We start from the raw sequence: 274442 nt of genomic DNA, 5'->3' as shown, positions 1-274442 counted from the left end.
GCCCTTTTCTCTGCAGACCCCCTTGCGGGCTGCTCTCTCTTTCTTCTAGCGCACAGGGAGCCTCGTCCCGAGGGCAGAGACGCCCACAGAGGCCCCTGCGGCTGGCGTGGTTGCCTTCGGATGCAGGCAGATATGTTCCAGTTGATGGGCCTCAGGCTGGACGCAGCGATTCTGGGCTCATCTGGTTGACTGTCCCCCTCCTCCTGGGATAAGAAGACTGGTCAAGCAGGGTAGTGTAGCCCACCTCCCCCCCTACATATTTGGCATGTCAGATGTCTCCGCCAGTTCGCTAGCAAGAGAGACAGAGAGCAACACCCTAGGAAAAGTGTTCAGCTGCACAGCTGGAGGGTGCCTCCCTTGGAACTCCCAGAGACTTGTTAATGCTCCGCGGTCCGTCTCCCCAAAGGGGAGATACAAAAAAACTGGGGTGTAAACAGAGCTCCCTTTAGTCAATGGGAGGGACAAGATGTAGAGCAATGTGACAGCCCTTCCCCCCCCCTCCAGGACATTGATGATAAGTTCCCCTTTTCTTCCCCTCCTATCAGGGATTCTCCATCATCAGTAAAGGGGAATATTTGTAGCCCTTGCAGTGCTGATGATGTTGCCTAGTTTGGGTCATGAAACATCTGTAAGAAAATAAGCAAATTCAGAGTGACCCCAGGACCCCTCACTCTATCATTCTTGTCCACCACGAAATCACAGAATGCCCACCTGAGCTTGCATTTACACACACACACACACACACACACGTGCGCGCGCGCGCGCGCGCGCAGCCGACTGGTTCCCTCCCTCCCTCCGGTTCGTCCTGCTCCCTCACCAACACTGGCGGTGAGGTGATGAGCAAGGCCTCCTTCCAATGTCAGTCTTCCTAAAGTATTCACCATGTTTCTTAAAGATGAAGAGCCAGAGGGAATGGAGAGAATGCAAAACGGAGTGGGATAGCTAATGCCGTGCAGGACAGATGAAGCAGTCGACCACGGCCACAAACCGTGCTAGGTCAGAGACGTGTTGAGCGTTAAGAGAGCCGGCGAAACTCCTAGCCTGTGAAGAACTCCTGGGAAGCGGAGGGGCAGGGCTGGCCTTCCACCTGGAGTTCTGGGAGGCGTTTCCTGGCAACTCCGCTGCTCCCAGGTGCGGCTGGACTTTGTTTGCCCCGGGCAGGTGTGTCAAGGTGAGCGCTACCAGGCACGCTCAGCGACCTTTGGACTCCTTCGCCAGCACCGCTTGGCTCGGCGTTACTCCGCCCTCGCCTATAGCTTCTGCCCGGAGCCGAGCCGGCCCGCTCTCCGACGGCTGCCTCCGAGAACCGGGCGGGCCGCATTTCCCCCGGAGACGCCGTCGCCTCTCCCTCCTGCCTCCGGGCCTCCCCCGCCGGCCCCCGTGGCCTCGGCTGGGCGGGAGGGGGACGGCCCTGCTCGGGAGCGCGGTGCGCGCCGGAGCCCCGAGCAGCTGCGCGGAAAGGCTGGTCCTGCGCCGCCGGCCGAACGGGAGCGCGGCTTTTCCTTCGCCGCGAGAGCTCGGGCAGGGGCGCGCGGCCGGGCCGGGCCCGGGAGGCGAGGGGGCGCTGGGGCCGCCTTTCCGCGGGAGCCGCTCCTTCCCGCCGGGCGCGGCGCTGGGCTGCCCGGGCGGGGGCGGGGGGCGGCGGCCTTCCCTTCGTGGGCGGCGCCGGGCGGCGCCTCGGGCCAGCCAAGCGCCTCCCCGCCCGGCGGCCGCTCTGTCAGGCCGGCCCGCCTGGCAGCTGGTGCCCGGCCGGAGCGCCCGCGCTTCCGGGTGGCTCCCGCGGCCCTGCCGGCCGAAGGCTCGTCGTCCGCGCAGGCTGCGAATTGCGGCGGCCGGGCAGGCCGGGCCCCGCTCGGCCCTCTTCCGCCTCCGGAGTCCGTCCGCAGCGCGAAGGATGCGGCAATGTAAGGCGCCGGCGGACGGGCGGGCGGGCAGGCGGAAGGCCGGGGCTCCCTGGGCGGCCGCTGCTGACGCCGGCCTGCTGGTTGCAGAGCGGGATGGTTGGCTGCGCGCTCTGGCATGTCGTCCGGGACGGCCGAGCTGAAGGAGGGCGCTTCCGCGGCTAAGTTCTTCGTGGGCTCCCGAGATGAGGAGGTGGACTTACCGGGAGCAGACCTGAAGATGGAGGAGCTGCGCTTCTTGGAAGATGAGGAGGAGGAGGAGGAGGAGGAGGAGGAGGAGGAGGAAGAAGAGTCGGTAAAGGGGCTTCTTGCTCTGCCTGCCTTAGAAGGAGCCCTGCTGGCTTTGAGGCGGTGGGAAGTTCCCCCCTGCGCCCAGTGAGGCGGGCTGGAAGTCCCCCTGAGGGGGCACCAGGGGCTGGGTGTGTGTGTGTGTGCTCCTCGTGTGCTTCTGAGGGCATCTAGACGGGAGGCTTCCGCCTGGCGGGTTCCTTTCTTCTTCTCTTGGAAGTCCTTGTTAGTTCCAGCCTGCATGTGTTTTCGTGGGAATAGCCACCCCCCTTGTTTTGATTTTGTGCCTGGGTTTATGGAAGAGCCCAGTTTTGGCAGACCACCCACTGCCCAAGATGAAGACGCTGCTGCTACTCTGGCTCTCTTGCAGCCTCCAGAACGGCAGATTGTGGTTGGCATTTGCGCCATGACCAAAAAGTCCAAATCGAAGCCCATGACCCAAATCCTAGAGCGGCTGTGCAAGTTTGAATACATCGCGGTGGTGATCATGGGGGAAGACGTCATCCTGAACGAGCCAGTGGAGAAGTGGCCGGCCTGCGACTGCCTCGTCTCCTTCCACTCCAAAGGTTGGCCCCTTGAGGTCCCGGCTCCTCTTCCTGGCCTGGGTCCTCAGCTCGTGGTGAACACGGTTTTCCTCCCCAAATCTTCCAGGTTTTCCTCTGGACAAAGCCGTTGCTTACGCCAAGCTCCGCAATCCTTTCCTGATTAATGACCTTGATATGCAATATTACATCCAGGACAGGTAGGGTTGGGGAGGTGGATAACCTTGCTGGGTTATGATGGGCTGCATGATATGTTATGCCTCCAACGGCAGGCCGAATCTGCACCATGATCTCCCACCAGATCTTTGGGCTGTTTTGGGTGGAGGCAGCTTAAAAGCCAGAATTTAGTCAACTGGACTACCACCATCACCAGAGAAGAGCAAGGCAGGCTGGAGCCAAGTGAAATCCTTAGCTTAGATCCAAATGTGCTCTGGCCATCCGGGTGGACCCAGGAAGCAGGAAGGTCAGAATCGGCCACCTCCCTCACCAGAGAATCCTGCCTCTGTTCCCATCCTCTGTAGGCGGGAGGTGTACCGGATCCTGCAGGAAGAGGGAGTCGACCTGCCTCGTTACGCGGTGCTCAACCGGGACCCTGATCGCCCAGAGGGTGAGTGGGGCAGGCAGGGCACTTTGGAGGCAAGGCAAGTGAGTCAGTTGCCAGATGAGTGGGAAGTTGCCCCCTTTGCTGCGCTTAAACCCCCGGAAGTAGACCGGGGCCTGAGAACGCACAGCGCCTGGCTGTATTTGTGCAAGCTAGTCGGGGAGGGCTAAGAGGCATTGTGAAAACCTAGAAAATGGATGACTCTAGCACCATGTTAGGGATGCGGTGGCTCAGAGGGTTAGGACGCTGAGCTTGTCGATCAGAAGGTTGGCAGTTTGGCGGGTCGAATCCCGAGCGCCTGTTACTCCTCCCAGCTTCTGCCAACCTAGCAGTTCGAAAGCACGTAAAAATGCAAGTAAAAAAATAGGGACCACTACGGTGGGAAGGTAACAGCATTCCAGGCACCTTTGGCGTCTAGTCATGCCGGCCACATGACCACGGAGACGTCCTCGGACAAGCGCTGGCTCTTCGGCTTTGAAACGGAGATGAGCACCGGCCCCTAGAGTCGGAAACGACTAGCACGCATGTGTGGGGGAACCTGTACCTTTACCTTTAGCACCATGTTGTGCAGGGCCGTTTCCTTTGTTGCCCAGAGCATTGCCAGGAGAGCCTTGGCATCAGAGGAAGGGCGGCCTGAAGGGCGCCCTGGGCCAGTGGCTGATGCCCTCAGGAAAGAAAGTGGCTTCCGTCTTGTGCGTGAAGAAGCATCAGAAGAGCTCAGAACTCAGCTTTGCAGGGTGATGGCTACTAAAGAGAGTCTTTTCCTTGATCAAGAAAGGAGAATATTTGTAACTCGGGGTTAAAATGGGGGAGGTCTTTGGTGTCCTCTGACCTTGGCTGTTTTCTTGCAGACGTTTCATTACCCAACCTAGGTAACATCATCAGTGCTAGACTAGACTAGCACTGATGATGTTTTTCTTGGTCCTCTGTTAGGCTACAGGTTTACCTCTACTCACTCACCACCAGTTAGCCCCCTGACCTCATCTTCAGGTGTGCCCAATTCCTTTGAACTCTCTCGTTGCAGCAGGCCGTGCCCCCTGCCCCCCTTCATGCAACAATTTTGCATAGTGGCTTTCCGCCCTTTCCCCCGCCCTGCCCCTCTCAGCCAGTCCCAGCCGCCTCCAAGGATGAGGCTAGGTATCTGGAAAAGTCTGGAGGCTCCGTAGCTCCTCAAGAAAGAAACGTGGAGAGGGGGAGCTCAGCTTCCTGTCTCTGAAGGGCCTGTATTTTTGGGCAGAGTGCAGCCTGGTGGAGGGAGAGGATCACGTGGAGGTCAACGGGGCCATTTTCCCCAAGCCCTTTGTGGAAAAGCCAGTCTGTGCTGAGGACCATAATGTCTACATCTACTATCCCTCTTCGGCTGGTGGGGGCAGCCAGCGCCTTTTCCGCAAGGTGAGAAGGCTGTGGCTTTGGCTGGGGGCAGCTTTGTCTGATGAGTGGCAATTGCAAATAGTACCTGGCTATCATCTCTGTCGAATTCCGATGCCTCTGGGATCTTGTAAGGCCTTTCGTGACTTTTTTTCAGGAGATTGCGTGAATAATACTTTTTTTACAGTTAAGCCCAAAGCAGTAATCCCAAGCCAGAGAGAGAGAGAGAGAGAACAGTACAGTACAATCAATGTCAAATATTGAAGGGGTGATTCATTGGCACCAGGGTCTTGCAATTCATTGTGGTTGGGTCCCTTTTCAGGTGCCAGATTTGAGAAGTTAAGGTAATATTCATTTCCAGGACACCTTTACTTCCTTTCAATATTCAGTCAAGTGGAAATCTGAATTCCAGAAGATTTTGATTAAAGCAGTTTTGATTTGGCTGAGCAGAAATGAAGGCAATGATGTCATGTACATAGGAATGTAGTACCGTAGTAATGCCTTCGTCTTTTCCATTTTATCCACCATTGGTGGGAAATAAGTAGTGGCATAAAAGGCAGTGGTCCCTGAGCTTTCCACTTTGGCGTGGGGGGAGGGTGTGTGAGTGGTAGGTGCACGTGCATACTCACAGCTCCATTGGTGCGAGTGGCAGAGCCACGTGAACTCCACTCGCACGAGTGGTGGATACTTGTGTGTGGAGGTCCACTTGCCCAAGTGGAGGGAGCTTGAGCAGAGAGTGTGTGTGCTTGCGGGAAAAGCTTCACTTGTGTGAGCGGAAAGTGCTCGCGCCTGAAGCTCCATTCACGTGAACGGAGCTTCACACGCAAGTGCCCTCCGCTTGTGTGAGTGGAGCTTCATACACGTGTGCTTGCCCACTGCTCACGCAAGTGGAGCTTCATGCATGCTGCACTTGCCCATTGCTTGTGCAGCCCGGTTTCAAACAGTTGCCCGGTGTGACCCCTTGCTGCCCAGGTGTAGGTGTCTTTTGCTCCTCTGTGTGAGGAGTCGGCTGCTCCGGGGACTTGTGGCCCGTCTCTACTGAGGTGAGCTCGCATCTCTAGCTGAGTTCCTAAACCAGGGGTAGGCAACCTTGGCTCTTTTATGACTCGTGGACTTCAACTCCCAGAAATCCTGAGCCAGCTGGCTCAGGAATTCTGGGAGTTGAAGTCCACGAGTCATAAAAGAGCCAAGGTTGCCTACCCTTGTCCTAAACTGTTTCAGATTGGGAGCCGCAGCAGCGTCTACTCTCCAGAGAGCAGCGTACGGAAGACTGGATCATATATTTATGAGGAGTTCATGCCTACCGATGGCACAGATGTCAAGGTAGAAGGAAGGGGGTGTTTGTGGGGACCTGCTGAGAGGAGCCCTCTGAGTTGGGCAATCAGCCTGGTTGCCCAGGTTCCTTTGAGATCTTCTTGGCAGCTCTGAGTGGGTTGACCACTGGTGCTCTTTCATTCAGGTCTACACGGTGGGTCCCGACTATGCTCATGCCGAGGCACGGAAGTCCCCTGCTCTTGATGGGAAGGTGGAACGGGATAGCGAAGGAAAGGAGATCCGCTACCCAGTTATGTTAACAGCCATAGAAAAGCTGGTGGCCCGAAAAGTCTGTGTGGCCTTCAAGGTTAGTCTTTCCCTCTGACCTGTGGCCTCCTGGAGCCCTCCCGGAAGTTGTTAACTCTTGTTGCTGAGGCCTGGAATGCCTGGACAGGGCTTGGGGCCACCCTCCCCTCCCCAAACAGGAATGTTCTTCCCTGGCTCTGAAGTCTCACACTGCTTCGCTCAGTCCCTGCCTCTCCCTGCTAAAACTGACAGAGAAATGGGGGCTCTCTCTGTTGTGCTTGCCTCCTCCTGCAATCTCCTGGCCAGGTCGGTAGGGTGGGGCTGAGGGGCTACTACTGTTGGTAGAGTGCCACAAAGAGGCCCGTGGGTCACTTCCCTTGGGTCTGGTCTCATCCTTTGCAGCAGACAGTGTGCGGCTTCGACTTACTGCGGGCCAACGGCCAGTCCTTCGTCTGTGATGTCAATGGCTTCAGTTTTGTGAAGAACTCTATGAAGTACTATGATGACTGTGCCAAGCTCCTTGGGTATGTGGTGCTTCGGTTGATTGCCTCCTCCTGGAAGGGGACCAGAGCACGATTGGTCTGAATCCAGTCTGCCTCGGGCTGGTGATCCTACCGCAAAACTGGGGAACGTGGTTTCCAACCAGTCCCTCCTCTCTCTGTCAGGAACATCATCATGCGTGAAATGGCTCCCCAGTTCCAGATTCCCTGGTCCATCCCCACGGAAGCAGAAGACATCCCGATTGTGCCCACCACTTCAGGGACAATGTTAGTGTTGGCTGTGCTGACCATACTTCCCTGCTTGTGGTGACGTCATCAGTGCTTGTGATGACGTCATCAGTGCTTGTGATGACGGCTCCCGAGGTTGGCCTGTCTGTAAGAGGCAGATTCTTTTTTTAGAAAGACCACGTAGGTTTGGGGTCCTCTTTGCAGTGTTGCTGGATTTTCTGATAACAACAAGATACGGAGTTGGTATTAATGCGCAGGAGCTTCTGGCTACAGAAAATGTCTCAGCTTCATTCCCTGAAGCGCTCAGGACAAAAACAGTTCCAGTGAAATTCCGCCCTTCCCTCTTCTTGGGCCTAAGATTCTGGAGTGATCCCTTCTGGGCTGAAGGCCCACAGCAGGTCCTGGAGTTGAACTGAAATCAGTGCCCAAGTCCTGAGGCTCAGCTATAGGAGGCTCAAGGAGGGGGAGGCCAGGCCAGGATGTTCCTCTTTTCCTGCTTGTTGCTGATGGCGAAAAAAAATGGAGCAACATTTTCTGGGGTTGTGGAAACAAAGATTGCAAATGTAGGTGGTGTTTGGTCATCTTTAAAAAGATAAGATGATAAGAAACAAGCTAAGAGATGAGATGAGTCGAGATAAAATTTATGGTGATTTTTACTGTGGGCATACTGGCACACGTTAAAAATGAAATTCTGTTGCCCGCTCTCAAAAGAATGCACATACATAACACACAGGTAACCCCCGAGTTGCGAGCGTTCCCTTAGCGAACGTTAAGCGGTAAGCGCCCTCAGTACTTACGAGCAAATCCCGAAATTACAAATGTTGCCGCACCGCGGCAGTCGTTCAGCCTCATGAGTGACCGCAGTGGCTCTGCAACATACATATTCCCTCCCTCCCCACCCACCTCCCGGGTCTCCCTAGGCACCAGGCCTTCAATATTCACCCTGCGAAGATTGAGATCCTTGCTTTCTTGCCTGCTCCAGGCCTTCGGTGCATTTGTAGAGAATGGAGGCCTAAAGTAATGCAAGATCATGCAAGATCGTGCTACTGATCTCACGTGATCTCATGCTATTTTAGGCCTCTGTTCTCTGCAACAGAGAACAGAACCGAAGCCATAGGATGCTTCTGCATGCCTCTGGAGGCTTGATCTGGGTGCTGGAGGCCTTTTCCAGCCCTCTGGAGGCCCAATCCGGGCATCTGAGGCCTTTTCCAGGCCACTGCCGCCTGGGTCTGAGGCTGGGAGATGCTTCTGTGGTGCTCCAGAGGCACGATCTGGACACCAGAGGCCTTTTCCAAGCCACTGCCACTCGAAATTGGACCTCCAGAGGCACGCAAAAGTGTCCCCTACCCTCACTTCTGGGTGACAGCAGCCTAGAAAAGGCCTCTTATGCCTGGATCTGGCCTCGAGGCAAGCAGAAGCATCCCACAGCCTCAGATCTGGGTGGCAGCAGGAACTGCAGCAGAGGAGACGGATCTTTTCAAGGTGAGTCCGGCGCAGCATGAAGGGAGGGGGAAGCATGAAGTATCTTAGTGGGTTGGAGAGGCCTTGGGGGCCTGTTCCATCACTAGGCCCTCCATGGCCTTCCCCACCCTGAGATATCTCATGTTCACTTAACCAACTGCGTGCTTCTTAATGAGCAGGGAGTGATCTCATTTGAGGTACGAGATTCACTCCCATGAATTTTCGAGTTACGAATGGAATGGGCAGGCTCCATTACATTCGTAACTTGAGGACTACCTGTATAGACATGCTATATACATACATATGTATATACATACACCCTACACCCTTACATATAAATACATATACATAATATGTATTTATATGTATTTCAGCATTTCAACTGTAACAGTCATTTCCTGAAACTGCCATTTTTCATTGATTTTATGGCACTTAGTACTTCCTCCACTAGGATATCTGGCATTTCCTCTTTTGTGGGTGTTGTTACTTTTGAGTGATCTTGATCTTTTAGCTCTGAATAGAATTTTCCAATTATTTCTAATATTTCCTGTCTTGTTCTACACCCAGAGCCATCTTCACATTTCTAAATTAGGAAAGATGAAATAGCACCTCAAGCTATTGAGTATTAAAACAAAGGGTTGTATTAAAACAAAGTCCTGGTTTTAATTAAGTTGGCTTTCCTTGGCAGCTTCTCAATCGCAGAACCCTTGTTCCCATTCACAGTGCTGTGCCAAAGACTGCTTCTCCTTTATCTCTAAAGCCTCAGAGCAGATAATCCTTCTGATTAGCTTGCTTCCAATTAGGATGCACACATGGGTTTTGCATTCTCTGCCATGGATGTGTGGTTTTCAGAGCTCAGGAGAGAGTGGGTGTGGGTGTCCATGCAAGGCTTTTCCTTCATGCATGGACAGCATTTTGAGATAAGAGTCTTTTCGACTTTGGCTTAGAAGACAGACTTTACAGGGTCCGGAGCTGAGATGTCCTCTTGGCCAGAAGAGGCCTTGGGATCTCCTAAGTGTTGGTCATAGTAAGAAGGAAGGAGTGGTGGAAGGGCACCCTATGAGCTCAAGCATCTCTCTTGCAGGATGGAGCTACGGTGTGTGATTGCAGTTATAAGGCATGGTGATCGGACCCCCAAGCAGAAGATGAAGATGGAAGTGAAACATCCCAGGTATGGTGGAGTCCCTGGGTATCTTGGAGCCAGGGCCCTTTCCGAAGGATAAAAAAGTTCCAGGACAAAATGAGCTCCAGAGAAAGAGCATGCATAAATGTGGCAAACAACCTGCTTTGCTTCTGCTGTCGCCAGGTTCTTTGTTCTGTTTGAAAAATACGAGGGCTACAAGACTGGGAAGCTGAAGCTGAAAAAGCCGGAGCAGCTTCAGGTGAGCTTGGGGCTCCCTCTGGTCCTAGAGGAGCCATGCAGGTGAAACTCTCCCCCTCTGTTGGTGGGTCTTGTGCCTGTCTACCTGGAGTGGGGGGGGGGCTGGGGGGCTGAGAGACACGGCTAAGGAGCCTGTGCCTTTGATTCCTAGAGCCCTTGGGCCCACAGACCTGAGCAAGCCTTTGCCCCGACAGGAGGTGCTGGACATTGCTCGGCTGCTGGTGCAGGAGCAGGGCGCTCTGGGGGACGTGGTGGCAGAGGAGCAAAAGTCGAAACTGGAGCAGCTGAAGACCGTGTTGGAGATGTGAGCAGGGACTTGTCTCCATGGCCCCTCTGTCCCCCCCCCCCAAACCTCTGGGAGAGTAAGATCAACATTGCAAGCAATTCTTGCACCTTCTCGTATGTCCGCAGAGCGGACTCCCTCTGACTGGGGGCACTTCCTCTTGCGCCACAACAGACGCCTGGGCAGGGCGGAGGGAGGTGGGCAGCCTTGCAGCTTCTCCGCTTTGGGCGTGGTGTGTAAAGCCAGACGTTTCATGCGCAGAACAGTGGTCCTTTGTTGTTCTGGCAGGTACGGGCACTTTTCTGGAATCAACCGCAAAGTGCAGCTGACCTACCTGCCTCATGGGCACCTGAAGGCATCCAGTGATGAGGAAGGCAGGTATTGAGGTCTTGCAGTGGGGGAGGGGCATGAAGGCAGCTGTGGGTGAGAGTGGGGGTTGCAGAAGAGCCTTGCAACTTTGTAGGATGAAGATCCTGATTGCACGCACACATCTCTAGACAAAGGAGGGGCATTCTGGGTGGTGGACTAATGGAGGCCCACTTTCACTCATTCATGCAACGAGGAAATTGAGAATGTAAACTGAGAAAGCTTCAGTTGAAATGCCAACCCTTGTGGGGAAGGGGAGCTACTGCTTCCCCCTCCCCATCCCACTTGCCAAATAATCCCCACTTAGGGGGAAAGTGCCAACTGAGAAGAGGATCGGAGGGGGGGAGGAGAACTGAGGTTGCTTTTGTGCAGCTTCCAGGCCTCAGAAGTACTTGGCAACTTTCCTTCGTTCCCCCCAATCCGGTTTCACCAGCTGTTGCCCCTCTTCTCTGGTCTGGTGATTGAGGAGTGGGCAGTTAAGTCTTTGTTCAAAAGCCATGGTAGCACAGAGGTTAAAATGCAGTATTGCAGGGTAATTCTGCTGACTGCCGACTGCCAGCAGTTTGGCAGTTCTATCCTCGCCAGCTCAAGGTTAACTCATCCTTCCATCCTTCCGAGGTCAGTAAAATGAGGACCCAGATTGTTGGGGGCAATTTGCTGACTCTGTAAACCGCTTTGGGAGGGACTGTGAAGCACCGTGAAGCGGTGTTGTTGCTATTGCTATTCCACCGCAACCGTGGAAGGAGATGACTCTAGTTCTCTGCTGTGTGCAGATCTCAAGGAAGCCTCCCCGTCTTTGCTCTTGGTGCTGAAGTGGGGGGGTGAGCTGACTCCTGCAGGCAGAGTGCAAGCAGAGGAGCTGGGCCGAGCCTTCCGTTGCATGTATCCGGGGGGCCAAGGTGAGTCTGGGCTTTGCACGCTGGTTCTGGGGGGGGAGGGAAGACAGAGATGGCAGCTGACAGCATCTGGGTAGCCACCTCCAAGGTGGGGTCCTTTGGAAAGGAAGCCCCCTTCAGAAGGAGGAAGAGTGTTCTTTGGCCTCTGCATCTGCACCAAAAGGAACTTCTGGGCTGGTGGGTGGAATCTGATTGCGGTGCATTGGGCGGGGCTGGTCTTAAGGGCTCTGATCAGGATGGCCCTTTATTTCTGTTTGGGGTGATCTTGGAAGACGAGTCCTATCCAGTCTCCATGGCCCTGGGCAGAAAGCCAACTGTTGAATCCAAACTGCTCGTCAGGCAAGATGGCCTTCTGGGTGAAACTGACTTTCCCTGATCAAGTGGTCTTAAGGATGCAGACGTTTAGTGAACACTTTTGTAAATAGAGTAGATCTTTGATGTTCTCCATCGTTGGCTCCCTCTGTGCATTGAGCCACACATTTTGGGGCCAGTCCTGTTTCTCCTCCTGAGCCTGCCATAAGGAGCTGCAATTTGGCATCCCGCTTCCTACTTGTCTGGCCATTCGATGGCTGGTGGTGCTGCATGGGAAGCAGGTAGCAAACAGCAAGCCTCAAACTCCTGGCATCTACCATCTCAAGCTACCTCAGCAACATATCCTCTTCTCCCGACCTTTGGCAGTTGCCCCACTTCTCTGTTGCACACCTGGCCTTTGGGCCAGATCCTTCTCTTTCCCGCTCTAACTGCTTCGTGCCCCCATCCCCGTTGTGAGTTGGGAAAGATCTCCCTCTCCCTCCCAAGCCAAAAGACGGAAGGCCCATCGGGGATGAACCAGGCACCCTGAGGCCTTCTTGGCACAATGGGTATCCACCTCTCCTTTTTGGTTGAGCTACAAGAGGACAGCAGGGACTTCTGTAGGTCATTGGAGGGGGAGGCTGGTCTTCCGTGCTTCGGATTGGGGCTCCAGTGACAGCAGGGCAGCTCCTCTTGGCCTGAGCCCTATGCCTGCAGCACAGCTGCTGGTCTCAAAGCAGGAAAGAACCCCCAAATCTGCCAGTCAGCAAACAGCAGAAGGCAGAGAGCAGAATGATGGTGATTGGAAACTGGACAGGTGGGCCACAAGCTTCTTTGGTGCTTGCAAGAAAGATTTTGGGGCATCTGCTGTGAAGGTTTGGACTGCAAGAAGGGAATTTAGGGCTTCTCCAGTTGGATGTCTATGGCTCTTCCTGTCCATCCCGTCTCCTTTTCATCTGCCCGGAAATGCTGTTTCTTCCAACACTCTGACTTGCAGCACTGTTTAGTGGTGCCAGACGCCCTGGCAACCCTGCCTGCCCAGTGGATTTTCTGCCCCCCTTTGGAGAGGGCACTGTGAAAATGAAATGCCCACACTTCTGGAATGGCCACAGGGTTTTTCTTTCCTGTCTAGGAGACTATGCTGGTTTTCCAGGCTGTGGCCTCCTTCGATTGCACAGCACCTACCGCCATGATCTCAAGATCTACGCCTCTGATGAGGGCAGAGTCCAAATGACAGCAGCAGCATTTGCAAAGGTTCCTGGAAGGGGGGGTGTCTTCTGGGAGGGTTTTTTTTTAGTCAGGTCAGCAGGAGGAGGGCTCAGGTCCCTTCCTGGCCCTCGGTGTGTCCCCAGCACTCTGCCTGGCTAGAGCAGAGGCCCTGCGGGGGCTTCTTTTGCAAGTAGGGGGTGGGGGGAGAGGCTGAAACCGTGTCTTCCCACAGGGCCTCCTTGCTCTGGAGGGGGAGCTGACGCCCATCCTAGTGCAAATGGTGAAGAGCGCCAACATGAATGGCCTGCTGGACAGTGACAGTGACTCCCTCAGCAGTTGCCAGCACCGAGTGAAGGCTCGTCTGCGGGAGATCATGCAGAAAGACGCCTCCTTCTGCGCAGAGGACTATGAGAAGGTGATGGGACGAGCATTTCTTCGGCCTGCAGAAAGGCTTTTGAAGGCACCCCTATTCTAGCAAAAAAGGCTGGAGGGTGCCAAACCTTAGTAGCAGGCAGAAAGGCAGCCAAAGGTTGTTCCATTGGGCTGTTGTGGCCTTTTCCTGCTGCTCTGGCTGAAGGGAGACTTTCTGACCGGGACGGCTCCAAGGCCTTTGTGCCCTGTGGCAACTGGGGCGTGGCAGTTCTGTTCCGTAGCAGAAATTTTAGTTTCTCGGGGGGGGGGGCATGAAAGAGCACTACCCACTGGTCGAGGGATGGTTGGAAGAGCCCCTGCCAAGGCAATCCTAAGGTTGTTGTTTAAAGAATTGTGACGGTATTTTCTGGCACCAAGAAAGGGCTCTGGCGAGGGGCCTTGGCCTAGTCCGGCTCATCCAGTCTCAAGGTGAAGATGAGGGGCTTAGGGTAGTGGTGAAGGCTGCAGCCTTTTTCCTAAACTCTGGATGGTCACAACTGTAAAGCTTCAAGAGCACAACTTAACAAGGTGAACCAGGCGCTGACAGGACCTGGAGTCTTAAGGGCTGGACTGCAGTCACCCAGCTCCAGAAACCCTTTCGCTGGGAAATACGCCCACTCAGCCACGTGGGGAAAAACAACAACAGATTCTTTAGAGGCGTTTTTGTTTAGATTTTCTTTGGGATATCCTTGGGATATTCTACAAAGTAGACTTGGTTGCTCTCGTTTCTTATCTTTGCTGGGAGAGAGAACGGTACAGAACGACCATGTTGATTTCCCTGGAATGCTGGACACGAGCTAACGCTGCGGCAGCATAATGTGTTGGGAATTACAGGGTGGCCTTTTCCTGCCTGCTAGACTTCAGTGGGAGATTGCCCTTTGATCACATGGCTCAAGGTGGACCTTGGTCTCTCTCTCTCTGGGCTGTCCAGTCATGTGCAAAAATCTTGAACGGGGTTGCATCCAGCCAGTCAGCAAGGACAGCTTCTTCACTCAGTCATCTGCAGGGCTGTCTCAGCAGGTGGCAGCCTTGCCAGACAAACAAGGCCAGGCTTGGACTGAGTTTGATGGGAGTTTGTCAGATTTCCTCTGTCTAGTTGTTTCCACTCAAGGGGGTGAAGCTCATCTCTGTTTCTTAGCTGAAGGAGCCAGCGTTGTCCAAAGATGCTTCTGTGGTCACGTGGCCTGCATGAAAATATGAAATGCTGTTACCTTCTCCCCAGAGTGGTGCCTATTTATCTACTTGCATTTCCAAGCCTTCAAACTGCTAGGTTGGCAGGAGCTGGGGCAAGTAATGGGTGCCCACTCCGTTGTAGTGGCACTTGGGTATTGAACCCGGGCTGCCAGCTTTCCAACCTGACAATAGCAATAGCAATGTATACCGCTTCGTAGTGGTTTATAGCACCTTCTAAGCAGTTTACAGAGTCAGCATCTTGCTCCCCCAACAATCTGGGTCTTCATTTTACCAACTTTGGAAGGATGGAAGGCTGAGTCACCCTTGAGCCGGTCAGGATCGAACCCCTGGAAGTCAGCAGAATTAGCCTGCAATACTGCGTTCTAACCACCATGCTCAGAGTCGCCCCTAAACATGGAAATCAAGCATAGATCCTCGCAGAAGGCCAGAGCCATCCACTTCTATGTGGTTGCCAAGGAAACCACACGGAGGTGTGCAATAAGCCACTAGAAGTCGAACTTGACATGAGGCCTTCTTATTCTTGCCTTTTTGAAAACGAATCCTGCTTAATGTTATTTTAAGTAGCATTTGTTCTATTGTTGGTGGTTTCATTGAAGGCTGCAGTTTTAGACACAGCTTCTCTGGAGGAGGCAAGAACGAGGAGGGCAACCGGCTAGTTCCAGAACGTTCTCCTGGGCTGGGGGCATCTCTTGTACAGCTCATTTTTCCAAGAAGGAAAAGGAAGGCCTCCCTTGAGCTCAGCTGGAGACTTTGTCATACTCTGCTATCCCCCAGGGGTTTAGAAGCCTTTTAAGAAAGAATCCATCCAGGGAGGTGTCGCAACAGGTTTCTAAGGAGTGGCTTCCCAAAACACAGATGGTTTTGGTTTGTTGCCTCCTGGTACCTAGCCTGCCTGCACAAGATGGACAGCAGAGAGCTGAACCTAAGCCTGGTGAGGAACTAACCATTCCTCTCCAAGGTTTGAATGCCTCCTGACATATTGCCTCCTTAATGGTTATTAAAGAATGAAAAAGGAAATAATTCTGATTGCCAGTGTGGTACTTTATCCCAGTACGGAGCTATCACAAATGAATAGCGGCAAATCAGGGAAAGGCATTCAGGAATAAGAACAGCTCCAGGAACAGTGCATCACAGCAACTTTAGGTCTACACATAATTCCTGTTAAGGATCGTAACATAATTCAGTTTTCAAGAAATCTGAGTGACTAGAAGCTTGGAGAGTTTATGCAGGATTTATGGATGTCACACCTCTCTCTCACTCTCTCTCACTCTCACTCTCACTCCTTATCTTAAAAACTGCCACAAATGAATCCTTATCTAAAATAGGTTGGGCGCCTCTTCACTGACATCCAATTAGAATAATATAATAAGGGTACATAAACCTTCCAAAGAAAGTAGAAGTGTGCAAATACATGCAGCGCCTAACGCTGACATAGAAGTAGCCTTTGTGAATTAATTAATCAGTGGAACAGCTTGCCTCCCAGAGTTGTGGGTGCTCCATCACTGGATGTGTTCAAGAATAGACTGGGCAACCATTTGACCAGGATGGTATACGTCGGTATCCTGCCCTGAGCAAGGGGTTGGGCTAGAAGACCTCCCAGGTCCCTTCCAACCCTATGATTCTATGTTCTTACTACTTTAATTCAAAGCCAGTTGGATTGTAGCCATTATTTTCAAATCTTGCCAACAGCTTGGCATCTCCATTCAGGGGTTTTGGCTTCCCATCACGTGCACAGTCAGGATTCTTGCTGGAGCAGAGAAGCTCAATACTTCCATAAGATGTTCCTCAAGACGGAGTGAAATAAACCACCTTTCCGGCTTTCAGAGAGACCAGCTGAGCATGGTGGAGCCAGTTGGCCTGAATCTGGGTAGCAGCCTGGTTGGTCTCTCAAGGGCACTGTTGATCCTTTGCTTTGATTTCTCTCCAGCTGGCGCCAACAGGCAGTGCTTCGCTCATCAAGTCCATGGGAATAATTGGGAATCCAGTGGAGACCTGTGAACAAGTCTTTGAGCTGATTGAGAGCCTCACTTCCCAGATCCAGAAACGTCTGGAAGATCCCAAGTCTGCCGGTACGAGAGTCATTTCCTTTGCGGCAGAGCAAAGTGGGAGTTGCATGCACGTGGCCCGTGCCACAGTGGGCAGCTTCTTCTTGGTTTTTCTAATAAAACTCTCGAAGGTCTACGACAGTGATGGCAAACCTTTTAGAGACCGAGTGCCCAAACTGAAACCCCAAACCCACATTTGTATCATCGGGTGCCGGGTGGGTGTGGCCCATTGGGTGGGCGTGGCCCATTGGGTGGGTGTGGCTGCGGTGGTAACGGCAGACTGGCTGGGACTAAAAAGTTCAATCAATCAATTCCAACTTTGCAAGTTCTTTTTTTTTCCTGTGAGAAGCTGAAATTGATTGATTGAAACTTTTTTTTTTTTGCACACAACGGTGGAGGCCTAAAGCATAAAAGGTTTTATAAAACCCAGCTGAAGGCCTAGGACTGGGGCGACGGCACACGTGCCCACAGAGAGGGCTCTGCGTGCCACCTGTGGCACGCGTGCCATAGGTTCACCGCCATCGGTTCTAAGAGAAGCTCATGTCAAGGGGCAAAGTCCTGGGGGCCGCATGGAGTGTGAAAGATGCAGCCAGCTCAGGAGGCCTGGAATTGGGCTCCTCTCTCCAAAGGGAAGTTGCTCCTCTGCTCTCCCAGCTTTTCTTTGCTCTCCCAGCCAAATGCGGTGCTTGGGCAGGAGTATTTTGGGGGCTGTTGCTTACGGATCTCCTGGGGTTGTAAGAAACAGCCGGTCTGCCGCTGCTCTTGCAAGTGGCCATACAGGGTTCAGCTGATCTGTCCCTTCACCTGGCACTGACGGGTTTGCTCTGGCTTGGCAGATTTGCAGCTATACCACAGCGAGACCCTGGAGCTGATGCTGCAGCGCTGGAGGAAGTTGGAACAGGACTTCCAACTGAAGAACCGACGTTACGATATCAGCAAGATCCCCGACATCTACGACTGCGTCAAGTACGACATCCAGCACAACGCTGCCCTGCAGCTGGAAGGCACCCTTGAGCTGCTCAGGTGCTCTAAGGCGCTGGCGGACATCGTGATCCCCCAGGTATGGGGTGCCCCTCGGCCGCAGAGCCCCACCGTCAGGCGGTGCTGAGGCTGCCCTGCAAACGCTCTGGCCTTTCGCAGGAGTACGGCATCAGTCAGCAGGAGAAGCTGGAGATTGCAGTGGGATTTTGCCTGCCCCTCATCAAGAAGATCCAGCTGGATCTGCAGCGAACCCACGAGGATGAGTCTGTCAACAAGCTGCATCCTTTGTAAGGAGTGGGCAGATGCCCCAGGCGGGACCACAGGGTGGGCTTAGGCTGGGTTGTCTGAATACGGGAAACCAGCTGGTGATGCTGTTGTGTTCCTGCCCGTGGCTCCCACACTCGCAGTGGGCCTCGGGTGCCTTTGTGACCCAGCCCTGCCTGCCCAGCCCAGCAGGGTGACTCTTGCTGCCCGGTTGGTCTGCTTGCAGGTATTCCAGGGGAGTCCTGTCTCCAGGGCGCCATGTCCGGACACGTTTGTACTTCACCAGTGAGAGCCACGTCCATTCCTTGCTCAGCATCTTCCGCTACGGAGGCCTGCTGGATGTAAGTGGGTAGCAACCACCAGTACACCAGTCCAGGGTGTTGCGCAGAGCTTTGGCTCCGTTTCTCAGCGTGAGCCCCACTGGCAGAGGCTTCTGAGTCCAGAGCCCTCCTGTTTCAAGGACTGGGGCACTTGTGCCGGAGATGGCCAGTCTTTGGTGGCTCCCCGTTCGGCCCCCTGGTCTCCTGAGGGGCAGCTGACAGCCTGATGGGCTTTGGAGTCCTGTGGGGCTGTGGAAGGAAGGGAAGCTGCCTTTGGCTGTGGCCAGTCAGGAGAGGTGGGAAGGCAGCAGCAACTCCCCAAGACACCCTTGCTCAGGACTGCCCGCCCAGCTTTGCCAGGGCTTCAGTCTGGCCTCCCTCTGCTGCTCCTTTCCATGCCAGGCCTCGAAAGATGCCCAGTGGAAGAGGGCCATGGACTACCTGGGGGCCATTTCGGAGCTGAACTACATGACACAGATTGTCATTATGCTGTACGAGGATAACAACAAGGTGAGGGCGGGGCTGACCAGAGCTGGGCCAGCCCAGCACTTGGCCCCGTCTCATCCATGCTGTGGCCTCTGCAGGATCCATCGTCCGAGGAGAGGTTCCACGTGGAGCTGCATTTCAGTCCCGGAGTGAAAGGTTGCGAGGAGGAAGGCAGTGCCCCAGCGGGATGCGGCTTTCGCCCAGCCTCTGCAGAGGTGAACTTGTACCCAGGGGGCAGCTGGATGCCAAGGCAGGGTGTCTCCTGCCACACAGAGGGCAGAGAAACAGCTGCAACCTTTTCTTGTTACTCTAACTATATTTTTATCCCTCTTTTCCTCTTGAAGAGAAAACATTGGCATAAACCTGTTGAGCAGCCAAGCTGCAAAAGCAAGGAAAGATAGCTCTTCTGTCTCGGCAGCCCAAAGCTGGCCAGCTTGCTTCTCCTTCCCCATTGTTAGCAATGCAGCTTCCGTGCCCAGAGAGAGGTTTCCACTGCTTTGAGCATCACAACCTCAGCTTTCTTACAGAAGGACGCCACAAAGCCGGAGCAGGGGAGTCTGGAGGACCTGGCCGAGGCCAAGGTCAGTGATGAGACAGACAGGGCCGAGACACAGTCCCCGCAGCCGTTGGAGCCGGTCTGCATCCAGCGCCGGTCACCCTTGATCCGGAACCGCAAGACGGGCTCCATGGAGGTGAGTGGGGGAGCAGGAAGGGGAGGAAGTGGAGCAATGCATTTCAGCTGCAGCCCAGGCGGGGACGGCCCTGGAGAAGTGCTCTCTCCCTTTGAAGAATTGCGGCTCCGTTTGCTTTACAATCGTTTCCTTTCTGCAGGTGCTGTCCGAGTCATCCAAATCCAGCGGGTATCGGCTCTTTTCCTACGCCAGGCATTCGTCAGAAGGGAAACAGAGCGGCTTAGGTAGAAAGCACGGAAGTCCCTTTTTGCGTCCTCTTAGACTGGCCCGAGATATATGGCAACCCTGAACCCTGGCTCTGAATCCAGTGCTGAGGGAGCCAGCAGAGAAGGGAGCAGCCCTTACGGAAAGGCTGGGGAAGCTGAGGCACAGGAGGCAGGAGCAGCACCTGTTAGCCCCCAAAGTGGCTCTGAAGGTGGGGGCGGGGGGGGCCTCCTGCTGAAGACGAAGAATTGTGGGGAAGTCTGCTGTGCTGGCATCGTGGGGTCTTTTGTCCATCCTCAAACCAAGGAGCCTTTCCTTCTGTGAAGGTTGGAGTTAAGATTGGCCGAGTTAGGAGAAGTTAGTGATAATCCCGACTCAAGGAAAATGCCCGTTCTCAGCTGAAGATAAAGCAGCATGGCATCTTGATTGAAGAGGAGGATCTTCCTTCATTCTCCTGCCTCTTCTTTTTCCTTTGAAGAGGATCTGCTTTCCTGGCCCTTGAGGTGGTCGGAGAGGATTGACCCTCAAGCCCAATCTCTCCCATTTGCAAATAGCCTGGGAAGGCTGGATTGCCTTGGAAGGCTGCTGTGGTGCCTGGCCTCTGCCAGGCATCATCGGCCTGCTTGTGCTGCTGAGCTATTCACAGGGGCTTGGCCTGTGGCCAGGATTCTCCCAAGCACCTGCCGTCAAGGCTGCAGGGGCCGTTTCCACTCTCTGGGGAGCAGAGTGAGGCCTGGTAGAACCGGTGGCCTGCTCAACAAGGCTGCCAGTTGGTTGCAAGAAGGCTGCAAGTTAGACAAAAACGTTTCAGAAAGCGCCATCAAATTTTTAGATGTGGAAATGCTGGAAAAGGCTGCTGGTGATCTGAGGCAAGCGACAGAGAAAGTTGCTGATGAGGAAGGAGAGCATAAGTTCCCACCCAGTGGGGAAAAGAAAGCCAAAACTGTGAGACTGGCAGCCGGAGGGGTGGGGGGGGATAGGTTTTCCTGGTGCTCCCTGCCTTTTTGGCAGTCCTGTCTTGAAAAAAGTCACACAGTGCGACAATATTTTACATAATGCTGAACCAGAAAATCCCAGCAGATGTAAAAGCTATGTAAGCATAAGATTCATAGTTTGGATCTTTCTGTGATCAGGTTGTGGAAACACAGTGTTGCGTTGAATTTTTGCTTTTTCTTTGTTCTCCCATCTTGCTTGCCTGCTGAGATGGCTCAGGTGTCCCAGGAAAGTCAGGCTTTACAGAGAGAGGTGGGTTGGGTTGGGATGTAATTGGCCGGTGCCAGGCTGCTCGTTCCTTCTTTGGTTACAGAATTTAGGTGGCTGCCCAGCTTGGACAATGCAGCAGTTCCAGGCAAATTATGAAAACAGCCTAGCTAAAAAACACGCCACTCGCCAGCAATCAGCACTAATCCCTAGGAGGCAACCTGGCCTCCATCCAGACCCCCTCCCTCCCTGTGGGAGCTTTCACATCTTGGCCCCAGAGAATCCCAACGGCAGCACAAACACAGTGGTTAGAAGCGCCCGGCTAGAAACCAAATTTAGATTTTCAGTTCTAGATCAGTCTTGGGGCCGGTCAGAAGGGCATCTCAGGAAGAAGAGGCAAGGAAAGCCCCTTTCTTGCCCAGAAAAGTGCAGGGACGGTCCAAGACCAACTTGCAGGGCACAGACACCCATAAGCCGGTGGCCAACCAAACCCCCATGTGATGGCAGTGGTAGGCGGATCATCCCAAAGGGCCCCCATGGAGAAGCCGTGCCTGCCCTCCTGGTTGGGGACTTTGTGGCCAGAAGAGAACAGCGGCCCAAAGGGCCTGGCTCTGGCCCAGGAAGGAAGCATCCTGCACGAAGGGCCTCTTTTGGCAAGGCTGATAAGCTGCTTTGTTTGAAAGGCATTAATTCCCGAGATTCCTGTGAGCTCCTCCTAGGCGTATGGACCGTTTCTTGAGTACCCGAACCAATGAGAGCTGTGTCCCTCTATTTTTTTTCTGGCCAGGAGTTCCAAAGTGAAAAATTCCCCTCCGTTTCCATTATTGCTCCCCACCCAGCACCAGTCATGCTCCATGACTCTTTTTTTTGCCGATGCCCTTTGTGCACAAGGCAAGGTCAGCCGCCATCCATTTGCTTCTGGCTGGCCCAAAGCTTGGAGACATCTCCTGTCCTACAGCTGGCAAGAGGCCCTCCCCCATGGCCTCCTGGGTCTTGAGCCATCCTTGAGCTATCCTCTGGCAGGTGAGGGGGGGGCAGAGGGGCTTCCCACCATGCAGACGGACTTCTTGCTTGTGAATGAGAGGTGAAGAGATCAGATCCCGCTCTCCTTTCCAGGCTCACCGTACTCAAGGCTCTTCAGCACCACAGTCCTGGGGGGCTCCTCCAGTGCCCCAAATCTTCAGGATTACGCGCGCAGCCATGGGAAAAAGTTTGTCTCCAGCTTTCTGTACAAAGAAGGTAAGGGCACCTTCTGATTCTGGGCCAGGGAACCAGGGTACTCCTGGGTGCTGAGGCTGGGGACAGTTGCTACCAGCCCCTTTTCTAGTCAACAGGCAGTTTGGGGGAAGGACCGGCTCCTCCCTTCTGCCCCGAGGCTACTGCTTGTGCCTGGCAGCAGTTCAAAGAAGCATGGGGAAGGTCACTGGGGGGCATTGCAGGCCCCCCCGAAGAGGCCCGTGGGGACTCTGGCCATATGAAGCCTTTGTGGAATTTCTCAATGCATATATTTATCCTTGCACCTGTAAAACATTTCCTGAAGCACCAAGTTATAGCAACCACATATGGAGAAGGATTCAGAGACTAGAACAAGTTCAAAGAAGGGTGGTGAGCATGACTGTAGGACAAGGAAGTACATTCTGCAGAGATATTTAATTATTATTCTGGCCAAAGCCCACCTCAGCTGAAGCTGATTCTCTCCGGCATAAGCTCTATTTCACTACCGGGCTTAATATAAACAAACTGCCAGTACTAATGAAAAGCCCTGGTGTTCTGAGAATGTTTGTTCAGTCAGAAAGTTTAGCCAGTTTGGCCTAGTGCAGGGGTAGGCCTCCTTGGCTCTTTTATGACTCGTGGACTTCAACTCCCAGAATTCCTGAGCCAGCCACGCTGAGGGAAAAGGGAGAGGTTTCCAAGCTGAGCCATGGCTGGCTCAGGAATTCTGGGAGTTGAAGTCCACGAGTCATAAAAGAGCCAATGTTACCTACCCCTGGCCTAGTAGTTCAGATTGATAGCATAGAAACCTGGAAACGGTGAGTTTGAATCCTGCCTTAGCGTGAAAGCTGTTTGGATTACTTTGGGCCAGTCACTCCACCTCAGCCCAACCCACCTCACAGGGTTGTTGAGGGGGAAAAGAGGAGGAGGAGGAATCATTAAATACATTTGCTGCCTTGAAATATTTATAAAAAGAATAAAGGAATAAATGAAACCAGGGGTCTTCCATTATAAATGGCCCTAAGATCCGGGGGAGGGCATCTCCACTTCAGTCCTTCAGGGTTTCCTGGAATCAGCAGGGAGGAGATCTGATGGGGGCAGCCACAGAGGAGCCCAGATCCCCTGAGGTCAACCCAGAAGAAGTGCTCCCTCCCAGACTGAAAAGCTGGACGTGACTCCCGTGCCCAAAGAAACCCTGGAAAAACTGGGCAATTCATCCAGAAGAACCCAGCAGCTGTTTTGTAGTTGTTCCTCAGCACACGATAATGGACAAAAGTTGACTGACTGGATGTTAGGAAAGGAATTCAAGAGGGAACCAACTATTGGGGCGGGGGAGATGGCTTCCCCTTCCCTCAAGGGGTCCCAATGGAGGCTCGGCAACATCTCTGGGGGGAGGTGGAGGTTTTCATGTCAATTTCTGCAGTGAGCAAGCAAGAGTTGTACCCCTTCCCTCCCCTAATTCTGCAGCTGCTTTCAGGATCTATAAGGAAGACCCTCCTGTCTTGAACCTCTTCAAGCAAAGAATCAGTTGGTCCGAATTTGGGTTGGCTGCTGTTACTCTAAAGAGTTCAGTTTGGAAATCCTTCAAGAGCTCTGAAGGTCCAGCAGAAGTAGGGGATGAAGGGCCATCAAGGGAAGGCCTGCTTCTATTCAGATGTCTGACCTCTGTTGCCGAAAGTGGCCAAGGGCGATGTAAGAGTCCTCTGGATTTTGGTGTGGAATTGCAACCTTGAACAGGACCGAAGGGAGAAATGGAAGACACAGAGGCAGTCCTGGCATAGTTGGTGTGGTGGCTACTGAATTAACCCACTTTCTGGGTTCATATAACATGCCAAATCATGACCAGAATAAGACTACAAACTAACTCCGCCTCCTATAAATATACCTTAAAATTACTCAGGCTTAAGCAGGTGTGGATGCAGCCAGTAAATGGTCTGAGCAGGCGCCCTGCTGCCTGTCCTGGGCTGTTGGCTTGGCTTGGCCAGCATTCGGATTGCAGACCCTGGTTGAGCTTCGCTGGCAGGGAAGGGAAAGACTGTGGACATGGTTGGCATCTCCTGGGACTGGCCATTAACTAGGTTTCTTAGTGCCTGAAGCTGGGAAGAGGCCTGAGACCTGGGAAGAGAGGCAAATAGAATCACTCTCACTCTTACTCTCACTCTCACTCTCACTCTCTCGTCTCCTTTCCTTCAAGGTTGGGCTTGGGCCTCCATATTGTTCTGAAGATGCTGTCCTGCCTTTTATAGCCTCGGCCTTTCAATACAGTGCGGGGATCCAGTGAGCTTAGCCTGGCTTCTCCTCTGCCTCTCCCCCTTTTGTGCCCCTCCCTCATGCTTCCCCACCACCAGCAGCTGCAGCTTTGACAGAGGCCAACCGCCCCACCCCTCCCCTCCCCCCCCCAAATTCAAGGGATGTTTTTTCTTGTTTCCCCAGAGCTCTTGTCTATGCCAGCCATAAAGAGATTTTCTGTGTCATTTGCAAAGCATCCAACTAATGGTACGTTTGCTTCTTAATTTGGGACTCTCTTCTCAGCTATCCCTCCCTTGCACTTGCTGTGTCCTCACCTCTTGCTCTATTTTTGTGACTGGATGTGTTGTGTAATGTCATGTTGTCTCACAATAACTGCACCATCTGCTCTTCTCAGGAGGAGGAGAGAAGGGTCACTTGGGCGCCACAATGAGGGTGTACTTAAGGGACATAAGAAATTATGTCCACTGACCCATGGACAAAGTCACTAGGGTTTTGAGCTCAATTGGAAGGAGACTTGACTTTGAGGAGGGGGAAACATTTCCTGCCCTACGGAGGTCTGACAAAATGCACGAACACAGACACACCCAGTTCATACTGAAGCTCCTTTGCCTTAGCACAGAAGCAGCAAAGTCCTAATAAAGCAGGACAGGAGCTATTTGAAGGCTTCTACTATATTTTTCTTTCATTCTCCATCTGAAATTAGGGTTCCTTTTCAGCAGTCATGATCAGAGTGGGCTTCCAAGCTATAAATAAGGGGTTCAGAGGTCACAGGTGGCTTACTCTGCCCTTGAAACACATACATGAATCTTTCTCGTGTTTGCAAGCTTTTGTACTCCCCGTGGTGTCATTTTTTAAAATCTTGTGATGGAAGGCGGACAAAATGAGGACACAACACAAGTGTGCCACTCTGTCCTGGAGGTGTCCTGTTGACCTGGGTTCTTCAAAATCTCTCCTGATAGACACAACAATTGAATTTTTTGGCGTAAAGGTTTGGTCATTCTCCCTGAAGGCAAGGAACGTGGCCTCCTTCACAAAAGCACCTGGCAGAGACTTGCTTCCAGGCCCAGGCCACAATCCCCAGAGGCAGCACCTGTTGTCCTCAAGTGAGAGAAAGCCCCTCCACCTTGTTTTAAAGCTCCAGATCTCAATCCTTGCATGACCAATTCTCAGGAAGGTATCTGAGATTAAGTGGCTGGTCAACCTTAGCTCGCTGCGAGTGCTAAGGATTAAAGACTGTAGGCAAAAAGAATGAGATTCTCACCACAGTGGCCCAGAAACCTGCATTTTATGTTGTAAAGTGGTGCTTCTGAGAGTTTTGTGCAGATTTTCCTCTAGTTTATGCCAAAAAGAGAAAAAATTATTACTGCTCATCACCTAAATTGCTCTTTGGCTGTAGGAACAACAGGTTTCCTTTCTCACCTGTTGGCTGTGCCACATGGGTCCACTCCCATTTTGCTCAGCTGAGTCTGAAGTTGGGGTGGGAGCTTCAGCAGCAACATGCAGGAGCTCAAGAAGCCCTGAGGAGATTTCTTTTAAATGTGGGAAGATGGCTTTGCTGTGCCCATTCTGGAGCTGGCATTCAAAGCACCTGAAAGGCTGCCACGGGGCCCAGGCCAGGTTCCTCCTGTCTCCTTCTTTTTGAGGGGGAAGCCATTTTGTTAAGAGGCTCCCCCTTCCAAAATGCAGGTTTTAATCATTCAGATCCCATCGTAGGCAGTCTTGGTCTAGGGAGCCACACACACACACACACACACACACACACAAAACCCAATCACCCTTGGCTGATTTTGTTATTTTGCCAGATATAACACAAATCTCCTTCCCTAAAAGTGTTTTTATTTTTTTAGGAAACGGGCATTGAGCTATAATTTCCCACCATGCACATTTCTCATTCAATTTCTTGTCCCCCTCCCCCCCAAAAATGGTATGCGTGTGGTCTGTTTCCCTATTTGTATAAGTAGCAAGTGTGTCCATCCGGCTTTTTGTGGGTTTATTTGTTCTGCAGTGTACCAGTTGAGGAGCATCCCAGCCATCCTGCTCAGCCGTCTTGTTTCAGGAATTCCTACCCAAATCAGAAGAAAGGAAGCAAAGCCTCCCTTCCCCCCCACCCCGATGACATTGCTTTTCCCACTAAATCGCAATGGGTGGGTGGGGGGCTCTCCTCCTGGCTGTGAGGTCACTCGTGACTTGTGTTTACAAACTCAGTTTTACTGCTCTTCCGTTTAGAGCACAAAAAGCCTCCAATCACTTTTCATGAAAGGGTGAAAAGGAGAGGCAACCCGTAATGGCCTCTGCCTTCCCCCAGTAGCTGCTCCCAGGGTTAGCTCTGCACATCTCGATTCACCCCAAATAGTACCGCCCCTCCAGCATTAACCTCCTGAACAGATTTTCTCTAGGATAAAACGGAGAAACGGCACAAAGCAATAGAAACATCACGAATGTAAACAAAGGCAGCAAACGAGACTTTGGGCTTTTACGCAGCACAGCCCGTCTGGACAAGCCCTGGGGACATCTGCAGACAGGCGCTTTTCCCTGCTGCTGCTGCTGTTTCTGCTGCTGCATTTACACCTCCTGGACTGTCTCAAGAGTTTCTGGCCCAGAAGCACTAAGGTTGCAGCTGGGTCTCCAGCTGCCCCATCCCAGGGCTGGAGCAGCCCTCCCCGAATGATGGGGTCTGGGAGGCAGCTTTCCTCACTGTTTGTGCTGTAGACGATGAGGCAGATGCACACACACCCCAGCCCCCAGTGCAAAGGGGAAGCTGTTACCTCTGCTGCTTTGGCCTTTGCTTTGGGGACTGGGGCCCCACATCTTTTGCCCAAGAGGCTCAGAAAAGGCCGGAGTTGCTGCTGCTGACATTTGGAGTGACTAGAACGGAAGCAGGCTGGTGGGCGAGACTCCACGGCACTGAGGTTGCTCTGTTTGCTTTGCAGGGTTCGAAGGCTGCTCCATGGTGCCCAGCATCTACCCATTGGAGACGCTGCACAACTGCCTCTCCCTTCGCCAGGTCAGCGATTTCCTGACTGCTCTGTCTGGGAGCTGCCTGGTCCCCCAGCCGAGGCCCTGCACAGGTAACCCCCTTGAGAGGGAACGGAGGGGAGGGGAGGGGACCCCTGGGCTGGGTCTGAACCCAGCTGAGTGCAGCTCTGGACCCAAAGCAGCACTGGCTTGGTTCCTCTTTGCACCGTGCCATTGGTAGACAGGAGAGACAGCTCCTTGTAGGGTTTGAACAGAACAAGTGAAAAAGGCAGACGTAGGAGCTGTGAGTCTTCTGAAATTCTTGTATTACTAATGGCTAATGGATTCCGAAGCAGGAGGACATCCAAAGAGATGCGAAGACAAAACAAGCAGCATCGTGGTTATTTAAATGGCTCCATAAGTTACTTACAGACCCTATCAGGGGAGCCCAAACTGAAAAATGTCTCCAGAATTCAACTCCCCGGGGGGGTTGCTTTTGTTGGGCAAGTTTTAGAGTCCCGAAATCTTCCCCTCTACCGCTGGAGTTGGTCAAAGGAATGTCAGATATCAGTGAATGAGGATTAAGTGTCCGGCAGGTCCTGGATGCTGCTACAGCTCAAGGGGGGAAGTCATGATTCGACTGGGGTAAGAGCTGAAATTTTTTATCTCACAAATCACAAGAGTCAATTGGAAGAGCTGGCTTGTCTCAGCAGCCTCCCTTTCGGTCTTAATTGGGAAGGCAGCTCCGTCAGAGGTCCGTAACCTCATTTCTGAGCCAACCACAAAGCTCTTGTTGGTCTCCGTGCTTGAGCAATACTGTCGGCTGGAGGTCAGCTAAAGTCTTAGCTCCAACACTGGACAGCAGGTAGGGAAGGGAAGGAAGAGCATCTGAGAAGAACCCCGCTGTGTGAGCTCTAGGCTAGGCTCACAAACCACCTGATTCTGTCTATATCCTCCCCACCTTCCCATCTGTGGGCATCAAGGTTGACAGACCAAGAAACAGTTTGTGCAAGTAACCTTGGCTAAATTTCCTGGCCTTGCTCTGAGTGCAACTCAAAGATTCCTGTTGGAAGAGCCGAAGCTTTTCTCTGAAGGAAGCCCGTGCCGTGATGTGGGCACCCCAGCAGCCATGAATTTACAACAAGGGCAGCAAACCTTCCAAAAGAGCTGCTGCCATGGTGGGCTACAGGCCTCCAGAGGCCCCAGGCTTCTTTGCCCACCCAGACCGCTGAGCTGCAGGTGGGGCCAGGGTGCTGGCTGCATCCGTCTGAAATGATTGGGGGTGGGGGAGGATGGTGGGACAGGTTTGGCTGTGTTCTGTGTTTCTTCTGTACCGGTGCATCCGATTTGAGCCATGCAGTTTGGAGATTTGTTGAGTTGGGCAGCTGTATAAAGCTGGTGAGCAGAATGGAACCAGGAGAGGCCACTGCAGTTGGTGCCCTGCTTGTCCTCCACTTCTGCAAAGGAGGGAACCAGATGGTTGTTACCCTGTGCTGGATGATGGGAAAGGAAGGCTTTCAGGGGGCTGGAGGATGGGGCACCCCACCTATGTCTTGCCAGGGGGCGATGGCTGGCTCAGGGAACTGAAGGGGTGGCCACATTGCCAGATTCTGGCAAGCAGTTCTTTTGCAGCTGTGAGCATTCAGGCAGCCAGTGCAGCAGCAGGAAGTGGGGCTGCTCACACCAGAGGGTTTTGAGGGTGTTTGATCTCTTCTGGCTGAAGGTGCTGCAGAGACCCAGCTGTACTGGGGTCCTGGCCAGAGATTTGCCCATGACGGTCTCCCTTATGTTTGCCTCGCAGAGGGGAAGAGCCAGTTTGATGTGGCCTCCGGCACAGGCGTCATGGAATCCTTGTCCAATTTGGCCATCTGTTTCCACGCGGACCAGCCTGGCAACCAACTCCCAACTGAGGAACTGCTCAGCATGGAAGAAGGGGGCCTCAAGGGCTTTCCCCCCTGGGGGGAGCTCCTGGCAGTGAGCGAGGAGGAGGTGGCGGGGCCGGAGCAAAATCGGTTGGAGGAGGCCCCAGCCCAGAGGGAAGAGCAGTCAGAGGAGGGAGAGGAGCAGCCGTGGGGCCTCTGAGGCCCAGAGCCAGACCCAGAAGGGCTGAACAGCAAAAATGTGTGAGAGATCTTACTCAAGGGGCCTCCGAGTGAGGGGCTTAGGGACCTTGCCTGAGGAGACGGGGCAAGGCAACTTCTGCTCCTGGGCAGCACCTGGGAGACTGCCATTCCACCAGCAGAAGCCAAGAGCAGCGAAGACTCCAGCAGGGAGCTCAGATGGGTCCACGCTGCCCCACTGGAGCTGAGGAAACTTCAGGGCCAGCCAGGTGGACCATGTACGCCAGGTTTTCCATGGAGTTTTGGTGAGGCTGCTGAAGCCGCAATCAGCGTGGCTTTGGACGGTGTAGAAAGAGGAATGGCCTCCCTGAAGCCCCTTCCCAGCCTTGTTGGAACCACCAGGAGAATCAGGTTTTCTTAGAAATATACAAGTCAGTTGCTGGTTTGTGTGTGTGTGTGTGTGTGTGTGTGTGTGTGCGCGCGCACGTTACCAAAGGTAAATAGTAATATATTATCAGTGGTTGTGGGGAGAGGGAGGGAAGCCAGATGTCATGTCCGAAATGTCAGTGGTTAAGATTTTTGTGTTTTCCTCATTTTGAATCGTGACACACTCTCGCTAAGTCCTTGTAATGAAGGTTCAGTCTGAAGTAAAACACACTCTGCCCTGGTTGCATCATTATTCTCTGCCAGACTGAGAAGCAGAGCCTCCTTAGATGGGAGTCTCTTTCTCTGGGGAGGCAGGAGAGGGATGTAGAAAAGGGGCCCAAGAGCTGAGCCTCCCTGAGCAGGAGCAGTTTGTCCAGGGGAGACAGGGATGTTAAGGAGAAAGGCTTGGCCTGTGCCTGGCTGAGAAGCTGCCTGATTTCTACAGATCTCCAGTCAAAGGAGGCACAGTTGATGCCACGTCATATTTTCCTGGATTTGTTCATGAGAACCCCAGGAGATGGGCCATCGGAATACAACACCCTTCAGATGTGCCCCAGAAATCTGCCTGCTCTATGACAGGAGAGCAAGTCCCGGCTGATATTTAGGGGTCCAGTGACCTATGGACGTTGGCTGTCAAGCAGCTTTCTCACCATCTCCAAAGATGCTCTGCAAAGGAGAACAAATTGGTCCTTCCAGGGAAAGGAAGTGGCAGGGAGGCATGTAGACATGGGAGGAGCCAGCCGACTAATTCCAGGGTCTCCAGCCTGGAGGAAAGAGGAGCTGAAGGCAAAGCAGCTTCGGTCTGAATGGATGGCCCAAGGATCACATCTCAGGTTCTTGGCAATGGCTTGAAATGGTTCTGCTGCTTCTCCAAGGCCTGGTGTGGTAATTCTGCTGATACTTTTTCAGTAGAGGATTTTCTTTTAAGAAGGAGGCAGAGAAAGCAAATTAAAAGTGAATTGCTATCACATTCCATGTTTAAGCTGCAACAACTGTGCGGTGGCACCTTTCTGGAGGGAGCCAAGGGGCCTTGGCGCGCCAGGAGGGACCGCAGTTCAGAGAGACACTTGTGAGTGTCCAGATTTCCAGCTGGAGAGCCTTCTGGAGGCATTCTTGCCAGAGCTGCAAGGCAAGGTTTCCCGTTGGCAGATATTGGTCCCCCCTTTCCCCTGGTCAGGCAGACATTGGCGGAGCTTTCTGACCTTCCTTTTCTTGCTGAAGGAATGAAGGCAGCACAAGAGGAAGAATGAAGGGTGGAGGGCATCTCGTTTGGTTGTACCCAGTGGAGGGGGCTCTGGTTGGCATGAGAGGCTCTGTGGACAAGCAGACTCCTGGGTGTTGAGATGACAGTTAAACTACCAAGACCCCCCAGAGTGAAGAGAAACAAGCAGGTCGGGGTGGGGGGAGGGCTTGCTAGGAAAGATGGTGTGGTGAAATCTCTGATGGAGCTGCAGAAAGGGTGGAAACAGCTGGCTGGAATAAAAAAGTGCTGCACTGGGGGCATTCCCACTGAGTTTGTGCAACTGGAGGTAGATTGTGGGGTGGGCAGATAACACACAATAATGGCAAAAGAAATCCTCCTAAATACGGTAATGACTCAGAGCTCAGGCACACCACAGCTGCTCCAAAGATCTCTGTTCTGACTGGGGGGTGTTCTTTGCTGCCTGTGTCAATTCTCCCCATCAGCGGTCAGAACCTCTAAATTCTGTGGCAATGCTTGAGGGATCTGTCAGACCTCTCTACTTTGCTTGCATGTCTTTTATTATTATGTACTCTTTTGGGGGGGGTGTCTGCCATTCTGGTGGGAGGGGGCTAGGGAATGTATTTGTCTTGTTCTGTCTTGTTCTGCTCTGTCCTCTATGAAAATGCCTCCCTCCATGAGAAAGGAATGTAGCCTGAAGACATCTGCCTTATCTCCAGACAACAGATCCTGGGACCGTTGAAAAACGAAACAGAGAGAGACCTTGAAATGGGCACAATCACCAGGTTCTCAAAACAACATAGCACCTATGGATTGGTTGGATTTCAACCAGATGGTTGGCCACTGGTGGGAGAAGTTCTGTCTGGGCATTATGATGTAACCTTTCATGCACAAATTCTTCAGATCTTGCTTTGCTCTACTGCTATCAACTCTCAATAAAAGTTCCTTTTGAAACAGTGGCTGTTTCAAGAATTCTGCTTTCTTGGGAGGTCTAATTGAGGCAGATCCTTACAGAATCATTCACCATGCCCGATTGGGGTCCTGAATTGGGGCGTTAGAAAGGAGAATTCAAAGCCTAAGGAAGGGCTTATGTTCATCCCCGTGGCAAGGCTCAGCCTTCCAGGAACCGAAGCGCAGGTGCTTGTTATCTCAAGGTGCCACCCTTGTTCTCACTGGCTAGCTTTCACTCACTTCCTGTTGTTTTAGTTCCCATTTAACGTCTCTCTCACTTCCCCCAAACTTGCTCCCAAATCAGATCCCTGAGATTTCCTGCTTCTTGACTCCAAAGCTATGGGAATCTCTGCCCATAAAGAGTGGCAATTTCTCCTTAGCCTCTGCTCCTTTCTTCAGCCCAATTTGAGTTGTTTGGGATATCTGGGTGGCTAGAGGGAGAGCTTTGCAATCTCTAAGAGAAAGTATCCCCCAGTTATTACATTGCCAGCAGCCGGAGGGAGGGAGAGACAGAGAGAGAAAAATGGTGGGCACTGCAAGGCAAAGAGGAAGTTGGAAATCTCCCACCCACCACCACCACCACCTGAAGGTTGGGGGATGCCTATTTCCCCTTTCCCAGCCCCAAAGAAAGAGACCTACAGCACAGCCATTCCTTCTGTGCGGCAATCTCCCCACAGCTCCTGATCAGCTGCATCTCCATGCATCCCCAATATGGGAACCCAGCCGTTGCCTCAGAGCGTCATATGTACAAAATCAAGATATTCCACTGTGCTGTGGTTTGTTAGGGCACAGCCTGTTCAACAAGACCCACCCCGGCCTTTTCATGTTCCTAACTCTTAGCACACTAGGTAAGCCCAGCTGTGGCTGGATTGAGGCAGGGGTCCCACTCCTGTGGCCAAGCGCCTTCAAGCCAGATGAGCAGCATCCCACTTAAATAGCTGGATGAGGGAGCCGGGCCTTGCTGGGCCCAAATGGCTCTCTTGGCCTTGCGATCACCAGCGTGCCGGAGGGAGAGCCTCACACAGGTTGTCATGTGGTTAATGTTGCTTTATTGGTCAGCGCAGACCCATTCCTTTGCGGTTATTAGCATTACAGCGTATTGCACACAGAAATGAAGGCGGGCGAGACATTGGAGGGGGAGCGGAAGGGAGAACTGTGCTGTTCGGGTGAGACTTCCACCCCACTCAGCAGGAGGGCCCCTTCGCTTTCTTTGCCAGGAGGCCAAGTCAGTCCTAGGAACAGGAGCACTCGGGTACTAACTGCCACATGCAGGAACAGGGGAAGCAGTCTTTTTCTCCATCGGTTGCCAAAGGTCAAATTGGTTCTCATGGCTAAAGATGAGCAACAGTTTTTACAAATTTTGCCATAAAATGGGAAAGGGGAGCCTGCGGAAGCTTGCTCCAAAACTACAAAATATTGAAGTGACTCTGAGGCACGGCTGTGTGAGGAGGAGGAGGAGGAGGAGGAGGAGGAACGGATGGGTCAGAGTCCTTGTACCACTTAAGAGGAAGGAAAGGTTCTTGGTCTCCCTGCCTGCCTCCCTCCCTCCCTCCCTCCTCCCCCCATTAGCTTCAGCTTCTAAGACACATTCATAAGTGGGTCAGTACATTCACTTGTCTAACTACAGACATACACTTGGTCTGCCAGCTAAACACCAGTCAGAAGAGCAGCAATTCAAGCCACGGGGACCACACAAGGTTGGCATGCATTTCCCCTCATCCAGGACCAGGTGTCCCAAGGCTGACCTGGGTCCCTGCAGAGCAAAGGATTCCAATGTGTGTCACCAAAGTGATGGGGGGAGGGGAGAATTCTTCATCCTCTTGTCAGTTTGCAGCAGCATTTACCGGTAGAAACTTGAGTACCCTGTGACCTGGGAGTTGAGCCTACAATAAAAGTCAAAACGTTTTAAAACACAAATGCAAAACAACTGTACCTGTACATGAAAAAGTACACAGCATTAAGAAAATAATAAATTAAACAATAACCAGGAAAAAAAATAACATTGCTCTATTTCTCCTCGTCCGCTCTCTCCTTTGAAGGGCGCAGGGTATCATCTTCCAAGCTGATCGATTCCTGCCGAGGACAAAGAGATGCTTCCTTACGACCTGCCCAGAATTACAACCAGGCGGCTGCCAATGGCTGCTGCCTCAGCCACCAACCCGTCACAGAGAGCTTTGCATGGATGTGCTGATCCAGATCATATCACAGAAAGTGGAAGGTTTTGCTTTCAGCTGGGCCTTTGAGAGGATGGGATCTGTGGGCAGAGTGGCAGAGCCATCCCAGCCATCCCAGCCTCCGGCCCTTGGACAAGGGCAATAGGGCAGCCTGGGCACAGGTTCACCACAGGAACCTCCCCCAGTCAAATTATTGTGCCACGGAGGGGAAGGTGGGTTGTGCCATCTCACTGAAGGGTCTAGTGGTGCCAAAGAAGTAGCATTCGCCACTTTATGTCTGGTCTCTGGAGGCATTCTCTTCCGTACAGCTTCCCCAGGAAGTAGGGCCTTGAGGCCACCTCCTTGCTTGGCTTGTTCTAGAGGTTGAGCCTTGTCTTCTCCATCAGGCCCCCATCCTCTTCTAGCGTAGTCTCCAAGGGTTGCCCAGCAGCCGAATCCAGAAATCCAGCAGGAGGGAACTCGGCCATGGGATGAGAAGGAACAGGGCAAAAACGGTGCAGGCAAACCAAATCGAGGGAGCCAAACTCCTTGGTGGCGACTCCAGGGAGAGCAAGCAAGTGGTGGGGCCACTCTGCACACGTCCAGGCGTGTGGGACGGGGGCTCTGGCAAGCAAGAACCATACAGATGGAGGGCTGCTCCTGGCGAGGTCAGCTGACACTCAGGAAAGGCAAACAAATCAAGCGGTGGGGAGCAGACGGGTCTTCCAAGTGCTGCGTGGGAGGTGAAGGAGACGAGGAGCAGCTCAGAGCTCAGAACTCGATCTTGCAGGCAGGGAAAGACTCGTCCTGCATCACGACGGTGCTGCTGCTGGCCAAGACCATGATCTTCAGCTCCTGCTGTTTCTCATGCGTCTGCTGGTACCATTCTCGCATCACTTCTGTGTCATGGGTTGGGATCAGAGTTACCTGGAGAAACAAAAAGATGCGGACCGCGTGGGAAAAGGCTGTGGACTGCACTTGCCGGTCTTTGACAACCAGAGGCGGTGCAGATTCTACTGCCAGCCGCAGCCACTTTCTGCATGATGGGGGTGGGAGGGTGGGTGAGTGTTGTTACAACAAAGTGGTTGCAGGCCAGCAGACTGATGGGGGTGGGGGGAGGGGAGACTGGACGGCCTTCATCCTGAGCTGGGCTGTCAGAAAAAGCTGAACTTTTGGAGGCAAACTAACTTTCTAAAGGAGGAAACTCCTCTGGCCCCCTCAGTTCCAGGACAGGACTCCAGCTGGTGGATCAGAGTGGACGTTTCTTCTTAGAGTGAGGTTTCAATTGCAGAAGAGGATCCTTGGGCCTGCAGCTGTTCCCAAACGGCTGAGGGGACACGGCCCAATACTTCATTTCCACCTTCTACGGAAATGGTTCTTACAGGCCACCACTCCTGAGGAAATGGAGGCCAGCCAAGCACCTACCTGCAGATTCTCCCCCCACTGGGCTTTTCCCGCCAACAAGGCATCCAGGACAGCACGGCTGGGCTCCCCACTACTGGGGTCATTCCCACTGACAACATAGTAAGAAGCTCTGACTCTCCTGAAGAACTCCTGGTCTGTATTTTTCCCGCTGCAATGGTTGGGGATGTAAGCCAAGTCCAAGTAGACAGGTGTTCCAGCTGAGGTGGAGGAGCTTTTGGGGCTGCTGGAAACTTGTGGAGAGAAAATGGAGGTTTTTGATCAAGGATGAAACAATCGGAAACTTTTCTCTTCCTTATTATTTGGTTGGAAGAAACAGAGAGTCTAAGAAACATCTCTCTCTTTTTTTTAACACTTTACTAAAGTTGCTGGGCAGTTCACAAAACAGAAGAACTGATCCCTTAAGATAACCTTTAGAACTTGGGGCTGGGCCAGAAATAGTCCCAAAGGCCAGCTAGCTCCCTAAAGGCTGCCAGGCCCTGTTGGCAAGACCCCTCCTGGACTCCTGTACCCCCACGAAGCAAAGGCAATCATGGCAGAACGCATCCCAATAACCAAAGGACAATTTGCTTAAAAGTAACTGGCCTTCTGCCATTCTGCTAATCCAGGGCTTTTCAACTTTTTCACCCATTGTACCACTTTTAGCATATGGCAATATCTGAGTACCACCAGTCACCTAGCAAGGTGTCAAAAACTATGACCAAAAAAAAAGTGATGAAGTACAGGTAGTCCTCGACTTACAACAGTTCCCTTAGTGACTGTTTGAAGTTACAATGGCACTGGAAAAAGTGCCCCCCAAGCCACAGCCGAGCAAGACACCTGCCTGCCCGCCCGGCGGCACTCTTCCTCCTGTCTGAGGATTTCACTGTTGTGAGCATTTCTGTTGGGGATTGGCAGCGGGGGTGGGGTGGGGGGTGTTTGGTTTTTATTCCCCCCATCGGCTGGGTGGTTGCAGCAGGTTTTGGTCACTTCACATGACCCTGTGACTGTCATAAATATGAATTAGCTGCCAAGCATCTGAATGTAAATCACAAGACCCTGGAGATGCTGCAACATTCCAGCTGATTGGCGTTTCTTCTGGGCTCAGCAGAAGCGCCGGGATCAGCACCAAGCTCCAGCTGGATCCTGGCGCTGATCCTGGCGCTTTCGCTGAACCCTGACAGCCCTGCAGCTCCAGCCGTCTCTCGGTCAGGCTTGTGCGGTGCTGCCACCAGTTCAGCTCATTCCCCTCCCCCGCTACTTTTCTAGGATGGTTGCGTACCACCTGCCAGGTGCCAATGTACCACAGGTGGTACCCGTACCACTGGTTGAAAAGCCCTGTGCTAATCTGCCCACCTTCACACATAATGGTGAGGATCTGAACTGGCATCTTTTAAGACTCTTTTTAGTGTAATTTTGGTGGAAAGCAACCTTCCCGAGCATAGTTTTTCTGAAATGACACTTGTATAAAGATGCTGGAGTGCACCCACTTTCTCTCCCTTACAAACTATCTAGACAAAGTGAGAATGACCTAGATTTGTATGCTCTTCCACTGTAGGTTTCCTGAGAAATGTAGGCAAATAAACTTTCTGCTGTCCTCTCCCCAAGGAACCGGTCCCTGGCGTCCCAAAGGTTGGTGACCTCTGTTCTAGACTGTCCAGTAAATCGCAGGGCAAGGGTGTTATTCCTCAGCTCCTCCAATCCTGAAAAGCCTCAGGTCTCTCCCTTCAGTCGGGCTCCTTTCAGACACCTAAAGGTTTGCCCTCGTGCATTTTGGCATGGAATTGGAGACACAGATGATGTTCTTTCTGGTAGCCCTTAATCAACTTTTGCCAATTAGGACCTAATGAACTTTATAATTTGTTTATAGATAAGAGATGAGATATGGAAGAAGAGGTCTTTTGCTGAAATGTCAGAGAAAGTAATAAGTTGCTAAAATTGTACTTGTTAGTAATTATTCCATATATCTTTTTTCTTTCCTGACTGCTTCTGAAGTAGCAACAGGATCCTGGGTGCCTTTCATCCATTTCAGTTGATTCACCAACTGTCCCTTTTCTTTCAGAAGAAAGACTTAAATAGGAGACTACTGTGGAAGAGGTCATGAGAATCTTCAAGCTGGCAGCCCACAATTTCTTGAGAATGGTAGATTTGCCCTCCCTTGCCCACCCCCGCCTTCAGGCCTATAAGATGAGCAAAGCAACTGCCTTGGTAGCTCGGCTGTGAACAGTGAAAATTACATTGTGGGCTTTCAGCAGAAAGATCACTAAATGACTGAAACATTTTTCACAATGTTTAAAATATAAGCAAACAAGATGAGCTTGATGAGCTTAATACCCTTAGATAGCTTGATACTTTTGATACTTGATATCTCCCAGCTCCCTGCCCTGTGAAGGCCCTAAGCCAAACCACCTCAGGCCCAGGAGGTTGTTTGTCCCCACAATATCCCCAGAAAGGCTTCATCGTCCAGAGCCCTTAGAACCTAACTCCAGGCCACTGTCTTTTCCAAAGGGTCTTGTATAACTCGTTGAAATTTCTCTCACACCTCTGAGCAGAAGGGACAAAATTTTTTTTCAAATGAAAGTAGCAGTCCCTAGTTCTGGATGCAGATCTCAGACTGACAATTCCTGTCCTCTGTTGGACCTTGAAAAGTCAAGAGCCTGGCCGAGGCAGCCACCTGAATTCAAGATCTCTGCTCACACAAAGAGAAGTCCATAGCCTAAATGAAGCTCAAGCCTAGTGAACATGACAACAGTCCAAAGGTGCGTTTTCACGAGGCAGCTGGACTTTCTTGTTTTTCTTTGAAGACATTTCGCTTCTCATCCAAGAAGCTTCAGCAGCTCTGACTGGATGGAGGGGATTGGAAGGTTTTATACTCCTTGCAGAAAGGGGTTCCCAACCCCCGGTCTGTGGACTGGCACCGGTCCACAGCATGCCAACAAGCAGGCCACACAAACAAGCAAAGCTCCATCCTTGGGATGCAGGCAGTATTCAAAACCACACACCCTCTAGTCCGCAGAAAAATCTTTCTCCATGGCACTGTGCCCAAAAGGTTGGGGACCTCTGTTTTTAGAGAATTGTTGAGGCCTCTTGGAGATTTACCTGTGTCCTCAGGATCACCTGAATCATTGAGAAGTTGGAGCTGTTCTTTCTGCAAGATGTTTTCTGCACTGTTGAACACAGTACGCAGGCTGTTGGGTGAAGGGACACAGGGCAGAAAAACATCCTGCAGAAAGCCCAACTCCAACCTCTCAATGATTCAGGTGACCCTGAGGACACAGATAAATCTCCAAGAGGCCTCAACAATTCTCTAAAAGAATTGACCAGACCAGCTTTCTGCAAGGAGTACAAATCCTTCCATTCCCCTCCATCCAGTCAGAGCTGAAGAAGCTTCTTGGATGAGAAGCGAAACGTCTTCAAAGAAAAACAAGGATGTCCAGTTGCCTCATGGAAAAAGCGCATTTGGGACAACCAGGATGTGGATGACAGAGAACCTCCACAGACAAGTGCCAACAGCCATTTTCCTTCAGCAACTCTAGGTCCTAATTTTCACTCCAGGTCCCTTTTCTTAATGTTGTCCTCAGCCCTGCTGTCCAAGCATTAGTAGGAAGCTGGATACAGCTTGAAGATCACTGTGGCTATCTTCACATAATATGGACTTAATCTGCTTACTGGTTAACCCGTATCCTATCTTTGCAAATACATTAGGTAAGCCCAAATAATTTAACTCATTTTAGCACCTTGCGTGGATGCTGCCTATTTTATCAGTATTACTATTGATTTATTTGGGTCAAACATATTGTATGAAAGCTACCACTTTGTCCAGAGACCCCTTTGGAAAATGGACAAGTACTTTTGTACATTCATAATGAGGATCTAGTTCTGAAGAGATCCTTGAGGTCTGTGTGTCCTCTGATCCAATGACAGAGCAAAGAGAGTTTAATTTAATCAGCAAGAGTTGCAAAGAGCAGGGTCAGGAAAATACCAGGAAAAGCAGCCAATAAGCCTTGGATGTTACTTATGAGAGGGTCTGGATTCATAAGGATTAGGGAACAGATGGTTGTCAAGTTTATAAAGAGCAGGTAGTATCATGATAAGGCTATCACTCTTATTGGTTTTTAGATGGCAATATATGTTGTAATCTTCCATGACACAAAAAGTTAAGTGACAAAGATATGCTGCTGGCCTGATGTTTATATCCTCCTCCTCCTCCTCCTCTGTTCATTCATCACCTGGCTGTGGATTAGTAGTGGACCAGAAGGGTGTTACCAAGCCTGACTGGCCAAGATTGGAGATATTTCAGAGATCCTTTGGGCTTCAGGTTCTAAAGAACAGCCTCAAAACCAGGCTGATGGGAAGGAGTGGCAGGGATTGTAATATGACTCTCCTTGTGACCAGGGGTCTGTTTTCTAAATGTCAGGGTGCAAATTGCTACATTTAACCTTGGATCATAGGTTGGATAGCCTCCTGGTGTATGGGCCACCCTTGACCTTGCCTTTGGGCTGGTGTGAGTTTCTTTGCCTTCCAGCATTAGTTGACCTCACTTTCCATGCCCTGGGGCAGGATTTAAGGTCTGGGCTTGTCCCAGGTAATCTCTGGCCTAATCCACAAGAATGGATACACTTTGAACCTTGTATTTGCTTTGGTTTGGATCTGGAGGACCTTCTATTTAGCCTTTTGAACTTCCTGGCCCAGCTGAAACTTACTAGCAGCAGGAACTAACAGGACAGCAGGAGCATGAGGGAGGGTTTCTGGGAGAGGGGTTGCCTTCTGGCATCAGGAGGCAATCTATGGCTTTTGACAGAATTGCCCCCAACTCACAGGGGGCCGACTTTGAGGTGCTCCTTGGTTTTCTGATGAACTGTGGGAGATGAAGTGACCAAAGTAACATTAGGCATGCTGGTAGAAGATGTTGTTGTTGTTAGTTGCGAAGTCGTGTCCGACCCATCGCGACCCTATGGACAATGTTCCTCCAGGCCTTCCTGTCCTCTACCATCTTCTGGAGTCCATCTAAGCTCACGCCTACCGCTTCAGTGACTCCATCTAGCCACCTCATTCTCTGTCGTCCCCTTCTTCTCTTGCCCTCAACCTTTCCCAGCATTAGGCTCTTCTCCAGTGAGTCCTTCCTTCCTTCCAAAGTATTTGAGTTTCCACTTCAGGATCTGGCCTTCTAAAGAGCAGTCAGGGTTGATCTCCTCTAGGACTGACCGGTTTGATCGCCTTGCAGTCCAAGGGACTCGCAGGAGTCTTCTCCAGCACCAGAGTTCAAAGGCCTCAATTCTTTGGCGCTCAGCCTTTTTTATGGTCCAACTTTCACAGCCATACATTGCAACTGGGAAGACCATAGCCTTGACTATACGCACCTTTGTTGGCAGGGTGATGTCTCTGCTTTTTAGTGTGCTGTCTAGATTTGCCATGGCTTTCCTCCCAAGGAGCAAGCGTCTTTTAAACATAGGTATGAACTCTGATTTGAGCCTACACTGAGAAGGTAAGAGGCCAAAGCACACTTTATTGCACTGGCAGTCTTTCAGTTGGCAACCTACTTCTCCTGTCTGGCTACTTACTGTGCCTCTTCTGCACAGCACTTTGCCAAGAAACCTCCTGAGATTTACCAGGCGGAATCCAGAATGCTGACTGAGTAACACATTGCCATGTTGCTTGGACTCCTTTTGGGGTGTGGGCTCCACGGAAGTGGTAGGACACCCACTAACATGACCGTTGCAGGTCTGACTCGTTCCCCTCTTGGCTTCTTTTGTAGGACACAAGCAGGGACATGGTAACCGGAACACTCTCTTGGATTACAACTGCAGCCTTAAAGTAGAATCTGCTCTAACCTGCCTCTCCTTAAGAGGCCCTCTTTCGATCCAGCCTTTTTGGTAACCATCCCGCAGTCTCCCCCCAAATTTGGCTCTAACTGTCCTGCTAACAGCCACAGGATTTGCAAATGGAGGAGGAAGAGGAGGAGGAGGAACATATCTCTGCTTTTAGAAGAGAGTTAGCTTAGACAAAACATGGCCAAGCCAAACCTGACCATCACCTTTTTACTAAAATTGGGTAGGAAGGCGGCGTAGTGGCTTTTGAATAAAACCGACCAATGGCTTCAGAAGGAAGGGGCTGCATTGTTTGGCTCCCAGGTTTACTGGAAGAGCCGTAACGATTTACATTGAATTTTCAGCAGAGGCATGAAGCACTACGACAGCTTTAAAGAATGGATTTTGTATCAATGTGATGTCGCAACACGTACATATCGACAGAAATTCAGAAAGGGATCAGAGAATTGCAAGTCAGGATTCAGGATCCGATTTAAAATATTGAAACCAATATAAAGAAGACATCATCTTTGAACAGTTTTCTCAATCCTACTAGGTCAGAGGTAGGCAACCTTGGCTCTTTTATGACTCGTGGACTTCAACTCCCAGAATTCCTGAGCCAGCCATGCTGAGGGGAAAGGGAGAGGTTTCCAAGCTGAGCCATGCTGGCTCAGGAATTCTGGGAGTTGAAGTCCACGAGTCATAAAAGAGCCAAGGTTGCCTACCCCTGTACTAGGTTGAGCCACACTCTGGGTTCAAGAATATCATCCTGAGATGGAAAGATGGATGAAGAATTGCCTGTCTAGCAGCCAGAGGAGTGGAGATGCACCTTGGGAGACTCACCTCTGAGGCGCCTGTCAAAGGAAACGCCACGGTTCAGAAAGTCAAACTAAAGAGGGGCGGCCAGAGAGGAGAAAAGAGGCCTTAAAAGAAGGGAAAAGGAAAAAGGAAACGTGTCTATTTGTGGTCAACCTGCCCGAAGAAATGTGAAAGCTGCTTCCATGCTTAGATTTTCCAATATGGTTTCTGCCATAAGGTGGGAATGGTGTCGATGGACATCAATGAGGAATAAGGAGGACACTGGGAGGACTTGAATGCATCATCCAAGCAGACTGAGAGGTTTCAGTTGCAAGGTTTGAATTCACTGAGGCACAGTTTGGGCAGAAAAGATGAAATACAGTAAGAGAAGGCTCACAAAAACAATGCTAACTCTGCAACCATACATGTTTGCAGTTAAAATCCGTCAGGAATATAGTACCAAGTTGCTGATTTTTTTTCTGACTGGATCTGGAAGGGAGCCAAAGAATGTTCTCTGCCATGCAGATATCAATGAAGCAATGGAAGGCAGGGGAGAAATGACCCCAACCCTTCATAAAAGGGAGGGGTCTATGAGAGAATGGCACATCCCAAGCCTGTGTGTACTCCTGCTATGTCCTGAGCCAAAGGCAGAGCCTTTTCATTAACTGGGCTGGCAGTAGCCATAAGGAGAGACAGCAGAGTTTCTCACAGATGTCAATTTCTGTATAGGAGAAAGGAGGGGGGGAGGGTTAGGGTTAGGACAGGGCTAGGCAACCTTGGCTCTTTTATGACTGGTGGACTTCAACTCCCAGAATTCCTGAGCCAGCCACGCTGAGGGGAAAGGGAGAGGTTTCCAAGCTGAGCCATGCTGGCTCAGGAATTCTGGGAGTTGAAGTCCACCAGTCATAAAAGAGCCAAGGTGGACTACCCCTGGCCTAGGCCACTTTATGACTGGTGGACTTCAACTCCCAGAATTCCTGAGCCAGCCATGCTGAGGGGAAAGGGAGAGGTTTCCATGCTGAGCCATGTTGGCTCAGGAATTCTGGGAGTTGAAGTCCACCAGTCATAAAAGAGCCAAGGTTGCCTAGCCCTGGGTTAAGAGGTAGGGGATGGAGGGAGAACTGGGAAGACTTGAAATATATCTGTTGGCGTTCTAGGGAAGGGGGGGAAAAGTTGGCTGCAGATCCTGAGATGGCGTAGAATCACACGGCTCAACAACGGTCTGTTCCAGAGCAGGGTCCAGAGAAGATGGGCCCCAGGGACACAAATTGCTATCATGAGAAGCTGAGGAGAATGAAGAGAGGGAATCCCATCCTGCCAGACTGAGGCTGCTGCTCAGGGTGACCATCTCCCTGACTGAACTCTAAGTGGGAATCTAGAAACTGCAGTGCATGTTTTTGTCAACACCGCAAGCTGCGTATCCGGTAGGGAGAGAGAGTGAACTTAAAACTCTTGGACATGTAAAGAAAGCCTTGAATAGTTTCACTGTTGCTTCACTACTACTAGTCAGAAAGGCAGATAAAGCAATGGAGGGGGGAGGAGGCATCTAGCTTATTTAGCCCCTGTAATTAATTTAATTCTGTCTAAATAATTTTTGTGGATAAAAATGAAAGCAGTAACTTGCCCTGTATTACTAATAAAGGGGGGTGGGGAGGAATTGACACGACTCTCTGCTGTGTATTTCATTAATTCTTGTGACCCCACAAAGCCCCCTGACAGAAAGGCTGACCTTCCCCAGACAGTCATCCCTCTGGAGCAGGGGTAGGCAACCTTGGCTCTTTTATGACTGGTGGACTTCAACTCCCAGAATTCCTGAGCCAAGCTGGCTCAGGAATTCCGGGAGTTGAAGTCCACGAGTCATAAAAGAGCCAAGGTTCCCTACCCCTGCTCTGGAGGATCCGAACCTTCCCAATCTCTGCTGTACCTCCGTTCATTCTTACCTGGGCCGGTTTTGACAACGTTGATGAGGTTCTTGCCAGGGCTGGTGTAGGTGCTTCGAGAACCCTCCTCTCGGTCTTCCAAGGGTGGCTTGAGCAGTTTCTCCTTCTTAGCCATCACTGGCTTCGAAGACCTGTCAGATGGTTGTTTCATAGGACTCAGTAATTGCTTATCCGCTTTCTGGTACGAGGAGGATGACTTGGACTTGCCCAGTAGCTTCTTCGATGCTTTATTTTTATCCCTCAGGCCCTTCTTGGGTATCTTGTCAAGTCTGTTCGTGTTCTGCTCAATAAGCAGGATTTCAGGATCCATCATGCAGACATCTGGGTGTGGAGGCTGAGGCGGAGGGTCTACCGAGGAAGCAGGCAGGGGGTCATGGCCGGACTTTGTGCCGTGCTGGGAACTGCCTGCAGCTTTGTCGACAGGGAGATAATCAGTGTCTTCGTCTGAGTCTAGGGCTGCCTCTGCTGTAATTGAGGGACATTCCTCCGTTTCTGGAGGAACATCTGAGTCTGACTGAGAAGTCCCCGAATCACTGGCAGAGGTGGGAGGAGTTTCTTCCACAGCAGAAGTAGCTGGTCTGTGGCCACCAGGAGCTGAATGTGGCTTTCCTTTTACTGAAACAGGGCCTTTAACCTGTGAAAATTCACTGTCTTCTGATGAATCGTGAGGACTCGGGTTGATGAATGAGGGAGACAATTCGCCCTTTCTTTGCTTACGCTCGTAAGATTTCTGCCCACAGTTAGATATGGCCGTGAAGCACGGCTCCACTGCTTGGCAAGTGTCACCCTGCTCCTCTGTCTGGCTGCTCAACCGTGTACTTGGGAAGTCCTCTTGGGAAGGGCTCACCAGGGACAGAGGACGGCCCGGCCTTTCACAGACCTCCTCCTGCTCCTCCCCCACCCACCTAGACTTTTCTGAAATGGGTGATGAATCATAAAAAGTGAGTGGATTGAGGCTGACCTCTGTGGGGCCATTAGCTGTCGCTCCCGCCTCTTGCTGACCACTAGAAGAACCAGCCAGGACATTAGGGAGGGGAGCGGTTGCTGCTGGCCGTTCTTGGGGGCTTGCTGGCTGTGGCCAACAGCCAACTGTGCAGGTGGATTCCGATGGCTGCACGGCCTTTGTGCAGGCAACATCCTCTACTGCCTCTAAAGCGGCCTCTTCTGAAAGCACGTGAGATAGGGTGTGTGGGCTCTGAGCCCCTGTCTCTGCAGCCCTGGCCCCTGAGATGTACTGGAGGCTCGGGAGGGGGCTGCTACCTGTTGGGTGCCCTGCAGAGAGAGAGGTCCCCGAGAAAGTTTCCTCAGGCAGGCTGGATGACCCCTTGTGGATCAGATAATCTGGGGTTGTCCACAAAGGGAGCTTTCCTTCTTCTTCTTCTTCACATAGCTCTACAAAGGGGGAATCCCCTTTCTTTGATACCTCCAAGTATTCATCCTCTTGACCCTTTCTTTCAGGTTCAGGCATGTTTAAGGTGGGAGATTTATGCTCCAAGTGTGAGGAGAAATGGGCTTCGTGTCTGAACAAAATGGATGGCTCATGCTTTTCCAGGCAAGAAAGTTCAAATCCGGAGGAAGAACAGTCAAGCCCTTTTGGGAGGAGGACGGGTCCCTTTGGGGAGTCCTTGTCTTTAGTAGAGGCTGCAAGTAAAAAGCTTTTGGGGTCAACATCATCACAGGCTCTTTCCAAGAGGTCCTTTTGCTTTTGCTCAATGGCCCCCTGGGGCACATTTGAGCCCCCTTCCTGTCTGCTGGGATCTGCAAGGCTGTCGCTGGCTGTTTTCTTGGAGGGACTTCCCTCTCCCAATGACCCATCGTAGACTTCTTGCCCTGGAACAGAGATGTTGTCCTTCTCTGAGACAGTCCAGAGTTCCTTTCGCTTCACTGTTGAATACTCTGGTTCTTTTTCTGACCTCTCCTTGGCCCCTTTCTCTAGCTCTGAGTCACTAGCACTGTCTTCTCTTTCAGCTTTCTCATAATAAATGTCCTTGGGATGGAAACCTTCTGAAGTAGGAGACTCCTGGTCCTGGCTGAGTTTTCTATCTGAAGGGCTCATCTTTTCAGAGGGGATGATGAGATCTTTCTGATTGAACACGTCCCTGAACGACGTATCTCCCAAAGAGGAGGCAGGCTGGAGGCTCATTGGGCTTTCTGGTGGGAGTGGGATTTCTTTAGATTTTGTGTCTGTGGATGTCATGGAACACGGATCCTGCAAGCACTGCTCGATGACCTCCGCGTATTTAAAGGAATGCCCCATCGTAACCTTTGGTGAACTTGGGGATGAGAGTTCCTTCTCAGTAGGAGTGGAGAGGTAAGAATCTTCTTCTTTGGAGGAAATGGGGTAGAGGAATTCCTCCTTCTGAGGTCTCAATGCTTGCGTACTCTTGGCCACTGCGTCCTTTCCAGGGTGGCCAACATCAGACATCGCCGCACTCCCATAGACATCAGCATACTGGAAAGTTTTTCCATGAGGGTAGGGAGTTGCCTCTCTCTCTTCATTCTCTTGCCCTTTCTCACCTGCCTTCGCTTTGGAGTCGTGCGACTCCAAGGGACCGGAGGGGTCCAGAGCGCCTGGCCACCCGGAGCACTTGCTTTGGCCAAAGGAATGTGCATCTCGTGAAGGGATGTCAAGGTCCCCGCTTCCTCTGCCTTCTTGGTCAGGATAAAACTGTCTATTCTCCTCTGACCCTGCGTCTGCCTTCCAAAGAGCTGCAGAAGTTCTTGGCTGCTTTGTATTTCCACCTGTGTGATCATAAAGATGCTCAGATGATTTCTCATCAGCATTTTGGTTTCCCTCCTGGGTCTCCACGGTTTCACTCATGGGGTCAAAAGACAGTTGTGGGGTCACTTTCTCCATTACTTGATTAGATTCAGGCAGAGGTTCTTCTTTTCCTTCCACTGAAGTGGGCATCTTAGCCTGGTGTGGAAAGGACACAAAAGCCCATTCCAGACTTGATTTTGGCTCACTTTCAAGTTCAAAAGAGTGACTATTTTCAAAGCTACAAAGTTCAGCTTTCTCTGAATTCAAAACACCTTGATTAGGATCTGCTTGGGGAGCTGGCTTTTCTTTCAACACAGGCTTGTCATCAACAAATAAAACACTGTCCTTCTCATTGGCAGCGTCTTCCTGAAAGGAGCCATGCTCAGTATCCAAACCACCCCGTTTGGGAATATCTTCAATCTCCACAAAGTGAATGTTTTCTTCCTTCTTAGCAGGTAGGTCTACCTCATCATCCAAAAATGTAGACTCTCCCTTTTCTTTGTCGTATTTCAGTTGTTGTTCATTGCATGGTACTTTGCTCATTCCCTCTGGACACCACACTTTCTTCTCATAATTTATTTCTCCCAGATAAGGATCTTCTATTTTTGGAGATAGTTCATTTGTTTCCTCTTTCTTTTCCAGAAATTGACAAGGTTCTTTCTCTCCAGATGAAAATTCCAAGGCATCGTTATCTAAAACTGGGCTCACTGATGTGAAGCTTGAAGACCTTGGGTCTGGAGATGTTTGTTTGGGAGGTAGTTCCTTGTGAGTTTGTTTTTCTGTTAAGGAAGCTGATCTTTCATTTTCCAGAAAAGGGTCTGCTGAAGTCTTTATTATAGTGGCATCTAGAAATGGACTTTGCTGAAAGTTTAAACAGGAACTGCATGGATCCTCTTTGACATCAATTTCTGATCTTTCATCTGTGCTTGGGCTTCCTTCTGGAGAAGCTTGGTGCTTAGTTTTAGGAGACAGTTGTTCCACAAGCATGCCCAATGATGCTTCTTTAATAGGGCTCTCTTTTGCAAGCAGAAGTGTACTATCTCTTGGAGAAATTTCTTCTTTGAAAACATACGAAGGGGGTTCTTCATGAAGACTCAGAACAAGCTTAGTATCTTCTGGAGAAGCAGACTCTTTTAGCTCTAAGCCAATTTCTGTCAAATGCAAACTCTCTTGAGATATTTCAGTGATGAAATTATCAGAACATGATGTCTTCCCAGGAATTTCATCCGTAAAAGAAGATGCCTTTTCTTCTCCTGGTAAATTAATGATTTGTGAAGATTTTTCATCTCTAGATATGTCTGAAATTGCTTCCCAACCTTTTGGCGGAGGTATTTCTGAAACAGAGAACACCTCAGTCTCAGACCTAACAACGCTTTCATGGGAGTCTTCCTCAGCAGTGTCGATATTCTTAGATGAAGCATCTTTTAAGTTCTCTAGAAGGTTATCTTTAGCAGGAAGATCCAGGTCAGAAATATCAATAGTTTCTTGCTTGTGGTAGAAGCTTATTGCTAGCTCCTCTTTCTCCAAATGCTGGCTGTCTTCATTCGGTGCAGATAAAAATCCTGCGTGCGGGATGGCTGCTGCTTCCAGGTCAGGCAAGTCATGAAGGCATGTCTTCTTGATTTCATGATGCTCCCCCTCATCTTCAAATGTTCTGGATACATTCATTGCTCTGTTGGGTCGTTCTATTTCAATCCCCGTTACAGGAGACTTTGCTGCCTTTTCAAACATCTCTGCTTCTGCAGTGTCCAATTTTTCCTCTATAGGGGATTGATGAAAAGGTGTGTGCCCTGCACTAGTGGGGCCTGACTGGGTGGGAGATGCCATCTTGACTGTGCTATCATCAGGGCTTATGCAGCGATCTTCAGCATCGCCAGAGCCCTGTTGTACCTGCAGCAAGTGTGCATTTGCTTCACTCAAAAGCAGGGTAGTTTTTTGAGGTCCTTCCATGGATCTTTCGCTTGAACTATCTCCCAGGGCCCCTTGCTGTGAAAACACTAGGGCATTGTAATGTTCTTCTGCTTGCCAAGGCCTCTCAAAGTGTGGAAATTCTTGCTGCTGCTGCAAAACTTTCTTGCAGGCCTCAAGTTTCTTCTCACTTTCTGTTTGACTATGGAAGTCTTCTGGAGGAGGAGACTTAAAGCCTTTGTCTTCCTCTAGGGAAGAAGTGGGAGAAATAGTGCCAGCAGAAGGCACGTAATCTAGGCCTTGGGTGACCTCTGTTCGAGAGGAAGGTATGCTGTTCACTGTATCCAACAGGAAGGAACTTTTCCCTGTTTCCTCTGTCTGTGGAGCTGTGATTGATGCGACTGATTGGTCTTCAGCAACCGAAGTGGCAAAGGAGGAAAGTTTGTCACATTCTGTAATGGATGTGGCTGAGGAGACATGCTCCTCTTCTGCCAAAGGGGCTGCCACAAGGTTTGTAGGGTAGGCAAGGATTTCAGGTTCCTGTCCAGCATACCCTTTGGCAACTTCAGGCGCTGTGAGAGTCTGGATCCCATTAGCAGTTTCAAAGGTGTCTGTCTGATCTGGTCCTGCAATGTCATAGCTGCCAATGTCTGGCTTGAAGTGCGCCATCTTCTCCTCTTGCTCATCATGGATCTCCTCATCCGAAATGGTCTGTTCTGTCTCTGAGTAGCCAGGGATGGTTTCATCTTGGATGTAGGAAATATGTTCTCCTGGTGGGAAAGGGATGCTTCCCAGATGAGAGTCCTCCCCTTCCCTTATCCCTGGCAACTTCCCAGGGACTCTGCTGGAGTTCACTCTTTCTGCCTTGTGTTCTTTTCCTTTCCCATCAGAAAGCAAAGATGGGCCTTGTGGCGGCTGGACTTGACAAAGCTCTTTCTTTACTAACTCTTCGCCTTTTGTCTCTACATCTTCTTCTGATGTCCCTTCCAGCTCTGCCTTTTTAAACAAATCTTTCTCTTTCAAGCTTGTGTCTTCACCTGGAGGCACCCAATCCCTTCCTGAAGCAGCATTTTTTTCTTCCCTAGGTGATGGTATCTGATCTTTCCCTTTTCCTGGAAATTCTCCGACACTCCTTCTGGCGTTCTCATCCAGGTCTTGCCCAAGAGCCTCTGCTAAAGTTGCTTTCTCATCGGCTTTTTCAGATGACTTCCCGACTTCCATCACCTCACCTTTGGGGGAAGCCATCTCCTCCTCTGGCATGGCCAGAGAAAGCAACCCCGAACTACTGGTCCCTTTGGATATCAGCACCCCCTTTTCAACAGCCAGGTCACAGGGATCCTGTCTTTCTGCACACGTGGAGACAGTCTCTGCTACTAAAGCAACAGACGCAGGATGAGATACGTTTTGCTCTTCAGTGCTCAGCTCCTCAAAATCCTTGGTCAGGTCCTCTGGCGAAGAGATCACAAGCCTCTCAGCCATAAGCGGTGGGTCTTGAGGCTGGTCGTGCTTCTTTGGCACAGTTGGAGACTTCTCAGTTTTGGTACGAACTTTGTCCGTTTTTATTCTACTGGGAACTTTTGCCTTGTATAAAGTTTTCCTTACTTCAGGGGTAAAGGCCTTCAAGTCTGGCTTAGAAATTTTTTTCATCTCTGGTTTAGCTTCTTTCTTTTTTTCATCTTTCCTTGAATCTTTCCTCTCTTCTTTCTTTCCATCATCTTTTTTAATCTCCCTCTTCTCCTTTTTAACATCTTTCTTCTCTTTGTCTCTCTTTTCTTCCAGTTTGGAAACTTTCTCTTTGAGATGTTTTTTGCCAACTTTGTCCTTGGCAAGTTTTCTTTTCTCAGCTTTAAGAGCATCGCTGGAGTCCATTTTTATTTTTTCTGTTTTAACCAGCTTCTCTTGAAGCATTTCAGAATGCTCTTTCCCTTTTTTCTCAGTTTTAGCCTCTTTTACGGTCTCCATCTTCATCTCTTTAGAGCCCTCTTCAGCAACGACCTTTGTTGTAGGAGGCTTAAGCGATAACTTGAGGCTCTCTTTACTGTCTGTCCGTTGTTTAATCTTGGACTGTTTAAGCACAGAGGAGGGTGTGCCGGAAGCCATATCCTTCTGGGTAGCTACAGGATATTTCAGAAAATCAAGATGCTTGAGTTTCTCAAGACCTTCCAAAATCTTATTTTGTGGTGCATTTCCTGGAAACAAAACTCGTACAATTTTTTCTGTTGGTCCTGCGGGAAGCCACACTACAAGGGCTGTGATGGAGGTTAGATAGGGGACCGAAATCTCCCCCTCTTTCCCATTATTAAGGACAATGCCTGTCTTGGCTTTACTGTTTCCAGTCCACTTTTGCATGAGAAACTGCATCTCCTTGCTCTCTTTGACGGGGTTCAAGATGTACATGTCCAATTTCCCAACACCCATTTTGTGGAACAGAGTGATTGGCTCAACAATATTGGTGACCACTCTATAGAGAGGCTCTGGCTTGATGCTTAGCCTGTTGAGGTACTGGAGGGTCAGGCTGGCTTCTGCGATGCTTCTTTTGACTTTCATGGATGACTCTGGCATTCTGAGCTTCTCGGGAACATTGAAGAAAACCACCCCGAGCTCTGGAGACAAAAGGTTCTTTATCCAGTCACTGTAGTTAGTGGAGCCCTGTGACTGCTCTTCTTCCTGCTCAGCAATCTTCCTCTGCAAGAGTCCATTAATGCCTGGGAGATTGTCAGCTCCGATGTGGGTCAGCAGAATTGAGTCAATCCTATCCAGATGTCTGACCAGTTTCCAGAAGCAGGACTTCCTGTCTGAGCCACCATCAACCAGAATGTTGAATCCGTTGACAGCAAAGAGAGCAGAGTCCCCTCTTCCTCCTGGGAATATGTAGCAGCAGGGCTTGGAGAGCTTTAGAAACCCCCCCGAGGCTGGGGGTTCCAGAAGATCGAAGGGTGATGGGACATCCACTGTCTCAGAGACATATTCAGCAAATTCAGATATCCCATCCATCTCTGGCAGGACTGGATCAGGATTAACTCTCAGACAAAAAAGGTCTTCGAAACTAGAGTGGCCAAGATTTCTCCAATCTCCTTCTCCCAAGCACGATATTGTGAGGGAGGTTTTAGAAGCCAGATCAGTATTACTGAGAAGCTGGGCAACCTACAAGAGTTCAAAACAGGCTGTAATCATGAAATCTTCTTGATTAAGTTCAAAAATTATTTTTGTGATTGCTATGCAAATTCAGCTTTTTTAAAAAAAAACACTACACAATCAATCAACAATCTATAAATCATCTGTTACTCCTGGATAACCTACAACTATTTTTATTAGAAACATGCTTGTTTTTTTTAATTTATATGAAATATAGACACAAATTTATATTACATTTATATGAACTATACACATAAAGATGTTATTTAATCACTGCCATTGACCAGAAGAGCAGCTACCTGAAATGAATTTCTAAAGAGTCTAAGAAAGTATCCAAGATCTCTGGAATATTTAATTTATGCAGTTCAGATGATGGAAAACATACTTAATGTCTCTGAATTAATGTCATGTGGCAAGTCTCCATGTAAAATGGTCTCCAGCTCAGCAACTCAAATTGCTAGTGCCAAAGGGAGCTTCTGACTTAAGTCAAATAATTTACTAGACTCCCAAAATTAAATTCAAGGAAGGGGGGGACTAGAGGCAAGAGAACAAAGCTACCTGATTTAATTGGGATCCAAGTTTATCCACTTACCTCTGGATCTGCAAATATCCCGGTGAGTTTCTGGTAGGTGAAGGTCCCAGTCTGCAGAATCAAATCACCTCCCTGGTCAGAGCTCTGCCCACACAGGACTAGCAGCTTGTAGGCAGAAGAGTCACATATCAAAGAACGGACCTGTTGACATCAAAGATGGATTTCAGCTTCCTATTCATGACATCTGGGTTTTCAGAATGTTATAACAGAAGTGCCCCACCTCCCCCAACATTTAGAAAAACCTGCCAAGCTCTGTGGTGCTTTTGGACTCTTGTTCGCCCAACAGTGCTCAGGAGAATCAATACACTGCACTTCAATAACAAGGAAGAGTGGGAGGTCACCTTACTTTTTAGAAGGCAGGTCCTGGATGCCGTAGCTAAGCACGCAGTTTTGGGGAATGGCTCAAGACATTTACACATTCTAGCTCATATTCGATAGGTCATCGTAAAGTTCCACTGCAGGAACTCTGACAAAACCAGACATGCTGGCCTTGTATGTTTTTACCTCTGACACCGCGCTCCATTCATCAGGATTGACTAAGATGACTGTGTCCAGGTCCTCACTCTGGTGGTGAAGGGTCCTCTGACCTGGAGAGAAGTAGAAGAGTTTTGTTTTTCAAATAGATCTGCCAATTGCACACGGGTCCCCTGTTTGCTTCAAAACTCAAGGCTATTATGACCAGGTCTTTGCTGAATTCTTCACAGTGGAAGAATTGTTGCTCATGTCAATATTTTTCTCCTGTTCATTCTCCTCAACTATGAACCAATTGCAAGGAAAATGCCCTTGGTTTTCAGGGCTTCTGGTGGGAAATTAGGGCAGGCCGATGTCTTTGAAGAAGCCAAGAGCACGGAAGTCTGGAAGGCGGTTTCTGGTTGATGTGATCTTGTTGGATCAATTGTATAATAACGCACTTGCACTCTGGACAGCGGTTCCTCATGAGTAAATTGCAGAAAAGCAAGTTTTGCAGTGCGTTTGAAAGTTGAGCTGCTGGAAGTTCCAGGATTCCACCTCTGGTCTTTAATTGTGATGTAACCTATAAGGCCGTGGTGGCGAACCTATGCCACGGGTGCCACAGGTGGCACGCAGAGCCCTCTCTGTGGGCACGCACGCCATCGGCCCAGTCCTAGGCCTTCAGCTGGGTTTTATAAAACCTTTTCGCTTTAGGCCTCCACCGCCGTGTGCAAAAAAAAAAAGGTTCAATCAATTTCAACTTCTCGCGGGGAAAAAAAAGATCTTGCAAAGTTGGAATTGATTGAACTTTTTAGTCCCACCCAGTCTGCCGTTACCACTGCAGCCACGCCCACCCAATGGGCCACGCCCACCCAATGGGCCACGCCCAGCCGGCACCCGATGATACATAAGTGGGTTTTGGATTGCAGTTTGGGCACTCGGTCTCTAAAAGGTTCGCCATCACTGCTATAAGGCATTAAGCCCCACCTTCCTTATTTCTTAATCACTCTAGGAAGTAATTAATTTACAGGTAGAGAGAGATTTCCTTTTTGGCAAGAATTCCTTGTAATGAGCTAAACCTTCTTTTGGGATTAGAAAAAAAGAAAAGAAAGAAAAAGAGACTTTGATTTAAAGAAAAAAATCTTAACAAAGAAAATATTTAAGAATTTTTTTAAATGGGTAAGGGGTAGGTTTTTCCCCCAAAAAAACTTATTTTTATCATTTTTACCTTTAACAAAAGTGCTTTGGTATAAATTTGCTCTAAGCCAGGTAAAGAGACCAGACATTAATAACAATGGCAACAGACCTTCTGTGTACTATTAAAGAGTACATCTAATTGGTGGAGTCTACATAACAACAAAAGATAAGCTAATGAACTAGACTGTGATGGTCCTTAAGTGTGAAAAACCGATCACAAGCCATTCTTTTCAGTACTGTTGTAGTTTCAAAAGGTCACTAAATGAATGGCTGTAAGTCAAGGACTACCTGTAATTTCTTTGATGTGGGTTAAGCACAGCCTGGAGGTCTACCTTGATAGCTTCAATGGCCCTTCCTACCTTGATGATGCCAACCGATGGGGCCGACAGTAACCCCAGAGGAATCTTTGCCACTGTCAACATCCTTCACTACTGGATCTGTCCATGAACTTAATCTCATCTTCTCTCTCTTTCCTTACACAGAATAATGTGGGTGTTCAAAATACATAAAGAATTTCTATTTATTGTGATCACTGAGAGTCAATACCAATTTTATGGCACATAATCAAATCAAAACACAAAACTAAACTTCCTCAAAATGCAAAACCAACCAAAATCTGTGAATATTAAAAAGCCAATAATGGGATGAACATTATCCCAGCATTTTGTGAAATGCTCTGGATGACTATCTGTTACCTTGGAGTTGATGATGTGAGTTGGAGATGGATTTATTTGGAGGTCAAAGGACTCAGACCTATCTTTCCGGATGTGGTGGTGGTGTACAAGTGTTTTAAAGACAGATTGCTGGGAAAGAAATATCAAACCACTTCTAATTCTTCCTAGTTTTGCCAAGTGGTTTCCCTGCTGCTAAAGAGCAGAGGTAATTCTGATAAGCAAGCCAACCCACACTGTCTCACAGAAACCTAGCTAAGGGAAACTGTATATCCATAAAAATAAGTGGGGAAGAGAATGAAAAGAGCCAGAGGTCAGGGAGAACGGGGTAGCTGGTTACCTTCCCCCAAAGTGGATATACAAAGCAGTTGGGAGTGGCAGAGGAGGATCCCTGAATCTGCTGGCTTGGAACCAATGGAAAGCAAGAGAAACTGGCGGGTGAATGTTTCAGAGGAGGTTTGGCAGGTGGTGGTGAGCGGGAGGGGAGGGAAATGGGCTACTTGATGCTCACTTCCCTTTCAGACCAAACTGCCTCAGCACAGCGTCCAAGTGCCTAGATTGAAGGGGCTTTGGGCCCAGAGCACTATTGACAAATGCTGAGTCCCTCTGTGAAGGAGATGGGAGACTTCAAATTTGGATAGATTAAATAGATGGTCAGAGAGAAAGAGGCAGAAAGAGACGGACATTTGCCCATACCTTGGTCATGAGTGAGCAAGCAGGCCTGGTGTGCCTTAGCAAACCCTAGGTCAGGGGTAGGCAACCTTGGCTCTTTTATGACTCGTGGACTTCAACTCCCAGAATTCCTGAGCCAGCATGGCTCTGCTTGGAAACCTCTCCCTTTCTCCTCAGCATGGCTGGCTCAGGAATTCTGGGAGTTGAAGTCCACGAGTCATAAAAGAGCCAAGGTTGCCTACCCCTGACCTAGGTTCCTAGGAATGGGGCTACTGCCCTCTTAGATCTGCTTCCCTGCTTTTGAATCCTGCCTCAGGTGCTCTAGGAGTGATAAGGTGCTAATGGTCATCGGAAACAATGTAATAGTGACCTCTTGTGGAGATGGTGAGTTGTGAAGGTGGCCCGCTAACACTGAGAAAACAGGAACCCCAACCACGTCCTGCCAAGTGGATCCTTGCTATTTGTGCTGTGGGACATCAACCTTCAGATAGGAATTTCTGGGAAGGATTGGAAATTCACTCTGTCGTGGCAATCACGTCACAGGAAAATTTCACATCCAATCCAGAGGTGGCTTTAGACCTCATCTTCATCTCCAAACAGTTGATGTGCAATCTGAAACTGGACAATGCAAAGGTTCCTGCCTGACCCGCAGGAGTTTTGCTCCCACCAGTAACCTTCCTAGGGCGGGAAGAATGGGGAGGACGGCCTATCCAGGCAAGAGATAACAGATTCAGAAACATCTCTAAGCCCTCGGCAGGCTCAGCAAATGGTCAAGTTCTGGATTACAAAGATGCTGGTTGAGATCCCCGCTGAGCAGCCTCTTCTTACTACTACTAGGGCAGGGGTAGGCAACTTTGGCTCTTTTATGACTCGTGGACTTCAACTCCCAGAATTCCTGAGCCAGCCATGCTGAGGGGAGAGTTTCCAAGCTGAGCCATTCTGGCTCAGGAATTCTGGGAGTTGAAGTCCACGAGTCATAAAAGAGCCAAGGTTGCCTACTCCTGTACTAGGGGCTCCTTGCTCTGCCCTGTAGCTCTGAAACAGCAAGCAAGAGATCTGGAGTGAAACTAGAAGCACCCTTAGAACCAAGACTCTGCTCTGGTGATCAGGGCAAGAATCCTTTCTCTGCCAGCGGAAGGTGCCCCAGATCCCTCCTCAGGAGGACCCCCATCATTTAGCGGGCAGAAGGTCCTCTTGTGAGCAGCCCCGAGATCTTGGGAGAGTATTCCCCCCCCCCAAAACTCTCCAATTTGCTCTGGACTGGACTGCACGGGCGAGGGATGGCAGGTGGGAAAATGACCCCCGAAGGAGTCTGCCCCCTCTAAGGGGATCCCTTTGCCTGCAGGAGCAGCCCAGAAGGGAGCTCTGCTCTGCTCCCTGGAGACAGCTGCCACCGCTGGTCAGCCTTCCCTTGAGGGCCCGCTGGGGCGCCCCCGATGGAGCCCAGGGCGGATGGCTGAACTCTGCGGTTGCATCGTGCCTGCCTGCCTGCCTGCCTGCGCGTGACCTTCCCCGGCCAGGGAGGAGGGCGGCCCTCCTGCTGCTTTCCGAGCTTCGAGGCCGAGGCCTGGGGGCCCTTTCCCCAGACTCCGGCCTGCCTTTCCTTTTGCCCGATCCACGACGCTGGCACGCACTCCCGCCGATCGCCCGAGGGACGGGCCCCGACGCCCGGCAAGGCTGCGGGGCCCGGGGCAAGAGCGCCACCGCTGCCCTCCAGGGATGAAGCAGCCGCGCGGCCGGGAGACTATAGCCGCCGCCGTCCCCTGGGCAGCCGCGGGAGCTGGCGCCAGCTGTCCCCGAGGCCGGCGGGCCCCTCGGCCGGAGGGCAGCGGCTGGGAGCGGGGCACGGGCGGGGCGGGGCCGTTCGGAGCAGAGGGCGCCAGCCGCGGAATTTGCCGCAGTGGGCGCGCCGGGCGGGCGGGCGGGTGCGCGCATCCAGTTCCCGAGCTCCCCGACCCCCCCCCCCCGCGGGAGACCGGCGGGCGTTGGCCGAGGAGCCCTCCCCGCAGGCCGAGAAGCGGCTTCGGAGGAGGGCGGCGGGCACGTGCCGCCTCTCCCCGGCTGAGGCTTGCGAAGCTTCGGGCGGACCGCCAGAAATCCTGGAAGGGGGGGGCTAATGCGGCCGAGCCCCCTGGCGCCGGAGGAGCCCGGCCGCCCCGCCGGCCCCCTTCGCCGGCTGGATGCGCAGAACGCCGAGGGGACGCCCGCCCGCTTGCCCGCTAGGTCGCAGCTGCGCGCACCCGGCCTCACCTGCCCGGCGGCGGGCCTTCCTCGCGGGCTCCGTGGCCGGCACCGCCCCCCCCCCGCTTCGGATGCCCGCGGCGACTAGCCGGCCGCCGGGCCCGGGAGCGCCAGACAGCTGCGGCGGCTGCTGCTGCTGCGGCTGCTGTCAGCGCGCGGAGGAGGAGGAGGAGCCGCCCGCCCGCCCAAGCAGCCGTAACCCCTTGTGAGCCGCGGCCGCGCCTGCCGCCGTTGCCCCCGCAGGCCGCCGCCTGGACGCCGAGGCCCGCGGGCGAGAAGAGCGAGGAGGCGGGCTCCCTCCGCCGCAGCGGCCAGCCGGACCAAAGGCCCCGGGAGGCGGGCGCTCTTCCTGCTGCCTGGTTCGGGAGTCCGCCCGGCCGCCCCCGAAAATCCCCCCCGCGAAGGAGCTCAGGGCTCGGCCCGGCCCCTCCCCAGGGAAAAGCCTGCCGGAACGCGGCTAGGCTGCCCCGGCGATCCCGCTCCCCGGCCCCAATGGCGCGGCGCTGCCTCGGCCTCCCCTTCTCCCCCGGTTTCGCCCCCCCCCCTCAGCGACAGACTGTTCAGGAACTGGAAGCCTCTAGTACAGGGGTAGGCAACCTCGGCTCTTTTATGACTCATGGACTTCAACTCCCAGAATTCCTGAGCCAGCTATGCTGGCTCAGGAATTCTGGGAGTTGAAGTCCATGAGTCATAAAAGAGCCGAGGTTGCCTACCGTTCTTCAGAACAAGAGTTATCGGATAACTATATGCATTTTATTTTATTGTATTGCCCTTTACACCGCCCTGAGTCCTTCGGGAGAAGGGCGGTATAAAATTAAATAATAATAATTATTATTATTATTATTATTATTATTATTATTATTATTATTATTATTATTATTATTATTATTATTATTATTATTATTATTATTATTATTACCCCTGCTCTAGTACATTCTGCCGGAGGGTCTGCTCGGTGCCTGAATGGCCGGTCTGGTACCAGAGGCCCCTTTGCTTGGGATGCCCTCAGCTGAAATCCGCCTCTGGTTCGCTTCCCATGAGAGCAGCCCTTGATTCCGCTCGCCTGCTGCGTGGCTCTCGGCGGCTCACGGAAATTACAGGACAAGCCATAAACAAAGGCACCATCTCTTCGAGGGCCTGGGTGAAAAGTTCATCCGCACAGCAGCGGCGGTGGGGCAAATGTTGCTGCAGAGAAGGGGGGGCTTCTGGGGTCCCAACGGAGAAGAATTGAATTGAAGCAACAGCAGAAGCCCCCACCCTGCAAAACTGAAATGCAGATGCCACCGGTGGGAAAGAACAGTAAAGAAATGTCCATGTTCCTATATACTTCTACAATATCTTACATCTTAAAGCCAGAATCCAAGTAAGGCACCTCACTTATTTGCTCCGTAACACTGGCAACGTCTCCTCTGCAGCGATTCCCAGAGTTCTGAATAATTTCAACAGTGTCATTTCTTTCGTTCTCTACATCTCTCTAAACTGGATTTATTTTATTAGAATTTCACTTCTAATCATTGACCGGAGGATGACTTTGCCAACAATAAAACAATAGGGAGAATAATGCAATGGTCAACATAAGTTCATGGTGATTTTTTAAAAAAAATTATTATTTTTTGTACAAGTTGCATACTAGAAAAGATTTGATCCATCTTCCCCTTTTTGTGGAAGGCTACAGTTCCAGTTGTTATCTACAAAGTCCTCCATGACACAGGGCCTTATTATTTGAGGCAGCACCAGTCTCTCATACTAGCATCTGCCTGGTCGAGTCAATCCAACAGGGTTGATACATCCCGGGTTTGTTTGATTAAACAATGTAATCTCTCAGAACCCCAGAAGTGGCCTTCTCTGTAGCAGCATCTGCTTTCTGGAAAAAGACTCCTCAAGATCTGGATGGCACACACACTGCTGTGAAGACTTGGCTCTGCACACAGGCCTCAGCGAGGGAGATTGAGGCCCCCTCACTTCATTGCATTTGCCATCTTTTATCTTTGTTTTATATTGATTTTATTGCAATTTCTTTGTTTGATTGTTATAATCTACCCAGAGTCACAGAGAGTTGGTGGCACACAAGTTTAAATAATAATTATTTTTGTTTATTGCACAGTCAGCCTGATGTTCAGACTGGATATGGCATTTTTGTCCGCCTATCGAGTCCTTCCCAAGGACCTGGGATAGGCAGATGTGGATGTCTGATGGTTTTACAGGTATGTTGCAGGATGGAAGCTGTTCCCAGTAAAGCTGCCTTTTGCAATTGACTGATGGTGAACTTGTCAATGCTGCTGGTCTTCAAGTGGTGCTTCAATATGGGGAGGGACTGCACCCAAAGTACCTATGACTATTGGTACTACTTTTGCTTTCTTATGCCACAGTCATTCTATTCCTATTTGCAGGTCTTTGTATTTTGTTATCTTCTCCAGTTCCTTCTCTTCTGTTCTGCTGTCTCCAGGTATTGCCACATCCACCATCCAGACTTTTTTGTCTTTCTTATTGACAATCGTTAAGTCTGGGGTGTTATGCAGCAGGTGCCTGTCTGTTTGAATTCTAAAGTCCCTGAGCACTTTTGCTTCTTCATTTTCTATTATTTTCTCTATTTTATAATCTCACCAGTTCTTTTCCCATTGTACCTTTGTTGCAATTTTGTCGTGCCATTGTTAGTAGTCAGTCTTTAGAACCTTCTTGAACAGCTAACTAGATGGTCCATTGTTTTCTTCTGCTTTTTTGCGGAGGCAGGACTTACTGTCTGTTGCTGTCTTCTCAATTCTGAGTTTGTATGCATTTATTCTCAAGGCTAGGTCTTGAACAGCCACAATTACTCCTTCCGTCTCTTCAACTTTCCTGCTCTTAGCCGTTGCCAGGTCTTTATTATCTGTTTTCCCTGCTATTTTTTAATGTACTGGCCATGATGTCCTTGGTGGAGCAGTGGGCTAATGCCTCCTTAAGTTACACCAGCTGCCTGCAATCAGTGCAGGTTCGCATCCCACCAGGCTCAAGGTTGACTCAGCCTTCCATCCTTCCGAGGTAGGTAAAACGAGGACCCAGATTGTTGGGGGCAATTAAGCTGACTTTGTAATAATGCCGCTTGGGGTGTGTGTGAAAGCCCTAATAAGCAGGCATATACATAGAATGAAGGCTACTGCTAAGCTTGTAAGCCGCCCTGAGTCTTCGGAGAAGGGCGGGATATAAATGGAATTAAAATAATAAATAAATAAATAAATAAATAAATGAAATGCTTTATCTTCCCGTGTCTTTTCTGTTCTTCGTTTGGTCTTTCCTGTAAGCCAGTTTGGTCTCTCAGTCAGGCTTCCTGGTATGGTAGCTTCAATGCATCTTTTTCGCTGTCCTTCAGATATTTTTCCAATGCCCTTTTGCTGTTTTTCAACCATCTGATGTACTTGCCATACTCCATGCTCACCCATATTCCTCAGTAGAGTCTGTTAATGTCACTCTGAGGATGAAGGGTAGGATTCATTGTCATTATTTTTCTGGTCTTCCTATCCAGGGCTTTTAGTTCTGTTTCAGTCCACTGTTCCAGCTGTGTATCTAATGACTTGAATTGCCCAGGTGTAAAATGCCTTGAGGGTATTTCCTCTACTGAGTTTGGACTTTAAAGTCTTTTTCACTCTCTTGATATATTCACCTCTAATCTTTTTGTTGACTTCAGTTTGCTTATCAGCTTGAAGGATGCCCTGATCACTACAAAGTGATCATCTTCATCCAGACTCTTGATGTTATTTCCATGGAGCACCTTGATTACTTCAGTTTTAACTATGTTTCCTTGTTTGATGGTGACTACGGTACATTTTTCCAGCCCAACTCCATTAGAATATCTTGGCTGTATACATGGACAATGTTGAGCAGTGATTCTGTTTCAGATGGTGTTTTTCCATACAGCTTCAGATTGTCCCTGTAAAGAAGGTGGGATAGTCTGGCAGATGTTTCTGACATTTGATAGCCATGGCCTGAGTTTCTCAGTATTGTTGACAGAGGAATCAGTGCCATGAAAAACAGTAGTGATGAAAATGAGTCTCCTTGAAAGATTCCTCTCTTGATATTATCCTCTCCCAATCTATTACCGTTGACTAGCAATCGTGTCTTCCATTGGCCATTGATCTTTGCCCAAAGCTTCTGAGTCACAACTCCAAAAGTTGGAGACTCAGCTCTCCGACCTCTCCAGCTGAGAACTGCAACCAGATGAAAACAAATCTACAGCTGTGCTGGCTTCCTTTATTGCTAACTCCCCCTGGTTTGCCTCTATAGTCTGAGTTACTTCTGGCAAGGCTTTGATTTCTTTGCCTGAGTAGACCTTTGCAATTCTTTATTAATTATTATGAAATAATAATATAAAAATGATAATAGTTGTTGTTGTCATTGTTATTGTTATTGTCGTTATCATTGTCATTATCCGGAATCCTATTTAGGCACCTCATTTTAAATGGGACTTTGTAGGGGGAGAGGGAGAGGGAGGGAGGGAGGGAGGGAGGGAGGGAGGGGGAGAGAGAGAGAGAGAGAGAGAGAGAGAGAGAGAGAGAGAGAGAGAGAGAGAGAATGGTGTTCTTCCTGTGATCTGGATATAAGGCCTGACAGAATGTGCTAGATGTCAAATGAAATGGAAAACCTCTGTTGTAATTTCCCAACACCCTCGTCTACAAGCAGCAGCAACTTAGGCTGGGTGAGAGTGGCTAAAGTATCTCAGCCTCCGTCTCCTGGGTTGCTAGTCCAGCAATATCAGCACTGCCTTAACTGGGTCCCGGAATGCAACCAGTTTTATTTCTGACCTCTACCATCAACCATTCCATTCCATTCTGTGTCATTTGTAAATTTGAGGTAGGGTTCTCTCCCCCAGATGTCTAAACCTCTGGCTGATGTGGAACTGATAACAAGCAAGTGATGAGCCTGGCTTTAAAGCCTGCTGTGCTTCACCCTTATTGCCAGCCCATCCAAACTTTAAACAGTTTGATTTTCTCATGTATTTGGGACTCCTTTTTTCTTAAAGATAACAACAACAACAACAACAACAACAATACATGGATGACTTAAAACTGTATGCGAAAAGCCACACAACTTGAATCAGTACTCAACGCAGTTCAACTGTTTAGCAGCGACATCAGAATGGACTTTGGACTTGGAAAATGTGCTATATTATCCATGCAACAAGGAAAAATGGGAAAAATAGAAGGAATAGAACTGGGAAACGGAAGTATTATGAAAGCACTAGCAAAGGATGACGGTTACAAATACCTAGGCATATTGGAAGCAGATAACATCTTGAATGAAAAAGTCAAAGAGTCAACACAAAAGGAATACATCAGAAGAGTCCGCAAAATACTAAAATCAAAGCTGAATGGTGGAAATATAATTAAAGCCATTAATACATGGGCAGTCCCAGTGATACGCTACCCAGCTGGAATTATCAACTGGACATTGGCTGAATTGGAACACCTAGACCGGAAAACGCGTAAACTTTTGAACATGCACCATCCTCTACATCCATGAAGTGACATTGACAGATTGTACCTGCGAAGAAGAATAGGAGGCAGAGGGCTATTGCAAATCCACCAAACTATAGAAGAAGAAAAACAAAGTTTGAATGACTATGTGAATCAAAGTACAGAAAAATTTCTGCAGGCTGTGAAAACAGAGAGCATTATCAAAATAACAGAAACAAAGGCAGAATATAAGGAAAAACGGCTGGATGATAGATTAAATAGATGGAAAACCAAAGCTTTGCATGGACAATATTTGGAAAACATTGAAGGAAAATGTGATAATAACTTGACATGGGCATGGCTTAAGATGGGAACCATCAAGAAAGAAACAGAAGGCTTAATACTGGCTGCTCAAGAACAAGCACTACAAACTAATGGCATGAAAGCGAAGATACAAAAATCTACTGACAATCCAAATTGCCGACTTTGCAACAACAAAGCTGAAACTGTTTCACATTTAATATGTGAGTGCAGCAAAATCACGCAAACTGATTACAAAACTAGACATGACCGAGTTGCTAAACTAATCCACTGGGCATTGTGTAAAAAATACAACTTGCCTGTGTCCGAAAAGTCGTGGGAACATAGAGTGGAAAAAGTTGTTGAGAATGAGAGGGTGAAGATCTTGTGGGACTTCTGAATACAGAACTTGGAATTTGGAACACAACACATCAGATATCCCAGTTGTAGAGAACCGAAGCGTACAGCTGATTGATATCGCTGTACCAGGAGATGCCAGAGTCGAAGAAAAAGAACCGGAAAAAATTACGAAATACCGCGACCTGGCCATCGAAACTGCCCGATTATGGATGAAATGCATAACAGTGATACCCACTGTTATCGGGGCACTGGGAACTCTGTCCAAAAGCTTTGCAAAACACATCAAGAAATTGCAGCTTCCTGCAATAACTTCAGCAAAGCTACAAAGAACTGCGCTACTTGGAACATCTTACATCTTAAGGAGATACCTGATTGATACCTAGGATGCTGGCAGCAACCCGTGTCAACCATTAGTGCCAGTCAATTTGAGTGTTCAGTTGACTGAGTTTCATGTTTTATGAATAAAATAATAGTAGTACTAGTACTAGTAGTAGTAGTAGTAGTAATAATAATAATAATAATAATAAAGTTGGAAGGGACCTTGGAGGTCCTCTAGTCCAACCCCCTGCCCAGGCAGAAAACCCTATACCATTTCAGATAAATGGCTGTCCAGTCTCTTCTTAAAAACTTCCAGTGTTGGAGCATTTACAGCTTCTGGAGGCAGGTTGTTCCACTGGTTAATTGTTCTAACTGTCAGAAAGTTTTTCCTTAGTTCTTGGTTGCTTCTCTCTTTGGTTAGTTTCCATCCGTTGCTTCTTGTCCTGCCTTCAGGTGCTTTGGAGAATAGCTTGGCTCCCTCTTCTTTGGGGCAGCCCCTTGCACCTAAGTTGTTTTAGACAACAACTGTGTACACAAGATGACCAAGTCGTGCTAATCTATTAAAGGAGGGAAAGGAGCATCATCATCTTTACTGTCTTTTATCCCATTTCCCTAGAGAAGCTTACACAAACTTCACTCTTCAACAATGCCAATGCCTCCTTTGGGAAGAAGGCATAATGGACGGCCAATTACATTCTGTTTATGCATTCAGGATAGTTCACGGTTGGAAGAGCTAGCTTATTATTACATCGCAAGTAATATCAGGAAGCTAGATTTTTATGCATTTGTTAACCCTGAACCTGCCTAGCAGAGAAGAAAAAAATCTATTTCATGCTGACTGATGTAACAAAACAAATTGCAATGATTGCAAGGAAAACACAAGCACAAGATGCTGACAGGTAGTGCTCTTAGGTGCAAGGGGATGAACGAAGTTGATAAGGACTGCCGTAATTTTAGATGTATTTTTGCTAAAACCTATGGTTGCAAATAAATGTACTAACTGATTATTAAAGAACTAAAGAAAAAAATATATGGTAAGTATAAATATTCATATAGAATTACTTGAATCATTAAATTTGGACCACATATCAATATAATGATGTTCCCTTCTCATTTTTTAATCACAACATCTTCAAAAATACATAACTTACTCATATCCCGGATTTATTTTTTAAAAGCAGGAGAGTAACATTTTTCCCCCAGTTCTACAGCATGAAATTTACATTTTTAACATACAGAATTTCTCATCATATGAAGAGCTTTGCTGCAAAGCTTGAAAAAGCCAAAGCTCTTCATACGATGACAAATGCTACATGTTAAGAATGTAAATTTCTTACATCATCAGTATAGAAACTCTAATATTGTCCCTTTAAAAATTATTGAGGTGTCCTATAGATCTGAAATAATATTTTCTTATGAATTAGTTTCTTTTTTAAATCATAGGAAATATATTTCATGTTTTAATATCTTGATCCACTGATTTTCCAAGATCAGATATTCCATTTCTTCCTTTCACAGGTCAACTGTAATACTAACAGTAACTTCATTTCAATTTTTAATGCTTCATAAAAATGAATTGTAATTTTCCATTCAACCACAGTTTCCCTTGAAAAAAAACTAAAAGTGAAAATGCCAAAGCATCCAGGACATAATGCTTAGTTGCCAATTGCAAATATTAATAACATGTCAAATTCAAAAAACCACATCCTAAAATCTTTAAAACAATGATTAAAATCCACTGTTTCAAAGTAGTAATCCTCTGTTTAGCCCAATCGCTATAAAATATATTCCTTGCTATTTTTCATATTTGAGATATAACTACATCACTCTCTCATGTGATTTGGAATCAATATGCAACCACTTACTTATTGTTAATGAAGGATACAATAAAATTTTCAAGCAATTTGCTTTATTTACTCTTGAGCAAACAGGCATAAACTTAGGATTTACAAGTGTTTTACACAAAATTATGGTGCATCAACCCCAGGAATATTATATATAATTCTGATCATACGCTTGAAGAAGAAAACTCTAGGGGGAAGCCAACTTTGAAAATGAATACTAAAACAACAATTCACAGTCTAACCTGATCTGGGCAGACCAAAGGTGATCAGCATTCAACTGCTCAGTGGAACGAGAGTGTTTTTAAGAGGTTTGCAGAGGGTGAAAGTTGACAAGCATCTCTTTAACCAGGGCAGAGAAATCAAGCCAGTGACCTGCAGTGAAGTGACTGCAGCCAAAACTGCTAGATCTGCCTCCCCGGGGTTGGCAGACAAACTGCCACATTTAAAGCTTCCAAGTGCAGCCCCCTGTGGAATGCATTACAGAAGTCTAGGGGCATGTGGGGACTCCATGCAAGCCTACCAATTTATGGAGACTTCGGCCTCTTAAGTGGGTCCTGTGCTGGTATGAGTAGCTCATTCACAATGCTTATTGGAATGTCAAAAGATGAAGAAATGGACTCTGACCTTTGACCTCTGATGAAAAGTGTGCAAGATGACTGGTGACAAAGAGCCTGAGCTGCTTATTCAGGTCACAGAATTGAAGGTCAATGTCCCATGAGCGAAGACCTGTTGAAAGACAGGAAATAAGATCAAAGTCACTTTAAACCATGGCAACGGTTGACTTGTTGGCTTGTTGGTTTGAGCAAACAACTCTGGGTGGTTCACAACTAGAGGAATACAATTGAGTTTATGTAGAAAAAGACTGGCACCCCCTTTTGTATGTGGTTGCTTTCCCAGCTGTCAGGAGTTGTCCAGAATATATACCCCTTCCTGCAGGATTAATCTCAACCCACCTTCCCTCAGCAAGGTGTGACTCTTGGTCATGTACAGAGTCAGATTACCCCAGCCTCTCCCTGGGGTTATTTTGCATATGCTTTCCTATCTCAGCAGCCTCTGAGGAATCCTGGAAGAAGCCTTGAAACCAAAGACTGTTTTGCTGCAGGAGAAATCAGTAAATGGGAAACTGAGAAACTGACTAGTCAAGAATATTGTGCTTAGTTTAGCTTTTGTTTCTCTGGCCTTAGCTTCCGATTTCTTGTTTGAGCTAGTAGATTCTGCACAATTCCAAATCCATCTGTTTTCTAGGCTGTGTGTGTATTTGGGGATTTGATCTGTAACTGGCTGCAATTTGAATCACAACAACATTGAATTGTATTTTAATATTTAAAGTTAAAATGTTCAAAACCTAATTCTGCACAATTCATTCAGCTAAAATGTAGATGAAGAATGCGGTGTTACACAGCTTGGCATTAAAAGCCAGCAAACTACACTTGTGTCAAAGCACTGATGATATGACTCATTTGGTGACAACACAAGAAGAAAACCAAGGTGGGTGAAGACTAAGATCCCAGCATTGCTTATCATTTTGTGCAAATGTATGTCACTTGATTACTGACTGTAATCAATCATGGGTTAAGCCTGTTAAAGTAGCCAGAATAAAATAATGATGCCTCCCAAATATGTGATATCCCTAAATGCTACATAAATACAACTGGTAATTTTAGATCAGAACTCTTCAGTGCATCTCTTCTTGTCCTACAACAAATCATGATTACCAACTCTGGCAGCTACTGTCCTCCTTAACCACAATTGAATCTATGGTGTAAAGCTGAATGTCACACCAAGACAAACCAGACTGTGATTGATTGAAAATAGGTCAGAGTGCAGATTGGACTTTTCAGGCTTCTTGGCAGAAAGATAGGAACATGTCTTTCCTGTTACCTCCGTTGTTCCATGGGCCTGCCTGCTCTGGATTATGGCCTAGTTGGTTGTTGTGGGCCTTTACTTGAAGCAACAGAGTTCTCTCCAACACTGGCAGTAATGTCATCTTATTTCCTCCGCAACCTGCTGTTCCAACCCTTTCTTTTTCCTCTACTGATCTGTCCCAGATGGTCCGAACAACTCCATCAGCCATTACTCCCCCCACCTTATTATTCAATGCTTCCAGCTGACTGGGGCTCTTCTGCCATTTATTGGTCTGCAAGGAAACTAGGAATGAAGCTCCAAAGATTGTGGCCTCTGCTGGTCTGGCAATGGATCGATACCCCGGGCAGAGTGAGGCCCACTTTGGTGGAGATATTCATGGGGAGGCTGGGCAGCCATCGGTCAGGGATGCTTCTGCCTTGGTTACTGCCCTGAGCAGGGGTGGGTGGGTGGGTGGGGGAGAGGGGGTGGCTCAAGGCCGTGGTGGCCCCCCCCACGGTGGGAGTTTGGGCAGCTCCCGGCAAACCTCGGACAGCAGCTACATAATGCAAGAAGGAAGTGACTCGTCAGCTGTTTTGGTATTTCTGCACCCAACACCGTCTCTGCCGCTCTACGCTGACCCAAATTAAACCTGTCAAATGAATTGGTAGCTCATAAAGGAAATTCAGTAAAAGAAATATGAAGTCTCCTTGGAAACAATATCACAGAGGCTATGACTCTACAGTGGCGGGGATCCTTACAACCATGTTCCCAGATATGCAGTGGGCCAGCAGCAGCCTCACTCCCCTCATACCGGGGGGGGCATCTTCAGAGACAGGGGCTGATATGTGGAAAAGTCCTTCCAGTAAGGAGTGATCCCCTGTATCTGTGTAAACTTTATTCAGTTCCATGGGCCATCAGGAGGCAGGCATCACGTGACCAGGGCCATCCTATTTGGGACTTGAAAGAGTGGATAGCCAGATATTATTCTAGGGGGCCCCAACCAGGAAGGAAGCTAACAGATCACTTTAGGTGACTAGATATCTGAAGCTTTGGTTTCAGAGCCTATCCAGGCCCCTGAGAAGGATCAAACCATTAGGTTCTCAGGGCAGAGATATACGGATGTTACATTATGTCAATTCCCAAATATGGATTTGACATGGATATACCTCCCAGTTGGATTGCCCTCCCTCCCTTCCCTCCTCCCTCCGTCCTTCCTCCTTCCCTCCTGCCTCCCTTCCTTCCCTCCTCCCTCCCTTCCTTCCCTCCTCCCTCTCTCCCTTCTTTCCCTCTTCCCTCTGTCCTTCCCTCCTTCCTCCCTCCTTTCTTCCCTCCTCCCTCCCTCCCTTCCTTCCTCCCTCCCTCCTTCCTTCCTCCCTCCCTCCTTTCCTTCCCTCCTCCCTCCCTCCCTTCTTTCCCTCCTCCCTCCCTCCTTCCTTCCTTCCCTCCTCCCTCCCTTCCTTCCCTCCTCCCTCCGTCCTTCCTTCCCTCCACCCTCCCTCCTCCCTCCCTCCCTCCCTCCCTCCCTCCCTTCCTTCCTTCCTCCTTTCTTCCCACTGACTCATTTTTACCCTGCTACCCTGTAAGGTGGATTGGCCTGAGAGAGAATATTTTCAATTATATTGACTAGTAGGCTTGATGTGACTGATTTCATTACATTTGGGACTCATCAGATATGAATGGCCAGATGTTATTCTATGGGGTTCAAATTCTCCTGTCCTCCCCAAGAGGGTGCTGGTGGAAGTCAGGTAAACTCCATGCAAAGGGCATGCGTGTAACCCAGTGTAACACCAGCACCTCTGCTCTGACAGCTCAAGGGAAGGTGGGCTGGAGGGAGACCCTTTGGAAAACTTAATTTGCTTTTCCCTGTCCAGCACTGAGAATCAGGGCCACACACAGAAGGGTCATTGCTCAAGCCTATACAGAAGAAACTGGTCAACTAAAGTTCAATACTAAAGTGGGACCAGATAAGAGTCAATGGAATTCAAGAGAGTTGGACTTAGATTGCTTGTGGGAGCGTAAGAACTCTACTGTCAAGTTTCCAACGGATGAGCTCTTCAAAGGACTCTGAGGCATTGTTTACCTTAAAAGTCCTTTATTAGAGCCCTATAACATCGGCAATGCTTGCTGGAAGCTGGAATCTGAATTCCCCTCCCCTTAGCACAATAATATTAAGCACAATTCTCCTCCTTTCATTGCTGTCGTTAATCACATTCTCCAATTAGTTTGAAGGGCCAGTTTTCCCTTCTGGTAGACAACCGGCCAAATTCTTATCTTCTCTTATTTCAAAACAGCCTTGAGAGAAATTCTTCCTCCTCCCCCCAGCATCAACTGATTCTAGCTCTAAAAGTAACACACACAAGTTTTAAATATGAAATAGCTGCTTCTTCATCTTTTGTCAAAGCAAGAACATCCGATGTTAACAGCGTTGACATCTACTTTGATGGTGATGCGCTTAACTTCACCTTCCAGCTCTGCCTACTTTTCTTCTACATTCTCACTGCGTTCTATTTTGAATTCTTACACGCACAAGGAACTAAAAAGCTACTTTGGTACATCATGGAAATGCTAAGCAAGCCAGGTCAATGACGCCTCTCTTGCACACAACAGTCTTTTTGGTAACTGAGCCCTGAGCTGCCAAGCGGAGAAACAGCCACTGACCAGCTGCTTGCCCTGGAGCAGCAGAGCTTACAAGCCAAGGAACACTTGAAAGAAAATATATAAACAACACCAAAGAGAAGTTGAAGGAGAATGAAAGAAGATAATGCAGATGAATCCACTTGAGTTAGACTCTCCTCTGGCTTTGGCCAATCTTCCTTCCTTGGCCATTTCTTTGTTCCTTCATTCTTCCCGGGGTTGACTTTGCCTTTCTGACTTCCTTTTTAAAGGTAAAGGTTCCCCCGCACATGCGTGCTAGTCGTTTCCAACTCTAGGGGCCGGTGCTCATCTCCGTTTCAAAGCCGAAGAGCCAGCGCTTGTCCGAGGACGTCTCCGTGGTCATGTGGCCGGCATGACTAGACGCCAAAGGTGCACGGAACGCTGTTACCTTCCCACCGGAGTGGTCCCTATTTTTCTACTTGCATTTTTACGTGCTTTCGAACTGCTAGGTTGGCAGAAGCTGGGAAAAGTAACAGGCGCTCACTCTGTTACGTGGCACTCGGGATTTGACTCGCCAAACTGCCAACCTTCTGATCGACAAGCTCAGCGTTCTAACCCACTGAGCCACCAGTCCCTTAAATTCCTTTCTGCATTTCCTACCACTGTCTGTCCACAAAATGTGTTTCTAACCCTAATCTTCTATTCTTCAGCAGTGGGCTCGAGATTATATTTTACAGGGACAAGATCATTTTGGGGGTGTTTTTCGGGGAAGTGTTGCTTTGCCATTCAACAGAGCTTTGCCATTTATTGCTGCATGAAATGTTTTATTACAGCTTTTTCCAGATGCAGAGTTGTTTTTCGAATTGTTGAAATAATGCGTTAATAATGTACAGCTCATTTTCTGCACAAACTGTGGGTTCCCAGTCCAAATTTCTCAAATTTACATTACGTTTGCCCAAAATTATTAGAATGATAACCTTCCAAAGAATTTATCAACCAGTTCTTCAATTGAATTGATTTGATTATGTGCTATCAAGTCAATATCAGCTTTTAACAACCATACAGACAGTTCTTCACTCATCCCTGCCAGGAAGAGGCAGCATAGCAAGATTTTTGAATGTGTGTGTTTTATTCATTTAGAAAACCTATATGGCTCAAAATAACATTGTGTATGTCAATGAAGATTCTCAGGCGTCCAGGTAGAGTTGTCTGAGTCACAGGAACATTTTGCTGCTTATCCAAGCACCTTCTTTAGTCTCCTTCAGTCAGAAATGTTTCAGTGCAAAAAGGAAAAGAAGTCCAGTTGCCGTGACTCAATTTCCAGATAACATTGTTGATGAATACAATTGCATAATTGAATGATGTCCTTGAATCCTGATGTCGATTCTTCTGTCACTAAGTGGGCTGCAGAGGCAGCAGGATCTTTTGGGACAATGACATTATTTCACTTTTTCTGTGAGTTTCATTTCCAGAATTTATTTCATTCTTCGATAAAGTGACTAAATTAGTAGACCAGAGAAATGCTGTGGACATAGTATGCTTACATTTCGGTAAGGCATTTGACAAAGTAGACCACAACCTACCCCTCGGCAAGCTAGAAGAAAGGTGGAATAGACAACATCACCACCAGATGGATCTGTAGCTGGCTGGCAAACTGTACTCAATGAGTAGCCCTCAATGGCACTACATCCACATGGAGAGAAGTAAGCAGTAGGGTACCACAAGGTTCCGTCTTAGGCCCAGGACTCTTCAGTATCTCCATCAATGACTTAGATCAGGGAATAGAAGGGGAACCCATCAAATTTGCAGATGACACCAAACTGGCAGGAGTAGCCAACACCCCAGAAGACAAACTCAGGATCCAAAAAGATCTTGAGAAACTTGAACAATGGGCCCTATCCAACAAAATGTGTTTCAATGTGGAGAAAAGCAACGTTTTACATTTAGGCAGGAAAAATCAAAGGTACAAGTACAGACTGGGTGAGACCTGGCTTAAAAACAGTAAGTGTGAGAGGGACAGGGCTTTTTTTGTCATAGAACGCTCAGAACGGAGTTCCGGCACCTTTTTTGGATGGAACCTTGTAGGGTAGGCAAGGCGGGTTGTATGACATGTGTGAGTTCCGGCACCTTTTTCTTTTACAAAAAAAGCACCGGAGAGGGACCTTGGAGTCCTAGTGGACGATCACTTAGCCATGAGCCAGCAGTGTGCAGCAGCAGCCAAAAAAGCTAATACAATCCTGGGTTGTATAAACAGAGGCATAGAATCAAGATCATATGAAGTAATATTACCGCTTTATAAAACTCTAGTGAAACCACACCTGGAACACTGCAGCCAATTTTGGTCACCATGTCAAAAAAGATGTTGAGAGTTTGAAAAAATTCAGAGAAGAGCAACTAAGATGATCAAAGGCCTGGAGACTAAAATATATGAAGAACAGCTGCAGGTTTGGCTAGTCCAGGGGTCGGCAACCGGAAAAAGGAAAAGAGCCACTCAGAACCGGTTCCATCACACAAACAAAAAAGTGGGAGCCGCAAAAAGTGCGCGCATGTGCGTCCACTCACGCGCATGCGCAAAAAACATTTTGCGCATGCGCAAAATGGGAGGCACCTGCGCGGCGACAGGTCTCCCCTTTGGAGAGGTGCGCGCCGTCCCGTCCGGAGACCTGCCGCGTTCGTCAAACGGGGCAAGGCCGGCGCGCGCAGGAGGGAGGGGGCGACAGGGGCTTTTGTCCTAAGAACAGCGGCTTTTAAAAGTGGGAGGGTCGGAGTGCCGCGGGCAGGTCCAGAGAGGCGGGGGACGAAGCCCCGCTTGCCTGGAGGGGGGGCAGAGAAGCAAGTTGCTGCAGCCCACCTTGGGCGGCTCCCGCCCTTTGTTCAGGCGCCAGCATCCCAAAGAAGCCCGGCCAGGAAGCCCGCCCCCCGCCCGCTTTTCCGGAGGGGGGCAGAAGGAGGGAGCACGTCCCTCCCTTCTTTGTCTGCTCCGCGGCTGCCCTGCGGGAGGGGAACAACGCCTCGCGTGCCCAGCCTGGCCCCTGGCCCCGGCGCAGGGGGCGAGAGAGGCGGCGTTTGGGCCGGGCCAGAGGACGAAGCCGGACCGTGCGAGCTGCGCTCCCCCCTCCCTCCGAGCAGAAACCTGGTCCTTGCTGCTCCCAAGGATCTGCGAGGCTGGGGGAGCCGCCCTTCCCCTCGTTTGCCCCGGCGGACACTCCTGGCGCTGCTGCTAATGGGTGCGATTCCAGCCGGAGGCGTCAGAAAGCCGCCGCCGTCCTTGGGAGAGGTGCGCGCGCACTCGCCAAACCGCCGCCATCCCGTTTGCACAGCTGCCGTGTTCTCCCTCCTTCTGCCCCCCTCCGGAAAAGCGGGCGGGGGGCGGGCTTCCTGGCCAGGCTTCTTTGGGATGCTGGTGCCTGAACAAAGGGCGGGAGCCGCCCAAGGTGGGCTGCAGCAACTCGCTTCTCTGCCCCCCCTCCAGGCAAGCGGGGCTTCGTCCCCCGCCTCTCCGGACCTGCCCGCGGCGCTCCGACCCTCCCACTTTTAAAAGCCGCTTTTCTTAGGACAAAAGCCCCCGTCGCCCCCTCCCCCCTGCGCGCGCCGGCCTGGCCCTGTTTGACGAACGCGGCAGGTCTCCGGACGGGACGGCAGCGGCTTGGAGAGGTGCGTGCGCACCTCCGCCCTTCAGAAAGGTGCGCGCGCACCTCTCGGAATGGGCGGTGCCACTCTCCATTTGGAGAGGTGCGCGCGCACCACTGCCCGTTCAAAGAGGTGCGCGCGCACCGGGCGGTTGGGAGCCGCAGGAGATGGCTCAAAGAGCCGCATGCGGCTCCGGAGCCGCAGGTTGCCGACCCGTGGGCTAGTCTAAAGAAAAGAAGAAATAGGGGAGACATGATAGCAGTGTTCCAGTATTTGAGGGGCTGCCACAAAGAAGAGCACCAGAGGGCAAGGCAAGAAACAATGGTTGAAAACTGATCAAAGAGAGAAGCAACCTGAAATTAAGGAGGACAATTAACCAGTGTAACAGCTTGCCTCCAGAAATTGTGGGTGCTCCATCACTGGAGATTTTTAAGAAGAGACTGGACAGTGACTTGAATGAAATGGTATAGGTTATCCTGCTTGAGCAGGGGGCTGGATTAGAAGACCTCCAAGGTCCCTTCCAGCTCTATTCTATTCTATTCCTCTGGGGCTACCTGGTCACAACTCAGCCAGGGGTCTTCCTTGGGGACTTATGCCAGTCCTGAGTAACTCTCTGCTGGCAGCCAGGACATTGTGCCAGACTTTTAAGGTGGCCCAGGTTTGCTTTGTTCACAATGCCATTTTTGGATGGGGGGCATTTGGTAGAACTATGTTGTCCCTGCTGACACTGCTGTCCATGATTGATGTCTGTTTATTCCTCAGAATATATCCTGCTTAGAGATTTCTGGGAGAGAGTACGCTCACACAGAGAAGGCCTCCTCAGGGTACCGTCGGCTAGACAATGTCGGCTGGCGACCCCCAGGGGGAGGGCCTTCTCTGTGGGAGCGCCAGCCCTGTGGAACCACCTTCCCCCTGAGCTTCGGATGGCCCAAGATCTCCGGTCCTTTCACCGCGGCCTCAAAACACTCCTTTTCCACCTGGCTGACCTGGACTGACAGGGATTTTAATTATGTTTACAATTTTTAACTCTAATTTTTAATTTATTTTAATTTTTAATTTTAATTTATTGTACAGAGGCCTTTAATTTTAATTTTATCTTAATTTCTGTATTTATTGTATGTTATTGTTGTTAGCCGCCCTGAGTCCTTCAGGAGATAGGGCGGCATATAAGTCCCATTAATAAATAAATAAATAAATAAATAACATAAATAAATAAATAAATAAAGCACCCAGATGGCTGGTCCTCATGAGGAGACCAGAGGACAACAGTTTTCTGTGCCATCAATGGAAGATGATACGATTAGCCATCTTGCTCACAGCCACAGTGGGACTTTTAAAGGCCACTAAGTTTGCAAACCACTCTTTTTAAACACAAAGTTTATTGTTAATTACTTCTGAGCTACTAAGAGACCTTCAAAGTGGAGGCTTGGTGGAGCAGTGGGCTAATGCCTCCTTAAGTAACACCAGCTGCCTGCAATTAGTGCAGGTTCGCATCCCACCAGGCTCAAGGTTGACTCAGCCTTCCATCCTTCCGAGGTAGGTAAAATGAGGACCCAGATTGTTGGGGGCAATTAAGCTGACTTTGTAATAATGCCGCTTGGGGGTGTGTGTGAAAGCCCTAATAAGCAGGCATATACATAGAATGAAGGCTACTGCTAAGCTTGTAAGCCGCCCTGAGTCTTCGGAGAAGGGCGGGATATAAATGGAATTAAAAAAAAAAGTATGAAAACGTTAAGTAAGTCAGCCTTCAATCCTGAACAACAGAAAAATTTGATCATAAGCTTAAGAATCTGAAATGAAGAGAGAAAACTAAATAAGGGTTTGACGTTAGAAAGTTATAAATGGACTAAGGATCCAGAAGAAATTGGAATATTGAAACTTTTTGAATGAGATTTTTGGAAGAAATTACAAAGAACAAACAGCTTCTTGTGAGAGAAAGATTCTGATTTGGTTTTCACAGGACACAAGAAAGAGAATCGTTTTCATGATTTCAAGAACTGGACAGTAAAGGGGACTAATGTTTTTAGTTAGAGAAAAGATTTGTAAGTCTGTAAAATGTTGCAAAACATTATAACAAGAACAATACTGGAGACAACTAGAAATACTGAAGAAAAATATTGAAGAATGGAATTGGAAAATATATCAGGGCCAGGTCCAAAATGATGTAGAGCAATCCAGCCAAACGGAAGACTAAATTTTTACTAATCTCGCCGAAACGTACAATATATATCCTGGATTTGACTCTCCTATCCTAACTTGTCTCTTGTCTTTCCCCCCCACCCCCCACTTTGGAATATGCTCCTTCCTTTCTTGGAAAGTCCACCTTCACTGTAGTCCATCACACCGCTTCCCACTTCGTAAACAGAATCCATCACAAAGTAACAATAACAGCAATGCCAGTAATGAGGTCAGCTTCTGTGGATAGACTGTGTCCAAAAGACGTCACCAAAGAAATGCCAGATGTTAAACAGATCTTATCTGTCTAGATTGAGATGATATTGAAAGTGGATTTACAACCGTCAGACCAAGAGAATCACTTAGAAAAGGATGTTTTACTGGATCTATAAAAGAAATTTGCTGAGGCTTTAAGTTTTTAAAGGAAAATAAAATGACAAATCATGAGATTGACCTGGATAATTATTCCCTACTGGAAAGAGAGGCTTGTGTCAGAGCCCTCAAACATATTTGCCTTTGTCCCCTTTCTTGCTTTTGCCTATGTGTTCTTGGGGCTTGACATTTGGTTGGGGGACGGTGGTTGCAAGGGGATTGTTATTTGCTCTGCTCTGTATGAGATGTCCTCCCTCTGGGTGTGAGGAATGCAACCTGAAAACATCTGCCTTATCTCCAGATGATGGAGCCTGGGACCGTTGGGAAACGAAACTGTGAGAGACCTTGAGAAGCCAGCTAAATCTCCAGCTTCTCATAATATGGTGGCACTTGTGGCTTGGATGGATTTCAACTGGATGGTTGGACATTGGGGGGAGGAGTTTTGAATTGCCTTTTTGATGTAATCCTTTACACGCCAAATCTTCAGACCTTGCTTTGCTCTCTTGCCATCACTAACTCTCAATAAAAGTTCCTTTTGAGACAATGCCTGTTTCAAGAGTTCTGCTTTCTTGGGAGATCTAATTGAGGCAGGTCCTTACATAAAGGAAGGTCTGCAGTAGTGCCCAACTCAGAGAGGCATCTTCCCTACCGAGGGGGGGCCATACACAGCATGTCTCTGCATGGCAGCAAAATGGGAGAAATTGGAACCAAAGACTGCAGGGAAGCAGCCATTTGGATTTATCCCAGAGAAGGCACCTCTGCCTGCGTGGAGGAAGTTGCTGCCCTAAAAGATGCCTCAAGGCTGAGATGGTCGCTTGGTGTCAGGAGGAGAAAGGTGTCATGGTTCCGATAGATGAGAGCAGTAGAAATAAGAACTCTAAGGCTTTCCTCAAAGAACACTTTTAATGGCTACTTAATATCAGCACGAACAAAGAAGAAAACAAGACTGAAAGTTCTCTCCCCCCCCAAAAAAAAAGGTTACAAAGTAAGAGTTGAACTCCCCACCACTTTGGTGTGTCATAAATCACAATCCTCAATTAACACCTCTGGCGGGATCTCTAATGGTAGTTCCAGCCCGCCAAATACTTAGGCAACTTGACCTTGGTTCCCACAAGAAAGTTATTGTTTTGACTAAACTAGAAGAATGCATCTCCCCCCTCCCATTGCTATGGCAAACGAAAAACGAAGAAACATGGCTGAATTCAGAGTGTTTTGAAGGTTTGACAAAAAGGACTGAGAGGAAAGGTTCCAGAAAGTAGCCCTCACCTGAGCAGGGGTGTGTGTGAAAGGACTTGCAGTGAAGATCTAGACCAGCAGTCAAACCCGATGGAGGTGATCCTGAAGCGAGCCATGCATTACATGGTGGAAGCTTTTGAGGACCTAAAAGCCTTGAACTGCCCAGAAATGGAGGAAGAATTAGCCGAGGAGCCTGGGAGCGCAGAAGGAGAGGAGACGATAGTGGAAATGGCAGCAGGGGTTGTGGGTGTAGAGGCCACTCTAGCAGTGTGGCAGCGAGCAACCCCCCTGGAGAGCCTGAACCCCATGAGTGCCCAGAGAGAGGACTCCCCTGGAGGAGCCAAAGCTGCTTCTATTGGGAGTCAAATTTAACAGGGATTCCCAGCAGCTAGACTTCTTCCTGGCTCACGTCCTCACCTACATGCAAGTGTATGGGAGGTCTCTGTCCAACGACGATGCCAAAATCCGGGTCGTCACCCTAGCCCTGGAAGGAACTGCAGCCCGGTGGATGGTGACCCTATACAACTCAATGCTCCCGAACTTTGAAACTTTAACCATTTCATGACCACACTGAGATGGTGTTTTGAAGCAGACTGGAAAGCCAGGGACCATATCACAACCATAAAGCAGGGGGGTTGTTGGGTAGCCGAGTACATGGAGGAGTTTCGAGACTTGGCTTGCCACCTGAACTGGCCCGAAGACATCCTGATAAGCTGTTTCCAGGACAGGCTGAATGACGATGTGTACAATGCCTGTGTAGCTCGTTGGGCACCTGCTCGTCTCTACAAATGGCGAACCTGTACCATCCCATGAAACCGGGGATCTGATTGTGCTTAGATTGTAAGCCGCCCTGAGTCTTCGGAGAAGGGCGGGATATAAATGGGATTAAAAAATATATATAAAAATAATACTTGTAGGTTTTGGTTGAAGCTGCTATTGGGCATACACACAAGCATGCATGCGCCTGCGTACACACACACACACACTCACACCCCTGAATTGTGCATCATTACTGATTCATTCTTTTTCACATCCTAAGTGGCTGACAGAATCCATGCAAATGTCATGTGAATCATTAGATGGAGCTTTACATGGTTCACTTGGGCCTCTCCCAAGCCAAAATCATGGGAAACAAGAAACATACGGAAAATGGTCAGGGCAGAAACCTCTCTAGAGAGGAGGGAGAAACATCCTGCCATTATTGCACAGCTATCTGGATTTTGTTGAGTGGCTGAGAATTGGCACCGTTTAACTGCTGGGCAACCACTTCTCTTGCTTCAAGGGCAGAAAGTTACGGAAAGTAACAAACACAGAAAGTAACTTAGCTATATAGCAAAACTATTGAGATTGTATACTTAGCGATGAGGATAAGAAGACTAGCTTCCCACCTTGCTAGAGGTAGATTCTCAGAGCTATCGAATACTGATTATGGAATGTCTCATTAGCTGACTTTCTTCCTGTTGAATAAGTAGAGACTCTATGAGGAATAGAAGACATCTGGTTTAAGAGTCTCCATTTTATTTCTTTTTCATCAAGTGTTTGGCTAACATGAGACCCTGAAAAAAAGAATAAGAAGAAATAAAAACATGTTTCTACTAGGAGCGCTCTAAGATAAAAAAGTGAAGCCAACCTACAATCAACCAAGTTGGCACACTTTCTTATGGTACGGGGAAAATAAAATTCATAAATATTTTCGAAACCACTATGTTAGGAATGCGCTATTACTAACATGGGAAAAAAATAAAATGTAAAATATACTTTCAACAATGGAAGCATTTGTACAACCAAATGTAGTCAGTCTCAAGAAAAAGAAAATATGGACATATAAAGCTGTTCTAAATTCTGAAATTATAAACAAGAGATGGAAAATCAGGGTATTGATCTATCATGGTGGGCATATTTACAAATGCAAGTGAGATATGATAAAGATGCTAAATTGTATGGATTTTATAAAGAGCAGACCTTGTTTGACCAGATATTATTAACCTCTGATGAGAAATTGAGAAAATGTATAACTTTTTATTGAATTTGAAAATGGAAAATGAACAAGTTAAAGAAACAATGATAACACGGGGGAAAGAATTTTGGATATAATATAGATTTAGAGAAATGGCAAAGCCTTTGGGAAAGAAATTATAAATTCACAATGTCAAGTTCTTACAAAGAAAACTAGGAAGACTAGCAAAAATGTTTACAAATATGTTAGATAGATGTTGGAAATGTAAACACAAGTCAGGTACTTATCCTGTATGGTGGATATGTGTTAAAGCAAAGAGATATTGGACAAAAATACATACTTGGCTAGAAAAGATGTTGGGAAAACATGTAGATTTTAAACCTGAACTTTTTTAAATTAGGTATAATGCCAGAAAAACATGACAAACAAAGTATATATTTGATTTTACATGTGATAACAGCAGCACGAATCATATTCGCACAGTATTGGAAAAATGAAGAGAGACCACCAGAGGAAGGAATAATTAAAAAAATACTAGACTGTGCCGAAATAGACAGACTGAGGTTGAAAGAAAAAGAAGAAACAGAATATTTTCAAAACTGGGACTTATTTTACCAATGGCTGGAGAAAAGAATAAGGGATTAAGAATTCAGTTTGTATTAGTGAATGATAAACTCAGACAACACGTTTGTTGAACAAGTACTTTTGAATTATATGAGAAAAATCAATAAAAACTTTATAAAGAAAAAAGAAAAAAGGGAAGCTGAATGGATAGGAATATGACATGTTTGTGACATAAAAACATGCAAGAATATATTTGTACCAAATATATACAGTTCTTGAAAAAGTAAAAGAAATCTCTTGAGCTGATAACAAAGGAAGAGCAAACACAGTGGGTGAGAGTAATAAAAGCAGCAAGAGCTGTAGAAAATATTATGCATTGCTGGTACCCCAGAACAATTTTCAAGCCTTTGTAAAGGAGCTACAGACCATCAGTTAACAATGTTACTCCTAAACAAAATAATTTAGGGCTGTTCCGTTTGTTCAAAATAATTTTTGTCCATGTTCATATCCATGAAGAGCAAATTCAGTTAATTATACAGATCCTTCTTCATCTCTGCTTTTATTTAAACCAGTTTAAAGATTTAAACAACCAAATATGTCAAAACGGATAAGGATCGTATTCTTCCTCTTTTAACTGGCACTTCATAGGTTACCTCCAGGAGTTATTCTGCTATTTGTCACCAGACTGATTTGTTTTCCATTCTAAAAACCCCATAACGCTTCCGGGCAATTTTTTTAAAAAATTATCACGTTATGATTTTAGGATAGTAAGTAAGTAACAATAAGTGATATATTCATTTGGTTACGTCTATTTTCCTAGAGCTATCACTCAAGTATACTAAAAATTAGTCTCCATTGAATTAAGACTCTTATTTTAATTCAATAGTAAATTACTACAAAACTGTAGCAATTTACTGAATTACTAAAATTATTAAGCTTTTGGTTCATAGTATTAGCAATTTAGTAAATTAATTCTTTATATATTTTCCATATCGTAATAAATGGGACTCAATTTGGGTCATTGATTTTAACAAAAATCAGATTGTAAAAACATCAATCTGTAAGCATCTTGAAATACTATAGTAATTATCAAATATAAGCATGGATTTTTAAAGAAAAAAAATCTTACCAGATTAACTATTTCATTTTTTGCTTAAGTAACTTTCTTAATAAGACTGTGAAGAAAACTATAGACCTAATATGTTTTGATCTGCTTTTGAATACCAATGTAGATAATTAAAAAGAATTAGAACTATTTTGAAGGGAAGACTGAGGTGGACACATAACAACACACTTCAAGTACCCGAACGGGGGGGGGGGGGTGTCAAAGAAAATAAGTTCTCCAGATTGCAGGGTGTGGGATAATGGATTTTACTGATGGATTTTGACTGCTTATTAAGAGTCATAGTAAACAATCATCCAGAGAGTTAGTTGGTGGCCTCCCCTTTACTAGATGTGCTGGAGCAGAGGGCCGTGTCTTTTGGGGACTTGCCTTCCTCCTCTGAGTGGAAGGTATGATTTATGACTCCGTGACACAGAAGTCATAAGGATCAGCAGCCGGAAGAGCCGATTTCATTTTCTGCTGATTCAAGGGGAAAGGGGAGGGGGCAGAGGGGGAAGGGCCAGAGACTAAGAAGCTGCAGACCCCAGTCCAGCTCAGCTCAGCCACGAAGCTTCCATGGATGAGTCATTGTCTCTCAGACCAACTTAGAAGGTTGTTAGGGTGGGAGGGGCAAAGTGGGAGGGGAAGGCGACCTCTACCGAACCACCTTGAGCTCCTAAAGCAGCTATGCTGGCTCAGGAATTCTGGGAGTTGAAGTCCATGAGTCATAAAAGAGCGGAGGTTGCCTACCCCTGTCCTAAGGAGAGGCCGGGATGTCAGCCTGGCTGAGCAAGATGGGTGACTCCGTTTGTTCTTCCAGCCTGAGGGCTCCTCTCGGGGATTCTGCCCTGAGCAGCGGGTTGGACTGGACTGCCTGGACCAGAACACCGACAGCATCTTCTAGGCAGCCCCTGGAAGCAAAAAATGCCCTGATGGCTCCTCCGAAGGGATTTCGCCTTGGTGGAGCAGTGGGCTAATGCCTCCTTAAGTAACACCAGCTGCCTGCAATTAGTGCAGGTTCGCATCCCATCAGGCTCAAGGTTGACTCAGCCTTCCATCCTTCCGAGGTAGGTAAAATGAGGACCCAGATTGTTGGGGGCAATTAAGCTGACTTTGTAATAATGCCGCTTGGGTGTGTGTGTGAAAGCCCTAATAAGCAGGCATATACATAGAATGAAGGCTACTGCTAAGCTTGTAAGCCGCCCTGAGTCTTCGGAGAAGGGCGGGATATAAATGGAATTAAAATAAAAATAAAAATTTCCTGGAGGAGGTCGGTGAGAAACCGAGCGCCTCTGCCGCCTCGCCTCTTCGGCCCGCTCGCCACTCCGGGAAGAGGAAAGGCGCAGTTACACTGCAGCAGTTTCTCCAAAGGCCGCCGCTGCGCCAGCCGAAGCCAGCCCACCTCTGCGAGTTGCCGCGGCTTCCCGGCGCAGGGCGGAAACTTTCCTGGCCGACTGGGAGCCGCCTGCAGGTCCTGAAGCGCCCCGCGAGGTCCTTCCCCGGGGCGATTTCTCAGAGGCGGGGGCCGGGGGGGCTTTGCCTAGTTTCAGCCTAGCTCGGCCGAGATGGGCCGGGCGGCTGGCTCGCCCTTCTGCCTTCCTTGCGCCCGCTGTGCTCGCGCATTTTGCTTTTTGCGGCTGGCAGCTCAGCCTTCGGCGGCTCCGCCACCAGAAACGCGGCGGCACTCGAGGGGTCTGTTCGGAGCTCGGCTGTCCCGTGGAGTCGGGCCGTTAAGCCGCGGCCAGCGGGCGCTCCTCCGTCCGGAGCCCGCCGAGACTCTGCGCGGCTCGGGGCTTCCGCACGGAGCTCCTCGGGAAGCGAGCGCGGGCCAGGCCCGGGGCGCGCGGTCCTTGGGGCAGGACAGGCCATTGGGATCCCCCCACGTCCGCCGAGGCCCCGAGAGCCCCAACGGGCCGCTGCGGAGAGACCCGCCCGCCCCGCAGCCCGGGCTCTTCCCGCCGCCGCCCACGACCGCGGTCCCTGTCCAAGGTGCTGAAGGAAGGCGCTCGGCTCCCGGCCGCTCGACGGCTTACCGCGCTCCAGGCTCTGCCGCAGCGCCTCCCGCTCCGGCTCCGTCCCGATCTCCCCGATCACCGCCAGCAGCGCGTGCCGCCGCCGCCGCTCGCCGGGCGCCTCCATAGCCGCAGCCCACCACTCCCGCTCAGCAGAGACCGCCGGCGCCGGCTCTTAAAAGCCCTCGGCCGCCGCGCCCAGATTGGCCCTTCCCCGCGCACGCGGACGCCCTGGGCCGCGCCCCGCCAGGCTCCGAGAGGCGGCTGCCCGGGCCGGCGCGCGTGGCCGTGCGAGCTTGGCGAGAGGCTGGCCCGCGCCGCAACTGCGACACTCGCCCGCCGCCCGCGCGCCGGAGACGCCGACGAAGGCTGTCTGCAACGGACCGGGCCGTCGCTCTCTCGGGCCGCTGGGGAAAGCGAGGAAGCCCCGGCTCCGTTTCCCAGGGGAGACGGGGCGCTGTGCGTGAGGGTGGGGAGCGTCGTCGGCGTCCCAGTCTAGCGGGCAGGCGCCCGGAGTCCTCTGGCGCTCTCCTTGGGCGGCTCGGTTGAAGAGAGTGAAATCAGAAGACTTTCTCCCTAAGGAACGAGAGATGGCCGGACCCTGCAAAATATTACGCACTGGAGCTAATTTTTGAAAGCTGCAGGGCAAAATTTGGCCATACCCCAGGAAGCGTGTTCAGATGAGCCTGCAGGAAGGACGGCATACCGTCTGTATGGGGTATTTTGTTCTAAGGAGAGTAAATGAAACGGGTCAAGAATCCCAGTAAAGGCACAGCAGCATAACAAAAGATTCCACATCTTGAGTAGTTTGAATCCTCTGCAAATTTAAGCGGCTGCCTGTTTAGCCCAAAGTCAAGCCTACTCTTGAACAGCTTGAAAAGGAGTCCTCCCAAGACCAACTCTTGGGCATTCCACTTCTGACACTCAACTCATGCCTTCTCAAATCCACAAACAGCAGGTCCACTTCTCCCATACAAGCTGCATAAAAAGCCTCCAGGTGTGCATTGTTGGCAGTGTTACCTCCATCCATGTTACCTCCATCCATCCTGTTCACATTCTCAAAAACAAAACAAAACAAAATCTAAAAGGTCATGAATTTGACAGAATCCTTATCTGAAGTACTGTATATAAATCTGAACATAAAATTTATAAAACCATTAGCAAACCATAACACATAGGTTAAATATTACAGCACGAATACTTAAGAATCACCAGGATTGATTAAAAGCTTTTATCTAGTTTTGGTGACGGTCTGTTGCTGGAACTTTGTACTTTGATATGGCCCAAGGGCTAATCAATAAAGTTGTTGTTGATTAAAAGCTTGTGGAAAAGCTTAGGATGATTATTTTGGAAATAGAATAGAATAAAATAGAGCTGCAAGGGACCTTGGAGGTCTTCTAGTCCAGCCCCCTGCTCAAGTAGGAGAACCTATACCATCTCAGATAAGTGACTATCTAACCTCTTCTTAAAAACCTCCAGTGACGGAGCACCCACAATTTCTAGAGGCAAGCTGTTCCACTGGTTGATTTTCCTCACTGACAGGAAGTTTCTCCTTAATTCCAGGTTGCTTCTCTCTTTGATCAGTTTCCAACCATAGTTTCTCATCCTGCCCTCTGGTGCTTTGGTGAATAACATGACCCCCTCTTCCTGATGGCAGCCCCTCAAATATTGGAATACTGCTATCATGTCTTCCGTATTTCTTCTTTTCTTTAGACTAGCCAAACCATTCTTCATATGTTTTAGTCTCCAGGCGTTTGATCATCTTAGTTGCTCTTCTCTGATTTTTTTCCAAACAGTCAACATCTTTTTTGTGATATGGTGACCAAAATTGGCTGCAGTATTTCAGGTGTGGTCTTAACTAGGGTTTTATAAAGCAGTACTAATATTTCACGTGATCTTGATTCTATGCCTCTGTTTATCCAAGATTGTATTAGTTTTTTTTTGGTTGCTGCTGCACACTGCTGGCTCATAGTCAAGTGATCATCCACTAGGACTCCAAGGTCCCTCTCACACTTACTGTTTTTAAGCCAGGTCTTGCCCAGTCTGTACTTGTACCTTTGATTTTTCCTGCCTAAATATAAAACTTTACTTTTCTCCACATTGAAACTCATTTTGTTGGGGCCCATTGTTCAAGTTTGTCAAGATCTTTCTGGATCCTGAGGGGTGTTGGCTACTCCTGCCATTTTGGTGTCATCTGTAAATTTGATGAGTTCACCTTCAATTCCCTCATCTAAGTCATTGATGAAGATGTTGAAGAGTACTGGGCCTAAGACAGAGCCTTGTGGTACTCCACTGCTTACTTCTCTCCATGCGGATGTAGTGCCATTGAGGACTACTCGTTGGGTACGGTTTGCCACAGATCCATCTGGTGGTGATGTTGTCTATTCCACCTTTTTCTAGCTTACCCAGGAGTAGGTTGTGGTCTACTTTATCAAATGCCTTACTGAAACCTAAGTATACTACGTCCACTGTGTTTCACTGGTCTACTAGTTTAGTCACTTTATCGAAGAATGAGATAAGATTGGTTTGGCACAATCTGTTTTTAACAAACCCGTGCTGGCTGCTAGTTATAACTTTGTTTGCTTCTAGTTGTTCGCAGATCTGTTTTTTGATCTCAAGAAGGCAGTTTCCAGATTTCGCGGAGTTCCACAGAGTGGCGTATGGATCTGGGTCTTGCACCATCACCTTCTTCGAGTGATCTCTCCACATTCCACCTCAGAAGAAATGTACAACCTAAGTCTGTCCAAAGGTGGCTGAGTGAAAAAGAACTTGATAGATCAAAGTCAGCACTTGGAAGCCAAGACAGATAGGCAAAGTGCGATTGAAAGGGCAGCTGCCAAATGGTCTCCGAGGGCAGACAGCTACAGCAGTCAGTCCTAGAATCTATTCCATTGTCCTTAATGCATGGTCATGCTGCATTCATGTGAGGATCATGCCCACTCGACTAGCCTTCCTGGGACAAATGTTCAAATCAAAGAGCCACTCTCAGAAAGAATGCCGATGAGATGGCGAAGATTTCGGCCTATTTGAAAGATCACTCGCAAGAACGCTATATTATGGAATGGAGAAAATGGATTGAGTTTATCCAGAACAAGTATAGGGTTAAGAAGTTTCATGTAGCATTTGAATAAGTCTTCTTTCTTTTCTTCTTTTTCTATTTTTGTTTTTCTATATATATTTAATATATATATATATTATCCTATATAAGCTAGAGAGTGATGGATTTTAGAGTTTATGGATGTTAGTATATGGTTGTTTATGATTGTTTTTTTTATATACCTTGTATTTAGCTCTGGGAAGTGGGGGGGGGGAGGGGGGGAGGGGGGAGAGGTAGGGGGGAGGGAGAAGGGAGGGGGAGGGGGGATTTTTAAAGGAAAAATTGTATGTTAAAACTTTTTAATAAAAAAAAAAAAGAAAGAATGCCGATGAGGACGTGAAGCCCGAAGGCGGCTTCAACGGCATCCGCACCAGTGGAATTCCGGCTCCGGGAGGCGAGCGGAGAAGCCCGCCACCGGTTCCCTCTTCTGCCTGGACGGGCAACCAGGAGGGGGGCGGAGACGCTCCCGAAGAGGCGTTCCCACATCGGGAAGGCCCCGCCCACCGAAAGCCCCGCCCTGGCCCGCAGCAGCTAAAGGGCCCGGGACGTGGAGGGGCGGCGCCAGCGGGGACCGTGCTGCGCCTGCGCGCGAGCTCCGAGGGAAGGCGCCGGTGCATGCCTGGGAAGGGGGGCGCTTGCCGCGCGGAGGCCCTGCGGCTGCGCAGAGCTGCCTGGTCGCCCCGCCCACCGCCTTGCCGCCGCGGGCGTCGCCATGGACCCGCTGGGCTCGGCCTGCTCGCTGGCCGACACGCCTCGCCTGCTGGTGGAGGACTCGCAGCCGGAGCCGGAGCCGGAGCCGGAGGGGGGCGGAGAGGCGCTGAGCCCGGTCCTGGAGCCGCCGCCGCCGCCGCCGCGCTTGCCGCCGCGCCCGGAGGCCGGGGAAGGTACGGGGCGAGCCCCTCCCCGTCCCCGCGGGCGGGCCAGGACGAGGCCGCTGAGGCGCAGGAGGGGCGGGCGGCTCGGCAGCCTTGGCGGAGGGGGGAGGGAGGGAGGGAGGGGGCGGCGCCGGGGGGCTCTTCCCCCTCCTCCTCCTCCCGCCCCGCGGCCGCCTGGCTTTCTCCGCCCGCCTGGCTCTCCTCCTGCCGGCCCAGCCGGGCAAAGGGCTGAACTGCAGGCGGCGTCTTTTGAAAGGCTCCTTTCGAGCCTGGCCAAAGTCTCGGCTCGTGCAGCTAGTTGTGTGAATAGCCTGGTTGATGACAAAAGAATTGTGAGGCTGCACAACGCCCTTTGGGGGTGCCTGCGCGTGTGTCCGCGCTTTGGTCCGCTGGGCAGGGTCCCTGGAAGGCGGTGGGCCAGCCCTGCATCTGGGCTGATGTTGCCGAGCCTAGCAGGGGTAGGCAGCCTCGGCTCTTTTAGGACTGGTGGACTTCAACTCCCAGAATTCCTGAGCCAGCCATGCTGAGGGGAAAGGGAGAGGTTTCCAAGCTGAGCCAGGCTGGCTCAGGAATTCTGGGAGTTGAAGTCCATGAGTTGTCAAAGAGCCGAGGTTGCCTACCCCTGGGAGTCTAGTCTAAATTCAGGTTTTCTCACGTTCTACCGAAGTCATTGTGGCAATTGCATAATTTATAAACATCAATTCCTGGTTCTTTCTCAGTTCCACCTGCAGACCAAGATAAAGCAGGCTGTCGTGCAGTAAGGAAATCCAGGAGTGATGATTCTGAAGGGTAAATATGTCACACGTTTTTCACCCAGCTGGGCAGCTCACCACAACTAAAACAAATGCAAAGATAGCACGAGCAGTGGGATTGCCTTCCTGTAACTCGGGAACATTGTTATTCCGTGTTCTGGGATGAAGGATGTTGTTGGGCTGTGTAGCATCCCTTCAGGCAATTGATACATGCCACTGCAATTCCCCTCTTCTGAGGGCTATGCGATTTCTCTCAATCCTTCCTCAGAGGACCAGGTTTCCAGCTTTTTAATGACCTGCAATTGAAAGGCCCAAATTTTCTGAGCCTCACCTGTATATCTGATGTGCATCCCATTTGTTTTGACTGCCTGAAAAGTTACTAGTTGGTACCTGTGCTGGGCCGTGAGAAACATTTGCGCTTGAATCCCCCAGTTCGAGCTCCGTGTCCAGCCGTGTCCCTGGAATAATGCAGCCCCGTAAAGAAACTCCTGAGACCCCAGATTCTGCCTGCCTCCTCCATGAGAGGACACCGCCAGGGAAGAATCCTCATCCTTGGCCATTGGAGGATGTTGAGTCTCTCTCTTCTACACAGGAGGACATGTTTGGCCAGAACAGCACAACAGGTAAAGACAGGCTGCGATCTCTTTCATGCCCACTTTTCCCACACTGAAGTCCGGCTGGCCTGCTTTGCTTATCCTGGTATTTGAGGAGCGGGTGATAAGTAAGAGAGGAGATCATCTGAGGTTCAGAGCCACACGGGGCCCACACGTAACTCCGTTTTGTAGACCCAACTTTTTAACGAATAGTAATTTTAAGTAGGATGGTGAGAAACAAAGTACATACAGTGTATGTATTGTGAGCTAAATGTTCAATGGAAACCACTTGGTCCTGTCCCACGCGCTACTTTGTGGAGAGTGATCTGCACGTGCTGCTCAGAGCCCTCGAGCTGGCAGCCGTGTGAAGGAACGGGGGTCTCTTGCAGTTTGGAGTAGGTGCAGGAAAACAGCATTGACAGCAGGGACCTGGATTTTGAAGTGACTCTCATGTATGTTTTAATGCAATTGGAATAGCTCCAGGCAGTGGTTGCGCCATGTCTAGACTGGAAGAGGCAAGTTCCCCATCAGCCACTCCGGCTGATCCTCTGCACGTCCTTCATCTCTCTGGACAAGGGCCTCTTTCCAAGTAAGTGGAAAGCTTCCCACTTACTTTCCCGACTGATGGATGATCCTTTATGTCTCTCCTATTGAGATCCCTTTATGGCTGACTTTCTTTTGGCGTGGTTCCTTTTTTAAAAAAATCAGTTTCTTTGCTTGCAGCTCCTCCTTTCTCCTTTTGGTGTTCTCTGATTTTGTTTGGGTTTCTGCTCTCCTCTGAAAATTTGAGGTGCGCAAAATATTTCAAGGCTGGCTCTAAAACTTGAGATTACTTGCAGCCCATTTTGAAGTTGGGACTGGCGGATTTCGAGATCAGAACATTCATACTTTGAGATGGTTTGGCTGTCTCTGCTGAGGCCTCTGAGCCCACTTTGCTCTTCATCCAGCCTTTTGCTTGTCTTCTGTTGGCAGAAGTAGAGGGATGGGTGTGCAGATGGAGGCCTTCATCTATTGACTGTTTTTTCCCCCTTAGTTGTGCTTCAGGTCTTGCTAGAACAACTTCTGATGTCTTACAGCCAGTGCCTTTTATTCTTCCGAGAAGCCCAACTGAACAGGAGGCAGAAGGTATATTTTCCTTTTTGGCCAGGATTAGTTAAGATTGTTCTATCGTGGGACTGTCCCGGTTGCCCCCTTGGTTCTTGGGGGAAGAGAGTCTTGACTTAATCTTGCATTTAGGAGTGGCGGTGCAGTGGAGTAGTCAGTGTTCCTTTATTTACCATGAGGCTGAAGGAATATGGCTTTCCTGTTTTCTATTTGTTTAGGAAATTTATATGGCTGCCCAACAAACTCACGGTGGCTTTGGCAGGCATACAGAAATAAAACCCCAGCCCTTGCCTCCCTGTGACAACAACCAAACAAACCATTTAGTGGGCTCCGTATCACCCTGGGGTCCCCAGGCCCGCTGGCAAAACCATGTGTTCCAAGGGGCCCTTTGAAAGAATATGAAGGAGGGAGCCACCGTGGAGAAGGCTCTCCTTGGTTCCACTAGATCAGGGATAGGCAACCTTGGCTCTTTTATGACTCATGGACTTCAACTCCCAGAATTCCTGAGCCAGCATGGCACAGCTTGGAAACTCCATTTCTCCTCAGCATGGCTGGCTCAGTAATTCTGGGAGTTGAAGTCCAGAGGTCATGAGGGGGCCATAGTTCCCCCATGCTGGCTCAGGAATTCTGGGAGTTGAAGTCCATGAGTCATAAAAGAGCCAAGGTTGCCTAGCCCTGCACTAGATAGACCTAAGAAAGGGGACCTGTGACATACTCTGCCTCCTCCATTCTGGTGGGTCAGATGGATGTAACTGGGAAAAGGCAGGCCTCCAAATAACCTGGCCCCAAGCCTTGTAGGGCTTTGAAGGGGACAACCAGCATGTTGAATTGGACCCAGAAGGAGATTGGGAGCCGGTGCAGCTCCTGCAAGAGAGGTGAAGTTGTGTGCAAGTCGAGACTTGGGCTGCCGCATTTGAACCAACTGAACCAATTGAGATTTCTGGGAATTTTTGGAGAAAAATCCCATGTATTGTAACGGCCATCATAGTAGTCAAGAGTGTGCTCGGTTTTCTAGAGGTTGTAATCTCCACTTTTTCCCGCAATTTTAACTAGGAAAGCAGGAAAGTACACCCCTGGAGACGGCAGGCAATCTTCAGGGCTCTGTTCCAGCTCCTCAAGAGGCCATCGTGCTACCCTCCATCCCTGTGCCATCCCAGCCCGAATTCTCTCACGTAAGTGGCTGCCTGGGCTGCTTCTGGGAGGAATGCTAGGAGTAGCCAGGCAAATGGGCCAGCGAGCCTCTCCGTTCTACAGGCCTTTTCTATGGCAAAAAGATTCTGAAAAAGCATAATTGCCATCCTAGAACCGATCTCCTGGGGGGGGGGAGATTGTTTTAGCCCTTTCCCTAAAAAAAGGGAAGGCTTTCTTGCTGGCAGAGGAGAGCAGGATTATCTTTATGGACTTTTAAAAATAATTTTATTAAAGGTTTTAAAAATGAAGATAAAAACTAATACAACTTAATGCAAAATAAGGAAGGAAAAAAGAAAAGGTTAAAAGCGCAAGAAAGAAAAATAGAAAAGCAAAAAAGATTCTAGCATCTAGTGCAGGGGTCTTCAAACTTGGCCCTTTTATGACTTGTGGACTTCAACTCCCAGAATTCCTCAGCCAGACACGCTGGCTGAGGAATTCTGGGAGTTGAAGTCCACAAGTCATAAAAGGGCCAAGTTTGAAGACCCCTGATCTAGTGGCTTCTAATCTTTATAAATTTACCTCTTTCTCTAAAGTTGCATCATGTCTCTTTTCTATATCCGTCCATTTAGCCATCCATCCCCCTTGTCTAACATCAAAACCATAAGTCATAAGTTCATTTTTTTCTGTCTTAATTTAAAAGGTCCATAAGAAGTTTCCAGTCAATAATAAACTTGCCTTTTCTCTCATCAAAGAAGTCAGTTTGGCCATTTCAGCAAGTTTTGTCATCTTTATCACATGCAAAGGGAAAAAAAAAGCTACGTGACATTTCCAGCTGTGGCCATCAGTCCCCCCAAAAAGACATTTGGTCTCAGTTGTATATTAATCTTTCCTCTGAATCAGCACATGCATTTGAACCCAAAATTTCTACCTTTCTCATATGTCCACCAAGCTTGATAAAAATGTCCCTTGTCCACATTTCCAATGTAAATTTGAAGTGCCTGTTTACGTTGTAGACAATTTCTCTGGCAAGGCATGAATAATTTTTGAACATTCTCTTTAATATTATAATAATGTAAATTTAGGTACTTTCAACCAGTATTTTCCTATTGTTCAATCTGTATATCGTGATCAAAATTTTTAATACTCATTTGTACACAGTTGTATTTTAAGCTCACTATTAATTGGTTAAAACCACTTTACAATGCCTTGGTAAGGCCACACTTGGAATACTGCATTCAGTTTTGGTCACCACGATGTAAAAAAGATGTTGAGACTCTAGAAAGAGTACAAAGAAGAGCAACAAAGATGATCAGGGGACTGGAGGCTAAAACATATAAGAAACGGTTGCTGGAATTGGGTATGTGTAGTTTAATGAAGAGAAGGGCGAGGGGGGACATTATAGCAGTCTTCCAATATCTCAGGGGCTGCCCCAAAGAAGAGGGAGTCAAGCTGTTCTCCAAAGCCCCTGAAGGCAGGACAAGAAGCAACAGATGGAAACTAGTCAAGGAGAGAAGCAACCTAGAACTAAGGAGAAACTTCCTGACAGTTACAGTGAGGGGGAAAAGTATTTGATCCCCTGCTGACATTTGCCCACTGACAGAGAAATCAATCTATAATTTTAATGGTAGGTTTATTTTAACAGTGAGAGACAGAATGACGATAACAACAAAAAAATCCAGAAAACCGCATTTCAAAAAAGTTATAAATTGATTTGCATTTTAATGAGTGAAATAAGTATTTGACCCCTTCGCAAAACATGACTTGGTGGCAAAACCCTTGTTGGCAATCACAGAGGCCAGACGTTTCTTGTAGTTGGCCACCAGGTTTGCACACATCTCAGGAGGGATTTTGTCCCTCTCCTCTTTGCAGATCCTCTCCAAGTCATTCAGGTTCCGAGGCTGATGTTTGGCAGCTCGAACCTTCAGCTCCCTCCACAGATTTTCTGTGGGATTAAGATCTGGAGACTGGCTAGGCCACTCCAGGAATGTGCTGCTTCTTGAGCCACTCCTTTGTTGCCTTGGCTGTGCGTTTTGGGTCGTTGTCATGCTGGAATACCCATCCACGACCCATTTTCAATGCCCTGGCTGAGGGAAGGAGATTCTCACTCAAGATATGATGGTACATGGCCCCGTCCATCGACCCTTTGATGCAGTGAAGTCCTGTCCCCTTAGCAGAAAAACACCCCAAAGGAAGGGAGGGAGGGAGAGAGGGAAGGGAAGGGAAGCACAAGTGCCCCCCTCTCTCTTTCACACACACACACATACACACACACAAACTGGGGGAAGAGGACTGGCAGACCAAGGGCAGAAAGAGAGAGAGGGAGGGAGGGACAGAGAGAGTCACTTGCACTTCCCTTCTCTCTCTCTCTCTCCTTCTGCCCTTGATCTGCCAGTCCTCTTTCCCCACTCAGTTTGTTTTTGTGTTTGTACGTTTGTGTGTGTATGTGTGTGTGTATGTGTGTGAGAGAGAAAGAGAAGACAAAATTCCTCCGCAATGTTTTTCTATTTTTCTGTTTGTAGTTTTTATAGTTTGCACCGGCTTTTTATTTCATAAACACCAGGAGGACTCAAATAGACATTTGATTATTTTATTTGAAAGTAACCTTCGACCCAGCATCTTTTTTTTTTGGGGGGGGGGAGTTCAAAATTCTTCTGTTGCATGCAGAAATAAAAATTTGTTTTCTTTGTAGCAGTTCATTGATTTCATAAATGCAGCACACTATAGTTTTTTTATACATACCATAAAGGTAAAAAAACACGCTATATGCAGTGTTATCTTCATTTTAGATGTCAAATGCGGCTCCCAGTGTTTTCAGTGGGAAACGGGTCCAAGTGGCTCTTTGAGCATTTTACGTTGCCTGCCTCTGGACTAAAAGACCTCAAGGTCCCTTCCAACTCTGTTATTATTACATTGTTCAAAACTGCTGTTTTCTCTAAATCTTTCTAATAACTGTACATAAGGAAAACCATTAACTATATATCCCTGTTACTCGTCCCAGCTTCTGCCAACCTAGCAGTTCGAAAGCACGTAAAAATGCAAGTAGAAAAATAGGGACCACTCCGGTGGGAAGGTAACAGCGTTCCGTGCACCTTTGGTGTCCAGCCATGCCGGCCACATGACCACGGAGACGTCTTCAGACAAACGCTGGCTCTTCGGCTTTGAATCGGAGACGACTAGCACGCATGTGCGGGGGAACCTTTACCTTTACCTTTATATCCCTCTTGCACTAGTGCTGGGCCAAACTTCTCTTGAGTTTATTTTACTTCCCCATTGACAAAGTTCTAGAGTCCGTGATAAGTGAGCCAACTGGGTTTTGCAGATGTCTGTCAGGGATAGCTAATCTGCGATAGATTTTCACCTGGAAACCACAAGATGCTGTTTATGGCCTTGCTCTAACCACGTTTTTTTATTGTACTTTGCTCTTTTAAATAAGTGGGGCTTGCTCTGTGGGGCATTGGGAAGAGCAGTCATCCATGCATGAACGTGGGTCGCATATGGGTCTCCACCAGGAGAATGCATTCCCCCACCCCAAGTCACTAGCTGTCTTGATACGTAGCGGGAGACACTTTGTGAGACTAAACCTCCACCTGGCTGGTGGTTGCAGAGTGGCAAGAGGGATGGCATCCCTTTTCTTTTTCTTTGCAGGACATCTTTCTCCCAACTCCAAGCCTGGAGGAAGGCTGTAACAGGGGAGCAGAGAAAGGAGGAAGTTCTGATGACTCTGGAATGCTGGAGGCTGCAACATCAGCCTCTTTTGCAGAGCCCGAAGAGAGCGGCTGTGTTTTGGCCCTCTCTGTCAGTCAAGATAGCCAGGAGATCGCAATGGAGAAGAAGGAGACCGCTGGCATCGCTGCCGCTTCTGCTTTGGAGGAGAAGAAGGAGACCACTGGCATCGCTGCCGCTTCTGCTTTGGAGGAGAAGAAGGAGACCATTGGCATCGCTGCCACTTCTGCTTTGGAGGAGAAGAAGGAGACCATTGGCATCGCTGCCACTTCTGCTTTGGATGAGAAGAAGGAGACCACTGGCATCGCTGCCACTTCTGCTTTGGAGGAGAAGAAGGAGACCATTGGCATCGCTGCCGCTTCTGCTTTGGAGGAGAAGAAGGAGACCATTGGCATTGCTGCCGCTTCTGCTTTGGAGGAGAAGAAAGAGACCGTTGGCATCGCTGCTGCTTCTGCTTTGGAGGAGAAGAAGGAGACCACTGGCAACGCTGCCGCTTCTGCTTTGGAGGAGAAGCTTTGCTTGCCTGATGGCTGTAGTGAACAGGAGGCTGATGAGAGCCGGTGCTTATTTGCGCTGTCGGCAGAAAGCACTTCCGTTGACAAATCTTGTGATGACCTCGGCCATCAAGGCAGTACGCCAACCAAGGCGTCTTTCTTCCTGGAGAGTGAAGCTGTCCCAGAGACTCCCTGTGAAAAGGCAGAAGAAGTCACACTGCTGGATGAAGGACTTTCCCTTCGTTTGACAATTTCTCAAGCAGTAGAACAAGCGGAATGTTCTGCTGTTGGGGAAGCCTTTCCCCAAGATGATCCAAGTGCAACTGGTGAGCCGGCACTCGTGGGGCCAGGAAAGCTAGAGCAAGGCCCTCGGGACAATCCCAACGAGTCTGTGCTGGAAGTGCAGAGCATGGGTCGAAGGATTCATCCCGGCATGGTGCCGAAACTGTCCGATTCCGAGCCCCAGGCGGAGCAGGGGAGTAGCCAGTTCCAGAGAAGAACTGGTAGTTGTCCTGGGGAGATTCTGCACGCCCCTGTCCCACCAGGTAGGAACTGGCCCAAGGGCAGCAACATCCGCAAGCGAAGAGCTGGCTGCTCCCACTGGGGGTGGGGGGGAGAGAAGGGGGCTGCTTTGTAAGGACCAGGCAGTCTGCTGGGAGCAAGGTCAGGGGGAGCCTTGCACACTTCCTGGGAATGGTTCAGGGTCGAGAAGAGAAGATGCCAGATTATGCTCTGGGTTTGTCTAGAGTAGTGCCACCCCATCCAAGAGCAGAGATGGCAACTCTCCATGGTCCAAAAAACCTCGAACCCAGAGCCATTCCGCCATGCCAGGATCCAATTTCAGCCTGTTGCTCCCATCCAGCCCTTAACAGACTCCAGGCAAGAAGATGGTCATGGCGTTGCTTAATTCACCAAGGACTGAGACATACAGACATATTTATCTTGCGTGTGAATTCTTGCTATTCCCAAGATTGGTTAGACTTGAAATTTCAACATAAAAACATAAAGGTTAGAAAGAAGAAAAAAAAAGATAAAAAATCACTGCATTTGTTAAATTAGTAACGGTTGCTAAGTGAATCTGGCTTCCCCATTGACTTGTCAGAAGGTTGCAAAAGGGGATCACGTGATCTCAGGACACTGCAGTCATCAATACATGCTAGTTATCAAGTGCTCGAATTTGGATCACAGGATCACAGGGGTACTGCAACGGTTGTAAGCGTAAAAACGGTCATAAGTCACGTTTTCAAGTGCCCTTGTTAACTTTGAATGACCGTTAAGTGAATGGTTGTAAATTGAGGACTGCCTGCGTTCTACTCAATCTTCTTGTCCCTCCCTCTTTGGTCTCACAGGGTTCCCTTCTGTGTTCAACCCATTTTTCCATTAGCAAATCCAGAAATCCCCATTTAATGCTTCTGCCATTTTTAGCAAAAAGTTCATAAAAGGTTTCCAGTCTTTTGTAAAGGCACTTATTTTACCCCTGATCAGACAGGTCAGTTTTGCTCTGTGTGAAAATTCTGTCGTCTTCACCAGCCATTCCTCCTCCCTTGCGGGTATTTCAGGGTTTGTGTACCTAGTAACTTTGTGCCGTTTCCGGTGGGGAGGAGAGGGGAAGAGACTCCCGTCCCCCCTCACGCTCAGTCCTAAAATGGGGAACAGGAAAACCTGCGTCCACCAAGCAGCCCAGGTGGACCAGGGGAGGAGCAGGGGAGTTTGGGCTTCACAACGGTCAGGGAGGGATGCGGCCTCCATCCCAAGGGGCCCGATCCAGGCTGGTAGCAACCAGGGGATCCCATCTGAAGGAAGGCTGCTTTGATCAGTTGCTTGGTAGGAAGGCGGGAGAGGCAGGAAGGTAGAGCTGTGAATCGAGCTGTCTGTTTGGCCTGTCATTTCAGAGCTGCCCTTTCGTGTCTTGTTGCCAAAAGAGAGAGAGGCCTTCACCCCGCCTGTGGTGGGCCAGCACAAGGAAGGCCCCAGGCACAGCACTCCCATCGGTAAGCGGAGCGTGGAGTCTCTTGGGGCAGGAAGAGGGCTGCTGGGCGACGGACCCCAAAGCCCGAGCGGGGCTGAAGCCCTACACTGTATTTTTGCTTGAACTGCGAAGGAAACCCCTCCAGAGGTGGTTTTGCCCAGCCAGACCCTCGGGGGCCGGTTGGCATGTTACCTAAATGACAGCTGTGGTGCTGGCAGAGGGAGCCAAGGCTGGCACACCTCTCCGTGGATCTTGCAGAAAAGAAGGAAGCCACTGGTGGGTTGCTGCCGGCTCTGCTTGAGAGAGCCTAGGAGCCCTTCTGAAGCTGCCCTTTCTGTTGGCTTCTTTCAGAGGCGAGAAGCGATCCGGAGCACCCTGCAGTGGGCACAGAGGGCAGAGACGGCGTCTCGGGGGGGCCCGTCTCAGCTGGCTCTGCAGCCCTTGAGGAGAGCTCCCAAGGCCGTGTTGTGGTGGCCAGCGAAGAGGAAGAGGAAGGGGGGCTGTCCCTGCGTAGGAACCTGGGGACCCCCGTGATAGAAGAGAGTGACGAGCCTCTGCCCTTCAGCCTGGAGAGTAAGAGAGGCCACCCCAGGAATGGGGAGTGAGGGTGGCTGCCCCAGGTGGTTCTGGCTTTTTTTTTTTTGCTGGTTGCCTCCAGTGATTGGGATGCACCCTGCCCGGTCAGCTGGGAGACCCAGTTGCGAAAAGGGGACGTTGAGGTGGCTGTCTTGAATGAGAGTGGGATGCGGCTTCTGGCCTTGGCTTTGCTTGGAGAAAGGATGGCTCTGGTTTGAAGGCCAGTGTATTCTGCTCTTTCTCCTTGCTCCCCTTAGAGCCTGAAGCTCGGGAAAGGACGAACGGGCTGGGCGCGGCCAGCAACCCCAGGTAAGACCGCTGGCAGGAAAGAGTGCGTCCCTTGGCACTGCCATGTTTTGCACCCGCCCCAAGCTTCTGTATTTTGGGTGGGGGGGGAAATCTATCCAGGATGGCAGAAGAAGAAGGGAAGCTTAACATGTATTGGCTTCTGTGACAGGATCAGTCCTTTACGAGTGTCTCTCTCTCTCTCTCTCTCTCTTGCTTCTGTCTGCAGTTCTCAGAAAATGCTGTCTGTCTTCGCTCGCGTCTGTGGACCTCAACCCGAAGAAAAGGCTCCAGGGCCAGGACAGCCATCTTCACTATTCAGGCAAGGCTGGGCAAAGCCTCTGACTGTGGCTCCTGCCTGGGCCTCCTGGGCCTCTGGCCGCTTCCTTCTGCAGGGGCAGAGGGCTCCCTTTCCTGCGCAGCTGCTCAGCGGAGCATCTGTCCGCAAAGTCTGGCTTGCTACACTTCCCTGCATGCCAGCGTTTCTGGCTCTCTTGGCTGGGCCCTTTCTTGAGAAGGTTGGACAAATTGAAAAGAACTAGCTAGTTTCAGCCGAGGAATTGCTCTGCCTTCCTCCCTACTGAGCTGGCTCAGGAAGCAGCGCTTGGCACGTGGCCAGAGGGCCACAGATCCAGCAAGAGCCAAAAGCCCTTTGGGGTTGCCGGATCTGAGTCACCTTCCCGGGTGTTTCCAGGGAACAGGGTGGAGGCTCCTCGGATTGTTCCAGCGTGGGCCGAATTTGAACTGGCCCGGAGATGCTCCTTCCTGCTGAAGCTGGCAGGTTATCCTTTTTCAGGACTTACCTGTGCCAGAGGTGGCCATCTCAGACCACCCAGAATGCTGCCTGGTGCTGTGCCCTCCTTGAGGCAGAGTTGGGTGTCCCGGAGCAGCATTGGGTCCTGGAAGAGCGCTCGGAACCCTGCACTAATGCACAAAAAAATGTCTTCATACAATTCGCCAAATTTCAATTCCACAGGATCTCAGATTTTGGATGCCTTCTGCAAGTTAGCCCAATTCAAAAATGGTTGCCCTGTGAGGCACCATTTTGGTCCCTGGGAGGTTGGGGGAACAAAAGTCTCAGTGGTCTAGATAGAGGCCTCTCGTGCTTGCAGTGTGGAAAGGCGACAAGCACACATGGGGCTGAGGACGAGGGGCTGCTGGCACCTCGCTGTCCAGTGATACTGTGAGTCACACGTGGAATGCGTAAGGCAACAGTTTCCCAGAAACGCTGAAGCTGCGCAGAGATACTATACCGAGAGAAGCTGCTTTAATGCTGCAGAAAAGGAAACGGGCCTGGATGTGTAGAAACGCTGCAGAACCTCTGGCGTCAAGTCCTGCTCCTTTTCCTTACTCCCTTTGGAGAGCAGACTTTTTGCTGCCTTGAGAGTTGCAGTCTTTGACTGGGTGTTCGCAGAATGGTTCCATATAGCCTGGGAGCAACTGACAGCTTCATTTCTGCTGCTGCTCCTGCTGGAATTAAAGAGACTGCCGTTTTGGGGAGAAGGTACCTGTGGCAAGTAGCGAGTCGTGTTGGGGTTCAGGAATGGTCCATGGCTGCTGTTCCCTGGTGCCTCCTGGGACGATTGCCTCTGCGGGAGAGAGGGGCGAGGAAGCTAGAGCAGGGCTTTTCATCCTTTTCACCCATTGTGCCACTTTTAGGATATGGCAACATCCGAGTACCACCAGTCCCCTAGCAAGGGGTCAAGGTTTTCATTGTTGTGAGCATTTCTGTTGAGGATTGGCAGCTGGGGTGAGGTGGGGGGTGTTTGTTTTTTATTTCCCCCCCCCCTCTGCTGGGTGGTTGCAGCAGGTTTTGGTCACTTCACATGACCCTGGGACACTGTGACCGTCATAAATATGAATCAGTTGCCAAGCATCTGAATGCAAACCACAAGACCCTGGAGATGCTGCAACAATCCAGCTGATCGGCGCTTCTCCTGGGCTCAGCAGAAGGGCCAGGACCAGCGCTGAGCTCCAGCTGGATCCTGGCACTGATCCTGGCACTTCCGTTGAGCCCTGACAGCCCTGCAGCTCCAGCCGTCTCTCGCTCAGGCTTGTGCGGTGCTGTCACCGGTTCAGCTCATTCCCCTCCCCCGCTACCACTTCTCTAGGATGGTCGCGTACCACCTGCCAGGTGCCAATGTACCACAGGTGGTACCCGTACCACTGGTTGAAAAGCCCTGAGCTAGGCAGTGTGGGAGGAGCTTGCTCACGGCCAGCCATCAACCACCCAGAGTTGCTTGATCCTGAAACGGGTGGCATATAAATTCAATAAATAAAAAGTCATGCTGTAAGGGAAGCTAAACTGCACAGGCAGCATCAGATGCAAGGGAAGTTCAAGGAATGGATCGTTGCTGGCTGTTACTGTTGGAAATGGGTATCAGATTAGATAGGCCACAGGTCTGCAACCCGCGGCTCCGGAGCCGCATGTGGCTCTTTCAGCCGTCTCCTGCGGCTCCCAGTCCTCTGCCATGTGCAGTCCCCCCCCCCCCCAAAAAAAAGTGGGACTAAAAAAGTTCAACCAATCAATTCAAATATGCAGGGTAGGTGCATATCTCGCCTTGGCGCCACTCTTCAGTCAAATCCTGTTCTGCGCATGTGCGCATGTACGCCCATGTGCACATATTTTTTGCGGCTCCCAGTTTTTCCTTTTGTGAGGGAACCAGTTCTGAGTGGCTCTTTCACTGTTTCAGGTTGCTGACCCCTGAGATAGGCTATTGCAGGGGTAGGCAACCTCGGCTCTTTTATGACTCGTGGACTTCAACTCCCAGAATTCCTGAGCCAGCCATGCTGAGGGGAAAGGGAGAGGTTTCCAAACTGAGCCATGCTGGCTGAGGAATTCTGGGAGTTGAAGTCCACGAGTCATAAAAGAGCCGAGGTTGCCTACCCCTGGGCTATTGTATATGATCCGACAGAGTTGCTTTTCTGTTGCTATTTTTGATTTTAGGGGTGACCTGTTCAATTTCCCAAGCTCCCAAGAAGAAGAGGAGCCATCCCAAGCCTGGCAGGAGCAGCAGCAGCAGAAATGCTCCTCCTCGGCTTGCAGACCAGTCCCATCGTCTGAGCTGATGGCGGAAGAGAAGGCGGCAGGCTGTGCCACGGTGGGGGAGGCCATGGAGGTTGATGTTGCCCCGCCTCAGAGAGCCCCAAAGAAGTCGGGCCCAGTGGGGGCACCAGGAGAAAAGACCGTCCTGGAGTCTGGATCCGGCAATGGCAGAAGCAGCGAGGCACCAGACCCAGCAGGGCCCACGTCAGCGGCCACGCAGACGGCCTCCGCCGCTACGGTGGAAGTGGGCACCAGCATGGCCTGCCCAGCGCTCCAGCAGCGCAGCGCCAGCGTGCAAACGGAGCGGGACTTTATCTGGCGGCCTGGAAGCCCCCCAGAGGCCTCCCCCTGTCAGGTGAGGGGGGGGAACGGGGCCATTGGGAGAAGCCGCGTTCAGGTGGCTCTGGGAAATCTATCATTTCTGTCTGCATATTCAGGCTGATCAGGCAATCCCGATGTCGAATATTTCAGGAGGCTACCGTTCAAGGTTGTTTTATTTGCTTACGGTTTTTACGAACCACCTCGATTGGAAAACCCTGAGCACGGTTCTGTTTTTAGGAGCTGATGCAAAAGAATGAAGGAGTGCCCAGCCTCTCCCCCCCACCTCCCAAAGCTGAAGGCTTTGGGCATTTAGGTGGCGCCTGGAATGCCACAAGGGAGGGGGCCATGCAGAAAGAAAGTTCCAGAATGTGAGGGCACAGCAGAAAAAGGCTGCCTTTGGTCCACTTCTCCCTAACCCCCTCCTGGGCATAAGAAGTTTAGGAGGGGGCGGCCTGGGTGGCCTCCAGAGGCTGCCCTAGGTCAGGGAGTGGGGCAGTCAAGGTCTGAGTCCGTGTGCCAGGCCTGGCAAAGTACCTGCCTGGGGGGCAGAATGCCTGGCATGAGATGACTGCGAGTTCTGGGACTCTTCTTGCCAGCCCATCGGGGAGTTGCAGTCATACGGGGCTTCACCAAGCCCTTAAGCAGGGTAGCCTCAAGCACTGCCCTGCCGTAACTGCAGCAAGGAGCTGCCTGACCTGGTGGGCCGTAGGGGGCTAAAAACGGCCCCTGCAGCCTCAGGCCCCGGAGGCCACCCTGGCCGGTGGTGCTGCGAGCAGCCAAGAGGCCTGAAAAGCTGCCCACGGTCCGTGTGGGGCTGGGAGATGGGCAGAGGGCAGCTGGGGCGCTCCTGCACCTCTCCTGCATGGGTGGAGGGTTTCCCTGCAGCTTGCAGAAAGCGAGAGCGGATGGTTCTGGTGGTCCCCTTCAGCTTTCCGGGTCTTGAGTTGGGGGAGCAGGGAAAGGCTGGGCTCCCTTCCGCGGGGTGTCTTCGGGAGGAGCAGCCTGGCTGAATGAGGATTCCTGCAATGGGGGGAAAGTTGGACTTGGGGGCTCAGCTCACTTCAGGGCCCCGCCTGTCAGTGCGGCTGCTGTGTCCACCACATGAACTTTGTCTGTGGTCCAACTCTCTTCAGTGGCTGTGGTTTCTATAATTGTGGTAGAGATTAAGGAGGAGGAGGTGACCAAGCCTCGGCAGATTATGGCTCTGGAGCTCCCCCCCCCTTCCAATCTGTCCCTCGTCTGGGGCAAATTGGCCGTTTGGGATGAGATTAAGTGTAGTCCATGACTAACCTGCCCATCCCAGCCTTGGGCTGGCTTGGGTGGCTTTCTCCCCCTGCCCATCACAGCAGCACCGGCTGTCTTCCCTCCCCCCCACCTGCTCGCCCGCCATCCACCTGGGGCCTTGCGGAGGAATTCTGGGTTGTGATGACCCAGGGCCCTGCAAAGAGGCAAAGCAGTCTGCTGGCAAGAGAAACCGTCCTTTAATAATTGCCCATGTTCCCCAAAAGCTCCCACATATGCTGGCGAGCCTTCAACCGAAGCACGCACGCACGTTCCTTTCAGGTGCCTCTGGCTGAAGGCAATTTCAATACAGCCGGAGAAGTATACAATATCCCCAAGGCCAGACAGAGAACAAGAAAGCAAAACACAGAAACTTAATGAGTCCTTTTAGATCTCAGCTTGCCTGCAGTCTGCAAGGAGAGACTCAGAAATGCAGCCTGCGGTCGTAAAGCAGGAAACCAGCCCGTCAGGTATTCAAGGTGTCCAGGTTAAATAAAGGCAAGAGCACAATTCACAACTGTCCCAAGATACCACGTTTGTTCCCAGCAAATGCCCCACCCCGCAGAGTCCTTAAATCTTGCTCCCCAGGTGTGCCTTGTGGAGTGGGGCGGGACGCTCTCTTCCCGAGCAATTGAGCCTGCCTACGCTTTGCGCTCCTTGCTCTAGGATGAGGTGGGTGTGGGCCTTGCTCCTCGCCTGAACTCTGCCTCCCCTGTTCCACACCTGAAGGGTCCTGGCCTGCCTCAGCCTGCTCTTCCCCACAGTCCTCCGAAGCCCACAGGGTCCTGCTCCAGCTCCCCATCCTCCTCGGATTCAGGCTGGGACAGAGGCATGACGTGGGTGTTTAGGCCAGTGCAACTCAGCCGGTCAGTGAGAAATAAGGGATGCCGTGTAGAGAAGTTGCTGGTTGACAGATGAAGGAGTGTTTGGAGTTTGAATGACCTGATTGTCGGTGTCAGCTACACAAGTGTGCGGCAGCATTCTTACTTATTTCTTAGAGCCTCTAAAGCATCAAGCCATTTTACCTGGAAATAAGCGTGCTCCAAAATGAAAGTGTGGGTGTCAGGTTTGGGAAGAGTCTTCCCTGGTCCTTTCAGCCCCCACAGCTCCTTGGGGTCATCTTGGCTGTTCCCAAAGGAGGCCGGTCGTGGCCATTTTCTGGTGACCTTCAGTGGACAAATAGGATTTTTCACTGGACTGGCCTTTGGCTAATATGTTGTTATGGCCATGGTAAATACATAACATTTTTTTCAACAGGTTTTTATTGTTGTGTTTACTGCCTTTGGGGTTGCTTGTATTCTACTTATGGCTGCAATGAGGTAGGTTGTGGTTTAAATGTATTTGAATGAAAGTGATAATTTTCAAGTGTCTGCTACAAAAAAGAAAAGGAGAAAAACAGAGCATTTGAATAGGAATCATACAGAAATAAACTTGTCAATAGCACAGACATATTTTCAATTTTAGGTGTAAGTGCTTTTTAACATCTCTCTGTGTAAAAAGGCTTAGCTTCTATCTGTTTTACCAATAAAGAATATTTGTACCTCAGGGTTGAAATGAGGGGTCTTTGGTGCTCTCTGAGCTGGGTTGTTTTCTTGCAGACATTTCATGACCCAAACTAGGTAACATCATCCATGCTAGTAGGGAGTGGGGTTTTCTCTCAGTTGGTGTTCTAGTGACTACAACATATGGTATAAATAAAGACTGTGACAGCCAAGTATGTAGGACAGACAGACAGAAGACTGGCAGAACGCATCCAGGAACACAACTAGCAGTTAGAAGACATGATGAAAAATCTTTAATTTCACAACCCATGGACAGACCTAACCATAATTTCAACTGGGAAACCATGACCATCCTAGACCAAGCCAAGTGGAAAAACACTAGATATTTCCTGGAAGCCTGACACGCTGACAGATAGGCCACTGATAGACACATAAACAACAGGTACATATTGTGCAAAAAGGGAACAAAAAGGCCACAACACTCCCTGCCAGCAATCAGCACCCAGATGAGCAGAGATTAACACCAAGGTTAATATCAGACCCGTAATCAAGACGCAAACAATACTGCAGTCAAGGAATTGCCAAACAAGTCAACCGTAAACAGCCCGACCAAGAACTTCTGAGAGCCAAAGCACCAACACTGACAAGGCAAGCCACTGGAACATCAACTGAGAGCAAACCCCACTCCCTGCTAGCCCGGATGATGTTACCTGACTTAAAAACCTACCTGTTCCAGCAGGCCGGCCTGGCCTGATAGATCTTGGGGTTTCATTTGTTTTTTACTATTGTTAACTGTATACTTACCTTGCTCTGTACACCGCCCCGAGTCCCTCGGGAGAAGGGCGGTATATAAAAAACAAATAAATAAATACCTAGTTTGGGTCATGAAACATCTACAAGAAAACAACCCAGCTCAGAGAACACCAAGGAACCTTCCTATCTGTTTTGGTTTTTCTAATAAGCTGGTGCCATAGATATAGAATGAAATAGGGGTTATGATTCTGACTTATTAGGAGGCGAATCAACCAGGTATCCTGGCTTGGGAACAGTGTGCAACGGATTTAGCTACTCCCTGCGGCAGTTCTGTTGAGATATATCCCATGCCCTATTGTCTGAAAATAGTTTTAGAGGAAAGAAAGGGGGAGTCCCAATTACAATATCCATGTAATTCTCATGAAGCACCCCGGAGGTGGTTTGCCACTGTCAACTTCTGAAGAGGGTTTTTCATGTGTTTGACTTGTCAGGCTAGTCCGTAGCCTTTCAGTTTCCTGGTAGGCTCTCATCTAAGTACCGGTCAGGTCTGATCCTGCTTAGCTTTCTTTCAGGATTGGCCAGACTTGACACCTGCTGTTGTGGAGACTGTGTTTAGCTAAATCTAGTGAGCTCTTAGGGGTAGATTAGAACTGGAAGCAAGAAGGACTAGTTTACATACAGTACTCAATTGGTACAGAATGCAGCCGCGAGAGTTGTGTTGGGAGTTTTCCGATACTCCCATGTTACACCTCTGCTCCGCGAGCTGCATTGGCTTCCAGTTGTCTTCCGGGTGAGATTCAAGGTGTTGGTAATGACCTACAAAGCCCTACATGGCATGGGTCCGGAATACCTTAGGGAGCACCTGCGGCCGGCATCAACTTCCCTCCGCCCAGTGCGCTCCCACAGAGAGGGCCTCCTCAGGGTGCCACCGGTCAAAGAATGCCGACTGGTGGCCCCCAGGGGGAGGGCGTTCTCTGTGGGCGCGCCGGATTTATGGAACCATCTTCCGGTTGAGCTCCGGATGGCGCCCGACCTCCACTCCTTCCAGCGCGATCTAAAGACTTACCTCTTCGAACAAGCTGGCCTGGCCTGATGGGATGGGGTTGGGTGTTAATAATGTGTTTTAACTTATTTTTAATGTGTTTTAACTTATTGTAAGAGTTGTGGGCATTTTGTTTAATCTTTTAGTTTTTGTATTTTGTCTTTTAACATGCACTGCCCTGTTCACTGCCCTGAGTCCTTCGGGAGAAGGGTGGTATACAAATAAAATTAATAATAATAATAATAATTAGTAAACTTTCCAGTCCACTTGGTTTTGATGAAAGAATGTCTGGAAATATTTTGGATTTTCTTTTTTTCCTCTTTTTTTCTTCAGAAGGAGGAAGAATTCGAACTGCCACACCCACCAGCAGGCAAAGTCCTGCAGCGCCACGTGAGAACAATTCGCGAAGTGCGCACCCTCATCACACGCGTCATCACAGATGTTTACTACAAAGATGGCGCCGAAGTGGACCGACAGGTGGTTGAGGTAGGATGTTTCCAATTAGCCAGCAGGAACACTGTGGACCCCACAGCTTTCCAGCACCATCTCATCAAGGGCGATGCTCCCAGACGTCAGTCTTTTAGAGGATCCCTGAGACAAAGGCAGTGGCAGCCATTTCCAGAACTAATGGAGAACTAAGTGAGGCCATGGAATTGTCCGAGGCTCTTTCCCTGTTCTGCTCTCTTCCAAATAGGGACAGCCGTCTTGGCTTGCAAAGTGAATCAGGCGCCTCAGTCACATCCAGAAAGATCCAGATTCTAGAGGCCTCTGAGGGAGACAGGAATGAAAGTGAAGGAAAGTGATCAGAGCTAAAGTTGTTCAGGCCGGAAGGCCTGGGCATCCCCCCACCACACACAATTTGCTTGAGAGCCCAGGCAAAGACGATCCTTCCCAGGTGAAGGACTTTATTGGTGGAAGGCAGTTTTTCTGCCCGAGCTCGATTAATCTGGCAGGCTGGGTTATTCCACTCCTCCAGAGCACATAAAAATGTTGAGCAACAATATTCTCTGGTATATGTGGGTTCTCCCAGCCAAGCCCGTGTCTTTGAGGGTGCGCCCCAGATCCAGGCTACAATGGTAAGCCAGGCCTGTATGCTCCGTGGAAGGTCCTAAGCCCAGGCTGCGTGGCCTGAGGGCCTCACCCATCAAAGGGAGTGATCTCCAAAGCCAGAAAGAGGAGGAGGGGGCGGGGGTGGGGCTGAGGGAAGAAAGGCACTAAGAGGAAGCCATTTCTACTCCAGCCCAGATCTACCATTTAACATAGGGATGGATGTGAAATGCCTTCTTTCTCCAGGAAGTAAAATCTGTTTTGCACTGTGGGATGAGAATGAAATTGAAAGCTGGTTTTGCTGGACGGTGGTAGTATCTATTATTTAAGAAGAGATCGAGAGAGTCGGACTACAAGACCTCCACGGTCCCTTCCAACTCTCTCATACTGTGTCCTTTCAGAGATGTCATGGAATGACAGCAGGACAACGAGCAGAGTTGCAAGTTCAAAATGCCATAAAAAGACTGTTCTTGAGTACAGGACTGGTGATCGAGATGGGTGCCTGGGTGCCTAAGTGGAGGGGGCGATGAGGAGGATTGCAGTGCGTTTCTCTCCCCCCCCTTCCCAATTTGGAACCTGGTCTATTTCAGGAGCGAGAGGAGCCCCACGTGGATTGCTACGAGTGTGAGGTGGACGTCTCTCCTTCCCGCACGGGGGGCTTTTCTCTAACCTCTGGAGACCTCGGGGACCTCAGCTCCTTTTCCTCCAAGGCGTCGGGACCTCAACACACTTCCAGCGGAGGAAGCAGTGCTCTGTCTGCCAGTCGCAGCCACGCAAACTCTGCAGGCCAAAGAAGGGGCTCTCAGGACTTGGCCTTGCCCGCGGTCAGGAAGCCGAGGTGGGTGGGGGCTTTGGAGATTGCGGGGACGTTTGCGCAGAAGTTGGTGGTGCCATTCTTGGGTGTGAGAAGGTCAGCTGACGTCTTGGAAGAGGAGTGAATGTCAGAGTTCAGAAATCGAGCTCCAAAGTTCAGGTGTAGTTTAACTTATTGTGGACAGATGTAGATAAACAGATGTGAAGAGTCCAGATGTTTGCCAACATTTTATTGAAAGCTCCCTCCAAACTCAGTAATGAGGAAAAAGTAATGCTAAATTTATTAATTTATTTGGCCGCCCATCTCAACCCTTGACTTTGGACTACAAAATTTTACCACCTTGCCTTTTTTTTTTCTGGAGACCCTTTTATCTTTCGATTCTTAGCCAGTTGCGGGGCTTCCCAAAAGGAAATGGAGCTTTGATGTCCATGATTAACGTGTCATGAACTTGAGAGGCTTCCGAGTGGGGAAACCAAGCTGCCTCTTATCTCCCCAGCCCTAAGAAGGGGACCAGCTTCTGCCCAGCCCATCGTGACCATGGCAAAGCTGCGGCGGAGGATGAGGTGGAAGACCCAGGCCCCAGCAACCAGCAGCCTGGAGGGGGCCCTCTCACTCCCCGTGGGCGAGGGCGAAGGGGCCGCCCCACATCCCGATTGGCCGGAGCCAGGTAGAGCGGTGGCGATGGAAGCGGAGGCTTCTGGGCAGGCCTTTGAGCCTCCTGTGATCCCTCTCCGTGTTTCTGCAGGGGCTCCCTGCAGGCTGAGGCAGATCTTCCAGCCAGCGCCTCTTTGGATGGGCAGCCGAGCCTGGGTCCACCTCTGGAGGGACAGGAGCAAGCTGACCCCCCTCTGTGCCGCAGTGGCTCCCCTGAAATCCCTCTGCAGGAGCAGCTGAGCGTCTCTGATAATCCCAGGCTCCCTTCCCCTGGGAGCTGCCTCGTGGGCCTCCGGGTGGTAGCCAAGTGGTCATCCAACGGCTACTTCTACTCGGGGACCATCACGCAGGATGTGGGCGGGGCCAAGTACAGGTTGCTCTTTGACGATGGCTATGAATGCGACGTTCTGGCCCGAGATGTCCTCCTGTGCGACCCCCTCCCTCTGGAAACGGAGGTGACCGCACTCTCCGAGGATGAATACTTCAGCGCAGGTAGATGCCCATCGCTCAGGGTGGTGGGACGCGGGGAGGGAGCAAGATTGGGCCTGTAGCTCTGCCTTTGCTGCAGGTGTGGTCAAGGGCCATCGGAAGGAGGCGGGGGAGCTGTTCTATTGCATCGAGAAGGATGGACAGCGGAAGTGGTACCGGCGGACGGCGGTTATCCTGTCTTTGGAGCAAGGGAACAGACTCCGGGAGCAGTTTGGGCTCGGCCCCTGCCAGCCTGCCACTCCTCTAACCAGGGCGGCCGATATCAGCCTAGGTGCGGCCCTGACACAGGCCTCCCAGACGGGGACCACGTTCCCAGGTGGCCCACACAGCACAGAGGAAGCCCTGGCCCTCTGGGAGCTTGGCCTTGGCGCAGGGCTAGAAAGCTGTGGGCTGGTCAGCCGGGACGGGGCTGCAGGAAGGCTGCGGCTGCCCTGTGCCGGGAGGCCTACAGAAGGCGGAAGCTTACTCTGCTTTACCTGTTGGACCCAGATAACCTGGTGGAGGGAAAGCGGAAGAGACGCAGCATTGGCTCGCCCAGCTCCTCCAGTGGCAGCACCACTCCCGTCCGCAAGAGCCCCGAGCCTCTTTCCAGTAAAAGGAAACTGGCTGCCGTCTCAGAAGAGGAGCAGTCCCCAGCCAAGCGAGGGCGGCGACTGGCGCTCTTTAAAGCAGGTAAGGCTCGCTCAGGTGATCCTGGTGTGTGGTGCCCTCTCCTGAGCCTGCGTGGCTGCGGGTCTGATGAGCTCCTCCGGTTCCTCCTTCCCACGCTGAGAAGGCATCCCGGGATGTCCCCGCGGGTGTCCCTCAGGCTGGCTCTTCTTTCCCTCTTGGGCTGTTTTTGGGAAGACTTGGCAAGGGGCAGGAGTTGATCTCTCTCTCTCTCTCTGCCTGCAGGAGCTGCAAACGCCAGGGAGTTGGCAAGCCCATCAGGTAGTGGAAAGTACTCAGGCGAACACTTGGCCCCTGATCCCCGTTGGGGTCCTTTGCCCCAGAACAAAACTCTTTTTTTGGGCTATGCCTTTCTTCTCTCCATGGCAAATGCGGCAGATAAGCTTTCTAGTCGTCAAAAGACTGCAGTGAGCAGTGAAGAAGAAGAAGGTGAGGCTTGCTCGTATCAATGCGTGATGGTCCTTTTGAAGCACTCGGCACTCTCTAGTTAATTGTAGATAATTGAGGTTTCTTTGAGGTGTTGCACATTAAAGTTAGACTCATCTTGCACGAGGGAAGGGGGTGCTCTTAATATGCAAGGTGTTAACTCACGGGCAGAGTTAAGGGGATGCTGATGGCTGCATGTACCTGTTGCACTAAGTTGAAACCAAGCCACCGTCCTCCAGCTCTCTCTCCCCTTGCCTGACTTTTTTCCATCTGGAAGGCCTCCGTATTGGCGTCCATTTGGAAGGGCTTCCCTGGGTCGGATCAAAAAGTGCCTCATTTTCCCTGATCAGTTGGGACAGGTTCACATCCGGCCCTTCACCTCTTCCAAGGAAAATCCCTCTCTCCATGCAGCATGGGCAATTCTTGTGATCTTCCAGGAGAACACCAGGGGTGGGCAGGGGGAATGGCCTTGAGCAACAGGAGGCAAAGGTCAGATAAGAGAGACCTGATTCAGCCTGAGTCTGGGGTAGAAGCCTCACTGTAACATCTCAGACAAGAGTCGGCCTTGTTCTCACAAAGTTAGATTGGGGGGCCTGGAGCACATAGAGACTTAAAGACACTGCTAATATAACTGTACAATTAAAGTAGTATTGTTCTAGATGACTTTGGTCTCTGGCCTAGTCGACCTTTTAAGTGCTGATATCAACCGCTTCTGATTTGGGAAGAGGGGAAAACTGGTGTTCTGCCTTTTTGTTCACTTTCTTTCAAGGTGATGCAAGATAATAAATAACATTTCAGTGAACTTTTCCTTAGCGGAGCAAGATGCTCTTGAACGTAGATGTTGAGCACGGCCAACACTGAGCTACAGATATTCTCCTTCATTGGCATCTCAAACTCTTCTCAAAGGCAGGATGGGAAGATCCTCATCACAGGGTGGCCCCCAAAATAAGAGATGTGTGTGTGTGTTGGAACAAAAAGAAATACTCAAAAGAGCTCCAGAATCTCTGGGATAGATCTCCAAGAGTGAGTGCGGTCAGTGAGGCTTCAGAGTCACCGAAATACACGGAGGTCAGTGAAGCTCTCCATCACCGCAAGCTCAAAAAGGAAAGCACGATGAGGAAAGAATAGCAGAATGAAGCCCCTTCTGTACAGGAAGGAAACTTTTGGGGCACTCAAGTCAGATGTCCAGCCAGTATTAAAAGACTACCACCACCCTGTTGATTATCCATTTTCTGCTGCTTTCCCCAAACCGAGCTTCTGCATTCCCTTATAGCAACCACTGCAGTCCACAATGTTGTGCACAGGTGTGTGTGCGCAAGTGCACGTGCACGCGCTCGTGCCTAAGGGAAGAAAAACATTCCCATGAAATTTAAGATCTGCCTTGAGGTGTTATCGGAGGCACTTGGATGAAATGTGCAATGCTGGTTTGCTCTGCCAAGCTTTATATGTTCTGGGAAAGTAAGAATTGTCCGAGCCTTGGTGGAGCAGTGGGCTAATGCCTCCTTAAGTAACACCAGCTGCCTGCAATTAGTGCAGGTTCGAGTCCCACCAGGCTCAAGGTTGACTCAGCCTTCCATCCTTCCGAGGTAGGTAAAATGAGGACCCAGATTGTTGGGGGCAATTAAGCTGACTTTGTAATAATGCCGCTTGGGGGTGTGTGTGAAAGCCCTAATAAGCAGGCATATACATAGAATGAAGGCTACTGCTAAGCTTGTAAGCCGCCCTGAGTCTTCGGAGAAGGGCGGGATATAAATGGAATTAAAATAAATAAAAAAATAAAAATAGATATGTTTTCACGTTCCAGAATTTGTGGAGAGAGTACCTTACAACAAACCCTACACTGAGCTACAACTCCAAGCAGGAGGCGGTTTCATCCTAGAGGACTTCAATGAAAGCCAGGTCAGAGTCGGGGGTGGGCGAGAGCGGGCAGCATGCCTCTAGGGCAGCGAGATGAGCTGTGAGCCGAACCCACTCAGGGAGATTATTTGAGGTGCAGGTGTATTGTACAAGACAAAGCCGCCGCCCCCCGGGAGATTCTGGAATGCCTGCAAATCTCTTGAGGCGACCTCCGTTTGTGGCTGTCGCTGCCTTGGGAGGATTGGCATCCATGTGACACCCCACCCCACCCCTTCTTGATCCAGTGCAGCGCAGCCTATGACTGCCTCCTCATAGCAGACCAGCACTGCCGCACCCGGAAGTATTTCCTGTGCCTTGCCCGGGGAATACCGTGCGTGTCTCACATGTGGGTCCATGACAGTTGCCTCGCCAACCAGACTCAGAACTACAAGAACTACTTGTTGCCGGCTGGCTACAGCCTGGAGGAAGAACGGTTGTTGGAGTGGTGAGTGCCCGGCGGGAGGCGGCGGCCTGGGCCTTGTGTTGCTCAGGCCTTGGGAGGACCAGCCGACTTCAGCCCAAGTGGAGGGAGGGAAGGAGAGGTTGCTGTCACGGCAGGAGCACCTCTGGGGTTCGGTGGTGCCCACGGACACGTTGTTGCTCTTCCTTTTCAGGCACCCACGGAGAAACCCCTTCCAGAGGCTGAGGGTGCTCCTGGTGTCGGATGAATCAAAAAACTTCCTGGAACTCTGGTCGGAGATTCTGATGATGGGAGGAGCCGCTTCGGTTAAGCAGCAGGAATCCTCCACGTGGAAGAACGGTACAGGCAGCGGCCGCCGGCTCTCTGCCGAGGGGTGACGGGGCCGATTGCTGTTCCAGCATTTTTAGAGGGGTTTGGAGCAGCTTCCCCTCCATCGTTGTGTGCTGCAGCGGAAGGCATATTTTGCCTCTGCGTAAAGAAGGGCTTGACGTAAAAAAAGTTAAATGGCATCTTTTCTATCCTTAAAGGAATCTTGGGATCCTTTTGAGAAACTGCACGAGTCTCCTGCAAGATCACCATTACATTGAAAAGTGTGCGATACACAACGCTGGAAACTGACAGCCGTTGTTTTCTGTTCTTACAGATGTGAGCTTGGGTGTGTTTGATGTGGTGGTGACAGACGCCTCCTACCCAGCGGCCATGGTGCCCTGTGCCAAAGCATTACACCTGCCAGTAGTCACCCAGGAGTGGGTGATCCAGAGCCTCATTGCTGGAGAGCGAGCTGGTTTTAAATATCCTAAATATCAACATGATTATATCCCCTGTTAAAGCTCCCTTCCTTTGTTTCGTGGTGATTTATCATTCTCTAGAGTTTAAATTTTTTGTGTTGTTTGACTTATGCATGTCGTGCTTGTATATAGTTTTAATGTGGACTTTTATGATAAAATAAATGTGATTTCTTATCTTGGCTATCATAATACTATTACTTGCATGATGGAGGGATTTATCATCCATTACTTCCAGCCAGCCAACCATACTGGGTGAGGAATTCTGGGAGTTGAAGTCCACAAGTCTTAAAAGTTGCCAAGTTTGGAGACTTCTGCTATAGAATATAGAATTTGTTATCACAATGGAAGAAGCTGTGCTGTGTGAACACAGGAAGGAAATTTAGTGTGAGTGCTCTTGGTACACAACACAGGGCTGGGAAATTCCAAACATGCTCCTTTGCTCCCTTTTTGCAGCAAAACTTCCAGACAAAACTTGCTGAGTCCCAGGTGTGCAAGAAGAGGAAGTTAAAAGCAGGACAAACCAATCTAAATAAATATACTTAGAAAAGCTGATTTGAAGAGCAGCAAACACAAGAAGGGAGCACAGTAAGATGGAATAGCTGACAAAAATTTGATTTTCTTCCTAGGCTTTGTGAAGCAAGAACAATTAAAATTGTTTAATTTTCTATCTCTGGGACATTTGCCTGAATCGGCATATTTATCTCAAAATCACACGAGCACTGCACTCCCTCCACATTTCTTATTTCCAGGCCATTTCCTTGAAAAAACTGATTGCATTAAAAATACAATATCTGTTACTTTCTTTTTCATGAAGGGCTCCAGCAGTTTTGTTAGGAAATAAAACGGCAAGTGGCTCCTCTTATGTTTTGGGAGTTGTTTCCCACCAGAGGCAGCAAATGTTGGTAGCATCTTGGCCTTGTTCAAATTGTGTGCCTTCAGTACGGTCCCTCTGAGTAAGAGAAGCATACAAAAACAGCCTTATCAACTGAAATCTCCAAAGCCAGGTTACTTTTCAAATACTACACCATCTTCAGAAATAGAACCAAAATTATTTTAATGATCAACTGATTTTTGGTTTAGAAATGGTGAAAGTGACCGCGTCAAAGGCCTGGACTTCTGGCTCTGCAGTCACAGCAAAAAGGACTGACTGCGTTTGGGAGCCTAAAGGAAGCGGCGCTTCTCAACTTTGCTTCGAAAGAAGCCCAAGGACAGCATTCCCCCAAAGCCGTTTAATATACAAAACTCCACTTGCAAGTGCTGAGGCCGCCCGGCAAGAAACAAGCCCAGGTTGCTCTGAGGGCAAATCCTGCGCCTCCGTCATCCTTCACCAGTGGCTGGAATGTAGCTGCCACTGCAGACCAGGATGCTTCTTGAAAACCGTGGCCACGGATTCTATCCGTGGGCTAATCATTCTAGCCCCACACTGTGGAGAGAAAAAAGTAATTCAAGAGGAGGGCATGGATGAAGCAAATTATACACAGATTTAAGACGTATATTGTAATACATGGACAGATTACAACAGACATGAGCATGATCTAGTCGCAAAAGACCTGGGCGGCAGAGGGCAGCTATGTCTTCTGCGGTTACCCCAATGTGCGATAGGGAAGCAAGGAAAAGGAAAAAGGGAGTGGGCAGCACACCTGTTGCCCATGCCACGTAGCCCAGAGGGCATCCGAGCCATCTAGGCACAGAGACTGGAGGGGAAGCCACAGGGCTACCTTTGGCCAGGTGTTCCCCACTGATTCTGTTGGAAGGTGGCTGAAGGGGCATCTTCTGCTTTGGGGTGCTGAGTCTTACCTGCCCAAAGTGCCTCCAGCGTGAGTGTAGTACTTGTTGTAGTCCAGGCGCAACAGCAGCTGAGCCAAGTCAGAATTTATCTGGTGGTTGTGAACACTGGAAAGAATCTTGAACAGGAGGGAGGACTGGCAGCTGAAGCCCTGCCGAGGGAAAGCCACGCATCAGAGCAGCCTTCTAGAGCACGGGTCTCCAACATGTCATCCACGGCCCGGGGCACGGGAATAGCTAGCAAGTGCAAGCACATACGCACACACACACACCCTCGCACTAGCTCTACTGCCGGGTGCTAGCAGCCCCCCTTGCGCGTGCACGGGAGCACTGGCTCCGCCACCAGTGTCATGCGGGCGCTAGCGGCCTGTTTGCACTCGTGAGCAGGTGCTAGCAGTCCAGTTGCACAGGCATCAGCACCACATGGCCCGCTTGCATATGCACGCAAGTGCCTCCGCCACCACCATGTGCACGGCCGTTTGCGCATGCGCACACATTTCCCTGCTCCTCCCTTTCCCTCCGGGCCGCCAACCCAGAAAGATTGGGGAGCTCTGTTTTAGAGCCAATCTGCTCTCAGGATGCCTTTAGGGAGACCAGCAGAATCTTCAAAAAGCGATTTTCAGACAGTAGGAGAATGGCACTACGATGCCCAATGTGGGAAAACATACTTTTTTTTAATATGGGTTGTGCAGCCACCGCTAAAGCAGTGGCTTTGGCCCTCACCATCTCCACAGCCAGGGATGAAAGGGGGGACAGGAAACGTGGATGGGGGGACAGAGGCATCAATCGACCTGTAACTGAGGGGACTGAGGAGCTATCTACAGCAAGTGTTCAAGACAAGCCCCAAAATAACTAATTTCGGCAAAGCAAAAGGCTAAAGCACAAAAGGACGAAGTTGGGTTCACAGGCAAACTACATTCACATGAAAATGAAAGTACGTCCTCTTCGAGTACTATGGCATTACATATCAGGACATAATAAAAATCATCTGGTCCTCAGCAGCTCTTAAAAAGTAAGTAAATACAACCTCAGATGAACAACACCATGCCGTCATTTACTTTACAAAAAGAAAGCCAAGATGGAGAAGCCATGTATGAAAAACTTAAGTACATCCTTACTGCTTACAGCTAATCAAAGTGCCCTCGATCAATTGATCGTTAGCAAGAAAATGGAGGTAGTGACAGATTTTATTTTCCTGGGCTCCAAGATCACCGCAGATGGGGACTGCAGCCAAGAAATTAAAAGACGCTTGCTCCTGGGGAGGAAAGCCATGGCAAATCTAGACAGCACACTAAAAAGCAGAGACATCACCCTGTCAACACAAGTGCGTATAGTCAAGGCTATGGTCTTCCCAGTTGCAATGTATAGTAGTGAAAGCTGGACCATAAGAAAGGCTGAGCGCCAAGGAATTGAGGCCTTTGAACTATGGTGCTGGAGAAGACTCCTGCGAGTCCCTTGGACTGCAAGGCGATCAAACCGGTCAGTCCTAGAGGAGATCAACCCTGACTGCTCTTTAGAAGGCCAGATCCTGAAGCTAAAACTCAAATACATTGGCCACCTCATGAGAAGGAAGGACTCACTGGAGAAGAGCCTAATGCTGGGAAAGGTTGAGGGCAAGAGAAGAAGGGGACGACAGAGAATGAGGTGGCTGGATGGAGTCACTGAAGCAGTAGGCGTGAGCTTAAATGGACTCCAGAAGATGGTAGAGGACAGGAAGGCCTGGAGGAACGTTGTCCATAGGGTCGCGATGGGTCGGACACGACTTCACAGCTAACAACAACATGTGTGTGTGTGTGTGTGTGTGTGTGTGTGTGTGTTTTATTTATTTATTTTATTTTAATTGCATTTATATCCCGCCCTTCTCCGAAGACTCAGGGCGGCTTACAAGCTTAGCAGTAGCCTTCATTCTATGTATATGCCTGCTTATTAGGGCTTTCACACACACACCCAAGCGGCATTATTACAAAGTCACCTTATTGCCCCCAACAATCTGGGTCCTCATTTTACCTACCTCGGAAGGATGGAAGGCTGAGTCAACCTTGAGCCTGGTGGGACGCGAACCTGCACTAATTGCAGGCAGCTGGTGTTACTTAAGGAGGCATTAGCCCACTGCTCCACCAAGGCAGTGTATATATATATATATATGTGTATATATGTGTGTGTGTGTGTGTGTGTGTGTATACATATATATATATATACAGTTGCAAGAAAAAGTATGTGAACCCTTTGGGATTACGTGGAGTTTTGCATGAATTGGCCATAAAATGCGCTCTAAACATCATGTAAGTCACAACAATAGAAAAACAGTCTGCTTAAAATAATACTACACAAACATTAGCTGTTGTCATGTTTTAATTGAACATAAATGGGATAAATGGGATAAAAAATAACATGTAAACATTCACAGTGCAGGGTGGAAAAAGTATGTGAACCCCTAGCCTAATGACTTCTCCAAGAGCTAATTGGAGACAGGAGTGAGCCAACCTTGACTCCAATCAGTGTAATGATATTGGATGTGTTGCTGACAGCTGTCCTGCCCTTTAAAAACACACACCTGTTTTGGGTTTACTGGTCTCAAGAAGCACTGTCTGATGTGAACCATGTCTCGCAGAAAAGAGCTCTCAGAAGACCTATGATCAAGAATTGTTGACTTGCATGAAGCTGGAAAGGGTTACAAAAGTATCTCCAAAAGCCTTGATGTTCATGTGTCCACGGTAAGACAGACTGTCTACAAATGGAGAAAGTTTAGCACTGTTGCTACTCTCCTTAGGCGTGGTCGTCATGTAAAAATGACTGCAAGAGCACAGCGCATAATGCTTAATGAGGTAAAGAAGAATCCTAGAGTGTCAGCTAAAGACCTACAGAAATCTCTGGCACATGCTAACATTTTTGTTGACACATCTACAATAAAGAAAACATTAAACAAGAATGGAGTACATGGGAAGGACACCATGGACGAAGCCATTGCTGTCCAAAAAAAATATTGCAGCACGTTTGAAGTTTGCAAAAGAGCACCTGGATGTTCCACAGCACTACTGGCAAAATATACTGTGGACAGATGAAACCAAAATTGAGTTGTTTGGGAAAAACACACAACACTATGTGTCGAGAAAAAAAGGCACAGCACACCAACATCAAAACCTCATCCCCACTGTAAAACATGACGGAGGGAGCATCATGGTTTGGGGCTGCTTTGCTGCCTCAGGGCCTGGACGGATTGTTGTCATTGATGGGAAAATGAATTCCAGAGTTTATCAGGACATTTTGCAGGAAAACGTACGAACATCTGTCCGCCAACTGAAGCTCCGCAGAGGATGGGTGATGCAACAGGACAATGACCCAAAGCATACAAGTAATTCAACAAAACAATGGCTTCAACAGAACAGAATACGCCTTCTGGAGTGGCCCACTCAGAGTCCTGACCTCAACCCGATTGAAATGCTGTGGCATGACCTTAAGAGAGCGATTCACACCAGACATTCGAAGAATATTGCTACACTGAAACAGTTTTGTGAAGAGGAGTGGTCCAAAATTACTCCAGATCGTTGTGCAGGTCTGATCTGCAACTACAGGAAACGTTTGGTTGAGGTTATTGCTGCCAAAGGAGGGTGGTTGAGGTTATTGCTGCCAAAGGAGGGTCAACCAGTTATTAAGTCCAAAGGTTCACATACTTTTTCCACCCTGCACTGTGAATGTTTCCATCTTATGTTCAATTAAAACATGACTACAGCTAATGTTTGTATAGTATTATTTTAAGCAGACTGTGTTTTTCTATTGTTGTGACTTACATGACGTTTAGAGCGCATTTTATGGCCAATTCATGCAAAACTCCACGTAATCCCAAAGGGTTCACATACTTTTTCTTGCAACTGTATATATGTATTATTTTTATACAGGACTTCTTTTATTTTCAAATTGTCTAGCCATTTGGTGTTTGGGATAATAAATGAGGTAACATTACAATTATTCACATGTTAGCTCAGTAATCCTTACAAAAACCCTGGAAAGCAAGCCAATATTACACCAAATATAGAAAAGTATTTTACAAAATACCTGATTAGAGAGAACAATACATTTTTATGGTTATAAATATTTCATATACAAGTCTAGCCATCACATGTCATCATGTACGCCATTCAAATAATTCTGGAGAATCGTCTTTTTTTACAAAAGGGGAAATTTACCCCCCCAAAAGCTAGAATGAATATTGCAGATATTTTGGAACCAGTAACCTCATTTTTAGGGACACGGTGGCTCAGTGGGTTAGGACGCTGAGCTTGTCGATCAGGTCGGCAGTTTGGCGGGTCGAATCCCGAGTGCCGCGTAACAGAGTGAGCGCCTGTTACTCGTCCCAGCTTCTGCCAACCTAGCAGTTCGAAAGCACGTAAAAATGCAAGTAGAAAAATAGGGACCACTACGCTGGGAAGGTAACAGCGTTCCGTGCGCTTATGGCGTCTAGTCATGCTGGCCACATGACCACAGAGACGTCCTCGGGACAAGCGCTGGCTCTTCGGCTTTGAAACGGAGATGAGCACCAGCCCCTAGAGTTGGAAATGACTAGCACGCACGTGCGGGGGAACCTTTACCTTTACCTTTAATCTCATTTTTAAGAATTAAATTATAAGTAAAAAGGATTTATTTATTTATTTCTCTATCTAATTTACAGTATACAGCATCCATTTCACAAAGCAAAGTCCAGACCTCAACCCGATTGAAATGCTGTGGTGGGACCTCAAGAGAGGTGTACGTAAATAGATGCAACAAAGTTCAATGAACTGAAGCCATGTTGTAAAGAAGAGAGCCAAAATTCCTCCACAACTATGTGAGAGATTGATAAAGTCATAAAGAAAACAATTACTTCAAGTTATTGTTGCTAAAGGTGGTTCTACGAGCTATTGAATCATAGGGTGTAGTTGGTTTTTCACACATGGCTTCTCCATCTTGGCTTTCTTTTTGTAAAGTAAATGATGACAAGTGTCATGTGCTGTTGTTCATCTGAGGTTGTATTTACCTACTTTTAAGAACTGCTAAGGACCAGATGATTTTTATGATGTCCTGACAGGTAAAATCAGAGTACTCAAGACTAGTATTTACTTTTTCACATGACTATAAAAGCAGCCAAAAGGATGTAATTGTGCTGTGAGGAAACCATAATCCCAGATGCACCTCTGGACTTTGAGTTCTCCCCAAAGAGGACTGGTTGTTCCAAGGGATTTAAGCAGAACCTCTGACAAAAAAAGAGGAGGGGGCAGGAACCTTCTCCAGGGCAAGACTAAATACTCTGGAAAGTCTTGGAGGAACCTCCTGGGATTTCTGCTGTGGGCAGGGAACTGGACCAGATCACCTCAAAGATGATCCTTTCCAAGGCTTACGTTCCATGATGTGCCCATATGAAGCCCCAGCCAGGTGCTGCTCTGGGACTAAAGATACGCCAGCCACGTGAGCCATGCAACATCTCGACCAGTGTGTGTTGTGTTTCCAGCAAGAAACACACAGGAGCTTCCCAGTATGACTTGGCCAGTTTGTGTGGCAGGGGTCTTGCTGCCTGAACCACAGGCCATCTCTGAAGGGTGACCAGCCCCTCTCAGTGGTTGAGAGAAGCGGTCCCAAACCAAGGTCGACCCATCCCTTATGCAGAAGCTTGATTGGGCCGCTCTCTGACAAGCTCCTTGGGCTGCCTCTGGGAAGACTCACCTGAAAAGGGGGTCTTTTATGGGTGGGGAGGGCACCAAGTTAGCCTTAAATGGGGAGGTGGGCCGATCAAGGACCACCCTCTTTTCAAAACGAAAACTCTCTCTAAAGAGCTTGTGTGCAAATCAGGCAGAGCCCCAATCAAAAATGCCTTATTTGGGGGAGGGGGGGTGACATCATGACTTTCTAAAAGCAAAGGGGAACCACCCGGAAAGGCAAGAGGAGTGGGCGCAAAATGCCTCTTTGTCTTTCTAGCCATCTCAAGCTCGAAAACTGATACGATGCATTGCAAACTTTGTTAAATTAAGGCAGGGGTGTCAAACTCAATTTCATTGAGGGCCGCATCACAAGAGCACAACCGCACTAGTGCTGCTTTGTGTGCCTCTTTGGTGTGTGTCTGTGTACGTGACTGTGTGCACCTACCTTAGCCAGGATGCTGAGCTGGGCTGTACCCCGTTCATCTAGGGGCCCTCGGTTCTGGCTGACCAACGAACAAAAGTTGTGGCAGAGATCTAAAATTTCATTCAGGCAGTGAAAAGCCTACAAAATAATGATCAGAAGTGGGTTATATTATTATGTACTCATTTATCTCCCCACAGTCGTCGTAACTATTATTCTAAACCCATTTTACCAATGAAAATATTAAACGGTTCAGCTCTGGGTTTTGTGAACTGAACACTTTTTTAACAACTTGGATGAGAAGCATGGAGAGAATGCTTATCAAATCTGCAGACATTGCAAAACTGATTGGACACTAAATTCCTTAGAACACAAGACATATAGCAAAATGATCTTGATACATTATAGAATTGGGCTGAAAATAATACTGAATGTTGGAAATCAAATGCAGTTTTTGAATAGGAAAACATCCAGCTGGGCATTCATACTTAAGAGACTTAAAGATCTAGAAGACTAGCTGATTGCAAACTGTGAACTAGCAGCCTGATAAGCCTGCAAAAAGGCAAACGCAACTTTAAACTATGTCAGCAGAACTAATTCCTAACTTATAGGGCTTAATCATTGCGTTGATAACTCCTACTTTGAGTGAGCGTCCATTCAACTGTAAAGGATTCAAAATTGCTAGAACAGATGACCTCAAGATGAGCAACTAGGAAAACTGAGGCGAGACAGAAAGGCCCTCTTCAAGTAGCTAACAGGAGGTCAGTAACAAAAAGTGGTCTAGATCTATTGTCTACCGTAAGAGAGGGCACAAGGTGGAATAATGGACTGAAGTTGCTGGAAGGCTGATTCCAGTGGAGTATTCAGGAAAAGGAATTCCTATCAGGAAGAGCAGTTCTTCAGGGGAACCAATTACTCAGTCACTCAATTAAGTCAACCATCTATACTGGGGGGAGATGAGTGAGCCAAAGACAGGGGCATGCCACCCTTCCCCATATTTCCTTCAAGCTTTGCATGCACTGACCAGGAGGATGCCTTCCAAGAATCCAAGAGGGGAAATGGTTGATGATAACGTACTTGAATAGGAGCTACTTACCGGTTTCAAGAGAATGAAGGACTGGGCCAGCAGATTGCTCAAAAAGTGATCGTGGGCCAGTCGGATACTCTCAAAATCACGGGTAGAGTTAATCTGCTGAAGGAGCTGTGAGAACTGAGACTCAAGGACATCCACCTGAAAGAGAGCAAAGCAGAAGCGTTACTTTTAACATCGAGGGTCGTTGTGAGAGCCCATTTCAGCCAGCAGCTGCCGGCAGAAAAAGCGGAGAACAAAGCAATTCGGGCCTTTTTCAGCTGCCCGGGCAAGCACTTACTTGCATGTAATATTGCAAATTGTCCACCAGGAAAGTCATGTGATGGCGCAGCTGCCACTTAATGGCATCCGTCCGCCTGGATTCCAGGCACTTGCACCTCATCTGCAGAGCCCAGCAGTGCTGCAGCTCGGCTTGGACTCGCCTCACGCTCAGCAGGTATTTGAAGACCACGTTGTACCTGCAGCCAAGAGTTGGCTGGGCTGAGCCCCAGGGCAGAAAGCCCCCAGAGCACCAGCCAAAGACCCCCTGCCATTTCCCACTGGCCCAGAGAAGGCAGTGCTCACTTTTCCAGGATGGCAGGAGTGAAGAGGATGTGCAAAGGCCACTGGACTTTATAGGAGAGCCCCAAGGCAGCCCAGCCGGACGTGGGGGACTCGTGGGGAGACAGTTCTCGAGAAGGGGTTTCCCGGCTCTGCAGAGGGTCTGAAAAGGGAGCCGGTCAATTTCAGGCAGCTGGACGAGCGCAGGCGGTGCCCCCTCCGGAAGCCTCTCCTGCAAAGGGCTCCGAGGGCTCCAGGCAGAAGGCAGCAGCCTCTCCCCAGCCAGCCAGGACCAGGCTTGCCGTCTTCGAGGAATCACTGAAGTTGTGGCTTAATACAGGCTTCTGCTGGAGGGAGGGGGGCTCCCATTCTTAACTCTCCCCCCAACACGGAGTCCGGCCTCTTGCACCAACACCCACCTCGGTGTTCCTTTCCGTGGTAATGGATGATCAGGTGAAGAAAAGGCAGGAGGTTGTCGTCATCCAAGAGCACTCTGTGGGCTGACTGCTGGAAGGCCACATTCACATCTGAGGGGAGGAGCGGGGGGGGGGGAAAGGAAAAATAGGCCTTTTGCTGCCTCCCCCTTTTCACCCCTCTCTTGGAGGCCAAACAGCCACGCCTCTCTCCTCTGCCTCCGTCTGTCCAGGCTTAGGACGCGCTTGGAATGCCGGCAGGGTCAGTCCAGCCTGGCGGAAATGGCAGACAGGGAGCATTTTGAGCCTTTGCGGAGACCGGGAGACTCACCGTGCTCAGTCATTGCGGAGGGCGGTGCCTTGAGCATGTGCTGCGCAGCATCTATAAAGGCCTGAAACAGTTCTCCTCTCCCCAGGAGGTAAAAATCTTTAATGACCTAGAAGGAAGACGGCATCCCGAAGGCCATCCTGGTCAGCAGCCTCCACCACCCTTCCTTCCTCCTGTCCATTTGGGAAAGAGGACCCCGCGAGTTGCAGGAACGCCTATTTACCTTCAACTGGCCTATCAAGTCGGACTCTTCCACCATCAGCTTCCATAAGTGCTTAGGAAAGAGAAAAGTCCCCGGCGTCAAGATCGAGAAGCTGCAACCAAAGCGCCTCTCCAAAGCGCCTCTCTCCACTCGATCCTTGCGCAAGGCCCCCCCCCCCCCGCCTCTCTCCTTGCAGGATGGCCATCCCTCTCTAGGGGTTGGGTTTCTTCCAGAACCGCTCCCCATCGTGAAAAGGCTCCTAAGGGTCCTTTGCAACAATGCTTCATGGGCAAAGCCCGACATCGTGCCTGACCTCAGCCACGGTGCTCCGGATCCAGTCAACCACAGACTCAAAGTCCATCAGGTGGAACAGGGGCTGCTGCTTGAGGCGATGCAGTTCAGCAGCAAAAGTGTCTTCTTGGTTCTTCAGGATGGAGCCTGTGAGAGGAGAGATTTCCAGGGAGCCTTTGCCATCTTTGCAAGACCTTGCATGTGCAACTGAAGGCTGCGTAAACACCTCAGCTTAGACAAGATCCCAGGAAGAGTAACAAAGACAGAAGCCAACATTTGGGAACCAGACAAAGAGTTTGCCAAGGGAAGTGACAAGATTTAGCTTGCATTACAGAAGAATGAGAAGTTTCGAATATTCAAAAGAAAGAAAAGGCACTACCCTCAGGGGAGTCTTATGTAGAACAGCCTCAGAAAGAGAGCAAGAACTTCATAAAGCTGAATGGCTGAAATGGGTTGCCCAGGATCTTTCTTTGATCTTCTAGTCATAACCTGGATCACTGACCCAATTCAGACAGATCTCAAGGGACCTCTTTCAGGTTCTGCTCATCCCTGATGGTCTGACTCTGGACAAGCAAAACAGGAGCTTTGAGCAAACCTGGCCTATTTGTCGAGAAGGATTACCCAGCCTTGAGAAAAAGTGCAGAGCAGCTGGCAGGAAAGGATTCCTGCAGCTGGATTGCAACCGGCATACAAACCATCTGCTGAACCAGCCCACAATAATTCTTAGCTCACTTGGGAGAACTCAGGGCCAATCACAGTACCTTTTTTGGTAAGAGCCATATTCTGACTCTCAAACATCTGCACAGATTCCCCTACAAAGAGGATTTTTTCAGCGACACGAGCTGGAATGTAGGAAGGCAGCATCTCCATCCGGAGAGAGAACTGTTTTGGAGAAGGGGCCAACATATTCTCTTCCTCAATCAGCCTCTGTTGGAACAAAGGTTGGTGGGAGGGAGGGAGGAATACAAGGGACTGATTCTAACACAAAGAATGGCTCTGGGTTCGAGGTTCTTTGGTCCATGGAGAATTACCATCTCTGCTCTTGGATGGGGTGGCGCTACTCCAGACAAACCCGGAGCATAATCTGGGGGTTCTCCTAAACTCACACCTGACAAAACTCCTGCTCGAGGAGCAGGCGGCAGTTGTGGCTAGGAGGGCCTTTGGCAACTGCAGATTGTATGCTGGTTATGCCATTTCCATACCAACAATCCCTGTTCACAGTCACTTCTCTAGTCGCCTACCATCTTGACTACTGCAATGCACTCACTCTAAATGGGACTGCCCTTGAAAAGTATCCGGAATCAGAAAAGTATCGGTTAGTTCAAAATGCATGGTTTTGTGCAAGTCTGGATTTGCACATGTGTCGCCTCTCTTCCAGGAGCTGCATTGGTTACCCATTTGTTTCTGGAACCAATTTAAGCTGCTGGTTGCCACCTTCACAGCTCTATGTGCCCTGGGGACAGCTTGTCCCCAGTTACATTTACCTGGCCCACCAAAGCGAGTAGGCAGGGTACGTTACAGTTCCCCTCTTTTAAGGAGGTCCATCTGGACGGACCAAGGAGATAGGCTTCTCTGTGATGGCTCCCTCCCTCGTGGAGATACGATTCGCCCCAATTTGATACTCTTTCAAAACAGCCTGAAGACCTGCTTTGCCAATGGACCTGAGGATCTGAGGGCTGTATGGAGCCCATCAAGTAGTGTACTTGATTGTTGTTACCAGGGGGCATGAGGATTTACCGGGTTTTGAATTTGGGGTTACTCATTTAAGCTTCCTGGAGTCACTGTGAGTTGGATGACCCTACATTTTCTTAACAAAATAAATACATAAGCTTGAGTTCAAAAACTGGGGGAACACGGGGGAGACTCAATCTCACCATATCTTGCAGCTCTCGCAGTTGCTTCCCCGTGAGTCCTCCAATGCCCAGATCGTCGTCGTCCTCTTCAGGCTGGGCCGGGATGACCCCAAGAGAGGGGCCCTGCCTGATGAAGAACTCCTCGTGCTGATCCAAGAGCAGTCCGTGCAGCATCCAGGCGGAGAGCTGTTTGTATAAAACGGCATGGCACATGGCCAAGACCCTGGAGAAGCGCAAACGGAAGAAGAAGTTCAGGAGACGCGCAGCTTCACGTGATGGGCAGCAAATGGAACCGGCAGCCAGGCAGTATCTCCCCCTTGGGCAGCTGCACATTCCAACTGAAGCCCCTGAATGCCAGATGCTCTGGATTGCTCCGTTTGGCCATTTATGGAGAGCTGGTAAGAAGAAACGCCACCGAAAGCAACTTTATGCTTGTGTCCGGTGGGGGGGGGGGATTACTGGGCTGCACCTAAAGGCCACCAGAATTGGAGCTCCTTACTTCTCCAGAGCATGGCGCGCCGGTGGCAAGCCACCACGACTGTATTTGTAGACTGTCTCCAAGATCTGGCAACCGTGAATCTGCCGAAGAAACAAATTCAGATAAATCACTTGCGGGACAGAAAACTAAAGGCGCCCAAACACCAACTGCCTTCCAGAAGGTCTGCAGGAGACAACAATGAATTGTGCTTACCACTTCTTTTTACATTTCTGCAAATAAAAATAGCACAGACTTATATATTGCCCCACAGGGCTTTACAATGTCAGCATTTTGCCCTCAACATTCTGGGTCCCCCTTTTAATGACTTCCGAAGGATGGAAGGCTGAGCCAACCTCAAGCCCCATCAGGATCGAACTCCAGGCTGTGGGCAGAATTGGCCTGCAATGGTGCATTCTAACCTCTGTACCACCATAACAGCAATATAACTTCTCTTTTGCATTTCTCATTTCTGTCAAGATGAAAAGAACAGTCTCAACTCAGCTACTGGCCAGACATCTATATTTTTATTAAACTGTTTCATGAACAGAGGCAGGACAGCAGGAATACCGTACCTTCTGGGTCTTTATCTGCTCTACTACAATCATCAGTGAGGGAAACAAGAGCTGAAACTGTAAAACAAAATTTTTTTATTTTTTTTTATTTTTTTAATTTTAATTCCATTTATATCCCGCCCTTCTCCAAAGACTCAGGGCGGCTTACAAGCTTAGCAGTAGCCTTCATTCTATGTATATGCCTGCTTATTAGGGCTTTCACACACACACACCCCAAGCGGCATTATTACAAAGTCAGCTTAATTGCCCCCAACAATCTGGGTCCTCATTTTACCTAAAAATTAGTATTTAAAATATACTTGTTTAGTGAATTGGGGCAAAAAATAATAGTTGCTTGGCAGGTTTGACAATCTGATATCTGGCCATGGAAAAACCCTTCTCCTGTGCTGCCTTCAAAATATGTATCATATTTCATTTGGGCTGTGATTGGTCCTTACTATCTATAGAACATTTACAAAAAAAGATACCAAACATCTTTTAAATGTTAAGATAACAGAGATGAATGTAGCTTTCTTTTTTCCCCCTTTTGTTCAATTGTGTCTAAATTTTGGAGACTGCCTGGATAAGTCCCTGCAGTTTTATTAGCAAGGTTTTTCAGAAGTGGGTTGCCATTAGCTTCTTCCAAGAGCTAATTAAAAGTGACTGGCCCAAGGCCACCCAGTTGGCTTCACCTCTAAGGCAGGACTAGAATTCACCATTTCCCATTTTTAACCAGAGACCTTAATCTTGAAACCAAACTGGCTCTCATTTTAAAATAATAGCACAGGACTAATTGCATTCTCCTAAACCAGGGGTCAGCAACCTGAAACAGTGAAAGAGCCACTTGGAACCGGTTCCCTCACAAAAGGAAAAACTGGGAGCCGCAAAAAATGTGTGTACATGCACGTACATGCACACATGTGCAGAACAGGGTTTGACTGAACAGTGGAGACAAGGCAAGATATGCACCTACCCTGCATATTTGAATTGACTGGTTGAACTTTTTTAGTCCCTTTTTTTTTTTGGACTGCATATGGCAGAGGACTGGGAGCCGTAGGAGACGGCTGAAAGAGCTGCATGCGCCTCTTATATATATAAGGGAGGGAAGAGGCAGGTGAGATATGTCTTGAGTGTTTTGAACACCTTGCCGGCCCAAATATGGGCCAAATCTTTTTTTTTTAAATGGCACAGCCAAGAGAAAAAAGCAGTGATCAGGTAATGGAAGGTATTCCCGTTCCATTCTTTCTTGGAGGGGAACCAGGATTGCCTGGTATTTGCTTACCTAATGGTAACAAGGCGACAGAGTGCAAAGAGCAGCTTTGCCCAGACATTTGAGGTCAATCTACCCCTCCCCCGCCCCCACTCCTCCCCAGTCTGCCTCCCGTTCCAGGTTAGAGGCGGAGGTGTGAATGGGATTCCAGACCATAAAACAAAGCCAATCTAATCTCTGCAAATCTAAAAGCTGCTCTTGTTGCATCTGGGAAAGTATCCTCAAAGTGCAGATGAGAAATGACTTGTTTGGCAATACTCACTTGGTCCAGAGAATAGTTGACATATGAGATGGTAAGGTGTGGATCAGCCAGAAACTGCCCAAAACAAAGAGATAAAGTGTGAGCATTCACAACTGAGCCTTTTGGGGGTGGGGGAAAGAAAGAGACACGTCGTCAGGATGTAACCGTCTGCTGAATTTTATATATCCTGCAATACCTTATTCCAGATAAGCTCCTATTCCAGGGGTCGGCAACCTCGGCTCTTTTATGACTCGTGGACTTCAACTCCCAGAATTCCTGAGCCAGCGTAGCTGGCTCAGGAATTCTGGGAGTTGAAGTCCACGAGTCATAAAAGAGCCGAGGTTGCCGACCCCTGTCCTATTTTATCAGAAAATGCAAGCTTGGCCCGAGGCAAACCCGCATCGCGGCCATTCGGGTTGGGGTCTCTCACCTCCTGCTCCAGGCCCAGCAGCGCCTGCCGGTAGGGCTGCAGCACGGCGTCCAGCCCGGTGCAGAAGGCGCGCAGGTAGATGCCGGGCGGGGAGGCCAGCAGCTCCTGCGAAGAGGCGAAGCCAGGCGGTGACTCCCCGCGGAGCCCCCGGAAGGCCCCCGCCCGCCCCTCCCTCCCCGGGAAGCGCGCACCTGCGGCGGCGGCGGCGGCTGGGCGTGCTCGGCGAACTGCTCGATGAACTCTTGCAGGCGGATGTAGAGGGCGCCCAGGCGGCAGACGCGGGCCAGGAGGGCGGCCTCGCTCGGGTGCAGGAACGGCGGCGGCTCCGGGGACACCTGCGGGGGGGGGGAGAGGAGGATTTAGGACAGGGGGGGTGTCTTCAAACTCGGCCCTTTTATGACTCGCGGACTTCAACTCCCAGAATTCCTCAGCCAGCGTGCCTGGCTGAGGAATTCTGGGAGTTGAAGTCCGTGAGTCGAAAGGGCCGTATTTCAAGACAAACCCCCCCCCGGTTTAAGGGCGCTGGCCGGGCCCGCGGAGGGAGGGCCGCCCCGCCCACGCGCCCCACGCCCACCTGCAGGCCGCCGCCGCCGCCCACGAAGAGGCCGCCCGGGTAGCCACGCAGCGCCAGCAGCAGTTCGTGGATCATGGCGCCGCGTAGGGGCGGGCCTCAGCCCCCTCTTGGCAGGAGCCGCGACGACGGCTCCGGCAACAGGGCAGAGCCGGCACCGGGCTCTAGGTCGGCCCCGCCACCCCCGCGAAGCCCCGGCCGAGGCCTCGATCGCCGCCCGCTGAGGCGCCGGGACTCGCGAGGACGGGCTGGGGTCCTTCAGGCACTTAGCTTGGCCGCCTGTCTAGCGGCTCCGGCCCCACCCGCCCCCGGGCGCCTCAGAGCCTCCCTGCGCTGATGCCGCTTCCCGGGAGGGGGGTGCCCGGTCGGAGCGCCGAGATGGCAGAATGCCCTCAGCCTGGCGAGACGAGGGAAGGCGGCTCTCTGTAGGCCGACAGAAGGAGGGAAGGGGAAAGAGGCTGTCAATAGTCCCTCACTCTCGCCTAGAGCAGGGGTCCTCAACCTTGGCAACTTTAAAACTTGTGGACTTCAACTCCCAGAATTCCTCAGCCAGCGTGCCTGGCTGAGGAATTCTGGGAGTTGCAGTCCACAAGTCGTAAAAGTTGCCAAAGTTGAGGACCCCTGGCCTAAAGTACAGTTTCCTATTTCTTGAATGTAACTTTTGTGAAAATTTTAAGAAAGAAGACAAAAACGAACTAATATAAAATAAGGAACAAAAAAAACAAATGTCAAAGTGCAAGAAAAAAAGTTAAAAATAAAAAGAAAGAAAAAAGACATAAAGAAGTGGCTCCTAATATTCTCCACAGCAGCAATAAATACAAATATGTTTTAACCTCTCAAGGATGCATAATATTGCTCTTCTTTGAATAAAGTCAGTAATTACGTTTATTGATGATGGGACTTGTGTAAACATGAAAAAAATAATTTGTGATCTTTGGTTTTGATGATTAAACAGGATAGATGGTAATAGAAAGTCAATTTATCCATTTCAGCAAAATCTACCAACTTTACCAACCATTCCTCCATAGTGGGCAATGTCAAATCTTGAGTTTTACTTTTTTGTGGTGTCGGTTTCCTCACTTGGACTAGCTCAAAATCCAACCTTCCCATCTTAGAAGAGGTTACTGAGAATGTGGTTGGGCAATTCCTCTAGAAGAGTGGTCCCCAATCTTCCTGGCTTTGTGGATTGGCAGCGGCGGTGGCAGCACCAGGGTGTGTGTGTGTGTGGAGGGGATGCTTTTGCTTGTGCGCCCACAGTTTGTGCAAATGGAGGTTCACATGCTCATGTGCTCTCCCCTTCTTGCATGGCCCGATTCCAAATATGGCCCGGTATCAGGCCACAGCCTGTACTGTGGCCTATTTGGAATTGGGCCCTGGGAGTCACTGACTTGCACCAGCCCAGCACTCACTCAAGGATTGCATGGATGTGCAGGCACTCACGTGGCTCAGTTCCCTTCTCCCCCACCCCAGCTGGGCTGCCAAGCTGCAAAGGTTAGGGACCTCTGCTCTAGAATATCCTGGAGGAAATTGATTATCTGGAGCCACTTCCTGAGCTTCAATCTAGGACATGGTACGAAGATAGTATTGATTGTCCTTGTTGATGACTTTGCTGGAGCTGAGATGAGGTGATGCATTCATCCTGATATTCCTAGATCTCTCCGTGGCTTTTGTTACTGTTAAACGCATTATTCTTCTGGACCAAGTTTGGGATGTTTCTCCTTTTTCTGTGATCAGTTCAGTTGGTTGACAGAGGGAAAGGTCAAGCCTGTGTAACCTGATAGCTCAACACTTTTGCTCGGCCTTTTCAAAGTCTACATGAAACTGCTGGGTGAAGTCATCGGTCAGTTTGGGGTTAAGTATCAGGAGGATGCTGATGATAACCAGTCATACTTCTCAACCCTGTTGCTGTGTGTCAGAATCCATTTTTATCTCATTTCTAACTCCCTCTCTGTGCAAAACCCAAATCTCACCCCCTTACTGGATTCTGCCATTCCCAAGGAGGGAAAGAGAAGACAGGGGTGCTAATTGCCCATTCTATCCTTAGATGTAAGGTTTGTTTATTCAGCCTGCCTGGAGGCCATCACAAAAGACCAGGGAAGAAATCTTCTGAAGTATGAAGAACAAAGGAAGTGTGTGTGGGGAAATTCTGGTTTGTATCTCTGAATGGAATATGAAGGGGAGGAAGTAATAATGTTGCAAATGTACTAGTGTTTCTCTTTTCCCACCAAGGGTTTTCTCACCTGAAATTTGACTGATCTGGGACTGACCAAATGGACTGAGGGGAAGCGGTTTTACTTGGGGACACTTTAAAAGTATCAATCTGTGAGACAGTTTCCAGATCCTGTCTATACTATCCACTGTCATCTATGTTTTAATAAAAGTTCCTGCTTGGACAGACTTGTCTCCAAGAGTTTTTCTTTCCTAAGATGTGGATTGGAGTGGGTTCTGATACTGTCCAAGTAATGTTGCAATCCTGTACCAATGTTGGGAAGTTGTGCAGTCTGCCTGGGGGAAGCTCAATCCTGCCAAGACTGTACGCCCTTTGATCCTGGAGACTTTCTATCTCCAGTGTCCATTCTCCCACTAGAGAATCTGCGCGTCCGGGGCTCTTCTTAGACTCGTGAATCCTTCTCAAAGAGCAGGTAGCAGCTTTAGCTAAGAATGCCTTGACACAGCTTCATCTAGTACCGTTTACACCTGTTCCTGGGTCAGGAAGCCTTCCGTCACTCGTGCCCTTGTCACCTCATAAATGGATTATTGTAAGGTGCTCTACGTGGGACTGGCTTTGAAGACCACTTGTTGAAGGTACGAGCCCTAATTAGGAAAACACAGCTTATCCAGAATGCAATGATCTCAGCTGGAATTATCATTCTGCACTGGTTGCCATTCTACAGTATGTTGTCACCTCTAAAGCCCTTTGTGGTATTTGGTTATTTGAGGGACCACTGTAGCTTTAGCCCATGAAATAACATCAAACTTCTATAAAAGCCAGTGATGCCAGTCCAAAAACACTGGCCTGCATGCAATGACATCATCACACATTTGCGGTCATCATGAGCTGACATCTGGGAGAAGTCATGACATTTGCATTATGACATTGTCTTGTATGACATCATTTGCCTCCCTCGGCCCACCAGGCCTCCAGACTTAGACATGTATGTTTAATGTTCTTCCCCAGTAACTAAGGGCAGGCTTTCCAGCCTGCAGATTTCATCAACTGGAACCAAAATTCAGCCATGTCCGTAAAAGTTAAGAGGTGGTTTGACTTCCGGTTTGCCGACGCTGCCGCCATAGACATCTGGAAGGCAAGCTTCGTCTTCCACATCCAGTTTCACATCGCTGGGGGACCCTGGAAAGGGTCAAAAGTCGCCTTGTAGGGGCAACCAGCAAGGAGGGGATCCCTGCTTGATCTCGAAAGGGCAGTAGCCCTTCTGTTTGATCCAGGGCAGCCCTCCAAACTGGCGGACAAAAGACCGGCCATAGAAATATGGCTCATCACTGCAGACAGCTGCAGACAGCCAAAGTCACACTTAACATCAGGCAACTTTAAAGCAGCGCGGAAGAGACTGGGTGAGATCTACCTCTCTTAAATCCTAATTATCTTTTTTACCTGCATAAGCTGTGAAGAGGGAATGGAGATTTTACCCCTCCCTCTAAAAACAGCGGTGACTGACTATCCAGGGGAGTTTAAAAACGTTGTAAGAATTACTTGATCCTAATTGGAATTTTACTTCTTAAAGTTTGTGGACTAAAAGACTTTGTGGACTAAAAGACTTTGTGGACTAAAGACTTTCTATTTTTACTGAAGAACTGGGTTTTTTTACTTATAAAAAAGAAGTAAAACTAAAAACATTATAAAAACCTCAGACCTAGAGGAAAATTTTAAATATAGGGGTGACATCTTGTGGCTAAACCTGATATTACAACCTGTTATTGCTCAAAAGAGACTTGGCTGGCAGCCTAGACAATAGATAAGACTTACAACCTTGAGATATCAGCTGTTAAGGCCAGCTGTGTTCCATATTTACTGAATTTTTTTAAATATTCTCTTGAGTGTAAAGCTTTTTTAACTTAATACATTACTAAGAGAATATGGAGGAAGTTCAGGAACAGATTCTCTTTATGTTGAAAGCAATTCACCAAACTATTCTTAAAGCTACTGATGAAATAAAAGGTTGCAGAAAAGAATTGGATGTAAGCCCAGATACACAAATTCAAATTTTGATTACAACTGAAAAACCAACTACACAGAATATAATGGAAAAAGTGGACCAATTAAATACTATGACAGAGGATTCAACTGATCAACAAATACAATCAATGGAAAACCCAGAAAAGGGACAGACAATATGGAAAAGGGAAAAGATTTTCTACATAAATCAGAAGAAACCTGAGGATCAAGAAGACCAACAGACTGAAGAGAAGATAAACAGTTTAAGAAAACTATATCAAGATGGAAAAATAGAGAATTTGTTAATCCTCTCAAAAAATGGCGATCGGATGGTTTTTTCTACATACACAACAGCATAGGGAGATGTATTTGATGACTCAAAAGCACGGATATGGAAGATGATTTAGCAAAGAAAGCAAGCTAGAATAAGACTGAAGAAAATTGGGATTTTGACCTACTAATGAGAATTAGAATATTCTCAAATAGATGTGTACTTTGAATATTAGAAATTGTTATGAGTTGAGTTAAAGGATACTCTGTTCCTTTAAGACTTGGAAATATAAATAGTTAAATTTGAATATTGAATATAAAGGCAATTAAAATATAAACTAAAATTTATTTATGAATGTAACAAATATGTTTTGATTTAGTGGTAATAACAAAAATTACTAGCTTAAATATGATACTGAGAAAAAAGAGGAAGTATTAAATGTTGAAATAAGAGAAATTTTGGTTAGTAAATTTAAGATATTTGGAAATTACTAGAAAATAAGAATATTATAACATATTATTAATCAGCTGATGTAAGATCTTGGAATGAAATGTGATAAAGGAAATTGGGGTTATTTAAAACTTGGAAATTATAAATATTAAACATTAAAATTAAATATTAATGGGAAACTAACAATTGGGAAAAACTTACCAGGAAATTGATTGTCTAAAAAGACTGAATGTTAGAATGACTAAGATATGTATAAACCAAAAATTATTGATAAATGTGAGAAAGTTATTTGTATTAAATCGATATAACAAAAATTGTACTAATTTAAATGTGAGACAGTAAATACTAAGGGGAAAAGAGAGGAAATATTTAATGTAATAATTTGTGACCTGTACTAATGAAATTTGCATGTTATTGAATTATGAACCAACCCAGCCGCCACGTTGCTTTTCAAATATTTAAATGTAAAACTGGAAAATTAATTTTTAAAAAAATAAAAAAAAATTAAGAGGCGGTTTGATTGTGGATTCCTTCTGTATGCTGATCTGACTTTTCTCTACCCTTACTGCTCCTGAATTGTTCATAGCCTCGCTCTCCTCTCCATCTTACTGTAAAGATCCCATCCAGTATATCTCCACCACTGAGGTTTCATCCAGTAGTTTTACTCTTACCCTCTGGAGCAGCTGAGGTCCAAACCCTCCACAATGGGGCAGCCAGTCGGCACCTCTCACGTCCCTCTCATCCTTCTCTTCTGCAAGCTAAACAATTCTAGGTCTTTCCCCATAGAACCTGGTTTCCATCTTTTCACCATCCTGGTGATGCCTCTCTGGACTTGCCCCAGGTTATCAATATCCTAGCAAAGGGTCAGCAGCTGCCTCAGCCAGGCCTTCCTCAGCAGCAACGGGAGGAAGAAGATGGTGAAGGTCAGCTGTGACAGGTGCAGGGTGGGGTGGGGAGGGAGGCAGCCGCTGCAAAGGACTTGAGAGCAGGGGAGGTGCCAGTGGGGTGCAGGGTGGCCGAAAGGACAGGGGCAGATGCGACTGGTGTAGTCCTAAGTGCGAGTGGGCTGCCAAGTGCCCAAATTTTGATCCCGGGGCGGCTGCAGTGGCTGAGGACTGGTGATAACTCTCATTCATTCACTGCCTCTAAGGGTTACTGAACAAATTTAAATGGGGCCTACCTGTACAAAGAGAGTGACTGAGTTTGCACGTCAAGAGAAACCTCAGAAAGCCCCACAGGAGTTAGGAATGGCCCACGCTCCAGGGATTTTCCCTGGAGCAGGTTGGAATAGCACGCTGGCTCAAGTAGCCTAAGAGTAGCAACCCTTTGGACATGGAGACGGTAAAGGAGGTGGTGCCTCGCTTAGACCTTAAAAATGGTTCTTTATATGGCAATGTTAGTGACAGATTTTAATTTCCTGGGCTCCAAGATCACCGCAGATGGGGACTGCAGCCAAGAAATTAAAAGACGCTTGCTCCTCGGGAGGAAAGCCATGGCAAATCTAGACAGCACACTAAAAAGCAGAGACATCACCCTGCCAACAAAAGTGCGTATAGTCAAGGCTATGGTCTTCCCAGTTGCAATGTATGGCAGTGAAAGTTGGACCATAAGAAAGGCTGAGCGCCAAAGAATGGAGGCTTTTGAGCTATGGTGCTGGAGAAGACTCCTGCGAGTCCCTTGGACTGCAAGGCGATCAAACCGGTCAGTCCTAGAGGAGATCAACCCTTACTGCTCTTTAGAAGGCCAGATCCTGAAGCTAAAACTCAAAATCCTTTGGCCACCTAATGAGAAGGAAGGACTCACTGGAGAAGAGCCTAATGCTGGGAAAGATCGAGGGCAATAGAAGAAGGGGACGACAGAGAATGAGGTGGCTGGATGGAGTCACTGAAGCAGGAGGCCTGAGCCTAAATGGACTCCAGAAGATGGTAGAGGACAGGAAGGCCTGGAGGAACGTTGTCCATGGGGTTGCGATGGGTCAGGCACGACTTCGCAACAACAACGTGGCAATTTATTCTTGGCCTAGAACAGGAATGGCCAAATGGTTCATTGTAACTTTCCAGGTATTATTAGCAAATTTGATGGTTTTTTTCCCCAAAAAAATCTGATAAAAAAAACTTGAGTAGGCAAAACCCCATCAAAAGTCACTCCAATTTTGCCTTTTGGTTTAAGTCATGGTGAAGGATATACAAATACAGTGTATCATTTTGGGGAGTTCTGGTATCACAAAGCTGCAGATTCTCTGGCCCAAAATATTATTTCATTGCAACCAGAGTTGGGTTAGCATCCTTATTAAGTTCTTCAACAATTCAGGAAGGCAGATATACAAAATCTGCCATTGTTTATAACCTTAGATTAGGAGGAGGATCAAAGCAATGAAGAAAACTAGATCTTATATGGGCTTATCTTTTAATGGCTCAACGATTAAAAAATATTAGTGCATTTTTAAAATGACTTTACAGTTCAAAGCGGCACGGCCAGCTTTCAGTGATCCAGCAAGCGAGCGACCCGTTGGGTGCTCGGCAGCAGCGCGGACCCTGAACTCGCTGCCCGGCTGCGAGCCAGGTTGCCTCCGCCGAGCCTCCCAACCCAGGTACCAGGCTCCGCAGGGGGGGCGCCCGCTTCTCCTGGCCCCGGCGGGCTTCCCGGGAGAGGCCGCTCGGCGGCGGCGAGGAGGCTCGGCGGGGCTGCCCAGGCGCGCTTCCGCTCCGCTCGTTCCCGCCACGGCCGCGCCCTCCCTGCGCCGCCGCCCACGGGAGGAGCCGCCTGCCCGCTTCCCCTCGGTCTTCCTGCCTTCGCCCTCGGACGGCCTGCGCTGCGTTGCGTTGCGCTGCGCTGCGCTGCGCTCCCTCCGCTCCGCACCCGCCAGAGGACCACCGCCGCCCCGCGCCCATGGCTGCTCCGGAGGAATGCGACGGGACGGGCGTGGCCCGGCCGCACTACGGCTGTGAGTGCGCGCGTGGCAGGCGGGGGGCGCGGGGCGGGAGGGGGCCGCGGGGCCGACGGGCGGCGGCTTCCTTGGCGGCGCGCCCGATCCCAACCGGCTCGGCGGCGCGCGTGGCGCAGGGGTTGCCGCCGCCGCCGCTCCCGACCCGGCCTTCCGCGCCCAAGATGGCCGGAGAGGCTGCCGCCGCCCCACCGCCGAGGAGCGGCCTGCTCCTGCGCATCTCCTGCCCGGCAGCTGCGGATCGGGCGCAGAGCGCGGCTTGGTGCGCGCCGGGCCTTGCGGCCGCCCTTGGCCAGACACTCCCGGGGATGGGGCTCCTCAGGCCGGGCGCCTTGGCCACCGTCCCTTCCCGGCCGGATCGCTCCCTCCCGGCTCGCGGCAGCCTCTCGGCCGGCGCGAAGCGGTGAGGGTGAGCCGCCGCCGCCGCGGAGAGGAGCGGCCGCGCCGGAAGGGAAGCCGTTGTCAGCCGGAGGGCCTCCCGGGGCCCTGAGCAGGCGGCCCCAGGGCGGGAAAGGCCCGGCTCGGCCGTGAGGAAAACGGGACGGCGCTCCGTCCCCTCGGAAGCGCCGCAGCCCCGCCGGGAGTGACCGCGCCTCTCCTTGCAGCCGTGCTGGACAACGAGAGGATGACGGCGGAAGAGATGGACGAGCGGCGGCGCCAGAACGTGGCCTACGAGTATCTCTGCCACCTGGAGGAGGCCAAGAGGTGAGCCAGGAGCCCCGGCGGCCCCAAGCAGGGGCGGGCGGGCGGGCGGGCTGGGGAAGGCGGCCGGCTTGGTCGCTTGGGTTGCCCGCCGACCTGGACCGCTGCTCGGGATGGTTTTCGTGGCCTCTGCCCTGCTTCCTCCTGAAATGGAGCCCTTGGCCCGTTGGTGCCAATCCAGGCATTTTAAGTCAGGGTCAAAAGCGGAGAAAGGCCCAGAATTCAAGACTGCGATGGAGGCCCGTTCAGGTCCTTTGGCGGCGGCTGCAGTGAAGGAGGTTTCTGGAATTCAAAATCCATGGTAATTCTGTTTGGCATCAAACCTCACAGAAAAGCTTGTTTCTCTCTGTGCTAATTGGCGTCAGGAAGGAGCGAAATGGCGAGCCAAGTTTTGGTACGGTAAATCCTCTGTGGCTTGGAAAGTGTAGTTAGAACATTGAAATGGTTTCCTCGCCTGGTTGGAGGTTTCGCCATGGAAAATACAGGGAAGTCCACGTTCGAATTCTTAATTTTTACCAACCAGGTGATTCGGAAAATAAGACTTGGTTACATTTATGCCCTGCCTTTCGTTATAGAAACTCAACGGTAGCAAACTTGGCACTCTTTTCTTTCCCCCTAACATGCTGATGGGCTAATTGTAGGCTCTTTTTAGGGATTACCTCACCGTGATAAGGGTGGCAAACATCAATGTTTCTCCACCCTTAATTGTGTCTGCTGGTAGCCACCTAGCAGCCTTATTTAGGATGACGTCCCTACTGGGTCGGTCTGCCCCCTGGAACATCTAGGGCAGGGGTAGGCAAGCTTGGCTCTTTTATGACTCGTGGACTTCAACTCCCAGAATTCCTGAGCCAGCATAGCTGGCTCAGGAATTCTGGGAGTAGAAGTCCACGAGTCATAAAAGAGTCAAGGTTGCCGGGCATAGTGAGGAGGGTTCAGGTTATCTGGCGGATAAAGTCCCTCAGATTTTCCCCTTAATGGAGGGGGTGGTGCCCCCAGCCTTGAAGGTGGTAGTAGTGCCCCCTCCCCCTCCCCCAAGAAGCCATTCATGGATCTAATGGTCTTGAATAACTTGACTAGTCTCCAACCTTTCGTTTTTTGGGAGAAGGGTTATTGAGAAGGAGGTTGACTTTGCATTTGATGAGAACCTTGGAGGAAAGAGATCATCTAGAACTGCTTCAGTCAGATTTCGGGCCAAGACTCAGTACAGAAGCAGCTTTGGTTGGTGACTGGTGGCAGAGCTTGGGGCCATGGGGATGCATACATTCTTGTGCTTCTTGAGCTCTCTGTGGCTTTCCGTACCATCAAGCACAGTATCCTTCTGAGCCAGCTCCATAGCTAGAGGGCACCCTTTTACCGTGGACCGGTTTCTGTTGGGATTGGTAGATTGGGAGAGGGCAGTGCCCAGGCCTCTCTATTCTCTCTCCCCTCTTCATGAACTGCTGTGTAACGTCATACACTGGTACTAAAACCTCCATGTCGGAAGCACTTTGGTGCTTCCCTGAAGAAAGGGATTAGCTCAGGGGTGTCAAACACAATTTCATTGAGGGCCACATCAGCATTGTGGTTGCCTTCAGTGCCGGGGGGGGGGAGGTGGCTGGGCATGGCTGGCATGGATGTGGCTACTGAGTGGGTGTGGCTGGCATGGGCATGGCCTACTGGGTGGGTGTGGCCAGCTTGACGTCACTCATGTCAGGGGCACCTGTGTGGGTCTGGGCAGGACTGGGGCGGATCTGAGGGTCTCCGGCAGAGGGGGTAGGTGGGACCAGGGTGAGTGCCAGGGCATGGTCCACTGGAGGAGCCTCACTGAGCCTCAGGCCATGCAGGGGGGCCCTGGACGGTGGCATGGACTGCCTGGAGCCCTGGGCAGCGGAGGTCAAGCGCCCTGCCTGGCCTTGAGCTCCCACGGTACCAGGACCCCACAGCCCTGCCTAGCCTAGCTGCACTTCCCCGAGGAGGCGCCCAGCTGCGCTTACCTCCTCCTCAGGGCTGCTGCTGCTGTGCTCGCTCTCCTTGGCCAGGTTGCTCATGGTGGGTGCAGGAGGGCAAAGTGTGTGGGTCAGAGTGAAACCCACTCCCTCGCCATGCGAGGAGACCTGGCTTTGTAACCAAAGCATCCTCAGCCATAGGATGGGAGACCACCAGGGGATGGCGAAAGGGCAGCAGGGCTGCTGGTGGTCAAGTGCTAAGGCACGACTTCTCTCAGACCCTCCCTCTTATTCCAATCTCCTCCCTCCCTCCCTCCTTTTCATTCCCATCTCCTTCCTTCTTCTCTTTCTTTCTTCCTGTTTCCCTCCCCTCCTTCCTTTCTTCCCTCCCTCCCTCTGTGCCCAGGAAGGGATGAGGGGAGGGGGAGAGGTTGGCAGCGCTTTTCTCAAAGAGTAAGAGAGTTGGAAGAGACATTTGAGGACTTTAGTCGAAGCCCCTACTCAAGCAGGGGACGTATACCATTCCAGTGATGGAGCATCCACAACTTCTGAAGGCAAGCCTTTTCACTGGTTAGTTGTTTTCACAAGTCCTCAGTTCTAGGCTGGTTTTCTTCTTGATTAAAGGTAAAGGTAAAGGTTCCCCCGCACATGCGTGCTAGTCGTTTCCGACTCTAGGGGCCGGTGCTCATCTCTGTTTTAAAGCCGAAGAGCCAGCGCTTGTCCGAGGACATCTCTGTGGTCATGTGGCCGGCATGACTAGACGCCAAAGGCGCACAGAATGCTGTTACCTTCCCACCGCAGTGGTCCCTATTTTTCTACTTGCATTTTTACGTGCTTTCGAACTGCTAGGTTGGCAGAAGCTGGGACGAGTAACAGGTGCTCACTCTGCTACGCGGCACTCGGGATTTGACCCGCCAAACTGCTGACCTTCTGATCGACAAGCTCAGCGTCCTAACCCACTGAGCCACCGCGTCCCCTTCTTGATTAGTTTCCATCTGTTATTGCCTTCTGATGCTTTGGAAAATAGTTTGACCCCTTCTTCTCTGTGGCAGCCCAACAAATATTGGAACACTGCTATAATGTCACCACCCCTAGTCCTTTTCACTAAGCTAGACATCCTCAATTCCCACAGTTGCCAGTTGCCCCCTTTCCTAGATCGGGGGTCCTCTTCACAGCTTTACACTGCCTCTACCTGAAGCTGTTCTTGAAGACCACCCAGAATGTGGTGACCCAGGCTGTGATGGGCATGCCTCAGTAAGCCTCTGCTTTGTGAACTGCAGGGGTTGCCACTTTGCTTCTGGGTGCTGCTCACTACCTATATAGTCTTACACAGACCCAGGGCCTGGTTGTTCAAGGAACCACCTGTCTTTTGTAGGATCTGCCTGGCCAGTTCAATCTGGCAGGGTTGGTGCATTCTGGGTTTCGCTCTCTGAACCACCAAAGCACCCCTTCTGTGTAGCATTGCCTGACCTCTAGAAGGAAGTCTCCCACCCACCCCGTTCAATCCCCCCGCCTTATTGGTATTTCCAAGGATCCTGAAGATGTGGCTCTTTTCCCCATGCTTTGGCAAGGATGATTGAATGCTGCTTTTCTTCCTTTCTTTGTTCTTATATGTTTTCATTTTTTCCTGCCATCTTTGCTTCCTTGTTTTGCATTGTTTTGAGGTTTTTGTATTCCTTATTTTTAAATATTTTTAACAATTTGTAAATCTCCCATTGTTGCTGGGAGCTGAGCAACATATAAATTTAATAAATTATAATGATCATTAAATTGTGCTAAGAGATAATGAGTGTCTCAAGGTTACCTATTGACCTTCCAAAGTTGAGGATTGTGTAGGGTCCCTTGACTGGGTCTCACTATATCCTTCCTTCATCTTCCATCTGTTGGTCCTAATGTACGTGCCAGTTACGGGCAAAGCAGAAACTGCTTGGAGTACTCATGATGTAAATTCCATTTATATCTTAGCATATTTGAATTTTTGTTCACCGATTCTGTTCTAGTCTTGCATTGTTGTGCTGCACTTGCTGGGCCTCATTAAAGGTCCTGGTTATTGTCTAAATGGCTTGAGAACAAGATTTTGAAGGATCATTTCCGTACAAGCTGGTCCGCCGTCACCAACAACTCTGTTCTCTGCTTCAGTTGCAAAAGTATCAAACTGAAAAACATTCCAATGTCTTTATTGTTATGGTGCTGTTAGTTAAGGTGTTGATTTAGGCTTTTTGTCTAAAATCAAAAGTGATTTTTTTTCCAAGGAGGATCCTCAAGCTTTTAAACAAGATTTATTGACAAGAAAGAGTTGGGCTTACAAAAATTCTGGCAGCTAAACTATTTCCCATCTCCAGTATCTCCCAATAGAGTCATCTTTGTTTCCTTCTCAACTGCCTTCCTCTGAATGGAAGGTCTTTCAATGGTCAGAGCTTGCAAGCAGATGTTCACACAGCTGTCTCTAGAACCTTTATCGGTCTGGGAATGAACCAGCGACAATCATTCTTCCAGCCAGATTTGCCTCACAGAATTGTGGCTATAAAATGAGAGATTTATATGTATCTTGTCTTGAGCTTGCAGAGGAAAAGCAAGCTTTTCCTGTTCTGTCTTCAATTTTGTACTCTTAGAATATTCTAGATTTTTTAAAATGAAATGTGCAGTTGTACTTTGTGCCATTTCTGAAACATTAATTGTATGCATTTATTCAAGCCTCAGGCTTTCCGGGAATGCCATCATGGATAGATTTTCCTTGTAGGAGGAAGAAACCCCCAAATTCTAATGACACCCATGGGTGTGGTTGGGCCGTCAGGGAAACTGTTTTCTGAGAAATAATATCGAAAAGTATTTTGCTTGATGATCTTTTCCAGGGAGTGGGTGACTCTCCAGGCAAGGTATGATGTCAAGTGTTTTCATTTTTGTGTACCCTTTTTACGATGTGTAGCATGATCTCAAGCTTTCTTTGTTTACCTCCCAGTATAACGGGAACTCTTGCCCAAGAATGAGATGAGGAAATGTTGTCATTCTTTCCTTCCATTTCTTTCTCTCTTTTGGTACATGCTTTTATGGGAGATGTTCTCTGTAAATAACTGATTTCCCACATTACAGATAACAAATTCTTTGAAGAAACATATGGATTCAAAGTTTGCACAAACTCTGTACAGCAGGGGTGTCAAACTGCCGGCCCGCGGGCTGGACGCGTCATCTGGAAGCCGTGCCCACACCATTGCCGGCAATGGCAAAACTGTCCCGATACGTTGCGTGATGTCATGTGATGTCGCAAGTTTGACATGTCTGCTATACAGTATTGAACAAATCTTTGGCTGTGTTAGTAAGCCAAAACTGTTGTAATTGTGCAATACGTTCTGCTGAAATAAACCATATCGTGATTTTTAAGGGACCAAGTGGGTGTCTCCTGAAGTTAAAAATCTAGAAATACACAAAACTGATGGCAGAAAAAGACCTATTGTATATTTAAAGGTTACCCCCTTTTGCCTTCTGTCCTCCAGGCTGCACATATTCAGTTCCTCCAATCTCTCCTGACATGTTTTGTTCCTCAGAGCTTGCATCATTTTTGCTTCCTGTCTTTTGACTTGCTCAATTTCTCTTTTTAAGTGAGGTCTCCAGGAGTGGACACATTATTCCAAATGGGGTCTGACTAAAGTGCTATATAGTGGGACTAGAGCAGGGGTAGGCAACCTTGGCTCCTTTATGACTGGTGGACTTCAACTCCCAGAATTCCTGAGCCAGCCTGGCTCAGCTTGAAAACCTCTCCCTTTTCCCTCAGCATGGCTGGCTCAGGAATTTTGGGAGTTGAAGTCCACGAGTCATAAAAGAGCCAAGGTTGCCTACCGCTGGTCTAGAGCCTCCTTTTTCTTGCTGGTGATTCCTCTAGTGATAGATTCTAGAATTTTGTTTACCTTCACAGCTACCTGGCCACACTCTTTGCTCATTTGGCAGTCGTCTGTTCTGCCTAATACCGGACCCCCAATACTGTACCCTGCCAGAGGATTCTTTTTCCCCAAGTGCATGATCTTATATTTAGAAATGTTGAACTGCGGTCTCCACATTTTTGACCAAATTGTTTTGCATATTATGAATACCCCCAAGAATGGCAAGTCTATTACACACTTTTGCGTCATCTGCAAAGGTTACCTAGCAGTCCTTCTGTTCCCTCATACATAAACCTGAATTTGGAATTACACCTAGTTTTGGAGCTTGTCTTTGACATGCCAGGTAGACTAAGGCACAGCATAAGGTTGTGACAACTTACATGAGGTTTAATCAGGTCTGAGTTGTGTAAGAAGCCTGCTGGCTGATTCCATTCTTCTCTGGAACCTCAGAGAGAGTGACCTTTGTCCATTTAAGTGAAAATGCTCTGCCAATGTTGTATGGCAGGCATGTCAAACCTGCGACATCATGTGACGTTGCGCGACGTATCACGACTTTCCCCATTGCCGGCAATGGGATGGGCGCAGTTTTGATGTGTCACATACGAGCCGCAGGCTAGCAGTTTGACATGCCTGTTGTATGGAGTAGAAATACCCTGTTCTGTTTCAAAATAAGGACGTGCCCAGTTCTCAGGATGTCTAGTAGCTTGCCTAGTTGATTTCCTGAAGTCAACACAAGTTCTGAGGATGATCTTGTAGCTCAAGATTTGTCAAATTGCTAAGCTAGTGATATGTAGGAAAATGAACGGTTGGTATATACCAGGGGTCAGCAACCTGAAACAGTGAAAGAGCCACTTGGAACCGGTTCCCTCACAAAAGGAAAAACTGGGAGCCGCAAAAAATGTGTGTGCATGCGCGTACATGCGCACATGCGCAGAACAGGGTTTGACTGAAGAGTGGAGCCAAGGCGAGATATGCACCTACCCTGCATATTTGAATTGATTGGTTGAACTTTTTTAGTCCCACTTTTTTTTTTTTGGACTACACATAGCAGAGGACTGGGAGCCGCAGGAGACAGCTGAAAGAGCCGCATGCGGCTCCGGAGCCACGGGTTGCAGACCTGTGGTATATACTGTATACAATTACTGTGATGGTCAGATGAGCTTGCACTGCTATTTTAGGTCAAGAGACAGTTTAATGACTGACAAAACTGGAAACTGTTTTCTTTGTAGCTTGTTGAATGTAGCTTATCAACAATGCTAAACTTGTTACAAAGTGGTTCTTGTGTGGAAACCTGAAACCTTCCTTTTGCTTTGCTGTTGATTTCTCTTTCTGTGATTAAAAGCAGCAATGGGATGCAGGTTAACAACTGTGGTGCCCACCAGAAGAATTATACTGCCATGAAATAGTTTCAATAGTTTCTAAAAAGGAGATGCAACCCAGCATTCCTGTGATGGGAAGAATAGTATCCTAGACTTCCCTAGGAAAAAGAAGGCAAATATTGGTGATAGGAGATTCAATTCTTTTGGGGAATAGAAACTATACTCTGCAGACTGAACAGTCAGTCTAGGGAGGTATGTTGTCTCCCTGGAGTGAAAATCAATAATGTAACTGAGAACCTTACTAATATAATCAACCCCACAGATTACTACTACTTTCTTCTCCTACACGTGGGGACCAATGACAGAACAATGAATCTAAGAACAATAACGAGATTAAAAACAGCTAGGGAAGAAAGTTGAAGAATTAGGAACTCAAGTGGTGTTTTCATCTATACTTCCAACCAAAGGCCAACATCCAATGAGGATTTTAGAAACAAACCACTGGCTTAAAAAACTGGTTTCATCAAGAGAACTTTGGCTTCCAGACCATAGTATGCATTACCTGCATGAAAGGCTACTGGCAAGGGATGAAGTGAACCTTACAAGAACTGGAAAGAATATATTCAGAAAACAGTTGGCTAATCTTATCAGAAGGGCTTTAAACTAAAATTGAAGGGGGGGGGGCAAATCGTCAAGACCTTTAGACCCTGATTCCAAGCAAAAACCACCAGATAACCAATCATATAAGAAGATAGGTAGTAAAGGGAAAGAAGAAGAAAAAAAGGAAAAACACAGTGAAGTAGAGAGTGTTGGAAAGGATGGAAAACCCAGATACCAAGTTGGAGATATAAGAAACATACCCAAGACCCATAAAGGACTCAAATGCCTATACATGAATGCTCAAAGTTTAGGGAACAAACAGGATGAACTTTATATAGTTGCCATTACTGAAACATGGTGGGATGAAACTCATGAATGTACTGATGGAAGGATACAAACTATTCAAAAGAGAGATGGAGTTGCATTATATATAAAAGAACACTATATATTTACAGAAATCCACAAAACCAAGGATGAAAACTTAGAATCCATATGGGTCAATATAAAAGGGGAAAAACCATGACGTTGCTGTAGGCATATACTACAGGCCACCCAACCAAGCAGAAGAAATAGATAAACTTTTTGTTAAAACAATTAACAAATGTATATAGGAAATATACCACAGTAGTAATGGGAGCCTTTAACTATCCTGATATCAACTTGGAGACAAACGTTGTAGCAAGTGGGAGATCAAACAGATTCCTACCAAACTAGCTGACAATGGTATAGGGTCTGAAATGGTATAGGGTTTCCTGCCTGAGCAGGGGGTTGGACTAGATGACCTCTAAGGTCCCTTTCAACTTATTATTATTATTATAACTTTGTTATTCAAAAGGTAGAGGAAGGAACTAGAGGAAAAACTATATTGGACCTAATTCTTATTAATAGAGAAGAAGTGATAGTGGGAGTTGAAGTTGCTGGAACTTTGGGTGAGAGTGACCATGTCATATTGAAATTCAATATAATACAAACACAAGCAATAGAACATAATCCAGCCAGTGTCTTAAACTTCAAAAGAGCTGACTTTAACAAATTCAAATCCAGGATGAAAATCCTAAAGGGGAAAACAACTCAAGAAGCTTGGGAAACTGAAAAATATGATCATGAATGCCCAGTCCAGCACAATAGAAATTCAAGAAGAAACTAGCATGTTTGCATAAAGATCTCTCTGATAAACTGAAAGACAAAAAGGACAAGTACAAATAATGGAAAGAGGGACACATAAAACTAAGGCCAGAGTATCAGCAGATAGCCCGAATCTGCAAAGATGAAATCAGGAAAGCAAAGGCTCAGAATGAACAAATACTTGCAACAAAATTCAAAAATGATAAAAAAAATAAGAAAAAAGTCTAGGAAACAGTAGGTCCACTTAAGAGAGAAGATGGCAAAGAAGTAACAGGCAGTAGAGAGAAAGCAGAGCATCAGTCTTCATGCAAAAAGAAACTACAGCTCAACCTACCAAAAACATAATTGTAAAAGACAGACTAGAAATAAAAATTACAGTAAGCAAGAAAATGTTTAGAGAACACCTACCTGACCTTGACAAATATAAATCACCGGGACCTGATGAACACTCCAGAGTTCTGAAGGAGCTGGCAGATGTCATCTCAGTATCGCTGTACCATATCTTTCAAAAATCCTGGAGTACCGGGGAACTACCAGAGGATTGGAAAAGAGCTGATGTGATTCCCATCTTCAAAAAAGGAGAAAAAAACAGACCCAGGAAACTACAGACCAATCAGCCTAATATCAACATCTGAGAAGATACTGGAAAAGATCATCAAAAAATAGATCTGCAAACATCTAGAAACAAATAAGTTATAACTAAAAATCAGCTCAGTTTGTTTAAAAACAGATCATGCCAAACCAATCTTATTTCGTTCTTTGACAAAGTGACTAAATTAGTAAACCAGCAAAATGCTGTGGACATAGTATACTTAGACTTCAGCAAGGCATTCGACAAAGTAGACCACAATCTAATTCTTGGTAAGCTAAAAAAATGTGGGATAGACATCATCACCACCAGATGGATTTGTAACTGGCTGACCAACCATACTCAACGAATAGTCCTTAATGGTACTACTACATGGCCTCCTGAAAAAGCACCTTTGGGACAACCAGGACCTGCATGCCTAAGAACCTCCATAGACGTTTAGTTATGCATTTTGGGATGAACACCCTTCAAATGTTGGAGTATGAACAGATTTCCAGAAAACATTGCAGACTACAGGAACCATTTGCGCTTCAGTTTGAGGTGCAGACAACACAGACTCATCCCCAACAGCCTGCGCCTGTCTTCAACAGTGAAAGGACACAGGGCAAAAAACCATCCTGCAGCCAAGAAGGCTCCAGACCCATTTCACTATTCAGGAGACCCATGAGGACATAGGTAACCTCCAAAAGGCACCAATGACTCTAAAAGAAAAACACTTTTCGGACAGTAGGGAAAATGTTGTTGTTAGTTGCGAAGTCGTGTCCGACCCATCGCGACCCTATGGACAATGTTCCTCCAGGCCTTCCTGTCCTCTACCATCTTCTGGAGTTCATTTAAGCTCACGCCTACTGCTTCAGTGACTCCATCCAGCCACCTCATTCTCTGTCGTCCCCTTCTTCTATTGCCCTCAATCTTTCCCAGCATTAGGCTCTTCTCCAGTGAGTCCTTCCTTCTCATTAGGTGGCCAAAGTATTTGAGTTTTAGCTTCAGGATCTGGCCTTCTAAAGAGCAGTCAGGGTTGATCTCCTCTAGGACTGACCGGTTTGATCGCCTTGCAGTCCAAGGGACTCGCAGGAGTCTTCTCCAGCACCACAGTTCAAAGGCCTCAATTCTTTGGCGCTCAGCCTTTCTTATGGTCCAACTTTCACTGCCATACATTGCAACTGGGAAGACCATAGCCTTGACTATACGCACTATAGGGAAATAGATAATGAAAATACCTGGCAATAGCTAAGTGCAGGAAAGTTGAAGAAAGAAACAGAGGGGCCAAGCCTTAAGAACAAATACATACAAAGCCAGAATTGGGAAGACAACAACAGATAGCAAGTACTGCCACTGCAAAGAAGCTGAAGAAATACCTGGTTAGCTGCTGTGAGAAGATTGCACAGACTGACTACAGACAATGGCATGGCAAAATAGCAACAGTGGTGCATTGGAAGATCTGAATGAAATATCACTTGCCTACAAACAAGAACTGATGGGACCACACAATAGTAAATGAAAATGCTAAAATGCTCTGGGACTTAGAATGCAAACAGATAAACACCTACCACATAACATTCCAGAATTAACAGTTGTTTATAAGAAAGATAGTCAATGTTGCGGTACCTAGAAACAGCAGGATAACTGGAGGAAGAAGATAACAACGTGCAAACGTCTGTAAATGGAATGACTGTGGCAAAAGAAAGCAAAGATAGCACTAATAGATGCCTTGGGTGCAATCTCAAAATACACGAAGCACCACTTGAACACCATCAACTTTGACCAAATCATAGTCAATTGCAAACGGCAGCTTTGCTTGGAACAACTTGCACCTTTAACATCATCAACGAACATCTACCTACAGTAAGGGAAAAAATTATTTGATCCTCTGCTGATTTTGTACTTTTGCCTACTGACAAAGAAATTATCACTCTATAATTGCAATGGTAGGTAGAGACAGAATAAATAACAACAAAAAAATACAGAAAACCACATTTCAAAAAAGTTATAAATTGATTTGCATTTTAATGAGTGAAATAAGTATTTGAGCCCTTTACTTAGTACTTGCGGCAAAACCCTGGTTTGCAATCACAGAGGTCAGACGTTTCTTGTAGTTGGCCACCAGGTTTGCACACATCTCAGGAGGGGTTTTATGCCACTTCTCTTTGCAGATCCTCTCCAAGTCATTAAGGTTTCGAGGCTGACATTTGGCAGCTTGAACTTCAGCTCCCTCCACAGATTTTCTATGGGATTAAGGTTCTTGAGGTCATAGGCAGCATTCCTCCTCCTCCAAACACGGTGAGTTGAGTTGATGTCAAAGAGCTTGATTTTGGTCTTATCTAACCACAACACTTTCAACCAGTTCTCCTCTGAATCATCCAGATGTTCATTGGCAAACTTCAGACAGGCCTGTACATGTACTTTCTTGAGCAGGGGGACCTTGCGGGCGCTGCAGGATTTCAGTCCTTCACGGCGTAGTGTGTTACCAGTTGTTTTCTTGGTGACTATGTTCCCAGCTGCCTTGAGTTCATTGACAAGATCCTCTGGTGTAGTTCTGGGCTGATTCCTCACTGTTCTCATGATCATTGAAACTCCACAAGGTGAAATCTTTCATGGAGTACCAGACCAAGGGAGATTGATAGTTATTTTGCGTTTCTTCCATTTGTTAATAATCACACCAACTGTTAAGGGGACAGGACAACTTCAACACATCAAAGGGTCGATGGACAGGCCATGTACCATCAAATCTTGGGTGAGGACCTCCTTCACTCAGCCAGGGCATTGAAAATGGGTCATGGATGGGTATTCCAGCATGACAATGACCCAAAACACACAGCCAAGGTGAGATCTTTCATGGAACACCAGACTGAGGGAGATTGACAGTTATTTTCCATTTGTAAATAATCACACCGTTATCACCTTCTCACCAAGCTGCTTGGCGATAGTCTTGGATAGTCTTGTAGCCCATTCCGGCCTTGTGTAGGTCTACAGTCTTGTCCCTGACATCCTTGGACATCTTTTTAGTCTTGGCCATGGTGTAGAGTTTGGAATCTGATTGATTGATTGCTTCTGTGGACAGGTGTCTTTTATACAGGTAACAAGCTGAGATTCAGAGCATTCCCTTTAAAAGAGTGCTCCTAACCTCAGCTCATTACCTGCATAAAAGACACCTGGGAGCCAGAAATCTTGCTGATTGATAGGGGATCAAATACTTATTTCACTCATTAAAATGCAAATCAATTTATAATTTTTTTGAAATGCGTTTTTCCTGGATCTTTTTGTTATTCTGTCTCTCACTGTTCAAATAAACCTACCATTAAAATTATAGACTGATCATTTCTTTGTCAGTGGGCAAACATACAAAATCAGCAGGGGATGAAATAATTTTTCCCCCTCACTGTATCCCATTCCTTGGGAAGGATTCAAGAGGTGGATTCAAAAGGCCAAATTCAGTCTAGACATCTGACAGCACTGATGATGTTACCTAGTTTGGGTAATGAAACATCTGCAAGAAAACAACAAAGCTCAGAGAGCATCAATGACCTCTCACTTTAAACATCTCGCTGACTGTGTGATGAACCATAAGTTATTAAATTTATATATTTATTTTTATTTTTATTTTAATTCCATTTATATCCCGCCCTTCTCCGAAGACTCAGGGCGGCTTACAAGCTTAGCAGTAGCCTTCATTCTATGTATATGCCTGCTTATTAGGGCTTTCACACACACACCCCCAAGTGGCATTATTACAAAGTCAGCTTAATTGCCCCCAACAATCTGGGTCCCCATTTTACCTACCTCGGAAGGATGGAAGGCTGAGTCAACCTTGAGCCTGGTGGGACTCGAACCTGCACTAATTGCAGGCAGCTGGTGTTACTTAAGGAGGCATTAGCCCACTGCTAATATATATCTCCCCCCCCCCGATTCCCAGTATCTTTGGGATAGAAGTCCTAAAAAAGAAGCAGCATCAATTTTGGGTGTTGCACTTTATGGGCTGATAAAGGTCTGTGCTTCCTAAGGAACAATGGTCCAGCCAGTGTCTGTGCTTGTTGGTTGGGAAATATCTGGGAGTTGGCAACTAGCAGCACTGAAGCTGACACACCTCCACACCTGGTGAAGATCCTTCCAGGTTTAGAACTTAAGGAATCTGAGATGTGTCCAGACATGCCCCTTCCTCTGGTGGAAGAGTAATGTGTTCCCTGCCCCCAACCTGCCGGGATTCTCTGCTGGTCCTTTTAGGTTCTTTTCTGTCCCTCTATGTCACCTACTTTGAATACTATTGGACATTAATGAAGTGACCAGTTGGGGAGGGCCTGAAAGAAGGAAAAAAATCACTGGATTTGCATGGGAATGTTCAGATCTGGTTTTGCTTACACTGTAAACACTTGGTTTTAGTAAAAGTACACCTTTCGCTACAAATGGGAGTTGAGAGTCTTTCTTTCCTAAGTGCCCAAACTGGGACAAGTCTACCCAATTCTTGTACCCATTCTTCGTATGTTTTAGCTTCCAGTCCCCTAATCACTTTTGTTGCTCTTGTCTGCGGTCTTTCTGGAGTCTCAACATCTTTTTTATATTATGGTGACCAGAACTGGATGCAGTATTCCAAGTGTGGCCTTACCAAGGCATTGTAAAGCGGTACTAGAACTTCACATGATCTTGATTCTCGCCCTCTGTTAAGGCAGCCTAGGATTGCATTAGTTTTTTTGGCGGCTGCAGCACTCTGTTGACTCACTAGGACTCCCAAGATTCGTCTTGCAGTTACTGGCATTAAGCCAGGTTTCACCTAATCTGTGCCTATACAGTTGGTTTTTCTTGCCTAAGTGTAAGTGTTGTTGAATTTCATTTTGATAGATAGGACCCAGTGTTCAAGTCTGTCAAGATCTTTCTGGATCTTGAGCTTGACAATTGTAAATGACATAGGAAGCCTGGCTTGTATCAGGCAAACCTGCTTGAATGAAGAGGGGATGTTCTCTTCTGCAAATGTGGCCTCCTCGGCTTTAGTTGTGGCAGCAGCACCTAGCTGAGAGGCAGCGAGATGGAGTGGCTGTTGTAATCTGAAGTCTTGCCTAGAAGATCCAAGGCACTCAATAAAGAGGCATTAGACTTTCACACTGAAATTGGATAGCAGGAACAACTGGGGGCTGTTGCTGCTGCTGTTCTGCAACCACTGCACAGCATCCGACTCCTCTGGCAGCCAGATCTCCTGTGGGGCAGCAGAGTTCCCCAGACTTATGCTGTTGGGGCGCTTAAAGCTATCCTCATAGGATTGAGCTCTGAGGCAGCCCATTTCAAGACCACTATGACAACCAAATCATCCAGTTGACAGAGGACTGTGAAGGGCAGCAGACCAGTAGACCGGGTACTGCGAACAGCAACAGACTAGAAGACCGGGTACTGTGAAGGGCAGTCCAATCTGTCCAATCTAACCCAGCCAGAAGCAGCCCCATTAAAACTGAGCAATCAATTTCTCTCCCTAGATGGAAGCACGCAGACCCACAAACTGCCCCTAAAGGAAAACATCTGGACACTTAGCAAAGAAACAGCACCAAATATCCCTAAATAGTCACATCAGCAAACACACCTGAGATAAACAGAAAAGCCTCTGAGACTGCACCCCCTAAAAAAAGGAAGGCAAGTGTTGGTGATATTTATTTTATTTATTTATTTATTTTAATTCCATTTATATCCCGCCCTTCTCCGAAGACTCAGGGCGGCTTACAAGCTTAGCAGTAGCCTTCATTCTATGTATATGCCTGCTTATTAGGGCTTTCACACACACCCCAAGCGGCATTTTTACAAAGTCAGCTTAATTGCCCCCAACAATCTGGGTCCTCATTTTACCTACCTCGGAAGGATGGAAGGCTGAGTCAACCTTGAGCCTGGTGGGATGCGAACCTGCACTAATTGCAGGCAGCTGGTGTTACTTAAGGAGGCATTAGCCCACTGCGCCACCAAGGCTCCTCAAAGTAACAGGATCAGCCATCTGCAGATGGGACATATAATCCAGGGAGTATGTTGTCTCCCTGGAGCAAAAATCAAAGATGTGGCTAAGAACCTAACTAAAATAATTAGGCCCACAGATTACTACCCTCTCCTACTCCTTCACATAGGGACAAGTGATACAACAAAGAATCTGAGCACAATATTGAGAGACTATAAGCTACTAGGCAATAAAGTTAAGGAGCTAGGAGCACAAGTAATGTTCTCATCAGTACTCCCAATGAAAGGTCAAGACCCATTGAGGGAAAAAGGAATTCTAGAAATAAACCACTGGCTAAAGGTTGGGGTTGCCAAGAAAACCTGGATCTGGACCTCGCTGGCGGCAGCCTTGGCAAGGGATTTGCGTGCCTTGAGGGTTTGGAAGGCATTCATCATAAAGCTCATGTCTTGCTTCATCAGTAAGTCAGTGTGGTCAGTTTCTCCGCCTTCCTCCTCCTCATCCTCGAGGTCTTCCTGCTCCGGTTGCCACTCCTGTCATTGAGCGCCACGACTTCCACGGGGGAGGGTCACTCCCTTGGCCCTTCCTTCTCTGTCATCTTTCCAATGCCTATAGACCACCTGGGTCTCGAGGCTTCCAACCTCTTCCATCCATTCAGAGAGGTCCAGTCCGGCGGGGGGAGCCCTGGACGTGGCTTCCCCCCAGCACTTTGCTTCCCCCTGGTCGCTGCCTTGTATGCACGGTCCCCATGGAGAGCTGTGAGTCTCTCCGGGTTGACCGAACTTACATATTCCGCCTAATGTAAGGACCTGCCCCAGTCTTCCCTTCAGGAAAGCAAGACTCTTGAATCCATTGAGTTGAATCAAAAGAACTTTTACTGAGAGAAAGCGGTTGCAGTAAAGCCAGGTGGAATCTGAAGGTCCTGCACAAAGCATAAAGCAATTATTTCATTTTCTCAGTGGACAATGTGATGCTGGGAAGATGTTTTGAGAACGTTGAGGTGCTGGGCAGACAACAGGTCACTCTCAGGGCACAACGGCCTTGGAAGCAGGCAGGAACCGGCTGGGAAGGAGTCTGCCCTGTCTTTGAAGACAGTCCTCCTCCCTAATTCCCAAGCCTATGGCGAAAGGAAAAGCATCCCAAAAATACCAACTCCCCTCCCCTTCCAACACAGTGTTAGGACACTTGGGTGGACCTGACAGAGGCAGTGGCAAACCACTTCTAAAAAACCTTGCCAAGAAAACCGCATGAACAATGATTCAAAAATGTGCAAGCATATGCACACACCTAATACTTAGAAGACAGAAACAAAACTCAATAATTTTCATAAACTGGCTGAAAGTAACAGAATGAAATATAATAGATTACAAGACTCTTCCCTTTGGAAACAAAGTTCAAATGCACCATATAGGAAATGCCCAGCTTGATAATTGTTTCTGATCTCTTTCTGGTCCTTTCTGGAATTTGGTTTTCAGATGAGCAAATTCCTCTCTGTTGCCTCTTACTTTGCACTTTGTTTTCAGGTTACTGGCAAAAGAAACTCTTGCATTTAGCAGAGAAAATCTTGAAATAATATTTGTTTCCAAATGGAGCATGAGTCAGCATTGTAGTATGACTGGCAAAAAGAGGGGTGCATGGTTGGGATATGTTCAGTTCTAAGCAACACACTTTGATATGGTTCAGAGAAACTGGAGGAGTTCCAGAGATGGGCAACAGGATAATTTGAAGACTAGAAAGTGCCCAATGAAGAGAGATTGAAGTTGATGGGTATATTTATCCTTGGGAAGGGAAGTCTGAACTTCTGTTCTTGATTGTACCAGAACAAAACCTGAAAGAATGGAAGTAGGATACTATGAAGAAAGATTTCTTTCACTTAACTATGAGCCAGCAGTCTGCAGCAGCAGCCAAAAAAGCTAATACAATCCTGGGTTGTATAAACAGAGGCATAGAATCAAGATCACGCGAGGTATTAGTTCCGCTTTATAAAACCTTAGTAAGACCACACCTGGAATACTGAAGTCAGTTTTGGTCACCATATCACAAAAAAGATGTTGAGAGTTTGGAAAAAAATCACAAGAAGAGCGACGAAGATGATCAAAGGCCTGGAGACTAAAACATACGAAGAATGGCTGCAGGACTTGGGTTTGGCCAGTCTAAAGAAAAGAAGAAATAGGGGAGACATGATAGCCGTGTTCCAGTATTTGAGGGGCTGCCACAAAGAAGAGGGGGTCAGATTATTCACCAAAGCACCAGAGGGCAGGACAAGGAACAATGGCTAGAAATTGATCAAAGAGAGAAGCAACCTGGAATTAAGGAGAAACGAACAGCTTACCCCCAGAAATTGTGGGCGCTCCATCACTGGAGATTTTTTAAGAAGAGACTGGACGATCACTTGTCTGGGATGGTATAGGTTCTCCTGCTTTAGGAGGGGGCTGGACTAGAAGACCTCCAAGGTCCCTTCCAGCTCTACTCTATTCTATTCTTATTGAACATTAGGAAAAACCTGTTATGATTACAGCAATTCAACAATGGAAAGAATAACACTGGAGTTGGCAGTTTTTCCTTTGGCAGAGAAATTCAGGTAGCCTTCAACTTACGTCCATTCATTCAGCGACCTTTCAAAGTTAACAGCAGCACTGAAAAAATAGATTTATGACTGGTCTTCGAAGTTCTGGCTGCCGCAGCACCCTCATGATCATGTGATCGTGGATCTAAGCATTTGGGTGCCCAGCTTGCAGTTACGATATTGCAGCAAGTTGCAGGCCTTGATCACCTTTGTGACCTTCCTATAAGCAAAGTCAGCAGGGAAGCCAGCAGCGGAAGTTGCTGGTGGCTCCGGAAGCTTCCTTCTTCTGCTTTTTTCTCATGCCTACAGCATCCCCCTATCAGCACATGACCTCCTCAGGCCCTCCCAAAGTCTTCCCCTCCAGGGCAACCCCACACATTCCTTGCCTTGGACTGGCTGTCTTCTTGCTTAATGACCCACACATCCCTGGCATTAGGATGGCAACTGGGACGGATGATAGCTTTATGACCTTGTCATTAGAGACCAGCAATCCTGGTCTCAATTGTTGTGTGGAGGCTAAAGCAGCTGTGTGAGGGATCCTTCCAATTCTCTAAGTCTCTGGTTTCGGTGTATAGCAATCCCTTGCTGGGATGTAATTTTGGGTGTTCAAGGACGCCCGTCAGGAAAATACCCAGTTTGGGGAAAGCTGAAGTAACTCTACTGTGATGATCATGATTGCACTGCAATCCTGTCTGTCTTTTTCTAGAATTACCAGGAGCCGTGGTATCTTGAAATGCTTGTTCGTGGTTCTAGAGCATTTCTGATGCTTTGAAGTGAAAATGTTTTTGATTTATTGATGCTTTGAGCAAAAGCCATACCGGTCAGACCGGTTCTTTTGCCATTCAGAGGAGTTTCTTTGTATTCCCACATATATGCTGATGTTGTTTGTCTCCATTCCTTCTTTTTTCTTGCCAGTTTTCTTGGATTTAGTAGTTCAAGTTGATTGTGTGCTTTGTGCCATCAGGTCAGTGTTGATTTTTAGTGAGAATGATTCTACAGATTTGTGACTTCTCTTCTGCGGATAAAGTAGACTGTGGATTAATCACTTTTGAGCTGCTGCTTGCTACAGGTTATAGCTCAGTAATATGCAGAGTAAACTTTTCCCCTATTCATCAGATTGTCAACTGAAGCTAAGTAAAAAATGGATTTTTTTTAAACTAAAGACAAGCTCCTGCTTTCTGGAATCAAGTTGGCAGCCCCTGAATTTTGACAGCCTGTCAGGACCCACCCCAAACCACGTCTTAGGAAGACAAAACTCTTGGAGCCAATTCTAGTCCAAAAAGAAATCTTTACTATGACATGCTTGGCTGTGGGAATACAAGACAGGATCTAATATTGTTGTACAAATTGAAACCTTATAAAGAGTTCCCTGTTCAACCCCCCTTCCCTAACCCCATTTGGTCAGCCCCCCATCATTTACCTCGTGTCATCCCTTTTGTGGGAAAAGGAACTTTGGATTTTATGGTTGTTGCTCTTTTCCTTCAAAAGGAGACACAAGCCAGATGCCACCTATCCTAGCCCTCCCTTTTGTTCCCCCAGTTCAAAAGGCTTCTCTGAATCTTTGAAATGCCTAAGGCAGGCTGAATCCACATTAGTTTCTTCCGGAGATGGCAGAATCCATGGAATAATGTTTTAAACATACATTTATGAATATGATATAAATGGATTCTGACACAGCCGTTGTTTCTCTTGCAGATTGATTTCTCCAGCATTTAGTTGATTTAGTCAGCCCAACTGAAGAGGTTCATGCAGTGTGGCTGATATTCTGGGCATGGGTGGAGTGATAAGAGCATCTTGGGCGTAGAATCCCCAACTTCAGCTGCTTTGCGGAAGTCTTTTTTACTCCGTAAGCATTTGGGACACGGCTTCCTTTTCTGTTTGTCTGCTGATGGGTTGGATGCCTTTTTCGGGTGTTTCTTTTTGCAGGTGAGATCAGCAAACATTGTGAAGCTTGGTATTTCTTTTTATCACGGTGACATTTGTGGAAGGCTGGAAAAGATTTTAGAGGCAGGATGCCCAGAGAGTAGGAATAGAAGCAGTCACCCTCCCCCCCTTCTCCCTCCCCCTCCCCACTAGATATGAAACTGCAGAGAACTGGGAGGAAAGCAATCATTCCCCTCGCTTGTTTCACATTTCTCTAGTGCTTCATTGGATCTTGAATATTACCATCTTTTGATGAAAGTGACAATAAAAAAACAGGAATGTAATTGGCTGCTCCCCCCCAAACACACACACAGATACACACACACACGCATACACACACACACACACACACCTGCACACACAACATACCAACCTATAGTGATTGGATATTGTAGTGGTTGAAGCATCATCTTTGATGCAGAACATTGTGGTTCAGATTCTGGCTATTCTCTACCTTACCAAAAGGATCCTTTGTCAAAGCGCCCCTAACCTTTTGCCTGCCTACTTCAGATATGAGAGTGATGCGAACTAGGAGTTGTGCTGGCTCAGATGCCAACAGGATTAACAAGGTCCACATCAGATGTTGGGAAACCAAGACAATCTGCTCAATCTGGAACAAACCATACATGGATGAGACAAGAGAACCTGGAAGCGACGGAATGCTACTACAACACCAAACCTAACAGGGTGATATATGACACGCACGAGGGAATTATGAATGGGTAGAAGACTTACATCCATACCAACAGAAATACTTCTTGTCCAACACTTCAACTTAGTGAAAGGGACACAACTTGAGATATACCAACTAGGCCTTCCATCCTGGACTCAAGACATCTTAGAAAAACAACTAAATGTGCAGCCAACCCTGAAGCTGGAATGTCACTGCCACCCCTCCAACTGACATGAGGCATATGATAATGGATCAAGTAGCTACACGCAGCCCTTGAGACGGGATTACCAAGGCTCAGTGGAGAGATTCCATCACAAAAATCCCTACCACCACCACAACTCAAGCAAATGAACTGATGTACACTACAGCTGCTGTAATAACAGGGATGCTTGGCTACACAATCAGGAAGGTCAGCAACACACACACACACATACCCACAGACACAGAGCCTAAGATCAAGGCAACTTGGAGGTTAGTCAGCTAATGGAACTACAGAAAGGTGTGAACATTAAGGGTAATACTCAGCTATTGAAAAAAAATACAAGGACCTGATGCCATCTGAAGCCTTTAAGACTACTAAACAAAGGGACACAGCATTGGCTACTAGACTAAGGAGATACGCTAGAGAAACGGAGACCAAGAAGATCAACGCTCTGTTCTCCAAAGAACCATCTACATGTGCAAAGGGGCTACACCTGCCAGTGCTTCCGGCTCTGTTCATGCATGCGTAAACGAGCTGTGCAATCCGCCCAGCACTAGTGGTCCTGTTCACGCATGCGCAAGTGGGCTACACACACACACACATGGCGCTAGCTGCCCCATTCATGCATGGACAAATGGGCTATGTACACCTGCCCAGGGCTAGCGGTCCCATTTGTGCCTGTTCACCTTTGCAAATGGGGCCGCAGGCTCTAGCGTGAGTGTGGGGGGAGTCTGCGCACACCAGCCAGCCATTTTCACGGCTTGCTGGCCAAGAGGCCACAGCCCAGTAGTGGGCCGCAGACCATAGGTTGGGGACCCCTGCCTTAGTGAATCTCCAGGGCAGATTATTGATTATTGCTGCAATATCTCAGGGAGCCACCAGGGGGAATAGGTCCTATACTTTTAATGCATTGTCCTATTTTCCACCTAAGTCTGCGGTACCCAGGTGAATCACTGGGGGTGCTATGTTCTCTGTGTCTAATGTACATCATTCCTATATTCCACCAGGGTTATTCTATAATCATTAGCATTTCTTTAGAGATTTAAGTATACCTTGGACTAATACTATTAATATTATGCAATCTTCCTGTTCTTCCTGTTATTTGCCCTTTATGTCGTAGAATCCAATTCAGCCACAGGAGCAGTTTTACTGTAGGAGGATTATGTTGACCCATTGACCCCATGGAGCCTTTGATATTGCCTCCTGTTGGCTGACTGGAGTATAGGTAGTCCTCAACTTACAACCTCAAATTTTCTGTGGCTAAGTGAAACATTTGTTAACATTTTATGATTTTTCATGCCACAATTGTTAAGTGATTCACTGCAGTTGTTAAGTTAATAACACGGTCGTCAAGTGAATATGGCTTCCCCATTGACTTGCTTGTCAGAAGGTCACAAAAGGGGATCACGTTACCCCAGGACACGATAACTGTCGTAAATATGGGTCAGTTGTCAAGCATCTGAATTTTGATCAGGTGACTGTGGGGATGTTGCAGTGGTTATAAGTGTGAAAAATGGTCATGAGTCACTTTTTTTAGCGCCGTTGTAATTTTGAACGATCTTATTCTTTGATAAAGTGACTAAATTAGTAGACCAGCAAAACGCTGTGGACGTAGGAGACTTCAGTAAGGCATTTGACAAAGTAGACCACAATCTGCTGGAAAAGCTAGAAAAAGGTGGGATAGCCAACAATACCATCAGATGGATCCGTAGCTGGCTGGCAAACCGTACTCAACAAGTAGTCCTCAATGGTAATAAATCCACATGGAGAGAAGTAAGCAGTGGGGTACCACAAGGTTCCATCCATGTCAATATCTTCATAAATGACTTAGACGAGGGAATTGAAGGGGAACTCATCAAATTTGCAGATGACACCAAACTGGCAGGAGTAGCCAATCGATAGGCTCTATCCAACAAAATGAGTTTCCTGTGGAGAAAAGCAAAGTTTTACATTTAGGCAGGAAAAGTCACAAGGTTTAAGTACAGATTAGATGAGGCCTGGCTTAAAAACAGTAACTGTGAGAGGGACTTAACCATGAGCCAGCCATGTGCAGCAGCAGCCAAAAAACCTTATACAATCCTGGGTTGTATAAATAGAGGCATAGACTCAAGATCACACAAAGTAATATTACCGCTTTATAAAACCCTAGTAAGACCACACCTGGAATAGTGCAACCAGTTTTAGTTACCATACTACAAAAAAGATGTTGAGATTTTGGAAAAAGTTCAGAGAAGAGCAACTAAGATGATCAAAGGCCTGGAGACTAAAACATACAAAGAACAGCTACAGGACTTGGGTCTGGCTAGTCTAAAGCAAAGAAGAAATAGGGGAGACATGATAGCAGGATTCCAGTATTTGAGGGGCTGCCACAAAGAAGAGGGGGGGGGGTCATGTTATTCTCCAGAGCACCAGAAGGCAGGACAAGAAACAATTGTTGGAAATTGACCAAAGAAGCAACCTGGAATTAAGGAGAAACTTCCTGACAGTGAGGATAATTTACCAGTGGAACAGTTTGCCACCAGAAATCGTGGGCACTCCATCACAGAAGTTCAGCGTGATGAAGGTAGACATTTTGTCTTCAGTGCATAAAGTGGCGGGATGTGTGGAAGAATTAGATGAAAAAATGGACGATCTGGCTCAAAGGAATGCTATATTAGAAGTAAAAGCACGGGAGAATGAAAATGCAAGAGAAAAAGTGGAAAGGGAGTTAAGTCTAGCCCAATATTACCAGATGCAGTTTGCTGTCAGAATTAGAGGTTTAAAAGAGAATATTAAAGAAGATTTAAAGCAGCTGATTTCTGAGGCTCTTGAAGTGGTATTAAAGCAGCCAGCATCTGAAATAAGAGCAGCTATGGATAAAGTGTTTCGGGTGAACTCATGGATTGCCAGACAGAGAAAATTGCCTAGAGATGTGGTGGTTTATTTTGCAAAAAGAGAGATTAGAGATCAAGTTATACAAGCTGCCTATGATGCCAAAGTGGTGATTGCTGAACAAGAAGTCTTGGTTTTAAAAGAAATTCCTCCAAGGATTTTAAGGGGAAGGAAGGACTATACATTTCTCGTGCATGAGCTCAAGCAAAGAGATATAAGGTTCAGATGGGAGATTCCAGATGGGCTGATGGTGATGCATGAAGGTAAAAGGTATCGGCTGATTACTGTGAAGCAAGCGCATGATTTTTACAATAATGTCTTAAAAGCAACCCCATTAACACTTCTGGAAGCTGGAAAGGGATCGGGAGAAGGAGAACATCAAGAGGATGAAACAGAGGAAAGTGGTGTTGGAGGAGATCAAGTTACAACTTCTCTGGATGATCCTAGAGAGCAAAGAGTAACGCGTGCTGCTTTAAAACGAGCAAAGAAAATAAAAGAACAAGATCAGCAAAAGTCTTCAGATTCTTCACAACATACATATAGTCAAGCTGTGGGAGGAGCACGGCCTAAAGAACTTAGTCCTATCAAAGCTGTGCTCCAAGAGCTTTGGGAGGATATGCATGGCAACTAAATTTTTAACCTGGAATGTTAATGGACTAAATTCACCGCAGAAGAGGAAGAAAGTTTTTCAATATTTAAAACAATTTAAGATAGATGTTATATGTTTGCAAGAAACGCATATTAGACTTCTGGATCAAAAGCATTTATTGAACTCGAGACTGGGTACGCAATTTGTTGCCTCTGCAGAGAATAAGAAAAATGGAGTGGTTGTTTATGTTAAAAGTGCCTTAACAGACTTAATTGAAGCAGATAAACATGGAAGATATGTTATGATTGAGCTGTTGTTAGAAGGTAAAAAGACGCTTTTAGTTGGATTATATGCACCTAACCAACAACAAGCTGATTTTTTTAGCTTACTCCACACAAAGCTTACCCAGTTGGATTATAAATCTTTTATTTTTATGGGAGACTGGAATGGTGTTTTGGATGTACAGTTAGACAAGGCTGGAGCTTTTAAGCGCATTCCAAGTCATGCTAGACTGCCTAAATCTTTTTTTGAAATGAAGGATGACCTGGAATTGCGAGATATTTGGCGTGAGAGACACTTACAGGAGAAGGATTATACTTTTTATTCTGACAGACACCAATCTTTTTCGAGGATTGATTTTATTTTATTTTATATTTTATTTTATTTATTTTTATTTTATTTTATTTTATTTTATTTCCGAGGTAGGTAAAATGAGGACCCAGATTGTCGGGGGCAATTAAGCTGACTTTGTAATAATGCCGCTTGGGGTGTGTGTGAAAGCCCTAATAAGCAGGCATATACATAGAATGAAGGCTACTGCTAAGCTTGTAAGCCGCCCTGAGTCTTCGGAGAAGGGCGGGATATAAATGGAATTAAAATAAATAAATAAATAAATAAATAAAAAATTTTTTTGAGAACTAAAAAGGTGAAGATTTGTGCAAGAACTATTTCTGACCACAGTCCAGTTTGGCTGGAGATTGATAAGGAGAAAAGAGACAGGCGCTCGTGGCGTGTAAATGAGAATTTGTTTAGAAATCAGAGAAATGTGGAAGAATGTAAACAGAGGATGAAGGATTTTTTTGAGATTAATATGAATAAAGGTACCTCTATGGACATGGTTTGGGATGCTAGCAAGGCCTATATGAGAGGGGTGTTGATATATATGAATAATAGACATAGACGTGCAGTGGAATCTAGAAGGAAAGAACTGGAGAATGAAATAAAGGAAAAAGAAAAGGCTTTGATTTTGAATCCAGAGGATGTGAAGCTTAAGGAGGCTATTAGACTGCTAAGAGGACAATTTGATAAATTAATGGCAGATCAAGTGGCAACCAATCTGCGGTTTGCTAGGCACAATACTTTTTGCAACGCCAATAAACCAGGCAGATGGTTAGCTTATAGACTGAGGAAAAAACAAAGGGCCTCTAATATAGACAAGATTGAGTATAAAGGTAGGGTTGTGTTCCAACAGAATCTTATTAAGGATGCTTTTGTGGATTTTTACTCGAAATTATATACTAAAGAGGAAATTAATGTAAAAGATATCGATATATATCTGGAGAATGCTAGTATCCCAGTTCTTACGCAAGTACAGAGGCGTCTTATCTTGTGAAGATTCGGGTGTTGGTCAGAGCCATGCAGGGCTTTTTAAATTTCCCTTCTGTATTGCCTAATGAAACAAGTGTGTTTACAAAGGAAGACGAATCTACAGTAGGTGTCCCAGGATAATGTTGCAGGATCCAATCTGGGTCGGTCACCAGGACCAGAGTTTTTGTCTTCCGAGTTTCCAGATTCATCCTCAGGGAAGAGTTGTCTCTAGAAGAGTTGTGTGCTGTTCTCTGTGTGGTATTTATAGTGCCTGTTGTAACTGGCTTTTTAGATGTTGATGGAGGTGTGGTGATGGCTGTGCTGCCCAGCCCTCGCCTTCTAAGTACTTGATAGGCTGGTGGTAAATCAGCACTCCTGTTGACCAACGAGGGGCCCATTTCCCAGGTTTTAGTCTCATCCCTGGCTGGTTTTGTGACTGCTCGTCCGACAATCTTAGTAGCTGCAAAGTTGAATTTGTGTCCTTGCTCATGGCAATGTGAGGTTTACGTGTGAGTTCGGGTCTCCTTGGCTGACCGCTCACTTATGCTCTTGCAATCTGGTGGCTAGCTTCCTCCTTGTCTGTCCCACATAGTCCCAGGGGCAATCCATGCAGAGGGTTCAGTAGATTACATTGGAAGTATCTCCCTTCTCTAAGCAATCTTTACAATGCATAATTTGTCCTCATATGGTAGCTTCTGGGTGGTGTGTGATGCCCACTTGCAGATCTCGGCAGCTATATTCTACTGCTTCTGAAATGTTTTTGATGTATGGCAGTGTGTGCCATGTGGTTGGTCTTGCACCCTGTTTCCTCCTTTCTCTCCCCACCGTGTTGTGCAGAGATCTTGTGACAAGTGATTGTGGGTACCCATTCTGCTTGAATTGTTCACGTAGGTACCTGTTCTCCAGCTGTTTGGCTTGCTGGGTGCCACGGTGGGTTTTCACCCTGCCATATAGTGTTCTGATGCAACTCTTTGCATGTGACAGTGAATACAAAACCGCTGGTCCCAGTGACTGACCCAGACTGGATCATGTAGGTTTAATTTCTTGACTGATGCCTTTAATTTTGTTATTCACTTTGATATCAATTGTATTTCCACAGTTGTAACATTTCTCATTTTCAACTGCCCTCCAAAGGACTTATGAGCAAGTTTTCATTTTTGATTCTCCTGGAAATCCTTCCCTAACTGGCTTCTGCCCTCTTTTCTCAGGTGGATGGAAGCATGTCTGAACGAAGAGCTGCCCCCCACAACGGAGCTGGAGGAAGGGCTCAGGAATGGGGTCCACCTGGCTAAGCTTGGAAACTTTTTCTCTCCCAAAGTGGTGTCTCTCAAAAAAATTTATGATCGTGAGCAAACTAGGTACAAGGTAGGCGAACGTTTCCTGTTCTGCTGGATAAGGAAGTTTTAGTTTTTAAAAAAAAGGATTCAAGAAACAACGCGTAGATGAGAAAAAGGCCATCGTTGCTAACATGAGGGATGTGGTCAATCATTAAGCTTGAACTAAAATGGTGCATCAAATGAAGTCAGTTAAGAAGCTGTTGCGGTCTGCTTGATCCCATAAAGCCTTTTGAGAAAGAAGGGTCTGGCCCCACGGGCCAAAGTGCTCCTCTCCTACAGTATGTAGAAATGCTTTCATTCGCACCTCGTTTCTTGACCGGTGAAGCTGTTGGTCAACCTGCCCTGGAGCTGCAGTGTCTCTCCGACGTTTTGCATTTACTTTCTTCTCCCTCTGTGTTTCAGGCCACAGGACTCCACTTCCGTCATACCGACAATGTAATTCAGTGGCTGAATGCAATGGCTGAAATTGGCCTTCCTAAGGTAACTTGCTTGGGATGGAAGCCAGGTGGGGTCCCTTCGAATGGGGGAGTGGCTGAAAGCATCTCCCTCCCCACCCCCTGCCCGTCCTGGACCAGTTTTTGATTCTAAAAACTTTCCAGATTTAACTTCATATGAGCAAGAATTATTTGATGAATGGAATGAATTGGGAATATTTTGGGAACTGCATGAACGGTTCCATGGAAAAAATGTAGGCATGGGGAGGGACCAGATGTTACATGGTGCACTGGGTGGGTGGGACGATTAAAGGGAAGACAGTTTTGAGACCTATTCAGTATTCCCCCTGCCATCTTTTTTGTCTGTGATAGTCTTACTGCTATTGAGGATTTGTTAAAGAGCAATCAGAGGCTGTGTATTTTTTATTTGAAAACAAAAAGTTACTTTGTGACCAATTCCCACATTTACGACCTTCTCAGTTCTCCTCTCTCTCTCTCTCTCTCTCTCCTTCTCCCTCCCTCCCTCTCTCTCCCTCCCTCCCTCCTTCCCTCCTTCCCTCTCTCTCTCTCTCCTTCTCCATTATGGTAAGTTAGTCTTCATTACCTTGTGCCTAACTCTTTTCTTTCTGCTATTCTCTTCAGTGCAGTATATTCCTAAAAGTGCTAAGGGCAAGTTAACAAGCTTAGTTCTGTAATTAGTTGATTAGAAGCCTCCACCTGTCTTGCAGTTGCTGCCTGAAATTGACAAGTATCTAATCTGTTTAATGCTAAAGGCTTTTGCTTGCTTCTTAGTTCCCAGTGAGCTAGGCAAATGGCTGGCGATAGCACATTCTTTTCAGTGTGTATTTTTTATTGTATGCCCCATTTAGTCTCTTGTAATTCCTTCCTCTCTAATGAATGTAAATAAAAGCATTCATTCTCTTCTTGCTAACTATCCCAGTACTGGGATAAATATTCCAAAGGGCAGAGAGTGAAGAACAAGTGTTGGAGAGAGACTGGCCAAGATGGGTGGGGGGGGGGGGCGGGGGGGAGGAGTTAAACAGGGAATTAGTCTGGAATCTCTTTGTGAGCACAGGAAGACACAAGTTCAATCCTCCTTGAATGCTGTTAAACCTTATGTAGTTTTACCCAGGTGCAAACTGTTAGTTTGAGAATATTTTTATGTATGGACTTAAACAATAAAGCAGTAAATTGGGACCTTTACTTGATTGTTTGCACCTGACATTTACCCAGATACAAACTCAGTCTGAGAAGATTCCTGCGTATAGGTTTGAGTAAGAAAATAAGTTAATTAAACTCTGGTTGTTCCTGCCTGACAAAAAGGATATGAGATTTGCCCATTTACCTAACTGTCTCATGAATTGAGTTCATGAAGCCTGCCCTACCATTTGGGCTCACCCTGCTATTCGTGATCATATTTGATGCTATAAAGCAAAGGAAGGCTGAAGTAAAATCATAAGCACAGTTCCAGAGACATGATTTTTCACTTTGTGATCACTTTGCTGGTCAAGGTGATTTGCTTAACTACCAAGTTGTGGTCCCAGTTGAAGTTACTAACCGAGAACTACCTGTATTCTTGATTTTAGTGTGACCCTAAAATTAAACAGTACAGGTAGCTCTCAACTTATAAACAATTGGGATAGGAATCTGAGTCATTGAGCAAAGCCATTGTTAAGAGAGATGGTCAGCTGACTGTTTTGCTCAATGGCTACAATCCCAGAACTCCCCGTTGTGATTGTTAAGTGATCTCCTGGTCGTTAAATGGATGGAACAAAGGAGTTGCCTGCTGAAGGATTTCAGCTCCATTAGAATGAAAGGACTGTCTGCCAGAGGATTTCAGCTCTGTGCAAAAGGGAAAGTGACTCCCCAAGATCTGAGGTTTTTCACATCGAGTAATCTTGTGGGGAGCAATCCATCTTGCAACACAGAAAAGCTAGGACCTGGATAACTAAAACTAATTCTGCAATACTCTTGAGAGCTAATTTTGAAGATCTGGTCAAACAAGTAACTGGGAATCATGAAAATTATCTGTCAGACCCTCATTTATTTTATGGCTTTTCTTTCTATGTTCGGGTCTGCCATTCTTGTGGGAGTGGGGAGGAGGATGCTCTGCTATTCTGCTGGCAGAGGGGGAGGCTGGTACGGGCCATAAACGTAAGAAGGACTGTGTCCTGGGCCATCTGTCTTATCTCCGCACCAAGGGAAGGAGGCCAAGAGGAACCCCAAACCCTGAGAATGGTGCCTAGGAACTGCACTTATCAATTTGATTCCCACAACAACTTTGCACCTGAGGATTGGATGAAATCAAACCGGACATTTGGCCGTTGGGGTGGAGTCTGTAAGGCATGCTTTAATGTAACATTTCGCGTGGGAAAATACTAGGATCTTGCTTTGCTTTCTTGCTATCACTGCCTCTCAATAAGACCTTTTGAGATAATGCCTGTCTCAAGGGTTCTGCTTTCTTCGGAGGACTAGCTGAGGCAGGATCTTAATTATCTGACTGGATCTCTTGCTCCCATTCAACCCTGACTGGAACTGGCCTCAGAGAAAGGAAGTGAACCAGAGCAATGCCATCTGCCCTGAACCAATCCAAAAGGATACCATGGTTAATGGTATTGAAGGCTGCTGAGAGCTCAAGAAGCGGTCCTCTAGTCTAAAAACATAACCAGTAACTTTTGCATGGGTTTGCAATCCTCTCTCCTTTAACTTGTCACAAGATTTGCAGTCTTTCCTCTGCTCCCAAGAGTTAAAGGCCACCTAGATCCCTGAATGGAGATAAGCATTGTGAAAAAAGGTTCTTTTTGAATGCAAATTTGAACATTATTGATCATTTTTTTCTCTTTCTTCCCTTTTTGCACTCTTCAGATTTTTTACCCAGAGACAACAGATATCTATGATCGGAAGAACATGCCACGCTGCATCTATTGTATCCATGCACTCAGGTAAAGATAAGAAACCTGTTAAATCATCAAAATATTGACATAATGCTTTGTAAGTGTTTTAGAGAGAATGATTAGAAGAAAAAAACGATATATAATAATTTAAATATTGCATAGCATCCACATATAGGAGTTGATGTGGGGGATTTTGTATCTTGAGGTTAGAGACAAAATTGACCTTTTGCAATGCATAATAAAATGAGCACATATATAAATGTGTTGAAGAAAAATCCCTCTTGAGAATAGTAGCATGATCGTTGGGGGAGTGGTTATGAATCAGAATTTAGCATTATAAACAGGATCAGGATTGCTGGCCTGATGGTCTGTCTTCTGTTGTCTGTCCTAAAAGAAGAACGAATACTTCACAAAGGTTTGGTGCATTTGCTGATATTAAAAGAAAAATTACTTTGGGAAAAACCCAGTTTCAGACATTGATTTGTTTAGTAAATATCCGGAACAATGGAGGACAAAGTTTTGCAGCAGCAATAACTTGGACAAGGGCTCTCTTTGTTTACACATACACACACGTGTAAAAACCTCCTCTTCTTCCCCTCCATCCACTTACACATATGTGGAAAGGAAGCCAGTGGCCTGATCATCCCTCCTTCCGTGCTTCCCCACCCTGGCACTAGAAAGTTGGAAAGTCTTTATTTCTAGCCTGGGGTGGGCACGGAGAGGCATGCGTTGCTGCCCTGCCTTCCTGGGGCTGTGCAGAAAAATGAAGCAGCTTGGGACCTTCCCTGCCAGCTTCCTTGTTGACTTTCTGAGGAAGCCGGCAGGGATGATTGCAAATGGTGATCACATGATTGTGGAAGACTTGGCAACCCATCATAAATGCAAACATTGGGCAAGAGTTCACATCACAATTGTGTGACGGTGTGGGCGCGGCAACAGCCATAATTTTGGAAACCAGTTGTACTGTATGTCCCTTTGTTCAGCACAGTTGTAATTTCATTAATTGAGGACTGTAATTTAAATAAACCCTCATCCATATGAGTTTATGTAATCAAATTGCCTTGAGTGTGCTGTTATTGAAGAGTGGATTTTGCTGTGATTGGATTTCTCTGTTAACTGCTGCAGGCTGGATTTATTCATTCAGAAGGCCTAGGCCAGTGATGGCGAACCTTTTAGAGACCGAGTGCCCAAACTGTAACCCAAAACCCACTTATGTATCGTTGGGTGTCGGGTGGGTGTGGCCAATTGTATGGGCATGGCGCATTGTGTGGGCGTGGCTGTGGTGGTAATGGCAGACTGGGTGGGACTAAAAACTTCAATCAATCAATTCTAACTTTGCGGGATCTTTTTTTCCCCCACAAGAAGTTGAAATTGATTGAACCTCCCCCTTTTTTTGGGACATGGCAGCGGAGGCCTAAAGCGAAAAGGTTTTATAAAACCCAGCTGAAGGACTGGGGCGCCGCCGCCTGTGCCCACAGAGAAGGCTCTGCCTGCCACCTGTGGCACGCGTGCCATAGGTTCGCCCCCATGGGCCTAGGCCAAATACAATAGGATCAACTGAGAGAAAAGTAGCTAGAACCTGCTAATAAGAATATTCATAGTAAAAAGGCTGAGAAGCCATTCTGACAGCAGTGTTCGTTTTTGTGCCTTTTTCTCTTGTGACAAGCTGAACATATGGGAGAATGGCTTCCCACTTGTCTCTTGTTTTGGCCGTGTTTAGGTCTGACATCAGGCTGTTTGTGTGAGAATTGAGTTTAGCATCGTTCCGGCAGGGTTAATAACCAGGGAACAGGAAGCGATGCATAAGGAGGGTGAGAGGGCCTAAAGAAAGAGGACTGAAAACATGGTTGCAAACAATTCCTCACCAGGCAAAAACTGGAAGATAGCAAAGGAGCTAGTCTGGGCTGCACAAGCAGCTTGGAGAAAAGGTCAGCAGCAGAAAAGACATCTTGAAAGTGCAAAGACGTCCCACAGCCAAAAGGTGTGTAGGCTGGGTCTTGGGAAGACACGAGTTCTGAACAGTGGCGATTTTCAAATACTTGAAGGGATGTCACACTTCTGTTACTGTTTACTATTTTTGCACGATAGGGAATAATTTTATTTAACTATTACATTTAGGTTCTGCTGTAGTTAAACAGCTTGTGACAGCTAGTGGGGGTTTTAAAACATCTTTGGTAGGAATAACGCCAGCCCAAATCCAAACAATGTAACTATAAACAACTGAAGGCCTAAACACCTAAAAAAAAAATAAAAAATAAAGATATAGCCAGTGAAATCAGAGAGCCCTGAAGGTTTCTGTTTTTCATTCTTTCTGAATTCAGTCAGGAGGCAGACGAGCCCGACTTGCACATTATATTGGTCACACATTTAGACAGCCTAAGTCCAAAGGGTCACTCAGGGCAGCCTAACACATTAAACGTTGAATAAATAGAGGAAATGCTGTGCAACATAAAGTAAAATGCAAGCAGTGTGTATATATCACAATTCAGAAAAGACACAACACCTTTCCCCTTCACCCACCATTAAAAAAGAATCTGTCCAAACACCTGTCCCAAACTACCTTGGTCCAGTCCTAGGAAAACAGACGGGTCGGCTGAAGGCTGGCAAGGTGGGGGCCCTCCATGTCTTGGGGGGATGGTCTTCCCTAGGCAGGTGCACTGGCAGAGCAGACCTGTTTTCTGGGCCCTGGGTGTGGATCCTCCTCAAAGAAATAGTCACGAGAGGAGGCGGGGGTGTGTGTACTGCAAATAGGCAGGTCCTCAGCCGTTGAGGGCATAATGGGTGATCACAAGCATCGGATTTGGGTCTGGCAATCAGTGTAGCTCTTCTGGCAGAGGCGTCAGATGGGGCACCACGAGAGCCAGTAGTTCCTTGCCCAGTGTCATGGAGAGAAAAGCTACTTGTGAAAAGCTACTAGCCGCGAGATGGTATCCAGGAGCTCATGAAGATTTTGTGATGGGATCGTGTTGTGAGATTCCCAGGGGCAGGGCTGGATTTTAGAGGAACAATGGATAGCAAAGCTTAGATAGTTTGGTTGGGAGGAAGAGGGGGAAGACGGCTCCCCCCTGAATGTCCTAGGAGTCTCATGTTTAATGGGGCATCTGCTTTAGTTTGGCAAGATTTTTGTAGGTGAAGAAGAATAAAGGAAATTGCCTTGAAGTAATTCGGTGTCTTTCTTGGTATCCGTAGCCTGATAGATTTGCAGCCAGGGACTTCTGCAACCATTACACCAGCAGCGCCCCCAGCTTGTGTCTGTGGCCCACTTCCATCGCGAGGGCCCTGTCACCACTCGCCTCTGGGTACTGCTCCCAGCTGCTGGGAGAGGGTCCCGTGTGACCTCAGCTGCTCATTGCCCCAAACCTGGCATTGTAACTGTGGCAGGATCTGCAAGGAGAGGAGTTCTCATAGCTGGGCTGCCCCTGAAGTCCTGCTCCAGTGGGTCTCCGCAAAAGCGCCAGCCATGCCACATGCCTGCCCGTCTGCCTTTCATTGTGTCGTGGGTAGAGAGAGCTTTTCTTTTATTACTCCAGTCTGTCTAAATGGTCATCCGTCTCACCACAATAATCATTGAAGAGCCAAGCCAACTGGGAGTAGACAACAGGCTTTAAATAATAACTCTACCCTGTGGTCAGGCACGCTCTACCTGGGGCTACTCTTGATAAGTATCCGGAAGCTTCAGCTGGTGCAGAATGCGGCCACACGAGCCATACACAGGGTGCCCAAAGAAGGGCACATGTAAGGCCTTTGTTCTGGAGTGACTACAGTTTTAAATTTGGTTTTATTGGGTTAATTGTTACGTATTCATTACATTTATTGTTTAATTCTTTTTTAAATTTTGTATTTTATGTTTTTAACTTTATCGTTGTGAGCCGCCCTGAGTCCTTAGGGAGAAGGGCGGCATATAAATTTAATAAATTCAATTCAATTTGATTCAATTCAATTCAATTCAATTCAGCTGCACTGGCTGCCAGTTCGCTTCAGTGTCCAATTCAGGTGCTGATCAACCCTTACAAAGCCCTACATGGCACTGGCCCAGGCTAACCTAGGAACCTCCTTCGCCCCATCACATCAGCCTGTCCCATTCAGATCAGGCAGGGAAGGTGTGCTGCAGACCCCGTCAGTCAAAGAATTTCGACTGGCAGGTCTAGGAAGAGAGCCTGCCTGCAGAGGTGAGGAAGACCCGCAGTCTCTGGGCCTTCTGCAAAGGGGTCAAAACGTGGCTCTGCAGCCATGCGTTCAGAGGGGGCAAAGAGCCCATAGAAGCATGGGATTGCTAGCCCCAGGAGAAACCCCTTCCCTGTATGAACAACTGCTAACCCCCCATTTTCAAACTCTTCACCGTTTGAAATTTTGTAACGTTGCTTTTATGAATGTAAAATTTTTTAATGTTAAACTAATTCTGATTTTAATGTTAATTTTGTTTATATTGTACACCACCTCAAGCCCCTCTCTGTGGGAGATGGATGGTTAAGAAATACAAAATATAAACAAACAAACACATCTTGAGAGCTTTCAGTAAAGCTGGCAGGATCAAAGCCAATTTAATCCCTGAGAATGGGGTTCCAAAGGGCAGGCAGAACAACTGAGGACCCCACCTTTTCTTTGGCCAGTGGGATCCGCAGTCTCCTGTCTTGCTGGATTTGATGGCATGGGCAGAAACAGCCAGGGAGAGGTGGTCTTGTGAATTGTTATTGTTGTTTGTTGCACAGTCAGCTGGATGTTCAGACTGGATTTGGCATTTCTGTCCGCCTATTTTGTCCTTCCCAAGGACCTAGGATAGGCAGATGTGAATGTTTGATGGTCTTACTGGTATCATTGCTTTGGGATCTTTCTCTTGTCTCCCAAGTCATTCCCATGTACCGTTACACCTCAGGAAGTGACCGAGTGACAGTGAGCAGAGCCTTCCAGTCTAGGAAGAGACACAATTCGCACGTAACACAAAGTTGTGTAAAAGCCTTCCTGCCCTTGGCTGCTTCAGTTTACTGCCACCACCAGTTGCAGCACCAACCACGTTTCCTGACAATTTGGCCATCTGACTGGCACTAATAGGTGGGTCTCTGTTCTCCTGTATTGCCCATCCCAATGATCCTGCCATCCATGTCCCATGCCAGTTTTAACCCATCACGTGCAGAGTTTCCCTGTCACCGCTATCACCGAAAAGACTACTAGATTTTATTTCAAAGGCATACGCTGCACTTCTCTTCATCAGATGGACGGAGCAACTTAACTCATGAAAGATTTAAATATATTGGGACCTTACCTGTGAATAGTTGTGTTTATTCAAACTTTCCAAGGCAGTCTGCAACCTATGAATCTATGTGAGTGTCAGATGTCCAGCTAGCGAATCCAAGAAAGGAACTCCTGGGACATTGTTCTTCCCACAAGTAACACTTTTATCGAGTACACTGCATTGGTACAAAAGAAGCAAAACCAGCTCTGAATTTCCCGCTCGAATGTCCACATAATTAAACTTGAATTCCCCCTTTGGCCATCCCCTTCAGTCTATTGTGATGTCCAATCACATATGCTCCTTTTGTTATGGGAACTGCCTGGACCATTTAAACATCTGTGCAGCTTGGCCTTGAAAGGATGAGCAGGGTTTCACTATCTGCAGACCGATTCTTGGCATTCCATTCCCATCCCAGGCAATTCAATCCCCTCTCCCAATTGTTGTCAAGTTAAGAGCGGAGAAGAAACTAGGTGAAAAGCGAATCACTCTTGACAGTGAGTTCAGCTGTCTTCTGCAATTTGCTGGCAGTGTTTATTCCAAAATGAAGGCCCATCAGAGATTGTGAGGATCAATGTATCCATCTCCCAGATCTCAAAGCGATATCCTCCTCATTCTTCAGGACCTTTGTTTTCTGTCAACCTGGGAGTGTCAAATACCAGAATGTATTTCTACTTACTTCTGTAGTGACCTAATTGTTCTGTACCAGCCTGCTACCGGCCCTGCAGAAAAGGCAGGGACAACCCCTTTTACAAGAAGGCAAGAGGCTGGAACTAAGCCTGCCAAATTTATGGATACAAAAGCAAACAGAACAAGACACGAACCATGAAACAGGAGCTATTCAAGCGGTTACCTTCAGCAAACCAGCCCTCCCACGCATTCCCCTTTTATACAGTTCAGGGCGTGGCTTCTCTCTGCCTCCTTCCGAGGTGCCCCATTGCCTTCCTCTGTTTACTCCTGATTGACTGCCTCCTGCGTCGGGCGTCCTTGAACAGGGCCAGCTGTGGGTCATCTTCATCCACAGCTGGGTCTGCGTCATGACCAGGTGGGAGGGGCCTGGCTGAGGGCTCTCATCAGCAAGCTCTCCAACCCCCTCAGCAAGCTCTTCAACACCCCCCTCCTCCTCTGAGTCGTCCGACCCAACTGCCGAACCCACAGGCTGACCCTGAATCACAACACTAATCAAGGGAAAATGTTTTCTCTCTGGGAGCAGCCCATGACTTAAGCCCAATAGTCAGATGGTTGCTTGCTTGATGATCATGGTGATCAGTAAAAATGGAAACCGTCTGCCCTGCTGGCTTCTTTTTTTAAAAAAAAAACATGCTAGTTTTTGTTGGTCATGTTGTATTCTTCTTCGGCAGCTGCTTAACCTAAAAGACGGCCCCAAGAACTGAAGCCCTGGCCTTAACGCTTCAATTTGGGGATGGGTGGCCGCTGTCCTCCTCCCTCTGCTCTCTTACCCTGTTGGACGCCTTTCACTCTGCTTCTGCAGCAGAGCACGGTGTCCTCTCTCCAGACCCGGCTGGGGCGTAATCTCCGAGCTGATCGCCCCTTGTGCTCAGCCAGAAAGAGCAAAGCCAATTGAACCGCCCTCCTTCGGTGCCTTCTCGTCTTCTTGCTTGTCCTCTTGTTTGTGCATCCTAATTGTAAACGTCCCAGCAGTTTTCTCCTTCCCTAAGACAGTTGTAGGTTAGTAATTCACAGTCAACAAATGATTTTATGTGCCAGTAGAGTGGATGCGGTGGCTCAGTGGGTTAGAACGCTGAGCTTGTTGATCAGAAGGTGGGCAGTTTGGCGGGTCGAATCCCGAGTGCCGTGTAACAGAGTGAGCGCCTGTTACTCGTCCCAGCTTCTGCCAACCTAGACATAAAAATGCAAGTAAAAAATAGGGACCACTACGGTGGGAAGGTAACAGCGCTCCGTGCGCCTTTGGTGTCTAGTCATGCCGGCCACGTGACCACGGAGATGTCCTCGGACAAGTGCTGGCTCTTCGGCTTTGAAACGGAGATGAGCACCGGCCCCTAGAGTCGGAAACGACTAGCACGCATGTGTGGGGGAACCTTTACCTTTAGAGTGGACTTAATGAATACACTTGATCAGTTAGGCACCTACATGATCCCATGGGCAGAAATTGGGGCAAGGAGCCTCTGGGTCTGAGGTGTTACCTTATGTGTCGAGGGTTTCAGTGTGGAACTGGGAGCCAGATGGCACAGATTTTAGTTGCCCTTCAGTGACCGAAGCACCCTGGTTGCCTTTGGGCCGGTCCCATTCCCTCGGTCCCACCTGCCTCATAGAGTTGTTGGAGGGAGAAATAAAAGAGTGGGGGGGAGCACTTTGTAGACTTTCTTTTTTTTGCTGGGTGAAAGGCAGCTATAAATCTAATGAAAACAAAAAAAACTTAAAAGGAGGACAGTGAAATGTGCCAAACATCCAGAGATTCACTCTGCTTTCACTCGCTTTGGGTTTCTCTGCCATTGAGCTATCTTGTCAGTTTTGCTGGGCAACCATCTGTGTGCAATCTTTGTTGTTCTCTTAGAAACAAAATTATATGCCCGGCTAAAAGCAATTAAGACAGCCTCTTGGAGGGGTAAATATAGCCAGGTCAAGGCATATCCGTAGGAATTCTTGGCGGGTTGGTAGGAAGGCTGGAAGAAAGGCCAAGCACTCCCAATTTTCATCCTGGGCTTGAAAAAAAGCCTGGGAAGAAGGGATTTAAATTCTTTTAACAATTTCTCTGATGTTGGAAGTTCTTCTGCCAATTTTTCCCCTTCTGCATTTTACCTATCCCAGGGATAGGCAGCCATGGCTCTTTGATGACTCATGGACTTCAACTCCCAGAATTCCTGAGCCGGCATATGGCTCAGCTTGGAAACCTCTCCCCTTTCGCTCAGCACGGCTGGCTCAGGAATTCTGGGAGTTGAAGTCCACGAGTCATAAAAGAGCCAAGGTTGCCCTACCCCTAACCTATCCCAATCCTGCCCTTAAAAACACCTTTGAGGATCCTGTAGAATCTGGGCTTCCTGGGCCTTAGTCCCTGGCCTTCAGGATTTTATGATCCCATTGGCCCCCTCTTCCTATCCTGCTGCTCGGGAGACATAGGGCACCCCAAATGGTGAAGACTCTGCTGCGCCCGGCCCTGCCAACCAGATGGGAACGGAGGGGGGAGTGTAACGAAGCCCTTATTTTAAGCAGGCCCAACTCAGTCGCTAGGTCAGAGTCCCAAGGAGGCCAAAGAGAGAAGGAAGGAGCATGAACTTAAACATTTCATAGTTCTCCCCGGGAAACTAAACATAGTTGGGCCTGGGTAGCATTGGAAGCGGGGGGAGTGGGGAATCATCAGGGCTGAAGGCCTGGCTGGAAAGGCCAACCAGGTGCCCAAAGAAGGCAGCATCAAGCTACAGGATGGCCAAGGAGACCCCCTGGTCATGGGCATAAGCTCCCCAGAACTGATGGCCTCAGCCAACTTGTCCGGATTCGGGGTCTCTGGGCAGAGGCACTTCCTCTCCCTCACTTGCAGCCACTGAGAATAGCAGCGTGGACCGAGCAAACCCCAAATGGACCAATGAAGCAGACACCACTGGTCATTTGGACCCAAGACCAAATGAACATTTATTTTGAAAAAAATAATAATTCTCTGCTCCTCTTGCAAGAATAATCTTGTGTGTGTGTCTGTGTGTGTGTGTGTGTAAGGACATTCATAACGGGTAAATCTGAGCTTAGGTCATGGAATGGGGCCGGGGCTTTCGATATGCTTGACTTTCCATCTTTTTTCAGCCTGTACCTGTTCAAGCTGGGATTAGCTCCACAGATTCAGGATCTGTATGGCAAAGTGGACTTCACAGGTGAGAGAAGCCTTTCCTTTCTGCTGCTCTGCCCACTAAGGGGGATGGGGGGGTTACAAGACCTTCAGAAAGGGCAGCCGCTGGACCTTCTGTCTGCCTTTGCTTCCTGCCAAAGGACCAGCCCTCCACGGGGAGGCCCTGGCGATTGCCCAGGCCCGAGAATGGGAGGAGCAGCCCTGCAGGAGAAGCTCCTGGCGTCTCTCTGCCTCTGCCTTCCTGCACCTGGGGCTGCCCGTCCCAAGAGGTCACCTGTCCCTTCTGTTTCAGAGGAAGAAATCAGTAACATGAGGAGCGAACTGGAGAAGTATGGCATCCAGATGCCTGCCTTTGGCAAGATCGGCGGAATTCTAGCTAACGAGCTGTCTCTGGACGAAGCAGCATGTAAGAGGAAATCGGGTCCCCTTTCTTCTTATTAGAGAGGTTTCCAAATTAGAGACTGGGCTACAGACGCGCTGTGTGTTCTCCAGTACCAGAATGGCAGAATATTTGGCCCAGAGAAACGCAGCGGCTCTTCTGGCCAGGCCTCTCTGCAGGGTGGGAGTCCGGCCTTTGGGACTGTACTGTGGAGCCGAGCTTTTCTCACCTTTTCTCCCCTGCAGTGCACGCAGCCGTGATCGCCATTAATGAAGCCATCGACCGTCAGATTCCCGCTGAGACCTTTTCGGCCATGCAAAACCCCAACGCCGTGCTGGTGAATCTCGATGAGACCCTGGCCCTCGTCTATCAGGGCACCCTCTTCCAAGCCAAGCAGGAGAAGGCAGAAAACACACGGAAGAGGGTAACATTCTCTCAAGGGTGGGATGGCTGTGGATTCGGCCCGCTGATATTTGAGTGTTTCTCACACCAGAGCCCAAGGTGTAGCAGTGGGGCCCTACGTTGCATTTTGGGGGGCCTGGACTGAACCCTAAGACATAGTGGACAGGTGGAGCCTCAGGATCCAGAGGTTTGTCATCTTCAGCTCTGTATGGGGTGGCAGTGCCCCAGACAGATCTGGTGTGCAACTTGAGGGTTCTCCTAGATTCGTGACTGCTGCTCAAAGAGCAGGTAGCAGTCGTGGCTAGGAAAGCCTTTTCACAACTTTGGGTTGTGTGCCAGTTGTGCCCTTTTCTGGATCGTGAGGCCCTGCGCTCAGTCACTGATGCCCTGGTCATCTCCCATTTGAATTATTGCAACATTACGTGGGGCTACCCTTGAAGAGCATTTGGAAGCTACAATTGGTTCATAATGCAATAGTGTGGACAGTTCTGGAGGCTGCTCAGGTGACAGGTGTAGCCTCATTGTTATGTGAGCTGTGCTGGCTGCCGATCTGCTTCCGGGTCCAATTCAAGGTGTTGGTCATTTACCTTGAAAGTCCTCTGTGGGTTCAGGATATCCGAGGAGCTGGCAGAAGTGGCCTACTGCAGATCCCGTCAGCCAAGGAACTGTGGCTGGTGTGGGTCCAGGAGAAGAGCCTTTTCTGCCTCTGCCCCTGCCCTTTGGAACATCTTGCCACAGGAGGCGAGATTGCCCACCCACCCCATTTAGCCTTCAAGGAAGGCCTTAAAATATGGCTGTGCTGGTTGGCATTGGGTCCCAAAGGAGAAGCTGTTGCTGGGAAGTGGCTGGTCCAGTCACACAGAAGGCACCCCCACCCCCACCTCGCCATTCGAAACCCATGTTTTTTTTTAGTTTCGTTTTAATTTTTTGTAATTTTAATGTTTCTAAATTTATAATTGTTTTGATGTGTATCTTTTATTTCACTGTAAGCTGCTTGAGAGGGGCAGCAGATACATTTAATTATTAACAAAATAATAGTAGTAATAATGGGGCAGGATGTTTCCTTTTATGTATTTATTCTTCTTTGATGGACTTATTCTTTCCCATCCAAGAGGGCCCTTGGGGGCCTGTGCCCGACGTTCCCTCCCAAAGGCCTGCGTTAGTTAGAACAGAGGTCCCCAACCTTTGGGGCACCAGGGACTGGTTCCGTGGAGAGAGGTTTTTCCATGGAGTGGAGGGTGCGTAGCTTTGTGTGGTGCCTGCATCCCACAGATGGGGCTTTCCTTGTTTGTGTGGATCGCTTCCTGGCATGCCGTGGCCCGGTACTGGTCCACGGACCAGGGATTGGGGACCTCTGAGTTAGAATGACGTTTTTTTGACTTCAGTAAGTCTCTGCAGGGGAACTAACAATAAATCAGACTGATATCTATTAGAATATATTCGTAATATTTACATAAGTTTAAAACCCAAAGCTTTTTAGAAAGTTACCAAATAGTGAGGGAATAGATTAGATAAACGCTGCCTCAACTTGAAATGTCATTTGAAATTCTGGAATTTGGGTTAATAATTTGGTCTCTGGTTGATGTCCTATTTCAGTCACTTTTCATTTGTTCCTTCAAAAACCTTTGGCAGTTTATAACTTCTTGAGAGGTTGTTTGCAAATTTAATTACCTTTATCTTTAGTGATGCTTTGTTACCTGCCATTACTTATTAGAAGAAGAAGCTCCTGCTGGATCTCTGTGTAGCCTCAAGGCCTTTGCAGCTCCTGCCTCTGTGACCATCGAGGCCCTAGTGGGAGCTTATCGGCCTGAGGGGATCTCTTGAGTTCCTAAACGGTGCCGGTTTGCCTCTAGGTTGCCCCCGAGGATGCAGGAAGGGAGCGAGATGTGTATGAAGAGCTCCTGACTCAAGCAGAGATTCAGGGCAACGTCAACCAAGTTAATAGTAAGTGTTTATTCTAGGACTCCTTTTCTGGCCCTCTTGTGTGAAAGCACCTCCAGGGAGCAGCAAATCCTTCCACGTTCCCGGGCCTGCTTGACTGGAATGCTCTGCTCATAGTTTCCTTCCTCTTCTAAAGTTGAAATTAGAAATTTAACTCGAAATAAGCAGCATAGCTGAAAGGCGTCGGGTGATTAAATGCTTCCAGACTCCCCTCGCAGATGCATGCAGCTCCCGCTCTTCAAACTTTCCAGAAGTCCCTTAAGATCCGGCTTGGTTCCTGAGCCTGGGGCTGGGGTATCTCTGGAGCCCCTCTGGAGCTGCTGTTGGTTTTGGGAATTGGTGTGCTTTCATCCTGGCACTTAGGTTTCTTTTTTTTTAAGATAATATAAACCACCCAGGATCCTTTTAGAGTCAAGCTACCTTATTTATGCAGTAAACAAATAGCAGCGAAAAGCTTAGGCCAGGGGTAGGCAACCTTGGCTCTTTTATGACTCATGGACTTCAACTCCCAGAATTCCTGAGTCAGCTATGCTGACTCAGGAATTCTGGGAGTTGAAGTCCATGAGTCATTAAAGAGCCGAGGTTGCCTACCCCTGGCTTAGGCCTTCTGTTGTTTAGACAGGATGGAAATGGAAAAGCGGTTTTACCTCTCCAAGCTTGGGCAGATGGGAAATCCCAAAGACTTGTCTTGTAAAGTACTTCTGAGTTCATTCAATTGTATTAATGTCTGTTATGTGCCAAAGATTCCAAACAGTTGAGCAATATTCTAGGATTAGCCTAACGTAGGTTTTCTAAGCTCTACTGAGCAATAGTTTAATTTATTTTTTATTTTAATTCCATTTATATCCCGCCCTTCTCCGAAGACTCAGGGCAGCTTACAATCTAAGCACAAATCAAATGTGCTTAGCAGTAGCCTTCATTCTATGTATATGCCTGCTTATTAGGGCTTTCACACACACCCCAAGCGGCATTTTTACAAAGTCAGTTTATTGCCCCCAACAATCTGGGTCCTCCTTTTACCTACCTCAGAAGGATGGAAGGCTGAGTCAACCTTGAGCCTAGTGGGACTCGAACCTGCACTAATTGCAGGCAGCTGGTTTTACTTAAGGAGGCATTAGCCCACTGCTCCACCAAGGCATGTGGTGGATAGGGTATTTCCAGGGAAAAAATACTTCATAGAGTTACATTCACAAGTTTTAGTGCTTTTTTTTTTAGCAATGCCGTTATAATGAATTTTAGAAAATAAATCGTTAGGGATGAGTATACCCAGGTCCTTAACAAAATGAGGTCAGTGCCACCTAACTTATACTTTACATTCTGGTTTTGTTTTCCAATATGTAAAACTGAACATTTCTTAACCAAAATTTGAAGTTGCCAGTTTGAAGACTATTTCAAAATGTGGTGGATATCATTTTGCAAAACAAGTGAATTTTCAGTAGTATTAAACAATTTTACATCATCAGCAAAGAGGACACAGGCGCTTTAAAGTTATCACATAAGTCATTTACATGAATCAGGAAAAGAGTATGTCCTAAGACGCTGCCCTGAGGAACACCACTGTTAGTTGATCCCGGATCAGACATTGAGTTGCCTATTTTAACTTTCTGCAGCCTGTTAGACAAAATAGCAGCGATCCACTTGGGTAAAAGTCCAGAAAAAAGGGGGGGTTTACCTATGTGGGTTTTCATGGGAAAACCTCAGAGCTGACTTTGCTTCTGCTGTGCCTAAGTGGATCTTTCAATAAGGTTTTACTCTTGGTAATTACTACATGCCAGGAGTTTGGGGATTTTTTGGACACTGGTCTTTGAGGCATACCAGTGGTGTATAAGTTGAAAAGAAGGGGCGCCAAAGCAGAGCGTTGTGGTAGTCCATTGCTTAGTATTTTAGGACCACTAATGTCTTCTCCCATAGTCACAGGAAAAATTCTGCCAGCAAACCTTGTTATTGCTAAGTCACGTACTTTTTGGCATGCTGTTGCTTGTATTAATTTATATAACAATCCATGCTTCCTCACTTTTGTCATATGCTGCACTTGCAACTATAAAGGCAGATAATATTTTTTGTTTTGCCTGGTATCCTCCTCCTATATAAGTTGTTAGTGAAAGCTAACATGATCGGGGCAATTTCGAGTGGGACAAAATACAGCAAAATCTGAGCAGCTTTATAACCTTAGCCGGTTTCTTTCTGACCGGCAGCTGGGAACCGTACAAGGCCTTCTTGATTCCGAAGGCCTTGCCGTGACCCCTGGGCTACAGGAACCTGCGGATGTGTTTCCCTTTATTTTTAAAATTGCAATGGCTGAAGGGGGAAATCTGATTGGGTTCCCTGTAGATTTCCTTTTCTTTCTCTCCAGCACGTTCAGCCTTAGCTAAGATTGATCTGGCTCTGGACCAGGGAGACGCAGCTGCCTTGTACAGAGCTTTGTCTTCAGCTGCCCTGGGCCTCCGTGTGCTGCATCCCGAAAACAGCGATTGGTACTTCAAGCAGCTTCTTCGCGAGAAGCAAGACAAGCAAAAGGTAGGAAAGAGAAGTACAGTGCCGGTCTGGGCTCTCCTTGGGCTGTTGCTGTGGGAAAGTCTGCAACATTGGAACGCAGACTGGGCTGTGTGCCTGATCAGTGCTGGGAGCGGTACCCACAGTAGGGCACCCTAATTATTATTTTTTTCTGAGATGCCCTTGCATTGATAGCACCAGAAAAAGTCCCTGCTTCCTCTTAAGCAGATTTCTAGAGACAGGAGTAGCAAGGAAATACGGAAGGGCTGTAAAGTGAAGTTGTTGTTTCACTCTTTGTTTATAGCTTCTCATTTTGTTCTGGTTCAGTGGCAGTTTAGGGCAGAGCACCCTCAACCTGGCAAAGGCAGGGGAGGCAGTAAAAAATAAACCCTCTTCTTTTTCATTCTCAGGATGGCAGAGATGGACCTCTGCAAAAGGAGGAGTTGCAGGCCGGGATCAATCAGGCCAATGCTGCAGCGCAGCAGTACCAGCAGAGTAAGTCCTTTTAGGCTGAGCTCAGCATGAAAGAAACCCCATCTAGGACAAGCATAGATACATTTGGACCCAGAGAGAGCGTGCAGCTTTTGTCATTCAGCTGGATGGGTAGGGTTCCTTATTTTTCAAGCATGTTAAGGCCAATTTACAGCCTAGTTACATGTTCCCCTTCAAAATATTGGGAAATCACACTAGTAGTTGTGTTGGAAAGCATTCTGATTCCCGTAAAATTAAAATAAAAACTATCCATATCCTACAAGCTCAGAGGTAGAGAGATAAAGTTTATTTCAGAGTAAGTAGATTATATTAGAGAAGGAAAACCGTCAGATAGAAGAGCAAGCCCAGTGGATGAGAATAGCCACCAGAAGCAAGAGATGGAGAAGCTGATCTACAGCGGTGGAGGTCAGAAATAGCTTTCAGGTCCTTGCAGTTGAGGTGGGCTCCAAGTATTCTGGGGATACTGCAGAACAGAAAACAGGACTCCATAAAGGACAGACGGGAGGCAAGTGTCCCTTACAAGAAGGCAAGGGGAAGAGGCATATGAGGAGTTGGTGATTCTTCTACAAGGAATTCAAACACATGTATGCCAACTGTACCTGCTGCCTTGTGAAGTGACTTATTTGCCAAAAGGGAAAGTATGACTTCCAAACTTAACAACTCCACTGACAATTACACTGTCCTACCCAGAGAGATAGCACAGCGATCAATAGCTACAGCTGAACCGCCATAGACTTTGCCAACGTTGGGATGGAGCTCCAGCCTCTGGGAGCTCAATTTCAGCTCAGCACCTGAAGAGAAAAGGATTTCATTGGGCTGCACCTTATGTCACGTACCAGAGGTGCTTTCTTTCAAAAGGCAACTGGACTGCCTTGGTGCTTTCACTGAAGACATTTCACTTCTCATCCAAAAAGCTTTTTCGGTTCTGGCTGGATGACGGGGAATGGAAGGATTTATATTCTTTGCAGCCAATAGCACTCCCAAAGTCAGTCATTAGCTCTTAGAGCTCCACACCTTCAGAGTGCTAACAACCAGATGACTACTAAGAAACATACAGTTAAATCCTTCCATTCCCCACCATTCAGCAGAACTGAGGAAGCTTCTGAAAAGATCCTTTGAGCAACCATGATCATTGAGAATCTTCATAGAAACTTAGGTATTTGTGACAGATGGTCACATAAATCAATCTGATAAGTTGGAAGCTAACAGTTCTCAGGCTGACAGAACTGTCCCCATCTTTCAAGGCCAGGAAGAAGCCAGCTAAATGTTTCTTAGTTTGAAAGTACAAGATCTAGATCCCTGGAATTTAAACCTGGGTCCGACATTTAGAAAGAACCCGAGTCCTGGATTCTGCCTAAGCGCATTCCAACAGTCAAGACTTCTTTGTCTGGAAAAAAAACAACTTATCTAACTGCATTGAGTCTATGAAGCTCCTGCTATATACCAGTTCAAAATATAGCAGACCTCAAATGAATCAGGAGATGAAAATTCCACAGTTCTTTTCCAGTCCTCTGGAATTGTTATCTCTTGATTCCTTTCAAATAGTCAAACATGCTATTTTATCCTCCCTTCTGTAGAATTTGAAGATGGTGAGGTAGGAAACTCCAGTTTTCTTTTTTTTTTTTTATTGAAAAGTTTTAAAATACAGTTTTCCTTTAAAAAAAACCCCCCCTTCCCCCTCCCTCCTCCCCTCCCTACCTCCCCCCTATCTCCCCCCTCCCCCTCTCCCTCCTCCCTCCCCTGCCTCCCCCCCTACATCCCCTCCTCCCCCCCTCCCCCCCCCCGACTTCCCAGAGCAAAATACAAGGTATATATCTAAAAAGCAATCATAAACAATCATATACTAACAATTATAAACTCTAAAATCCATCACTCTCTAGCTTATATAGAGTAAACCAATCCTTAATAATACTAAATATGTATAAAGAACTAAAATAAAAGAAAACTAGCGTCATTCCCATCTATGTTCTTCCACAATTCACTATTTCCTAAACATATTCTCATTTACACATCACAAACACCTATCCCTATTAACCTCTCTGGCCAAAATAGGCTATAATAGATAATTCTTACACAAATTAACCCACATTAACCCACAAAACTTTCTTCCTCTTCCTCTGTAGTAAATTGTCCATTAATTCCAAATTAAAGATTCTATTACCATACATATCATCCCAAAACTCTTAAAAACACAACTACCACTTGACTATCAGTATGTTGTGGAAGTTCCATAGATTTCTACTAGACCTATCTTCTTTTCTTTTTTGAGCGTTTTAAGGCAGCACGCGTCACCCTCTGTTCTCTAGGATCATCCAAAAGAGTTGCAGCTTGATCTCCTCCTGTACCATTCTCGTCTATCTGTCCATCTTCATCCTCTTGATGTTCTCCTTCTCCAGATCCCTCTGCAGCTTCCAAAAATGTTGATGGGGTTGCTTTTAAGACATTGTTGTAAAAATCATGCGCTTGCTTCACAGTACCCAAACAGTACCTTTTGCCTTCATACATGAAGCTCAACCCAGCTGGGATCTCCCATCTGAACCTTATATCCCTTTGCTTGAGCTCTTGCACAAGAAATATAAAGTCCTTCCTTCTCTTTAAAATCTTTGGAGGAATTTCTTTTAAAACCAAAACTTCTTGACCAGCAATCACAACTTTAGTATCATAGGCAGCTTGTATAACTTCATCTCTAATTTCCCTTTTTACAAAATAAACCACCACATCTCTAGGCAACTTTCTCTATTTAGCAATCCACGAGTTCACACGAAACACTTTGTCCATGCCTTGTTTTATTTCAGATGCTGGATGGTTCAATACCACCTCAAAAGCCTCAGAAACCAGCTGCTTTAAATCTTCCTTAATATTCTCTTTTAGGCCTCTAATTCTAACAGCAAACTGCATCTGATAAAATTGGGCCAAGCTCAGTTCGCTATCCATTTTGTCTTTGAAATCTTCAATTTCCAATACTTTTGCTTCTAATATAGCATTCTTTTGAGTCAGTTCTGCCACTTTGTCATCCAGCACCTCCACACATTTAGCTATTTTATGCACTGAGGACAAAATGTCTACCTTCATCTCTCCAAGTTTCTGTTCCATCCTTTCTTCCATTCTCTGCTCCAATTTCTCCAATTTCTCCTCCATCTGTGCAAATTTAACACCCATTGACTCCAAAATTAACTGGGTATGTTTTTCAAGATCCTTCGATGTCACTACATCTGGAGAATGCAACGCCTGCAGTAATGATTGTTGTTGCACCGGAGAATTTCCAGCACTCCGAAAAGTTCTAGGGGGAGGTTTAGACGCCATCTTTTACTTACAATTGTGTCGCACTTTCACTTTAAGTTTTAAGCAAAGTCCATCAAACTCGAGAGTAAAATAAAATAATCCTTTTCATCTCTTCATCTTTCCCTCTTGTACTGCTCTGCCTGCTCTTTTCCTTTCATAGTCTCTCCTTCAAGCAGGGATGGTCGCAGACGCCTGGCTCTGCTCCATGAAATCCGGAGCAGAGACGCAAGCCAGCTGGGAGCAGCCCAGGCTGCGGGGGAGTTCGATCCTTCAGCCGCCCAAGCTCCAAGCTCAGGCGGCCCCGGAGAACTCAACCCCTACCTGGGGGCTCACCCCCTCCTCTTCTCCCGAGGAGGGGGCTTCAAATTCGCCCGAACAGCTGATCGGCGCTGTTTCGGGCGAAAAATCACACAGCTGGGCGGCGGGCAGCCCGGGAAGGCTGTCTCCGGCGCCACGGAGCCACCGGAAGTCCAGGAAACTCCAGTTTTCATATCAGACATATAATAACCCTTCAGGTTCAGAAAACATACTCCAACGGTGGGAGGAGGAGGTCACAGGACTCCATTTTTGAGCAAGATACAGGTAGTCCTCCACTTACAACACCTCATTTAGTTACCGTTCAAAGTTACAACAGCACTGAAAAAGTGACTTATGACTGTTTTTCACAGTTAGCGTTCCCATGGTCATGATCAAAATTCAGATGCGTGGCAACTGACTCATATATATGACGGTTGCCGTGCCCGATTCCCTTTTGTGATCTTCTGACAAGCAAACTATATGGCAAAGCCAGATTCATTTAACAACCATGTTCCTAACTTAACCATTGCCATGGTTCATTTAACAAATGTGGCAGGAAAGATCGTAAAATGGGGCAAAATTCACTTAACAAATGCCTCATTTAGCCACAGAAGATTTGGGCTCAGTTGTGGTCGAGGACTACCTGTATCTGTTGCTGCTGGATGCAGAGCTTCTGTGAGCATGGCTTTCTAGTAGTTTGCAATAAATCTATTTGCATTTTAGGATTAGGGTTAGGATTCTAACCTTAATCCTAAATTGTAAATAGATGTATTGTTTTCAGGCTAGAAATCATGGATCCTGCTACTTTGTGCTATGCTCCCTGCCCGCACATGTCATGGATTGTGTAAGGAGCATGGCAACAGCCTGGGGCAATGTGAACCAGAGCAGGGATATTTTCTGCTCCTGAGGCTGGCTGTCGGATCTGCCCCAGCCGTCCCCTCAGCAAAACTCTTGAATCCATTGAGTTGAATCAAAAGAACTTTTACTGAGAGAGAGTGGTTACAGTAGAGTCAGGTGGAATCTGAAGGTCCCGCGCAAAGCATAAAGCAATTCTTTTGTTTTCCCCAATCCCAACCCCCCAACTAGTCCATCGGTAGCCAATGTGATGCAAAGAAGATGTTTTGAGAATGCTGAGGTGCTGGGCAGATAACAGGTCACTCTCAGGGCACGACAGCCTTGGAAGCAGGCAGGAACCGGCTGGGAGGGAGTCTGCCCCATCTCTGAAGACAGTCCCCCTCCCTAATTCCCAAGCCTACGGCAAAAGCAAAAAATCCCAAGCATGCCATTTCCCTCCCCCCTCCTTAGCATGATGCCTGGACATCAGAGTACACTGGTGGACCTGACATTGGCTTTTTCTGCTTTGTCCCACCAGAGCTGGCAGCGGTGGAACAGATCAATGTGGCCATCCATAATGGCCTTTCTGAGAAAACTGTTGTGGAGTTGATGAATCCTGAGGCCCAGCTGCCTCCAGTTTATCCTTTTGCTGCTGAGTTGTACCAGAAAGAACTGGCCACCCTGCAGCAACAGAGTCCAGATGTAAGTAAATGGCTTGTGTCCTGAAGTTCAACCATCAACTGTCCTTAAATGCATAGACAAGTGTCATACGTTTGTGGATGGAGGAGATGCATGTTTTCATCCAAGTTTATCTGCTGTGATCACATGATGAGAAGCCAACGGTGGCTGCAATTCTAAGTTGCAATAATAAATAGATGTTCCCAGCAGTGCTGGGAAAGAAGCTGTTGCATCAATCATCTGTCCAGCAGACCACTTCATTCTCTGGAGTTGACTCATAGATGGAGTTTTAATTGAAGACGTTTCTGGGAAAACCACCCTGCATTTGGCTTTGTCTGCCTCTAAGATCTATTTGACCACAATTAGGAGGGGCTGAGGACTTCTTAGCAGGAAGTGAACGCTTGTGCCAGTTGGGAGGGAAAAGGAGGGGGGAGGGGCCTGCAGCTTTCAAGTGGTGTAGATGTGTCAGGATTGCCCACTTAAGTGTTTTTTTTCTCCCCATTTCTTCTGTCATGAAGAAGGGAACGAAAATGAGCCAAAGAGTTGCTAAACCGATTTAATGCGAGAGATAATTCTGTTTACTAAACTGTAACCTGGATGGCCCTCGTGCATCCTCTCTCTTTTCAGGGTAAACTCACACACCCAGAGTTGTTGGTGGCTGTGGAAATGCTCTCCTCGGTGGCCCTGATCAACCGAGCCCTGGACTCGGGGGACAAGAGCATGGTGTGGAAGCAGCTGAGCAGTCCTGTGATAGGCCTGACCAACGTTGAGGATGAAAACTCCCAGAGGTCAGTTCCGGCCGTGTGACCATATTGTCACCCCAGAGAGGGTCTCTTGTGGACCGTAGAGGTAGCAGTACCAGTAAGGGGAGGAGTTACAGGAGTGGATGGGAGCAGAGTCTCTGCTGTAGACAGAATCACGTAGTGCTGCTGAAGAGAGCCAGAGAAGGGACTCTGGAGCGGGCGGCTTCCGGAAGCCGTCGGGAGCCCAGCAGGCGTAGCAGAGGCCGGAGGGAAGCCCGGGGCAGAAAACTTAGAAAGAGGCTCCCTGAGGCCCACGAGGCTGGGAGGGCGGCCGGGGTCTCTTACAGGAGGGCAGACCTGGAGCCCTCCTCTGGGTCCTGCTCAGATTACTTTGGGAGGCTGACAGCTGCAAAGTCTGGGAGGTCAGTTGCTGGTATGAAAAATGTGAGTGGCGTAATGATCTATCAGAGAGTCAAAGGCAGGCAGCACTAGGGTTGTTTTTTTTTAAAAAAAAAAATTACCTACGTATGATGTCACATGGATTTATGGTAATTTACCCCAAAATGAGCATAAAATCCTTATCCAACCCTAACCCGTGATTAGTTCAGTTCTTAAAATCATCTTTAATAAAAGGCATGCAGAAAAACCTCCACCCTGACTTCTTTTCCAAATGGATGGATCGTACCGTGGGAAACATTGCCTCCCTCTTCTGATCTCACATCTCCGGATCCCTGCTGGGAACCTGCCTGCGGCCGGCTCTGCTTCAAGTGCACAGTCCTGCAAGCAGTCATGCTCCACACTGTAAAGGCACTTCCAGCATAAAACTAGCTACACTTTTTGAATGGGAAAGTTAGCTGATAATTTCAGTTTTCCTCCTGCGGCGTATTCTGCACCAGCTGCCACTCCTGAGTAGTCTCCAAAGGCAGCCCCATGTAGAGCAGACTGGAGTATCACCAGGACCTCGTCTTCCGTAGGGCTCCATCTTTGTGCCTCCCTTTTTTTCCCAAGCCTGAAGACAGCTCTGACTGCTGCGTTGTTCTTCCCTGGCTGGCCAAGGTTGCCCTGGGTTGTTGGGGCTGATCTGGAAGCCTCCCAAAAGCTGGAATCCAACCCTGCACAGCCCAACTGCTCTTTAGGGTCCCAGCCAAACATCCCAGCTTGCCCTGCCCGATCTTTTCCCCACCAGGTTTCAGCCTGTGCGTTGGCAACTCTCTTCAGGTCAGCGCCTCCGCCTCCAACTATGGCTGCCTAAGCTGTGGTTTCTAACTGGCCCTCCTGGCTATATCTGCCCCATGGCCTCTGGCTTCCCTCAGATCAGTTGGCTCCCCAATCCCTCTTGTTTTCTCTTCCCCTGGCAGTCTTCAGGGCTCCAGCCCCTCCCCCGAAGAACCTTCTCATTCTCACGATCCATACCCATTCAGACATCCTAAACGTTCATTTGCCAGATGATGATCAATTCCAGACCTGCTCCGCTCCGATGCCATGGCCTTTCACTGGGTTTTTCAGAACACAGAGATGTTTGGGGTAATCCACGCTCCCGTGTTTGTATTTTCTGTTCATGTCTTCAGGGGTGCTTCTTGAAGTCTTATCTTGTATTTTGGCTTAAACAGGTACATTGACGAGTTGTTCAAGCTTAAGGCTCAGATGCAGAGTGAGGGACCTGAGTTCCTGACATGGAATGACATCCAGTCGTGTATTGACCACGTGAATATTGTGATACACGAAGAACATGAGAGTAAGTGTCCATTCACCGGAATTGGGGGAAGGTGGGGAGAGTTGGGCTTCCATTGAGTTTCCTAGCTTGCAGCATACAGGACGGGCAACCTTGTCAAAAAGACATCGGCTGTAGCAGCTGGAGAACCACCCTTGAAGGCGTCTTCCCAAGACGGTTGGTTCCCCTGTAAAATCCAGCGGGGACCTTCTTGAGTGGCTTTAGCTGAATTAGCCTCAATCCGGAATAGAAAATGGACTCTCTCTGAGTCTGTTTCTCATTTTTATCAAGATGGTCTTTCATCCAGCTTTTTGATGTTGGCATTTGGAAGTTCGAGATTTGGTAGGTGCGTACCCAGTTACAGCAGTTCGCTTTTTAAGAACATATCCCTTAGCACAGGGCTTTTCAACCAGTGGTAGGGGTACCACCTGTGGTACATTGGCACCTGGCAGGTGGTACGTGACCATCCTAGAAAAGTGGTAGCGGGGGAGGGGAATGAGCTGAACTGGTGGCAACACCGCACAAGCCGGAGCGAGAGACGGCTGGAGCTGCAGGGCTGTCAGGGCTCAGCGGAAGCACCAGGATCAGCACCAGGCTCCAGCTGGAGCTCAGTGCTGATCCTGGTGCTTTTGAGCCCAGAAGAAGCGCCGATCAGCTGGAATGTTGCAGCATCTCCAGGGTCTTGTGATTTACATTCAGATGCTTGGCAACTGATTCATATTTATGATGGTGAAGTGACCAAAACCTGCTGGAACCACCCAGCAGAGGAGGAGGGGGGGAATAAAAACCAAACACCCCCCACCCCACCCCTGCGGCCAATCCTCTACAGAAATGCTCACAACAATGAAAATCTCGGACAGGAGGAGGAGCACCGCCGGGCAGGTATCTTGCTCGCCTGTGGCTTGGGGGGCACTTTTTTTCAGTCCCATTGAAACTTCGAACAGTGACTAAGCGAACTGTTGTATGTTGAGGACTACCTGTACTTCATCACTCTTTTACTTTTTTTTTTTTGGTCAAGTTTTTGACACCTTGTTAGGCAACTGGTGGTACTCGGATGTTGCCATATCCTAAAAGTGGTACAATGGGTGAAAAGGTTGAAAAGCCCTGCCTTAGCAAGATATAGCACTTTGGTGTTTCTGCAAGCATGCTAAGCCATAAGTCTTCGACAGTCTCTGTACTGATGTTAATCGTATGAGGAACAAAGGGAAAGCTTGAAATCCTAGCACAGGAGGGCATGTACAATTCTGTACAGTAGCCATTCCTGGAACTTGATGGGGTGGAACCCATGACTGTAATAAACAATTAGAAGGATACAAACTGGATAAAGGTAAAGGTAAAGGTTCCCCCGCACATGCGTGCTAGTCGTTTCCGACTCTAGGGGCCGGTGCTCATCTCCGTTTCAAAGCCGAAGAGCCAGCGCTTGTCCGAGGATGTCTCTGTGGTCATGTGGCCGGCATGACTAGACGCCAAAGGCGCACAGAGCGCTGTTACCTTCCCACCGTAGTGGTCCCTATTTTTCTACTTGCGTTTTTACGTGCTTTCGAACTGCTAGGTTGGCAGAAGCTGGGACGAGTAACAGGCGCTCACTCTGCTACGCGGCACTCGGGATTCGACCCGCCAAACTGCCGACCTTCTGATCGACAAGCTCAGCGTCCTAACCCACTGAGCCACCGCGTCCCTTACAAACTTGATAGAACTGTTCAAAAGAAACAGCCATGCTGAGGGGAAAGGGAGAGGTTTCCAAACTGAGCCAGGCTGACTTAGCAATTCTGGGAGTTGAAGTCCACGAGTCATAAAAGAGCCGAGGTTGCCTACCCCTGATATAGGGTGTTGCTCTCCTTAGGCAACACATCCTCTCGTTACACAAATACACATCACCTGATATGCTTATATTCACTAAGCATTCAGGTTTATACAGCTTGGAGGTGGAAAAATATGCATGAAAATGATGATATGGTCAAAATACTCATTTGCCTAATAATTGTGCACACAGTGTAAGGTCTCCTGCTTGAGCAGGGGGTTGGACTAGAAGACCTCTGAGGTCCCTTCCAGCCAGGTGATTCTGTGTTCTATTCCTCAGCTTAGAGTTCAGTCACACATTTTGTGGCTCTCTTGCACAATCGTAGCTAAAATATCTTCAGAAAATGTCTAGAAGACATTTTTGAAGAGGCAACACAGTGATTTGCCTTTTAGGTGGACCAGGAACTACCTTGCACCGTCTGGGGCCAATACATAACCCCTTAGCTCCTTAAATATTAGTAGCCTTGGGATAAGCCTATGTTAATAGTCTTCCTTTTCCTTGGAAGAGGAAGGAGAATGTGACACGAAAGTTTTAAATATTTGATTGATTAAACACCCTTATGGGGAATAAGTCAATTTGTCAGGCTGGTCACAGCCTGCTCCTTAAGAAAGAACGACCCTTGACTCCATAGGTCAGTGATGGCGAACCTTTTAGAGACCGAGTGCCCAAACTGGAACCCCAAACCCACTTATGTATCATTGGGTGCTGGGTGGGCGTGGCCCATTGGGTGGGCGTGGCCCATTGGGTGTGCGTGGCTGCGGTGGTAACGGCATACTGGGTGGGACTAAAAAGTTCAATCAATCAATTCCAGCTTTGCGAGATCTTTTTTTCCCCGCGAGAAATTGAAATTGATTGAACCTTTTTTTTTTTTGCACATGGTGGCGGAGGCCTAAAGTGAAAATGTTTTATAAAACCCAGCTGAAGGCCTAGGACTGGGGCGATGGCGTGCGTGCCCACAGAGGAGGCTCTGCTTGCCACCTGTGGCACACGTGCCATAGGTTCGCCACCACGGCCATAGGTGTTAGAGAAAAGCTACTTTTACTAGGAATGCTGGGTGCAGGCTGAACTAGGCAAGCTCTGAAGAAAACCTGCACAAAAAGCTTGGATTGAAAACAATCCCCAATGTCCAGAACCCTCTTCCCTGTGGGAGTAGTCCAATCAGGCCCTGTTCCTATGTTTTGGGAACCCAATGCCCAGGCGCCGCGGTAAATTCCTTTCTCAGGGCCGGAGTCCTTGAAGGCAGAAAGATGGTTCAGTTGGACACCTCTGGTTCCGGTTAGTGTCCATATTCCCCCCAATTCCCACAGCATTCTTTCACACCTCCAGCACTCTTCCCCTCCCAAATGCCCCCCCCACCCCCGGTTATGGCAGTTGCTAGCCAGCGTCATAGAAAGTGAAGACAGGCATCTGGCACCATTTGCGGGCGAGGAATGGAAAGTGGCAGCAGGGGCTCCATTTTTTCCCTATATAAACCCCGTTGGGATTCTTCCTCTTATGTTTATTCCAGGGATTTTAGCCATTGGACTCATAAATGAGGCTTTGGATGAAGGAGACGCCAGAAAGACCTTGCAGGCCTTGCAGATCCCTGCAGCAAAACTGGAAGGAGTAACCCCCAAAGTAGCACAGCATTATCAGGATGTGCTGCTCCGTGCAAAGAGGGAGAAAGCTCAGGTGAGGGAATGATCACAGCGGAGCGAAGCGTGTTCTGAGGTCCTCTTTGCTATACAGGTATTCCTTGGTTTATGGCAACTGGGATTGGAACTCCCGTCACTAAGCAGTGCGGTCGTGGAGGGCATCAGCATGGCTTAGCGATGGAAATTGCTGCAGTCCCAGTTGCTGGTGGAGGAAAAAGTTCTCTGCCACAAAGAAAATGGCCATCAGAGTCGACCATCAGGAGAATCCTTCCCTATGGTTGAGAAGGCCAAAAGGAGGATGTAGGACAACTCACCACGGCCAACTCGCTGTGGGACAACATGCCGTGGGACAGTTACATGTGGGATAATTCAATGCATTCAATATTACCCGCCACTGTTTTTCCAACCTTATTTTCATTTTGTCCATTTCCACAAAAATGTAAATAATGTTGAAGAAACGGGCCTGTTTATCACATTGAGCTATCCCACGTGGAATTGTCCTGTGGGAGGTTGGCCGCAGTGAGGTGGCCGTGGGAAGTTGTCCGTTGCTTCAAAAGGATGGGTAAGAAGTCAAAGCAAAGAGATGTGCCGCTCTGCAGGACTCTCCTGTGGAAGACGGGGAGCCTGCACGCCTAGAGGAGAGGGAAGTGGCCTTTGGGGGTTGCTTCCCTCCACGCTTTTGGGGAAGGCTGCTGCTCACGGGCTATCCAAATGAGGCAACTCCCTCTGATCTTTCTGGGGGAGAAATTGGTGTGTGTGTGTGTTTGGGGATAGGTTGTAATTGGTGTCTAGATGATTTCGGTCAGTCCCCCCCCCAAAAAAAAACCAAAACAAAAAGCCCAACCCAGCCTTCCTGCAGCTACTGGAGTTCTCTGCCCTTTCCCAGTTTTCTAGCCTATGCACGTGGCCGGCTCTTGGCGGCGACTCAACTCTCTTGCTTGCGGCGCCACGTGGCTTTTGTTGTTTTAAATGAAACCTCGGCTTGTGACGGTGCCTCTGCCAGAAGCAAGAACAGCATTTGTTTCCACCCGTCTTGGGCTTTACGGGACAGCCAGGATTGACCTTTTCTTTTTCTTTCAGGAAACTCAGGATGAGACGGCCGTCCTGTGGTTGGATGAAATTCAGGGTGGGGTTCATCAGTCCAACAAAGATATGGAGGAAGCCCAAAGATGTAAGTCAGCAGCTTTGCCGTCCTCCACCACTGGCTGAGGGTGGCTGCTTTAGGAAAAAGGAATCGCTTCCAGAAGGGTTTAGTCTTTCCGTCGCTAAAGCTTCTCCTTATTGTACTCCAGAAAAAAACAGTGGCGTTCATCTGTATCGCTTGCGGAGCTGCTGCTACTGCTGCTTTTCACCTTGATGGCCATAGTCAGAATCACCGTTGTTCTCTCCGGATGTGGCTTGATCTTTAAAGGGATGTTGGGCCGCCACGTTCCCAAGCATGTCCTTGTCCTGGTGGTCTGTGCAGTTTGTTTGCTCACTGCCCCATGGAACCGGGAAGGGGGTCCCAGAACAGTTCTAATAAAGGAACATGGTTTTTCTTTTTACCTGCTATGCAGTTATATCTAAAGGCAGTAAGGTAAAGGTAAAGGTTCCCCCGCACATGTGTGCTAGTCGTTTCCGACTCTAGGGGCCGGTGCTCATCTCCGTTTCAAAGCCGGAGAGCCAGCGCTTGTCCGAGGACGTCTCCGTGGTCATGTGGCCGGCATGACTAGACGCCAAAGGCGCACGGAACGCTGTTACCTTCCCACCGTAGTGGTCCCTATTTTTCTACTTGCGTTTTTATGTGCTTTCGAACTGCTAGGTTGGCAGAAGCTGGGACGAGTAACAGGCGCTCACTCTGTTACGCGGCACTCGGGATTCGACCCGCCAAACTGCCGACCTTCTGATCGACAAGCTCAGCGTCTTAACCCACTGAGCCACCGCGTCCCTTTTATGTAAAGGCAGTACAAGGACTATTTTTCACCACAGCAATAGCCCTGTGAGATAGACTCAGACTGAGAGCGTGTGACTGCCTCGTAGAGGCCCCCCACCCAGGTTCTTTGGTTGAGCAATGGCTTGGGCTGGTTTTGGCCACAGCCTCCCTTTGGCCTCCCTCAAGTGCCGTCTCAGGAAGATTGCCCTTAGCTGGCAAATGCCGGCAAAACCTGCCACAAAAAGTGGCAAGTGGGATAAAAATGAGAGGAGGGAAGTCCCTGCATAGAAAGGAGGGCAGAGGGGCAAGTAATTGGGCAACAGGTTATGTGCTGCTGCTCCTGAAAGCATGACTTGGAGATGAATAATGCCCTCGGGGGGGGGGGTTCTCCAGGGGAAAATATTACCAAAGTGCAGGGCTTCGTGAGGGTTGACTACAAGCCAGCCCCAAAGGAAGGGATCCTGGGTTTGGGCCTAAGGCTAGAATCCAGTAATGGCATACCTGTAAGAGATGACCAGACCGAGCCCAAGGGAGGGGGTCAAACGTATCATCAGTTGTTAAGTCCCTAAGCTCCCACAAGAGAGCTAAGTCCAGCCCGTCTGGAATTCCTTCTACTCTTATCTCCCGCTCATTTCCCTTGACCGTTAGTAGCTCAGATTCTTGTAGAGAGCGTAAGCTCGCCATCAACCTTTATACTCATTTGAACTGCCCGAATATCCTGATTTCTCCGGCACTTTGCACTACCTGGGCATAGGTCCCATGACATGGAAAGGAGAACGTTTTTGAAATCGTGAAGGAATTTCAAGTTGAAAGTCACACATGCCATGAAACATATTCACAGAAAAGTTTCTTTTTCTTTTTTTCTCCTCCAAGTTTCCTTAGGAATTTTGGCCATCAATGAAGCAGTGGATCAGGGCGATGTTGCAAGGACACTCAGCTTCTTGCGTTCAGCTGATGTTGGGCTGTATGGCGTGACCCCCGAATGTTCCGAGGCGTATCATCGGGAACTGACGGCAGCAAAAAAGGCAAAGCTGGCTTCTGGTACAAGGACACTTATTTGGTCACCTGGGAATGGGCTGGTGGTACACAAGTGACGTTTGCAGTTCAGACTGTTCTACCAAATTAACTCTAGACTGGCTTTTTTTTTCATTCATTAAATTGCTGTCCTCCAGGAGATTTAAGGCAGGACACAAGCACTTTCTCCTTCAGTCTTTTCCCCACGAAGTAACCACCGAGTAGAAGAGTCTGGCTGAGCATGAATGTCCCATGGGCTTCCAAGCCAGGGACGGACTTGGCCCTGGATTTCAGCAATCTTAATTGACTGCTTTCACATCACGGAGAGGTCGAAGAAAGCGGCCTCTTCTGATGTGGGAGGTCAAGGGCAATCTTCTCCTTTTCACTAAAGAAGGATTGCTCTGTGGGAGTCTTCTTAAGAGTCCTGCTCCACCTTGCATGGGAGGTCTGCCCAGCTTCCAGTTGGCCTTCTGATCTTCTCTCATTTTTGCTATTTTCCCCCCCCCCCCCCCCGCTTCTTTATTCCCAGAACTACATAGCTCTTCCAGTAGTTGGTCCTAAGCCAGCTGTTGTTTCCTTTTGTTTTTCCTCTGAGTTAGCTCTCACGTGTACAGTGTAAATGTTTTCCATTATATTTTTCTGAAGTAACAAGTCACTTTTATTGTATAGTTCTTCAGCGAGCCTTATTTATTATTTATTTATTTATTTATTTATTATTGGGACTTATATGCCGCCCTATCTCCCGAAGGACTCAGGGCGGCTAACAACAATAAAATACAATAATACAAAAGTTAAAAAAAATTAAATTAATGGCCCCATCTTATATCTTCTTTCTGATTCAATTTTTGGAATGCACACTTTTATTTCATTGAAGCAGTGCCAAAATTTGGTATAATCTGTAGGTACAGCAATTTCATTGCCTCTCTGTGGCTCTAAATAGTTCTGTTCATATTCAGAATTGCCCACTGTGCGAAACGTTTATTTAGCTTTTTTGATTCCGCGATATATCTGCATCTAGGACTTCAGTAAAGCTCAACTGTAGTCGTAAGTCAAAGATTACCTGTAGTTGATCCAAATCTTTCTCTTGTCTGCTGCTCTTCTGCCAGATCTTTCCCATTCCGTATGTGCTTATTTTGTTTTTCTTACCTAGATGCACAATATTGCAATTCTTGCTGTTAAGCCTTTTTTTCTGCCGACCGTTTTAGCCTCAGTCTTTCTGAATTTTTCCCCCTCTCTTCCCAGGTATTAACTACTCTCCTAGCTTTGCATTGTCTGCAGATGTGGTAACCTGTGCATATGAAAGCTACCTTTTATTCTGCCAAGTTTGGCAACACATTTGAGCAGTGTTGTAAGAGTGACCTCAGTCAGCATCAGTAAGGTTTTCGTTCCTCCTAGGAAACAACAACAGCGATTGGGTGAAACACTGGGTGAAAGGCGGGTACCATTACTACCACAATCTCCAGACCCAGGATGGAGTCTGGGAAGAGCCCCAGGGATTTGTGCATAACAGCGTACAGCTCTCCCGGGAAGACATTCAGGTATGACGCCCCCTGGTTTTCAGCAGCCCTCTTGGGGACAAGGTCTTTTGGGTACCAAAGAATGAGGGCATGGATTAGGAATTATTTCTTGCCTAGCACAACTATCCTAATGTTAGAACCATCTCGGCTTGCACAGATGTATTTGCTCATAAACAGAGAAGTGTCCAGCATATAAGAGAGTACTTGATTATAAGCACCATTCTGAAAGTATGGGATAAATGTAGTAGAATAAGTGCAAACTTACTGCATCTTGCTTCAGTATTAAATATTTATCTCCACAAAGATGAACGTATAAACAATTAGGTCAGCGGAGTGATACTTCTTTAAGAGTGTAAGAATTGACCTTACGAACATTTCGTCTTTGACTCTCTCCTACGGAGTGGTGAAAATGTTATCATTAGTTCCAATATTTGAAGTAATATTTGAATTGCTCTACCTTGTTTTTGCAAATCATTTTGAATTATTTATGTCATGTAATACAATACGAAATGAATTACAGAAATGAAGTGGAACATTCCGAGATTTGATTGAATTTGAAAAGCGAATGAAACAATATTCAGAATATCTACGGCTCATAAGGTGTTACTAAAATGTTACTAAAAGCTAAAATACGAATAAGAAACTTGTATGGTTAAATAGATGCATAATTTAAACTGAAAATTGATATGAAGCAGTGGGAAAAACAAAGGGACATAAATATTACATTTATTGAGGAAATTATTATATGATATTTTTTATTTCACAGTAGTGTTGATTGCCAAAATAAGATAATTCCACATGCCTTTCTTTTGGTAACTTGGGGAATGAAGGTTGAGTGGATACTAATCCATAAATTTGTAATTAGCAAGCCAACTATCCAATCCCAAAACTGATTCTATATGCTATTGGTGGGAAACGGTGCATCTGTTCCGTCTGTTATGCAACACCTGCTTTGCGTTTTCTTCCCGGAAACCCCAGAGCGCCATCTCGGCAGTTACGGTGGCATACAACCGGGAGCAGCTCTGGCTGGCCAATGAGAACCTGATCACTAAGCTACAGGCTCGCTGCCGAGGCTACCTAGTTCGCCATGAGTTCATGGCCAGAATGCATTTCTTGAAGAAACAAGTCCCTGCCATCACCTGCATCCAGGTATGGAGATCCATGTCAGATGAGCTGAAAAGAAGGACAGAGTCATATTAAGGGGATGAAATGTACAGCGAGATTTGGAATTACGGTCATGCTTTGCAGATGTGCACCATCCTTCCCTTTTTTTCATTGGTTATCATCAATATCATCAGCTGATGGCCTTTGGAACATCTTGCCCTCCAGGATAAGATATACCCCCCTTTCCTCTCCTTCCATGGGAGCCTAAAGACCTGGCTCTGCCAGTTGGCCTGGGGTTCAAAGGGGAACTCCACACTGGAGGTGAATGCTGGCTTGATGGCAGATTCCACTTCCCACCCACCCACACCCTGGTTCTTTCTCTGCTGTCCACCCATCTGTCTGTCTTTTTGTTTCTCACACTGTTTTCTTGTTGCTTCCTTTCTTTTATTTTTTTGTGTTTCATTGTTCTGTTATTTGACTTCTGTTCTGTTTACGCTTCTTTTCATTTTTTTCCTTTTTATTGTTGAAGCAGCCTAGACTTAACCCCATTGGCAAGATAGGCGGCAAATAAATTTAATAAATAAATTATTACGTGGTTCCAGTGGCCACACTGCTGACTTGAGATATTATGTATAAGTGAAGAAAACATGCAAATTCTGTTGCGAAACTAACCAAGGGAGTTCTCCCGGCTGAGCAACAGGTTTTTTGTGAGAAGGAAGAGTTCCAGTGTGGCATATGAAATGGCCTTAGACTGTCTGTATGCTACCAAAATTCCTCTTCTTGTATCCATCCATGGGGTGAAATGGTGCCTTACAGCAGGGGTCCTCAGCCTTGGCAACTTGAAGACTTGTGGGCTTCAACTCCCAGAATTCCTCAGCAAGCTTTGCTGGCTGAGGAATTCTGGGAGTTGAAGTCCACAAGTCTTCAAGTTGCCAAGGTTGAGGACCCCCGCCTTACAGGGCAACATCTTTTGAGCCAAGGTCCCCTCAATGGGCTCGCGTACAGAACACCTCCAAAATCTGTGACCCATGGCTCACGTGGAATTGAAACTTGGGAAATGTTATAAATCATTTAATAACCAAATTATCATAAAACATTTTGTGACATAATATAAAATGTCATAAAACATTTCCTGCACTGTACGGTACAACGTGGGCTATTGTCAAGGCTGACACTTTTCTGAATAGCTCCCTGAATTTTAAAGATTTTTTTTTCCCCAATGAAGGTAAGGTCTGTTGTTGTTGAAGGCATTGAGGAATTTGGTAAGGAAATACCTCTGAAGAATGACCCCGGTGTCTGTGTGTGTCTGTCTGTCATGGCTTGTCTCATAAGGCTTCAAAGGGGCATTGGAGAAAATCTAATCCCAGCTCCAAGCCAGGGTAGGAAACTACTAGCACAGCAGCACTAGCAGATTGCCATCCAACTTTTGTTGAAACACCTCTGTGAAAGAGAGCCCACCCCCTCCCAAGAGAGTCTGTGCATTGTGGACAAACTTTTCACTTAGGACACTTTGAACTCTGCTGTCTTGAATTTAAGTCCGTTGTTTTGTTGCACTGTTTTCTAGAGCAAACTCCAAAGCGCTCTGTTCTGTCTTTCACCCTTCAGATACTCAAAGATAGTTATCGTACCTCCCACAGAATTATCTTCTCCAGAATAAACCTAGCTGCTGCTTCCAATATTTCACTGGAACGTTTTTCCTTCCAAGCTCTTTATACCTGCAGACAGAATTAGAATTATAATAATTCTAAGTTGGAAGGGGTCTTGTAGGTCATCTAGTCCAACCCCCCCCTCTTCCAAGCAGGAGACCCTACACCGTTTTTGACAGATGGCAGTCCAGTCTCTTCTTGAAAGCTTCCAGGGATGAAACTCCCACAACATCTGAAGGCAAACTGTTCCATTGGTTGACTGTTCTCACTTATCATCTGGGCTGCTCTCCTCTGTACCCTTAAATTTATCAGAGGTATTCTTCCTGAAATGTGGTGTCCAGAACAGGATGTAATATATATTCCAACCAAAACAAAATAAGAGAGGAACTACAATTTCTCTTGATGCTGGTGCTATACCTCTGATGATGTAGCCCAGGATTGCCTTTCTCTTGTTTTAAAGGTACACCAAACTTTTGGTTCTTCAGCTTGTGATTCACTAAGATATCCGGATCCTTTTTGCATTTATTGCTGCCTAGTATAATTGCCCCCCCTACATCCAGTACTTATACCTGATTTGTCTTCCCAAATGTACAACTCTGCATTTGTCCCTGTTCATTGTTCTGGCTTACCAAAATCCTCCTTGAATTATATTCTTTTAAACAGTGTTTCTTATCTCTGCCTTGGACAGAGCCAGGGTAGCTCGCATTAATCTTGTCTTGGGTTGGCCAGACTGTTAAGCAGGACAGCAGACGGGATGAGAGGATGAGCAGTCAGCTGGTTTAGTTTGAAAACACAAATTGTGGATCAGTCCAGCAGGTCACTGATGTGGGAGGGGTTCATGCTAGATCATCTGGGACACCTGGGAATCCTAAAACTTTCTTCTGTTTTAGTCTCAGTGGCGTGGCTACAAGCAGCGCAAAGCGTATCAAGATCGTTTGAAGTATCTGCAGACTCACGCAGGAGAAGCAGTGAAGGTAACTCTTTCTGGCCAAGTTTGTCTCATTCTCTTCAGATAACCTCAAGAGTTAAAGCTTCAGAGTACCTTCTGTGGTGCTTCCCCTCTCCTGGGTTAGCAATCTGGCCTCTCCTTGTCTTATTACCCACCACAGCTCTGAATTAGCCTTGAGAAGATCGGACGCACATCTCAAGCCACTGTGTGTTTTTTGTTTGGGTATAGAAAACAAACATGTTTGTGGTCAACTGAAACAGGTTTAGCATCTTCTGTATTGATAGTTGATTAAATGTTTGAGATTATTGGAGTCATAAATAAATAAATGAGGGAAAAGGGCAGTTAAGAAATATGAAATAGGAATAAATATGCTTATAATTACTTGCAAAAGTAGAGTGAGCAGATGTACTGCAATTTAACTGGGTTTTTTAAGGTCCTCCCAGAGGCCACGGCTAATTTAAGTATAGATTTTAAACATTTTAGTTAGCGGGCAGATACTCCCAGGGGGAAACAGATATTTAATAAAGTTAGGATTGAGGCACAGTGTGTTAGATGTTTTTGTGCCAGCCATTGGCAGTTCCCCAAAAAGGTCATCAGATGGGAGCAAAGAGGCTTCTTTGCTTCCACTGATGAGCCAAGGGTCTCAGACCCGGCAGCCCCATTGGCGAGAGAGTTTTATGGTCAGGGAGGGACCAAGACCCCCCATAAATACCTCTGCACGAGGGGCTGCTCTTTGTTCTATTGCTAGTTCTAACTCTGCTTCTACCTCTACTCCTAGCTCCTAGTCCTTCTTCTGTTTTTAGTTATGTAATGCTATCTTGATTTTATTTCTCTCTCACATGCAGGCATGAATGCTTTCATGCCAAGTATTTCTTTCTCTTTGATCTATCATTGAATAAAGCTAATATGATTGCATCTCTGTGTGATGCCTTTACTTGGAAGCACCTTTAACGATTCATCGTGAGATCACCTCACACAGTGTTCTAGCACTTGTTTTGCCAGAGATCCATTGGCAGCAGAAGTCCCCCAAGTTGGATCCCACGGTCCTTTCCAATGTTGGTATTCTGTTAAGTGACAAACTCTTCCACAGCTACTGAGCTTTGATATCCTTCTTCCTGATTCTAGTGATTTTGTTTTCTAATTTCTTATAGATTCAAGCAATGACTAGGATGTATCAGGCCCGAAAACAGTACAGAGATCGATTACAATACTTCCGGGATCATGTAAGAGTCATTTTGCCTACACAAATGCATTGATGCATTAGAAATATTAGTGAACTGGGATGAAAACTGTCTGCCATCTGCTTTCTGTCCCTAGATCAATGACATTGTGAAAATCCAGGCCTTTATTCGTGCCAATAAAGCCCGTGATGACTACAAAACTCTGAGTAAGTACTACAGAAGGAGTTCCCTCAGAATTATACCTTGGACCCCACCTTAAAATTGTTTCTGTAATTGGAAATGTGAAGTTCCCTGGTGGTGTACGTTGAGGCTGGCAGTGGTGATCTGGAGCAAAATCACCAGAAAAGAGGAATTGAGATGCTTCTCACACTTAACCCTGGTGGATGAGTATAGAAGAGAAACGTGTATGGTAGGGATGCAGGGCTATATAGCAAAGGGGCCCTCAAAGCAGGCAGAAAGATACGTGTTGTTAAAGATGGGTGTCTCAGAATCCTAGAGTTGGGAGGGTCCGTGGAGTCCTGCAGAAACGCTCCTTGCAGATGAGTGCTGCTCTCTGCTTAAAGCCAAGGACAGCCCATCCTCTTTCTGAACTACAGGATACAAAGGTGGTTCCAAAGCTGAGAAAGATGTTCTTCCCTTCTGTGATGTTTATCAGTGTAGGGATGTGGATAGGAAGTGAACAGTGTGAGCCGGAAGAGGAGGAGGAAGCCATGGGGCCCTGGGTTGGAGGGTGGTCACCAATCCGTGGCCTGGTCTGTGGTGCTTCTTGATCTACCGAAAGAAGATATATTCTGTTTTCAGTAAAAGGTTTGCCTTTCCTGCCAACACAGAATATCAGACGGAGGGTTTTCCACTCTTTTTTATTCTACAGTAAGTGCTGAGGAACCCCCCATGTCTGTGGTCCGAAAGTTTGTTCACTTGCTGGATCAAAGCGATCAAGATTTTCAAGAGGAACTAGACTTGATGAAGTTGCGTGAGGAGGTTGTGACATTGATTCGCTCCAATCAGCAGCTGGAGAATGACCTCAACCTCATGGATATCAAAATTGGATTGCTGGTGAAAAACAAAATCACATTGCAGGTACTCTACATATACTCTCAGAGAGTGATTGGAAGGACCTGTAATATTGCCAGTTTTTTGCACAAGTATAATTAAGATGGACTTTAGGTGTTGACAGTACATTTTAGAAAAAGTGTCTTGAAATGCTTAAGGATAGAATTGTCTCTCCTGCCTTCTCGGATCCATATTCCCAGTGTCTGAGTGTCCTAAACTTTGGAGGAATTTTGCATAGTGAACATGACCAGGGCTTTTCAACCAGTGGTATGGGTACCACCCGTGATACATTGGCACCTGGCAGGTGGTATGCGACCATCCTAGAGAAGTGGTAGCGGGGGAGGGGAATGAGCTGAACTGGTGGCAGCACCGCACAAGCCTGAGTGAGAGACAGCTGGAGCTGCAGGGCTGTCAGGGCTCAGTGGAAGCGCCAGGTTCAGCACTTCTTCGGGGCTGTCAGGGCTCAGTGGAAGCACCAGGATCAGCACTTCTTCGGGGCTGTCAGGGCTCAGTGGAAGCACCAGGATCAGCGCCAGGCTACAGCTGGAGCTCAGCGCTGGTCCTACCGCTTCTGAGCCCAGAAGAAGCGCCAATCAGCTGGAATGTTGCAGCATCTCCAGGGTCTTCTGGTTTACATTCAGATGCTTGGCAAATGATTCATATTTATGATGGTCAGTGTCCCAGGGTCATGTGAAGTGACCAAAACCTGCTGCAACCATCCAGCAGAGGAGGGGGGGAATAAAAACCAACCCCCCCCACTCCCGCTGCCAATCCTCAACAGAAATGCTCACAACAATGAAAACCTCGGACAGGAGGAAGAGTGCCGCCGGGCGGGCAGGCAGGTGTCTTACTCGGCTGTGGCTTGGGGGGCACTTTTTTCAGTGCCATTGTAATTTCAAACAGTTACTAAGCGAACTGTTGTAAGTCGAGGACTACCTGTACTTCATCACTTTTTTCTTTTTTTTCGGTCATCAAGTTTTTGACACCTTGCTAGGTGACTGGTGGTACTTGGATGTTGCCATATCCTAAAAGTGGTACAATGGCTGAAAAGGTTGAAAAGCCCTGAACATGACAACCATAGGAAGTTAGGTTAACTCTCTGCCAGCCAACTTTCCACAATTAAGCGATATCCAGTCTCAAAGAGCGATCAGGTCTTGAACTGTTCCACCCTCTGACTCTTCTACAGGAAGTTGTGTCTCACAGTAAGAAGCTCACTAAAAAGAACAAAGAACAGTTATCTGACATGATGATGCTGAACAAGCAAAGGGGGGGCTTGAAGGCTCTGAGCAAGGAGAAGAGAGAGAAATTGGAAGCTTATCAGCATCTCTTCTATTTGCTGCAGGTAAGAGAAAGACGCCCCCTCTAAGCTCATTGAGCTGCTTCATTCCCAACACATCTCCCCCAGACCTTCTTTCTGTTTTCCTGCAGACAAACCCAACATACCTGGCGAAATTGATTTTCCAAATGCCACAGAACAAGTCTACAAAGTTCATGGACTCTGTGATTTTCACACTGTACAACTATGCATCCAATCAAAGAGAAGAATATCTACTGCTGCGCCTCTTTAAGACTGCACTCCAAGAGGAGATCAAGTAGGTGGACTTGAGATTTTAATTTAGCACTGTTTTTACTCTGGCATGAAGTACTCAGTGACAGCCAGATGTGGAAAGAGCTACTGCATTTCCCTGTCTAGGCCACTGGGCTCAGCAGAGTTGGGGCAGATGTATTTTATAGCATGTATAACTACACTGGCTGGACAGAAAATGTGCAAGAGTCCTAGAAGCCACAGAATCTGCACTTCATCTATAAGGCACAAGGAAAGCCAAAGCAGGCTATCAACTCCATCCAAGTCATCAATCCAGAGCAGAGTTCATGTGGTATGGATGTTGTCTTGATAACAGGATTATGCTCAGAAGGACAGCTTAATGCAAAGGCTTCAGCTGATATTCCGGCACTCAGAACAGTGAGCTACTTTGGAGCAACTAGAACTGCCAGCTGACTCAGTTTGAGGCAGTCATTCCTGTAGGCTAAATTGTTGATTCTGAAAGCAGAGCTCCTGTGCTAACAAGGGCTAACTTTTCTCTGCTTCTTCTCTTGGCCCCCAGTCAGAGTTTTATTTACTCTTCGAGATTGCCTTCGTTTCTCCACATCCACAGTACTCCACAGTACTCCTCTTAGAACACTTTTTTTAGAACAGTGTCCATGTGTGAGTGTGAGAGAGAGCATTGCTCCGCAGTTGTCTAGAAGAATTAAGCTCTTGTGTAACTGCGTAGCACAAGCACCTCTGGTGGTGTAGGTTTTAGATCATTAAGAATTGTATGTTCCAGCTGAAGGATGAGGTGGCAGGTGATTATGGAAATCCCACAGTTTGAATAACTAAATTGAGGTGAGAAATATCTCTGAGCGTAGACTTGTTTCTAGTATGAAGAAGTTGAGCAGACCTTTGAGCAAGAGTCGCTGCAGAAAATTATATTCCTATAGGACCCCAAACAGATTTTATTTTCCGGGGCTCCAAGATCAGTGCAGATGGAGACTGTAGCCAAGAAATTAAAAGACGCTTTCTCCTGGGGAGGAAAGCCATGGCAAATCTAGACAGTACATTAAAAAGCAGAGATATCACCCTGTCAACAAAAGTGTGTATAGTCAAGGCTATGGTCTTCCCAGTTGCAAGGTATGGCAGTGAAAGGTGGACCATAAAAAAGGCTGAGCGCCAAAGAATTGAGGCCTTTGAACTATGGTGCTGGAGAAGACTCCTCGAGTCCCTTGGACTGCAAGGCAATCAAACCGGTCAGTCCTAGAGGAGATCAACCCTGACTGCTCTTTAGAAGGCCAGATCCTGAAGCTAAAACTCAAATACTTTGGCCACCTAATGAGAAGGAAGGACTCACTGGAGAAGAGCCTCATGCTGGGAAAGGTTGAGGGCAAGAGAAGAAGGGGACGACAGAGAATGAGGTGGCTGGATGGAGTCACTGAAGCAGTAGGCGTGAGCTTAAAGGGACTCCAGAGGATGGTAGAGGACAGGAAGGCCTGGAGGAACGTTTGTCCATAGGGTCGCGATGGGTCGGACACGACTTTGCAGCTAATAACAACAATAGGACCCCAAATTCATCCTGGACAAAGTGTCTTGTTCTCTAAGGAGGCTTCTCTGGTGTAGAAGGTAGAGACTTCTGTTGAGTCAGGCTACACGGACAACATCTCCATTTTGTTTTCATAGTAACAGTAGGAAAGTGATACAGTAATCCTCGAGGTATCTCAGGCCATTTAATGACTGTTCAAATTTACAAATTTTCCCCAAAGCTACATAGGAACCCGTTTCAAAGTTACAACACCTACGGTGTCCTGTGGTCATTCGCAGCAAACCCACCCACCTGTTTCCCTCCCCCTTTCTGCCCCGCCGGGTCCCCATCGCCACTGGGCCTGCTTTACCATCCCACCGCATCTCACACAGTCCTCCCCACCCCCATCCCCGCTCATTTACCTTTTGAAGTCATCCAGAGTTCAGGAAGCTGGGGCAAGAAAGGCCACGTGGCACAGTCCAGGAGAAGAAATCCTGCCGGTTTTGCTTCCCTCACAATTCTTTGCTCCCCCAGAACCAACAATGCTGTCACCGGGGCAGCAAAGCATGGTGAGGAAAGCAACTCTAGCTAGTTCCCCATAGGGCTGTGGGGAGCCCAAGGGGCAGGTGGGATATCTCAGAGGATGGGGAAGGTCTTGGGAGGCTCCGTGTGGGTGGGCCTGCGCTTGCACTGGGCTTCCCACCATCTCCCCCACCCTGAGTCACCCCGTGCTCGCCTTAATGACGCATGCATTCGTTTAATGAATGCATTGGGAGAGCAGAGTTGGGGAGATCATTAGACCTTGACTTTCATCAGTAATGGGCAGGCTCCATTGCTGTTGTAAGTTGAGGACTACCCTTATACTTTTGTTGACTTGCCAGTCTATCTTACCCCCCTGTGGTTTCCTAATGGTCTCTCATCCAAGCAGGGATGTTTTTACCTTACGGAGTGGGTGATAGCAGTGAACTGTACAAAAAACTCAGAACAAAGCCTTTTATGTTTTGTATTCCAACATTTTGTGGACACTTGAAATGTTAGACTATAAAACGTCAAAGGCTTTGTTCTGAGTTTTTGGTACAGTTCACTGCTATCACCCACTCAGTAAGGTAAAACACCCCTGCTTGGATGAGAGACCACTAGTGTCCATGAAAGAGACCTGAAACAAGATGGAGTGACGACATCAGCAAGTATGGCAGGCCCAATTGGCAAAAGAGAGGACCGTATTGGTTGGAAACATGCGGAAGAGGCCTTTATCCTGCAGTGGCTAGAATGATGATTCTAACATTTAAAAAAGGGAGTTCTGTGTAAAACGTGTAGAATCTATTGTCTAATGATGTTTCAGAAAACATCCCCTTCCCCTCCTGTTCCCAGGAGTCACAAGGAAAGACAGTTTAAATGGGCTCCTCAGTCACCTTCCTTGAATGCAAACATTAAATGGCAGCACAGTATCCCGATGAGGTGAGCTGCAATTATTTAGGAGACAGTAGCATGGATCCAAGGAGGCAATAAAATGAGTTCTGGTATCGTATCAGCTGCTGTGTAAACAAAGAGTGGATGTGTTAGCCACACACAGAGGATGTAACCCTGCAGCCAGTTTATGCAACATTAAGCCAAGTTGGGACCGAAGGCTGACACTTATTGCAAAGTTCCTCATGAGAACCAATAGGGAAGCAGCTGGCACGAGGTTCACATCTTCTGGTGTGATCTTAGAAGGCCTCTGAGGTCTAACCAAGATGCTCTTGCCCTTTTCCAGATCAAAGGTGGATCAGTTACACGAGATCGTGACTGGAAACCCCACAGTAATAAAGATGGTGGTGAGCTTCAACCGTGGTGCTCGTGGGCAAAATGCCTTGAGACAGATCCTGGCCCCAGTGGTCAAGGAGATCATGGAGGACAAGTCCCTCAATATCAAAATGGATCCGGTGGACATCTACAAGTCGTGGGTCAACCAGATGGAGACTCAGACTGGAGAGGCCAGGTGTGGAGCTGCTCACGTTGGGGGGTGCTGGTGTTCCCTGAGGGGGGAGCTTTGTTGGGGGGGGCAGATTTATTGGTCGCATATATTACGATGAAAAATACAAAGGCATGCATTTCTCTTTATTTTTATTAGGTGTTTTAGAGAAAATATGAAAACAGGAAAGGCACAGAAACCTTTCTATGATAAAAGGGTAGGATACAATTGGATAAACAAGAAGTTTACAAATATTGTAGAAATTAGTATTTCAGTATAACAGTTGGTTGTACATAACTGAATTTATTACATTTCAAAAGCAATTTTAATAATGTGAACTATTTTAGCAGTCAGCATTGGATAATATACTAATCAGAAATAATAAGTCTAAAACTTAGTATGAATATAGAATTTCTTCCACTGAATTTCCCAGCCTGTATATTGGCATTTTGTATATTAATCACCATAATTATTAAAAATTAATGTCCTGTTTCTTGCATGGCCAAAAACTGGTTTCCAAGAGGTCTTTCGGGAAGACAGACACGAAAGTCTTCGCAGGCCGAGTAAAGTCAGATACCTTAAGTTTAGTCAACCCTGACTCATGTTTTAGTTACTTATTTATTAGAGTGTTATCCTCCCTTTATTATTTTAATAAATAACGTAAGGCGATGAACTTGCCAAATATTCCTTCCTCCTCTTATTTTCCCAAAACAACCGCTGTGTGAGGCTGAGAGATGGGTTGGGCCGGGTCACCCGGCTAAGGTGGTACTAAAACAGATCTCCTGGTTCCTAGGCCAGCAGCTTCACCCCAACACCAGGCTGGCTCTTTTCATCAAAATTGAAAATAAACTATTGTGAATCAGCTAAATGTTGGGTATTAAAACAAAGGCAACCCTTCTGTTTTTTCCCCCCTCCGTAAGGTGGGGTATTGTAGAAGTCCAGAAAGTTGAAATTTAAAAGATAAATTTAAAAATGTTTCTTCAGCTTTGTTATGTTAAAAACTGAAATCAACTTTAAATCAATATTGCCATTGACATCTTTCACTTGGCAGCTGCTGACTTTCTCATCACGCTGCCTAAAATACTTTTTATACGTAAACTTTTTATTGAACTTCATTGTAAAGTACAATGAAAAAAATTAAGAAAAACGGGGAGCCAAGTGCAAGATTTAGGGAAAAGAAAAAAGGGTTGACTTCCATCTCTTTCCAACTCAGTAAAATACTAATACATAGTACCTATAATTATTATAAGCCTACTCTAGAACCTGGAGGAACATTGTCCATAGGGTCACGATGGGTCGGACACGACTTCGCAACTAACAACAACAACAACACTCTAGAACTTACACAATGATTAAATCTTCAAATTAAAATTCTAAATTTCATATTTTTCTATACCAAGCACAAAAAACATAATATTCCAATAGAAACAGAACCAAATAAAATCTTTGTTTAAAACAATTTACTGTACTTCGCAGTCTTAACAAAATCCATATTTCTTTCTTTTTTCCCCGTCATAAGAATATATATTGTATTTCTATTTATACTTATTAGTCTTTGTAAACTCTCATCATTTATATTAACAAAGTCCACTATAGTCTTTCACATTTTTTTTATATTAAAGGGAAGACTTTTATATATCCATTTTGAAACTCTAAGCTTTTCTTTTAAAAAAATGTTCCGTGGTCAATAAATTCTGATCCCTCTGATGTATCTCTCTGCCTGAAATCATGACAAAGCCCTGGGCCTCTAACCAGTTTTAACATAGTTTGGGCAGCAAACACGTGTGTGTGTGTGTCTGTCTGTCTGTCTGTCTGTCTTGCTAAAAAAGCGCCGGGGATTATGGTGCCCTGCTCTGCTCGGAGCATCAGCTGAACCTCCCAACTCTGCCGCCCTTTGCCATTTCTGGAGGCAGGCAAGGGCAGCGCCCAGCAGAGAAAAAGCAGGACCAGCCTTTCAAAAATGGCCCTTCCCCCCCCCCTTTTTTTAAAAAAAACAGTAAACTGCCCTATGATGTCACGCCTGAGCAAGCACTGACCCACGAAGAAGTGAAGACCCGCCTGGACACCTCTATGAAGAACATGCGAGCCGTAACAGACAAATTCTTGCTGGCTATCATCAGCTCCTTGGAAAAAATCCCGTGAGTTCCAGAAGCTTCTCTTATGGCAACGTTTTCTGGGTTTCCTCTCCTTAACCTCCTCTCGTCCTCCTCTCGTCCTCTCCCTCCGCCCCCCAAAATCTCTTCTGCAGTTACGGGATGCGTTTCATTGCCAAAGTCTTGAAGGATTCACTGCATGAGAAGTTTCCGGATGCCAGCGAGGACGAGCTTCTGAAGGTGAGGAGCCGGATTAGAGGGTCGTTCTGACGGTGGTGGTGGGGGTGGCGGCGGCGGTGGTGGTGGGGCGTTCTGCAGCTTCTGCTTCTGCCTGCCTCCTCCTCCTCCTCCTCCTGCTGCTGCTGGGCTTCTCTGAATAGGCTGTCAGCCAAAGCTTACGCCAGCTCTTCCTTCTTTTCTTAAAGAGAGAGAGAGTGTCAGGTAAGAAATGTTTTCAGAAACAGCCGTTGGTAGCTGCTAAAACAGCCAGCGGGTGACCTCCTCCTCCTCCTCAAATGCTCTCCATTACAGGAAAGGGGCCCCACTTGGCAGGGGGGACCCTTGCAGGCCCTGAATTGGAGCCAGAGCTTGGTGGGATGGTGTGAGTGACACATCGTACCTGGCAGTTTCTCTTGAAGGATAGAAGATCCCGGGCCTCTTCCTACGAAAGACTGAATGCTGTTTTCTTCTCTTTTCTAGCTCTCTGCTTTCCCACACTGAGGCATCGAATCTAGGCTTTCTCTGCAGGTGAATTAACCTTTTTTGGAGAGTTCTGACAGGCAGGTCCGAAGGAGATCTCCCCCCCCCACACACAGAGTAGCTGGCTAGTGACAAATCTGCTCCACCAGCAGCTGAGATATAGCGTGGCAGACAGTGCCAGGCTGTGTGAGAGAGCCAAGTGCCCCCTGGGAAGCAGCTTCACCCTTCTGATTTGGAATGGCCTCCCTGAGGCCTTTCCCCCTTCCCCGCTCGGCAGGCAGGCCCTCATTGATGCCCTTGCTGGAGAAATGCTGCTTTCCTTCCTTTAGCTCAGCTGTTCCTTCTGGGATCATCATTATATCTAAAGTCCTGAAAGTGAGAAGAGAAAACTCTGGCTGCCTCTGCCTTCGAGAATAAAGCTGAAAAAGCCACAACAAACGGGGCAGCTGCACTCCTGGGTGCATCCTGGCACATTTGCGGATGTATCGGTTTAATAAGGATTAAAATGTCTACGTGCCTCTCAAACCTTTCTAAGGAACTCTGCACAATTACCTCGCTTCTAGCTAGCCCTAGGAAAAATAGTGAAATATATCAGGAAGGAATACATGGGTACATCTGTCAGCTTTCCCCAGTGTTCGTCACTGAATAGCCAAGATAGGACGGCTAAAGAGTATTGGTAGCTCAGGGTTGAACTGTGTAGTCTTTGGTGCTTTCTGAGCTGGGTTGTTTTCCTGCAGATGTTTCATTACCAAACTAAGTACTGTCATCAGGACTAGCAGAGAGTGGGGTTTACTCTCATGTTACATACTAGTCCAGGGGTAGGCAATCTTGGCTTTTTTATGACTCGTGGACTTCAACTCCCAGAATTCCTGAGCCAGCCATGCTGAGGGGAAAGGGAGAGGTTTCCAAGCTGAGCCATAGCTGGCTCAGGAATTCTGGGAGATGAAGTCCACAAGTCATGAAAGAGCCAAGGCTGCCTACCCCTGTACTAGTGGCTTGCTCTGTCGGTATTGCTGGAAATGGTCTTGCTGGTTCCTTGGGCTGTTGTTTACTGTTAGCTTGTTTGAGTTGGTAGTTCCTTGATTGGGGTATTTATTTATTTATTTTATTTTTATTTTAATTCCATTTATATCCCGCCCTTCTCCGAAGACTCAGGGCGGCTTACAAGCTTAGCAGTAGCCTTCATTCTATGTATATGCCTGCTTATTAGGGCTTTCACACACACCCCAAGCGGCATTATTACAAAGTCAGCTTATTGCCCCCAACAATCTGGGTCCTCATTTTACCTACCTCGGAAGGATGGAAGGCTGAGTCAACCTTGAGCCTGGTGGGACTGGAACCTGCACTAATTGCAGGCAGCTGGTGTTACTTAAGGAGGCATTAGCCCACTGCTCCACCAAGGCTATTGTTTGCTTCTCTTGACTTTTGGTCTTGACAGGGCAAGCTGCCAAAATATAAATTGAGAGCAAACCCCACTCCTACTAGCACAGATGGTTCTACCTAGTTTGGCAATGAAAGATCTGCAAGAAAACAAGCCAGCTCAGAGAGCACCGGTGACTCCATAATATTTGGATTATCCTGTGACCGAGTAGAGCTCAGTTTCAGGTGCAATGTGATCATGATCCTGCTTTTGCTTTCTCTGCAGCTGAAAAAAAGATTTCCCAAGTTGTATCTAGATACATTTAAGAAAAGGCGCGGTTGACTCTCTGCCACAAGTGTTTGCAATTTTCTTTTTCTTCTAAGATCTGGAGTCTCCCTTGCCTATCTGTGCAATTTAGCAACTTAGTACGGGGAACAGAAGTAGGGAAGGCTTTGGTGGGAGAGCCCAGGCCGCAGGGAACCGACCTGGCATCTTCTTTCTGTTTCCAGATTGTCGGCAACCTTCTGTACTATCGCTACATGAACCCGGCCATTGTGGCCCCAGATGCCTTTGACATCATTGATCTCTCAGCTGGAGGACAGTTGACCACCGACCAGCGACGGAACCTGGGCTCCATTGCAAAAATGTTGCAACACGCAGCCTCCAATAAGATGTTCATGGGAGACAACGCACATCTCGCCCTCATCAATGAGTTCCTGTCTCAGTCCTATCAGAAATTCAGGTAGGGAATTCTAACCAGCGGGCGAGTTGTATGGGGAGGGCGGGAGAGCGGATTATGCTCAGGGATGCCCTAAGACTCGTAGTTCATGACGGAAAGAAAACAGGAGAATCCCCATGTCTTCTCCATTCCCTCAAGCCACCTTGTCCTCAAACACGACAAACACACCAAGCTGTTCTTGGTGTGTGAAATGCAGCTTTGATTATCATCAGGACCAAAACCAAATCTTGTGTTGTTTGGGAGATGCATTTTATTAACATATTTTACAGTGCTTAATTTAAAAGAGAATAACGGACAAGAGTGCAACATGAACACTGCTCCATTTTTTCGCTGTTCCCCAGAGTTTTGTAGATATTTTTGTACGTTTGGGGAATGCTCAATTTGACAGAACACAGAACTTCTTCTTCCCACCTTTATTAAGTTTATGTCCTTTGTTGCACGAAATATCAGTCTCTGGAGTGCAGTAATAATAAACCGATATTAACTTGATTGCCTTGGAAGATTCCAGTAAGATTTTGAAATCAGTGATGCCTGCCTAGCTGTCTGTCGTTTTACAATTGCCGAGTGCCCAGCTCTTTAGTCAAAGACAGATGAGCTCAATCCCGTTGGGGAAAAACAAGAGGCCCATTATTGGGTTTTGTCTCTGAAATCTTCTAGAATCTAGAAGCTGTATAGTCTTTTGCCAACATCAGTCGTGGCACTCACCCAAGGAAGCAAGTAGAAATAGAGGCACCTGGTGGGACCTTGATGGGAATTCAGTCTCGTGTGAAGTTCTGCTTCTTCTTGTTGATCCACTTATGATGGCCTGATTGTTGTTAGCTGCCCGGATTTATAAGTTTGCTCTCATACCCCATAAGTCGCTTAAATTAATAAATGTGCACACTCCTCACATTCTTTCTGCATTTTAATGTGCAGCAGCACAGCTGGTCTCCTCTGGTCGAGACTAAATGTGTTATCCCACAATTTGCATTTGGGATTTGTTCTTGCAAGATAAGTCTTAGGATCCCAGCCCTTGAGTCTGCTTGCCAAAGGGGAGGCATTTTCAGAGCCGAATTTGATTCCGACCTGAAGGGGATTCTGGCTGCAGTGACAACTTGTGGTGCTTTGCCAGAAACCAGAGTGCGAAAGCTGAGTGAAGAGGGAACCTGTACGGATGGTATCTCCATGGGTTAATTTAGGACTGTGGAACCAGAAGCCGCATTTGGAATCTCATGGCACAGTAGTTCAGAGGGCCCCCCTGCTCCCCCACCCCCTCTCCCCGATAGTTCGGAACTCATAAAATGAAATGCTCCAAAAGGCCAGCCACTCTTTGAAGCTAAATCATTTCAAGGTGTAAGGTTTTACACTTAGCCTCACAATTGCCCCAGCATTACACAGGAATTTAAAAGAGCCAAAACAAACTCCCAAGCCGAGGTTTCAGCAAGCAAACAACTTTTATTTTGATCAAAATAGAGCTGGGTGGCCACATCTCTCTTTGTGGCTGGTAGAGAGATGAAGACAACAACCAGGAAAGATGTCTTCCACCTTTTATACCTTTCCAGAACAAAGAGATCTGGTCTTGGTACTAGGAACCAAAAGTTACAGAAAAATAATTCCTACATGATGACTCATACACAACAACCCAGGCTCCATCCGTAACTCCTTTTCCCCTTTAACATGAGGCTTTTACTTTTCCAAAATACATAAAGCATCTGACTACAAAATAACGATTACAAAATAACAAAACAATGATTACATAATAACAATACAAAAATGAGGACCCAGATTGTTGGGGGCAATTAAGCTGACTTTGTAATAATGCCGCTTGGGGTGTGTGTGTGTGAAAGCCCTAATAAGCAGGCATATACATAGAATGAAGGCTACTGCTAAGCTTGTAAGCCGCCCTGAGTCTTCGGAGAAGGGCGGGATATAAATGGAATTAAAATAAAAAAAATATCAATATAAAATGGTGACTAATGGTTGCTATATAAAATAGCTGCTAATGTCAAACTTATACTAAAATCATAAGCACAATAAAATCCCTTCAAAGGCAAATTGAGCTCATTTGGTAATATGAAATCTGAGCACAAATTATCACTGGCAGTTACCACTCTTGGTTGTGGTAAATGAGGTTTTAGGTAACTTACAAGCATTCGAAAAACTAAAAATACACTGGGGCCTGCTTCAGTGCTTCTGGGGTCCCTGGTCTGAGTGGGCAAACCATGTGCTCCGTTCTGAACAGGCCAGGCAGATCTTTGAAGACGCAGATGAAAAAGCATCTCAGCTTCCATGGACTCTTTATACCTTTTCTGCATTTAAGGTGGATGCTTAGCCAGAGTTCTCCGTGGTAGAAAAGAAAGAAAGAAAGTCAAGTTGTAGTTAAAGGAAGCGTCCATTAAAAATTAGCTAAATAGCTCTAAATTTAAAAAAGAATTACAAGAAAACAAGAATAAGGGAAAAAAATCTTTATCAAATTTATCAACTTAGCAAGGCTATCCAACTTTGGGTGACACTCGCTTAATCTTTTAATTAGCAGGGCAGCAGAGCAACGTGGTGTCCTCAGTCCCTGACCCAGGGGCCAAGAAAGGAAGTATTTGGGTAGATTCTCCTTGTAGATGAGAAGCCCCAGTGTGCGTGGAGAAGCCAGGACGTCAGTGGCAGCTCTCAGGCACAATGCATCAACTCTTCTGATGTCTTCAACAAACAGAATAGGTCCCCCAAATGCACACGCCAGAAGCGCTGTAAATGATACCGAATGTTGCCACTCACTTAGCACAAAAGATAAAATCCGGCTTGCAAAGGCCTCTCTTGATCCATAATGGTGCAGTGCAGGATGGAATTGAACTGACTTTGTTTTTCTTTAAAGACGCTTTTTCCAGGCTGCTTGTGAGGTCCCAGAACTGCAAGAGAAGTTTAATGTTGATGAATATTCTGACTTAGTGACACTCACAAAGCCAGTGATTTATATTTCCATTGGAGAAATCATCAATACGCACACAGTAAGTCTTGCATGTTGATTTGTAGTGCTGTGTGCCAATAGCATTCAAGCCTTTAAGCTCTGACAGTGGCCAGATTGCATGCTCTGTGCAAGAGCCTTGCAAAACCTTTTTCCTTTTCCAAAAGGTTTGAAATCCATATAAAGAAGCTTTCTCTCTTCTACCCAAATCAGCTGCTCCTGGATCATCAGGATGCAATTGCCCCCGAGCACAATGATCCTATACACGAGCTTCTGGATGACCTGGGCGAAGTTTCTACCATTGAATCTCTGATTGGTGAGCTTTTCCAATTTATTAGGGCCTCGGCCCTTGAGAGTGGCTTATCTGCTTATCCCCAACCGTTTTTGCTCTCCCGACACAGGCCAGCTTCACTGTCATCTTGTGGGATCTCAGAAGCATGTGTTCTCTGTTGCAGCCCCACCTTCTGGAACAACAGCCCCTCTCCCCCCAAATAAGGGACTAGAGCCCACTTTCCTGGGGTTTTGGAAAGCTTTGAAAACCTGGCTTTGGTCCCAGGCCTGGGTTGATGTTTTTTCTCCCCATTAAATTATTTTCGTCTTAGCTGTCTGTGTGATTCAATGTTTTTAGCTGCTTTTATGTTCTCCCTACTTTTCTACACTGTCCAGAGACCACTGGAATTGGGCAGGCAATACATTCAAATAAATAATAACCTGTCACACAAAACCCCCAGACGTAACAATTTTCAGTAAGAAAGGCAAAAGTTTGGATAGTGGATGTGGCAGTGCCTGGAGACGGCAGAAGAGAAGAGAAAGGGCTGGAGAAAATAACAAAATATAAAGATCTGCAAATAGAAGTGGAGTGACTATGGCAGAAGAAAGCAAAGATAGTATCAATAGCAATAGGAGCCTTAGATGCAATCTCAAAACGTCTGGAGCACCAGTTGAGCACCATCGGCATTGACAAAATCACAAATCAGTCAATGGCAAAAGACAGCTTTGCTTGGAACAGCTTACATCCTAAAACAGACATGTCAAACACAAGGCCCGGGGGCCGGATCCGGCCCGCGAAGTGGTTTCATGTGGCCCGCGAAGCCATCCTGGAAACAGTGAGGGAACGGCCCCCACTGCCTTGGCCCTGGCCCAGAGACCCTCCTTCTGCCAGAGACCCTCAGATCTGTCCCACTCCTGCCCAGGCCCCCATAGGCACCCTTGATGCGAACGATGTAGAGCTGGCCACGCCCACCCAGTAGGCCATACGCACTCTAGCCATGCCCACCCAGTAGGCCACTCCCACCCAGGTCATACCCACCCGGCCCTCTAAGGGCAACCGCAATGCTGATGTGGCCCTCAATGAAATTGAGTTTGACACCCCTGTCCTAAAACAATACCTTTAACACCAACAAACAACAACATCTGTCTATGCCAGGTCCTTGGGACAGATCCAATAGGTGGATAAAAATGCCAGATCTGGCTGGCTGTCCAACAACCCATAAAAGTGACTCACTGGAGCATCTGTAGAAATTACCATGTGACAGCAGTGAAAAATTGGTGGGAGCATAAACGAGCAGGTTAAATTATTGTGGGATTTCCAAATACCCATTGATAAAGTCTTGGCTCATGATGCACCAGATTTAACTGTAATTGAACAAAAGAAAGTGTGGATAATTGATGTGGCAATATGAAAGGGTAATAGAACAGAAGAGAAAGAATTGGAAAGGATCACAAAATAGCACGCTCTGAAAATCAAAGTTGAAGGTTTGGGACCTAAATTGACCACGATGGCCCCAGTGGTTGTGTGTACACTGGGTGCCATGCCAAAAAACGTCTCGGGCAGCACTTTGAAAATCTGCATGTTGGTTGGCAACGTTTCCATCTGTCCATTGCAAAACGTCACTCTTTGGCTCCATCCCTCCGCTGGGCCGATACATTGGCTGAATATCTGAGCCTGGTGTTTTCTTCATGATGCTCTACTCAGGCCGCCCACGGGGGTGGCTTCTTTCTGAGGAGCTGCCAGAGCTTCTGGGGCCGATCCCTGGCCGAGGAAAAGGAGAAGATCATCCTCTCACTTTTCCGCTTCAGATATTGAATGAATTCTGGACACTAATGAACGAAAATAAAAGGCTAAATGGAGTTTTCTCTCTCTCTTTCTCCGTCTCTCGAGCTGGAGGTTAGGCCCCTTGTAGCTTGTCCTTTAGAAAACTGCTGAAGATTTTTATTTAAATTTTTATATCGGGCTTAATAGATTGCATGATGCTTTAGAGGACTTTTTTGAGTCTTATAACTACATAGATATAATTTACTAGAATGGATTTTAAACAGTTATCATCCATTTCTTCATTGGACTGTTAGAAAGTTTCCTCAACGTGGGAGGGATTTTGCTATTTGCTTCATGGGGAATTGCTTTAAACAGAGCTGTATTTTAGCCATCTTAAAGATGCCTTTTATATTCTCCCGCTTCACCATTTTGAGGACTATAAAGGAAGGACACCTGCCCTTTCTCTTGCAGGAGAAGGATGTGGTAACGTGAATGACCCCAGTAAAGAGATGCTTGCCAAAACTGAGGTTTCTCTCACTTTGACAAACAAGTTTGACGTTCCCGGCGATGAGAATGCTGAGATGGATGCCAGGACGATCCTGCTGAAGTAAGTGAACGCGAGGAAGGTCACTTCCTTATAATCGGCCCGGAGCAGGCTTGCCAAATCTGCAGTGAGGGCCTGCTGTCTTTTCAGCGTTGGCCCTCCTGAATGTTGTCTTGGTAAAGGCCCATGAACTTCACATTATGGGAATATGTGTTGCTACCAGCTAAGGCAGATACTACCTTGGCAGGCATTGCCTGATATAATTGGGAGAGCGCAGTGAAGGGCTTTAAAAATGATGGTTAGCACTTTGATTGGACCCCCAAATCAGCCAGCAGCCAGTGAAGTAACCAGCATAGATGTAATGCTACTCTGGGGGGATGTTTCCCCCCCCGGCCCCCCAGGAGCCTGGCCATCACATGGCATCAGCATCCCATAGAACACATTATAGTAGTCTAACTGTGTAATGATCAGGACGTAAGACACTCTTGTTAGGGCATCCTGGTTGAGATAGTTGTAATGGTCTGTGGGAGAGAGGAGTAAGAGCCACAGGCTAGACAGCCATTGGGTAAAATGTATTTCAGCTCACAGAAGGAAAAGGGGCCTGGGGAGCATGTCAGGAGAGACCTTCCTAGTTTTCTGGAAAGTAAAAATAAGGGAGGGAAGAAGTGTTTTCAGACTTGCAAAATTGTGTTACTTACAATGAAGGTAGTAGCGTTAGTAATGCTTTGTGTTCTTGTCTGGATTACCTTGAAGGGCTGACTTAGTTGCATAATTGGTGTAGTAGTGGAAGCTAAAGTAAGGTTTCCAGTTGCTGCTTCAGCAGGTAGCTACCAGTCCAGAAAGAGCCTTGCACCACACACCAACTACTGGTGTTTATTGGAAAGAAGCAGCTCATTCTTGCCAGAGTTTAATTGGAGCATGTTTAATCCTATCCAAACCTTGGCTCCTCCAGGCACCAGTTGCTATTGCCATCTCAGCTTGGGTGTCCTCGGCATATCGCTGACGGTTCACCCAAACCAGCAGACAACCTGTCCCAGTAGCTGCTTAGATTAGAACATTAAATAATGTCTACCTAGAGGAAAATATTAAGCCTTGGGGAATTGCATAATGAAGCTATCATGCCCTATCTCAAAGAAGCATTAATGGATCCTAGATCCAACTGCACAAACCTTGACTGGCCATGCAGAGGAGTCAGGAGGGGCATGGTCAACTCGCAAAGGACGTCGTCCATTTCTTCAGACTCTACCAGCTCAAAAGAATCCTAGTTAATTCCACAGGTTATTGCCCCATTCAACCTCGATCTGTGGATTGGCGGCAGTGATGGGGGGAGGGTATAGTTTCGCGCTCGCAACCTAACTCCCACACATGCGCAAATGAAGCTTTGTGCAGCCCAGTTCCCAACAGGCCGTGGACTGGTACCAGTCCGCTGCCAGGGCGTTGGAGACCCCTGCTTAGACTGTCCAGTTGGCATCAAAACAGCTTTATCCACTAAGAAACTCACAAATCCATCTGGCTTGCCTATTGAAGCTTTGGTTTGCCTGTGTTCCCCAGAAGGGTTCAAGTTACACCTGCAGTAGGTCTACCAGTTAAGAATCCATGGATGCAATAATTGTGCAGAGGATTGTTCCTTAGCCGCTCTTAATGCACAGTCTAGGGTTCAGCATGAGCCGTTAGCAGTGCTGGATGTGAAAGACTTTGGGTTTAAAGCCAGGGTCCTTCCAGCTGTCTTTACTTTCCTCAGCCCTTAGTAAACCAAGGAATCAATTGGGATAGCCAACCAAAGAGAGGCCGCACTGCGGCCTTTGTACCCCCACAGCAGTTCCAAGGGTGAGCCAGGCACCATTTTTGCCAGAAGGTTGAGGAAATCTTCAACCTCAAATGACCCATGGACTTGATCCTGATCCATTAGGTGCCTGAGCAGGCCGAAATGTGTGTCTGCTTCCGTTGCAGGGGTTCAGAGTATCCATGGTCCACCCTTGACATCTATCTGGCAGGATGGACATAGACATAAATCATTTATCATGCTTTCCATTCTTTTTCTTTCCTAGCACCAAACGTTTAATTGTGGATGTAATCCGTTTCCAGCCAGGAGAAACGTTAACAGAGATCCTTGAAATTCCAGCGGCTGCTGAGCAGGTATGAAAGATACTTTACTCTCCATGGCTCTATAGCTACAGGTAATGGTAAGGAATTGTCGTGCCAGTTCTGAAGTAGTGGCTCTTTGGCAGGCCAGGGACACGATGAGAAATTGTGATTTACAAATGACACATTGACCCTTTTCTAGGAAGTTGAGCACCAAAGGGCCATGCAGAGACGGGCTATTCGGGATGCTAAAACTCCTGACAAAATGAAGAAATCAAAGTCAATCAAGGAGGATAATAACTTGAGTCTTCAAGAGAAGAAAGACAAAATTAAATCAGGGCTGAAGAAGCTGACCGAACTGGGCATGGCAGACCCAAAGAATAGATACCAGGATTTGATCAATGACATTGCAAAGGTAATTTTTTTGTGGGAAGCTGGAGCAGTGCCAGGATGAACAACCTTAGCCAGTGAATGGTTGCTTAAACAGGTGTTTGGGGAAAGGGGGAATGGTCAGTTGTGTGGCACAGAAGGGCTGTGTGTTCTCATCCCAAAGGAACCTCTGGGTCCACCATGGTCAGATGATGGCCAGGTTTTTTAGCAGTGTCTCAGATCTTCGAGTCAAAGCCTGGTTTTTCATATATTCCTCTCCTGGTTTAGGATATCCGGAATCAACGTCGCTATCGCCAGAGGAGAAAAGCGGAACTGGTCAAGCTTCAGCAAACCTATAGCGCACTTAATTCCAAGGCTACTTTCTATGAAGAGCAGGTGGATTACTATAAGAGCTACATCAAAACGTGCTTGGATAATTTGGCCAAGGGCAAGTGAGTGCCATCTCCCAAGATTTTGCAATTGAACTTTTGTCACAGAAATTATTGAAAAGGGACTGAGAGTAGTTGTGATAGAAAATATTTACATAATGTAGTTTTTTTTTTGGCAGGGGGAGGAGAAATAGAATCCTCCTTTTTTCAGGAATGACAATAACTTTGGGGCCAGGATTGCTCAGCTCAGAGCAAGTAAGTTAAAAGTGTCACAGATACTGCTGGACTTCCCTCAACCAGATTCTGATGTTTCTTACTTTAGGGTCTCAAAAAAGCCACGGGAGATGAAGGGGAAAAAGAGCAAGAAGATTTTTCTGAAATACACAGCAGCCCGACTCCATGAAAAGGGAGTTTTGCTAGAGATTGAAGACCTACAAGCCAACCAGTGAGTGTTTCTGTACCAAAAAAGCCATGTGGGAATAATTAAATCTGGCACGTGGCATCGCGTTTGCAATAAGAGAAAGTAGAGTTGTTTATCAAATGTTTCTGCCCTTATCATTCTCTTGCCGTCACAAGGGGGACCCTGTTATGTGGAAAAGACATACACATCCTTGTTGCGGATTTGGGACAGGCTATTGATTTGTAAGGGACGCGGTGGCTCAGTGGGTTAGGATGCTGAGCTTGTCGATCAGAAGGTCGGCAGTTTGGCGGGTCGAATCCCGAGTGCCGCGTAGCAGAGTGAGCGCCTGTTACTCGTCCCAGCTTCTGCCAAACTAGCAGTTCGAAAGCACGTAAAAATGCAGGTAGAAAAATAGGAACCACTCCGGTGGGAAGGTCACAACGTTCTGTGTGCCTTTGGCGTCTAGTCATGCCGGCCACCTGACCACGGAGACGTCCTCGGACAAGCGCTGGCTCTTCGGCTTTGAAACGGAGATGAGCACCGGCCCCTAGAGTCGGAAACGACTAGCACGCATGTGCGGGGGAACCTTTACCTTTACCTTTATTGATTTGCCAGGTTGGTCTTTTGAGCTTATAGAAAAGAATCTTGCTGTATCCTTTAGCCCCTGCTTTGCACTTTGCACCCAAATTCAGCTCGTCATCCATAAAAATAGTTCCTATTGTCCCTGTAAGCAGTAGCGGTTGTTATCTCAGATCTGGCTCCCAATAGATTTTTGTGAAGAGAATTGTCGTTTTGGGCCATTTCACGCTTCAAGTGATGAATAGTGGAATGATGATACTGGAACCAAGATTATGTAGTAGGATATGGTGGAAATGTGCCTCTTCCATGCTCACACTGTGGAACAAGCCATGAATTATTGGTATGGGATATTTGTTTGTTCGTTCATTCATTCTGTTTATATATTAGTGGATTTCACAAAATGATTCCTAGCTTTTACAAAATAAAAACAGGATAAAAATCAGTGATGATATAAACAACCAGATGTCTATGGAGATTCTTAATCATCCAGGTCATAATTGTCCCACACATGCTTTTCCAGAAGGCAACTGGACTTTCTGGTTTTTTCCTTGAAAACATTTCGCTTCTCATCCAGAATTGAAGATGCTTCTTGGATGAGAAGCAAATCCTTTTCAAGGAAAAGAACCAAGAAAGTCCAATTGCCTTCTGGAAAAGCCTGTGTGAGAACCACTAGATAGTGGTAAGAGCCAGGATAACGATTTCTTCCCCAAAGACAGTTTAGTCTTGAGCAGTTCCAAAAGGCCAAAAATGAGAGTAGCTTTCTAATCTCAAGGGGGAGAATATTCTGTAGCTCAGGGCTTCTGGCATACAACCATTTTAATTCACAGCCACAGCTTTTTATATCAGTTGCCATTTCTGGGTGATCTACAGAGGCAGCGATACGTGGTGTGCGAATGACAGCTGTTGGCTGCCAGGTCTGCAGCTCCATGTCAGATCTCCAAAAGTGAATGTCCCCACCGCCACCTCTAGCCCTGCCAGCCATTGCCTCCACCAGCCTATCCAGCAACTACAAAGCGGCACTTTTGGATGGAATGCTACCTTTTCAAAGACTGTCTCTGGAGATGTCTTCTGCATGAACTGTCTCCATTGGCTTCAGTTTCAACCGGTGTCATGCTGTCCACGACAACAGATCAGGGCTTTAACAGCCTCTCTGGCTCAGTGCTTCTCTCTCCACTCAGGTTCCAGTGGAGGTCATCTTCCAGACCAACAATTTTTCATTCCATAAACAGGTCTGAGTCCAGATGGAAATGGATCTGGGCAATCTGCTTCTTCAAGAGTGCTCTGTAGCTGACAGCATACCACTTTCTCAACATATTTCCAAGAACAGCCAAGTCTGCCTTCAGTCAATGGGACAAAACATCAGGCGCATTCCTTGGGGAGCCCAGGGTCAAGATGTACAGTTGGGTATAATCGGCATACTGACGATGCAGATCCCAAAGTGGCAGATGACCCGCCCGGCAGTTTCATGTTGAACAGAAGCGGGGAAAGGATCATGGCCTGTGCCACTCCATAACTGAGGGCTTGTGAACTTGACCTCTTCCCCAGCTTGCCACATCTGCACTGACTGGAACCAACCATGGAGAAAGGAAGAAATCCGTGGTAACTTGGTGCCCCTTCTTCCTTGCACCCAGTTCAGAAAGATACTGTACGGACCTGCCCCAGCTGGTCCCTCAGGAAAGCAAGACTCTTGAATCCATTGAGTTGAATCAAAAGAACTTTTACTGAGAGAAACGGGTTGCAGTAAAGCCAGGCAGAATCATAAAGCATAAAGCAGTTCTTTCATTTTCCCCAATCTCAACCCCCCTCTGACCAGTCCACCAGCAGCCAGTGCCATGTCCGGAAGATATTTTGAGAATGCTGAAGTGCTGGGCAGATAACAGATCACTCTCAGGGCACAACAATCTTGGAAGCAGGAACCAGCTGGAAAGGAGTCTGTCCCATCTCCGATGACAGTTTCCCTCCCTAATGCCCAAGCGTGCGGCAAAAGCCAAAGCATCCAAAAAATGCCCGTCCCTTTCCCCATCCAGCACAATGGCAGGACAGATTGGTGGACCTGACAAGCTGCCCCTTTGAACAGTGACGTTAGTCCTGCAAAACAAAACAGAACAAAAGGGGAGAAGAGGGTAAAAAAACAACAGATTAATCTAGGTTTATCAGGATACTGGTTATGAATGTGCTTAAGAAGCCTAGCAGCCCTAATTTGGTGGGTGATCAACCCACTCATTTTAGGACTCGGGAAAGTCTTTCCAAGATTACTAAATATTGAAGCTTCCCTCAATGTTTATGGGAATCTAAAATGTTTCTGACCTCCAAGTGCTGTTCCTCCTCTCTCATCAGGTGGTGGCGGCATTCAGGTCTGAGAGGGAAGGTGATTTTGGTCTTTAGCAAATTATAGTGGAACTTCGGGTGGATTCTCCGAAGGAACTTGGGCAAATCTAGTTTTATGGTGACTGGGTTAATGATGCATTTGATGGGAAAGGTACCCACAAATTTGGGTCCTAATTTTTTTGATGGTTGCCTAGGTCCAGTCGGGGAGGGAGCCCTGGACAAGGCTTCCCCCTAGCACTCCGCTTAGTCCCCATGGAGAGCTGTGAGTCTCTCCGAGTTGACCTAACTAGATTGCAGGTATCAGGTGGACAAATAGACTCGATCGCCAATGTTAAAGGCTTTAGGTTTCATTTACTTCTTGTCAGCTTGCTTTTTATATGCATCCCATGCATCCGCAAGGAACTTTCTCACCACTGGCCAAATAATTCGTAATTGTGAGACCCACTCATTTAAGGAAGGTACAGGGGGGGTCACTCAGTGGTAGCTCGAGCATTGGGTAAAACTCCTGTTCTGTTGCTACTTTAAAAGGGGTGAACTCCATGCTACTATGAATCAAGTTATTGTAAGCCACTTCTGCAAAAGGCAACAGGTTTGCCCAGTTCTCTTGTTGGTAGTTGATGTAGCATCTAAGGTATGTTCCAACACTGAGTTTGTACGTTCACACTCCCAATTCATTTGGGAGTGGTGATTGGAGCTAAGCCCCTGATCAGTCCCAAAGAGATTTAAAAATGCTTGCCAGAGCTTGGAGGTGAATTGCGCCCCCTTATCAAAAATGCTGCATTGCGGGGCTCCATGCAACCTATAAACATGTTGTACAAATAGTTTGACTAACACACGTGCTGAAGGGATTTTCTGGCATGGGACAAAATGTACCTGCTTGGTAAACAAGTCAGTTATTACTCATATAACGGTATTTCCTGAACTCTCTGGGAGTTCTTCTATGAAATCCATGGAGCTGCTGGCTCAGCCACCGTTTGAAGGAATCCTGGGGTTTTCCCTTACTGCTGTTTGGCCAAGGCGCAAATGGGGCAACTTGCCACATAGCTTTCAATGTCCTTCTTTAAGAATGGCCACCAAAACTGTCTTTTGACCAAATGCAATCTCCTTACAAAACCAAAGTGGCCTGTGGTCTTGGAGTCGTTACTTTTACCCAGGACCATTAACCATTGGCTTTCTGGCACATATAGCTTAACCCCTATCCAAGCCAAACAGTCATGGACAGAACATTGGTTCTTGTGGCTTTGAAGCCACTTGTCCTCCAGTAGTGAAGTTTTAAGGGCCATGGTCACATTACTGTCTATCAGCAGCTTCTCTCTTGCTTGCGCTCAGGTTATCATCAGTGCAGCCAACTGGCATGATGGGATTAATGGTTTGATTACATTGGATCCGGTGCAGTTATATTGAGGCATTTGCCTTCGTCGGGCCAGCTCCAGCTGGGGTGGCTGCCCTCAGTGTTGCTACTGTGCCTGTGATGGCTGGGGTTGCCAAGGCCCCTTGCATGGTGACTATGGGTGACACTCTCCCATCATTGTTTTCCTCTTGGGCCGGCTGGACCTCGCTGGCGGCAGCCTTGGCAAGGGATTTGCGTGCCTTGAGGGTTTGGAAGGCATTCATCATAAAGCTCATGGCTTGCTTCATCAGTAAGTCAGTGTGGTCAGTTTCTCTGCCTTCCCCTTCCTCTTCTTTGAGCTCTTCCAGCTCTGGTTGCCACTCCTGTCATTGGGCGCCACGACTTCCACAGGGGAGGGTCACTTCCTTGGCCCTTCCTTCCCTGTTGTCTTTCCAATGCCTATAGACCACCTGGGTCTCGACGAGGCTTCCAGCCTCTTCCATCCATTCAGAGAGGTCCAGTCGGTGGGGGGGAGCCCTGGACGTGGCTTCCCCCCAGCACTTGGCTTCCTCCTGGTCGCTGCCTTGTGCTGACATTGTATGCACAGTCCCCATGGAGAGCTGTGAGTCTCTCCGGGTTGACCGAACTTACGTATTCCGCCTAATGTAAGGACCTGCCCCAGTCTCCCCTTCAGGAAAGCAAGACTCTTGAATCCATTGAGTTGAATCAAAAGAACTTTTACTGAGAGAAAGTGGTTGCAGTAAAGCCAGGTGGAATCTGAAGGTCCTGCGCAAAGCATAAAGCAATTCTTTTGTTTTCTCAGTGGACAATGTGATGCTGGGAAGATGTTTTGAGAACATTGAGGTGCTGGGCAGATAACAGGTCACTTTCAGGGCACAACGGCCTTGGAAGCAGGCAGCAAGGAGTCTGCCCTGTCTTTGAAGACAGACCCCCTCCCTAATTCCCAAGCGTACAGCAAAAGCAAAATTATCCCAAAAATGCCAACTCCCCTCCACCTCCAGCACAATGGCAGGACATGTTGGTGGACCTGACAGATACTGTGATCATTATCAAAATCACTGAGAAAGCAAGGAGCACCACTCCCATTCTGGCTTCATGAAACAGCATTAACAAGCACAACAAATGCCATCTCAAGCTTTCGTCCTTGGTACTGTGTACTTCTGTAAAGGTGTAGTAATTCTTTACATACAATTCCTCTTCCTCCTTTATGGGTCTGTTTCCTTTGAACAAATTGTATCCTTCTAGTAGTATGTTGCAAGCATGCTTTCCATCTCACCAAGTTTCAGTAATAGCCGCACTATGATCCCCGACCACCTGTGCTAGAAGGTCAGTCTCCCGTACTTTGAGGGTTAGTGGCTTAAGGCTGACCCTCTTGCATGCTCTCCTTTACAACTGATCTGCTGCCTGGTTCTCCAGCCTTTCCCATAGCTGTCATCTCTGCTCTCCACCGTGCTGCGTTTGGCCTGCCGTGCCTCCACCAGCGGCCACTTTTAATTTCCAATTTTTTGTTTATCAAATAAGAAAATGGGGGAAATGGTTTTGATTGAAAAGTGACTTAGCTGACCACTGTGGCAAGCCAATCCATCTGTTGAAACTTGTAAATTGTATTTTGTTTTTAATCTATAGCTATGATAATATTTCTGTTAATATGAATCACGTGATGTCTCTTTGTGTATCCAACCGAATAGGTTTAAAAATGTGATATTTGAAATTGGCCCAACAGATGAAGTCGGAGACTTCGAAGTAAAAGCCAAGTTCATGGGAGTTCAAATGGAGACATTTATGTTGCATTATCAGGTATGAACTTTACTCACGAGAGCTCTTCAAGTGACCCTGTGGGGAAGATGTTAACTCTGCAAACATTTACTGGCAGAGATTTTTAAAAGATAAAATCTGGCTGAAGAATAGAATGACTGGGTTGTGTTAGTCAGGCAAAAGTGGAAAAAAATATAATACAATGCCAAAACGTCCAAGCCTTGTATTTAAAAGTATTGTTGACAAATCATGGATCTCTTCTACGCGATGTGAATTAAGTAAGTAGTATGTGTTAAGTATTCCTACATTTTTATTCTGGTACCAGAAACTCTCAAACAATCTATCAGCATCTTGCGGTTTCTACTGTATGAGAAAGAGGGCTCCCCTCATGTTCTGCTAGTGATGCCATGTGCTGAATTGCCAAGCCAGCTGGAAAATGCTTCTTTCAGTCTGTAAGATCAGGCCTGTTCATCATTGGCTACAGTGAAATATTCTCATTACGCATTTGCAGTTTCGAAAAGACATTTAACACGAGAAGGGAAACGTTTTGGGTCTTTAGATAGGTAAGTGCTAGAAATTGCACTTGGGTCTTTAATATTTCTGCAGGCAAAAGGCAGACCGTAAGGATGGGTGGTATAGTTGGGGTGGGGTGCAGGAGGCTTCTCCACTGCTTGTTCTGGCAGGTCCTCACCTGAGAGGCGTTGAAGCCATGGAGGATTGGAAGGGGAGGGTGTGAAGGGGATCCTGAAACTTGGTTGCCTCTGGGCATTTTTCTCTGCTTGTTAGATTGGTTGCCTCAGGATCTTTCCTTGCCTCTGGATGGCATTTCTCTGGAAGGAGAGACCAAAGGGGCGAGGGGGGTGAGAGCTTTTCTCAAGAGCTGCTGGTTTGTCACCATCTTGGCTTGTGTTCAATATTAATTTAGCCTTGTTTTTAATAGCCTTAAATATTGATACTTATACTAAAAAGCTGATTGACGGATTGAATGACAGGGTCTATCTGGAGCACAACAAAGTCAAAACAAAAATAGAAGCTAAAAATAAACCGTCAAAGTAATCAAAAATCAATAGTAAACTGACTAAATCCTGGAAGAAGACTGCTTGGGCTTCTTAATGGATGCCTCTGCATTTCATAAAGATCTATATCCCGTTGTACCCAATTAAACGTGGGGTGCGACTCCTGCAGTGGGGGGACATATAAATGTCCCAGGGGTGTTTGATGCTTAAAGAACCGTAAAGGGGCTCCCCTACCAAGAGGCTAACAAATACCTTAGCTTCAACCCATTAAGAGCTGTTTGGGTCTGGAGCAACCGCCCTAATCCTATTCAAATTCCAATTCCAGTCTCAGCGGCAGGAAAACATGCTTTTTCTCATGGTTCCTTCTATCTCCTTGGCTGGCTTCCATGTCCAGGGATATTCCATTAGAATAGAACAGAGCTGGAAGGGACCTTGGAGGTCTTCTAGTCCAGCCCCCTGCTCAAGCAGGAGAACCAATACCATCTCAGACAAGTGACTGTACAGTCTCTTCTTAAAAACTTCCAGTGATGGAGTGCCCACAATTTCTGAAGGCAAGTTGTTCCATTGGTTAATTGTTCTAGCTGTCAGGAAGTTTCTCCTTAATTCCAGGTTGCTTCTCTCTTTGCTCAGTTTCCAACCATTGTTTCTTGTCCTTCCCTCTGGTGCTTTGGAGAACAGGTTGACCCCCTCTTCTTTGTGGCACCCTCTCAAATACTGGAATACTGCTATGATGTCACTCCTGCTTCTTCTTTTCTTTAGACTAGCCAAACCCAAGTCCTGCAGCCGTTCTTTCACATGTTTTAGTCTCCAGGCCTTTGATCATCTTAGCTGCTCTTCTCTGAACTTTTGCCAAGGTTTCAACATCTTTTTTGTAGTATGGTGACCAAAATTGGTTGCAGTATTCCAAGTGTGGCCTCATTAGAGTTTTATAAAGTGGTACTAATACTTCGTGTGATCTTGATTCTGTGCCTCTGATGCTGCCATCATTGTTCTGGCTTCTCTAGCGTGTTTCAGGGCAGCTAGAAAGGCCGGCTTGCAACCCCTGTCCGGATGGGGTTCAGATGTCTGAAGAACTGCTGGGTTGATAACACAGAGTGCCTCATGCTCCCTGCTTGATCTCCTAACTTGATGCGACTGTGAATGATACAGCTGCTGAAATGGCTCAGAAGTATCTAGATGCAAATTATTTTAGGCCAACAGCTGGGCATTTTGATAAGACATTGAAAATATATATATTTCTCTTCTTTACCATTGAAGGTGTTCTCTGAATCACTGTGTGAAAAATATAGTCCCAGTTTTTTTGTTGGTAGCTATTCCTTTAAATAAGTTCTAATAAAACAGGTCACTAAAATAAATATAGAAAATTTGGTTGATAACTTTAAATCCAGAAGATACTTGTTACTTACTACTTGTCGTTATTTTTGTCAGATTGAGGTTTGGATGCATTAGGGTTCCTATTATCCTGAATTCTTGGCCGAGCCTTAACACATCTTTCTCCCTTCCTCCCTTTCTCTCTCTCTCTCTCTCTCAGGATCTGCTGCAGCTGCAGTACGAAGGTGTAGCTGTAATGAAATTATTTGACCGAGCAAAAGTGAATGTTAATCTGCTTATTTTCCTTTTGAACAAGAAATTCTATGGGAAGTAAGTCCCTTTCCTGTGGCCGCATGATTAAATCCTGCATAGGATCTCTGTCCTCAGTATGGAATATCCGCTATTGGCATCTCATTCCGACATTGCTACACACATTTCTTGCATATTGTTTCCTAAATACTTGCTAAAAGGTCACAATTAATTAAACCATTGTTATCACCTTTTCTTGTCTCTAAATATTTGTTCTAGGATTTTTTTAAAAAAAAAACAGAGGTCCAAAAAAAGTCCTAGTGTGCTAAGCAAACAACTGAAGCAGAATGAAGAGAAATATCACTTATTACCATTATTCAAGTATCTATCTGTCAACTGTCCAGTTGGCAAGTCCAGAAATTTACCAAGAAATATTTACCAAGAAATAAAACTTTACTGAATAAACCACATTGGCACAGAAGAAGCGAAACCAACTCTGGATTCCCCGCACAAAAGCAAGCATAGTTAATTCCCTCTTTCTGTTCTGACCTGGTTCCCTGGACATAACAGACGTGCCAATAAATCTCCAGCGTTCCTTTTATTCAGGAACGCTCAGAAGGCTCTCCGACTCCCAGCGCCAAACAAGTTTCCAAACAAGACATAATGAAACAAATTCCCAATCCCACAGTTTTAAATAGAGAAAATTTGGGCCCAGTGGGAAAAACAAGTAGGCTGTGGGGTTGAGGTCTCCAATAGAAACATATAATCCCTCTCTCACATTTTTAAGTTCACATTTATAAGATTCAAATGTAACCCAAAATACAGAAATACATTATACAAAAGACTGTATCCAACTTTTCAACAATTTCTTGAAATTCCTAGACCAGGGTTTACATGAAGGGCTTCTGGCAAGAGAAGAATGTATGCCCAAGAACCAGGAAGAATGTATTCAGAAAATGACTGTCTCAGCTTATCCAAGGGCTTTAAACTGAAATTGAGCGGGGATGGTGATCAATCTTTAGGACCTCAAGACAACCAATCAAACAATGAGGGAGTGATGGGAAGGACGAAAAACCTGGATGCAAACTAGGAGATGTAGGAAACATATCCAGGGTCAGCCATAAAGGACTTAGATGCCTATATAGTAATGGTCATTTATTTAATTAGTGTATGGCATATCGTACATGGACTAGCAATATAGAATAGAATAGAGCTGGAAGGGACCTTGGAGGTCTTCTAGTCCAGCCCCCTGCTCGAGCAGGAGAACCTATATTGTCTCAGACAGATGGATGTCCAGTCTCTTCTTTAAAATCTCCAGTGATGGAGCCCCCAAAATTTCTGGGGATAAGCTGTTCCACTGGTTGATTGTCCTCATTGTCAGGAAATTTCTCCTTAGTTCCAGGTTGCTTCTCTCTCTGGTCAGTTTCCAAAATTTATATTTCCAAAATATAAATTACCGTAACATGTCATCTAAATTAGTAGAACACAATAAAATATAAATGTTAAAAAGATCTGTGTCTAGTTGTCAATGTAGGCCATCTAACCATTGAAGCACAGCATCCTGAGTCCTTCGGGAATAGGGCAGTATAGAAATCTAATTAAATAAATAAAATAAATCATTTATATAAAATAAATCAGATACTGGACCGGTATCTGCCCTCAGTTTATAGCCAGTCACAGTGTGATCTACAGTTTGAGGTGGGACCCCACAGTCACACTGAAGGGAGGATGTTATGTCAAGAAATTGCACAGCAACTATCCAAATGAAGTGGGAGAGACTGACATGAACTTGTAGTTTTATATAACATTTATGTTTACAGCAGACAATGTAATCAGGAACACAGGAATATGATGAGGTATATTAAATGGTATACAGAACACAGAAGAAAAAGGTGGGCAAAAAGGCATTGGTTTTAAATATTGGTTTCAATTTTTCACTGCTTGCTATATAGGTTCTCTTGCTTGAGCAGGGGGCTGGACTAGAAGACCTCCGGGGTCCCTTCCAATTCTATTCTATTCTATTCTATTCTATTCTATTATTCCATTCCATTCCATTCCATTCCATTAGCTTTGGATAGGTTGTGACGACATGATTACAGTATGATTACTAAGCCAATGAAGGGGAGGTAAATTTGTAACGGCAATGAAGAATATAAAGAATGAAGATTTAAGGTGTGACCACTGTGTGCTTGCATGCACAAGGAGCACCCCATTTACAAAGGAGTGCAAATAAATTACCATTGTTTTCTCTTGGAAGTTTTGGCTGGATATTATTTATTTCAACTAGAGTAGACAGTGAATCCCACAGGTGGGATATTAATCCTCCCTTGTATTTTATCCTTGATGGTTAAAATAATACAATACACAATCAAACAAATGCAGGTAATCTTGATTCAAAGGAATGGTGAGAAAATTCTAGTAACGAAAGTGAATAAAATAACTTCCAAAGAGAAAGATGAGTATTGCCAAAACTTTGAAGTAATTGATGAAGAAATATATGAAAAGAATTTTTAAGGTAATTAAAGAAAAGGGGTGGATTGGAAGGAAAGGTGATTTTATCAAAAAGAACGGAAAATAGACTTTTGGTTTAATAAGTCTCTTTTGGATCTCAATTCTATCCCAGACAGCGCTCATCATGTAAGAGCCCCAAAACATCTCCAGAAATTCCATGACATATACCCATATAACCCCTATTGAAAAGCAACTAATCATGTCTGTTTTCTCTTTCTCCTCCCCTTCTCTCTCCATACAGGACTTTGGCATTGCATGCCAAAACTAGACAGGTTTTTCCCCCCTTCATGCCATCACTCTGTTAAACACCTAATTCACACAGCACTGTGTTATGCCTAAGGATATTTATCCATGTAGTAGGGCTGTATAGCTATTATCATTCCCATCTTTCCTACTACCTCTTCCTATTGGACGCCTGGTGCATCAGTTGCGGCCCTATCTGGACCGGGATGCCCTGTGCACGGTCACTCATGCGCTCGTGACCTCTCGCCTGGACTACTGCAATGCTCTCTACATGGGGCTTCCCTTGAAGACCACTCGGAGGCTCCAACTGGTACAGAATGCGGCTGTGAGAGTTGTCTTGGGCGTTTCCCGGTACTCCCATGTTACACCTTTGCTCCACGAGCTGCATTGGCTACCAGTTGTCTTCCGGGTGAGGTTCAAGGTTTTGGTGATGGTTTTTAAGTCCTTACATGGCATGGGTCCGGGATACGAGGACCACCTGCTGCCGGCGTCAACTTCCCTCCGCCCAGTACGTGCCCACAGAGAGGGCCTCCTCAGGGTGCCTCCAGTCAGGGAATGTCGGCTGGTGGCCCCCAGGGGGAGGGCCTTCTCTGTGGGCGCCCCGGATTTATGGAACCAACTGCCGGTGGAGCTCCGGATGGCACCGGATCTCCGCTCCTTCCGGCGCGGGTTAAAGACCCATTTGTTCGAACAAGCTGGCCTGGCCTGATGGGGGAATGTCAGGGTTTTTATGGGTTTTTATATTTGTTTTAACTGGGCAATTTATTTAATCTTTTTTAACTTTTGTAATTCTATTTATATGCCCTGTTCACCGCCCTGAGTCCTTCGGGAGAAGGGCGGTATAAAAATTCAATAAATGAAATGAAATCTTATAATTTATCGTCGTTTATCTTATGAGTTGTCAGTTTGTATGTACACTGTTCTTGGATCCTTTTCTGCACTTCGGCCACATTTTCCACTTCAATGGGCCCATCCAAGAGCTATGCTGACTCAGGAATTCTGGGAGTTGAAGTCCATGAGTCATAAAAGAGCCGAGGTTGCCTACCCCTGCCCTGGGCCCACCCCAGAGACACCCGAAGCGCGCCCGAGCTGAGGCTGGGCAGGGAGGGAGGGCCGGGCAGGGTCGGCGCGGAGCGGGACTCGGACACGCGGGGCGAAAGGCCGCGCTCCGCATCACGGCGAGGCTTCCCGGGACCAGCCGGCCGTCCGGGAAGCGCCGCCCGCGAGATTCCCGCGGGGCGTTGCCACAGTCGCGTCGGAGCAGCCCCCCCTCCTCCAGCGGACTACCGCTCCCGGCATGCCCCGGGGCCGTGGGCGGGGCTCCTTGCGCAGGCGCGCCGCTTCTCCTCTTGCCATAATGCGGCGGCGGCGGCGACGGGAGGGGGAGGCCGAGTCGCTCCTAAATGGCGCCCAAGCAAGACCCGAAGCCTAAATTCCAAGAAGGTGAGGGGCGGCGCGGCCTGGCGGGGGTGGGCTCCCCGCTCTCGGCCGCGGGAGGGGCGGGCAGGCGGGTCTCCCTCCCCCCGCTCCCTCCCTCCCTCCCTCGGCGGCTCCCGCGCCGGCCCGGCCCGGCCACTAACGCCCGTTTCCGCGCAGGTGAGCGGGTGCTGTGCTTCCACGGGCCTCTCCTGTACGAAGCCAAGGTACGTGGCGGCCCTTCGCGCTCACCCCGATGGGAGACCGCCAGGCGGGCCCGGGCTGCAGGCTGGCCTGGGCGCGGAAGGAGGCCGAGGGCCCGCCTGGCGGCCGCCCCCCTGACGCCTCTCCTCCCCGCAGTGCGTGAAGGTGGCCATCAAGGACAAGCAGGTGAAGTACTTCATCCACTACAGCGGCTGGAACAAGAAGTGAGTCCCCCCCCCGCGGGTGCTCCCCCCCCACCCTCCCGCGCTGGGCTCCGGGGCGGCCCCGAGCAGGTAGGACTGGAGCAGGGGTCTTCAAACTTGGCCCTTTTATGACTTGTGGACTTCAACTCCCAGAATTCCTCAGCCAGCTTTGCTGGCTGAGGAATTCTGGGAGTTGAAGTCCACAAGTCATAAAAGGGCCAAGTTTGAAGACCCCTGGACTGGAGGAAGGCGGAAGGTCCTCCGGAGTCGGGCTCTGCAGCCCCTGGGAGGCCGAGGAAAGGCACCCCCCCCCCCCGTGACCGTCGGCAGGGCGCCTCCTTGTCCTCTACAGCCTTGGCTGGACCGGAGGGGGACATTTCGGCCCCCTTGGGGGCAGGAGCGCTTAAGGCGGCCGGCCCGGCTCCTTGCAGCCCCTTGGCCCCCCTCCAAGGTCTGCAGCCATTCCCCCCTTTCATTCTGTGCCCTTCTTGCTCTCCTCTGCGCAGGCTCGGTTGATTGAGATTTCCCACTCCTGAAATTTGGGGCTTGCAACTATTCTATTCTAGTGACAGATTTTTTTTCCCCCTGGGCTCCAAGATCACCGCAGAGGGGGACTGTAGTCAAGAAATTAAAAGACGCTTGCTCCTGGGGAGGAAAGCCATGGCAAATCTAGACAGCACACTAAAAAGCAGAGACATCACCCTGTCAACAAAAGTGCGTATAGTCAAGGCTATGGTCTTCCCAGTTGCAATGTATGGCAGTGAAAGCTGGACCATAAAAAAGGCTGAGCGCCAAAGAATTGAGGCCTTTGAACTGCGGTGCTGGAAAAGACTCCTGCGAGTCCCTTGGACTGCAAGGCGATGAAACCAGTCAGTCCTAGAGGAGATCAACCCTGACTGCTCTTTAGAAGGCCAGATCCTGAAGCTAAAACTCAAATACTTTGGTCACCTAATGAGAAGGAAGGACTCACTAGAGAAGAGCCTAATGCTAGGAAAGGTTGAGGGCAAGAGAAGAAGGGGACGACAGAGAAGGAGGTGGCTGGATGGAGTCACTGAAGCAATAGGCGTGAGCTTAAATGGACTCCAGAAGATGGTAGAGGACAGCAAGGCCTGGAGGAACGTTGTCCATAGGGTCGTGATGGGTCGGACATGACTTCGCAGCTAACAACAACAACTATTCTAGAAGTGATTTGCCCCAATTCAAAACATTGAACTAGAGCTTAATGTTCCTTGATGAAAAATAGGTACAATCTGGCGAGTTCACATTCTATCTGAAAAATGAGTTACAGATAATCCTCAACCTACGTCCACAAGTGGGATCAGAATTTCCATTGCTAAGAAAAGTATTTGTTAAAAGTGTCACACGTGATTTTACAATCTTTTTTTTTTGGCCATAATTGCTAAGCAAAAAAATTGCCGCTGTTGAAATCACAGTTATTAAGCAAATCTGGCTTCCTCCATTGTCTCTGCTTGTCAGAAGTTGGTTGGAAAGGTCTCTAAAGGTGGTGATCACACAACCACAGGATGTTGCAACTGTTGTGAATACATGCCAGTTGCCAAGCGGCTGAATTTTGATCACATGACCATGGGGATACTTTAGGCATGTGTGAGGACTGATTGTAAGTCATGTTTTTCAGTGCTAATTGTAACTGGTCACTAAGCGAATTTATGGTAAGTCAAGGATTACCTATAATTTGGTTCTGACTTAGTTATTAGGGTTATTCTAGCCACTGTATCCTTAGCTGTTGCCCCATTTGGGTTGCCAGAAAAAAAGGTAGTGGCCCCTGCGCTTTTAATGAACTTAACAGCCTCCTTGTTAGGTGGTCCAAAAGCTGTCCCGTTTTCTTTCAGCTGGGATGAATGGGTTCCAGAAAGCAGAGTCCTCAAATACGTCGACACCAATCTGCAGAAGCAGAAAGAACTTCAAAAGGCCAATCAGTAAGTATTATGTAATAGAACCATTTCCACGCACCCAGCAATTTTGCTGACAGGTGATAGGCATGACAGGCTTAATAAGAGGCACTCAACAGGAGGTTTGGTTCCCCCATGGAGACTTGTCATTGTAACATAATTGGCAGAATTAATTGCCATTTGTGGTGTGTTCACCAGCTCAGCATTTGAATGGCATCAGGCGTGATATTTTTAGGTGCTTGTTAAAGCTTGCAGGATCAGTCTGAGACTTGGGGAAAAAACAGATCCAGAAAACTATAGACCAGTCAGTCTGACATCTATACCTAGGAAGCAAACAAAGTTATAAAGAGAAGCTAACATGGCTTTGTCAAAAACAAATCACGCCAAACAAATCTCATTTCATTCTTTGACAAAATGACTAAATTAGTGAACCAGTGAAATGATGTGGACATAGTATACTTGAATTTCAGTAAGTCATTTGGCAAAGTAGATTACAACTTTTTTCTTGGTAACCTAGAAAAATAGACATCACCACCAGATGGATTTGTAACTGGCTGACAAACCACACACACATATTGTGTAGTCCTTATTGGTACTACAGTTACATTGAGGAAAATAAATAGTGGGATACCCCCAGGTTCTGCGTTAGGACCAGTATTCTTCAGTATCTTCATAAATTATTTAGATGATGGAATAGAAAGAGAACTCATCAAATTTGCAGACGACACCAGGTTGGCAGGAATTGCCGACACCCCAGAAGATAGGCTCAAGATCCAGATGGAACTTGATAGACTTGAACATTGGGCCCTAACTAACAAAATGAAATTCAGTGTAGAGAGAAACAAGGTTTTACACTTAGGCAAGGAAAAACCAAATGTACAGGTACAGATTAGGTGAAACTTGGATCAATAGCAGTAACTGTGAGAGAGATCTTGGAATACTAATGGAGAATCATTTAAATGTGAGTTAGCAGTGTGCTGCAGCCACCAAAAATGTAAATGCAATCCTAGGTTGCATTAACAGGACAGAATTAATTACATGAAGTGTTTATGTGCAAGAATTGTTTGATGAGAGTATTTCCTTCTGAAAGGTATTTGTTTTTTCTTGAGGCATCATTCCTAGAAATCGTCTAGTATCACCAGTCTCAGTAAGACTGGAACAGAATTTCCTCTAGTTTTCTGCTCTTTATAGATAGCCTTTATAAGCCAGTCCTAAAAGCAATATTTTATAGTAATCCTTTGTCTCAAGTATCCTGAAAATTTATCAGGCAAGGTTGTAATCCACAATGTTCCAAGTGTTTCAAGATGTTCAACCTCCCTGCAGCCAGATGTATTCAAAAGTCAGATTTTTCTTTCTCTCCTACTAGCTCTCAAGATTAAGAGTCCAAGCTCAGTAGGTATTTATAGTCCAAGGTCAGGATAATAAATACACCAAAATATTTTCCTTTAAAATATTTATTTATTCTTCCTTAAGCTGAAATTCACCAAGGAGCTAGTTATAGTGTTGTACTCAAATCCACCACTAGATGTCAAAGTCCATTTTCTACCCTTAAAGCAATTTTTTTTCCAAAGAGAAAATCTTATTATCTCAGTTGTCAGATTTATCAAAACTATACCTTTGTATTACTTTCACTTCAATATTGTGTATTTCTGTCTCCCATAAAAAATTTAAAATGTCGCTTCCGTTCATATCTGGAGGTTTTAAGTTTCTTGGCAGTCTTTCCTAGGAAATTCAGTTGAAAATAGTAAAAAAAGGATCAATATTCTCACCCAATCCAAGCATGCTGTTTATGGTGTGCTAATTAAAGCTTTTGTTCTTCCGTTGTCAGCAGCTAATGGCCAGCTGCAGAGGTGCGCCCGGTCTTTCCCCTGCCGGTTTAGAGGGCTTTCCTTGGATCAAACAGAGAGACCGCTGTCTATCCGTGATCCACAAGGCACCCCTCCTCCTTCATCGCCTCTTTGGGGCAACTTTAGGCCCTTTTCAGGGCCCCCAGCAGGGCAAAATTGGGTGCGGAAGGCAGAGCTCTGTCTTCCTGCATCCCGTCTTGCCGCGATGCAAAACCAGAAATGCCCACTTTATAAGAATTTGGTTAGACCACACTTGGAGTACTGTATCCAGTTTTGGTCACCACAATATAAAATTACGTTGAGACTCTGGAAAGAGTGCAAAGAAGAGCAACAAAGATGATTAGGTGGTGTATGAGGAACGTTTGTGGGAATTGGGTATGTCTAGTGAAAAGAAGGGCTAGGGGGTAACATAATAGCAGTGTTCCATAATTTGAGGGGCTGCCACAAAGAAGAGGGGCGCAACTTATTTTTCAAAGCACCAGAAGACAAGACAAGAAACAATGGATGGAAGCTAATCAAGGAGAGAAGCAGTCTTGAACTAAGAAATTTCCTTGCAGAACAATTAACCAGTGGAATGGCTTGCCTTCAAAAGTTGTGCACATCCTGGAGTCTTTTAAGAAGAGACTGGACAGCCATTGGTATGAAGTGGTATAGGGTCTCCTGCCTGAGCAGAGGGTTCGACTAGAAGACCTCCAAGGTCCCTTCCAACTGTTGATGTCCTATGGTGTGTGGATTGGGGCTTTTGTAATATTTTAATGTATAAAAGCATTTAAGCTATAGCAGCTCTGTACTTTATATACCTTATTTTTAACCCCTTTTCTACAAAATCTAGCAGTGAAGCAGTGAATTTCCAAGGAATCCCCTGACAAAAACACTACCTCACATTTTTTGTTGAACGCTGCCAATAGTTTCTCAGCTTTTTGAGTTTATGATGATTTGTTAGATGCTAACAAAATGTTTCTAAGGAGGGGAGCTGCTCAGGATGCACCACTCTGACAGCCAAATTGGGTTGTTCCTTTGTGTGTGTGTGTGTGTGTGTGTGTGTGTGTGTGTTTTCCTTTACTTTGCACCAGAGGAACAAAAGGGCCCTGCTGCTCCTTGGCAGAGGAGAAGCAAAATGTCCAGCCTGTTCTAACAATTGTTGGAACCCAGAATGCCTCTGTTTCCCCCCCACACACACACACACCCCGCCTGTTGTTTGGCGTTTGCCTTATTCTAGAATACAGTGGTTTGTGGTTCAGGGTTCCCTGCTAACTGCTTGTCCTTTCGTTTGTCCTCTTTGCCATATTGTTGAACATGCTCTTCTTTGACATCCTGAGAAAGAAAAATGTCTGTAATCCTTTTTAAACTGCTAAGCCTTGATTCTGTTTTAATTTGGGGGATGATGTGAGCACATTGCAAGAAACAAAAGCAATATATTTTGGTTTGCGGTTGCTATTGCTTTGATTATGTCATAGTCCAGTAGTTTCTGGAATGTGGCCCCATAGGACTCTGATACCCAACATCCCACTTCTAGCTCATCTAGGCTGGAGGGTTTGTTGGCTTATTAAATTCATTTGCCACCCATCTGGTTTTGAAATGACAGGTTGGTTGGTGGACTCCCCCCCCCCTCCCCGGGGGAGGGCTGGTATTGACCGCTGTCTCCTTTGCAGGCAGCCGCTTGGCTGATGTGCAGAGATTACTTTGAGCTATATTAGATACTCCCTGTGGAAGAAAGTTACATGGAGAGGAAGCTTAAGTTCTTTACTTGGAGGTTGGACTGCTTTCCAGTTCTTACCAAGCCTATAATCCCTTTCCTGGTCTTAGGTAAAAGAGAATTAAGATTCTTCATTTATAAGAGTAGCCATTTTAACTGAAATTTATTTAATTTAAGCTGAAGTCCAATGACGGTTGTGATTGTGCGCATTGTAGTTTTGGTACCCTTCCCGCCTTGTTCTTGGAATAATCTCTTCTGCGTGTTGCAGGGGGCCAGGTGCTGCCGTGGTCCTTCAAAGAAGCCAAGAAAGTTCTTTTGGAGATGCTGCAGTCCTTATCCCGGTGCACTATTTGCACGTTTAGGGAGATGTACCTGTGTGTTTAATTAAAAACGTCTTTGCTTCCTTCCTTTGAAAGGGAACAGTATGCAGAAGGAAAGATGAGAGGGGTTGCTCCAGGCAAGAAAACGTCTGGACTCCAGCAGAAAAATGTTGAAGTGTAAGAAACTTATTTTTTTTTTAAAAAAAGTTTTTTTTTTCTTTGAACTCTTGCGTCTAGGACAGGGGTAGGCAACCTCGGCTCTTTTATGACTCATGGACTTCAACTCCCAGAATTCCTGAGCCAGCATGGCTGGCTCAGGAATTCTGGGAGTTGAAGTCCATGAGTCATAAAAGAGCCGAGGTTGCCTACCCCTGGTCTAGGAGATCAGAGTCATATCTTCAAATCTTAAAAATGGCACCATCGTGTGAAATATTGTATTAGAAAATACAACTCTGGTCCCTCTGTTCTGAAACTATTGCTCTTCAAAAGGTTGTTAGATGACCACACAGGGACCCCTTTCCAAACCTCTTTGCTGTTAGTTTTTTTTTTAAGCTGTATGGAACTCAAGAGTAATGTGTAGATTTTATGTGGAAGAATTTCATTGCCACATTATAAGCCACATAAATTTTGCATTGAGGAGCAACCTGCCATTGTTTGTGGCTCGGATCCCAACCACTTTTAATGTCTTAGGTTTAGACAATTTAGCTGTTGGGATTTTTCTCACATTTCTTTTAAGTGCAGGTCACTTTTCAAATCCGGAATCTTTAATCTTTAGTAAATTAGCTGGGGACAGAGAATTCCTGAGTCATGAATTCTGGGCTCCATTTCCAACTGGGCATGCTAAATGGGCCTCATTTGGACGGAGGTACCCTCTGGATATTTCCTTTCAGAACGTTGAATTTTAGGCGGAGGTGACTTCAGCTGGTTTTCAAGAAGTAGAATGTTATGAGCAAAATTCCCTATTGTCCCTTCTAGAATGCTGCACAGTTTCTTCTCTCTATGTAGAACCCTATTTATGAGCAGATGGTAAGCACCAGTGGCAGTTACAGTACTGATCCTGAGGTCAAAGGAAATTGTCTCTTGGAGAACTCAACAGCAGCAATTCCTGATCTGACCTTCTATGAAAAAAATCTAATTTTTATAAAGTTCCCCTTGGGTATTTACAACCTGTAGATGGAAAAACCACAGTACGCAGAGTCCCTTGTCTTAACTGGGTGCCCTTCTAAATAATGCTAAACATTTTTCGGGGCTGGCAATATTAGTCTGTCGGCTTGTTGCCTTGTTAACTCTGGCACCATTTTTTCCACTGAGTTCTCTCAAAGGTTCCCTGGGCTGGGTCTGAGGCGCTCTCCTTAACCGAATCCCTGTTGTGCCTAGATTTTTCAGACGAGATGGAGGGCATACAGTTTGCAGTTTGGAAACCCCTGCAATATCGACACGGTGAGTCAAGGATGGATTGTCACATAAAGATCTGCATCCTGAAATCCGGATTTCCTTGCTTCTTTAGATTTTCTTTGCAATTTAGTTAAAATTTTCTCGCTCTCGCGCTCCCTGAAATATGATGAATTTCTTTAAAAGTCATGGCATGGTCCTTGACTTAACAACCGTTCGTTTACTGACCATTCAAAGTCATAATGGCACTGAAAAAAGTGACTTATGACCATTTTTCACACTTAGGATTGTTGCAGCATCCCCATGGTCACGTGATCAAAATTTGGACCCTTGGCAACTGGCATATATTTATGACAGTTGCAGTGTCCCAATATCATGTGATCACTTGTTGAAACTTTCTGTCAAAGTCAGTGGGGAAGCTAGATTCATTTAACAACTGTGGGAAGAAAGTTGGTAAAATTAGGTAAAATTCACTTAACTGTCTTGTTTAGCAATGGAAATTTTGGGTTCAGTTTGGTCATAAGTAGAGGACTGCCTGTATTAATCCTTGAATTTTACTCACTAGAGAAGATAATGTTGGAATTCAGGATTTATGATGACTCAAAAGGTGTTTTCCGTGAGTTTTTCCCCCCCTTAGGTAATCAATGAATTGTCCCCTTTTAAGTTGATAAAACTTCAATTAATTCTGGATCTGTGAATTTGATTGGAACAATGTTCAGATGTTGCTCTGCAATGGAGTAACAACCCCAAAACTGAGTGGGAGTTCAAGCAAAGTCCAATTTGTGCTGCGGGTATAAAATATTGATGAAGTTAGGAAAAGCAGCAAACTATTCCATCAGCCGGCATAATCAAGAAATTCAGTTACTGCTATGCAAAATAATAATTAACCTGATCAGCTTGTATTTAACATCTTTTAAGTGTTTCTAATCTTGCTGGTATATGATTCAGAGTTTTCATTAAATGGTGAAAGAACTATTAGGCTGGAATAGAATGAAAGCTCCTGCCATAGAGTACTCTCAAGTTGCTAGTAATATTTGCTTTGAGTCTAGAACTGCAGATGAAGCCCTGACAGATGCGGAAAATACACTATCTTTGTAGACTATTTAGCTGGTTAAATCTTGTATTTCATCTGGTAGTAGTAAAAATTCATCTTCAAGCATTAGTTGTGCAAAATTTATCCTTTTAAAATGTGGGCTTTGGAAAGCTGCATTTCAACTAATTCTTGGTTAGAACTGTTAAGAGTTAGTTAAACTGATTGATACTGATTGAGTGAAGAGTTGTGGGAAAACAAGAAGTAGTAAAGTCAGTGGAACTGCTTTGCGCGTGTAGTAACAGGTCTCTTTTTCTCTTTGGCAGGAAGACCAAAAAGAACAAACAGAAAAGTAAGAATTATTTTATGAGGCTCTTGAATATTTTAATCAACATCCCAAGGCATGGAGGAAAGATTTTAAAAATGTGGAAGTAACTTACCGTAACTTGCCTACCAAAATAATTCTCAAATTAAACTCAGTACAAAGACATCACGCATGTTTGCTACAGAGAGAATATTAATTTGTTAGATTAATATCCTGTCTTTCCTATAGAAGCCCATGGTGCCAAATGTAATATTTTCTCCAATTTTTTTACCTACAACCACAGACCTGTGAGTTGGTACATTGAGCAGAGTGTGATTGGATCAACGTCATCCGCTGCACGTCTGTAGTGCAGGATGGAATTGAGGTCTTGCCTATACTAGTTCAACCCTTGACTCTTAACCGCCACACTGGCTCTCACAGTAAATCTGCAAAGCATTTAGGCATTCCCTTTGCTCTTTAAGCCCCTCGACATCCCCCCACCCTCCTGCCAAGATAATTATCATTTTGGATTCTCACTTGAGGGAAGGGGCCCTCTGAGGTCTCACAATAAGAGGAAGGGGCTCTCAGGATGCACTTTCTGCATTTCTGCGTTAGGCCTCCTGGTGAGGCAGGTGGTCCTGGCCTTAGCTGAAACCAGTGATGTTCCATCCCCACGGCTCAAAAGTGATGTGGTTGCAAAGCCTGCCTGCATTGTTTAGCAATAGCGGTCCCTGCAGTCTGGTTGATGCTGTGAACTGAACACACACAAACACGTTAGGTGCAACGACTTCCTGCTAGCTACCTACAACCAAAGTCAGTGGGGAAGGTGGCAGGAAATTGGCCTGTAGACAGGCAAGTGGCTGCTCTGAGTGGGGAGTGGAGTGGTGTGCGTGCACGCGTGCAAGAGTCATGACGCAGGGATGCAAGAAAGGGTTGGGGAAGGAGTGTGTGAGAAGTGCTGGGCAGGTCAGGGAGGGTGCCTGAGGAGAGCCATACGGGTTGGGGAGAATGTGTTGGGGTGCAGGAGAGGGTGATGCCTGGGAGAATACACAGGGGCTGGGAGGGTATGCGAGTGGGGAGACACCCCAGTGACTCGTGCCCTTCCCTGCTGACTTCCCCATTCACTCATGGCAAAGCAGCAGGAAAGCTTGAAAATGATGATCATACGATCACAGGACGCGTTGCATCCAGTTGTAAATGCAAACAGGTTGCCAAGAACCCAGATTGGGATCCTGTACCCATGGGAATTCCGAGGACCAGTTGTAACTGCCATTTGTTCAGCCCTGTCCTAATCTGAAATGGTTGCTGACCTAGTGGTTGTAATAGAACAAGGACTATCTGTACACATGTTCATTTTCAACTTGTGGCAGTGATGATAGTCCCTCACCTGGAGGTGGGAAAAAGGTACACTGGGTTAGAAATGTTGATATCCCTCAAATCTTAGCTAGATTAACTTGTGAAGAGATTGGCTGTAAATATATTTACTTCTGTTAAAAATTTTGGCAAAAAGGTTGAACTTGTAGGCATTCTGTTTGAACGTAACATAGCAGAGGCATTGTTTCATATATACAGTAGTGGCCAAAATTGTGGAAACCTTTTTGGAAAAAGTGTTTTTGAGGTTTGATGGCTAATAACACCACTTCTTTTTTGAGTAATACCATAAAGTTATATATCAATGGAAAGATAATTTAATCAAGAATGTAATGCAACACAGTTTGTTCAATTATCTGTACTGTATTCTATGAAAAGTTATAGCCACATAACCAGAAAAAGGAAGCACAACTTGCTTAGGTTGGTATCAGGTAGCTTTCCTTCATCTGATTGTAGCCAAGGAGCATGAGTGTTTAGAGAGCCAATCAGATGTCATCTTGTTTTGGCAATGAGCCAATCAGATCACAGTAGGATTCAGTTACTGATGTCATGTATTGAAGTTATATTGATCGCTATCAAGTTGGTTGGGTTTTTTTTGTGTTCTTTCATTTAGTGAGCTTGTAAAACGTAATAAAATTAAAGTAATGGTGCAAAGAGCTGACTGGTTGCCCAGAAAGCGATGTAAAATAGTATTATTAAATGAACAAGGCTACAGTGATAAAGAAATTAGAAGAAAAAATGGTGGAAACTTAACCAAAGGTGGCATTTCTACTGTACACTTTTCCCAAAAGGTTTCCACAATTTTGGCCACTACTGTATAAGAGAAAAATGAGAGAATTGCCTGAGGTGGTTTGGATGAAAAGATTTTCCGGGTCAGCTGACCCGGACCTTGCATCATTTTTAAAAAACACTTTTGCAGTTGTTCTTAACAATATTGAATAATGGAGCAAAAAAACCCCATTCTGTACAGAGGTTTTGTTGGTAATTGTATAAAAGTGTTGCACAATGGGAAGGACAGCCTATCTCGGTGACATTTGTCTCTCCTCTAAAGCAGCGTGTAGGCAACCTTGGCTCTTTTATGACTCGTGGACTTCAACTCCCAAAATTCCTGAGCCAGCCATGCTGAGGGAAAAGGGAGAGGTTTCCAAGCTGAGCCATGGTGGCTCAGGAATTCTGGGAGTTGAAGTCCACGAGTCATAAAAGAGCCAAGGTTGCCTACCCCTGGTGTAGGGAATGCAGTTTTTGAAAAGGCTGCGCTTTAAAAAACCACCTTAATCCTCCTGCTTTTCTCATTAGCTCCAGGAATTGGTGAGGGAAGCGGCTCCAGCGAAAACCCTCAGCCTCCCAGGAAGAAAAGAGCTCGAGTAGACCCTACGGTAGAAAGTGTAGGTATTTTCACCTGGACGGTTTTCCCAGGACGCAGCCGGGCGCAGCTGCTGTCTTCGCTGGGATTTGCTTCTGCTTTGGGAGCCCAGGAGGAAGTTTCAGGGGCGTCACCCGGGCTCCCCTGATTGAGTGCTTGGCCATTTTTTTCTTTCAGCTGTGGTTCTCCAAACTGAGTGCCAGAAAAGACATATGGCAAATTGTTGAACGTTCAGATCGCCTCTTGGGACCAGGGGTAGGCAGCCTTGGCTCTTTTATGACTCGTGGACTTCAACTCCCAGAATTCCTGAGCTGGCTCGGGAACTCTGGGAGTTGAAGTCCACGAGTCATAAAAGAGCCAAGGTTGTCTACTCTTGTTGGGGGAACTCCAAGAAATGTGTAGCTTGATTCCTTCTTCTGTTGGTTACTTTTGCTGGTGGGTTTTTCATGGGTTTTGTACCCTGTTATTGTTTGCATATTAGCAGAGACAGTTCTTGTGCTTCTGTAAAAGGTGTTCACTTGGAAACCTTGTGCATTGATCCTCGGCTTCCCTTTTAGGTCCAAGGCAGTGCGTGGCCCTTCCTGTTGGGGTGCTCAATTTTGGAAGGTTGGTTTGTACATGGAGTCCCAAAGGTGCTTTTATTTTAAAGGCCACTGGGCTTTCTGATTTTTCATTGACACAATTCACTGCTTGTGCAAGAAGCTTCTTCAGTGCTAAGTAATAAGAAGAAGCTTCTTGTATGAGAAGAAAAATGTCTTAAGCGAAAAGTCAGAAAAGAAAATCCAGTTGCCTTTAAAACAAAAGCCAACTCTGAGACAACCAGGACCTGGATGAGAATGAGAGGCTCCATAGATGTTTTGTACACAGAGCTGCACCCAACTCAAATTTAGTATCCCAGCATTTTAAAGTTTGCATTTCTGTTTCTTCAGGAAGAAACTTTTATGAACAGAGTTGAAGTAAAGGTAAAAATACCAGAAGAGCTGAAACCGTGGCTCGTGGACGACTGGGATTTGATTACACGCCAAAAGCAGGTGAGTTTGAAATCATGCCTTTGAATTAGCCGGCTCCTTCAAAGTGTTTCGGCTTGGCCATAGGCATTCATGTTCTAAGTGTCTTGCAGTCCCTGATTGCAAAGGCAAGACAAGATAGTCAGCCTTCTGGGATGATGGATGGGCATTTTTTTTTTTTTTTGGTCAGCCTCTGATGGTTTCTGGCTTTTTCCTCAGCTCTTCTACCTTCCAGCCAAGAAGAATGTTGACTCAATTTTAGAGGACTACGCAAACTACAAGAAGTCCCGAGGAAACACAGATAACAAGTGAGGAAACGGAGACCTAGCAGTTAGTTGGTCCTGAAAGGCAGGGCAGTCAGCTGCTGACCACAAGCCCATGTCCCGGCCCAGGTCTTGGGAAGGAGGCTGGGTGGGGAGAAGCTTTGGGGAAGCAACAGTAGGAGGCTGTTTAAAGGCACACACACTCCAAAGTCTTGGGACTAGCCTAGATTAGATGCGGGTGGGATGCTTTGCTACCCTGCAAGCCCCCTTACAGCCCTTTTCAGTCTCCTCCCGGCTAAATGCAGCGCAGCAGTGGCAGCCCCGGTCATCGGCCCAGTGAACTGCTGGCTCTGAGGACAAGCTTGTTCTCTGGGATCTGTTCATACTGTTACAGAAGTGCTTGCTTCTGGCAGATCCAAGGCGCTTCCTTTGTGGGGAATCGAGCTAGGCTAGGGCAGACTGCTTCCATCCACAGGAGGCTGCTGAATGGAAGAGCTCTCTTGACCCAGTTTTGCCACCTGTCTGTGTGCCCAGAGCCCTTTAACCTCCCTTGGATCTCCCTCCCTCCCAAGTGCAAAGGCTTTTTGAAGTTTTGCTGCTTGTCAGCTGTGCTGCTTAACTGTAATGAGATTGAGGACACTGAGGAACGGACCTCCTTTCTCTTGAATGGCACAACTTTTTCACCTCTCCCCAGCGCCTCTGACAAAAGCCCACAGGTATCCTCTCCCTACATTGGCCCCCCCAAAACCCCAAAGGCTGTCCTACCCAGCCCTCTTCCCACCCATAAAAGGACGCTGGTCTTGGCATCGTCCTCGTCTGGCTTGCAGCAGTGCCACTCCTGCCCACAAGTCACTGGGCCTGTCCTTTGGGCACTCCTTTTGGGCTCAGGAAAGCCGTTTCCTTTTCACGGTCTCTTACCACATCTCTCTTGTTGTTCTGGCTGTGCATCAGAGAATATGCTGTGAATGAAGTTGTGGCAGGCATCAAAGAATACTTCAACGTTATGCTGGGGACCCAACTGTTGTATAAATTTGAGCGACCACAATATGCAGAAATCTTAGCGGATCATCCCGATGCACCCATGTCCCAGGTCTATGGAGCACCGCACCTCCTCCGGCTGTTCGGTATGGATCCTACTTTGTGCACAAAGTGCATAAACTGAAAGACCTTTATGGAGAAATCTGCTCTGGCCAGGGCATGTTTTCCCATGTGCCACTGCCTCTGTGGGGATCTTCCCTCTTCCTAGGCTTTCCTTTTAGGCCTCCTTTAAAGCTGTTCGTGCTTAAAGGATCACTCTGTGAGGCCAGTGGAAGGACTGGGGTAGCAAAATTGGGATTATCAGATAATCCTGAGAGGGGCTATTTCCTCTTCAAGGTGACTGTAAGACTTCCTCAATCCTCTAGATCAGGGGTGTCAAACTTGCCACGTCATGTGACGTGTCGCGACGTATTGTGACTTTTTTCCCCTTGCCAGATTTGGGGTGAGCGTAGCTTCCACGTTACGCATACGCAGTTTGCCACACCCCCCCACTAGATGGAAAACCAAAGACTCCTGTCGCCTAAGAAATTCTGACTTCTGCTAATGACTCCTCGTTGCTTTCCCCTAAATTCTTCCATTTTTTTTCTCACCCTCCGAAAATAGATTGGTAGAAGATAGATCGCGTAGGTAGTTGGCATAGATAGTGCAGTGGGCATGGTGGAGATAGTTTGCATGACTGAGATGCTGAGAACTATATTTTTTTTTGTCCCTCAAAGCACTTTTGGAGAAAAAGTTCCTAATCTCATCTCCAGGCAGCTTCACTCCAGCTGACAGTTGTAGGAACTTGGCGGCAGCTCTGTAAGAGGGGCATGACGGAGAGGCCGGGGACGTGAGGAAGAAGGAAGTGTTTGGGAGGTGGCTGCTCTCTCGCGCAGCATCCCTGGCCTTCCCAGGTGAACTTCTGCCTGTTAGACAAAGCAGGGCAGCAGTGCCTCTCCTGCAAGCACTCTTTCCCCCCGCCCCCTGTCACTCCGAAGTCACACTTGCAGGTACTGAACTACCTCAGCTCAAGTTCAGGTGAAGTCTTAGGGTTTGAGTGACTGCTGCCAAGAACTCTACTGTTTTCCTTGATGCATTTTTTTCTCTCTTCATTTGTGTTTGAAACAGTCAGGATTGGAGCAATGCTTGCTTACACACCTCTTGATGAGAAGAGCTTGGCCTTGCTGTTGAACTATTTGCACGACTTCCTAAAGTACGTATCAAGATTACCTTTAACCTCTCAGGAGCGATGTATGTTGGTAATCGTGGTTTGTAAAGACCTCGTGGTTTGCTGGCTCATATTTAAGTGATTCTCCACTAAGGACACCAAGATCCCTCTCATAGCCACCCACTCCTGTTGAGTCGGCTACCATCTCTGCATTTAGGTTTTCCTGCCTAAGTGCACGATCTTGCTTTTCTCGCCCTTGAACTGTGTTCTGTCCCTGTGCCTGCCTTATGGTGAATTCTACTATGATATGATCACTCTCCCCCAAAGTTCCTATCACTTCTGCCCTCTCCATCATTTCAGCCCTATCAGTAAGAATTAAGTGCAGCATAGCTGTCTCTCTGCTTCCCTGCTCTGCCTTTTGAATGACAAAGTTCTCAGCTAGGCATGTCAGGAACCTGTTCCATCTCCCACTCCCCGCACAGTTTGTTCCCCAGTTGATACCAGAGTACTTAAAATCCCACATTACTACAGGGGTGTGTTTCCTGCACACATTAGTTAATTCATTAGCAAAGAGTTCCTCTATTTCTTCTAGTTCAGGGGTGTCAAACTGCCGGCCCACGGGCCGGTCTCATCATACTGAAGCCGTGCCCACCCCATTCCCGGCAATGCAAAAAGAGTCGTGCTACGTGGAGACATGTCACGTGACGTGGCGAGTTTTGACACCCGTGCTCTGGTTGAGTGGCCTGTAGTACATACCTATAGCAAAGTCATTTCTTTTTCCTCTAATATTTGCCCAGATGCTTTCAAGAAAATGTTCGTCCCTTCTGTTGTGTACTTTTATAAAGGTGTAGTAATTCTTTACATGCCGTGCAGTTCCACCGTTGTCCCCCCCTTGGGTTGGTTCTGTTTCTTTTGGACAATTTATATCCTTTTAGTGGTACGTTCCAATAATGGGTTCCATCCCACCAACTTTAAGTAATAGCAACAATATTGTACCTACCTACATGTACGAGGACTTTAGGTTTGCCCCGTTTGTTCCCCAAATTCTGAACTTGAGTGTATAGGCATCCAAAGTCATTATGGCTGACCTGGCATTTGCTTCCTACGTCTCCTGTTTGATACGTGACTTCCCCTCCCTTCTCATCACTCCCTTTCTGATTGTCTGATTGGCTTATCTCGTGGATTAGGCTTGGGGTTTGATCTTAAAGCTTGGTCTCCTTCCTTCGGACTCTGCTGCCATTTACAGTGGAGACGGATTTGTCTAACGAACAGGTGACACGGTCCCTCTCAGACGGGGAGGGGGGGAAATGCTTGCTTTGTTTTCTGCACGAAAGGGAAATGGCCAGAAAGCCCAGCTTGCTGGAAAGAAACCTCGTGTCACAGGCTGGTCTTCAGAAAGGAGGCAGCCAACAGCCCGTTTCTTCTGATTGCTGGCCTGGAAATCATTTCCAACCCAGCTTTCCCACCCCGACGAAGACGGGCTTTGCAGCGCCTCCTTTGAAATGCTCCCAGACCGATTGGGCGATGCTGCTGCCCAGAGGTCAGGCTGACAGGCCTTTCACTACCCGAGTGTCGTCTCCCCCTCTTTACTGTGGGGGTGAAGTTTGCCCCCCTCCGATCATCTAATTCTCTGGCGCTGTGCCAGTCCTCCCTGGTTTCCCAGAGATCAAAGGAAGGGGCGTGCGCTGGGCCTTTCAGACAGAAGAGTTAGGCCACTGTAGCAAAGGTGCCCAAGCCACGTCATCCCCTCTCCCTACAGGAGATGGCTGCTTAGGCATTTGGCACTGATGTTGCCGTGACAGATTTGTAGGAAAGCAACCTGGGCTGGATCAGACCTTGTCTGTCCGCAGAGACAGCCAAAAGATGAGAGTGCAACACTCCGCTCTTTCGCTCGTAATCTCGGCCACCGTTTTTCTGTCTCCTACCACATCAGGTTACCAGATTAAAACCTGTGTTTGGATTTCCTCTTCCCCAGCACGGATGAGGTGCCTCTTTGATTTCACAGCAGTACCAAAACCAGACTGTTCCACAGGCGCTTGTGTTGCTTAAAACTTCTGTGTCACTGCACGCCAGGGATAGAGGCCTCTTGTCATTTGGACATGGTGGCTTAACTGTTGCATTTATACTCCTGCAAATGTTGAGCTGGCTACGGGGTGCTTTAAAACAAGAGTGTGCCCACCTCCCAACATGCAGGAGAGCAAGAGCACTTAGACTTAGAGAGGGCTTTTACAGCCCTCTCTAAGCGGTTTCCAGAGTCAGCATCTTGCTCCTCCAACGATCTGGGTCCTCATTTTACCAACCTCAGAAGGATGGAAGGCTGAGTCAACCTTGAGCCGGTCAGAGTCGAACTGCTAAATTGGAGGCAGGCAGCCGGCAGGCAGCAGAAGTAGCCTGCAGTACTGCGCTCTAACCGCTGTGCCACCACGACTCGTGCACATCTCGTTGTGCATCATTGAGCTTTGGCCCGTCTGCAACCCTCTGCAACCTCCCTTTAGCCATCCATCCCTTTGCGCCTATGCACAGTTACAGGCAAGTCTAAATCGAGCTTTAGTTTGGATGGGATGCAGGGGTGCCCTCCATCTTGCTCTCCTGAGTTTGGGAAAAGCCTTTTCCTTGGGGGGGGGCTGAGGCTAGAGACCCTCGAAGTGCAGTTTCAGGCTGAGCCCTGCCAAACTGGGACCAACTACTGACTCCTTGTGTTCAGCAGGCATCCTGCTTTTTCTTGATTCCTGGGAGGGCAGTAAGCAGCATTTGGTGCCTGTCCAGGCAGGTCTGATGTAGCAGGGGCTGGGGGGGGGGGAGGGGGGGGCTGGGCAAGAGAGCCTTTTTCTTTGAAGTTTCAGTGCTTTTCCCAAACGGGTTGCAGAACCACAAATGGCATAACAGAAAGAATAACAGCACATCTCTAGATTGCTTGTCCCCCCTTTGAACATACAAGGCGGAAGCATAAGTGGGAGCTGAACTGTTTCCATTTCCCCTCTTCATATTTTCTCCTCCTCCCTCAGCCCCACCCTTCAGTTTTGCTGTGGAGAGTTGTAGGTTGCCACTGCAGCAACAGCGTGTGGGAGGGCTTGAAATGGTATGCATAGGGCCCTTCTCCCTGCCTCGTTTCCCCGGCTCCAGTGGGACCCTTAGCGGGAGGCGGTCTTTGGTCTCCCTTCTCTCAGAAGGAGGGACAGTGATGTGGGACAGCAGTGACCCAGGCACGAGCCGGGAGGATGAGGAAATGCTGAGTAGGGGTGCGGTGAAGGTGATGTGAGGGGCCAGGTCCCCAAGGCCGGGCCTCTTTGATGTCAGTGTTAGATTCACACCTGGGCTTTTCCTTCCTTCGCAGGTATTTAGCAAAGAATTCCTCGGCACTGTTCAGCGCAAGCGACTATGAGGTAGCACCTCCAGAATATCACCGGAAAGCCGTGTGAGTTGCTTGCTATAACAGCACACAGGAGATGGCGAATTATCAGAAGAGATCCTTTGGTCTCTGCAGCTGCCCACCCAGTTCCACGTTTGTCTACAGTCCCTTCCTTGCACATGCATCTCTGCACAAATGGCAAAAGTGTTTTTATGTCTTCAGTTGGAACTGCCACCATCTTGAGTCCCAAGGGTGTTTCTTCGGTTCAGAAGGAAGACCGGCTCCAGGGATGCTTCAGTGCAGCGGTTTGATTATGGAATGTCACTGGAAATGCACGGTGGTTTCATAGCCTGAACTCCTGCATGCTTCTTGGTCCGTTTTCTTTGGAGCAAAGCCTGACCTGCTGCTGACGGTTTGGTGCCGTGTTGTCATCCTTTCCCACAAACAAACTGGCTGCCAGTATTGGGGGGGGGGAATCAAGCACAGATGGGGAGGAGGGAAGGGTCCTTGTGTGCTTTCTTGGTGTTGGGAGGGTAAAATGTTGTGAACGTGTCTGTTCTTTCAATAGTTGAAAAATTGTGGGATTAGTTGGGGTTGAATGCACCTTCTAGCATAGGAGGAATTTACCATGGCTCTCCCTGGTGTGGTGATACGGTATTCTCTGCAGGAGAGAGGTACATGTCTCCAAATAAAATTTTCTACTTCGGCTGTTAAAGGCTTAAATCTTTCTGCAAACCACTTTTAATTTTTAACTGTTGAAGGGTAACTGATTCCTGCCATAGTTTGATGCTAAAGAATTTGATAATTTCTGTTGCCAAGTGCAAATTCTGAAGTGTGGTGGGGCAGAAGTGGCTGGTGTTCAGCAACACTTTAAGGCCAGGTGCTCCAATAAGCCAACGACCAGGTCCACACTGGGGCTACCAAGTCAGAAGAGGTGGTTGCCACCAAATTGGAGTTCCTCTCACCAACTCCCGAGTCCCACTGTATCGGCCTGATAATGATGGGATTCCACAGCTATGTTGTGCACCCCATATTCTATTCCACCCCCAGCACAGAGCAGAGAGATTGGAAAGGAAGAGATTTCAAGAGAGTAAGGTGTTTGCTCTTCTATACTTCAAGAGCAACGCAATTGTGCCGGCAGTGGGGAAGGGCCAAGCAAAGGGGAGATTGCTTACAGAAATTGCTTGGGTCCCCCCCACCCCCGAACAGAGATTGGAGAGGAAGTGATTGCAAGAGTGTACTGTGAGGAGTCCCCAACCTCCTGTTAGGAAGCCGGTGAGTGAAGCTTCATCTTTGCATGCACAGGAGCTAGGTAGCTTACGAAAACATCTTCCTGGTCTGTGGAAAAATTGTCTTCCATGTAACTGTTCCCTGATGCCAGAAAAGTTGGGTCCCGCGGTTATAAATGGTATGCATGGCTCACCTGTGGCTCCATTTCCTGCTGACTACATTGCTTTCCGTGCGCAGAAGAACAAAACAGCTTGCTTTCTTCCAATCTCTTCCTCTCCGACTGCTGCCCTTCAGGGGGGTGGGGAACCATGGGTTAGGCAACGTCAGTGCTATTGATTGTGCCATGTGGCTGATCACATTGCTGATGGAAGCTGTGAAGGTCAGAAATAGGCTGTAAAATTATTTTTCCAACACTGTAAGGGAGTATTTCTTATATAGTATCTAAGCTCTTCAAAGATGGGTCACTGGAAATCCATCCAGAACCATTCCTGAGTGTCTTTGACCCTGGAATAGCCACATCTCCCATGCGCCATGCTTCAGCTCACTGCTGGCAGGCTGCTTTTTAAGGGACTCCCTGGCTGCAGACATTTGGTCACTGGTGTGTGTGTCTTCAATCTGGTGGGCATCCAAAGTTTTCTTCTGGCAAATGGAGCAGTTTGGAGGTTAGATGGCTTTAGGTTTGAAACTTGCACGTGACATAACGGGGTAGAAGTGTGAGGAGGGTAGGATGGACAAGTTGAAGGATTGGGGGTTTAAGTGTCCCCTTCTCTGCTTAGAGGAAGACTAGCCGTAACCCAGATGTCTGTGGCCTGGGTTATATTAGCTGGAGCCAGCCTTCCTCTGCCCTGAAGTATTTGGAAAAATGATCTGGCAGCTGCTGCCTGAACAGCCAAGGGCCTCTGAGAGCTCAAAGCAGGCTTTGGTTTCAGTCCTCATGACTTTCTCTGGATGAGTAATTGTCAGGAACATGAGGTGTTCCACTGGTCTGACAGAGGTTCTAAGTTGGATGCAAAGAAGCTTTTTATTCTGGAGCGTCTTATTCCCAGTCCAAAACTTTCTGTATTGCCAGCACTACCCGACTGTATGTCATTGAAACAAAAATAACACTGCCTGCGCATGTGTGGAGCTGTGCCTGAAATAGCCGCCGCTTGTGACCCAGAGCCGTCTCTCTGGTGAGTGCCAACTATTCAGGGTTACGAGAGGCTCTGACAGTCTGGCATGGCTCATTTGGGAGACTTCCCGCTGTCCAGTTCCAGTCATGCTGCAGAACGATTGAATGGCCAGGCTGAGTGATGTACACGTCACTCGGTAACAAGGTTTTCTGGATAATCTGCAATAAAAAATATAAACCATAATTAAAATCTAAAAACCACACACAAAAAAATGTTTAGCACCAAATATTAGTATTAGTTTTAAGATTAATGAAGCAATATGAAGATCTTCAGATGATGCCTGCAAGACCGCAAAGGAACATAGAAGGTGGGCATGTCTGTGTAGTCCCATCACGAGGTTTTTAAGAAGAGACTGGACAGTCATTTGTCCAGAATGATACAGGGTCTCCTGCTGGGGTGGGGGTGGAGTTGGACTACTAGAAGACCAACAAGGTCCCTTCCAAGTCTGTTATTCTGAGCCAGCAGTACACTGCAGCTGCTAAAACAGCCTTACTAGTCTTGGGTTGCGTCGTGGGAGGTGATTCCTACAGTGGTCAGACCACATCTGGAACACCAGATATGAGCAGTTTGGTTGCCGCAATAAAAAAGGGACGCTGGAGAACTGGAAAGTCTCAGCTGCAGCCTCACAGTCATGAGAAGGCTACTCGAGGCAAATACTCTGTTGTAGCAGTATAAAACATTCTGGTCATCCTCTGTTGTTTTTCCTGCTTTGAACTATCTCTTTTATGAGTATCTTTCTTAAGGATGAATGAACATTATGCAGGGAGGGACAGGAAAATACCAGAGCACCATCACTGACGGGTTGCCTCCAGCTGGGACTCCGAATGGCTGAACACGAGAAGTGACTGACGCAGGCCGCCTCCGGAGCAGCCCAGCCCGCCTCCAGCAGGAGACCTTCAGGGACCACCAGCCCAGGAGCCTCTGCCCAGGGGCCCAGGAGCAGCACCCCACCTGCCACTGGGAGGGGCCTCCCGTGCCAGTCTGCTCCCCTGCTGTTCCCTGGGGGCCCTTCCGGAGGCAGCCCACAAAGAAGCGGCAAGTGGCACAGTGGGGTCTTCCAAGCAGCCCCTGCCCACGCTCAGACTCGGTTTTGCAGGCTCCTATCAGCAGTGCTCCCATTGCCGCCACTCAGCCTGCTGCTGCTCCGCGGCTCAGCAGGGCTCCGGGCAGTGCAGGCGAGGCGCACGGGCAGAAGGGGCGGCTGCAGAGGTGGGTAGGCTTGCTCGGGGGTGGCCTGCTCAGGGCTGCTGTGGGATGGCGGGCCATTTGGGGCCAGGAATCTTTCCTGCCCAGCCCTCCTGCCAGGCCTCTCCATGGGGCTTTGCAAGGCTACTCAGGGGGGCGCGGGCTGGCTTTTAATGTTTTTTTCTTCTATAGCTTTTAAAGGTAGCTAATGTGCTTCTTAAATAATAAACTCCCTCCTCGAACTAGGTGCAAGGCTGGGAATTGCATTTAACCTCCGGTGTGGGGCAATGATCAAGGCAGATCCTGCGTTTTTCCATGCTTTCTCCCCTTCACAGAAATTAGGAGGTATTTTTATTAATAATCCTCATGATCATAAATTACAGAAGGCAGTTTGACTTGGAATCCATCCTGCTATGAGACTTTTAACCCTGTCAAGCATCCACATCTACCTATCCCAGCTCCCTGGGAAGGTCTTGATAGGTGGATAAAAATGCCAAATCCAGTCTAAACATTGGTGTGATTGTGTGACCGACCATAATAAATAATAAAATAATGTTTGCATAATTTGTTTATAATAATGTTACACGGACCTGCCTTGAATTATTAACTCTCAACTGTCCCATTTGGCACATTCAACAAAAGAAACTCCCGGCTCTTTAAATTAACCAAGAGTGTAGCTTTATTGAAAAATCCATCTAGGCACAGCAGAAGCAGAGTCAGCTCTGGGATTTTCCCCACAAAAATCCGCATAGGTTTTCCCCTCCAGGCAATCTACAATTCATAGTGCACCAATTTAGTTCAGTTTTTTTGCTCTGGGAAAAACTGTTTCGATCAAAACATTCTTCATTTCTTCCCGATAACAGACAGTTCACTTGCATTGTATAGCCTCCCTCCACCCTTAGGAATTCACTCTCCTCCCATCATTGTTTGGCCAAGCAAAAGAAGGTACAGGCAACTATGAAGTGATTCAGGTTTGACATGCCAACCTTCCAGAACAATGATAGCCATGGAAAATGAAACACAACAGTGCACACAAGGTTAGACATTACTGTCTGCTTCCAAGACCACCCTTGCTTAGGCCGGCCTGGATGCTCGGCATGAAATCTGCACTAACCTAGCTGCCTTCACACCTCTCGCTGCCACCCATTGCATCGGCTAGAAGGTAGTCTCTCCATAATACTAAATATTGCAGTTTCCCTCTATGGTACCAGGAGTTAGTAATCTCTTTAATTTCATAGTGTTTCTCTCCTTTGACTAGAATAGAAAAAGGAGGTGCTTCTGTAGTGGGTTTTAATCCTGAGATGGAAAGATTTCAGCAGGCTGCAGTGAAATACAGGATAGACTCGCTTAAATCTTTTTGGCTTGGCAGCTGCAATTTTACAGAAACCGGATTTACAATCCAGGTAATTGGGAAAGGCTCTATATACTTTGGACCCAGCCTTTTTCAAGGTTGCCTCAGGTTGAGAAATTTTGTAGATAGGTACACTTTATCTCCCACCTTGAATTCCCCCCTGTGGTGCACTTTGCTTGATTCTGTGTTTCTCTAGCTTTCTGTAATGCTCTGTGCACTTACCCCCACATTTCCTTTAAGGTTTCCATTTAGCCAATGACACAGAAGACAGTCATTCCTGAGGGATTTCTGGCATCGGCACAAACTCCACCCCATTAGCTATTCTGAAAAAAAGTAAATCCCATGCTACTATGCTACTATTATATGCCACTTCTGTAAAAGGCATATAAGGAGTTTGGCCCAATTGGTCTGTTGGTAATTCACATAACATCTCAGGTACTGCTCTAACACTCAATTGGCTCATTCATGGACTCCATTGGTACTGGGATGGTAGACAGAGCTAAGGCCTTGAGAGGAGCCATTTAGCTTAAGGAATTACCACTGAAATTTTGTGAACTGCACCCTACAGTCTTGAGATGATGTGCTTTGGGACTCCATGCAATTGGTAGATATGTTATATGAACAGTTTTGCCTGGGTTCAGGTGGAAGGAAATATGCTTGCTTGGAGAATAAGTTCATAACTGTTCTCCGCACGCTCTGGCAAGTCCACAAAGTCCATAGAGATTTCCTCCCAGGGTTCATCGGGTTGGATACTGGCTGCAGTAACTTGGGGGGGGGGCTCCTCAGACATTTGTTTCATTGAAACGCACACAGGGCAGCTGGCCACATAAGCTTCTATGTCCTTTTTCATCTTTGGCCATCAGAATTGTCTCTTCACTAGATATAGGGTCTTTACGAACCCAAAATGTCCTGCTGCCCTTGCATTATGGCTCCTCTGTAAAATTCAGGTCCCCAGCAGATACTGGAGTGTGAAATTGAGCTGGTTAAAATATTGGGCCCTCAGTGCTTCCAGATTTTTATGATCTGTCCAGACCTTGAAGGGGATCTTGCTACCTTTGAGGAACTGTCTCCATGTTAGGAGAGCCCATCAGACTGCTTAAGCCTCCTTTTCCCAGACAGCCCAGTGTCGGACAACTTGAGACATGTAGGCACAGGGTTGTAATTCCCCTTTGGCATTTCTACTGCTACATCGTTGGCATCTGCCTGTATTACAAATGGCTCCTCTGGGTCTGGGTGTTTCAGGACTGGCTCTGCAGCGAACAGGTGCTTCAACTTCTCAAAAGTGGCTTGGCACCAATCCAGGGGCTGGCTGGGTTTTGACTTTGCCCCTCCCCCTGTCTGTAGCAAATTGGTGATCGGTAGTGCTATCTGGGTGAAGGTGGGGATGAATTGGCAGTAAAAATTGACAAAACCCAGGAAACTAGTTGCCTCCTGGTCTAAGGGGAGGGGGGGGTCCCACTCCAGTATTGCCTTCAACTTACTGGGATCCATCTCCACTCCTTTATTAGAGATCTGGTGTCCCAGGTAGCCTAAGTGAGTCTTGAGGAATTCACACTTACACAGCTTCACATAGAGTTGGGCTTCCTGCAGTTTTCTAAGTACGGCTCTGACCAGCTTCACATGTTCTTCAGGGGTCTCAGTGTTTACTAATACTTCGCCCAAGTACACCAAGACTTCCTTGTACAGGTTCTTGTGCAGGATCTCATTTATCAGTTGCATAAATATGGCAGAGGCCCCTTGCAGCCCAAATGGCATTACTCAGAACTGATAGCAGCAATTAAACTGATAACGGCAATTAAACGCCATTTTCCACTCATCCCCTACCTTAATCCTCACTCAGTAATATGCCTCCCTCAAGTCCATCTTCGTGAAGATTTTTTTTCTTTTGCCAAATAGCTTAGCATGTCCCTCAAGGGGGAGAGGGTGCACGTTTTCCATGCATGTGGTTCAGTCCCCTGTAATTGATGCACAGCCTAAGGGACCCGTCCTTTTCTTTGAAAAGCACCAGGGCTGCCATTCTTGATTTCGCTGGCTGGATGAATCCCCTCGCAATGTTCTTGTCTATAAATGCTCATAGCTCATCCGTCTCTCTGGGGGTCATAGACTACATTTTTGGCTTGGGCAATTTGGTTCCTGGTATGATCTCTATGGCACAGTTGGTGGGTTGGTAAGTTGGTGAGGTGGGAGCACATCTGATTCCTTTTCGCTAAAAATCTCAGGTCACGATACTATGCTGGAATTAGCACCTACAACTTCTGAAAGCAAGCTGTTCCACTACTTCTCACTGTTAAGAAGTTTCTCCTTAATTCCAGATTGACTCGCTCTTTGATTAGTTTCCATTCACTGCTTCTTGTCTTGCCCTCTGGTGCTTTTGAAAATAAGTTGACTCCCTCTTCTTTGTGGCAGCCCCTCAAATATAGGAATAGTGCTATCATGTCAACCCTAGCCCTTTTTTTCATTAGGTAAAGGTAAAGGTTCCCCCGCACATGCGTGCTAGTTGTTTCCGACTCTAGGGGCCGGTGCTCATCTCTGTTTCAAAGCCGAAGAGCCAGTGTTTGTCCGAGGACGTCTCCATGGTCCTGTGGCCGGCATGACTAGACGCCAAAGGCTCATGGAATGCTGTTACCTTCCCACCGTAGTGGTCCCTATTTTTCTACTTGCATTTTTACGTGCTTTCGAACTGCTAGGTTGGCAGAAGCTGGGATGAGTAACAGGCACTCACTCTGTTACGTGGCACTCGGGATTTGACCCGCCAAACTGCCGACCTTCTGATCGACAAGCTCAGCGTCCTAACCCACAAAGGTTCCTCATACGTTTTAGCCTCCAGCCCCCTAACCATCTTACCATAGTTGCTGTATTGAAGAGTATTGGGCCTAAAACAGAACCCTGTGGCAACCCACTGCTTACTTCCCTCCATGTAGATGTACTGCCATTAAGGACGACTCTGAGAATGGTTTGTTAGCCAGTTACAAATCCATCTGGTGGTGATGCTGTCTAGCCTACATTTTTCTAGCTTACTAAGAAGTAGGCTGTGATTTACTTTGTTGAATGCCTTGCTGAAGTCTAAATATACTATGTCCATGCCATTTCACTGGTCTACTAATTTAGTCACTTTGTCAAAGAATGAAATAGGATTGGTTTGGCATGATCTGTTTTTAACAACCCATGCTGGCTTTTAGTTATAAGTATTTGTTTCTAGATGTTTTCAGATCTATTTTTTGATGATCTATTCCAGTATCTTCCCAGGTATCTTCCAGTATCTTCCCAGTATCTTAAGGTTAGGTTGATTGGTCTGTAGTTTCCTGGTTTTGCTTCCCCCCCCTTTTTTTTTTGAAGATGGGAACCACATCAGCTAAAGAGCAGGTAATTTCCTGGATTTTTGTTCCAGGATTTATTGAAAATTTCAGAACACATCCCTCCAACCAGACTGCAAGAATTATAAGCTAGGGTAGCCAAAGGACAAAGTACAAACTTGCTTAATCGATGTGATATTAGTAAGACATTAGTAATACTCTTCCTTGCTAAGTGAAAACCCATATTACAGTAGTGGTCAAAATTGTGGAAACCTTTTGGGAAAAGTGTACAGTAGAAATGCCATCATTGGTTAAGTTTCTACCAATTTTTCTTGTAATTTCTTTATAACTGTAGCCTTGTTCATTTAATAATACTATTTTACATCGCTTTCTGGGCAACCAGTCAGCTCTTTGCACCATTACTTTAATTTTATTACGTTTTACAAGCTCACTAAATGAAAGAACACAAAAAACCCCCAACCAACTTGATAGCGATCAATATAACTTCAATACATGACATCAGTAACTGAATCCTACTGTGATCTGATTGGCTCATTGCCAAAACAAGATGACACCTGATTGGCTCTCTAAACACTCATGCTCATTGGCTACAATCAGATGAAGGAAAGCTACCTGATACCAACCTAAGCAAGTTGTGCTTCCTTTTTCTGGTTATTTGGCTATAACGTTTCATAGAATACAGTACAGATAATTGAACAAACTGTGTTGCATTACATTCTTGATTAAATTATCTTTCCATTGATATATAATTTTATGGTACTACTCCAAAAAAAGTGGTGTTATTAGCCATCAAACCTGAAATGCACACTTTTCCCAAAAGGTTTCCACAATTTTGGCCACTACTGTATATGTCTTGGCTCTGTAGTGGCTTTGGTGCAGACGTCTGAATGCTCTACGCTCTTCTGGCAACTATGGAGTGTGCTGAGATGGAGTAAGGAATGGATTCCCAGAGGGAGGAGTGCAGTCCAGAGGAGGAAGAGGCGACTGAGAGATGTGTGAGAGAAAAAGGGTGAAGACAGGTCCTCCCGCATGGTCTTCGGAGTACAGGGCACTGTATAGTAGAGTCCGCCATCTGGCCAGATTTTGTCTGCAGGTGTGAAACAATAAAGCTTGGAAGAATCACCACATGTCTTTCTTGGTTTGGGGCTAAACAAGAGAAACCTCTGGTTGTACATCTCCCTATTTAAGAGGTAGGTACTACTGGTGGTAACTTAAAAATTACACCTCAGTCTCCAGGTCAATCACTTCTTTTTAGATTTCTTGTTAATGCGTCGTGTTATTATGAGCAATCACTAAGGTAAAGGTAAAGGTAAAGGTTCCCCCGCACATGCGTGCTAGTCGTTTCCGACTCTAGGGGCCGGTGCTCATCTCTGTTTCAAAGCCGAAGAGCCAGCGTTTGTCCGAGGACGTCTCCGTGGTCATGTGGCCGGCATGACTAGATGCCAAAGGCGCACGGAACGCTGTTACCTTCCCACCGTAGTGGTCCCTATTTTTCTACTTGCATTTTTACATGCTTTCGAACTGCTAGGTTGGCAGAAGCTGGGACGAGTAACAGGCGCTCACTCTGTTACGTGGCACTCGGGATTCAACCCGCCAAACTGCCGACCTTCTGATCGACAAGCTCAGCGTCCTAACCCACTGAGCCACCACGTCCCTTGAGCAAACACTACAGTGCAATAAAAGAGACTGGTTCTTTATTTGATCTTTCTCCTTTGCTGTGGGTGTGATGTGACAGCTCTCGGGCATTCCCTCCCCTCCTGCATCATTTGATGAATAATGCTATATAATGAGGCATCCCAAGCCAATTTCATTGCCACCTATGGGTTATAATGAGTGACATCTGGCCTGATGACACCATTTTCTTAGCTTTTGTGAAAATTTCTTCATCCTGGTTTTCTGCAGCCATGGTGTCTGCCTTGCAGGATATACAAATAGACCCCTCTAATAGAGCCTGTCCATTACTGCCCTGAGTTGTGACCGTTGTTAAGCAAGGCCTTCATGTGATTTCCTCCCTTGATGCCTCCCATCTGTGCTATCCCCAGTGCAGTTATTAAGCAGCTACGTGGTCATTAAGCAGGGCATGAGGTACCTCAAGGTGTGGGATCCCTGGCAGGCCTAACACAGGCCGAGGCCTGCGGATCTGGTCCCCCTGGACTCTGACTCCCATCCGTCTAGTTGCCGCAGGCCTTGCACTTGCTTTTCTGGGTCCTGGCAAACCGTGGGCCTGCTCCCCATCTTGCTGGGCCGCATAAGCTCCTCCCCAACGTAGTTTACTGTGCATCTTCTGGAAGCAGTCGCTGCCCTGAGGGGCTTTCCTCCCACTGGAGGCCACGGCTCTGTCCCAGAAGTGGACACCAAAGCAGAGCTCTGGAGATGGTCTTGGGAAGGGAGAGCAGGCCGCTCGGCATGCCTGCAGGCCACGTAGCTCCGTCCTGGAAGTTGGCGCCATTTTGGAGCGGCTGAGATGGAGCCATGTGGCCTCCACTGTGTAGAAAGGCTGTGTGGTGCAGCGGCTGCTTCCAGCAGATCTACAATCACAGGTGACTAAGATAGGCCCACTTGGTGGTATAGCCATCATTGTGGGACATGAGTAGGAAAAGCCGAGGTTAAGCGGAAAGTCAAATGCCAAAGATGTAGACAAGGATGACTCTTTCCCTAGCATTTTCCTCAAAGCAAGGGAAAGATCCTTGCTTTGGTCTTCTATAGAGCAGGAAAAATTGTGCTTTTGTATTTAAGTCTTGAGCAGTGGAATTGGAGTAGCACCGCATTTGCAGAATTGGCCTTTGTCCTTCTTTCCTTAAGGATGGCCCCTGCAAAGTAATTGAGGGTATCCAGGAGAACTGAAATGACTCTGCCCCCCAGTTTTGGATATAGTTATTTTTCATGAGAAAATTTTATTATTTTGTGTAAAGGGTGGCGAACTTGTTCCATGAAGAATTGTGTTGAACGTATCCAATTAGAAAAGGAACATGTGCATGATTTTATAGCCCATCTTGTGGATGAGAGTCTCAGAGACCACTAGAAGAGAATGGAGACAGTGTTGACTTCTGGATCTGCTCTTTCTGCATGCTGCTCTTTCTGCTTCATTTGAGAGGGAATTGGCATGAGAAGCTCAACCACCCAAGAGCTAAAATTATCCAGGAGGAACTTAAATCATAGGTGATGCTTATATATGGGTTTAGGTTGTGTATATATTTGAATTAGGGACACAATGGCTCAGCGGTTAAGACGTGGCTTGTCAGCTGCAAAGTCAACAGCCCAGGTTTGAGATTCGAGCACCTGTTACTCGCCCCAGCTCCTACCAATCTAGCAGTTTGAAAGCATGCAAACGTGAGTAGATAAATAGGTACAACTTGGGTGGGAAGGTAACAGCATTCTATGCATCTTGGCATATAATTGTGCTGGACAGGACCATGGAAGCGTCTCTGCACAACGCTGGCTCCGTCAGCTAGGAAACAGAGATAAGCTCCCTCTTATCTCTCATCTAGTCCAACCCCCTGCTCAGGAAGGAAACCCTGTACAATTTCGGACAAATGGCTGTCCAGTTTTCTTAAAAACTTCCAGTGTTGGAGCATTCACCACTTCTGGAGGCAGGTTGTTCCACTGGTTAATTGTTCTGTCAGGAAGTTTCTCCTTAGTTACAGGTTGCTTCTCTCCTTGGTGAGTTTCCATCCATTGCGTCTTGTCCTGCCTTTGGGCGCTTTGGAGAATAGCTTGACTCCCTCTTCTTTGTGGCAGCCCCTGAGATATTGGAACATTGCTATCATGTCCCCCTCGTCCTTCTCTTCATTAAACTGCACATACCCAATTCCAGCAGCTGTTCCTTGTATGTTTTAGCCTCCAGTCCCCTAATCATCTTTGTTGCTCTTCTCTGTACTCTTTCTGTACCTTGTAGGGGAAATAGGCGGAATAAAAATTTAATAAATAAAAAAGAATAGTTTGTTAGAATGTAGCTGGGACATCTTGAATTTGCATTCTGTTAATAATGATATCATTATCATTGTAGATCAGCCAAACAAGAGGCCTATGAAATAGGAGCTGTTGATATGTTTTAAGTTAGCTCTGGAGATACTTTCCCAGGTGTCATGATATCATGTGGTTGCTCGGAATATAGATGGTTTCTCCAAAGTAAAATAATATTTGTGGAAGAGAAATCAAAAGAGACTAGTGCACAAATCAGCTGTAGCATCCTGATGATGATGCTCCCAATTAATTAAAGTCCATTCTTATAGGATGTTATTATAAAGAATATCTATATTCATGGCAATATGAAATTGCTGATGGATTGCAATTTCTTCAGAAAAAATTCTGTATAATACTTGAGCTATTGGTTACATTAAGTGTGTCAATGAGTTCATATAAACCACCAGGCAACCCAATTATAATATTATTAATTTCAGGAACAAAAGATCATCTAGGGCAGCAAAGCTGGCTGAGGAATTCTGGGAGTTGAAGTCCACAAGTCTTAAAGTTACCAAGGTTGGAGACGCCTGATCTAGGGCCATCTGGTCTCTGTAGTTTGAGTGGTAAAGAATGGTGTTGAAGAGGATCCCAGGGTCCCCTAAGGCTGGGTGTGGAGGTTTCCTCTTGGCTTCCTGTATGTAGTCCAACTTGTTCAGAATGACAATCATTCCTCTTTTGTCTACCTCTTTAATTATGGTGTCAGTATTATTTTTTGAGACTCTGGATGGCATTCTATGGGTGGGACTGAGGGATAAATCAGACAGTGCTGCTTATCTGCCCTTGGGTGTGGCAACAGCAGCAAGGTGGGGCTGGTAGGTGGATTTGCTGTGAGAGAACTTCCTTTGATATTGCAAGGAACACTTGCTTTTGAGTGTCAGAGTGGTTTTCCACAGGAATTGTGCACACCTGGCTCCCTGGTAGTAACTCCTTTAGAGCAATTAAAGCATCCCTTACTTAAGGACACCTGAAGTTGGAGATAGCTCTTGAACTAGAGCAGGGGTAGGCAACCTTGGCTCTTTTAAGACTCGTGGGCTTCAACTCCCAGAATTCCTGAGCCAGGAATTTTGTATTTGCAATCATTGCAAGTCCTATCCTCTAATCATTTTAGAAAGTAATGTAACTTCATAACCATCCTCACCAAGCAAATATTATAGTTTTAATGATGCCTTATGTTATGAAATATTTCTGAGTTTTGAAAGCCTCCTATCGCGTAATTATTACTTTGTTGTTGCTGGAAGGCTATCAGTTACCCCAATGTTCTCTCATTTGGACTAAATACGAGAATCACAGAGCGGGGGGGGTGGGGTTGGAAATTAGCCAGGAGATCTTCTAATAGTGAGTCCAACCCCCGACAAGCAAGGAATGGACTGCTACTACAGCATCTTTGACTGATGGCCAGCTAGAGTTCAAACACCTTTGGCGAATGAAGTTCCACCCCTTCCCAAAGCAGCCTACTCTGTCCTTGAACCTTTCTTGCTTTAGGAAATCTTCACAGTGTCCAACAAATTCTACATCCTTGTAATTTAGGCTGGTTGTTTCTCGCTCCTCCTTCTGGACCACTGTCCCTTGCCTTCTACCGATTCAGTTCATTGCAGGCTGCCCTGCCCTCTTTCCTGTGATGCTTCAGCCAGTTCTGCCTTCATCTGCAGCCCCCTTTACAAGAATCATAAGGGGGGGGCGATTGGTGTACCGCTTTGCTGCAGTAACTCTGCCCACTTTGCCTTGGCACTCCCCTGATCATGGTATCAAAAGAGGAGAATACGGTGGTTGGCCAGGATTCCTTCTTAATTAGCACCCGTTGGCTTCTGCTGGGCCGTAGATTCTCCTCTACATAATATAAACCAAGTAATCAATCATAAGTTCCAGAATTTTGCCTGGAATCGACATCCAACTGACTGATCTTGTCTCTTCACTTTTTAAAAAAATCAGGATTGAATTCTCAAGATACGACAGCCAAATGTTGTATGCCACCCAGAGTCTCTCTGAGGGAGATGGCGGTTCAGAAAAGTAAATAAAGAGAAATAGGTTTACTTTCTTTTCATCATAAAAAAAGAATTCTTTTTGAGCTGCCCAAAATGTGCCTAGATTTATTTACCATTTCCATTTTTCTTTTTTTCATTTGATATTTGGCTTCTTGTTACAGTTCTTGTTAACTGTCTGGTTTGGCACAGCAACCAAACAGGACAGGCAGACTTCAATGGATAATTAGGACTGCAGAAAAAAAAATTATAACCATATTGCCTTCCACTGAGGACCTCTATACTGCATGGGTCAGAAAGAGGGCTGAGAAAACATCTACAGACCCTTCGCATCCTGCACATCAACTGTATCAACCTCTTCCCCTCGGGACGCTGCTATAGGGCACTGCATTCCAAAACTAGACACAGAGACCTTTTTTTCCCCTTGTGGCATCGTGCTGCTGAACACTTAATTCCCACCGCTCTGTCTGTGCCTAAGGATATCTATCCACGTAGTTGGACTGTATCCTTCTCATCTTTCCTATTACCTTCTCCTATTGGTATCTTACGATTTATCCGTTTTTTGTTTGTACTGTATGTACATTGAGAGCTTATGCACTGGAGACAAATTCTTTGTGCGTCCAATGGCACTTGGCCAATAAAGAATATTCTGTTCTATATGCTATCCTATTCTAATGGTGACGTTTGAATTTCCAATATTTCTTTATGATCTACATTCACTAACAGTTTTGGGGTTTGCTCATATTGATTGCATTCTTCAGTGAAAGCGAGTCCTTGGAAGGGAAAACGGAGCCCAGACTAATCAATGTTCTCCATTCTTCATGTCGTCTTAAGAAGCACAGCAACTCTTCTAGCAACAGCTCTGTTACCTGTTCTTAGGGTTGCTAGCCACCCATTGCCGGAGGCCTGGCTGCCCTCTTGTCCTGCTTCCCTCAGCCCCCCCACTTGCCATCAAGCAACCCCGGAAAAGCAGGGACACCTCAGGGCTGAAGCACAGGGCGAGGCTGCTGGCTCAGCTTCCAGGCTGCTGGGGCTAATGCTTGTCCTCATTTTTCTGGGCAATGGGAAGGGACTGGAGAGTGCACGGAGCTGCCTCTTTTCCTAGCTCTCCCACCTCTCCCTCACTTTGCCCCTTGAGCAGAGGCCAGCTGGGTCGCCCTCCAGTTGAAAGGGAACCTTGAGGCAGTGCAGAAGCTTTGACCCCAAAGAAGCGTGCCTGGGATGGTTGTGGTTGTGTGTCACAGGCAGGTTAGGTTGCGAGCATTTCACAGACTGCCTTATTTGTATTTTCCCCATCCTGGATCAGCATATCGGGAGAGGAAAAACAAACAACCCAGGAGACTGGAGGAGGCTGTCTGGTATGCCCCCCCTCTGGCTCCCCCACTACAAATAGACCGCAAGGCGTATCAGCTACCCGCAGGATGCTACTTTTAAAATGATAAATATCACGTCTGTGACCTGCTTTAATTTTAGGTCATTCACAAGCATAGCTGGAATGCCGTGCCTGAGATCGCTGCAGGTATAAAATTAGAGGCATTATTTTTCAACTCCCTGGGGGGCTTACTTTTAATGGTTACTACTCAAGTGGCAGAATTCTTTGGAATCTATTTGTAACCAAGAGATTTTCTGATTTAGAGAAAGAGAGGAGAGAGGGAGGGAGAGAAACTTGCACCTAATGGTTTGCAGGAAGGGGAATAGGAATCTGGGCCTCCCAGGCCAAAGTCTTCTTCCCTCAAGCAAACACTGCAAATCACAGAGTTAGAAGGACCTTGAGGTTGCTCAGCTGCTCCTTCTGGAAGAGGACAGAGCAGGAAGAGGCGTGATGATGATGATGGTGGTGGGCAGGGGAAGATGGGATGGGAGATGAGGGTGGTTTCCTCTCAGGGAAGTGGCTGCAGCATTTAGCAGCAATGCTGCCTTCCAGAGTCCTGTGCTCAGTCATCAGAGTTCCAGTGGTTTTACTCCCTGTCTGCTGCTATTGAATGCAAGTCTGGCCTGGAATAGATCCACCTCCTCTATGATCTAATCATGAATATTCTGCATGACTGAAACCTGGTTGGGCACAGTTGGAGGGAGGCTCCTCTCTTGGAAATGTACCCGCTTGGTTTTCAAGTATGATGTCAGCCATGACCCAAGCGCAAGGGAGAGGGGTAAGTAGTTGTCCTCCAGGTAGTTCTGGTGGCCTTCAAGGTGCTGCGAGTTAGATGTAAAGCCATTTGTAGCAATGAGTGGCGCAAAGAGCCATGGAAAGAGACATGCTCAGCATCACAAGACAAGATAGAAAGACCTGCACATAGATTAGAGAACAAAAGAAAGCATATGACATCATCAAGAGAGTAAAAGAACTGAAATGGAAATGGGCTGATCACTTAGCAAGAACTGACGGCAGGTGGACCAAGGCAGTCATAGAATGGATCCCACTTGATGAAAAGCATCCACGAAAGAGACCTAAAACAAGATGGATCGTGGACCTCAGCAAGTATTGCAGGCCCAATTGGCAAAAGTAAGCTCAGGACTGTGTTGGCTGCAAACATGCCTTCATTCTGCAGTGGATAGACAATGGCTAAAATGATGATGATAAAAGCCATTTGTGAAACTGGTCCACAAAGATCAGTTGAGATTACTGCTGCAGACTCTTTGTTGCACACTGGCTTTCCAGCCTGTGCTCCTTGACTATGAGGCTTGTTGACAGTGGAGCTTCCCTGGCTTATCGTTCTGGGACACTTCAACCTGCCTCCAATGGCCCGAGAGACAGAGGTGGTTTGGGAATTCATGGTCACCATGTGCCTGCTCTGCAATACTGGGCACCCACACATGGGGTGCGTGTTTGGCATACTCTAGATGTGGTTTTTGTTTTGGTCACCCAGAACTATTTGCTTAAGATGTCACAAAAATCTTCTAAATAAATAAATGGACTAAAACCTATATTCACTCAAGAAAATTTTCTATCGTGTATTGGGGAATTCATTTCCCCCTCCTGTTAATATTGCATCCTGTTTTTGTGTCAAGTTCTCTTAAAGATCTTAAGATGATGTGTACTCTCACCTGGCCTAAAAAAAAAGCAGTTGGTGACTAATTGGGGCTTTTTGTCAGCTCACTAGCTCCCGGTCAGTTTCTGGACTTTTGCCAAGCTCTAAAGGATGGGACAACTGGTATGGAGAGAATCAAGGGGCTCTGAGAAAAGGAGCACTTTGCCAGTGGTGAACCATCTCTTACTCTCAGTCTGCACTTCTAGAAGGTCTCCAACATGATGCAAGGATCTGCTCAGATATAAACCTTCTTTCATCCAACTATTAATGGCTTTAGAGCAGGGCTTTTCAACCTTTTCACGCGTTGTACCACTTTTAGGATATGGCAACATCTGAGCACCACCAGGCACCTAGCAAGGTGTCAAAAACGATGATAAAAAAAGGAAAAAAGTGATGAAATACAGGTAGTCCTCGACTTACAACAGTTCGCTTAGTGACTGTTTGAAGATACAATGGCACTGAAAAAAGTGCCCCCCAAGCCACAGCCGAGCAAGACACCTGCCTGCCTGCCTGGCGGCGCTCTTCCTCCCGTCCGAGGTTTTCATTGTTGTGAGGATTGGCAGTGGGGGTGGGGTGGGGGGTGTTTGGTTTTTATTCCCCCCTCCTCTGCTGGGTGGTTGCAGCAGGTTTTGGTCACTTCACATGACCCTGGGACACTGTGACCATCATAAATATGAATCAGTTGCCAAGCATCTGAATGTAAACCAGAAGACCCTGGAGATGCTGCAACATTCCAGCTGATCGGCGCTTCTTCTGGGCTCAGAAGCGGCAGGACCAGCGCTGAGCTCCAGCTGGAGCCTGGCGCTGATCCTGGCGCTTCCACTGAGCCCTGACAGCCCTGCAGCTCCAGCCATCTCTCACTCAGGCTTGTGTGGTGCTGCCACAGGTTCAGCTCATTCCCCTCCCCCGCTACCACTTTTCTAGGATGGTTGCGTACCACCTGCCAATGTACCATAGGTGGTATCCGTACCACTGGTTGAAAAGCCCTGACTTTTTCCCCCTTGCTGGAGCTGGGGTGGGTGCGACTTCCGCATGAAGCATCCGGCCTGCAGGCTGGCAGTTTGACACCCTTGCTTTAGAACAACCTGCCTCAATACGAAAGCATCAGGCCTGTCTGACTACAACCCATAATTTCAACCAATATAGCCTTAGAAACATCAGCTGGAGGACAGCTGTCTTATGAGACAATTTCTCAACCTCTGCAAGTCTTTGCTTTGAAATCATTTGGCTCAGACACCACATAAGTAAAGACAAGGCAGGCTCCATAAATGAGCCATGTTAATGACTCCAAGTGCATTTTAACAGCCAATTAATTCTTGTTTGTTAGCTGCTGCAACTTCTGGAATATTAGAGAAAGAGGAAGGCCAGGTGGATAAAACACTCTTGACCAAGCAAGCTCTTCTTTCTGCTAGACATTCAACCCTTTGCCTGCTAGCAGGGGTAGGCAACCTTGGCTCTTTTGTGACTCGTGGACTTCAACTCCCAGAATTCCTGAGCCAGCATGGGGGAACTATGGCCCCTTCATGACTTGTGGACTTCAACTCCCAGAATTCCTGAGCCAGCATGGCTCAGCTTGGAAACCTCTCCCTTTTCCCTCAGCATGACTGGCTCAGGAATTCTGGGAGTTGAAGTCCACGAGTCACAAAAGAGCCAAGGTTGCCTACCCCTGTGCTAGTGCTTCTGCAGCTTGGAGAAGATGTAACTTGTTTTCCCCAGGAAACTGTCTTAATGAAAAAGATCATCCTGGAATACAGAAAAAAGATTCTGCACATTGAATATTTGCTTGATCTGGGATAGGTCCCTGGTTGCCCCCGTCCCCAGCTGAAGAAATGTTCCTATTTAGAGAAAGTTCCTAGCACACCTCTCTGAGAGACAAAGGCTATATTCACACAACACCATTAATCAGATAATCGTATTTTAACCCACGGTGTCGTATGAATCCAGCACATATGTTTAAGTGTGTGGTTAAATTGGGCTTCCAATTTAATTAGGCATGGGAGATTAGTTCAATGTATAGAGTACGTGGAGATAAATTTTACAAAAATCCTATTGGGGTGACACACCACCCCAAGCAATAATACGTTCCTGGCTTTGACTCTTTTCTCCCACCTACCACTATCCAAAATGGGACCTTTGCCTGATAAAGGCCACATTTCTTTGAATTATAATATTGGAGGAGACCTTGGAGGTCGTCAAGTCCAAGCCCCTGCTCATGACAGGAATTCCCCTCCCATTCTGGAGAAATGGTATCCTGTGTTTTCCTTGGAAAGCTCCTGTGATAAGAGCACCCACAGCCTCAGGAGACAAGCTGCTCCATTGCTTCATAACTCTCACAGTTAGGACATTTCTCCTCATTTCAAGTTTAAGTCACTCTCTTTAAAACTGCTAATCATTTGTTCTTGGACTATTTAGTAATTGAATTTAGTAATTGAATTTATATACCGCCCTATTCCCGAAGGACTCAGGGCGGTTCACAGGGCAAGTTAACAACAATACAAAAAGAGAGAATAAAATAGAATTAAATTAATACAAGCCCACAAAATTAAGATAACGTTAAAATTGAAATTTAAAATTAATTTAATTTAAAATCCCTCAGTCCAGGCCAGACAATTCAAACAACCAGGTTTTTAAGTCCCGGCAAAACGAGCGAAGGTCGGGGGCAGTCCGAAGTTCCATCGGCAGTTCGTTCCAAAGGGCGGGCGCACTCACAAGAGAACGCCCTCCCCCTGGGAATCACCCACCAGCAATCTCTAACCGGCGGAACCCTAAGGAGGCCCTCCCTGTGGGCACGCACAGGACGATGGGAAGCTGATACTGGCAGCAGGTGCTCCCTAAGGTAATCCGGACCCATGCCATTTAGGGCTTTATAGGTCATCACCAGCACCTTGAATCTCACCCGGAGGGCAACTGGAAGCCAATGCAGCTCGCAGAGAAGAGGTGTTACATGAGAGTATCGGGAAACTCCCATTACTACTCGCGCAGCTGCATTCTGCACCAGCTGAAGCCTCCGAGTGGTCCTCAAGGGCAGCCCCATGTAGAGAGCATTGCAGTAGTCTAACCGGGAGGTCACGAGCACATGAGTGACTGTGCGTAGGTTGATTAATTACACTAGCCTAAATACAGCAATGTGACAACTGGGAGCATTACCGTTCTTTGAAATAATACCAGAAGAGAATAACAGAGTTGGGAGGGATCTTGGAGGTCTTCTGGTCCAACCCCC

The 274442-nt window shown here is 47.4% G+C and overlaps 6 protein-coding genes across 18 annotated transcripts; 4 read left to right on the top strand and 2 right to left on the bottom strand.

Moving 5' to 3' along the window:
• The first annotated feature begins 1734 nt into the window (after positions 1 to 1734).
• PPIP5K1 (diphosphoinositol pentakisphosphate kinase 1) lies at positions 1735 to 29182 on the top strand. Of its 5 annotated transcripts, XM_081337413.1 has the most exons (29): positions 1735 to 1904; positions 1992 to 2196; positions 2560 to 2755; positions 2841 to 2931; positions 3253 to 3338; positions 4570 to 4724; positions 5922 to 6023; positions 6160 to 6321; positions 6663 to 6784; positions 6926 to 7027; positions 9534 to 9620; positions 9756 to 9831; positions 10025 to 10134; positions 10402 to 10487; positions 11253 to 11378; positions 12799 to 12920; positions 13108 to 13290; positions 16408 to 16549; positions 17362 to 17585; positions 17666 to 17793; positions 17997 to 18111; positions 18493 to 18600; positions 18675 to 18791; positions 19104 to 19268; positions 19408 to 19492; positions 21789 to 21911; positions 24318 to 24380; positions 27065 to 27202; positions 28891 to 29182. In XM_081337413.1, the coding sequence occupies exons 2-29, from the start codon at positions 2020 to 2022 to the stop codon at positions 29169 to 29171; spliced, it is 3672 nt and encodes a 1223-aa protein (XP_081193539.1). In that variant the 5' UTR covers positions 1735 to 1904; positions 1992 to 2019; the 3' UTR covers positions 29172 to 29182. The 5 variants fall into 5 exon arrangements, with proteins under 5 accessions (XP_081193539.1, XP_081193540.1, XP_081193541.1 ...); XM_081337414.1 differs by having other exon boundaries at positions 1740 to 2196; positions 6666 to 6784; XM_081337415.1 differs by lacking the exons at positions 24318 to 24380; positions 27065 to 27202; positions 28891 to 29182 and adding an exon at positions 23352 to 23916 and having other exon boundaries at positions 1740 to 2196.
• A 4112-nt stretch (positions 29183 to 33294) lies between these two features.
• On the bottom strand, positions 33295 to 57595 carry MAP1A (microtubule associated protein 1A). Of its 2 annotated transcripts, XM_081337403.1 has the most exons (6): positions 57463 to 57595; positions 52727 to 52809; positions 52223 to 52363; positions 43827 to 51639; positions 35306 to 35535; positions 33295 to 34807 (listed from the first exon to the last, which is right to left on the bottom strand). In XM_081337403.1, the coding sequence occupies exons 4-6, from the start codon at positions 51487 to 51489 to the stop codon at positions 34652 to 34654; spliced, it is 8049 nt and encodes a 2682-aa protein (XP_081193529.1). In that variant the 5' UTR covers positions 51490 to 51639; positions 52223 to 52363; positions 52727 to 52809; positions 57463 to 57595; the 3' UTR covers positions 33295 to 34651. The 2 variants fall into 2 exon arrangements, with proteins under 2 accessions (XP_081193529.1, XP_081193530.1); XM_081337404.1 differs by lacking the exons at positions 35306 to 35535; positions 52727 to 52809; positions 57463 to 57595 and having other exon boundaries at positions 33295 to 33610; positions 52223 to 52350.
• Positions 57596 to 86896: 29301 nt separating this feature from the next.
• On the top strand, positions 86897 to 113111 carry TP53BP1 (tumor protein p53 binding protein 1). 5 transcript variants are annotated; one of them, XM_081337406.1, is made up of 23 exons: positions 86916 to 87170; positions 87881 to 87950; positions 88346 to 88536; positions 88984 to 89095; positions 89606 to 89631; positions 90664 to 90782; positions 94387 to 95503; positions 96851 to 96949; positions 97279 to 97500; positions 97761 to 97812; positions 98018 to 98110; positions 100736 to 101189; positions 106067 to 106219; positions 107371 to 107618; positions 108091 to 108261; positions 108340 to 108740; positions 108817 to 109008; positions 109227 to 109409; positions 109632 to 109835; positions 111637 to 111731; positions 111974 to 112173; positions 112343 to 112488; positions 112793 to 113111. In XM_081337406.1, the coding sequence occupies exons 1-23, from the start codon at positions 86999 to 87001 to the stop codon at positions 112975 to 112977; spliced, it is 4905 nt and encodes a 1634-aa protein (XP_081193532.1). In that variant the 5' UTR covers positions 86916 to 86998; the 3' UTR covers positions 112978 to 113111. The 5 variants fall into 5 exon arrangements, 4 of the variants coding, with proteins under 4 accessions (XP_081193533.1, XP_081193532.1, XP_081193531.1 ...); XM_081337405.1 differs by having other exon boundaries at positions 89540 to 89631; XR_014027688.1 differs by lacking the exon at positions 112793 to 113111 and having other exon boundaries at positions 86897 to 87170; positions 89540 to 89631; positions 111979 to 112173.
• Positions 113112 to 113396: 285 nt separating this feature from the next.
• TUBGCP4 (tubulin gamma complex component 4) lies at positions 113397 to 129376 on the bottom strand. 2 transcript variants are annotated; one of them, XM_081337453.1, is made up of 19 exons: positions 129074 to 129376; positions 128691 to 128834; positions 128500 to 128601; positions 128091 to 128144; positions 126580 to 126636; positions 126029 to 126108; positions 125551 to 125752; positions 124438 to 124603; positions 123699 to 123823; positions 123407 to 123457; positions 123187 to 123292; positions 122862 to 122969; positions 122467 to 122605; positions 122183 to 122360; positions 121909 to 122043; positions 120837 to 120953; positions 114735 to 114874; positions 114190 to 114360; positions 113397 to 113886 (listed from the first exon to the last, which is right to left on the bottom strand). In XM_081337453.1, exons 1-18 carry the CDS (start codon positions 129146 to 129148, stop codon positions 114345 to 114347), a joined length of 1995 nt encoding a protein of 664 aa, XP_081193579.1. In that variant the 5' UTR covers positions 129149 to 129376; the 3' UTR covers positions 113397 to 113886; positions 114190 to 114344. The 2 variants fall into 2 exon arrangements, with proteins under 2 accessions (XP_081193579.1, XP_081193578.1); XM_081337452.1 differs by having other exon boundaries at positions 128500 to 128604; positions 129074 to 129375.
• Positions 129377 to 136600: 7224 nt separating this feature from the next.
• Positions 136601 to 231636, top strand: IQGAP1 (IQ motif containing GTPase activating protein 1). Its single transcript, XM_081337736.1, has 38 exons — positions 136601 to 136906; positions 137512 to 137611; positions 164581 to 164737; positions 165112 to 165189; positions 168009 to 168085; positions 177039 to 177106; positions 177374 to 177487; positions 177706 to 177884; positions 179716 to 179806; positions 182157 to 182320; positions 182707 to 182791; positions 187740 to 187903; positions 188507 to 188667; positions 190233 to 190357; positions 193642 to 193805; positions 194849 to 194939; positions 196554 to 196721; positions 198090 to 198232; positions 199190 to 199360; positions 201852 to 201935; positions 203062 to 203133; positions 203228 to 203297; positions 203963 to 204171; positions 205331 to 205486; positions 205573 to 205736; positions 208954 to 209178; positions 211149 to 211289; positions 211400 to 211484; positions 213813 to 214045; positions 216888 to 217020; positions 217191 to 217293; positions 219484 to 219619; positions 221605 to 221692; positions 221841 to 222053; positions 222296 to 222459; positions 222719 to 222841; positions 228743 to 228851; positions 231357 to 231636. Exons 1-38 carry the CDS (start codon positions 136852 to 136854, stop codon positions 231468 to 231470), a joined length of 4977 nt encoding a protein of 1658 aa, XP_081193862.1. The 5' UTR covers positions 136601 to 136851; the 3' UTR covers positions 231471 to 231636.
• A 3818-nt stretch (positions 231637 to 235454) lies between these two features.
• Positions 235455 to 255421, top strand: MORF4L1 (mortality factor 4 like 1). 3 transcript variants are annotated; one of them, XM_081337609.1, is made up of 13 exons: positions 235460 to 235582; positions 235736 to 235782; positions 235916 to 235983; positions 237813 to 237899; positions 241832 to 241912; positions 243113 to 243175; positions 244484 to 244509; positions 247129 to 247217; positions 248125 to 248226; positions 248422 to 248510; positions 249417 to 249589; positions 250611 to 250695; positions 253985 to 255421. In XM_081337609.1, exons 1-13 carry the CDS (start codon positions 235543 to 235545, stop codon positions 254067 to 254069), a joined length of 1035 nt encoding a protein of 344 aa, XP_081193735.1. In that variant the 5' UTR covers positions 235460 to 235542; the 3' UTR covers positions 254070 to 255421. The 3 variants fall into 3 exon arrangements, with proteins under 3 accessions (XP_081193736.1, XP_081193735.1, XP_081193737.1); XM_081337610.1 differs by lacking the exons at positions 250611 to 250695; positions 253985 to 255421 and adding an exon at positions 250220 to 250485 and having other exon boundaries at positions 235455 to 235582; XM_081337611.1 differs by lacking the exon at positions 235736 to 235782 and having other exon boundaries at positions 235515 to 235582.
• The last annotated feature ends 19021 nt before the right edge of the window (positions 255422 to 274442 follow it).

This window comes from Vipera berus (assembly GCF_964194415.1).
Source record: "Vipera berus genome assembly, chromosome: 12".
Lineage (NCBI taxonomy): Eukaryota > Metazoa > Chordata > Lepidosauria > Squamata > Viperidae > Vipera > Vipera berus.
This window is presented reverse-complemented; position numbering and strand designations above follow the sequence as displayed.

Excerpts from the sequence above, each read along its gene's own strand:
- PPIP5K1 (XM_081337413.1), top strand. The coding sequence starts at position 2,020 with ATGTCGTCCGGGACGGCCGAGCTGAAGGAGGGCGCTTCCGCGGCTAAG. Across the intron at positions 3,339-4,569 it reads GGACCCTGATCGCCCAGAGG|AGTGCAGCCTGGTGGAGGGA; the intron begins GTGAGTGGGGCA and ends ATTTTTGGGCAG. Across the intron at positions 18,601-18,674 it reads TGTACGAGGATAACAACAAG|GATCCATCGTCCGAGGAGAG; the intron begins GTGAGGGCGGGG and ends TGGCCTCTGCAG.
- MAP1A (XM_081337403.1), bottom strand. The coding sequence starts at position 51,489 with ATGGATGGGATATCTGAATTTGCTGAATATGTCTCTGAGACAGTGGAT. Across the intron at positions 35,536-43,826 it reads CGTTGTCAAAACCGGCCCAG|TTTCCAGCAGCCCCAAAAGC; the intron begins GTAAGAATGAAC and ends TCTCTCCACAAG. Across the intron at positions 34,808-35,305 it reads AGTGGGGGGAGAATCTGCAG|GTAACTCTGATCCCAACCCA; the intron begins GTAGGTGCTTGG and ends TTGTTTCTCCAG.
- TP53BP1 (XM_081337405.1), top strand. The coding sequence starts at position 86,999 with ATGGACCCGCTGGGCTCGGCCTGCTCGCTGGCCGACACGCCTCGCCTG. Across the intron at positions 96,950-97,278 it reads CAGGCACAGCACTCCCATCG|AGGCGAGAAGCGATCCGGAG; the intron begins GTAAGCGGAGCG and ends GGCTTCTTTCAG. Across the intron at positions 111,732-111,973 it reads AGGACTTCAATGAAAGCCAG|TGCAGCGCAGCCTATGACTG; the intron begins GTCAGAGTCGGG and ends TTCTTGATCCAG.
- TUBGCP4 (XM_081337452.1), bottom strand. The coding sequence starts at position 129,148 with ATGATCCACGAACTGCTGCTGGCGCTGCGTGGCTACCCGGGCGGCCTC. Across the intron at positions 128,835-129,073 it reads GCGGCGGCGGCGGCCTGCAG|GTGTCCCCGGAGCCGCCGCC; the intron begins GTGGGCGTGGGG and ends CCCCCCCCGCAG. Across the intron at positions 114,875-120,836 it reads AGCTCAGCATCCTGGCTAAG|GGCTTCAGCTGCCAGTCCTC; the intron begins GTAGGTGCACAC and ends TTCCCTCGGCAG.
- IQGAP1 (XM_081337736.1), top strand. The coding sequence starts at position 136,852 with ATGGCTGCTCCGGAGGAATGCGACGGGACGGGCGTGGCCCGGCCGCAC. Across the intron at positions 168,086-177,038 it reads TATTGTATCCATGCACTCAG|CCTGTACCTGTTCAAGCTGG; the intron begins GTAAAGATAAGA and ends ATCTTTTTTCAG. Across the intron at positions 193,806-194,848 it reads CAAAGAGGGAGAAAGCTCAG|GAAACTCAGGATGAGACGGC; the intron begins GTGAGGGAATGA and ends TTTTTCTTTCAG.
- MORF4L1 (XM_081337609.1), top strand. The coding sequence starts at position 235,543 with ATGGCGCCCAAGCAAGACCCGAAGCCTAAATTCCAAGAAG. Across the intron at positions 248,511-249,416 it reads CGAGGAAACACAGATAACAA|AGAATATGCTGTGAATGAAG; the intron begins GTGAGGAAACGG and ends GCTGTGCATCAG. Across the intron at positions 250,696-253,984 it reads TATTTGCACGACTTCCTAAA|GTATTTAGCAAAGAATTCCT; the intron begins GTACGTATCAAG and ends CTTCCTTCGCAG.